Below are 221,100 nucleotides of genomic sequence, written 5' to 3'. Positions count from 1 at the left end.
TTTATGAAGTTAGTCCATACATGAATACGCTCTAAATTTAATCGTAAGAAATAAAACAAATAATTTGATTCATAATAATTTTATGTAGCAAAATAATCACATTTTTCTGCAGTTTTAGGTTAATGACTTTTAAACGAGTAACGTGAATTTATTATTATCTGATCAATATTTGTGTAAAATTTGATTGTATTATAATTCTTAATGTTACTCTCTCATTAAATTTACAAATGTTACGCTTTTTTTTTTATAAAAGAATCTAGACTAACAAAAAACTAAATAACCTTTGAACCAATAAGAGAATTGTGCTCAAATTTAACATAATTATATAGACGTAATAATAGAGCAATCTATGAAAATTTTATATTTTTGAGAAGTAACATAACCCATGCATCTTTAAATTCGTGTTCAGCGAGTATTAAAAATCGATTTTCTCGAAAGCTAATAAGTCTTACATGAAAAAAATTTCTTCTACATTTCATACTGATTTCTTCCTGATGTAGAATTATTCCCTACCCCATTACACTACCAATTTACAAACATCCTGTATAATATAACTTGTTTCGTTTAAAATTAGAAATTGATTATACAGGAAAGTGAAACGTTATTACAAATTTACGGAGAAAATTTAAGGTTAACGAGTTTTGGAGCACTCGCGTGGAAGACGTATTAATGTCAAATCGGCGTTATATCGCAACAGCCTCAAGCGGAAAAAATCTCGGTAGCCGAGGTAATTTATACAGTCGAGTCTTCGAAGCGAGGCTGCTCGCGCGCGATTTCTCTCTTATTAATCTCCACCGTTTACACCTTGGAATTCAACGATTCAGCGGAGCCGATTGCTCAACCCGTGTATATTATACTCGAGTCGCGACGCGCGACACCGGCCATCCGAGACGATCTATCGACCGATTCCCTCTCGATAGATCCAATCCACGGACCACGGAAGAGGATTTCTGCGCGAATGATTCTGTAACGACCGATTACGTCCCGTTCGGTATCCGTCGGCTCCCTTACGCGTTATAATCCCATTCATCGTTCGTTACATCAGTCGGGCGAGTATCTGTTATATGGGGAACAAGCATTGTCGAAAAACCGGATTTGTCGGATTTTGGCGAAACTTGTTTGCAGACTTTTCATATTTTCGTATTTGGAAAATAAAAAATAAAATATGAAATACGAAACGTGAAATATAAAATATGTTAATGTATTAATATCAGTGCGATTATATTAATTGTAAATTGTTCAAAAAATTCTAAATCATTCTTTGGTTTTTACCTTTTGGTATATAAAAATGATTTTTATATATCAATGATTTTTACATACAAATTTGTTTACAAACAACGACAATTGCTTGTTAAAATAAAAATCATTAAGTTTAGTCATCAGTCTTGTATTAGTTGCTTGATATTCGTCTAGACATCGAGATCCTATCACATCCGGTATATTATCCAGCATGCCTGTAATTTTTAACGACAATTTCGTTATTGTTATAACGTTATACAGATATAAAAGGAAAAATGCTAAAAAAGTTACGCAACAACATTGAAATGATAACGAAACCTTCGTAAGAGTTACAAAACAAGTCTGCTGATTATTGCTTGATTACGGCCTGTTTCGCTCAATGAAACATTTTTTGCGAAATGCGAGGACGACAATTCGAAACAGTTGATCACATTAAGACAACTCGTCGTGAGTTCTAATTATATAGAGACAAAAAAAGTAGTTAGTAAACGCGAATGGTTATTGAACATAAACTCTATATATTTTGAAAAATAATGATCGTTGTTTCTGAATAAATTTGTATATAAAAACCAAAAATATTTTTTTTTACAATCTAATATTTGAACGATAATTACGATAATTATTTATTTTCTCTTTTTTTGTCGAAAAGTCGATTCCTTAAATTTTACTTGCTAACATTTTTTTTTTAAAGCATATAGATATATATTTCTAGACTTTGGGAGATTTTTTTGGTATATATAATATTTTTCATTATGCACGCACTTTTTGAGATATTATGATCTTCTGCGTTTTTACAAAGAAAATCGCAATCATCGACGTAATATTTTCTTTTTACTCCTGTTCCTTGGTTATTCATGCGTTTCTAATAGCTCTCGTAGCATTGCGCAGTCACTGCAATTTTCTTCACAAGTCATGGCCGATAAATGATTTTTGCGTGTTACTCTGTTATCCGAAAGACCGAGAGCAGTTCAAGAGGACAACGATGGACCAATCGCGAAGCCTTGAACGAGGGAGCGATCGGTCGGTCGATCGATTGATTTTTTCGTCACGGCGTCTGGTTGCATCGCTACTGCCCGTTGCAGGTGGAAGCGACTCTTTGCTCTGACCCGAAGCTTCTCAGAAATTCTCTCCAGTCATCGAGACGAATTCCACCGAAATGCGGGACGGACGATTAATGGCTTTATACGTTCCTTAAAATCTCCGCCGCGTCACAGATTAATTTGTGTTTTTTTCCCTTCGCTTCGCCGGCTTCGAAATCGAACCGTGTCATCGTGCTTTAATCATTCGACGAGAGGTTCGCACGAGTAAAGAGTCACAAAACAGAGTCTCCTTTTCTTAGAAATTTCATTTGTGCACGTGAAGGTAATAAGTGCTTTACGTGAATGTATTCGCGTATTATTGCATAATCAAGACGCGTATTTCCGGTATAAATATTGGCTTTGGCGAAAATAAAAATTAAAATATAAGTCGAATGTAAGGGGAGAATGACAGAAACATAAACGAAGCTTCTAGAAAAAATATTTTTGTTTCGTTGTCTTAATTTTCGCCTCCTACATGGAAAGAACAACTTTGTTAAAAGATTTAAAATTTTTCTGGACACAGATCTGAAAATAATTTTGAACCATTAAAATAATCACGTTGGAAACTAAAAAATGATGAGCAATGCTACAAAAAAATTTTGATATTTTATAATAACCAACTTAAGTTTCTAACAAAATTATTTTTGATGGTCCAAAATTATTTTCAGATCTGTATATCCAGTAAAATTTTAGATCTTTTAGCAAAATCATTCTTTCCGTATAGAAGCTTTGTGTACGCTTCTGTCATTCTTTTCTTGCATTCGATTTGTGCTTTGTTTTTATTTTATTTCCAGGACGCATATCATAATCATTGGTTATTCGAGAAGAAACTGCGATGCGTTCTCAGAGCTGGAGATTGGAGATGACATTTCAGTAGTTCAAGCCACATTCGATGCTTAAATTAAATTGCAATAATAATAATCTAAGAATAATCTAAGTATAAATATGATTATCAATAATATAGCGATACGGTTTCTCAAACTATCGGTTACGAATGTCACGGTATGCGGATGTTTAGACGAAAAGCACGGATGTTTAGACAAATACGCTTCAGTTATATGTGCACATTAATTCATGCGTTGAAATAATTTATGACATTGTGCATGATACAAAATGCAGTACAGGAGGTAGGTGTATTTTGAAGTAAGATGAAAATTACAGAAGTGAGCATATTCATTAGAATATTTATAATTTCATCGGTCGTCATCGAATAAATTTGCTCACTTTTCATCTCATTTCTAAATATACAATCGACCCCCAGGAGTGCGTTTCAAAATGTAACTACAATATATAATCAAAACTCTGCTCTTTAAATTCTTTAGAATGGAATTTCATTCTAAAGAAAATTTCCATACAGCATATACCTCCAAGAGACATTTTAAAGATGTTTGAAAGACGTGTTTTAAAGACGTTCCTAGAACGTCTATTGTATAAAGTGTGCTGTATGGGTTGAGTCAATCTTGAAAAAGAATGATTCAATTTTCAATTTTTAAGAGTGAGAGGCGTTCTTCTAAAAGTAGTTTTAGAGAGTTTTCACATCACGTAAACTGTAGCATTTTGATTAGTTTTGTTTTGGAACAACTCACAAGTGACTCCGCTCACGGATTGTAAAAAGATAGAAAGAACCGGCGAGATTTCGTAGAAGACGGAAAAAGGGACACATCGATCGGGAAGTAGGTGGACGTGGCGGAAAATAAAAACGAGATAGTCGCAGCATTACACGTGAAACGCACGGGTCATAAAAAATCCGAAGCGCAGGTATAAATCGACCGATCTACAAGTCCGCGCGTGAGGGCGATCCTAATCTCGCGCTCCGTTCATGGCGCGGGGAGTCCCAACGCACGGAAAACCAAAAAGATACCGTGAAGAAGAGCCAAGAGGAGAGCAGAGGAGATCGGGGCCGCTAAATTGCCGGGATTCGTTAGAAAATCGCCGGTATGCGGTGCGTCACGCATTCAGGATGGGAAGGGGGAAAGAGGAACCCGGGGAAGATATTAGAGCCTCGAAGGAATTTCGAGTACACGGCATCGCCCACAGCGTTAAGATTTCTCAACCCTCTCGGCTCTCGTTCGCCATGAGAATCGGTAAGAATTCACGGCAAATTCGAAAATCATGTTGATACCATCGATGCCTCGCCACGTCGTTTAATGTAATCGAAGACGAGTTGTACTTATTCATGAATAGGATGCTTGACTGATTTTAGATTTCTTGTAATTTCAAAATGATTTCGATTTTTTATAAATTTGATTTCAAAGTAATTACATGTTTTTATTTTGATACTTAATTACGTAACTTCAATTTATTTCTTAAAGTTTTTGATGTTGAAATGACTTCAACTGAGTTTTCATTTAACTTGATTTCAAATTAATTTCAACGATGGAGAGACGCTTGACTGATTTCACGAGTAAATAATCTCTCGATCGAGGATTCTATAATACAAATGTTCCTATTTGTTCTCCTTGTATTTTGAAGGCCACCCGTTTCCTATGCTACCATTTTTGGACGCCCGTCATAAACGTCGCGCTGCTGTCTGGTACTTCATTGTTGATTCATGCTTTACACCGACGTTTTTATTTCCGCCGCTGTTCTGTGAGAGACATATTCGTCGCAGGCGACTGACAATAAAAACAGACAAGAAACGTCGTTTCGCCATACGTATCTTACGAGGTAATTAATAGAAACGAGAAGTCAGCTCATTCGCTCGTCCATAAACCGCGAGACGGAATGTCACGAGAGAGAGAGAGAGAGAGAAAGCGAAACAGAGACCGAATGACGCATAAATTTGCATGTTGTATACACGCACCCTCGCACGAAGGATCTCGCGAATCTCGCGACGCTATCGCATGGTTCGAGTTAATGATCTCGGTAATTGAATAAATGCGGAAGGCGATTAGTTGCGGCGCCGAGACGCGTTTTAATGAGCTGCCGTCTAAATCACCACGCTCGACTTACTGCAAATTTAATCTAGAGTTAATCGGCATTTAATTTAAATACTCGTCTCGCGTAACTAACAGACTTATGTTTCCCACCAGTCGCACTCATCAGACGCTCGATCTAACTTTGCGTTAATTTGCAATATTCGGTCGTCCGCAGTCTAATTAAATTCGCCAGAGTACGATGACTTGGGGATCACATGTACCGAGAGATGTAGTCACGCAATTTTATTCCAGTGTCAAATAAAGCAGAATTTATTACACTTAACTAAGAATGAATATTGTGTATCTCTTTGTACAACCGTAACGGACAAAGCGCGTACATGACGATAACAAATGCAAGGTTCAAAGTTGGACAAACAACAAAAAACAGTTGAAACGCTGTGCATTGTATTAGAAAGCAATATCATTATCACGTTTTTATTTTTTCTTGAATCTAGCTTTCTTTGCCGCCACCACGGCGTTCGGTGACTTTGGATTAGCTTGATTTTTGTGTTTCTTGCTTTCGACGTGCTGAGCGAACGTGGTCTCCGAGTTTAACGATACATTACACGGTGCGCAGTAATACTGTCCTGTGAAACAAAAAGTCATTGCATCAGCGTTAGTCATGAAACGGTGATTCTTTCATAATCTTTATATACCATAACGATTTTTTTTTACCTGATGGTGTCCGATAAATAGAATAATCTATAGGTTCCGAGACGTTAGACGTGTTCTCATTTTCAGCTGCTGAAACAAAACGTGAAAAATTAATGAGCGACATATATACACATAAATATGACGTTTATCTTATTGACTTACCGGGTTCAGGTATGGGGAGTCCGTTGAGCCTGAGCATTCTCAAATGTCGGGCTCCGCGTTTGTGTGTCTCCAATTGATCCTGACGATTGGCTGAAACTTGACATAAGTCGCAGCGCAATGGCGTAGGATACGGTGGTGACGTGTATATTGATGGTACCGCAGCTGGATTCGGCACAGTGGCTACACCGTCAGATACAATCGGTGTCGCAGCCGGGGCGGATTGCACGTCCGTTTGAAAGGCCGTTCCAATTCCAAAGCGACCTGTCGAATCCACCTGACTGTACTGGTTTTGAGTTGGCAGCTTCTTTGATGGCCTGTGGGTTGCAACTGTCTTATTATCACGACAAAAGTAATTTAACTTAATCGTAGGTTTATTACGCGAGTTATTGAATAAAAATAAATTAAATAAATTATTAAACTATCAGATTGTTAAGTAAATAATATTATTACAGAGTTTCAATGTAGAGCTTCATACCTCGCGCGAGGCCCGCCGTTCGCCGCCCTAATGTGCTTTTTGCCCGCGTAGTGTTGCGTGGCGTCAGTTTGCGACGTAAACCATGTTTTGCATATCTAGCAATGTAGATTGTATGCGAGGTACATTAATATACGATTTACGTATGTAAATACATAACTGTAGACGAAACATTGTAGGCCTCTTACATCACAGTAGTTTTGCCAGTCGTTATTGGTCGTACTGCTCACTTGGCCGTCTTCCGTTTTCTGTTTTTTAACGCTCTGATTGAGAAACATCGATACTTTTTTCTGATGCGGCTTGCCGTCATAGTGTAGTTTCGCTTGTAACGTGGAGTTCATCTACAAAGTACGATATTGCTTCGTCGATATACAATGTTAGTAATTTTATCGATACGAGATCTACGATTACAGAATTAGTCTCGAAATAAAACTAAATTTAAACGGAGAAAACTCTCTAATTATTCAATTATAATTAGCTGGGCCTTACGACTGCATTGCACAGATCACATTTGAGTGGTTTCATTAATGCCGATAGTTCCCTTTGCGCGCTCGCCACTTTCTCTGAGAAATACATACACAGAAATTATATATTAATAATCTGTTTTCCATTATTTTTAATCAAAAAAATTCTCTAATTACCTGCGTCCTGTGCTGGATCTATAAACTCGTTTTTGCGTTTGTAAAAGTTCTTGTTCTTGTTTTTTCCTACTGCGGTCACCGCGGGAGATGCCACTGGTGCAGCAGGTGAACCCTTGTAAGTCGGATCGTACCACGGAGTATAAAGTTCTGAAGTATCATTATCGCTCGGTATCCACCAGGGGGGCTGGGTTGGCTGTTGTCCGGGAGTTTGCGGATGCATTGTTGGATGTAGCATGTACGGATTCGGTGGCATAGAATTCGGGAACGTCCCATCAGTCGCGATCGCCACCGGGGTGACTGCCATCATGTTCTCATTTACCGCCGGTCGTTGCTGTTGCGTCGTTGTCGATTGTACATTGCTGTTCGAGGATTTGTTTGCAGAAGACAGCGGTGGCGGGGGCGGGGGAGGCGGTGGTGGCGGCGGCGGCGGTGGCGGAGGTGGTGGCAGATAAGTTTCGAGTCCTGTTGCGAGAGAAGATGATAAACCAAAGGTTTTAAGTCATCTTTATGTTTACGAAAGGGAAAGGAAGGGATCTTCGACCGGTATAGTGGTACCATATTTTTCTCATTTTAGGACTCACAGGAATTTGTAAAAAAGTCAGAACTTATAAATCATGCGACACCCCGCAGTTTTACTGCGGTAATTTATCACGTCATTGTTATTCTATATATAGTGAAAAAAACTTCTTGGATCTACAGCATGGTGAGATAATTATGCAGCGATACGTATGTTTGTGTGCTTTGAATTAATCATACCTATACTTATTTTTGTCAACTCGTACCATTTTTACAGCTTAACGGTAAAGTATTGTGAAGTGACGAACAAAGGGAGATTGAAAGAAGCTTCTTTAACTTTCGTCAATGGTGTTGGACAAGTTTATTAGTGTTCGGATTTACAACAATGTATCACTCTTACTATCAAAAGCCTATCGATTCGTCAAAATTTTACAGCGCCGCGAGATTTACGATCGTGATAATTATCGCGGACTGATGATTCGTTTTCGGCGAGAAACGTATAGATAAGTCAGACGGCGTCATTAACGATGAGATGCCTATCGTGCTCTTACAATTTACAGAGGAATCGCGTTTAATTGCACGCATACGCTATATTAAGCGTCGCGTTAATTCGCGCGATTGGTTGATACAAAGACCTACGACATTATGAAATAATACATCTCACGCCCAGACAACGATACATATTTAGCTTATCGCACCGCCGCAGTACTGACGTAATTTATTTTAACATTCGTTATACGTAGCGACTCCGTGTTTCCGGTATTATTCTCATAGTATATTCATAATCGGTTTTATTGCAAGATAAGTTCTTATCACAAGTAATACATTGAGATGCTAATATGGTTTTGTGATGTGCTCATAATGATCTTAATAGAAAAATCGGTTATTCTGATAAATATTTTCTTAAATTTTTGAACATTTTTCAGAAATATTGAGAAAGTTTATCTCTTTTCTTAGAATTTTTCATGTACATGAATTATGAAATATTCAGATTTCTTATTCTATAATTTCTAAAAACATAAATTTAAACTTAAATTTTTTTAAATTTTATAAGATTTTATTCTTATATTCTTTTATTCTTATGGTGTTTCTCAACACTTTGAAAGGTTTCCAATTTGTATAAAAAATTGTATAGCAATTTTTTGAAAAGATATAATTTTTAATTTAAAAAAATAAATTATTCAGAAATTTTGAAAAATTTTGAAATTTATGTAAAAATTCTACAAACTATGAAAAATTCTGAGAAAAATTTTTATCAGGATATAAATACTATAAAGTCATATAGACAGATTTAAATTCGCATCACACTATGCATTAGAGATTAAGGATTGTGAATTGAAAATTAGAATTTAACCAACCTGAACGAATTCTAATTTAAAATTTTTATCTCCAGTGCATAATGTAACATGGACTTTAGATTCATTTCTTTATCAATATAGATCAACTTCAATCTCAGTTTTTAACTTATTAATCTTTTTCTTATTCTTAAAGCTAGAAAAATATAAGGAGTAAATTAAACTAACCGAGATTAAAGTTTAAAATCTATAGTAGAAATAGATATTATATTAGGTGTTGGAATTAATTCGTAGCGTTTTTAATGAAAGAATGTTATTTATTTCACATGAGCATTAAAAAATACATTAATGAAAGTACTTCCCATCACTTGTAAAACGCTACGAATTAATTCCAACACCTAATACAATTATATATGCTGATTACATAATCAGTATACAAATGATGACAGGCAAAAAATGTTGATCGTTTGCTTTTGATAATATTTCAGTTTGACTCAAACTGAAGGAATCAAGTGTTTTCATTTATTCAGAATTGATATATTCCACAATTAATAAAATAATTACACAATTTCAGACATTATAATACTATACTTTAACTTTAAATATTAATTATTGTGACATCCTTCCATATTTATATATTTGCATTTGACATTACCTTTAATTTTTTTTACAAAAATATTCTCTGAAATGTCTATCGACTTTTATAAAATTAACAAAACAATAAATATTTACATACGTTTTAAATATTTCGTTCGGGCGAGACGGAAAACCGAGTGAGTCGTAGATTAGATCTGCTATGTTGTTATAACATAGCATTAAGCGCTCGCATGTACATTGCGTGATCCATGTACTCTTCGACGTGCGGTGCTCGCAATTTACTCGTCAACGTAATACACACATACATGATAATTGTCTCGTCCGGCGAGTCACGATCCGACGATTTCGGAACTTCAAATAATGCCGATTACAACAGATCGTGCGCTAATTGAGATAATCTTTCAAACCTACGGAGCGTTCCGAGAATCGACAAAATATCCCGGGCAACCTCCGTCAGGATTACTTCCTTCTTTTATCCTTGGCATCAAGCTCCGCGTTGTCGTTTTATAGATGCACGTTATTGCAAAGCGGATGAGTCGAATTGGTGTCGAGGTGAGAGGAAAGGGGAAAAAAAGGATCGTCTCGAGGATGACGCATGACTCACCCGGCACTTCTGGATTCTCTATGAGTTTGGCGCTGGACATTTTCCTGCCTTGGCGAAGATTTCTACTCAAACGATTCTATCGTTTCTATTGAGCACAGCTCGACGGAGAATCTTCGCTATGACTCACGTGGATGTCGCGATTCCGCGCCGCGGTTTCGTCGACCTCCTCGCCGTCGACCTCCTCCTCGTCGTCGTCGTTGTCGTCGTCGTCGTCTCGTGCTCGTTACCGTTTCTCGTCGCGTAACGACACGTAACGTCACACCGGACACACTGTGGCCCGCACGTCGACATCGACTGTCGCTTGTCCGGAGCAAAAAGTTTGGTGAGGTTAATTCAGGCGAGTTTGACACAAGCCGACGACATTACGCGAACGCGTGATATTGACCCACAGCGCAAGATGGCTGCACGCATCACGCATGTCGAGCGAGACCGATCAGACTGAACGGAAGACTCATCGAGACTACTCCATGGACTACTCCAATCTCCAACTACTTCGTGGTCTTCGAGTTCCGAGTGTTCCGACGCTCCGACTGCCCGTATGATTGTCGTGAGAAAGGTTCGATTTTGTTGATTTTGCTGATAACCGGTTCACGTAGTGACCGTAGTCACCAGTTCTTCGTCACGATGGAAGACGAAATAGGTGATGAGTTGCTTCAGTGTCTCGAGGAGAAAATCGCCAGTGGCCACAGCATGGTCGAGAGGTTGAAGCTCATGGACAAGATCGACGGGATTGATAAACTGATACGGAAGATTCAGCAAGAGATAAAATTTTTGGAGAAGGTAAAAGAAATTTTATGTACAGATATAATAGAGTATGAGTGTTTTCTAGCAATTAAAGACACAACTATCACAAGTGAAGATCCTTGTTATTTGGCAATGTTAAACAAAGACGAAATGATCATCAAATTTTAATTTTAAGAATTAGGAAAAGCTTATATTGGAGGACTCTCTTTAATTCTAAGAATTAATTATTCTTTCAATTTCAGTTTAATTCACTATTTATCTTTTCTTAATTAGAATTCTATTAATCTTAGAAAAGATATATAGTAAGTTAAACTGAGATTAAGTTAACCTTACATTCACAGAATCAAGCTTAGGCTTGTTCTTTTTAATTGAAACTTCTTGCACGGTTCAACTTTCCTCTTTTTTTTTCATTGGAGAGAAAAACAGAATAGATGAACTATGTTATATGAATATATTCAGCTAAAAAAACAGATCTCTTATATCTTTTGATTCTTCTTGAGATCTCTTGTGTCTCTTATTGGAAAGCATGTACTTCGAATGAATCTATCATGATTCGGTGCAAAAGTTTTAGAGTTGAGAATTAATTCTTCTCTATCTGGTAGAGTAGATTTTTAGCATACCAGTTGAATTAGTAGATTAATAACTTAATGCTTTTTTTTACAAAGGTACAATATACAGGAAACTTGAACAAGAAACATCTCCAGAGCTCGAATCTGACTCATCTCGATGCTATGGTGGCTCGACTATCCTGTGCAAAGGATCCCATGAGCGTAATGAGACCCTTCAAGTATCAGAAATCACGTTTGGAAGTTGATATAGTATGTAATAGTGGCGCTTCGTGGGTGAAGGTTATAGCAAGAAACGCTAGAGCATTAACTCTGATATCTCTCGGCAATGGAGAATACGGGCAGAAATCTGTTCTGGACCAAGCTAATTCGTACCTTGTATGTAGCAAGTATCATCTCCATCATTATAGACCGCCAGATGTGATATTTCATTTTGCTTACGGCGTAGAGGTTCCACTGGCCTTGCAATTGGAACAAATGGGCATCACAGTGGAAGGAGATAGAATAGAAACAAACAATGAGAACTTGAACAGTCAGTATCAATTTATCTCTAATAAATATTTAAAGAAAATCAACTATATCGTATGAAAATAATTTCATGTATATACTTATTGTTCTCTTTTTGTTTTTTGGAGGTAGAACAAGATGAACTGGATTTGTCCAAAGGATCTACAAGCGATTCCGAAAAGGATTTGAATATGGATTTGCAGTCGTTAAATACATCTGTTCTGTCAACCGAAATCAGACTCCTGAATCTCGATGTGTCGGCGCTTTTGGCTTACGTTACGAATATGGCTAATGGCTATAATAATTACGTTTATCGGGAGCCATTACTTACGCAACAAGCAGAAATGGAAAGGAAACGTCCCATAAAACCGATTCTAGAAAATTTGTTTCGGGACAAAGAACTTATAATCTGCCGGACAGCATATAACAATTTTATGAATATTATCGATGTTATTGGTGGTCCAAATGAAACGCAGCGTGCTCAAGAATTGTTAAAGAAAGTCCGAATCGTTGACGATGTCACTACTGGACGAATTATGGAACTCCGCTTAGGCGGTAAAATTAAAGATCGATCGCGACTGATTTTTGCAACGGGTGAAAGTATGAAAAGCATTACAGTTTCTGCTAATGAAGGATTTGTAAGAGCGGCGCGCATGCAGGTAATTATATTCAGCATATAAAATTGTTTTACTGTCCGTTTTACATCACTGATAATGAATAATATTATAGATATTTTATTTTTTTAGGGCATTGAGTGTACAGTTTTCTTACACGAACCACGATCTCTATCAGAAGTTAAAGAAACTAATGCAACAAGTATAGAGCAATCTTGATATTATTTCGAATATCTAGGCAATCACAAAGAAAATATATACTGGTACTAAGCATTTCTATATTGCTAATTTATTATATTAATTTATATATATTATATAAGACGATGTTTATATGTTATTTCTCTGGAGAAAGAAGCTACTATATTTCATCATTGATTATCTGAACATTGGATTTGTTAAATTGAAGCTCTATATTTTCTTGAAATTCTGCAAAATATAAAATAAATTGTTATTACACAAAAGACGAGGTGTAAGATTAAAATATTTAATAATACCATCGATAAATTTGTTGAAATGAGGATTCTTTTCTTTGGCCATCCTTATATATTCTTTACTCTTTTCCCTATTTCTGAGATGCATATAACATTTAGCGCTATACAAAAGAGCTTTTAAATTTGAGTCACTCAGTTTTAATGTCCACTCGCAGTCGTGCAAGGCTTTTTCGAATAATTCGAGATTCATATACGATAACGCGCGATTATTCCACAATACAGAAGAATCTTTACGTTGTTCCAATGCTTTGCTATAATAAGTCACGGCCTTCTCGTAATCGCCTTCTTTAAATGCACCGTTTGCAATTCTCTTTAACGTTTCTGCCCGTTCATTTCTAATCTTACGTTCTTCAGCTCGTTTTTTAGCATCTTTTTCCACACTCTTCATGAATACCTCTGTTTATATAAATCGCGTCAATTTATAATTTATCACTGCTCGCCGAATAGACAAAACAATAGCATAATACATGTATAAATGTACCTCGCGACATTTGGTTCGGATCATTGTTTGAATCATGTTCCTTCGACGGATATTTATTAATTACTGATCGATCAGTTTTAACTTTTACTTCACTATCTCCATAGACTTCTTTTTCAACACCTTGTTTTAAAATTTCATCGGCTAATTTTTTCCCACATTCTTGTTCTTGTTGATCGGAAGATGCTAATTTCTTCACGATTTTTTCTTGAATGAAAAATTTTATTGATACAAGTAAATTTGCAATATAATCGCATATCATACTCACCTACTTCAGTGACACGATGCATGAAATTTTGAAATTCTTCTTCTGTTACATGTTCATCAGGATTTAATTTATTAACAATATCATTTGCCAGTTCTGTTTTATCACAATTTACTTTATTCTTCATATTCATATCCATTTTTTATGTAAAATCGTAGGAACAATTGCAAAAACCTTTTGTATGCGCTATAAGGAGAAATGTCAAGTTTGCTTCCAAGGAAACCGCTATATAACAGAGTTGCTATGGTTTGTTACGCTACATATCTACTATCGCTGCTTTCTTTTTAATACAATTGACATTTTTGACACAAGTCAACATACGTCGTTTTTCATTTATTTATAATTTTGTTTAAATTCAATTACACTTTTCGACTCTGTTGGCGAGGAGAGTCAAAGTATGTTCAAATGTTATTTTGAGTGATATCGGGACGCGTCCACAAATCAGCTCAAACACTTCTAATTCTGTTTTTTTTTAACAGTGTATGTCTTTTACTATTAAGCATCAATAATTTGGAAAGCACCGTTTGAAAAATTTTAAACTAAAGGTGGGAGCACAAAATCTTGCAATAATGGATAAGGCATAATAGAATCAACCAATTAAAATTTTTTATTTCATAGAAAGGAAATAAATGAAAGATTTTTGATTGATTCATTTTCTTGTGTATTACACTTATATAAAGCGAAAGTCTATGTTCCAGTCTTATAAATTTTTTGAAGCATTGTCAAGTTAGGTATTAAAAATTCACACACACTGCATATACAGCGGTCTATTAATTGTGGCAAATGTTTGACGAATGTTAATTTGAGTCGATTTACGTTTCTTAAAAAGAAAGCAGTTTGTTATATTATGTATATATAAATCGATCTAAGGGCCAGTTATTCCACCTTCGGATAAATTATGACAATTTTGTGAAAATTTATTTAATGCATAAAAGACAGAGCGAAAGATAGAGACGACGAGAGCGAGGAACGAGTGATTTGAAATTTATCAAAAGGTGAAACAACCCAGTCATAATGTATCTATTATCAATTAAATTATCGCATAAAAAAAATTTACATTAAAGAATAATTTTAGTCGTACACGTAGATTTTAAAATAAGTTACGATTTGCACAGTTTTATTATAAAACAGCAGGATCATGCAACGTAAATATTGAGGAAACGATGATTAATTATTGTATATATAGCAGTCTGAAATTTCAAATGTCATGTATATGAATATCAAATATGTGAGAACATACAACAATACTTATATACATTTTCTTATCGATTGATGAATCTTAGTCACATTAACTGTTTGAATCTTTTCTAGGTAAAAATTCTTTATGATGAGCGTTCTTATTTAATGAATGGACCAACATCTGAGGATAAAACTGTTGCGTGGTTTTACTGCTTTCCAAGTTATCATTGTCAATTTCGTCAACTTCTAAAGGATCCATGTCAACATCTTCTTCCATATCGGAAGATATGTCAATTTCGTCCTTTATGTAAACTGTACTTAAATTGTTATCTTCACTCGAATTTTTTTTAACTTTTCTTCTATCTAAAGGTTCGTTTATTTTATTGTCTGGCACAGAAGTAGATGGCTTTCCTGCTGTGATCTCTACTTCATCCATAATACAACGCACTTTCTGAAAAGATAATGGTTTGTTTGTTATTGTGGATAACACACTTGGCCAACTGATCTCGGGATGCGTCGGAAAATCTTTTCTCTTTCGCTGCATCGGGGACATTCTTCGCACTCCTCTACTTGTACTTGGCTCGTTAATGTCTATAATACTGATACCGGAATTGCTAGTCTCTAGTCGTTGACACAACTCGCTTATGTTAATCTCTTCGTTCTTCGGCGTTTCCTGAGGAACTTTGGCTGGCTGTAAGGATTGGCTGGTTTTGTAAGGATTTGTCTTCGGAACAAATTTCATCTGCGAAATCGTTTTATTCTGTGTTTTCGTGCTTATCTCATGTTCTGAGCTGACATTGCTTCTACTAGGTGAGTTCTTGGCTTCCTCCAATTTCAATCGCGACACCGTCGTCATCTTCTTCAACACGTCGCAGTGCTCCTTGTTATTGGAACCTTCGGATAGCAGCGATGGCGGGATGTGACGGAGCCCAGTGACTTCAAATGTCTCGGCGAGTTTCAGTAGCCTTCTAACCTCGCTCTGCACTATTTGTATTTCGCCACAGTACATGAAATTTAGAAGAGTCTTGAGATCATCGGCCTCGATGTCGTGCAGGACGATCATCGGATGTGGATGATCGTTAGCCAAGAGTAATCGGCGGAAGAAGGAGCTCGAATTAGCCAGTACCATCTTATGACATTTAAGGATTGTACCATCCTTACACGCCAGGGAGAGATCAACGAATTGCTGTTTCTCGTAACAAGTGTCGAGTGAGCCCACCATGTGCGATGGGAAGCTCTGCCATTTGAAGCTCAGCAGGGAATCCTCCTTCATTGTTGCGCTTTTAAGTCAACTCTTCAAGTCAGAGATCTCGTGATCAGGTAATGCGGGATATTCGGTGTTTCTAACAACTATATTCGCCATGACACCACGTGCCGCTGTTGTCGTGCATTGTCGTCGTCACGTCACGAAGCCAAAGATGGGGATGGAGATATTAAAGATGGAGCTGAGACGAAGATGTTAGATTGTAGAGGTGGATTTTTCCGGCGGGACTTTTCGTACGCATGCGTGAATACGTCACTGCACGGTCACGTGATAATTTCCTCCATTTTCCTCGAGATTGCACCAATGCTTGGTTGTTTTAATTTTAAGCGAGGCTTAAAACTCTTTCCCTTGCTGTCTCTCTATCGGCTTTAAAAAAAGAAAGAGGGAACGTTAAGCTTCTAAAATGCTTTTAAGCTTTTGAAATATTCATAGACGTATGTATGTATATTTACATACATCACGTTGGGATATTCATTTTTTTAAATAGGCAGGTGTGTTAAAACACCCCAAACAAGTTTTATCTTTGCAGTTATATTTTTCATAACAATAACATTCATATAGCTAAATTTACATTATATATTTTATGAAACAGGGTAATGTAAAAATAATAAATGAACTTTTTAGGAGTTCCGAGTAATACTTTTTTTTTCTTTTTTTAGAACAAGGTTTTTAAAATAATTATACGTTTTCATCTACACAATTTTTATATTATCATCAGGTTGTAATAAATCTAACCACAGAATCAAGAAATTAAAAATTTTGCTTAATTTAGCTATATTAAATCGGCTTATAACTAGAAACTTTTACATTATTATTAAAAAATTAAAAAAAAATCAGACTAAAAAACTTAAAATGTACTCAGGAAGACGCTATTCGTGACTTGTTACCCTTATATTACGTCTAATGAACGCTAAAGGTAGACCGAAGAACAGAAAAGTTTCGAAATTCCCGCAAACTGTACTGCTCGGCTCGAGATATCGAAGGGCCGAGATATCGCGAGGTCTCGAGCGCGAGATCGCTCGACCGTAAGGGGGGCGACTTCTCGACGGTCCAATTGGCTTCGATAATTGCAAATGGTCGTTTAATAACAGATGATTGAACGCGTTCGGCGGCGCGCGGCGTGGCATTTATCTGTCAAAAGCGGTGGCGGCCGGCCGATGAACATTGTAATGCGCCGCCGGTTGACGCGCGTCCGTTGACCGTTGAACCGGCGAGACGTGGATCTGCGGACGCTCCGAAGCTCTTTACTTTTCCCGGCTCCGGTAACGACGGCGGGCGACGGGAACGTCGACAGTCGACACACGACGGACGGCGGCGACGACGCGGCGGGAGAGCGAGAGAGCGACAGAGAGGGCGAGACGCGCGAGAGACGAGCGTGCGGAGCGGGCGACCTTTGAATAACCGACGCGTACGTTTATTATTATGTGATTGCGGATTGCGCGCGGGTTCACGACGGCATAACGAGGCAGACGACAGGAAGAAAGCTGTAGGAAAATGCGGAGCACCGACGTTTTCTGCTATCTCATCGTGGCGACTCTCGCCGTTCTGAGCACGCTCGGTCGTGCAGGTGAGTACCCACATTGGATTTATTCTCGAGAGTATACATTGTGGAGCAGCCAAGGTAGAAAGAGAGAAGAGAGAAAGAGAGAGAGAAAGAGAGAATATATCGTGCCAGGCCCGCTGTCTGGCTGGTAAATTAAAGCTCGAGCGAAATTGGTTCGTCCGAGCGAGCCGCCGCAGTCACCCCAGCTTAACCACAATGGTCTTCTTCCGCTCTTTCTCTCTCCTTCTCTCTCTTTCTCCGTGCCTCTCGATCCCTCCGTCTCCGTCGTTCTTTCTCGAAATCACGGATCGTCTCTGAGAGAGCACCCTTGGCTGCTACGCAGAATCGTCCAGATCAACCCGCCAACACGTGTGACTCTTGTGTGCTCTCGTTCCTGCACTTCCGGCGGTTCCACGCCAAAAATGATGCGTCAAAAATGCGCTTTTCACAGCGAGAGATATATTCCGCCGAAATTTATCCCGAGTACTCTCTAAATTCTTCGGAGTGAAATCTTACTCCAGAGTGAAAATTGAGCCAGTCTCGTAAACGAGTGGCTCGGTTTTCAATCTTCATCTAAGGAGTAGTGTATTCTCACATAAAAGTCAATAAAAAGTTAAAATGGCTTTATTTTGATTCTTAACGTCAATAAATAGTTAAATTTTGTAATAAAAAAAGTCATTATTTTGACTTTATGACGAAATAAGTCATTCCAACTTTCTCTTCATTCCGTGCGTTTTTTCGATAAGAGTGAAGTTTCATTAGTGAGATTCACTCTAAAGGTTTTAGAGAGTAATCGATATTGATTTTTACTTTTATATTCAATTTTATTTTTAAATATTATGATTTTTATGCGCGTGATACGGTTTTTGCGCTTCGCAGAAATACAGGAAATACTACCGGCGATAATTTAACAGTATCACACTGTACGATCTATGGACTGTACGCGCAATATGATAAAAATGCAAATAATTGACACGACAATACTACCGAAGAGCGTACTAAAAGGTATCGAGCTGTTCCGAAAAAACGGAGCTCGATGGAAATTTCGCCCGCGCTTTCTCTATTGACGCAATCACCATATTTTTTTTGCAAATAAAAACACATTGAAGTAACGAACAAATTACATCACTCTTCATATTGTCTCTGTCTATTGAATGACAAATAAACATATATATATATATATATATATATATACACAATGCAATATATATATATATATATATATATATATATATATATATATATATACACGTCTCGCGTCTCGACATCTCCATTGAAGTATTTTTCTTCGCTCGCTGATTTATCGTTTCTCACATTTTTACGTTGCGTTCAATTTATTGCGAAAGCGAATTTGAAATGCTTAGTTGCTAGGGCCGCTGTTTTTTCCCTGATAATTATGACGTCAAAGCGCGCGCGAGGAACTCATTTGCGATAAACATGTCTCTTTAAGGATATATTTTTTATTTCACCGTGGATTTATGGACCTGTGCATCCATACCGATGTACTTCCTTTTTTTTTTTATTGCGTGATATAATCGTCGATTGCTTCGGGGTAGAAATCGAACCATGACGCAATTAGTCTGTTAATTTGATGCCTTGTCAGTTTATTACGTTGTTAATATTGAATTGCGTGCTTTTTGTTATTAATTAATTTCTGTTGGATATTTTTATCTTTTATATGAACTCTCTAAATTCTTTGGAATTACTCTAAAGAATGAAAATTGAGCCAATCTTGAAAAAGAGTAGCTCAATCTTTAAAAGTTTTCTTTAATCTTTAAAAGTTAGGTTCCTTTTACTTTTTAGAGTAAGATTTATTTGGAAAGTATAGGTCACGTAGATGACAACATAATGCTACGATATATTTATTTTTGTATTTCGTATCGTTTTGAGATTTCTACTTGATTGTTTTGTGGTTTTTTACTGCCATCGTTTTTTTTTTAAATTCCTGAAAGAAATAGCATTTTTATATTAGGTGTTGGAATTAATTCGTAGCGTTTTACAAGTGATGGGAAGTACTTTCATTAATGTATTTTTTAATGCTCATGTGAAATAAATAACATTCTTTCATTAAAAACGCTACGAATTAATTCCAACACCTAATATTATATAAAATTTCTATATTCTGAATCTTTAAGTAGGTAGATTTAAAGATATGAATACAAGTGATAAAACGGGTATTTAAGAACATCCCAACAATTTCATTTTATAAATCGACTAATGGAACAAGGATTACGAGCAGGATTTTTAGTGCTAAATTAATACATAACAAAATTCATGTATTAAACAAACCTAATCATAATTTCACATTTTAATCTAATATTATAATCTCATGTTTATATTTAGTACATTTAAGTTTCATTTTGTGTGTGTGTGTGTGTGTGTGTGTGTGTTAATTTATTATTAAAGAATGTGCTTTAACTCATAATCCCGTGTTTTATTAGTTGATTCGTAATCTTTTAAGTCTTTGTTTTCAACTTATTGTTTAATTCTGCAATTATATTTTTTATTTGAATTTTATGTTATTTTTACTTGCATATTATATTGTGTGTTATGTTAACATTTCACTGAAAAAGAGTTTGATAATAACTGCCAAATGTTTAGTGAAATGACGTCAATTAAATGTTTGATTAATATAATCCAAAATAATTGTTATCTTCCCTAAATATTTTTGATTATATAAACAAAACATTTAAACTTCATTGGCATTTCATGAAACACTCAGTAGCGTTACCAAACTTCTTTTTCAGGATAATTATAAGATAGATGAAGTAAAAATAATGAACTTTAAAACTTCTGGGATATCTCTGAGAAATACATTTTATTTTCCTTTTACGGACAAGATTTTAAAGAAAACTATATCTGGAACATCTGTTGCGCCATCCCATCTATTTTTTTAAAGACAAACATATCTGAATGACGAGGTCTATTTATCTCGGAAAACTATTTTCGCCACGAGATTTTCCGATCAACAACGATTTATCGGTACGCAGTCGTACGTATCTGTCGTAATTGGCTTTAACGACGTGGATGTTTGACGTTGTTTCATCCGCTATCTGTTTTTATTGGTCGTATATCTATGTCGATCGTACCGCACCACGGATGAAAACGAGACGGCTCGATGATCATCCTACGAGTTTCATGCACACCGTTCCACCGTTGAAACGGCTCCATATTAATTTAAATAACCGGCAGGTTATATAAGCACGCGCGCGCGAAGAATTCGTCGGAAAGAAAACTGGCAGAACGGTATTCGCATGTGAATATCTCATGAATATCGTTCCGGAGCGTATTTTAGCATCCTCAGTGGGCGAGAAAACGCGCGATTACCTCCGCCTACTTCGCTCGTACTTTCATTGCATATTTGTTTATTTGAAAGTTACACGTGTATTGCACGTGGCGGGTCGTCCGTCCATTCGTACGATAATGGAATAATATACAGAGTTAATAAAACGGAACACCTTGTATACAATCGTGGGTCGAAAATAAATTGACTTGGCGATACCATCTCTCGATATACCAACGTTTTATGTATTCCTTTCATATCTTCTTCCATCGTCGTCCCAAACCAATTTTCGTAAAAGGATGTTCTGTGTATAAAGTACACTTCGGAAAATTCCAAGTGAAGACTTACGCTATCTTAGGCGGATATTCTTTCGGTTCATACATGAAACAAAAAGAATCGGTAAGGGATACGCATGCGTGAAATCTTTCGGTGAATTCGCGTTTACGTGGCGAAATTCGGTCGGATGAAATTGGATAGTCGATGCGAAATTGAGTGAAGACACGCGAAGAGTATATTCCTGTAGCTTTCTTTTCGAGTAATATTTAGTTTTATGGGTATCATTGTATAATGTGAGTTTTCATTCCGAGAATATTGAATCTGTGTCGGGACCTGTTCTATACTTTTTATCACGTTTTTAGCATTTTCTTTTGCTGTATCAATCGATATTTAAAAACGATAGCGATAACAGCGCACCGATTACATATCTTTTATTCACACAGACAAAGGACAGTTTGCGGAATTGCATCGATTTCGCGTCGTTGTTATCAGAATATTTCATTGATTGCAATGTTTTTCAATAATTCAAGATACTGGCAGCTGTCTGTACACTATAAATATCGGCGAATGTCAGTCACAGTTTTCTTTTTTATTAATTTAATGCTGCATCTTTTATGTAACGAGCAACATTTTTATTTATCTAGATATAGATCTGAAAATAATTTTATTGGGTATCAAAATAATTATGTACCTTCTAACACTTCCAGTAACCAGTTTGATCGTCCTATATAATTATCTCAATAATCCAAAGTTCTTTTCTGCTTAATTCTTTCAAATGTATAATTTATATTGCAGATATTTGTACTTTCTGTTTACTATTTATATTAATTTATTTATTAATTATACTGATGAATATATTATTCAGGGAATTAAATCAGCATTTAGCTGCAGCCTCGTCTTTTGTTTGCAATTAGTATTGTATTTATATTGCATATATATATATATATATTAGGTGTTGGAATTAATTCGTAGCGTTTTTAATGAAAGAATGTTATTTATTTCACATGAGCATTAAAAAATACATTAATGAAAGTACTTCCCATCACTTGTAAAACGCTACGAATTAATTCCAACACCTAATATATATATGCAATATATATATATATTATTCGATATGTCTCTTTATTATTGGCATTGGATAAAGTTATTATTATTATTGTTATTAATTATTTTTTATTTGTATCTAAATTTTTATTTGATACACATTTGAAATTTTTAGACACTTTAGTAAAATCACTCTTACTGTGTAATTGTTTATTCGCAATGCTTATACCTTTTATTCTCTTCTCAGATATTGTTTTGATTTTATGTTATCAAGAAGAAGATAGTTACATAACCCAAGTGTAATCTTAATTCGCGATAGGAATGTCCTTTTGAATGGAATTCTCCTTCGATTCTAATACGATTTAACGGCGGAGACCTGCCTGCTGTGAGACTTCATGAAAGTAAAGATGAACAGACTCTTTGTTCACTTGAACGATCCGACGTTATCGCGGAAAAGTGATCCGTATTGTATGCCGCGAGAATGTAATAAATGGATCGAATATGATATCTCGAACACTGAAACCGTTGAAATTTTACACCGACAGCGAATCTGCCGGTCTGAATTACGTGATTATATTCAACGCGCTTTACGATCGGGCGACATAAATTGTCGACATAAATTGTAAAATCGTACGTACAGTCGGAGATGCATTACGCGTTAATTTTATTCGCGAAGGTAAAATCTTGATATACGAGAAATTTTTTTTCAATGTGAAATTTTCTTTATGATGAACATAATGTTATTCTTTATTAACGATAATTTATATAATGACGTGTATATTTCCGTGATGTCTCAATGAAAGAAGCCACGTTAGGACAACGTTATAGAATTAATACAACATTTATTAGTACAACAGCTATTTAAATCAAAAATAAGTCTCATAATACGCTTGACTCAGCCTCAGTGCGGTTAACCCCTCATATATGCTGTTGATAAAACGAATTCATCTCTATTAACTGATTCAGCCAATCATGCGTCACGCGGGCTCGATGGAGTTACGAAAATGCCATTCATCCTCGTGTCTCTTTGTGTCTTCTGTTCTGGATGAGATAATGAATTGTTCGACGGCGATAACGAGACGGATAAGAAACGTAGCGCGTTCGATTAAGTCTCACATGATGCACGTAATCATCGATTTATATTTTTATGTGATGTACATGTCGTATTGTCTTGAATTATGTGACTTTATCTCTTCAAGATTGCAGGCAGTCTCAACAAACAAAGCTTTCGAATGACATTTAATTCACGAAATCTCTTTGTTTAATGCAGAATTTATTTATAACATTTTATTGTGTTCTGAAACAATGAAAGTTTTTTTAGATGGCATGATTAATGGTTTTAGAATTTTCAGAGAGTCATCTGTATAATAATAGAATATGTGATTTAAGTTTCACTCTCTTTTCCTGTTTATTTGTTATCACAAAATTGTCACGTTTATAATTGGATTAAAATTTAAGTGTTATCTTAACAATTATAATTTTGAAGTGATATGCAGTATTTGAATATTATTTATGTTGTTTTAATATGATTAAGAATTGAATTAGCATTATTTTAGCAGCGAACGAGCGAAGCGAAGCGAAGCGAAGCGAATTTCTTATTGTTCCATCAGACAATGGCAGTAAATATTTTTAGTTGACTAGATCAGCATACAGAAATTTTATTGGATTACGTCCAGTTTGAACATGACTCGTGCTATTAGTTATTATCTTTTTGTAATATCTTTGTTTGCTTTCTCAGCAAATATTTATTTTTCGAGCTATTTTAATATCGCTGATATATATCAATGTTGTCATACTGATATATTACAAAGTTATAATACTCATAAATATTCAACAATAAATTATTTTTTGTAATTATTTTTTAAAATTTCCACAAGTTTTTACAAATATTCCATATAAATGTCCCTTCAAAAATAATATTTTATTTTTAATTCGTTCGATTGCTAGCAATGCGTTGCAATATTAAGTGGAGATCTGGCGAATTTATTAAATGCAAGTTGAATGCTGGACGTTCTGGATCGACTCGATGATTCATTTACCATTAAAGTATTGATGGCGATTCTTTTCAGAGAGCAACGACGATGCACACACATCGAAACCGTGTAACACTTCGGATCTCACCGAGCAGTGCGGTAAAAATCAGAGGTGCCGTGTAACCAGCAATGGCAAGCAGATGTGCGAGTGTCAACGAGATTTTTATTTTGTTGATGGTGAATGCATTAGGGCATCAACATCCACGATGACAAACGTCGACGTTACCACCCTCAAGCCAGAGCATAGGTCTGAGTCAGGAGGTACGTGTACACCGGGAAAACGCAGTAATCCGCTGCTAAATGTTTGTTTGTTCTTCATCGTAAGCTTTACCATGAAAAAAAAATAGGGTTCTTCTAACAAACTGGTTCTTCTAACAAATCGCATCTTTGCTTCTTTTATCATTTTTTGAAGATAAAATCCAATATCCGAATGTATGTAATCAGCCTCACGTTCACTTTATGAGCGTCTTAACTCATGATTACTGTTTAACTTGCCTATTATTCATTTATTGACATATGATAAAGAAATAACAGGAAGAAAAAAACAACCTTCAAAGTTAACCAGTAGCTAACGTCAACAGCGAACTAAATTTTCAATGAATTTGATTTAGGTAGCTCTGTAGCCGCCGGTCTGCTAATACCCACCTTCCTTATAGTAGTCGGTGTACTACTGTACTTCGGCGCGAGACGATACAAATGGTTACAACGATTTCGGCAGTATCGTCACAATCGTTACGGCAATGTCATAGTCACGAGAGACGACGATGATGACGACGATCCACCGATAGCGTAAAATGATAAATAAAATGTAAGGGAGAATTATAGAGATATGCACAGGCCGCGTGTACCAAACGATCAAACTTGAATAGGTGCAGTATATGCTTGTGTGCTGAAGAACGTACACAGTTACGAGGCTGTAGTGTGGACTTTGATACGGGAATACACACACACACACACACACACACACACACACACCTACACACATACACACACACACACACACATATATATATATTCGGTTGGTAACGCTTGTTTTGATTCCTTTAGGAATCGTTACCACGTAATTCCGTGCAAGCATCAGCAGGGAAGTATATCTACTAGGTGCACAAGAGACGGGAGAAGAAAATGAATTACGAGGCCAAATGTAAAGATGCACTCGCGCGAGTAATTATGCTTTTATCATTAATTTGAAGATAGATTGGTTGCGATTGGCAGCAGAACACAACAGTTTTACAACTGTTCTATAATTGTCTGCTGAGATGGGATTATTCTTCTAGATCTAAAAGTATAATTCAATCAGCGCGAAGAAAACTTTCAACAGTTGCAAAATAAATGTTCTGTTGAATGTAGACATTATTAGACATTGATTGTCAATTTAATGTTGACGACATACAAATATTATATATATACTTTATATAATTATAATGATTGTATAATTGCATACATAATTGTATGCTTACAGTTTCAAAAAATGAAATATTTTTGACGTAACGTTTACTTTATCCATCAAGGATGTAAAAGCATTGTTACTCTCACGCTAGTTGCCGAATCTATATTTATATGTGATGGTTGATTAAGAAATATAAAGCATAATAGACTATGTTTCTGATAATTCTAAGGATTCACTGAGAGCATAATTTTTTACATTGATATTAAAATAAGCTGGTCAGTAAATCTTATATACTATTAATAGGTGTATAATAATCAGGTGATCATTTTTTTATCACCATCCTCGCTATAGCTGGAATTTAGGAAAGTTATATTAAATGTTGTGTGTCATTATTGTGAATAGGATTACGTCTATTCTCTTTTACAGTAATTTGATGAAGTAATGTGGTTAATAAGTCAAAATTACCCTCTTTTTTTAAATTTTCTTAAATTACGGCTAATTTTTTGATCTCTATAATAATAATAATTAAATTTAAGAGCATTGAAAGGAATATTTAAATTTAAGTATTTAATAACTACTATAAATATTTTTTGCGATTTACAAATAATACAATTTACAAATAATACAATTTTTTTCTATTAATCCATTACTGATATGTAAATTTAGGACGAATACCAAATAAACTCTTTATTATTTTTATGTGGATCTAAATTAGTACTTACTTAAACTGCAGGAAATTTGGAAGCGATTGCATTTATACCAAAAAGATGTCTTGTTCTTTAATTTCTTCGACATTTCTGTAAAATAATAAAATTTGTAAATACGATATTCGGGACTGCATACTCTTGCCAACAACAATTTTTTCCTAATAATTTAATCTAATTGTGATTGGAAGATGTATTATCTATATATCGTTTATGACAAATATGAGCTTTAGCTCGTAAAAGATTAATAAAATAAGCTTTCGAGAATTATACATATATATTATATACGTATCCTATTCTTGTACTCTATCATTTTTGTACAGAATCTACGCCCGAATCTAGAACCCGAAAAGATCGTAACAACTGTTCAATGTATAGTAGTGACTTTGGTCGCCGTCTAGATTTGATATTTTTATAGTTCGCAAGTATCTGAGAACGGCGAGTGGTACTGGCGAATTATTATAATTGCATTAGTTTTAATACAGCGACAACATTTATTATCGATCCAAAGTACTGTCTGCTCATTTGTTATTACGTCGGTGCATTTTAATATTGATGACTGAATATCCTGTTACTATTATAGCCACGTTTATACAAAATCGTAATAAATATTTGTTAAATATCACTTTCTTATCGAGATAGTTTATATATTTCCTTTCTTTTTATGTTAAAAAAACTAGATATTTACAATTTGTGTATTCGTGGCTCCGTTAGGTTGTCAATCATGTCTCTGTGATGTATTTTATGTTATATGACTGAATTTTCGTTGTTGATCGATTGCATTTTCTCGGCACAATGAATAATCTAATTATGAAATATTTTCCGTGTAAATAATACATAACTGTTGCTGTTACCAATGTTTGACACAGTTCTATTACTTCATATGGGACGTTTCTGAAAAATCTGACAAAACTTTGAGAATTTATTCTACTGATTATTAGGAATAAAAAAGTTGACGTTGATATATTCAAAAAATTTCAATTCTGAGCTTTTTAAGGTACATATATACAATAATAAATTTTCAAAAAAATTAATTTGCAATTAAATTTAATTTAGAAATTAAATTTACAATAATTATTTTAATGACAAGTAAATTTCAGATCTTTCAAAAATATTCTGTATACATTTTGCACATTAACAGGCAGTGTAAGTAGCAGCATTATTTAAAATCATTTGAAAACAACTGTCGCTTTAGTACGAAAGATATATTTAGTTATCTTTACGTGATTTCTGAATTTCTCTACTCCACCTTGTAATATTTATGAATTTCTTACAATTACAGGCAAATGTTCCGTTGTGTAATTTATGTCATTTGTACTATAAAGTACAAATAAAAATAAAAATCTCAAAAAATTCTGCAACTGAACATTTTCAAGTATTATTGCTATATTTGCATATCACATATACAGCCATCAAAATATAATGAGGGGCAATAAATAACACGTAAGTATATTTTCTCACTCTTTTATATCATACGTAAATATATCGACATAGCTTTAAGACAAGATATACGCTCAGGAAGACTTATCCGCTAGTAATAGCTATCGAATTCGACGATAGAACTTAATGTATATAATTTCTTTTTCATAGAGGACCACATACTTTGAATCGCAATTTAACGTGCATAGCATATTTTAGAGTTACACGATTATTTACAAGTTTGTTTATAGTTAAGAAAAATGGAGATTTGTTTCCAGCACCCCTGAAACTTCAGTGATGATTTATATGTGAATGACATTAATATTGCAAATTACATTGTTATTAGAATGTATCACGTTTTAAGTTCTGTAATTGCATCACGTTATTAGTTCAGAAGGAAAACGAGTTTATTATATGACATATGCTACAGCATTTGTGTAGTGCTACATCATTTTAAGTGGATTCTAGTTATTCAGAATTTCTCTAGCGAAGATCTCAGAACGAGTTATCTGCGATCGGTGTTATATCGTTGAACATTAATCCTGCCTTTGCTTTTCATCGCGATACGCGTGAATAAGTATCGATTAATATCAGAATGATATCTCATTGTTCTCATTGTTATCTGATTATCGGATTGTACTTTCTTTTCCAAAGGCGTGGCGTAGTGCCATTCCGTGACAATGATCTATTGACAATAATTTCATCTTTTTTCTCATCTTTTAATTTTCAATAATTTATCTCGAAATCCCGCGAGTTATTAACATCTAACTGAATCATCCGCAGATTATTTTCTACCCTCAGAGCGGCGCGATGAATGCTTCGCGCGTTCTTTGGAATGAAAGACACTGATCTGATTGCAACAGGGCTAAAAATCGAACGCGATGGATCCGTTCGTGGAAAGCCAATTTCATAAAAGAACGCAGTGTTTCTCTTCCATGAAAGTGTCTTTCCTAAGTCGTTCGGTGGCAGTATAAATTAGTCTCGTTTAGCGCTCGTTGAAGCAAGATGTACGCCTCAAACTTCACTTCCTCGTGAAATCTCAAACACTTTCTCGTAATATTCGTAGTTGGTACATTACGATGTACATCTCTTTAGTACGCCGTATAATCTTGCCACGGTCTCTGCTGTCTGTATTGCGTTCCGCTGATCTGTACAGCCTCCGGCGTCCTGTAATACACCGCTCGACTCCGATCGTTATTACTGATACTCGGCAGGAACTGATTTGGAATGAATGATTTTTGTTGATGCTGCTGTTGCTGCTGCTGATTGATCGGCCTGGAGAGCTTGTAGTTGTTCTCGGAAGGTTGTAACACGGTGTCTCTACCGAGCTGTCTGTGAAGAGGTAGAACGAATCCGCTCGGCAAATTAGCTTCTTGAACCAACGTCGGCGTCAGGGCGTCGTTCAGAGTAACATCGTACTCGCTCTCGGGAATATCCTGAAGGCGATGCGTTACTTCGTTGATTCTTTGCTTTGCTCTGTAGCTACCTGGTCCCGATGGCAGTTCCTGAGTGTCCTCGTTCCTGTACGTTGAACTGTAGATGTTTGGTGTGGTCTCAATGGAAGAAAGTCTCACTTTGCTGCGAATCGGAGAACCCGAGGATGTCTGCACATTACCGACATTCGCGTGCTTTTCGCTCGAATAATTTTCTATCCATTTAGGCGTTAGATTCTCGGTTTGATGGTTACGCGAATCGTACGATTGATTCTGAGTGGAGTATTCTTTGGAAGAGTTCGACAGATCTTCTGGGCCTCTCGAGACTTCCTCCTCATTATTCTTCTCTATCGGTTTTCGTAGCGTCGGTCTGGCTATCGCGCTATCGTACTCTTCCTGACGTTGTTTCTTCTGAAGATCACTTTGAACGGCTTTGTAAGCGTCATACGTCTGCTTATTATCCGATCGCAGAGGTGGTTCCTGATGATTAAAGTTTCTATTATCTTCTTGTTCCTCTTGCACATAATAATTCCTGTAGTCATTCTCGCCTAAAGTGCTTCGATGATTAGTTGTCTCTTCGTCTCTTCTAGACGAATGCGGTGCTTTAGAACCGACCGGTGATAATCCTCTCGGATTAGGATTACCGCCTCGAGACGGTAGGAAAGGCCTCTTCACGATTCGAACGGTGGTTCGAGGTGGAGGAGGAGACGGTGGCTCTTCCAATGGCTCGTCGTAATACTCGGAAGAGTACTCATCCGGATACGCTATTTGATGATTCTGTTCGTTTCTACCTTCTAGGTCTCTATCTTGGTAATCCACTTGATGAGACGGTCTCTGAGAATTCTCGGACAAATTTCTGTGATAATCCTCGGTATCGCTCACCACACGACCACTTTGAATCTGAATAGGTCTAGTTGGTCGTTCCGGATAAGATGGCTTTTCCGATCGATCGGTCACTGCGTCTTTAGAGTCTTCTTCAGGCTTACGAATAAGCTGTTCTGGTAAACAAGTCGTCGTAGTTGTTGTTGTGGTAGAAGTAGTTGTAGTGGTAGATTTCTCGGTTGTTCGATCGTACGAGTTGGGTCTTCTGGATGCTTCAGTGGTATCCAATAGATCCTTCGATCTCGAGGAGGATCGCGATCGTTCGGCTTCTCTCTCACGATCGAGAACCCGTGACGAGTACGGCCGTTCTTGTCTTTCAGAATCTTGCGACCTTCCTCGTGAATCGCGATCTGAGGATCTCTCGGGACTGCGATCTTTTCCACGCTCGAGAACTCGATCCCTATTTCGATCTCTGTCTCGATCGTAGTAACGATCTCTCGAGCGATCCTGGTGCGTTCTGAGTCGTACTTCTTCCGGCGGTGAATGATAACGAGTTCTAAAAAATTAATTATCATGATTATTAATTATAATATTAATTATTGTTAATGATTATGAAGTTCAATGATTGCATTAAACTTTTGTAGATTGATTTTCACAACACCCTTATATTTGTTATAAAGTGAAAACAATTTTAGAATTTTATACAATTTTAATGATAAAATATGTTATCAATAATTTACATCAACAATGTATTTCTTGATGTTATCATTAAAATAAATATAATTGAATAATGAATGATAATTGATGTAATGAATATCAAATAAATTAGTGATTTATTATGATATTTACTTTAATTACAATGACAGTTATTCTTTTTTTAAAACAATACTACAATTTATGAATATGAGTTTTTTTTAGTAGTTTAGTTTGAATATAACTTTATCGGTGTTGTGTACGTTACCTTACCTGAGGGGACGATCCCGATCCCGAGTTTCATAGAAGTCTCTATCTCTGTCTCTGTCTCTATCTCTGTACGAAGGTCTTCTTCTGAGTGGCCTCCTGCTCGGTCTGATATCCTCTAATTCATCATCGTAATAGTCATTCTCTGCCAGATCTGCTGGTCGCCGTCGCGGCTCCTCTTTAATCATAATTTTATTTTCAAAAACCGATTTACTAACTTATTGTTTAAAATTTTTTCAGATAATTTTACCTGTTGGCTGCGCAGGAGTTTTATACGCATATTTATCTTGTTCCGAAAGTGGTACTGGCCGTCTAATCTTTGGTGGTGTTCTTGGCCTCGAATAAACCGAAACACTAGGTGCAGCCGGCTTCACCAGGCCTTCCGCATTAGACGACGCACTCACCGAAGGTGCTGCAGGTTCCTTATCGTCATAATCATCTCTATATCTGACGTGAACAGAATGTAATATCAAGTTTCGTAAGCGTATACCGTTCGAACAATATGGTATCTAAAAGTATTGTTGCATATATAAGATATGTCGAAGTGGTTTTCGATAGGATCAACACCAACATGTTCTCACCTCTTATCGGAATATCTCCGTTCATCGGTATCCCTGTTTCTCGACTCCGGGCGTCTATCGTATACATCTGAATCTTCTACCTCTCTCGATGTAGATCTGATACTTTGATCCGGATTTCTTCCCCGAGGTCTCAAGTCATCCTCCAGTGGATCCCTCGACCTGGATGGGTCCCTTCTATTCCCCCTTGCCGGATATCTGTCCCTAGCGGTATCTCGATCCCTATCGTCTCTACCACGCGCCGGCGGATCCCTATCACGGAAGTCACGATCACGATCCCGATCCCTGAACTCACGATCCCGATCCCGCCTGTACTTTCGATCGTCGTACTCGTAGTCGTCTCGGCCGATGAAATCTCGCGAGCGATCGTACTCATCGTCATAATAATCTTCCTCGTAATAATCATAGGGTCTTCTTCTCGCTGGAGGTCTTCTTCTAGGTGGAATTCGATCACGTCCAGGAGCTCTGCTGGTCGGCACAGTGACCGGCGCCACAGTGGTCGTAGTAGTCGTCGTAGTTGTAGTAACTTGGTAAAGAGCATCGTTTCTGTGCCAATACTTCTTGGAGTTAGCGCAGTCGACTTCGGATACGAAGTGACAGATGAAGGTCTTCTGATCGAACGCCGTGAAATTGGCGCACAGGAAGTCATAGCGGGTGCCAAAGAGACAATGATGATAGACCTTGAGGAGGACATATGTGCAATGTTAGAATTATCGCGACACGTCTACCGTATCAATAAGAATGGCGACGTTAATTGCGACGACCATTAAGAATACGGAATGAATTTTGACGCTGAACGTTTACGAAATCGAATCGCGATCGATGGGTGAAAGTGGGCGGCAAATCGGCGCCGCATGTCAGACTTTCGAGATTTTTGAAGGCGCCTCGGTCGTTTTCTTTTTGATTGCCTACCGCGCGAATCTCGCTCACGATTCGTTATGTTGACCGTCCTCTAGAAGTAACGAAACGTTGGCGACACGATGATTTCAGCACACTTTTCACCGAGAAACGAACGCGGGCGATCTTGCCGTACACGCCACCGACGTAACTTTCACACGGCGGCCGCGAATGTGCGAGTGCGAATAATTGCACGGAGTCGCATAAACGTACGTTGTACGGTATGGTCACGAATGAAAAAAAAAAAATTCATGTCTGTGTGCGGTATTATCTGGAACGTACAAATGCCGTAGAATTATCTAGGGGAATTATCTAGAATCATTCAGAGCACATCCTTTCGATAAGTGTCCGGCACCGTTTCACTGATTGTGAGATCTTCGTAAAAAGTAGAAGCTCTGATCCTTCCAATAATAGATCACGAATCTTACTCAACTCACATGTACATAACATGTACATAAATGTCAGATGATCATCGAACGTCTGATCATGCGTTTAACGAGTCTCACGCACGTACGTGGTACATTATGGAGTAACTTCATCGATACAGTATAGTTAGAATCATTGTAATTTTTGAAAGTTTATCCTTATTTCAATTTATTTTCCAGATTTTATAATTAAAAATTGAACCAATTAATTATTTGAACAGAATTATTTATTTTGATGAATCACATAATACTGTACGTTTCGAAGATTCCGATCCTACATAATTTCAATTCTGAAGAATTATGATGGAAAGTCGGTAAAATGTTTAGTTGATCTTGGAGACTTCCTATGGCGAATGCAGAAAATAAATCATGATTATTTGCATGAACTAGAGTTAGAATTATTCAGAACGCATCTTTCTTTACTTGAGAGTTTCCGTATATGAACTTTTTGTATCCTTAGTGTCGTCAGTTATATGAACGTTATTGTCCCCGCAAACGTTAACAACGTTACGTCGATATCACGTTCGGGAATATTAATTAGCAGGATTCATTACAATTGTAAATTCTACCCGAGACCGGGAAGATTAGAAAATAATCTAAGCGATCGCAGGTGATTTCCGGGAAGCCGGTGACGAATTAATTGCTCATTTCCCAATTTCTCTTCCGCGACAAATCTTTCGCAAAACACACAGGATGACCGATCTTCCCGGCGGTCCTTTTTTCTACGCGCTGCGTAGAGTGCGAACCTTGCTCGTTACATTTGCATGACAATGCTCCATTCGTTCTGCACTCCCGCGAAAATGATCGATAAGAAAACGAGCCGAGTCCGGTCGGAAAGGGGCTACTTTGCAATCGCTTTCACAATTCTAGGAGTCGCGCGCACGTAAATCGCGGAACGGTCAGGGACGGGAAGCGTAGCAGACCACGAAAGTCCTCTTCCTCGGCTTCTCTTCCACGGTGACCTTGTTATTGCGGACGGCAAAAAAGATTTTTCACTTTCGATATCGATTTCTAATTTGTTGCTCTTGCAATATACAATAGAAAAATTGTTGCTCTTGCAATAGAAAAATTAATCGTGTACCTACCAATTATTCGGCGCTCCTTGAAAAGACACAACTACCTCAATTTTATCGACGTATTAATCGCAATGATATATTATACATTATTATCTGGTATACACAACAATGATACATTATATGGCTATACATAGCAATAATATGTGGCAGTTTTATGTTTACGACAAATTAGTTGTGCAATTGCCAATTACACGACTATTATCAAGATCTATCTTTGGCGATTATCTTTATCGTACGAACGAGAATGTATCAAAAATGGGCGATGATTTAAGTTGCATTGCACGACGATGATCTTTTCGATTTTGTATAATAAATATTACTCGTGCCTCGCGTTTGCTACACACAGATATACAATAATTACTTACTATCTATACGATAATTACACCAGAACTATATAATTTTGTTCAAACGACGCGAATGAATCTGCAACGATGATTTCTCAATCGGTCGCTTTTATTTGCCGAACCCGAGATTCGCGGTGAAATGATCGCTCTCAACGATGCGATGATTGGTAAAAGTGTGCTCAATCGATACGCATTTTTTTGCATTCGTGTCTTGCCCGAGAACTCGCTTTCGTTCGTGGTTGCTCGCGTCGATGTCAACGCTTATCAATCAAGCTTTCATAGATGGCATCGACCGATCACTGGAATCGAGTAATGATGATTGTTTTCCGTTCATGTTAGAAATTAGAAGGCAATGCTCTCGGATCATTGACACCTGTTTATTACGCGATGGAAACATTGGAAGATCTTTCTTCAGAATTCATTCAGGCGACAACTGATTTCCCTCTTGCCGCATTTGAATTGGCATCTTCTTTTTTAACGAAGAGATAATTCTAGTTTATTATCTGTTTAAAATTATATACGTAGCAGCATCTTGTTTTAATAATGTTTTAATAAATGGACTTCAATCGACTTGTATTGCTTGTTATAACAGACATTATTCGATGTTAAAAATTTGTATTAATTTTTCACTTTCTTTCTAAAGATACCACTATTTTCTCGACTAGATACTATTTCTATAATTAAGTACAATTAAATTTTAATTACCTGACACTTGTGCGGCACACTGGCGTAGAATCCGTCGTGTAAGCCGTCGCATTTGAAATCGATATCCTCGGGTATACTATTATAGAATGGATAATCGCTGAGATTATAGCCATTTAATTCGCGCGGTAAATTCGGATCCCATATGTAGTCGATCTGTGGAATTCCCGTTAAAGTGTGCCCAGTCGTTCCATTAGTTTCGATCGCGATTGTTGTCGTCTGGAAAGTAAAATGAATATTGTAGTTTTTTCGCGATTTTAACTAAGGACCATGACATACAAAAAAATGTAAGCAGTAAGCAAATTGGCCAGTCATAGTAGAGACCGAAAGGCCATGACATAAGCAGTTGCAAATCCAACATTGATTTCTTTATTGCTTAAGTTTTTTGTGTGTCATGTATAACGTTAAAGACAGTATTGAAAAAATTTGAAATTAGTTTATTACAAATATGAGGTTGTCGGAAAAGTCATGACGTATTTTTGTTACATTTTTAATTCAAATTTATATATATCCTACATTCAATTATATCATTCGATAGAGAAAAGCTTCAGTTTTAAAAATCTATTTTAATAATTACACACGTCACGATGTCATGTTTTTTAATGGAGTTATGAGCAATTAAACTCAAAATATTCCTTTTATTTAATTCGCGATAACTCAGTAACAAAAAATCGTAAGAATATTTTTAAAAAACGATTTTGCAAGGAAATCTGCAAGCTTTCACGATAGATAGTCGAAATTGCCCTCAAATTTTTTTTAGGCATGTTACAGTCCTACAAAGTGAGAAGAAAATTTTTCATTTTTTTCAAAGCTGGTAGTCTTCTTTATGTATAATAAGAATTATCAAATTTACATAAACTCAAAAAATATAGTAAGCTTTTGAAAATAAAGACTTCAAACTTTAAAATGTTTTCTTAAAATTTAAATTTCGTTCATTTTTTACGAAGATATTGTATATACAATTTTGAACTGAAAAATGCGCCATGACTTTTCCGACAACCCAATATATGACTATATCAAATCTCATAAAATGGTTTTTATTTTCTACGGGAAATACGGAGTCCTCGGTTCAATACTGATTTTGCTATAATGACAGTTTCCGTATCGTGGACGGAAAAGCGCGTCCGATAGACCGGTATCTTGTAGAAAAGTTATTTCACGCTTGAAGAAGTCGTGCTATAATGATTAGCGATGAGCATTCGAGTTTGATACGATATTTATATGGACACCCGAGTTCGATATGATGTCATATTTGTTCGTTTGTGTACGAAGGTGAACCTGTCGAGCGTGAGTTTAGCGTTAATTGATTTGACGCCGACATACATTAATCAAAGTTCTGCGGCGCCTTCACAGATGCAGATACGGATGAATCCAAGTGTTAAACCGGATTTACGCGACGTAGAAGTTTACGCAGTGCTGTCTTCGTGATTTGGAACGAGACACGCGATGTTTATCATATTATCACGGTGGTCAGTGAGCTCCTTGCTTCCAAGATGTATTACCAGTTAATTTACATTTTGTGTTGCATTCGTGACATTTCCTTTTATTCGCGAAGAAACACTGGCGAAATGAGAACTCGTTTGGTACACGATCATCGTGACTATGGCGTCGGTTTTGCAACGATCGATAAAGGATTATGTTTCGCCTACGTCGTGCCATCTGAACGACACGATTGCACGATTTGAAACAAGAATGTATAATTCCAGTTCGATAATAGAAATATGCAAGTTACATGAAATGCATTTTTTAATTCTATCTATAATAAAAGTTGGAATATTTGTGTTAAATTTAACACAAGTACAAAATGTTTTTTTTTTTATTGTATTTATGTAAAAACCAATAATAAAACCCAAAATTGAATTTATCAAAATTATTTTAATTATAATTGTTGATCTAAGATTGTATATTGGTTCTTACTTGATGCAAAATCGTGCTCAAATTTGAAAACATAATATCAGGATTTATATGATTATTGATTTATCAAATATCCTTACATAACATTGAATTAATTATACTACTTTGTGATTTGTTCTAAATATAGTTGTCTTTTTTACATACCTCCGAATTCGCCTGATCATTTTCTTCCTCTTGAAGTTCCTCGGTTGTGCTGGTGGTCGTTGTGGAAGTTGTCGCAATCTTAAATTTTGGCCTGGTCTTGAGTGCTGCGGAGACAGCGTGGGCCAATAGAATTCCTGGAAAAAGCAATTCTGTTATTCAAAACGTAAAAGTATATTAATGTATATTTAATAATCATTAGATAGCGTAGGTAGAAATCATGATTTTCTACAGTTGCGCGACTAATCACGTCCGAGGTAAAAATAGTTCGGTTTGCTCGCCTGAGGAGTATCGATGGCCCTGATGAGTCGTCTGATACATTAAGGAAAAAGGCCATCCACAAATTACGTAAATCGCGAAGAAGCGTCGGCATTGCAAAACTTAGACGCGGAGTATGGTGAGAACCCAACATAAGTGTTGCAATTTTCTCTCGCCGAGCGAGCGCATTTGGTTGGGTAATTGTTCTTAAACGGATCAAGGCTGTCGAATCAATTGATCGTTTCCTTTCCACGTTTTGTTGATTTGTGTACAATATGAGTCACATATGTTATAAGCTCATAATACGCTGCTTAATCTTCAATCAATTATGGAAATTTCATTTTTACTCTTAATAGATTCTTATATTTGTCTCTTTTATTTGTTTTTATTCATGACTTCTTATTTTAGTCAAATTCATTGCTTCCATCTCTGTCTTTAAATTTACTCTAAAATAAACGAAGGATACTGTATATATAAATACTGTCTCTAATTATTAATGGCTCCATAAAAGTCCTTGCTCCTAAATCACATTTGCGACTGTTTTGAAGTAGTTCAAGGCTATTTTGAGAATCAGCAGCTGGAGAAATTAAGATGCAAGGTATGGATAGCCTGTGAAGCGCGAATTAAGATAGAAACTGTTTTATTTTCTTATATAAAGCTTATCTCTCTACGTTATATATCTTTATAGATGGATGCAATCGATAATTCATGCGCTGTGAATGTATCGGATTTAGTTTCTCAAAGACAGAGAAAAGTAAGGATTGCTATAAATAAATTCTGCCACTAACACACATTACTGGATTAATTAATAAAACTTGGAATATAGAAAACAGCCAGCCAGGTAACCATTTAATAATTTCTGTAGGACTTACAATCGCTGTTTTTACGACCATACGTTTCTTATATCTTGCTTCCGTTATTTTCGAGACGATTGTCGAGCATACGCAAAAACGATTGTTCACGCCTTCGTTGAATCGATTAGGGTTGCGCGGCAACGTGAACGCGGCTTATGGACCGGAAAGTGGATGTCCTCGAAGGTGATGTTGAAAATGTACTGTAGGTCCGGCGATCGTATAACGGGATCATACTTTTCCAGGCTGCGATCGATAAAGAGCCGCACCGTACGGGTTGGCGTTGCATAAAAATGAATTATATGGGAACACGCTCGCATTCCGTTTGTGGGAAATGTTAACGTGGGCGTTCTCCCTCTTTGTAAACGTTATAGGATAAGTCGATTTTCATGACGAAATCGTTACCGCTATTTCTATGTCGGCGTATAAACAAATTGCTTCATTCAATTGTCTGTCGGCGACGCGTAGTCTTGATCGAATGGGAATGATCTGACATTTTCTTCCCTCGAAGGGCGTGACGCTGGTGACGGAATCTTTTTTCGCCTTGGTGATAATTCTTCATTAATAAATTATGATGCGACACGAAACGCATCTACGTGCAAGTTTTACGTTGATGCGTAACGATGATCAAATGTTAGTCGTCAACGTTATGTTCATCACTATAAGATTAATATAGCGTCACCCATTATCGTAAAAGTTTTACGATGCCTCAATAATAGCAATTTAAATTATTTCATGATTTTAAACGTGGTTAAAGACCTTAAATTGAATGTTGCCCAACCGGCGAAAATGTCAGAAAGCAGTTCTAAACACACGGTGTCATGTGACTGGTATAAAGTCTCTAATGAGTAACCACTTTAATGAGACAGAAAACAGGTTGATAGCGACTTCAGCACGCGTTAACAAACAGTCACAACGCAATCTTGGCATGGAATTCTGTTTTTATCGGATTTGAGCTTTATTTTGTCGTCACTAAAACGGATGACGTTAATGCTTGTGTCTGCCAAGTATCTTATTCGGAATTTTCGGACTCTCAAGATTACACATTTCATGCTTCGCGATGAGACAAAGGAAATCTCTTGGCATTCACAACAGATCCTTCTTTCTTCGTGCAACTTTTCTATAAAACATTTTTGCGAATCACAGGCGTAGCCATGAATCGAATACCAAATGTGTTTGATGTTAATTTTTAAAGAATAATCTGTCGTTTCTCGGTTGATGATGACCATTTGGTCCTCGGCATATTTAATTTTCATGGACTACTTAATATGAGTCCACTATTTTTTAAATTTCAAGAAAAATTTTTAAATTAACTTTTAATTAACACTGATAGCAAAATGTGAAAAAAAAGTTTATACTTTTTTTTCTAATTAATTGCTTTTCTATACACAAAATGTTAAAATATTATAAATAGCTGCCGAGTCTTATCTGATAGCTAATATCAATAGATTTAATTCTTCATTGTATTGTCTTGTTTATTATTCAATATCATTTATTATACAATTTCATTTGTTTATTATGGAAGGCTGCTTCAGTCACTGTTTTGTACAAGAAGTCGCGTTGAGATTCGATTTACGTGCCATATAAAATTCTCGAGTGTAGAAGGTCATCCACTGTCTCTTCGACATTCCACCGCAGCCGTGGAAAGTCCAAAAATACTAAGGACTTCGATATCTTACAACGGATTGTGAGATGGACAAGGGAAGAGATTCTTTCTTTTGCGGAACGTTAAACAGGATTTCAAAAATAGTAGAAATCGAGTAAAAGTCCCGCTAAGCTCCGTTTAGTGTTGGAGAATCATGATCGTCGAGAAACGAAGAATCATCATATTCTATAGAAATTAGCTTACCGTACAGAGCGAGCAGCAGCAGCCATCGTTTCTCCCGCATATTGGCACTGTAACAAATAAATTAGTTACATTAATTATGTAATAAAACAATTATTACTTAATTAGTAAATTGATCTGCGTTCCAATTAATTTAATTTTAAAGATGATTTTTTGATAAAATTTTAAAAAAGGATTCTATTAATTTATCATTTTATTAAAAATATTAAAATATAATCCATAAAGAATTAATAATTTTAATAAAATTACAGAATACGTACATGGGATATAATTAAAATGTAATTTAGTAATTATAAGTTAAATGTGATTAAATGTAATTATAAAATATTGCTTTTTTTATATCGAAGTGCCAAAGTTCTCGATTTTGCGCGACGTTTTTGTAAATGTTTTTTGTCGTCAATTTTTTTCTCGCGCAAGGCGTTTTTGAGGACAGAGAGAGGTTTCTACGGTTGCGAAATATTAATTATCGAATTCTTCGGGGTATTGAATGACAATCGCACGGCACTGTGCATCGGCGAGCATAATCAAAGCGGAGTGCCTTAGCACCGCGTAGACTGTAGAGGTGCTCGAGCATATGGGAACGGATAGGAACTTTCTCTGTGCTGTCACCACTGCTAACCATATAATGCAAGGATAATGCGGGTGTTATATAAATGCGCGATCACGTAATATCGGGTGTGACTTTGTAGTAGCGGTTGCGAATGTCTAATTATCATAGCCTATCGATGCTCCCGGAGCACATAGTTTAAAGACCACTTGTAAAATTTTTCAAAGAAGGCACACGATGTGGTAATATTCTGGTTTAACAACTTATGGTGAGACCATCACGCGAGCGATAGTTGTTGCAGCGTTCTTATAATAATAACGGGTTCGCATTCTCATCCAAAAGGTTGAAATCTCTTTGCCTTAGAATTTTTAAGTCATTTAGATCTTGTATATCACGTATAGTACCTATTCTGTGTATCACGACTTTTACTTGTGAAGTTTATTGAACATTGAGTTAAATTTGCTACAAATTGCCACTTCATATAGATATAACAGATGGCCTTGATTTTTACAAAGTTTCGATCATCGTCAATAATTCACACTCCGTAATGGCATCATGCTCTTAAGATTTTATTTCTTTTTTTTTCCTCTTGTCTGGTGAAAGTAACCTTGCAACCTTCCAGTACCAAATTAGATTACCAATCGTGGACTTGAAGTAGTAACATGCCATGAATATTATAATGGTCATACACTTGTTACAACTTGTACAGTTAGCTGTTAATGAGGTTTGAGTCATCGAATTTAATCAATTTGAGATTAGGTTTATCAATGACTATAAGATATATATAAGATTATAAAATTACGGTATGTCCGGTATTTGATTAATACAAATTAATTAATTACGATGATCTAAGTGAGATACGCAACAGGATGCGAATCCATATTCTTGCCTATCGCTTTTAATTAAGCAGAGAGACGGCACGTGATTTTCGAATGTAAATACACGCAATTCCTACGTTCTTCTCAGTTTTCCGTACAGAAATGTGCCGTACATGCTCGCATTAATTAAGCGCGCTATCGCGCTCCAGTTCTCAAACAGATTCTTATCGTTTTTGTAAAAGTAGGAAAGAAAGAGAGAGGATACCTCCTGCACGCTGCATACAAGACTGCATTATTCAGTTACACAAGTTTTCGTAATTGTTCCTTTTGTTTGTGTCACAACGCGAAGAACGAGTTCTCAGGCAGTATGGGAAGTCTTCCCCAGATCAATGATCAATTTCATCCGGAAGCTGTGCAAACTAGATCAGGATCGTAATAAAATTTATGAATTTTTATTCAACACAAGTTTTAGTCAGCAAAATATGTTAGGAGCTATATATTTCGTAATCATGCTGTTATATAATTTACTATTTTCTTTCAATTCTTTTATATCTTGTATTTATCTATTTCCTGTGGCACATATATGTATGTATTATATTAGATAAATAGATATGCAATATTTTACCGTGTAAACATAACTTTAATGCGTGACGGAGAATTATTATGTCGTTAGAAAACTTCAATTTATTAATTATACATTACAAGAATAAGAGATGCAATCTAAGTACGATTTGTATTTGTTTCGATTTTTATCGTTTATGGAATATTTTTCGACAGAATTTTTCTTATTAAGATACATGTGAGATATGTCAGTAGTAACATTATCTTAGTTACTTTATGTTACGATCAGCAAGTAACGGTCATCGACGCCCACTAAAGGTCACCGGAAGTGATGACTGGTATCAGTTACTCAATTGATTCGCCTTCTTAAATCAAACGAGTGTAGCAAAAAATATGCTTTAAAGATTCTCAATCTTTCATGAATTATTTATGTTCTTTCTCTAAAATTTGAATAATAAAAAAAATCTTAGGTATAATATTAATTTAAAAAAATAGCTATAAAGAAAAAGAAACATTTATATTATTTTTTAAATTTAGAGTAAAAAATATTTTAAGAGAAATTTGAACTTCGATATTTTTAATTAATTTCCTCTAATAATTTATAAACTTTTATACATTTTTCCTCATAACAAACTTTTTCAAACGGTGCTAAGTTATGATGCGATTACAAAATGCCTTCAAAAATGTAATACGAAACACAACAAGCTTTTATTTCATCATACATTCTATGCGAATCTTCGCTCTGAACTATATTACTGAATTAATCGACGATCGAGAAAAATTATGCATTGATGCCAACTACAATGCAATGCAATGGGAGAAATAGTTAATTAAAAAAGTGCAAATACATATTGTGAAATTCTGACAAGAAAATTTTTTCGCTTTTCCAGAATGTTGTTTTTTCTCTCATTAACGAGCATTATTAAGATTCAATGGAAATAATATAAGATTATATCCATATTATGTTCGTATAATTAATTGTGTGACTTTATGATAATAATTTTCTTTATAGCTGAAATTTACATGAAACGTGTGAGAAAAAAAGATAATATCAAGAGATATTGAGAAAAATATATTTTAAGGATACTTTTGTTTTGTAAAATTTCTAATTAACAAGTAAATAATGTATATATTTGATGAAATATTAAAGCAATAAATTTTAAAAGTATTTGCATATAGTAAAAATTTTTTGTAGCATATTTTGTTTGTTTTCTCAACAGAGCAGTAAACAAAGGCAGTTTATGTCAGATATACCTCGTATATTCTAGAACATTTATATCTTCGTAAAGCAGATCTGTTTAAAATAGATCTAATCCGATTACCATTCGTCAGATCAATGAAACAGATACGAATAAAATGCTTCTCGCTATTTTAATCTTGCTATCCATAGCGAAGGAAGGGTATTTTTAGCATTAGTTACAAGGCATTGTTTGCTTTGTAGATAGAAAGTGTATGCGATTGTGCAAAGCAAACGCATGCAGAACGTTAATAACAATGAGAGTTGTTGATCGTGCGTGCGCGTGAAAAAAAAAATCTTTCGTAAATTAGATTATTATCTGGTTGCGGAGTATGAAACGTTGAACTTGCATGGACGAACGCCAGGGCCGTATTGAAAATTTTTGAGTGCTAAAACAAAATTTTGCGCAGCTGTGTCTGGAATGAAGTAAACACGCATCGAGCAGATCCTGACGTTTTCTTTGCGAATATATTTTTATAAAAGACTTCATATTTAAATATAGAAACGCATCTGCAAAAATGATTTAAAGTTTGAAATATTAGAAAGATAGCAGAGCCTATAAAACGAAATTATTAGTACTTAGAAATAAATCAAAGAAATATATAAAAAAAAATGTTAAATAAAATTATATTGGGACAGAAAAATTAGAATTGATTTATAAGAACATTTTAGTAGAACTAATTGTTTATTTTTTTAAAATAAACAACCATGAAATGTGATCCGTTTTAATAATGTTTCTTCTTAATTCTGCTACTTAAAAAAATAATTTATTTAAAATATTATAATTATTATATCTCACCAGAATATCGCATATCCACATTTCAAAGCTTCCGTTCTAACACTAGAACGATTTCTCCTATTATAATTTAGAAATTCTTCCATAATCCATTTATGTGCTTTCTGCGAGGGTACTGTTTACGTTATTCACGATAAGCAGTGTATTAATAATTTTAACATAAAGGAAATACGTCTAACTTCTTCCTTAAGACAAAATAAAATTTAATGAATAAGTACATGAAACACATAAATGGCTTATAGTCACGATGGTATTCAGAAATTAGCTTCTATCACCTGCATTCAGAGTTTAACGTACGCTCCAATGACCACGGAATTGAAGTAATCGATATCGTTTATCGTAGATCATTCGCTTGCGCAATAAAGCGATAATGAGAATAATTGCCGTTATTTCTATCGATTAATTGCTGCAATTCTAAATTCGATACACGTAAAACATGTCTTCGACGAGTTGATTGAAATTCACCTAATACTTTAATTTTGATTAAGAACTCATTGAGCAACATTCAGAATTCGTTCGGTTGAGTCGATCAGAAAGTGTTTCGCCGAGACGTGAGAACCGGCTTTGGAATAAATGATTTCACTCTTAGTTGAGAATAACATTTATTCGACCATAAACCATCGGTCGCGTCGTTTTACCAATTTATTGTGTAAGATCAATTCCTATATTCAGAAATAATATCGGCATAGTGGTGACTAACGAAAAAAAATCTTTATTCGATTAGCTTTACTAAAATTATCGATGTAAAAATTATAATTGATAGGTTCTCGATGTATATCAATTTCACGAATTGACTATTAATATCAACATAATAAATAGCCCTGCATGCTTCATTATGGTTTTTACGTAAGTGCAATGTGCGAATAACGCACGATAGATGTTTTGATAGCCGGCGAAACTATTCGAAAGTTATTATTTAAGAGTGGGCGCAGAATGAAAAATTGAACGAATACGTCTCCTACGAATTTCTCCCTTAGAAAAAGAGGCTTGTGCTTCGTGTATAATTAGTGCGATTAATGTGTCGTGAAGTCGGTGCACCGCCATCGTCTTCCTACTCTTCCTATTCCGTGCGAACGATTGTTCGTTAGAGAGGAGAGCACAATGAGGGTCCGATGGGGGTCCATATAAGAGATATTTTACGGACGCTTCCTACCGCACTATAAATTTTATTGTATAAGACATACAATGTAGTTTATCGCTTTCTACAGTTTCTTCAATGTATTTGTACGTAACTCAACATCAAGATATTTCAAACGATCTATTGTAGCGTTAATTGTGAACATACGTCTTCCTAATAAATTATTTCATTATTTTTACCGATCACGAAATTCAAAATCACTTGCAAAATAAATGAGCATTTATCGGAAGTAGACTCTAGCAACGCATGAAGGACGTGTGACATACTTTTTACTCGATCGCCAATCTGGTTATCTTACTATGGAAGTGCTGATGATCAAAATTTCGATTTGTCCTCGGGCGAGCTTTTGGAAATCTAATTCTATCAATTAAAAATCAATTAAGATATTTGTTGCACGTACGATTTATTTTTAAAATTTCTATGACATAACATTACGTTCGATTTAAAAAAAATTAAAACGATTGATTAATAATTGTATTAATTATAGTAACTTTTGCTGAACAATTAATAAGTAAGAATTATTAATGCAACTATTAATTGATCACATTTTGAAAATCGGATGTAATGTCATAGAAATTTGAGAAATGAATCATACGCAAGAAATATCTTAAACTGTTTGACAGAAATCATTTTTTTAAAAGCGAGAATATATAATCGAAATATTCCCATACTTCTAAAGACCAAACTTCTAAAGACGTTCATAGAATTCATTTTAAGAATGTACGAATATTTTTAGAACGTTCAATATTTTTAATACGAATATTTTTAACACGTTCTATTAATGTCGTCTGCTATCTGGATTGTATCATTTATCAAATGTTCAGCTTAGATACATAAAGTAAATTCATGCCTAAACAATATAATGATTTTACAACGATTTTTTTGCTTCACAGAAATTAGCGGTAACTTATTGCACCGTTATTCTTATTTGTATGCTACTCGGGGATACGTATTATACACATTCCTCGAGCTCATATGGCTTCGCCCGGGCTATTTTCTCACTTATTAATTCTCCTTTCCGTGCGATTATCCTCCGAGAGGTTATTTACAGCGAGACGTGCCGGCGGGTTAAGATAATAAAGTAACAGTTACCATACACCCCGTACATCCCCGAACAGTTAAGGCTTCTAACGCCATCACAGTGATTAAAATTTTATTTATCCCCGCTCGTAAGCGTATCTCCTGTGTAATTACTTCCAATTGAAGCGTACTTCAATAATTACTGCAGTGATCAAATAGAAGTCATTTTATTGCGACTTCACTTTTCCCAAGTGCAAGCATTTTCTGCGAATACAGTAAAAGTGTTTCCCATGTCAATTGTCATGCTCCTTCATCGCAAATTCAGCCGTTCATTAATTACCGATCGAAAACGGACTTTTTCTCGCTTCATCATCGCAAGTCACACTGATCAGCAGTAAGGCTATCCTGGCGTTCGATTATGGCGAAGTCGTTCGTTTATTTTTCCACCGGCGTATCGAGAGAAAGCCGACCACCGCTCGCGCTCGCGCTTGCTCGCGACGACGGACGTGGATTATGTCGTAACGTCGTGGCACAGTGCAATATTGTTTATGAAAAAGAACCCACAAACGGGCGAGCACGTGCTGTCGATGCTACTGTCGCGGTTTCTGCTTCACCCTGCGTCATGTTGCACCAAACCATCGGCGCGCCGAGAAAATGGGCCGGTTGTGGGCCGCTTGATTACGAAACTTTTTTAATTACGTAACAACGAAGTTTGCGCGCGGCGAAAATTCTTACGCATATTGCGATATTGCTGGCCCGTTCAGAAGACATATGGGATACCCTGTGATTCTTGTAGAAATCGAAGGAATCGATACAAATTGAACAATCGTGATGAACTGTTAAAAGATCGATCGACTTACCGATGGTTTCTATAACGTCTCAATAGTCTATTCTTTTTCGGAGAATTCCACACAGCATGAAATATTTATGTGAAATCATTTTTAAAAAAATTGTTCAATAAAATATTTCAAAAATATTATACAAATATCGTAAAAAAAAAGAATATTTTAAAACTTTGATTTCTTGGCATAATATTTGTATTTCAAAAATATTTCATAAAAAATTTCTGAAATATTTTAAATTCTGCAATGAAATATTTTGGAAATAGTTCTAAAACGGGGCGAGTTTTTCATCGATTCATCGATTGATCAATCGTATTTGCGCATAATTAATCGATGAATTAAAAATTTCACTTATATTTCATGCGATACGGGATACATTTTGAACTGGTATACAATAACAAAATAAGTTGGTGTAAAACAAACTATATTTGTTATTGCAATTATTAATAACATTCTTCGAAAAGAATAGATTTTCTTCCGCTTTGTGAGAAGAGCAGTGAAACTGTGCGCCGCGATGTGTTTTAAACATAGAATCAAATCATAAATGGAATTGGAAAAAAAGGTCGAATTTCATTAAGAGGAGCTGTAAAGGCGTGTCGCGTCTAACGCGCTTCTCACGTAAATTAAATTCACTTTCAAACGTATGTACAATCGCCTCGCGGAATCCACCGATTGAAAGTGAACGTGGACGCGTTAGAACGCATTGGACGGAGCGAGGCGATGAATTACAGGTAAAGAGAGGCAGGGGGAGAGAGAGAGAGAGAGAGAGAGAGAGAGAGAGAGAAAGAGAGAACAGTCGATTGGGATACCGTTCGAAGTTACGGAAAAACTTATTCCGCCTAATCGATGAAGTAGTGTCGACTATATGAGGTGAGAATTCTTGATTTAGATAAACTCACAATAAAAACGCAACGAATGCGAATGCTATCGTGATTCGATTGAAAGTTAAGGCGTTTGAGAAATGTTTTACTCTATAAATCGATGAAGTTATTATATCAGTTCCAAGTTTTCTCAGACAGACGGCGAAAAACTGCAATAATTAATGTATTAACATACGTGAGAAATAGAAGAGGGGATTACAAATTATCTAATTATATTTCGCTCACCTACTTACATATCTTGTCAGGGTTCCTTTTCGAACAAAAACTTTTTTTTTTCGCAGTTTCATTGCAGGATATGATTTATTTCCTACTGGTAAAACGAATAATTTACCGTAAGACCGACGAAAGTTTTCAGCGGGAATAAGATTCAAGGAGCGAGCGTGCGTACTCGATGCGTGCGTGTCGTTGCGATGTGTGTGGAGGATGCATGCGTGTGTGCGCACGTGTGCGGCGACCGAGTCTTTAAGCCGAACAAACTCTCTTCTCGTTATACTCGCGATTCCCGACGAGCAGATTAGAAATTCGTGACTTCGCTGGAACGATATTCGCTCGACTACTTGCGTTGGAAAACATTACGCAAAGAAAATTGCGTTATCGCGCGCTATTTTGAGTGGAATTTCGCGCGACCCTTTCGATTTCGCGCGGACTCGTTCGAGCGGAAACGTATTCATGGAGAGTGTTCGGACACGGTAAAATTCAGTGATAAAACCAGTTTGCTCTCGTTGTCATTGCTATCGGGATGCAAAAAACGACGAGACGGGGCAGGAAGGCGCACAGGATGCGACAAATAGCGAAAGTCCTGTCTTTATTGCAGTCTTCGAAGCGACTCGCTTTAATGCTCGCGTTCCTCATTTTTATAGATCCTTTTCTCTGTTCACTCGGATGAATCTGAACCATCAGCAGCATATTATTTATACTTTGTGTGGCAGGTTATTACTTTATTTGTATAACTGATAAATAATGAAGATGCAGCATTTTTAGAGTAATAAATGCCTCGAAACTTTTTCTTTAAAGCTATCTCAGACTGACGTGCATGAACTGTCGCAAGAGAACAATGATATTTTGACTGCAGGCTGGAGTTGAGAGCTCCTTCCAAATAAACACTGTAATTAGGGTCGGTGAGGTAACAAATTTCATTATACAAATTTCATTAAATTCGACGAAATGTCGTGGCGCTTCGCTTTCTTTGCTTTCGAGGAGCGCACAAGTATCCAATATAACGCTGGAAATTAATAAAACATATAGGTACATAGTACGTTTCACCGTAAGATAGGTACAAACATTTTGTACAAACAACGTTTAACGTTATGAAAATTTCAACGTTATGAAAATTTCGCAAGATCAATAGCTGCGAGAGCCTTACTCCGAAATAAAAAAAAATAAAAAAAAAAATTAAAATCCGTGTTTTTCAGAACCATTTCGGTCTTCTCGATTACGCAGCTCCAACGAGAGTGGAGAACGTAATTCGGAGCATACAACGCAAACGGATGAAAAGGTGAACAAACCTGTCTCTCTCAGCTCCGCTCGTTTTTCGCTAATCCCTCATGAAACCCACCGTCCTCACATCGACTGGCACTTGAAATGCAAATTCACAAAATACGATTACGAATGAGAGAGGTACGAGCACCTCGTCGAACAAAAACTAACGGTGACGTGCGCCCGGAAAATGCCCGCCGTGCGGTTTTTCGGTGGGACCGCGAAGACGAGACGACGAGTTTTTCGTGCGGGTGCAGGGCGAGATCGCGGCGTCCGGTCCGGCCAGAAGACTGCGCGATGGAAGTGGAAAAGCCACCAGCAGGAGCGTTGCGCTCCGACCACCATCGTCAGGTTGAGAGCTTTCTACGACCGACGATGAGGCTAGAGGAGGGAGTCGAGCGGTGCATTGGCGTCTTCGGGGCCTGACCAGGCATAGGCGTAATTCCACTGGAGGCTTAAGGACCTAGAGACTGGGAGAGAAAGGCATGAGAGACTTGGCGAGCAGGCACGGCACGTAGAAAGACACCTGCGTCGCCACCTGACAGAACGAGACGCTCTCGTGATCGTAGCCCAGGTTCGATATCGATGCTGTTAAGGTCATTGCTGCGTGCGGCAGCACGCAATCGTGATATTTGCTTTCTGCAATAGTCACCAGATCGATCCACGGCTATACTTTGCAATGAACCACCCAGACGTGTAATTACAACGAGACTGGCATATGTGAATGATTATATATAGTCGCGATCTGTTTGATTTCAATTGATAACTCTTGACAATTATGGGTGGCGCGTTAGATATTGTTGGTGCTCGAGCTTCGTGAACGATCCAATCGCGATTAAATGACAGAGATAGGAATGGATGAAATCGGTTAAATGAATAGTTAAATTTTTATGGCATTTGTATTCGACACCTATTGTCACGTTTGCTTTGCGTTGTATTTAAAGAATGGAGAGAGGTCGTTCTATCAAAAGTCTCTCATTGCCTTCAGGGTATTCCGTATCCGTCGCCGGTCCCTTCGTCATCTGTCACTGACCTGAAACTTAGCGTGCATACCACGAAGGATACGTATGAGAGATCAATCAGAAGAGCCAAGTGAAAGTGGAACGTCGGGCGTTAATATCTTGACAAAGGATGCTGGGAATAGTCGTAGGCGACACGCATGCCTCGGGGATGTTTCCAAGCGATAATAATTCCGCGCGTCGCGACACCGCGGCGAATCCTGGTGAAATGTAGGAAGCTGGTTCTCCTCCGTGGCGAATCTTTCGTAATCCTCGTACATGGAGACACCGCGCACGGTCGTCATCGAGTTTCCAATAAATTACCTTCAGGGTCGTGGATCAAGTGGATAGCGTTGCCGATACCAAAGGGAGTAACCGGATCTCCAGGCGACAATCGCGCGATTAAAGCACCGTTAATGTCATTAAACACGCAGAATTTGCATGCTACTTATTGACGAATGACATTTAAAGAAAATAGCAATACGTCTACAATACAAGTGTGAAGATTTCCTCAGGAACGTAATAACCGTTATAAAGTGGTAGTATGTAAGAATTGTCGTATTCTCGACATTACATCATAAGGCGTCACATAAGGCAATAGATTCATTGCATTTGTATTATAATAGACAAAGTCTAATCGATAATTTATCTTGCTAATTTATCTTGAAATACTTATATTCAGATGGTGTACATATGATTTATTCTAGTTAAAGGGGAAAAAATTCTGACACTTTAATGTTTACAATTTCTCATCTTTTAGAGATAAACTAGAAATGAACTAGAGATAAATTTTACTGTCAACCGAGCAGATATAATTGCCTTAGTTGCTAATTACTAGAATCAAATAAATTACGAACACTGAGCTGACTTCAATCTGTGAAGTTTCTTCTTGAAAGGTTTAGAAATTTCATCAATAATTTGCGAAGCCGAATGGAAGATTCTGCTCGCTACAGAAAGGAGTGTCTGGCCTCGTGTCACAGGTTTGTAAAAGGTCCATGACGCTTTCTTAGCTACTCGAGAAGTCAACGAGTCCTTTCTTCCTCTATCACCAGCCACCAAGGACGATGCTTCTCATTCCTCGTTTTTTCCATTTTCCTCTTTTTGCTTGAATTGCGACTCCCTACTATACTTATTCGTAATCATAGGCTTTCTTCGCGCGGAAGGTCGAAGTACGTAAAATCAGGTTCGGTGTTTTTTGTATCGCTTGTGGAAAGGTTGTTGTCCTTAATGATTTTTATAATTTAATTTGATTTATTTAATACGAGAGCACAACATTATCTTCGACAAACATAACTGCGCGCTTTCCACGCTCCAATTATCTTCATCATTCTACATCGATATAAATCTTGCTGCACCCTACTGAGTTTTAATTTAATATTTTAATTTACAATTTTCCTATCTTCTCAGTTTATATTCGGAGTACAACCGACCGGATGAGACATCGCAAATAGTGCATTAAAAGTAGAAGTCGATCAATTCCCCTGTCACTTTTACTACGGCCGACGTTAAGATCTCTTGCATTTAATGGAACAGTCTTTGATCGCGTTATCCTTGGGATTTTATATAAAAATGCATTTTCATATAATGCGGAAGAATCTAATGAATCGATGATAATAAAAGCTACAACAAAGCGACAATTTAATGATCTTCAGAAAAATTCGAATAAAATGATTGCGTGATGAGTTATAAAATCAAGCATATTCCTGGATCAAGAGGTCGGAATTACGAAAGATGCTAAAACGCTATGGGTGTTCCGAGTAACGAGATACGCATGCAAACTGTAAAAATGTAACTGTAAAATTGTAACATCGGTACTAGTGTCTAAGAGAGAAAGATAGAGAAGAGGGTGGGGTTCGGCTGGTCAGCCACAACGAGCTCTCACTTTCTATTGTCCAATCATGCCAAGAAATTGTCGGACATGAGTTTAATTTAACGCTCTTGTCGCACAGACAGCAGAATTTCTTCGGTCGCGATAATTTTTCAATTAATTCCTCTGTTAGAAGAGATTTGTATTTTTTAATTTACGATTTCTTTTTGCAATATACATTTTGATGAATACTTTTCGGAAATTTCGTGCAAAATATAGTGCTAGGAACATACGATTAAAAACGAAGCACTTTTTTAGTTTCGTGAAAATATAATCTTTCAATTTATAGAATCACAAAAAAAAATGTTAATCCTTTTCGCAAACTCTCTATTTTATTTAACAGCGGTAAATAAAGCAGACAACTCTGTTACTTTCCTGCATCGGCAAACTAGGAATTCGCGTATTACTTTCACCTTCCTTTACATGAGCCGAGTTATACTTTCGATGGTGTTTCGCGAGAAAAGCTTATGTATAAAAAAGTTTATTAATATACATACAACTATTTATAAAAAATATAGGAGTTGTTAGATTTTATTTCCATTCACATCTCTGTAAAGCTCGTCGTTGTTGCCGTAAAGTCTCGGTGAATCATTACAATCGACCTGCAATATTAAAATTAATTAAAAGAAAATCAAAATTAATTCAAGATAATTATATGCATTTATAAATCCTGTATATTAAATGATTTAAATACCTTAAACCACCAGTCACAAACGCGAGTAGTTTGACTAAACACTGTACCATTCGGGCAAAGGAAACTGAATTGACGTCCATTTGGCAAACACCAATGCCACACCTTGAATGTAAAAATAAAAAAAAGTAAAATATTAATCTTATATTTTTAAAAATTATCATCTCACAATAAATTTTCCAACTTAAAGTGCTTCTCCAATATTTTAAAATAAATAAAGCATAAATTTATGTTTTTCTCTAAATAATATTTGACTAATATTTTGTACATTTTATTCTTATAAAATATACAAATTTATTCTTATAAAATAATCTGCAGGTTATTTGTTTAAAATATTTTAATTTTCTTCTTTAATGCATATTTTGAAGGGATCAATGGAATCTTATTAAGTATATGAAACGCATTTAAATAATCTGGAAATGAGAATTTGTTCGGTGACCATATGGACGCACCTGACATCTGGCCTCAGGATCGGCATAGTATCCAGGTAACTTTCCTCCACAGGTAAATGCAAGTCCGAAAGGTACCGAATTGTAAATTGGATAGTCCACGCCAGGTGTGTAACCATCCACTTGCTGCAATGCATAAGTAATTATGCATATTATATATAGATAACTATCTTTTTTAACAGATGTTACCAATTCGCTCGTAAATCGGTTCCCTTAGTGAAATGAATCCTTTCTCGTAATGATTTATTACGAGTTTTCGAAGTGATTACATAATTATTACACACTGTATGTGGGACACATTCTAATTTGCATTGTAAATCTTGGCGATTGCATAGAAACAATTAGCGAAAACAGTGGAACTTGGAGAAGCATAACCATGAGTTACTGTTATTGTTCTGTTGGAACAATAACAATACGTTTCGACATATATCATCTCGACAATAGAATATGGAATGAATGTGGATATATATATTGCAAATCGAACTTCCTCTCTCTTTAATGCGAGCATGCATATTTGGCCTTAATTAATTTATGTCAAATATAAATTTCATAGTTCATTTCTTTATATTAATTATTGCATGCAAAGAAACTCTGCGATTATATAAAAGTAATCTTTTTAATTATGTTCTAAATTATAAAAATTGCTCTTTTATTATTTTTAAATAAATTATTATTTTTTCAATCATTTTGATTAAACTATTAAAATATATTAGAACAAGATTGAAATTAACAATTTTTTTCAACGTTAAATTAATTGGTATTATTTAATAACATTAATACATCAATGCTTTCTGATCCTTTACTTTGAGACTAGAAATAGAACGTGATATAGGATTGTTTTCGTAATTGGCCATCAGTCAAAATGAGAAAAAATAAAGAGGCAGTTGCGACACAACGCATCGAATCGAAACCGTTCAGTGCGTACACGTGCCAATGTTTGACCGGAAGTCAGGTTACATTGTTCCTCCCTAACGGATGCACATCTCCACGGCTTTGTATACGATCTCTTGTTTACGATTTCACGTGTACGTATGCAGATGTATGGTCTTTTCCTTCTCCACGCGCCGAATCTAACTGGTGACTCCAATGCGTGGTAAGAAAGCTCCGAAAAGGTGATTCACCTAGTTACGTTGCACTTTTACTTCCAAGAAATGACATGTGTCAAAGTTTAAGCAAATCCATCATGCATGCATACAGAAACTTTTTTATTTGTGTTAAAATTGGTCCTTGTTAAAATTTTTGTGTTAAATTTTTAGCATGCCCGAGTGTTAATTTAATATAACGTGATATGTATACAGTATATAATAAATATTAATAGTGCGATATTTGAATATTTTGTTCCAACTTTTTAACATTTTTTAGTGATAAAATAACAATTCCAGCTAGAGCGTCCAAATAATATAAAAAACTAATATAATTTTAAAATATAAATTCTAAGATGAATAAAAGATGAATATACATATTAATTTAACATATTATAAATGTTAATTTTAATTTTATTGAAGAAATAAGCTTCTATAATTTATTTCCAAATTATCAAAATGTTACATTTTTAATATTAATTTTTACATAATATCTGGAATTATTTTCTAATATATTCATCTTGTGTTAAAATGACAAACAAATTAAAGTATCACATAAAATATAAATTTTACGCAAATTTTGTAATCGTTTGTTCAAAGAAAATGTATGTAAGTATAAACATAGTAAAATTATTTTATAATATAATTCAAAAAAGAAGATAATTTGATAGACCAAATATATTTCGATATACATATATGTAAAAAAAATTATGAATGAATTTTGTGTGTACAAAAAATAATTGAATTATTACAGAATAATGTGGTAAAAGATGCATTAGTCGAAGTAGGATAATGCAGACATTGCATAAATTAATTAAGTGTCTTATCTTTCCGTTTGTTAGCTTCGTGGCATTGAAGCTGAGTTTTATTTCTCGGCTTATTATTCTCTATCCCGATTTTCATCGGTTTCGCGTTCATCATTTCCGGTGAAATATGTCTTCTAGCTGCTAATTGAACGATCGGACGCGACGATTCCGAATGTTTATGCATTGTTTTCTTTTCTTCATTAAAATTAATTAATATAATATTTTATAATATCTTATAATATTTTATTATATAAATGTAAATATTTTTTAATATTATATAATGTTGAAATGTAAATATTTTTAAATCAAAAGAGAAAGCAACGCGGCTAATTAATCATGTGTTAGTATTCTTTTTAAAGATTTCTTACTTTTGTAATGTAATATCGAAATCATGACACGTTTACTTTTCGGCATTCTGGAATTATTCATGAATTACACTTAGAATGCATTCAGATTAGACATTCAGAATAGACTTCGTCTAACTAAGGCGCTTCGTATGTGTTTAGGACGAGAGAACATGTTTGTGTAAGATGATTAATTAATGAATTACTTCATGTTACCACCTTAAGAGAAAGATGATGCGTGCAGGTACGGTTCACTCGCTGTTATTGTTACGCGATACATCGTGAGAAGCGACGATGAAAATGATAATTTTAATATATCGTGCTAGATTTTGTAAAAGTGAAGTATTTACGAAATATTTCTCCCACCACCACGTCATGCATATTGCACAATCATTATGTGACGAAGACAATTTTTCTCATGAATTCATAAACTTTTTTTTAACCACAGTATTATTTGTAAGTTTTGAGAAACGATTTGCGAGAAGATCAGAAGATTATCACGAATTTTAACTTACCGCCATTGTTTCATAGAGTAAAACCGCGCCAAAAAGCAAAAGAGCACAGATGATTATCTGGTACCTCGAAATCATCTGGAGAATTGAAAATTTAATTACTATAATATATTAATGAATTAATTAAAGGTAAAAATATTTTTATAGACATAAAATTAAATTCACAAATATTTTTTTTTCACAAATATTTATTTTGCTAATTTTATTATTATATAATTTTATGCAAATTATTTTTCAGTATTGGAAAGTAATAAAAATTAGCGAAAAAAAGATGAGATGGAGGTTTAAGTGATGTGCTTGCCTTTCTGAAAAATCTGATCCCCTTAGTCCGCAGTGTCGTAATGCGTGGTGATCATTTATCTTTCCGTGTTCTCTGTCCTTTTAATTTTTCGTGTACCGCACTTATTCGATTTGCTTTAAATTCGTAAGGCGATGCTACTTCCAAAGTATCTTTCTTAAAGGATTGTTCTACGAGGTGATGGTATATATATGGCTTTAGACATCAGCTAGACAAAAGGGGGGATTCTTGAGAGTCTCTCTTTCTTGGAGCTCCCACATCAGACGAACGGAGAAAGAGAAGATCCCAGGGCGATGGAAGGAGGGATGTTCTTCTGTGGTGCAGCAGATTCTCTTATGCAATCGTCTTGTGCTCCAACACCCGTGAAAATATTCGTAACCGTCGTACTTGAACCATTGTGATACCCTGCTCTTCTTTCTGTCTCCCTAAAAATAGAAGAAACTCCGAATAGTCGTGGCTATCTATTTATTTTTTATCTCTCATTTCTTATTTATTTTACATCAGAATCTTTATAGAAATTTACCAAACTTTCATAAAGTTTTATTTAGAGCTTAATTTTTTTATCGTATGTAAAACAAGAAGAAAAAGCTTTTAGCTGAAATTTTTTCCTTGTTGTATCATCTTGTGAACATATTAAGTCCATTTAAAGAATTTAAGTTAATTTGAAAAAGATTCTTTTATCATTCGATCAAGATACGCTGAATGAATTAGCTTTTACTTGGGAGTTATGTGTCTAATTATTCTGGCAACTATTAGAATTGCAAATGACTAAGGAAAATGTCAGTTATGCAAATAAAAATATAGTTCTCACTTAAAGAAAGCAAATTAAAATTATGATAAAAAAATCCGCAATTTAATTCGCATGCACGTTAAAGCCATCTTACATAAATTAATGTAAAAATATGTGTTTAAAATAAATATAAAAAAACGGATTAAACTATGAAATTTTCAATACAATTGATTATTAAATACAATACTATTAAAATTAGTTAAAATGCTAAGTAAAATCTGTGTTTTACTTTCGAAATATTTGCATTTTACTTTTATATACAAATTAAATCAGTGTATTACGGTTTTAATATACACTAATATATCTAATCAAATATGATATATAATAAAGAGACTCTTATATTAATTGCAAATTCTTGTTTTTATAACGTCAATATTCAACGCTTTTTTACTTCTCTAGAATATGATTGACGTATCATTTTGTTACATAAGCGATCAAATATTCTTAGTTCGTGCGATCGTATCGTTAATTACTGTTTTGTGCATCTACGCTAAAGAGGATTAAAATCAGCGCGTTGAGCTCTTCAATCAGATACGATCCTTTTTTTTTTTTTAGTTTAGATTTTTTTGCGAAACGGAAATGCTCATCAGTAGGTCGGATCCCGAAATGATTCGTTCTTATCATGCGAGATATATCCAAGGTTGCGTTGTCGCAATCTGCGAAACTCCGTCATAACACGATGCAACAAATATGAATCTACGTCGTCCTTCTGTCTCTTATTGCTCCTTGAAATTCTCGTGATGATACAATGGCATAATCTCACATCATCTACATTATTCCTGTTTTAGCAACTAACACTTTCACCCCGAATCATAATGACATTATAGTTTCAGTATTGTGATCTGTGCTAACACTATCCCCTGATGAGATCCTTTAATGGCTGTTGGTAGATATTGGTGTGTATGTGTGTGTGTGTTGTAAATTCAAACCATTATTATGATGTAATTACACAATACGAAGAAGACATTTTGAGACTTTTAATTTAAAAAATTCTTCTGGAGGGATTGAATAGCTCGTTGCTTTTTTGATCTGTGGGACAGTGATGACATTTGCGACGATTTCGTCGATAGATGCGCACATGAGTGATTGCTTCGGGAAAAAAATCTTTATAAAATGAAGACATTAAGAACATAACCTTGTGATATATCATAGAATTAAGAATTGCGAGTCGCACCTTGTGCGAGGTCGAGCTCGTTCATTTGCATTCTACTGCACGCGCATCAGTATCTTCCGCTCCGAACCCCTTCATTTTCGAAACGCGTTTCGTGCCAATTAGCGATGGATAATTGACAGTTGCAAGCTTTTCCAGATTGACATGTAAACTCAGAGGAAAATTAGACATCCGGCGGTTATGGGTCGCTGATCACTCACGTCACGAATTATGCACCATCGTTTTTCCCTTTGAAGCAAAAAAAAACTTTAAATATTATATTTTAAATTCTCATAATCATATAATTTTAGATTTAAAAAAATTAATACTTTTTAATTTTTTTATTATTGTATAATTATAAATTTAATTACGAGTTTTGTAAAGAGGGCTCTTCAATACATTTTTTACCCTATAGAGCAACTTTTTGATTATGTTACGTAACGTTTTGTCGATTATATATTATTAAAACATTACGTTATACATATACAGATATAATAATAGCATATATTTTAAGCACAACAGGAAACAAACATTAAGAGAGCGCATCTCTTCTCTTCTTACGACCGATTTCGCACGGATCATATTGCAGCTCGCGTTGCGTGCGGATGCGGAGTGACTGTTGTTCTTAATTAAATTATCTGTCTACTAGTTAATTAGATATCGGAGCGATTACAAAATAAACGTGACAACCGTGGGAAGATCTGTTTATTACTTTTATCGCGCGCGAACGAATCTGCGCTGAAAAAATATCGACGAAGGAAAATGTCTCTCCCATTCATTGAATAACTTCATTAGCACGTCGTTTATGTTATAATCCTAATTTAAATATTTACGTTGAGGAAATGTTGGCCTAAAACAAAAAAAAATCCAGCAATAAAAGATAAAGTCTATAATGCAAAAAGCGTTCAAGTATACACGTAATCTTCTTACAATTAATAAAAAGAATTTATTGTTTAGCAATCTCTTGGAACTTTTCAATCAAATCTATATTGATGATTAAAAAATGTTCCATTTCTTTTTAGTATAATGGAGTATTATCTGTGAGAAATGTAAAAAGTGTTTTGGAGGAACATTTCTCGCGCTATTCGCGGTCCAGTATCTTCGCACGATGCTGCCTGTGGTGTATAATCCCGTGTAATTTCATAACGCCTTGACTTCCGAGCGTCTTCTTTCCTGTCGCCGGATGCCAACAAAGAAGCATGAAAGTTATTCTCACGTTTTTACCACTCGCTGAGCGTCAAATAATATAATTCATCGCGAATCAGTGATAGTTACTGGAAGAGAATCCGAGAGATTCCTGAAAGATTTGTTGATCGCCGACGATAAGTCCAATGATACAAGAAATATGTACTTGTGAATTACGACACGCATGCTATTATTAATTATTTTTAGCTCCCGAGAGAGAAATGACTTCGCGGGAGAAGCATTGTTTCCATCTATGTCTGAACCGTTTCATATTAATTGTTGGTGTAAATGCTGATTTAATTACGAATCTTACGTATATTTTATTACGTCATGTTATGCAATATGATTACAATTGATGCTGCGTGAAATGAAGGATAGAATGGCAGCAAACTGAGGTGCGTAAGAATTGTCGGAGAGGATTACAATAATTTAGACACAACTAAATTTTGTGTCTCGCTATTAAAAGTTCCGACCATGTTGCGCATCATTTCTGTCGCATGAATTTTATTGTGTTTTACTTATGTAAGTAATAAGGATTATAATTGAAATTAAATGTCGGGAAGTTGCTCCGCAACAATGTTAATGAGTCACCCATTACTACATTTTATATATTGAAAGCATAAATTATTTAATTACTATTCCAAAAATTCTTATAATTTACAAATGGTCATAAAATGTTCTCTGTGCACTGAAAAAGAGGTTTCGATAGTAGCTACCAAATGTTCAGTAAAATAATGCTAATTAAATATTTGATTAAAATAATCAAAAGTAATTTTATTTTCCTAAATTTCTTTGATCATATTGACCAAATTAATTAGCATTATTTCACTAAACATTTAGAAGCTATTATCAAACTCTTTTAATTTTTATAGACATGTAACTACATGTTCTCTATAATACGCATTCTGTGATAATTCGAAATCATATCCGGCGATTTCTAGAAACTGAACCTAACAAAGTTCCACTTCCTCGCCGCGATTGTGATTAATCAGTGGCGTCAGAGCTTATCGCCCGTGTCACCTCAGGTTTATTGCAGGTGTACCAGCCTTATTCAGAGACATTCACGTACGTAATGCGTGTACGCCTATCGTGGCTCGTTCCGTTTTATCAGTCGGTGCAATTCCGAACGAACGGCGCGGCGCGCCGTCCCACATTTTCAGTCGCACGTACACGACAGTGCATACCGCAGGTGCCTGTCAATCGTTCTCTCTAGATATTCCGGTCTCGGATTCGTCGTACAGAGTCGCGGCGGAGTCCCCGTTGCATGCGGATACATCGTCGCCGCATCCGTCATCCTGCCAGACGATGTTTCCGGAAGCGTGGGCTTTTTCAGCCACCGCCGTCGCCGCTCGTCGCAGGTGCGTCGAACGGTAAGATCGAGATCGGCTGACTACACCTGGGAGAAACGTACATCGAACCTACGTCAATTTAAAACGTGCTGTGCGTGTACTTACGCGTATACGTGACCTCGTCAATCATGTCAACCATCGCCGAGAGCAGAAAAGTGAAGGTAAATAGTTGAAGGTACTCTACCGCGTTTTTGAATATTTAATGCTTCCGATCGTTTTCGAATCGCGTTGCGAGTTGCAGGATTCCGCACGATCGCTATTGATCAATCTTTTTGTCCGAATGGATTGTGATTTCTCTGATAAAGAGCATCGCGTTTGTGTTTCGTCGCGCGTTGCGACTTGCCGCAACTCGATTTCCATCGAGTCCGGCGGCTCGCGACGATCATTGTAATTAACATGGGGCTATTGTTTAAATTAACGATCGATGGTACTGCGCTCGACGTGGCTATCGTAAGTTCTTCGTCCGATAGTTTCGCTCCCGTCTTACCATGCTTATGCAATTGTAAATTGTACGCATCCATGCAATTGTGCGCGTTTGCGTCATCGAACGATAAATCTTATGTCTGTTTCCACCAATGTAGATTAATTTTAGTCTCGGTTCAACTTACTCTTCGTCTTTTTTTATTTCTAAAGATTAGAAAAAGACGATGAATAAGTTGAACTGAGATTAAAGTTAATCTACTTTAGTGGAAATGGGCATAAGTCGAATAATTGCGCGTTTTCTCGTCAAATATCTAACAACGATTTGATCCTTAATCTATGATACATGACATGTTGTCTTTATCGCGGATGATGACTGTGCAAGGTATGATAAAATAGATTCAATAATTATGACGCATTTTCTATTGCTATTATTTGAAAAAAAAAAAATAATCTTTGAATTAATGATTAGTGAATCACTTATATGTGATTGCAAAATAATAAAGAATTCAGAAGAAGAGTTCTTTTTAATTTTGTACAATTACGTTAAAATTGTTATTATAAGTAAAATATATCTACCTTTTTATCATAACTTATCTCTATGATAACTTCTCTATCTAATTGTAAGTTTACATTTTTGAAACACTATATTTTATCGCAATGTTTTACAGGCCGTAGAAAAATAATTTTAATTACAAAAATGAAGAAGCGTAAAGGAGATAAATGAAAGACCGATAAATTTAGCATTTAAGTTATTCATTACCATCTGAATTATTCGTTGCATATTGTATGAGTCGAAATGAAGCAAATAAGAAACACTAGATAGTTTTCATCGGACGCCATATGGAACGATTTTTTTTTTGCATGCATAATTTCTTCTACGGTTTGATTTTACCGGCTTATTTTATCAGAAATCTTGATATATTGGGATTAAAAAGACATATGCTTGTATTTTTGGGAATTCGTACTAAAACGATTTAATCATGGCACGACATTATACCGTCAGGTTTTTCCTCAACGAATTCAATCCGCTTCGCCGTTCGAATTCCGTGAGTACGTATGCGTGGCACGCATCGTTAGAACTTCTTCGTGACACAACCGTAATAACTTCCGGTCAGACATCCAGCGGCGCTCGTTTCCGGTTCCCACCCTACCACGTGCATGAAAAGGGGAATTGGTTGATTTTGCGTTGTCAGATATAATCATCGGCCAAATAAAACGTCGTATAAATTTCCGCGGCGTTTGCAACTTTTTTTCTTTCAACGAGCGCGAATATCGACGAGAATGTACGGTTATTGACGTCCAATGTGCTGCGAGCAGCGTGATTGTTCGCGCCATCAGAATATTTTTTTTTAATACTTCTCTTTATTATCTTTTATTATATAAAAGACCGAGATTCTGCAAGGTATAGTCGAGAAGACTAACGGAAATCTAGAAAACCGTAATAATGAGCAGCGATTCCATTTCATCTGCTAACGCTACCGTTATCGAGCATCCCGAACCTTCTCTTCTTGCTTCTCACACACATGGGTACTAATTAATTTTATCGAGGTGTCTTCTAATTTCTCGATGGTATGCACGATAATAATTTAACACACAAACGTCTGTTTTACGCGATGGCGATTCTGTCGTGTCGATAAGACATACTTGTGCATAAAGTAGAAAAGCTTGTTTTAGAAGATGTTTTTACAAGACACCCGTTAAGTATAGTTGCTCGCGTTAACAGTTCTGCTATTGTACGCGGGTGTAACACGACGACAGGTGTACAGCTACATAAAGGGCGTCCTATAAAATTTCCTCTTTCTCTTTTGCATGCTATTTGTTGTGTTTAGATTTTTTTTTCTAAAACTTGTTAAACATATATTCTGCAGTACACGAATAAAGATCGTAAAATGCAATGTATGAATAGCAATTTCCTTAATAGAACTATTTTTAATTTAATATTTATTTAATATATATTTTTGATACATTTGACATAATAATGGATAATTAAAATATTTTAATAAAATAAGAAAGCAATATAAGAAGGCATTATTATATATGTATTATAAAAAAGAATAAGATTATTTATTTAAAACATTTTTTAATATAGTGATTTGTGTAATTATTTATGTAATTACAACATTCTGCATTTTCAATCATTTTCCCACGTTGAGATCGAAATTTTTATTACGCATTTTCAAAATAATGCTCGCGGGTGTAAGCGTGAACAACAGAAACACGCCACACCTGTAACCGACGGAATACATTAATGAATTCTTCCTCACCTGACTATCGGTCACTTGACTCATTTCCTGTGGATTGAAAGAACCCCCGGTACGTTTAAAATCGCCGATACAATTGCATCCCGCGCATCCGCTGTCGGGATGTAATCACGGGGACGCGGACAAAAACCCGTCATTGTCGCTACGCGTATTGCAGAGAACAGTGAAAGTTAAAACAGTGAACGTCTGGCCGTTGTATAAAATTTTTTTGTACGTTTATTTATTTTTAATGTAACAAAGATTGGAATTACGGTACATTGGAAATTAATATACAAAATATTAAAAATTTATGGCAAAGTAATTAAAAAGAAAGAAAATAAACAAGGAGGTAATTATTATTGTTGAAAGTGGCAATATTGTATAAGAAGAATAAGATCGAAATAATAAGTGCACAATTTTTATTAATTCTCTTATACTTCGTAATACGGTAAATAAAGGTTCTGTTCGAGCGATTTTATTATAAACAGCACAAATATACGGTTCGATGCAGTGAAGTGGAAGAAAGGAAGAAAAGGAGGCTTCCTGGAACCAGTACGATGCAAGGTGCAACACGTGCTGCACGACAGCTGTTTTCCGGTTTAAATTTGGACGTTAAGTTCATTTTTAATTTCGCGCCCGGACGAACTTTCAAATAATAATAATTACAATATGACATGAGGTGTATCCTTCTTGTCTGCTCTAAATTCGCGAGCCATTCATCGAACATGCGCGGTTTATTTATATACGAAAGTCACGTTTCAGAGAATGCGATCCGGCGAAAATATTATAGATCATCAAGAATTGTAGACATTTTCTGTATTCCATTGTTTAAAAATTAATTAGAGCTTTGACATCAGCACAAGAAAGACTAATGCATCTTGATAGGCAAATTATTTGCAGATAGCCTGTTATTTCTCCTCGTTGTAAGAAACGAGAGAAAAAGGTAAGAAGAAATCAAGAAAGAGTGGCAAATTTTGCGTTCACCGTCTAGCTATGGAGGACGAGGACTTTGGTTTCGCGAAGAGGACAGACAATGTCTTAAAGGTTTTCATTGTTAATAATGAACAATCACACAAAAATACAACTTATAACGTTGGACATCTAATCTGTTCTCCACCTAAGGTTGGTTCCTTAGGTGTAGAATAGAAAGAATTTTTGTAGTATCTCAAACAATAATAATTAACGTTTAACACATAAATCTACACGAAACCTCAAGAAGTGCAAAGAGATGTACTTTCACATTTTATATAATCTGCTTATAATTACAAATTTTTCAACGTATATAACAATTTTGTAAATATTTCTATCAAGAAATAAATAAATTTTTATTAATTATGTTATTTAAATATTAAAAAATTAAAATAAACAATGTATGAATAGTAACAAACAAAAGTTTCGGACAGATATTGTTTATATTAAAATATTAATATAAAGCGTATTGTAGAAATTCAGACTTTAAGGAGCGTATTGTAGAAATATGAAAGTAGACTGATGTTTACAACTTGATAAAAATTAGACATCGGAAGTCGTTGGTGGAGGTGGATCAACGACACCAGCGCCTCTGATTGGGGCCGGAAGCGAGGGCCCTCCACGCGCGTCAACCGCCGCTGGCTCAGTCGTGCCCAACACGCCAAACATACCGAACGTGGTGGAGTACCATCTTAAAGTCAAGCCTAGATCAACGACAAGGCACTGCCGGCTCGATAACGTTCCCGTGAGTAGCGTTTTAAGACTCTCTCGTGGAGAACGCAGGTAGAAAGACGCGCTCAGGATTGTTTGTCGTGATAAGATTGATTTGTCGTTTCTATTGGCATTTATTATAAAATATTTGTAGAGTACGAAGCATTGTAACTTATCCCGTTATTCTACCATTCCTTTATCTTCATTTAAATTCATGACGCATTCGCATTCTTTTGCTATGCGTTAAACGTTTTTAATCATTAGTTGAGTAGATCAGTTGATCAAAGGATCACTTAGATTGTTTTAAATTTTTGATCCTAAAATAATTACTTTAGTAGACCCGCGCGTTAAAAAATATAAATTTGAAACAGAGAGACCAGCCTGTAAAAGAGATGAAGAAGGAGAAAGTGACTTCTGACGATAAAAAGAAAGATCTCGTGTCGAAGTTATCACGTCTGTCAATAGATAATAATGTTTTTGAGGGCTCTACCGATCTGCCGCAAGTATTTCAGGTACAATTTTCATATTTTTAAGTAAAGATCAAAAAGTTTGAACTTTTCTTCAAATATTCATACTTTATTTGTTCCAATTAAATATGAATCATCAGAATATACACTGCAATAACGAATATAAGCATTCGTATAATTTATATACATATATTTTTTTTATTTTACATAATATAAAAATAATATTTAAAAGAAAAGAACAAAATTTTATGTAAGAATTTGGGAGTGTTAAATTAAAAAATTAATTAATGTTTTTAATATTAAAATAAAATAAAATAATATTTTTCATTAAAAATAAAAAATCTATTTGTCATAATTTTTTCACGATTGATATTGTAATTGTTTAAAAGATTATTTTACAAAAATTAAAAGGAGATTGCGTAAAATTTCAAAGCTTTGTTCCAAGAATTTTAACCTTAGGAAATCCGTTGCGCATTTGAATCTTTTAGATTGATTCTTTTCAGGTGAAATATTTGGGATCCCATGATGCAAGAGGCCTCTGGGGCATCAAGCACACAAGAAGGCCCGTCGATAATATGGTTTCTACTGCGAAGGCTTTGCCGACTAACACAATGCTGCCTCTTATCAAGCTAGTAGTCTCTCAGGAGGGAGTTGCCTTGCTGCCGCTAGACAAAAGGAAGCAAGATGTCAATTTATCCAGAATGTATCCTATTGAGACAATATCCTACGGAGTACAGGATCTAGTTTACACTAGAGTTTTTTCCATGATCGTTGTTCGCGAGACGGAGAACTTCAGGAGAATCTCACCATTCGAATGTCATGGTTTTGTCTGCGAATCGAAATATTATGCCAGGCAATTGACATACGCTCTCGCTGCAGCCTTCGAGGTTTACTCCAAGACCGTAAAGGCTCAGGAAAAACTGACCGGAATCAGCGTAAACACCGCCAGGAAGAGATTTGCGATTGACCTAAGGAGCCCCGAGGAAATTGAGGCGGATCTTACGATGGATTCCGAAGCGTAACTTTCGAAATCTAACATTATTTATTAGATTAAGATACAAGTAGGTATAAATTTTTAATTAGAGGAGTTTAAAAAAGGGGCATTTAAAAAAAATCTACACAAAAAATATAAAAAAAGAGTTGAAAGCAATGAGTTTATACAGTTATTTCGAAAACTATTTCGAAATTTGATTTTGTATCCTATATAACGCGATGTAAAATATATTTTTTTTTATATACCTCAAATCATATTTTTTTAAAAAGGACAATGCAGGGTAGAAAGTAGTTTTAGATTTTCAAAAAGGTATCATTATATTTTTGTCACTTTGTACAGAGTCATTTACATTTTAATTTTTCAGATATTCTATAATTTTCATACACAGTGTGTTGTTTAAAATCGAAATTAGAGAAATACATTATTTTCTACAATGGCACAATTAATCCATTATTAATCCATAAGAAAAAGAAAATTTAATATATCTCATTTATATAAAAAATAAATTAAGATGCATTTAATAAATATATATATACATATATATAAATAAAATACTATATAAATAAAAAAATTGACAGATAAATTTATGTAAATAGTTGTAGGTACATAATCATTATATCAAGTAAATAATTATTTTTTATTAATATCGTGGATGCAGCACGTTCTATATCATATTTCCGAAAAAAGATTTTCCATATCAAAAGAAATATATTTTAGTACACAGTTTTTTTTTAAAATTATGTACTAAATCTATATATCTGTTACGAATTGATGCGCCAATTCGAAGATGAAAGAAATATTTATTATCAGAACGTTGTTATATGAATATGTGTGTCTGTATAATTGTTTTATTATTTTATCGGCATTGCGAAAAGTTAAATAGGTCTCGGTTATTCGAGGCATGATAGCTAGCTATCCAAAGATATCAAATAGAAAACGACGGAACGCGAGAGATGTGGATGATATTTCCTGCGTTGCGACACTTGTACGATTTCATGAGAATTTTACGATGATTAACGAATCAGATGATGGTTTTGGATCTATTTCTAGCTGTCTTACGTGTGCATGTATATCTCTAGTTTAAGTTTCATTACTCTAAAGTTACGTAATATTATAACATTAGCGAAACTTATATATATAATAGCAACAGAGAACGTATTGCATTTAATGCACATTTTATATTTTTTTAGTTGTTTTGTATTAAGTTTATAAAGGACCAATATCGATACATATCAATCATTGTAAATAGATAGTGTTGCTAACAACACTTTTTCTTGTTTTGTAAATATTGCTTATTTAAGTTAAGTTCTTTCTTTTATTTGTTTTTAATACGTTTACGAATTATAGCGTCACGATTTTTTACATATTTTAGGCTTGGGACAATCGTGTAACGTTTTTCCTTTTCATAGGTCTTTTTTGCGCTTTATCTATCAGTATTAGATATATATTTCGCCTACTTATATTATTAGTCATAAAAAATAATTTACATGATTTTTACCTCAATATTTAAAATCTTTCTTTAATAATAACGTGCATTATCTTTCTTTTGGAATATGTATATGAATACAACAAGTTAAAAGAAATTGTCAGCTTCCTCCTAGCGTTTTTTTATTTTACTTGATAAATAATTACATATGTGAACGTTCAATATATTTTTACACATAATTACAACTTATCTTTTAACATATATTTCACTGTACTGTACAGAAATTTATTTTACACATCGTATAATTGAAATAACACATTTTGTACATTGTACATGTGACAATAATTTAAATTTTAATTTTATGTACTATTGTCATTATGAGTGCTTTTAGAAGGCAAGTTTATGAGCGATCTATAAACGATTATTTCAAATTCTAAATAAGCGTTTAGTCAATCTTGATCGAAAACAAGTTACCATAAAATTTCTTTTAATCAAGATTAACTAATCATAATAATTACTACATTTCGTAGAGCGATTTCCTTCAATTAAGAAAAAATACATCTCTTTTAAAGTCGAAACGACTTCTCTTCACTTAGCAATCTCGAATTTTTCGAGAATGACTTTCTCGACACCGTTTCTACTTCAGGTTCCAAAATCTTCGTCGCATTTTTCTTCCCTCGATCCTGATCCGCCTCTTCTTCTTCTTCCACTTCCTTTCCGATGTCCTCGTTTAAAGCATAATATTTTTCCGATTCCTCGCATGGTATCGAGCTTTCCGTTTGTGTACATACGAATGTTGCCTATAAATGAATCAGAATATTGTACTGTCTCTATTTAAAACAACAAATAAATTGTTACTGTATTTGATATCAGTATGAAAATATTTCTTAATTTTTTTCTTTGCTTTGAAAATATGTCGAAACGCAGAATCAAATTTTGTTTCACAATAAAATGATATCGTGGCTTATAATCAAGCATTGATGGTATTGATTTAAAAATGACAATTACTTTATTTCTATATACATTGTCGCAAATAATTATCATCCTATTATAATTCGATAATTTATTTAGGGGTGATAATTATTTGCGAGCACTGAGGAAGATTTTGGGTATCTTCCAACAAAAGACATCATTACATTCTTGTTGTTCGCCAATGTTAAATAAAGATGAAATGGTCACGGTGTTGTACTGAGTCGTTTGTTGGAAGACATCCTTTGTAAGTCGAAATATTTGCGACAATACTATATTAGTTTACTTGATTGAAAACTGTCTCGCCGGGGCAAATGAAGCTCCATCTAATTGATCCCCTCGTTTGCGGCATACACACGTGAAACACTTGGCACTCGTTCTCCATGTCGGCATAATAACCGTAAACTCTGTCCTGGCACGAAAACGTGTCGACGATGTTCTCGCGAATGAGCGTTGCGTTGTCGGGAAGCAGCAAGCCACCAGTTTTAGGTTGCTAGAAAAGTTGATTGCAAAGTTTGATTATCGTAAATCACGTATGCGGTAATCCGTGAAGAATTTGTTGGTGAAGAGGAATACAAAAATATCGATATTTCTAAAAACCTTAAATACTGGAGTAGGCCTCTTGGATTTCGGCTGCTGAGGCAAACTAAGAGCTATCGCGAGAAGACCGAGAAGCAACACGGCAAAGAGTTTTTCCCGTGTCATGATTTTAGTGAGATGATTTTATTATCGCGATATTTTCTTGTGTTATCTCTTCAAGTGCTGGTGGTCCCTTATCACTACCGTTGGTTCCTCGACAAATACGATGTTTTATTGTAGTTCTGTGTTCGGGAATCTTGAGAAGACTGATGATGTGATTCGCAGAAGGGTGTTATATAGTGAACTGTACGTAAAGATCTTGAATATTGTATGAATGGTCGATTCTTGGTATATTGAAATCAGTAAATCCATCACGTTTGGTCTGCCAATGACCATCGTCAGACGTCCACATCATCTTCGAAGGCCCGATGCAAATGCCGCAAATGCTTTCGGCTTGATGATGTGCTCATTTGGCAATTTTTATTTATATTATTCTTAACAGCGAAAAGAAGTGGCATGGTCAACGATTTTTTTTGCATAGAAAATCATGTACATGATATTTAAAAGAATTTTTTGAATTTATTGGTTTTTTCGTTCATTTTCAATCTGCTGTTAATTTAACTGAGTACAGTATTAAATTTTTGAATAGGATTTGCCAATACAGTGATTATAAATAATTCTGTGCAATTGTTTTCGAATTTTTTTAAAATAATTGTGCATTAAGTATATTAAAAAATAATTATATTTAATTATGAAACACGATGAATAATGTTTAAAACATTAACAATGACAATTGATAGTTTATCAAGACATTAGCAGTCAGAGCGGTCCTTCTATTGAGAAAGAATTATTTTAAAAAAATCTTCAATCTGTATGTTGAATCGTCTATGAGGATCCTAAAGAAACAGATGGCACTTCGAAGGCCAGATATAAATTACATGTCATGCGAACAAACGTGCTGAAATTCTTATGTGGCGATTCAAATTTCTGTCAAACTTTTCGACCTCATGGATTTACTTTCTATACCTATTTTAGCCCCAAGCATGACACATTAGTCCCATTCCGCGATTGGCTGTGTTCCAATCGAAGACGGGACGTCTTTCTCATGAATTTGGTCGTCAAAATTCGAAGGCAGTCCCAACCGGGCCTTATCTTCGTTAAGGCCGCGTTGCGAACGGCATCTCTTCGGGATATGAATACTTAATAGTATCAATGAGAAAATATATCCCATTACGAAATCGCTGCTTTTTTTTTATCGATAATGTGCATGAAAAGATACTCTTATGTATACGAGAAAGAAAAATTTTGAAGTATCTAAAAATTTAGATCTTATTAGAAAATAATTTTGTAAATATTATAATCTATTAAACTACCAAAATAATTATATAGGAAATTCAAGCATGACAAGTAATACTGCAAGAAGTATTGACATTTTATAGTAATCAGTTCGAGCGTCCTATATAATTATTTTGGTGGTCCAAACAAAATTATTTTTAAATTTTATCTAGCTAAATTAGATGCTTCAGCAAAACTTTTCCATGTAATAATCTTTCCTAAAGAAAACATAATAGTTTCTCGGCAATAATAATTTCTACATGGAAAATATGTGATTTTATATTTGTAAATATTAATCTATCCAAAATAAAAGCAAGTCAAGTGAAGAAAATATGTTATAAATTTTATTGTTAAATATAGATATTTTCAATAACGTCAAATTCATAAGAAAAAACAATAGATTATTTTATGCATACATATCTATAGTTTCTGTTTCCCTTCATATTTTTTTAAATTAAATACGGATATTTTTATTTCTGCAAACTTATATAAGTTATATAAGTTATAGAAAGAACGTTTCTTTATTTTTTTTATTTCAAGGTTTCTAAAAAAATATATCGGACACACGTTCCTTTCGTAAGAAACTTCTTCCTGCGGTTCATGGAGCATCGATGAGCCATAATCATTGCACAAATCTCGTGCGTTTATCATTGGAACGATCAGTAGCAAGGTGAACACCCTGAAAGTATCGCCGCTCCTTAAGGATTCCAGTCGCACTGTCCATCGTGCTATGACGAGGAATACAAAGATTTCAGGATGGTCCACCGGTACGGCTGAAGAAGGTCGTGCGATTCGTGCATCAGAACCGCCAAAGTTTCTCTCTGCAGCAACGTGATGAGTTTTCTTTCGTCGATAAACATAGCATCTGCAGTCATGTCTTAAAAGAATACATGCCAGAGAAATCGTATACTCGTACAGTTTATTATAAAAATTTTTTAATACGTACATGTTTCTGTAAAATTGCCATTATAAATTATTATTGTTTTTCACGAGGAATTTTTTTTTATAAATAGAATGTATAATTTTTCTACTATCATGTATATTTATATTATGAGATAAACATTCAGAGAGAGGTGTTAAACTTGAAGATTTGTTGAGTCACGATACGAGTGATAGTATGTCCTTTTAATTAAAATAGTTGATCCTAAGAAAATCTCTTTGTGGCGAGATAGAACAGGTACTCATAAGTAACTTTGGTATGACTTAAGGCGATTAAAGAGTACTATTTTTATATATGATAATTAGAGGTCAGAGAAATCTTAGATCATCCATCATTAATTAAAGTGAAATTCAAGATGATCGTGTAATATATGCCAACGTAGGATGCAATAAATTAAATAAATAAATACTATACAATGTATAAATATCGACGTCATGTCGCAGATATTTCCTGACTTTTGGACTAAAGATTAACTTATAAAATAAAGAACGATGTGGTGAAACGATAATCATATTGCGACGAAATTTGCGTCATCGTTCAGTTCTTCTTTGATCTTTCTCGCGCAAAACGATCATCCTCTCGGTCAAATTTATACGATTTTGATATCAGTCCATAGGTGCGTAAGAGCGGTACGCGATTTCATGAGGTGTCTCATTTGACGATCTTCCCCAGTAACCGTGATCGTCGTGATCGTAATGATGCTGATGCTGTGCATGCTCGTAGTAGATAACTTTAGAAGGCTTTTTGATCTCTATCCAGAATCTGGCAGCGTTCAGTATCAACGAGATGATGGCGATGATGAAGAACTTGAACTGGAAGTGAGTGCTTATCAGCTGCAGCAACAGGCTGAGTTTCGCTTTTAGCAGCATCACTAATCCCAGAATTTTCTGCAGATGTTTCTTCTTGAACTTCTTCTTACGCGCCTCTTCTAAAAAAAAATTGTACATATTCTGTTACATCGTACAATTTACTGCGACGCTAATCTATGCGCAAAAAGGAGTTCTAGAACGCAAGAACAGTAGATAATTGCAAGTGAAAGCGAATATCGGAAATAATGTCTTTATGAAAATTTATGGTATGGATCGATCTTAATCAAAGCACGCAATCTGGCAAACGTACTACGAGGATCTCCAGGCAAGTTGACCTACAAACCTTAACCTGGAGTGTATTTCGTCTGGCTCGTGCGCCACGTAATCGTCCGCAATCGCTACAACTTTCTTTTAAAAAGAGTCACGTGGATTGCTTTCGCGGCCGAATTTTTTTCATAATATAAAAAAAATGTCTCTTCCGTGTTCTCAGGCTAATCTCCGAGTGGATTTTATAGCGAATCGCAAAATTTAATCGATACCTAGTTCCACTTTTCCTCATTGGTGGAATGTTAAATCGATATGAATCGTAGCGAATTAACATAATGCTTGTCGAATTATTCAATTTGTCGTTGGCAATTTACGTTGAAAATACCGTATAATTTTTTGTACGCTCCAAAAGATAACAAAGATAATATTCCTGGTACCGTTATTGTTCATTAGTATAAATTCTGGTTTTTTTTCTCTTTTTTAGGTTCAACGATTAATATCTCATTAGAGCGATCCTGATACAAACGCGACGTTCCGTTTGTTCTACGAATTATACGTTTGCGGACCAACACTTATTTCTTTTTCCCTCCCTATGATTCGCGTTTGTTGATTTTAGCTGGAAAAGATAGCCAAGAAAATGGCGAGTGATGCAATCGGTACCGTTATCGTCGATTTACCTAAGTCGTGACATTAAATTAGCGTAAACTGCTTTACAACGTCGGCGATACGCGCACACGAGCACAATTGCGTGCAAAACATTTAAACAGCTCGCTAGTGACCCAGACGGGAACTTTGTGAGTCCGACAACGCGTTAACTTGCGGTTCGCCTTACACGTTAACTATAATGTTTACGCTTGCATTGACGTTCGGTCGATGTTTAAACGTTATGCAAATAACGGCGGTAATGTCCGTTCACTTTATGATCATGCGGTACGCTTCCCGAATCCGCGAAACTTCCCCGCCTTGTCAATTTGATTTATTTTCCCGCATCGGTCTAAGATATACACAGTTGAACGTTGTTCATTCATAGATATTTCATTCATGTCAATACTACTTCCTTTCTTATCGGCTTCGTTTCCGAGTATCGAACGGTACTTCTGTTTATGAAGTTGTCAGTTGTCTTAGAGTTATGATATTTAATTAATAGCTAAAGAAAGTTATTTGTAATATATTATTATATTTGTATAACATTGAGTAATATGACAATATTGTGATATAAATGTTGATCGTAAATAAAAATCACACATACCAAAAATTAATTATTGTAGATAAGTTTAATCTAAAAAAAAACTTTTAAAAAATATCTGCCAATGCATAAAAAGATATTGAATATTATTTATATTTTTCCTATAATAAAAAACGAATATGACATAAATGCAATTAGCTAAGTACTTTATTACTAAAAAAAATTATATCGAAATTATTTCTTACGTTTTTTATTTTATTCGAGTACTGATTACAATGACATGGTTTCGGAAAAATTAGAAAAATAAGATATGTAATAAAGAAGAAAATCGTCACAGTAATTTTCAGTGCACTCTAGATGAACTGACTTCCCGTTGTTACAACTCCAATAAAGGAGGCAGTTACGAGTTTGGAAAGAGTTAACCGACTTTGTCCAACGGTGCTTCTTGGGAAGTGCGAAAGAAGATACGACGTGCATAGACGACCTTACACGCGTTCCACGTGCCGTCTCATCGCGATTAGAAATCTGAATTGCGAAATCGTCGATCTCGATCTATGACAGCTTAATTATGCTGACACACAATTCAGTGGTGCCTTGTTTATACGAAAGTTAGCAAGGGTTTATATTATTTTAGAAGAATTATATGTTATCAAACATTAGAATATAATTTCGGACAGTATCCTATTAAAAAAATTAAGAAAATTTGAAATAACGATAAGATATTTGATAGAACGATAAGAAAATAATAATTAAGAAATTAATATAAAAAACATAATATACTTAATATAAAAGAATCGATAAGGAAGATACTGAAGTTATCTCTCTTCTCAACCCAAGGAGAACAAGAAAGTTAAAACGTCATATTGATTGATTATTGATCGAATTTATGTCAACTTTTTGTCGTTCAATATAACATTATTTTCATTTTCTTGTTTTCCTTGGATTGTGTAATAATATTTCTATTTGATTTCTAATTTTCACCTATATTGTCATTTTGAGTGTCATCCTCCTTGATGATTTCTTCCGCATTATTCTCCTGCAGATCATCAACGACTTCAGCGATGACATTGCCAGCCTGTTCGATCACCGCGCTCATCGGTGGCTCGCTTTTTTCCCCGGTAACTTCCAACTCGATCTGGTCCAGGTCGCGGGCTAATCTCGTCCTGAGGCAACTTCTGGCATTGTTGGTGAATATACACTCCAGGATACCTTCCTCCTTTGGCTTGCTCTTTTCCATTGCCATGCAATGAGCGTGCAAAGCGAGTCCGAGGACCAAGAAAAGAACCAGCGCGATTATCCTCATGGTTGCCTGCCTTTTTCGTCGAATTTGACGATTCTCACTGATCGAAGCGCACCGTTATCACCACGAAAATCGCGTGATAACTTCCCTGACGACTGAGTTCCACGTCAACCTCTCGTTTTTTTTTTCTTTGACCGTCAACCGTAGCCTTGAACCGCGTGTCACAGGCTCGAAGTGGTTGTGAAGCGTGCGTGGTCGAACATATATGAGACTGGTGTCCCTTCCATTTCAACTTCCGCCAATAGTGGGTTTGGTTTGTAAGTCTAGCGGGTACCCCTCCACTATGGTGGGCTTTTTCGTCACAACGAAACTTACGGTGTCGTCCCATAAGAATTACGGGTCCGTAAATTATCGAATGGAAATGAACTTGATAGAGTGGAATATCTTGTCTTTATACAATGACCTATGTCACCAATACATGAAAAATTATTCATGAAGTATCAATGAAATCATGACAAATTTCATTTTCATTATCATATTTCGCGACACTTCCATTTCTCTTCTATTTTTAGACTTCTCTCTTGTATTTTTAAATTTTTGTCATTTTTTGAGACCAAAAATGATTATGTACAATGCAAACACATTATTTTTATAAAAATTGTCTTCAAAATAGAGGATATATTTTCTTATAATTTTTTATGTCCGTTTTTGTCAATATACATTATTATTAGAACTAAAAAAAAAAAATAAAATTAGTTAAATTGAATTTAAAATTAAACTACCCGGAAAAAAATGTTTTATATATAATTATATATATATAATTGTATAAAAAATTGACATATTTTATATATAATTATATGTCTATACATATAACATTTTTTTCCGGATAGTTTAATTTTAAATTCAATTTAACTAATTTTATTTTTTTTTAGTTCTAAAAATAAGAAAAAAGAGTAAGTTTAATTAAACGATCAAAAAATTCGGATTGTGATATATGGCAACGATTTCTTTTTAAATCTACGAGCAACTTGGCACACGCGATTAACAGTACATGGACCGACTACAAAAATTTCACTTGCTCGACTACACATGCTAACCCAATTCTTGACTTTTATTGTCGTTTCAAGAACAAGGAAGAATCAAATAGAAAGAAATAGCTGCTTTTGAAAAATGCCTAAATCTCCGATCGTACATGTTCAATATATCTTTGAACATCTCTCACATATCGGAATATTTATCACTCTATATTTTCTTATCGAATTTAATTGGTTTAATTTAATTATCTTATATTTAATTATCTCGTATACAGTATTTGTTTAAGTATCTTGTCTACAAACCTGAAAAAATTGAAATATCATTTAACGTTCATTTAATTATCACAAGAATAGTAATTCATTTTTCAAAAATTCAGAGCCTTGTCACGTGCGCGTTGTGGCAACTCGACTGTATCACAACGTATCTCAATGGCTTTTGCGCTGTTAATTAACACAATCCCGGAACATGTAGAGGCGCCGGTTTCGTGAATTATGCATTGATCATTCAAGAATTTTCACCTTACCTTTCACTATGATTACATTCGCCCTTTCCGTTTGCTTGCGTCGCTTTTTAATCATCAATTACGTGATGTAATAAACGTAGTAACGCGTAAATATTACATTGCGTATATGTAAAATTGTATGTAATCTGTCAGAATGAAACAAAATATGATTTATCCGCGCAAAGGTCTCTTTAATCAGCCATTTAATATGTTCTTTTTATTTAATTTTTTTTACATATGCGGAGAAAAAAGTATCATCTCTGATATGTACACGCATAATTCGAGAAAAAGGATAACCATGCAAACTGAGTGTAACATGCTTTATCAGAAATGTCAACCTCATGAGCTATACTATCGTTACCGTTATCTCGTTATTATTTATGTGACAGTTTCATCACGGTTTGCTATCCCTCGAATATGAATTTCGAGTCATTCTAATAATGATCTCCGAACCATCTGGTTGATGCAAAGTAACAAATACTTGACCAAACGATATACATACCCAGTGAGAAATGACAATGAAATCGATGTCGAATCGACGTCGATTTGATGCTTTCGACGTCGAATCACCATCGATTCGATGTCGATTCCATTATTATTTCTTACTGGATATGTATAAACAATAGTTTTATTACGTTTATGTGACTATAATAACTATTCATTTTTTTTCGTAGAAAATTAAAAAAAGTATAAATTTAATGATATTCCTAATTACAGATTAGCTTAATCAAGTTTACTACTCTGGCTACATTTTTGCTTGCATATCGTTTTCATTCCTGTTAGAAACTGAAGAATGATCGCACGCATACTTTACGACTTATTTTTGGTGTTCATCGAAGGTTCCAAATAAATAATGAAAGAAATCGCGTAAATTTACAAAGATTTTATATTGTAATATTTTCATTTATTTTGAATTTGTAATATAACATAATCTAAATTATATCTACTTTTGTAAATGCATATTATGAAAATGCCGTGTCCAGAAGATAGTTAAAAAATAATGAATAAAATTACATTTTCGAAAATAAATTATTTTATATTATACAAGAAATTATCAGAATATTCATATATATTTTACAATAATTATTTTTATCTCAATGAATTATTTATTTTTTATGCGTAATAAATTTTTGTCTCAAGTAATGATAAACCTCAAAAATGGAAACTTATGCATTTCTAGACGTGGCTCATACTATTTAAATAAATGTTAGCATATTTATAAGTAATAAATCTTGATTAAAGTAAAATCGCGTTATAAAGTTTATATAAAGTTGCGAATTTACGACCAATACCAACGAAACGAGTATCCTTTGAGACCGTGTTTCTCATCAGCCACGTACGTCTGCGGAACGAACGTGATGTTGGGCTGATGCCCGAATTCATTTGACAGATACCTCACTTGTGTGTCGATACCATTTTTATTTGGAGACCGATAGCTACCGTTCTTCCTTCCGCTGCGATAGCCGTCCTCGTGATGGCCGTGCGACGTTATCGTATAGTTGAACTGATAATACAGATCGTCTGCCATTTTCTCCAGGACTCGATCATTCACGGTGAGTTTATCTTCTTCGGATAGCAATTTTTTCGCAGCTCGCACCATACTTTTCGTGATGTCCTCCTTTTTGATAAACTTATTTTTCTCCTCTGAGAAACTCTTAATAGACGTATTGACTGTAAAATTGAAGAGTGTAAATTTATACGTATAATATTACCTAATTTAAGGCTCACAAATTCTTTTTTATTCTTTTTTGTACTACCTGTTAATATCTTCATCATCCGCTTCAATATCGGCTCCATCTTCTTCTGCAGCGGTGATTCCGTGACTGTCTTCACAGGTTTTGGTCGATTGTTTTCTTGCTTTATTGGTATTTTACAGTCGCTGCAGGCCTTCATTATGGCTTCGATTAATTTCTTCGCTGCTTCCGGTCTATCCTTGAATATCTCTTGCGCGTCCTTCACTTGTTAAACCAAGATGAAACGTTCAGAGCGGAATATACATAAAATTTATCGCTTCAATAAGCACTTAACTTACGACTCGTTATTTTTCGGTTCCTTTGTTTTGTGATAATAAAATCCCCATTTTTGTCGGTCTTATATCCAGTCTCGTGGTAGACACCATCGGCTGTGATAAAGCCATATTCCCCGGTAATGAGTCCCTCGGCGTCTCAACAAAGAAATACACAAAAACGTCATTAATCTCATTATTTATCGAGAATTATTTAATTCACTAATTATTTATAATAATAAGAATGTCGCCCGACACTTTTTTCAATTGATATACCTTTCTTCTCAAATCTATGCTGAAAATCGACAATGTTGAAGGAGAACTCGTAAGGCCTGATATCATCCGCGACGGCACGATGTTGCGCGACCAGATAGCACAGCAGACACAGAAGATCGCACCATCTCCTCTGCAACTGAAAATCGCGTGTGCTTTATCGTATGATAACAAGTATTTTCCTTCGTCGGCCTTGGATCCTCACCATGAAGGACGACATCCTGCGAAGATCCCTGCGGCTTCGAGTTCGCGCGACTGAATGATGGCAGGAGCGAATCCTCCGAGCATACAGTGGTGACGTAATAAGCGAGAAAAATGTTCTCGTCTTCTCCGCGAGTTATCTATGAAACGATCTGACGACGAGGGAGAAGAGGAAAGTGTGAAAGGGACAAGACGGAAAAATCGGGAGGCCTTTGACGTTTTTCTCAGTGGGCAGATGCTTTCACACATTTTGCAGACTCGGCTGGGAGATAATTGCACGGTTATCATTAATGGTCGTGGATCGTGAATCGAGTGGATCGTGATTATAGATTGCAATCTCCGCTGTAAAATAAAATATTGCTGTCTGTGACATAACATTAAATTTTATGGCGACGTTTTTACTTGAGAGGGTTATAAGAGTCACAAATAGGTAGGGAAAACGATAAATATTTATCTAGACTTTATGCAAGTTGTTTAGTATAAACGTAACACATAGTATAAACGTTTTTTATCTTATTTAATACAATTTTTAATTTTCTCACATTCCTCTCCTTTTGTTAATATCTATTAACAAAAAAGATTTAAATCTTCTTTAACTTAAGTTAAATTATTATTAACTAAATTTTATTGACTATTCTGTCAAAATAATTGAAATTTACTGCACAGAATTAATTTAAATTGCTATTGATGACACAAATGACTTTTTGAGAGATAGAATAATGCTTTTTTTCTAATGGACATTAACAGACACGAAGAGACATTTACATTGATCACGATACAAGCGTGTATTTATTAGATGACCTTTCGTTTTATCTTCTCACACATAACGCTGTCAGATCGATGGTTGTTTCTTATAAGAAGCGAACGCTGTTGAGAGTGCTGGACGATGCTGAATATAATAAATTAATGCACATTCAATGCACATAGATTAGCTAATCGGACACTGCGAATAATGTCAGCAGAATCTTGTCATTATGCAAAGTATATACGACATATTCTAAGAAAATCTCGTTAACATCTGATTTGCTTTGACTAAAATAAATGATTGAGAAAATCGTGAAAGGTTGCTCTGATAAAATATCAACCAATAAAATATCTGATAAAATATCACCATTATATGATTGGAGATCTTTTTCTTGTTTTTAATCGTCCAACTATAATGAATCGCCCATACCGTAAATGGAACATTACGGTAAATTGAGGGTCAGGGTCGTTCGCAGGTGATTGGCGACGATTCGAAATTTGTGCCTGTGAAAATTTTATCTGAAATTTCATCTGAATATATGACGCATTGGATTTGACAAGATTAGAAATCAAATAATCATCGAAAGTGATATTACAAATCACGGTAAGCTACAATGTTGAAGACAAAATTTAGACACGTCGTGTAGTTCAAAACTGCACAGTACGATCAGACATGTAGAAAGTATCAAATACCTTAACTGAGTCGATAAAGTTGCGAGAGAAAATTCTGTTTTCAATTTAAAAATGTACAATGAATATTAAACTTTTATAATCGTGAAACTTGTGCACAATAAAATGCTTCTTCCGACTAGTCTAATATATTCATCAATCGTTCGACTTTTCCGATGTAATCTGGAACAGGAATTAGGAACTAGTTTCCATTTTGTGGAATCGAATTATTGGAGAATTATAAAAGAGATCTAAATTCCTTCACGTAATCCTATGTTTACACGATTCAGGCAGTTTGTGATAAGCGAATGTTCGATTCTTATTTATCGGATGCGCGTGGTGCATTATGCATTTTGTAGTCCAGAAAACGGCATGCTGATCTGATTTGTACTACGAGGTATCGATTTAGGAACGATGATCCTCGTGGCATACCAACAATACCAATCGCGGAAGGTGGGTTTCTGGCACGTATACGCATAGCGAATATCGACGTCTCGAAGATTCAATTCGTTGACGAAACTTCCGATATTTACGCTATGATTAGCTTATACATTCCTCTTGCTCGCGCATAAGAACTTCATTTACGTTTCCGCTGTCGCAAGAATATTTTTATCAACGAGAAGCGCGATGGAATTCTCATTTCGATTTCGATGTCGAATTTACCGAGAGAGAAATGAGAAAACGTGAATGAGTATATCTGCACGCAAATGTGAGAATCTGGACCAAAATGCCGTTATGTGGAAGCCCAAAGTAGGTCAGCCGACATCTTGATATTGGCAGTCTGTCTGTTCAATACGAGGCAAAAAGGCGGACAGGTGAGTACGCAGTCGACGAAAGACCAATAATATATTTTCTCGTATGCGAGTTACATTTTTTTCACAAATAAAAATATATATATAACTGTGAAAAATAATTTAACAAATATAAATAATAATAATAATTAAATAGATATAATAATAATAATAGTAATAATTTAAAAAATAATTTAATAATTATATAAAAACATATAAATAATTTTAAAATTTAAAAAATAAATTTTCCATCGCGCTTTACGATCTCTATATCACAGATGTCTTCTTCGTACTTTCTAATGTGTCGCTTTGGAAAACCATAGCAGTATCATGAGAAATATATTGTTCTTATTGATATCACTCATTCGTATGTTTTATCTACCAAACCATTCGTCCTCAATGTCATCGGGAAAACCATGACGATAGTGTATATGATGATACGGCTTATGAACCACCACTATTTCCGAGTCTTGCGAACTCTTAATTAAATTATAGATCATTATAGCAATTGCTAACTGCGCCACCATAATACTCCTTAGAAGTGATAATTTAACGTTCGCTATGGCGCCCGGTAAGGAAAGTATCTGAAATAAGATACAGGTTTATCATTTGTTCTAGCGGGAAATGTTATAATAAGATTAATAAACATGAAACCTGCATAATAAATGGCGTCATCATCATCATAAATCCAAGTCTCTGTAAAGGATTCTTCTTCTTCTCCTCTTTGCTTCTTGCAGTTTGCATTTCTGTCTCTAAAGAAGAGAGATCTTAATCTTCTTCAAACGTAAAATGCAAAAGTAAATAAAGTACTGTCAATACCTCGTAGTAGGTCGTGAATTCTCACATGAATACTGATTTCACTGTCCTTTAAAAAAAACTTGATTCCTGGAAAGATCTTCAAATTTTGGGTTTTGTTGAAGTTGATTTGACAATTGTTCAATCTCTCTTCAGCGCGAATTAATAGTTTTGACAATGTTACCAACCAGATAATGCAAACGAAGAACTTGGTCCCATTCATGTCCTCGAATTTACAATGATTTATTGAAATATGCGTATTGAAAATTAAGATGTATTCCTGATAATTATATTTATTAAATTTATATCTATAATATTAAGGTAAAAAAATAATAAATCCATATATTTTTTATAATTATTTGTATGTAAAAATTAAGAAACATTTAATAAAGATTTATTATACTAAGTTATTTTGTAACTTACTTTGCGTTCAAATATATTATCTTGTGCTGTGTAAAATCACGTAATATACGATGTTAGATTCACACTCATACAACATTCACCATAATTATTTATATTATACTATTACTAATTCATTACGATGTCAGTGATAATACTCGCGATTTGTTCACATTTAATTAAAGTTAACATTTCACGAATGTAAAGATACCGAAGAAAACTCTTAGAAATACCGCTTTGCTTTCCAATATGTGTGTCTTCTGTTCACTTGCCATGTAGACTGCACCGCGTTACGCGAAGCGCAGCAGAGATATTTTACTTTTTTATTCGTTAGATACCCCACACCGATCGTTGGATCGGGAAACTGGGTCTCGTTAGAGAATGCTATTTACATCGGAATAAACTAGAATAGTTTGCCCAGGATTCGCTTACATTCTTTCATTAATAAACATAAATTTTAGTAATGATTAAAATTCTATTAGAAAAATCGTATTTTTTATAAAATTAAATTTTAATTTGGAGAAAATATAAGATTTCTTATCGGCTTAGAAAAAGTAAAAGAAAAAGCAGAAATAGAAAACATACGAGATATTAATAAATATATACAAGTCTAAAAATAAATGTAGAATTTATAAATATATTACAATAAAAAGATATAAGAAACTCATCGTGTAATTCATATACGTATATATATTACAATAAAAAATTATGGGAAATCCAATGTAACGTAAATACATTTCCTTATTTATAACATGAGGTATGTGTGTATTTCTTAAATATATAAATACTTTTCGTTTTCTGTTGAAATATAGATCTACGTTATACATATTTTTCATAATTAGAGACCAAATTGATATTTTCTATATAATTGTTATTTGATGAAGATAATTACAGAAAGTATGTTTCATTTAACTTGTCATGCAATGTGCATAGGATATTATCTGATTTGTTTACGTATTTTGAAGGCACATCGTGTGGTACATCTCACATATGTGTAATAAACATTTTACTTGAATAATAAATTATTAATAAATAGTACATAATAAGTTATTAATAAATAATTACATATTTATAAAAACGCTATTTATATTTCCTTTAAAAAAGGAATTTCATGTTTTTTTATATTCTATACGAACTTATAATTATATTTAAGAAAATTCCTTTGGTATATCTGCATATATTTAATTTATAATGAAATGCACGAAGAAATCGGTCACTCTGTGTGCATCACAGTGTAAAAAAATGTAGAGAGTATTCGTAAAATTGATATTCTTTTCTTATAAAGTGTGTGTGTGTGTGTGTGTGTGTGTGTGTTTTCAATAAATAGCGTCTGGATGGCGAGAAATATGCACCGAGAGAAATGTTTCATATGAATAACCATTTATTTTATTGATATGAATTATGGAAATTTCCTTACTTTTTAACTTAAAATATATAAGAAAGTTTTTTAAATTTAAAATAAGAAAGTTGTGTAATTCACATATGAACAAAATAATAATTATTCATACTAAATGTTTCTTTTAGTGTGCCATCGTAAATATTAACATCTATAGCCAAAGAAATCAGGTATTCATAATATCACTGAGTAAATTAGTACAAGAAGACAAAAATTATCTCAGAAATTATATAAATGTAATTTCTATCGATGACTATTATGCCTTTTGATATGACCATTATTTCGTAAATGACTTTTCAGTATAAATCTTTTGGTTGGAATATATATAATTTATATGCGAAAAAAGAACGATTTTGTCTGAAATATGTGTTAACATTTAGATAAATACAGATCTGAAAATAATTTTATTGGACCATCAAAATAATTAGAGCGAGAATCTGAAGTATATTAAACAACATTACAAAAACTTTTGATATTCTAGAAACCATTTGATATTCTAGAAAGTTTGAGTATCCTACATAATTATTTTAATGGTCTAACAAAATCATTTTTAAATCTGTAAAATTAATAGCTAAATTTTTATATATTCTAGATACAGCAAAATCGTCCTTTTAATGTATGATTTTATCCTTTATAGTAATACTGATCCTCATATGCGGGGCCACTTGAATCCCAGCTTTGGTATATTTGTGGGTGCATGTGTGGGTGAACTGGAAAAGCGTTATGAACGTGCAGGTGAACTGGTTGCGGTGATAGCCATGGTTGTGGTGATGGCCATGGTGCGTGCCAGCCTGAGTGAAGTTTCGCTAGAAAGGTGCTGAGTTTAAATAGTAGCAATATACCGCCTGAAAGTAGTGAAAAGCAGAATAAGACTTCCGTTTACTAATTGGAAAAAAAATCATGTAAAATTTAATTCACATTATCAAGTTTTACTGATACATAAATAAACCAAACTAGTCGAGAAATAAATATAAATATTGTAATAAAAAAAAGTCTACGATTGTCAACAAGTTACAATTGTTAACGAGATTTTATTATTCGCGATGATGGAAAATAAAGTCCAATGATTGATCGATATTAATGAGAAACATACTTAGACGAGAACTTTTTTAAATAAAATAAATAAATAATTTAATAAATAAGAAATGCTGGATAAATAAAAAAATCTCTTATGTAAATCTAACATTGATTTGAATACTGAATTCATATGCAGTAAATAGGTTAGCAATATTATCTAATCATGTATGCAGGTTACGCTATCCACAAGGTAGTCATAAAACCGTTATACATTCGTGCGGGTGACACTTTTCGTAATGTATACGGAAAAAAATGGTGCTTACCTATAAGAAGTCCTTTCGCTGAGATTGCTGCTATTACCATCAACATTGTCATCATCACTCCCATTTTGTACATCATCGGCATCAGCATGAACTGAAATCTTTTGTTTCCCCCAAAAGTGCGGGACTCAAGATCTGCATAACAATTTTAATGTAATTTTAAAATTGTTATAAGTAGACATATCCATACTTTTTATGGACAAATATTATTTTGAATCATTATATAATCTTATATATGTATATATATATAATTTTAATATATAATCTCTATTGAGACTATTATAAATGGATATATCCATAACTTTTGTAGATACATATTATTTTAAATAATTATATAATAATTCCAAAAAAATAGTATTTATAAATCACATTTCTAATCACAAATCTTGATTCTGTAACCGCAAAATACTTTTTTAACTTACTTACGTTTTTTTTTTATTAATAAACATGAAAATATGTCTTACCTTGAACTGGTTTGCTTTCAAATATGTTAACTAGGATACTTCGAAGACCATCGGTGTCAGAATTCAAAAGCGCTACAGCATCCGAGATCATTTCTAATTTCGTTGTATTGTACCGTGCAATTTTGTTGCTGTCTTTTGAAAATTTGATGTTCGTGGCACTTGTTGCAAACATATTTTTTGTAAATGCAGTTGCCAATAGCACGTACGCCATGATCTGGCCAATCGCCTTCATTCTCAGACCGGTTTACCACCACCCGGACTCATCGACACTGACGATCTTTTTTCTTTTGACTGACCTTTTTCCCTCTGTCTTCTCCTAAACCTTCTGAGTCGGACTACACAAAATACGTGTTATTCGGACTCGCACGAGCAACCGTATGATTCCCTCCAACTAACCGAGCGGTTCGAACTCGAAAGAGAATTGCGCTCGCTGCGCGTCGACTTTCTGCGCACCTCTTTTAAATTCCTCTTAGGTACCGATTTTACAAACACCTCAGAGAATCCACAGAATAACGATCCACATTCTAATATTGGAAAGTTTTTTCTTTAACATTCCGTATTTCTTTTAATAAAATTACACGACGATAAAAGACGATAAAAGATTATCCCTAACTAATAATTGCTCGAGAATATTTTGCAACAATTAATGACTTACATAAAATTTCTTTTTAATATAAGATTTATTAAATCTCATTTTTTTTGTAGCAGACTCTTCATTTAAGTAAGGCTACATTTTGATAATGGAAACTTTTAGAATTAATACATACGTATCATCGTCTTTCACTTTTTATCATGTAATATCACTGTCATGGTCATCGTGCAACGACCGTTCACGCATAGCCATCACCTTGAAAAGGAGTGGCTGAACTAAGAGTAGTTGGAACGCATTGCTTCATAATTTTCCAATGAAATTCTTCTCAACACATACACTCGAGCACACACTTATAATTTCCATTCAAGAAACGTTTTACTGTTTAAAATCCACTTGCCAATAATATGCAGATAAATTTTTTAAGACTAGTTTTCATGTACTGCTTATTCTCCTAGATACCGTCGTGTCAATCTGCTAAACGCATAACATCCGTAAACACTTATGCGTGCAACGTTACTGCAAACAGCCGTGCTTAACGAAGCACTGTGCTTCCTGACTAAGTTAACATAACTGCTGACTGACCTCATAACGAGACATTACAAGGAATAAGTATTGTGCGTCATAAAATTCATTAACCGTCTGGCTTTAGTAAGTAGCTCAAAGAAAAGTCATGGTCGATGATCGATGTGGTTTACCTCGATACGCTTGTTACAAAGCCGACAAAGATTATAATATTGCTTTATCTAGCTAGTTATATTAATTTTTAAATAAGATAAACCCGTTAAATAAATAAAGCATAAAAAAATGTTTAAAATTATTATAAAGAAATTGTAGTGCACTTTTTAACAATTCTCTATCTATGACAGCTTTATCTACAGTTAGTTAAGTTAATTCAGCATAAGTTTTTAATAAGGTAAATATATAAAATATATGCTCAAAATTATTATTAAAAAATTACAATGCAATTTTTTCTATGTCTCTTTCTTGCAACGTAAGAAAGATGTATTAATATTTCAGGAATTGAAGACAAGCGTTAAGACAATAAAAATGTCCGACGACAAAATTGTTAAAAAGAATAGCATTACATGAAACGATAAAGTAATAAATTGCATTAAACGTTGTGGACGCACCGTAAGCTAGGCAGACAGTAAGAAAGGCAATACAGGTTTATTGCATCGTCTTTGCTCAGTGAATCCAGTACGGAAGGAGCGAAGAGAGGGAAGAAGTAGGGAGCATCGTGCCGACCATCTTGGAAAATAAAATTCGCTGTAAAAATGCATTACTCTCCTCTCCCCACCTTAGAATGCCCCTTCTTCCTAACCATTCCTACGAGTCTCGATTCCTTCAAGGACTAAAAATTCAACCCTTTACACTGGCGCGAGCAGAGAGCGCGAAAGCAAGACTGTATTAAATACAAACGTTAAACCTGATCTGTATCGCATTTAGATTTACGGATTACTATTCCTTTGCTTCTTCCAATTTTCATTTAAAGACTACGTTTGCTGCATCGATGCTTCATTTTTGCATTTTAATTAGTCATGAGTTTTTATCTTTTCAAGAAACATCTATGATCTTTTTTTATCTTCAGTAATTGAAATATATTTGATATTATATATATATATATATATACACATATACATATTTATAAGCAGACGTTTCTTTTCCTAAATGATTATAAGCTATATCAATAAAAATTTATTATTATCAATAATTATTTTCTTTTAATGGTAAACAATTAAGTGGTTATAATGCATTACATAAATCTTTAAAAGAAAATAAGATTAAGATATTTATAGGAAATGTAAAAAAAATTGTAATTTATGCTTTTATTTTAGATTCTATTTCTCAGTATGCCTGATGGCGTGTATACAAGTCAATCTTCACGCTGCAAAAATGTATATGCCGTGCACTTAACTATGTTTATGGCTTTCTCGTTCTCTTCTCCGAGTACATCGCCGATTCCTTACGCTAAGCGTGTTTGTAAACCATAATTGTCAAACGATTTGAGGTAAATAAACTTCCTCAGTTTCGCGACAAGTAATTCATAATCATCGTAAACGTTCAAACGGTACGACTAATTTGTAGCATTAATTACGTTAAGGAAATTACACGTTGAGATAAATCGAGCAATCGATGCACCTGATGCCATTGCCATTTCCGCGCAGGAAACGCAACCGGTCAGCCACGGCGAACTCGTTGGCGGCGGAGCTTGTTACCTCGCAACCCCGAAGTAGAAGCGTAGAGGGGCATCGCAAAAATGGAAATGCCAAGCTGTTATTCATCTACAGGTTCGTTTCTTCGTCCGTGAACTGGCTACAGTCGGCGTGCTTTAGACGATGGTATGTGTATCACCATGCGTGAGGCATGGCTGACCATAGACCGGCTCAGAAGTGGCCGAGACATTCGCCTCTCGACCGCGACCATGAGAGCACTCAACTCTCGACGCCCACGGTCAACCGCGAGCATCTATCGGCTCGTGCCTCGCTCGACTCTTTGTTTCTTCTTTCTGCTTTGCGTCCTTCATCACACACGAGCGCGAAGTGTGCCTCACGATGACGGCAGCGTCATTGCGGATCAAGTGAATGATAAGATTTCAAAACCGGTAGAGGTGAGTGATCCTGACGACGTAAACAAAGAAGATGCGGATCAAGCACGAAAAAGCTTGGCGATAGCAAATCATGATGAAGATGAAGATGTTAGTGAAGGAAGAAATAATTCAAAAGAAGAGATACTCGTCGAGGATCCTGAAAAAATTCAAGCCGAAGTTGCCAGTGATGAAGGTAGCGTGGCGAAGAAGAGAAGACGAAACGACGTGAGTCTTTCCGGTAAACCCGTGTCGCAGAATGGCGAGACTGTTGCACAGAATGTCGAGGAAAAGAACGAAGGTGTTCGAAGATTTGACGCTCAGGTCGAGTCTGATGATACTGAGACGATATTGGATCAACGGAATGTATCGGACAATACAGAAAACAGTCAGGATTCACAAGAAGATACTATTGAAATTAACGTCGAGGAATTACACGCGGATGTAAGAAACATAGATGTGAATGCCGATGAAGATAGGGCGGAGCCGGAAGAAGAGAAGAACGTAGACACTTCTTCTAATCTTGGAGAGAATCTAGAAGATATTAAATTGAAATGCGCGGATAAAATAGATTTAAACAAAGAAGAAACGGGGCAGATCGAAAATTTAGCGGAACATAATTTGGATGAGGCACAAATAGAGAATACCGAGAAAGTGAACGAAGACGTACGCAATGAGCTTCGTAGCTTGCAGCTTCCTCAAACGGAAGAAACCGAAAGTAATCAAGAGGAACATGTCGTGGAAGAAACTGAAAGTAATCAAGAGAAACGTGTGATCGACGAGGCTTCGAGCAATGAAGAAATCGGTGACGAAGATTTGGATCTGAACAGAGAAAATAGAGCCAGTGTTCCAGGTAAGTCCAAGTACAAGAGTTCGACTGTTTATTTGAATGCTGAAGAAGGTAATTTGCCTGGTCGCGAGCAAGAATCGATTGTAGACGGTCAAATAAAAAAATTAATATCTATACGAAATGATGCACTTGAATCCGTCGGTAACGATGCGAAAGAGTCGGAAAAATTTGATGAAGAGAGTCTTCTTTCAGAGAAATTTGCGGCTGAAAAAGACGAAGAGATTCGCAATCAACGTAACAGCGACGCGGAAGTGACATCGACTCGAAGTGAGAATCTTGATCAATCATCTTCAACAACGGAAGCCGATTTAAACCGTTTTCAAAAATGGAAGAATCAAGCTGCGTTTCTTCAGGAACAAATCAAGAACAGAACATTTTTGCAGTATTTAAGAGAACAGGCAATTGAGGTGCTCCCCGATATTCCAAAATTCACGGAAAATCAGTTATTGGATACTTTGAAGGATATTGCGATAACGCGGGAGTCACTTACGAACGAAACGTTCTTGGCTAGCTTAAACACGACTGAATTGACTAAAAATCAATTGGAAATAATAAAGTGTGCCGAGCAATTAGTACAGACAAAACAGCGCCAGTCGTTCGTGGAAAATATAGGAGAATGCATTCGCGGTCTCAGTGTCTTTAATTGCATACGCATCTTCGTCTGGCCCGTCGTGCTCGACAATCTCCCGGAATCAGTTAAGCAGCCTCTGAATAATCTACCAATCGAGGTAAACTTAATGGATTTATTTCAGGGTAACAGAGCCAAATCTGCGAGATCAGAGAATAGCCTTCATCATCCGTGGTTGCTAACGCCTGAGTTCGTTGTTTTCAACATTCTGAAGGGTGCTTTGGAATCGAAAGTCACCTACGAGTTGGTGCCGACTTTCATCGATCCGACGAACGAAACCCTGAGGGCACTGCTTACTATCGGTCAACTCCAAATTTTGCAGATGGCTGAGAAACTTTTACCCGGTGAGAGGCGTCGCGAATATGCCGACAGGATGTTCTCATGCGTACGTAGATTCGAGTACTTCAGCTGCGTTAAGTACTTTGCTTGGCCGATGGTGAAACAACATTATCCGACGCTGCCGGCTTTTCCGGATTATCAGAATTGGTATCCATCGATACCGTTGTATCCGCAGTACCCTATCGTTCCCTTTCCCAGTTTTGTGGGGACTCCTGGCGAGCTTCCGGAAGTCATTGAAGCTGACGCCACGAGAATGCGGAAGCCCAAGCCGGAAGCGGTGATCGTGAACATCCTTCAGAATACCTTGAAGGAGCACGCGAAGGTTCCTCCTCCTTCTATCGCTCATACTACAGATTCTTACATTGCTGTACTTCCTCCGGAGCAATTACTGTCGATCCACATGGCTGAACAGCTACTTCCTATCGCGTATCGTCCAGAATTTGTTCAGAAGACTGTTAAGTGCATTCAGGAATTTAATTATGTAACCTGTTTTAAATATTCCACCTGGCCGACGGTCAAACAGTTTATTCCCAATCTACCGGATATTTCCGAGTGGCTACCGGACTGGCAATTGCCCGATTTCTTCGGTTTCTTGCCAAATTTTCAGTTTCCTGATTTTTCATCAATTTTAGGAGGAAGCCAATCACCGACTTTACCGATTCCACCGACTTTACCAAACCCACCGACTACGACGACACCGCTAGTCACTGAAAATCCATCGGAATCCGCTGGGGCAGAAAAATTATCCAGTCGGATTCCATTATTATCACGCCAAAACGAAATTTCTTCCAAAGCATCCAGCGAATTAGAAAACAAGGTTACGGAGATTTTAACAAAGGTACGTAATTCCCTGAGAGCGACATCGAAAAATTCGCATTTAATCGTCAACGAAAATGTGATTGTTCTGACAACAATTACTGAGAAACAACTTAATATACTACAATTAGCGGAGAGCATGGTACCACCTCCGGCTCGAGCACCTCTTGTAGTTCAAGTTATGTCTTGCCTCCAGGCGAACAATGACTTTCTCAATTGCACCAGATACGTTATTTGGCCCACGGTTGCTCTTTACGTTCCTAATTTCCCTGAATTTCCTGATTTTTCATCTGCTCAACAACCATCGAAACAAGAAGACCAAATACCATTGAAAGACAAGAACGTTTCAGCTATCAAGGATCAGCAGGAATGGAACAAATCGCAAACGAATTCCAACGTGAAGATTATTTCTAGGACGAAATTTTCGCCTAATAATGGTCCTGTGATTAGTGTTACTGGTACCCGATTTGTGCCGATATTTACAGAACATCCTGAATCGGTAATACTTAACATTCTCAAGGCGATTCAGCTATCTTCGCCAAACGTAAGAGATGAGCAGAGTGTGAAAATAACTAGCACGCAACAGTTTGACCATCTGCTTAATGATCAACAATTGACTATTCTTAAGATAACAGAGGGCTTACTACCCGATGCAACCCGTTCTGCTTTTATCGATCGAATGATAGAATGTATACGCAAGAACAATTTTCTAGGATGCTCAAGGACGGTATTGTGGCCGAGTTTATCGAAATATTTCCCTAGATTGCCCAGCTTTCCAAATTTCGGAGGACATCTTCAAGCAGCAAACAATAAGTCTACATTATCTCAGAATCTGACTGACCCATCGCCGTTGTCGGAGACTGATGTGAAAGTCGGTCAACACGGAGATGCTACTGTTACCATTACAGATACTAGATTTTATCCGATTTTTTCGGAACATCCAGAAGGTGTAATTTTAAGAATACTTAAAACCGTACAGCATTCTACGCCGGAAGTCCTGCCTTCAATGATTACTTCAAGATCGCCGCATGTTACGTCTTATTTCACGGAACAACAAGGTAACATCGTTCAAATTGCAGAAAGTCTATTACCGGAATCAGTAAGACCAATCTTCGTAGAGAGGATGATCGCTTGTGTTCGAGAGAGCACATTCCTCGACTGTACAAGGAATATAGCTTGGCCGACAATTGCTCAATTCTTCCCGAGATTGCCAAACTTTCCCAATTTTGGAAATTTTCAAATTCTGCCAAGAACTAAACTCGATTTATCATCGATCATACTACGTAACGTTTATTCCGGTAATCAGACATTTAATGAAAAAAATGAAAATATATCAAAAATTGCCATAGAAACAATTGAGGATAAAATAGAGAATACATTGAAAGATTTGCTAAGTAAGAACTCATCACCGCGTTCAGAAAATTCTTACCTAGACGTCAATAATCCTGTGATAGGCACTTTTTTGACTGCTCAGGAGATGAACATTGTCAGATTGGCGGAGAGAGCAATACCGGATTTGATACGTCGCGAATATGTAACCAACTTGTTGGACTGCGTGAGAAGCAATAATTTCATGGCCTGCACCCAGCATATCACTTGGCCAATTTTGAAGCAATTTTCACCAAGTATACCAAGCCTCGAAGAGTTATTCGGTCAGTTTCAAACTCCTGGTGCTGGTCAGATTCCCGGTATAAGCCTAATTCCTGGCTCTGGTCAAATTCCTGGTATTAGCCAAATTCCGGGCTCTGGTCAGATTCCCGGTATAAGTCTAATTCCTGGCTCTGGTCAAATTCCCATTATTGGCCAAATTCCTGGCGCAGGTCAAATTCCAGGTGCAGGTCAAATTCCTGGTGCCGGCCAAATTCCTGGAGCCGGTCAGATCCTTGGTATAGGTCAACTTCCTGGTCAGATCCCGAGTTTTCCTGGAAATCCTTTCGCCGAGCGTCCTGGCATACAGTTTCCTCTCCCTCAACGTCCTACGGTACCGAGTGGAATTCAAACTGGCATTCCTCAGTTTCCAGGATTGCCTAGCTTTGGCGGCATAAATTATCCGCAAATTCAAATCCTGTCGGATACGCCGAAAGAGTCGAAGTTGCAGGAGCCAAAGCTACAGGAATCGAAGTCGCAGGAATCGAAATTGCAGAAGTCGAAGCAGGAGCTGAAATCTCAAGAGCAAACAGTTCAGTCGAAAGTTGCGCATGCAGTGGAACAGGCAAACCAGATAAGTGGAGAATCGAGGGCTTCGAACACTGCGTCAGTAGGTGAATCAGTCTTATCCGCTAAACACATATCGACATCCCTTCTCAATATTCAATTCATTAATCTTTAATTTTGTTTATTTTCTAGACGAGCAAGGAACCATCCCCGAGTATCTTGGACAGCCAACAAACATCCTCATAGATACTTCCAAGGAAAAAGTCCAGTTGTCTGAATTTAAGCAACAATCATTGTCGGAGTCCGTTCCCTCAAGCGCATCATCCAAGAAACACAAAAGGAGACGAAGAAGTACTGATCAATTATTAAATTCTTACTATGAGACCGAAGGAGAAATTGAACAGACTTCGAAGACGACAATGGATAGTATGTTCCCGAACATCACGGAATCCGATTTTCTTCAGCTTCTAGTTAATATTTCCAAATCTGAACAATTTTTGGAAGAAAAATCCAAAGATAATTCAAAGGAATATTTTGTTGATACATTAAATTATACAGTCAGAAATTCTCTAACTGCCGATCAGTACGAAATCTTGAAACTAGTGGAAGATTTGAACGAACATACGGCAAATCGCAGTTTTCTATCGCGAGTAGTTCGATGCGTACAGAGCTTGAGCTTTATCAGATGCATGGGCATTTTTGTCTGGCCAGTAATTACTAGTATCGTGCCATCTATCTTGCCGTCCTTACCATCATTTCCTATTGGTTTCGGAAGATCAATGGAAACTGAAGTACAGAATTTCTTCGGTATGTCCACGAAGGATTTCGAGAAGGAATTATTGACGAGAAAGAAATCAATGGAAAATATTTTCTTGGACTGGTATAAGATAGCAATGGAGGATAAATTTCAAGTAGACATGGGTTTCTTAAAGCTTAAGGGTTACGGGAACGGTGAAATCGGTATAAGCTTCAATGGCTTTCGCGAAGGTAGAGCTACGAAGATCAAAGACAACAAGAACTTGCCGAGTATCCTGACGATCATCAGCGATATTATGGAAGAAGTATTGGATCAGCGGCCGGACAACGAGAAGCTGAAGAAAGAAAAAGAAAGAAAAGAGAGGAGTCTGGATGACATGCAAGATGCGAATTTTCAGCTTTTGCAAGAGAGCGATGAGTATACGGACATTAAGCGATCTATAAATGACGATAAGATAATCACTATGTTTCTAGATAAAATCAAGGCCAACGCAACGGACTTCGCCGATGGTGATGTTGCTCAGTTTCTTAACGTAGAGAATGCTTACAATGCTTTCAGTGTACTCTTTGGGACCCGTTTAAACGAAAAGTTTGCGAGCAGATTAAAAGCCTTTACTGAAGAACATCTTAGGAGAGATAATCCTGAGAAGCATATGAAGAATCTCAGGACGGAGGAAATAAAAGTAATACCGTTGAAGGAAGAAATGACCCATGAGCTTCAAAAAGAATCTGTGGAAAGTGACAAAGAACGCAAAAGAGATCAACGTGCAAAGAATGAATTCAGATCTTTGCTGAATGAATTTTCAGAGAATTTAGAAAAGAAGGCGAAATTTTTTATTCAGAAGAACGAGGATCCAGATAATGAAAATAGGATCAAAGATACCGAATCGTCCTCCGACAACAATATACGTTCGGAACTGAGGATTTACTTGCCACGTTTGCAAGAAGACATTATGTCCAAGAAAATCACGAGTGCGGTGATACATCTCGGAAGAGCGTTGAAGACAAAGATGAGCCATTTGATGCCTGGAATTGGTTTCATAATAACTTTCATCATCCAGATGGCCTTGGCTCACGCGAAAGCGGCTGCTTCCATAGCTGGTATGATCAGCAACATGGCCCTTGTATCAGCTATATTCGGTATGATTCGACAAAGTGTATTCGGGTCGGAAAATCCGAAGATCAAATATGTATACGATAATGATCAAACGGGTCCGGGGATTACTTGGCCACATCATCATAGATCATATTATCATCATGAGAAATAGTATTTTGATTTGCCTGCTCAAGTCTACTTATATTTTATGTATACTATATTAAATTCCCATACATATGTTTTGTTAAGAGCTTTATATAAGTCTCTGTTACAGACTTTTCTTTAAGTCTGAAACAAATCGAATTATATATTGGGTTAGCTTTAATGTTTTTATATTAGTATTGTAGTGGTCGCGTTTATAAGACAATGTAATTTCAAGATAACTACTCGATTTCTTTGCATAACAAAATTTTATTATTTCTTAAAAAGAGATTAGTCGAAAAGATAGATATTAATAATTTCTATAGATGTGTCCGTGACATTGTTTTTCGTGATATATTTTATTTACACTTTAGTAACACAGAATTCAAGTAGAATATATTTTCAAAAGTTAGAATATAGATGATATTTAGAATCTGAAGAAACGATATTTTCGTAGATGATTATGGAAACAATCCCTCGCAATTTAATTATGAAACACGCGCCATTTCGAAGGTGATATTTATTTCATTGTCATGGGCTTTATGGTGCTGGGTAATATTTTTTCATATTTTCTTAAAGATTAAGACATAAGTACGGCATTAAAAAATATGTAATACGTAATACGGAATGTATCGCAGAAAAAATATTGAATTGCTAGCGTAAGTTTTTTTTAAGACTGATATATTCTTAAATATATCTGATTAAAAATAAATGAATTGTATCTGTCTTATATAATCCCTATTGTCCCTTCAAATTATAATTATCAATTAATTAATTTTAATGTTATTTTATTTTTTAATAAAATAAGCATTTTTTAACATTTTAATAACATTATATAAAGTTTTGTTAAATTTATATTATAAATAATATAATTATTAAAATTATTTAAATTCTTGAAGTTTTTAAAAATATATATCTAATTTGACTTTTAGAATTCGATGAAGAAGTAAATATAATAAATTATGCGTGCGCTGCAATATTATTCGAAACTGGTGCTGCAACTTTCAAGAACCTTGAGAACAGTCAGGAATAGACCTGAGATTATTCTGGAAGACCACTGAAGGTCTTCTCTCTCTTTTCGTGTATTTCCTCTTTCTTTTATTTATTTTATCAGTTTTGCATGCGGCAAAAGACATACCGGGATGCAACAAAAGCACAAAAGAGACTGGAGTTAAGATCATGATACAACACGCAACCATTAGAATGTTAAACTACTACGAAAATAAGATAATACAGAATAATTATATTACTTTAGAATTCTGTAAATATTATTTTCTGATATTTCTCGCATTGCATACAGGTTTAAAACTACGAATTCTTGGCAGAAACTCTAAATAAAAAAGACAAGAATAGATCGGCAAAAATAGTTGGATTTAAAAGTTGGACACACATCTAGTACGGCATTGTCATAAGATGGAACAGAACCCGATTCCATCAATGTTAAGATTAATTTTAATCTCGATTTAATTTACACTTTATCTTTTTCTAAGAAAAATAAACAACAAACTAAAAAAAGAGAAAAAAAGTAAAATAAATTAATTCCAGCCAAACTTATTTAACACAAAATAATAATTTCATTTAACGGAATAAATGTAAAATGCTTAGAACGTAAATAGTTATACCTAGCGTATACCTAGCACAAAATAAGATATTTTTAGTCAAACACGAACGGCCAAATGGAAGGTATTACATCTTCTTGAACCACTTTTGATTCTTCTTCCTCTGGGATTTTTTCTGTAATCGTCCTCGATTCAATTTCCACAGAATAAGTTAATTCATTCAAGTAATACCTTCAGTAAGTAATTATTAATTATATTATAAATGCTTGTGATCTGATTCATTTAAGTATCATAAAATGTGCATATATACCATTCGTGAGAGTGATGACAATCGATATTTTCCTCGTCCGTGCATATCCGCTGTTTCTGATCAAACACTGTATCGTTAGCGCAGATTACTGGGAATCCATCACCGAAATTTTCACAAACGTGAAATATCCTGCAATTGTAATCCATGTCGGCATAAAAACCGGATGGCATATCCTTGCAAGTAAAGCGAAAAGTTAGATTAGCGAAGATATCGATATCATTTTGTTCATTTGATATCTCCTCATAAGTTTCCAGATGATTTCTATCCTGTAAAACATAGTAATTCATAATTTTTATTACAAAACAGAGATATATTAAAATAATTTCAAAGTAATTGAAAAAAATTCTTACGAAATGGCCCAAAGTAAATTGATTTGTCACTTTTGTATCTGCGTAACAAAAAAGATATACATAAAATCTATCTTCTTTTAAATAATACAAAATGTAAAAAACCTCAAGTAATCGAAATTTCATATAGAGCTAATTTTAAAACTTACTCAACAATAATGAAAAGTTGAACACGTATATTAAAAAATAATTCATGTTAATTGTAATTTTTAAAACGAAAATTTTTTAATTCTTGATGCTGAAATTACAATACCAGCTAACACTATCACTTATTTACTCGATGGATAACGCAACCGACTGCGCGATACTCTTTGTCTGAAACTAAAGAACACGAAGAGCTCAATGACCTTAATAGCCATGTAATTTCTGAAAAGGCCCGTCATTCTCTCTCATTATTGTTTAAACGACACTTAACTATCGCATCCTGCTTTGCTAAACGACGTTTTCGAAGAATCAAAAGAATATTCTAAGAACAAAAAAATCCAATTAATCTTCTCTTTAAAGAAATTAAAAATGGCTTAATAAATTTGTAAAAAAGAAGAAGATAATGATAAATATAAGTTTATTACAAAGAAGTTTGTGTTAAAATTAAAATTTTCTATTATGAAGAAAGTAACGAGATAATACACATACTTAAATTTGTTCGAGATGTTTATTTAAATTAATCTGTGCACCAACAGATGTCGGCTTCATGCTATAAATTACGTGACTCGGTTGAGTATCAAGGTAACTACGTAAAGAAACTTTCACTAGCATCAACCAATCCTAAGGTGTACTTGACAGCTGACTTTCTTCAACACAAGGATTTGCCAGGATCGTATTACATGCTAAATTAAATATAACGTTAAACGTTAAAATTGCGCAATAATATTTATTTATTCATTTGTAATTATTTATAATTTGAAAAACCTAAAAATGCAAACCAAAAGAATATAAAGAAATATTTAGAACTTAACAACTTCTAATCAATTTTTCTAACACTTTTATAATTTTTTGATGTTCTTAAAAAGAAATCTTAAAATTGATCAAGTTGAAACTTTTTTTAATCATTCATTAAAACGACAGAAATTTTTTACATACTTTATTATTATAATTTTTTTATTATTAATTTAAATTTTGTCAGGTTACTAATAGCAGCTTATCAGTCGCGACCTTCGAAGATATGCACTATTTTATCAAAATGTGATTGTGGCGCGACTCTCCTTCTTTCTCTCGCAACGGCAAAGGTGGGATGTCTACGAAAGGACAGCGTATCAACTGCCAATGAGGGAGGCCTTACTTCTGAAGCTGCCTTTCTCTTTGCCTCCGTGCCTCGGTTCAGTTTTCACGGCAGCTTCAGCCAGGAACCACATGCAGAATGTCTTGAAGACACACGAAGGTGAATTCAAAACGTGTACTCCTTTCTGTTCTTCTTTTTCACTCTTTCTGCTCCTGCATGGTGGAAGAAAAAGGACAACCCGTTCGGCTGCGAAAATGTAACTCTAAGGATACCAGCAGTGCATCCTTGAAAAAAATCACAACGACCTTCGCGCTTTTAAAAATCATTGGGCAAAGTGTAACAAGGTATATTGCGACTTTTTATGACGATAATATTGTAGTCTATTATCTTAAGTTGAAAAATGCTCGAAAATATTGTTTTTAAAAATCTCGCAATTTATCGACTATTAGAATAATAGCAGGTATGATGTATTATACTAATAATAAGGAACAGCTTATCAAACAAGCTTATGTCAGATATGTCAGATATGCCAGGCTATAGATTGAGATTGAAAGCAATTAGAAAAAAGAAAATCAATATCAAGTTTAGTAAACTTTGCTTCGCTTGGTTAAATTCAATCTCAATTTTTTAATACGATATAATATTAAACTTGTTATATACTTGTTTTAAATACAAAGATGCTAAGTTTCGTAATGTTCACAGCTGAGTATCCACGTGTGTTTAGGCGCGTCATCTCTCTGCTCAGCAAACGGTGACTTTAATGCATGTACAAACTGTTACGCTTCTATGTTACTTGAACTAATTATCTGCAATACTTAACTAACTCACGAAGCTTTGCACAGTTATTTTTATTTTGTTTAGTTGCAATAATATTGTTCTTTATAATTATTTTAACTTGACATAAGTAAGTATTTAAATACAGTATAAATAAAATTATTATTATTTTTTTTTGGAGAGTTCATTATTCAATATATAAGATTTTGATTTTTTTCATATAAATTTAATCTTGAGATTCGGGAATAATTTTTAATAATAAAATTTTTAATAATAAATTTTTAATAACTTTGTAATGATTTTCTAAATAATGTTCTTCATAAATTACAAAATTTTATATAATAACATAAATTAAATATAAATTAAATTAAATTATACATATTTTTTACTTTATTTAAAAAAATAATTTCCTAATAATTATTATACATATATTTTTGAAAGGAAAAATAATGTTACAAATAAAAATCGTATAATAAACGAATGTAGACATAGATTATTACACGATGCGGTATTTGCAAGGATACTATCGAAACAAAAATATTCTTATCTATTATGTTAAAGAAATGCACGGAAAAGTGCATCTTATTTTGACGAGGCAGTTTCTTTTATAATTTAATTTTAGTACTTAATCGCGAATATTATGAGTTGATAGTGATGCATTTTCTTTACATAAAGCCATCTATCTTTGCTACGTTAACAATAGCTCTAATTAATAGATCCACTTTCAGAAAGTGGAGCGTGGCGCAAGTTCTTTTTCTCTCCACTGTCATTCTTTCCGCTTTCGAGAAGCGGAAGTCTCACGTTCGGGAAAGCATACTGTTTATTGATAGCTCCTCGAGTTTCTAAATATTTTTAAGTCGGTACAAATATAAGTAAAAAGTAACAAGTAACCGTTCGAGTTTTGATCCAGATACTCGAGATAACTTAATAATAAATAATCGAGTATTGCCGATGCATTACGTCAATGGTACCAGGTTCGTTCATTTTTCTTAGATCTGATACGAGTTTGGTGTCACGAGAGATCAGCGTGATTCGGTCCAGTGGTTAGTTTCTTGGTTTATGAAGTAGAAAGATCAACTAAAATAAGTGAAAGGCTCGTGTGTTTTTCCCAACATATCGTTTTACTTCTAACCGTTATCGTCTCATCGATTTTAGATTTGCAGATTTTCTTGATGATAACTTCTTACTCTTCTAAGAAAAACGCCTAGTTGGATTAATTGGAATTCTGATTAAAAATGGATAAATCTAAATTTTCTGATTAAATCTTAGAATCCCAATTAAAACAAGCGGAATTTTGATTAATCTAATCTTCTGGATTTTCAACCATTTTTCTCAATATATAAATATAAATTTATTAATATACTTTTACTTGGCATACATCTTGTCTGAGATAAAAATAATAAATCTTCCTCATTCATAATGCAAACGCTGTTTGCATTATGTTTTTCTTACATATCGTGCTTATACATACATTATATAGCGAGCATTATAAACTGATTGTTACTATAAACTGATTGTTGATAAACTGTTTGAACTAGATCATCGTGCTTTTCTTCTTGCCCGTTTGAATTCCTGTAATAAGACATAGTTTTCCATTTCTCAGATCGATGAGTCCCACGATTATTTTAATTATAAGCTACTGTTAATTGCGGGAGCCTCGCTGCGATGCGAAGACGATCTCGGTTGTTAGACGTTGAAATATATCGAAAGTGTGTGTAAATTGACAATTCAACTTTCATTGTTACCACACAATTGTTAATTAATAATAAAATACACTGCAAATGTTTTTTTATACAATAAAAAGAATATGCTTAGATTCAACCGGGAAAACAAAGGAAACAGTGATTAATAATTCCATCAAAATATAATTAATTATTAATGGTGACAACTGTATTTTTTTTCATGGCCTATTGATATCTTTTCAAATCCACCCACAGAGCACAAAGAGCATACGATGATCTTTGAAAGGAGGTCGGTTATTATACAAAAATTATATTTGCTAATCGTCCAATCGTTTCGAAAGAAGGACAATCAATTTGCAATAAAAAATAAACCGCAGTGCAGCACCATTGCACGCAACCATTAATTTTCTATCGAAATTTCATGCATGGTTACGCAGGTGGTTCATCATTTTCACGATAGTACACAGTGAAAACGCATTGGTCTAATTGCGTTAACATTTCCGGATGGACAAGTCGCCGCTTTCATAATTTTCTTTTGCAAGATGTGCAACAGGCAAATTGTGAGTGACGTATGAGTTAAACGTCCCTACGATAGCTTATAATTTGTTACATGACAGAAAGCGCGATTGCCGTAGTTGCGTGCCTCCTTTCTAGAATCGCGTGGGAGACGCTATCGTCGGTATACGATCATTGTATTAATTATGATTGAATAATGAATAGGCAAAGCATGATCCATGAGAGCATCATCCATGAGATCTTGATCTTTTGCGGCATTTTTTGTTACGCAGTGAGGTCACCGAGTAGGTCTCATTTTGTGTGGGTGTATCTGCCTGAAAAAAATAGTCTCGTCTTCAAGGACGTTTTTGGGCTATCGTGATAATCTTAGCGGTTAGTCACCTTTGCGCCTCGGTATCAAGAAATCGCAGGATATCTCAGCAACTCGCGTGGGATAATAAGCGGTGAGATCGGATCGCGAATTGAGCGACTGATGTAATCGTTTTTACTTAAACACAGGCAACAGGAACTTCGAAGGGCCGTTTAACAATTCATTCGCGAAAGATTGCGCAGAACAATTGCGATTTTGAAGCAACTGCGATTTTATTAGGTGCATAAGCTGCATGGTTATCGGCGTATCGATCTGTTGCGTACATTAACCAATGGAGTTCACTTAGCGAAAACTTTCCCACATTTCTGACGAGACGTACGTTGCATCACGGAGTGACTAATTGAAATGCTCATTTTATAAAGATATTACGAGTTTGCACTTTATCTATCAAATTATATATATAAATCAAATTATTATCTCTCAATTTTTATGATATAAATGTAATAGATTTTTTTTTCAACATAACTATATATATTTATTAAAGAGATTATGTAAATTATACTACGTACGATTCTCTTATAACAGTATTTTTTCATGCAAAATTTGTTATACGTTTGAATTCATATCAGTTATTATGTAATTACAAAGCGTAAGCGAGTAATATATTGTATAATTATATAATTACATTATATAATTACGAAAATGTTAAATGGATTTCTTTTTGTTTGTGCTTCTCAAAACAGGTATTAAAATGTTATCTCCACTATTGCTGTTGAGTATGGTTGTGTCCATAATGGGTGGTTACGTGCCGCCTGGACCGAGATTCGGATGCCCCAAAGACGCGATTTACATTTATCCCTGCACTTGTCTTCGGGGTAGTGACAGAGGTTTATACATCCGCTGTGAGAATACGAATCTGGCCAGTCTCAGTATTGCCTTCACGAATCTGGGAAACGAGGGCATGCCGATCGAAGAACTGGTTTTATATAAATGTAACATAGGTGAGTCGATTTAAACACGTCGTAAAAAAAAAGAAATTTGCGTATAATATTCTTGTGGAAGATGACGAAATAAGTCGGTTGAATGAACTATTCCATTTTTATTAATTGACAGTACGATTCTACGGGCCCGCTCTGTATCCATTGGATGTGCGAGTACTCAAGTTTATCGATACGCCATTGAGATTGATCGAAGAGCACAGTTTTCTTGGCGTGAACCGAACTCTTCAGGAGCTTTATGTAATAAACAGTAATCTGGAAAAATTTCCTCGTGAAGCATTACAGATTCTCGGCAATCTCAGTCTGTTGAACATCACGGGGCACCGGATATCTGCCTTACTGGGAAATAGTTTTGGTGAAAGCGCAGCGGCTGCGAAGTTAGAAAAATTGGAGATTAGTAACGGTAATCAGAATCTCATCGCGAGATATTGTTAGTGGGAAACGCACCGTCTCATTGTACAGATCTTGAAAATGATACAATTGTATGAACTCAATTTTTGATATTATGTATACAAAAAATAACATTTTCATCATATATAACTTTTTTATATAATACCTATATACAAGAATATAATTATAAAAAAATTATCAAATTAAAATTCTTGACTGACTTTTATATTTTTTAGGTACACTTTCTTCCTTGCCTGTGGAAGCATTAATGCCACTCAAGAAACTTAAAACTCTTGATCTTCATGGCAACAAAATAAAAGACTTGAAGAGGAATCAATTCAAAGGTCTAAGAGACACCGAGTTCTTAGATATCTCTCACAATTTAATCGACAAATTAGATCCGTCTCATTTGGCCGATCTTGTCAAGATGGGATGGTGCAACATATCGCATAATGCTATCGCCGATTTGAAAAGGTTGACAGACTTGAAGAAAACGGTGCTACTTATCATAAAATTTTCCGTAATGTACCTAAGATTGTTTCTTTCGTTTTAGAGGAACCTTCGCCCGGAATTCCGTCTTGAAAGTCTTAAATTTGAGCCACAACAAAATCAGGAAACTTGATTCAAACACTTTCCGTGGCATGCGTTTTCTTAGACGATTATATCTGAGCGATAATCAAATCGATGACGTGGGTCGTGGAACTTTCGGTTCCGTTACCAGAATTGGCACCGTCGATCTTTCCCGGAACTTCATCAAGAAAATCGATTTCCAAATGTTCAATCAGTTACAATTTGCTGAGGTATCTGAAATAATTATTGCACAAATCTCACACAGTTTTTCTTTAACCTTCTAGGAGGATGACATCATCTTGTCATTAGAAAAATAATTCTTTTATTGATTTTGCTACAAAAATATCTTATGAGTGAAAAATCCATCTGTATGTATATATTTTATCGATGTATATTCTTTCTGACCGGTAGAAGTATATTTTAATGTTCAATATTACATATACATTTTTATTTTTAATATTTTTAAGTTTCATTAATCTATAGAGATCTCGAATTTATATATCACAAATTTAAAATAAATGTTACAAATTTTTTTTTAAATAAATGTTACAAATATGCACTCAAAAGGATTAATAGTAAATTTGTCGTGATAGTTTATAGATGTTTCCGAGAATTTCGTGACAATCGTGGAGAAATTGGCGTTCAAAGATATCTATCTGGCGAAAGTGAATCTGTCTCACAATGAAATTTCAAAGATCGAATCAGGCGCTTTCGAGAATTGTGCGAATATTACATTATTGGATCTTAGCCACAACAAACTCGAGAATATCTCAAAGTATTCTTTCGATAGTGCGTCTTATGCTATGGAATTACAACTTAGTTATAATCTATTTACGTCTCTAAATCAGGTAAAATTTTGGATGGAAACGATAAAATAGTTCACATTATTTCATTAAGATATTTATTTTTATTCTAAATACTATTGACATTCTTTTTTTTTGTAGATTCCAATGCATAACATGACGGGATTGAAAATCTTAAACGTTTCCCACAATTTGATACATTCCGTTCCACGACAGACTTTTCCAAAGCTGTACGAACTCCACACGATCGACATATCGCACAACAATCTATCCGAGATTCATAACGCCGTATTTCAGACGCTCTTCAGCTTGCGATTCTTGAACATGTCGTATAATTCTCTAGAGAAAATAAAACCATCGACGTTCGGACCGTTGCCGACGCTTCTAGAACTCGATATGAGTTACAATCAATTGAACGACGTTGCACGAGGTAGTCTCACTCGATTAGCCAGTTGCAGGTGAGTCATTGTTGATTAATAAAATGGAAAAATGTTATGCTTGCAATAACATGTCTATTGTATTTCAGGAGTTTAACGGTGAAAAATAATCGTTTGACAAAGATTTTCCAATTGCCAATTTCTCTGGGTCATTTGGACTTCTCGGAGAATCTGTTGGAAGAGATTCCAAGCACCGACGTGTGGCCTACGATGAATGCATTGCTCTCGCTGGATCTTTCGCGGAATCAGCTGGGCGATAACCTGCAAGAGGGGAGCTTTGAAAACCTGCTGACCTTGAGAATCTTAAACCTGCAAGCGAATAACATAACAAAGCCGCCTTGGCAAGCACTCGGCGGTCTGAGCAGTCTGCAGTATCTTTATCTGCAGGTAAGAGAAACTTTTATGGGAGAATTCGTTCTTCTTCGAGGATCAGTAATTTTCTGAATTTTTACTGATGGATATATTTCAGAATAATTACTTGACGAAACTGGAAAAAGCCGCCTTCGGCCGTCTGCCAATAGTATTTGAGCTGAACTTGGCAAACAATAAAATAAGTAACATAACAAGCCGGGCATTCGAGGGCCTGTTGCAGCTGCTAACGTTGAACTTGACGAACAACAACATTAACTACATACCGAATGGCGCGTTTCAGGGTCTAGTATCTCTACGAACACTCGATCTATCGCATAATAAATTGGAGAAGCTGGACAATAAGACGCATGGATTGCTCGATGATTGTCTATCTCTGGAGAGGCTCAACCTTAGTCATAACGAGATATCATTTATCACCCGGAAGACTCTTCCAAATGATCCCTGGATCCCTTATAGACTTAAGGAAGTCGATTTATCCTATAATACAATGCCGGTTGTTACCTTCGATTTCATTGCTGGTGCTAAAAAGATTCAGTATTTAAATCTTTCTCATAACAACATTGATGAGATCAGGAGATGTGAGTAGTAAACCGGAAATGTCGTTAAAATGTTTTTAGCTTCAACAACTAATCAGGTTGCTGTATAACGGCCTATCAGCTTGTCCTTTCTATTGAGAATCGTCGTTTACGAGAACGTTGCCTTATTTCAGATGTAATCGGGAATTTAACGGCTTTACAGACATTGGATTTATCGTATAATGACATAAGTGACATCTCCGAACAAGATGTCTTTCTTCCGCCGTTAAATTTAACCAACTTGCATCTGAGTAACAACCATCTAAGCCATGTGCCTCTCGACAAAATTCTATCGCTGCCGAATCTAAAAGTTCTCAATCTGGAAGAAAATGAGATTGGTGTTTTCGATGAGAGATTCATGAAGATTATTCAGAACGGCACGGTGTTCAAATATTCCGGTAACAATAAATTCAATAATTAGATAAAACACATAATTAAACCACTAAAGGATTTTAAAAACTGTATTTATAATCAAGTTTTTTGTTTTATCAATATTTAAAATATATTTATATTAGGTAATCCCATGCATTGTGATTGTCATGTGCGGCCATTGAAGAGATGGCTAAAATCTCAAACGCAATTTCCAATGGAATGGTCGAACGTGATGTGTAAAAGTCCAAATTATCTCGCAAATAAATTTATCTCGGAAGTAACCGAAGATCTTACGAACTGCGGCGAAAGGGATATTCAAGAGGAGCCCGAACTCGACATCACACCTGATGTGAAATATCGAAGCATTGATTAGTATGTGATATATTTTATTGTTAATTTCTGTTATCGTAAATATATCGTTTAAAATTTTCTCGAAGACTTCGGAGATGACGAATTACAATTTTCTTTAGCAATACCGATGATAAGAGTTGGAAAGCGACATGGTACGTAACATCGCGCGAAGATATCGGTGACTTCTACGTAGTGGTTCGGGAATCCGGTAGCAGCAAATCCATGCTCGAAAAGGATGTTGTCTACAGCGAAAGATCCTTCAAAATCAACGATCTGAAGAGATCAAACACCAAGTACGAGCTCTGCGTACTCGCGCGTGACTCTGAAGGGAACGTCAAGCACTATAGAAATTCGCAGTGTCAGATTTTGAATCAGCACTCCAGCTCGACAGATAGTCTCAGGGCGAGCCTGTATTTCGTGATAGTCGTTGCTTCCTTTTGCACTCTTATGAGATTTCGTTAATCTGACGAAGCTAGTATCCGTAGTACTTAGAAAAATATCTTACGTTTCGTGGAGATAGTAAGATAAACACGAAGTTATTATCTTTAGGTATCGCTGATTAAATTTCCGATCGTTCTGCTATTTTAGATTTTTATCTATGTCGCGTTGAAGCGCGATAAGCGATGTGATTTATTGTACAATAAATTAATAAATGTATATTCCTCAAGAAGGTGTCCAGTAAAGAAGCTAACGTTACTTATCGTTATTTTAACGTCAAAATGACATCTTAAATGATGTCAAAATGATGATAAGAACTTTACCTTGTTTGCTGGGTGATATACTGTGTGCGTTGTACATAGAACGTATTGTATTTTTCTCGGAAGTAGGGACGTTGAACGTCGTGTATTTATTTTTGTAAAATATATACGTTGTACAAGTCACATATATTGTTATCATTTAACACAAATGGATTAACCAAAGGTCTGTTCTTTTTAAAGAATATTCTAAACTGGTATAATAAGTTGAATTGAAACAAACTATAATATATTTGTTTCATTCCAACTTACTGTATAAAAAAATGTACACCAGTACACAGTTGAAAACATGCTTTGAAAGAGAACAGCTCTCAAGATTCGACATGAAGAAGAAAACATGTCTAACGGTTATGACCAGATCCTTGCAATTGTTACGTGAACGAGAGGGACGATTAGTCGACGATAAGCGAGCGAATCCTTTTAATCAAGACCAACTAATCCCACGATATTAATTTGCCGTCGCGTAGTCGTCCTGTTCCGCGACTAATAAAGTACTCGCGCGACTTGCTGAAAAAATTCTCAAGGAAGTCAGCGGTCTTCTGAGCTTTGCTTAGTAAGATTATTTCATTATCTCATAAGGAGACCGTAATTAGTATCTACGATAACATATAGTGTGTTTCGTATTAACGTAGTGTGTTTTGTAAAAAGAAGGAGAAGAAGAGAGATCTCTAATGAGGGTGTGAAACAGTGGAAACCGTTGTTTCCGCAAAAGGGCACGCCATCGTGAATTTATTAGCGTTATCGGAAATAAAACGTAATAGTCGATTAGGTTCGCTCGCAACGACGACAATAATGTTGATTTTTCCTTTATTATTCACACTTCGTTAACGCAATTGCGCGTTAGCAATTATCGGTTACCCCACGTAATCACGAGAGAAAGAGACAATATTGTGCGCACGCGAGTTCGGTGGATTAACGGGAATTTAAATTATACGACGCACGGCATATTTGATTAATATAGCTTCGGTTGGCATACCAGAAAAAACAATGCACACACGCCTCTTGCCGTTCTGCTTGACGGCCTGCTCAGCGGCTTGCCCTCTCAATTGGGATTTAACGTCGGTTTAACGCTTAATTAACGAAGTATTCCTCAGCAAAAAGCGCCGATCTTCGTTGTTTTATCAAAGTTACAAATGCGATTTTATGACAGTTAAGAACATGTGTTTTGCAATCTCGTCTGATTTATTTTATTATTACAGCTTTATAATTTGACGGTATATAAAATCTTCCTTATATTATTTTTATTTCTTACATGGTGAATTTTTGTAAAATGAGAATCAGTGGAGATAAAAATGCAAATAGAAAAAAAAAGAGAGAAATATTAAATATTAAAATAATGTTTCAGAAAATTTCTATATTTTGCAATTCTTAAATCCGCGATATCTGCAAGATACAAGATTTCATTCCGATACTGATATCTGGTTACGAAATATCTAGTCAGACACTTTCACCAGAAGCCCAATAATGGCTAAGAAGTATCGTACACGACTGGGTACGAGTTCTCACGAAGAATCACGAAGATGATACTCGTGGGCCCCGTAGGACAGATATCCGCTTGTCTGGGTCTTGTTGAGGCCTAGCAGACCTCGAGATTCTTAGGTACGAGTAAATTTACATTTGTCTCTTCCCTCGTCGACAAATTACCACGACACACGTCGACATTATTGGCTCTCGTCGTAAAAATAGCTGACTCAGAGAAAACAAACACATTTAAATTTTACATCAATTATATTGATCGAAAAATTTCACACGCCTCTTCCATGACCCCATGTCAGCTTGTAATCATTTATTTTCTAACTTGCCAATGGATATCTATTAATTCATAGTATTCGATAAATATCGTCGTTAGGCTGTTAATGTCGTTTTTTTTTCTCTGCGGCAATGGTCACACGAAGCCTGAGCGTATGAATAAAGTAGGCAGAACACATTTACATACGCCGCTTTGGGCAGTGACTCACGATGTATCCATGTAAGGCCCAGAGCGAGAGGTGCCGTTGGCCCCTCGCACGCCTACATTAAAATGCTGCCCGCCCATGCTTCGGCAAAAGACAAAAAGAAGAAAAAAAAAAAAAGAAATAAAAGATAACTCGTTCCGTAAAAGGTTCTTCTGCACGATATCGACTCACGATTCGTTGAGGTATCGAGACCGCGTTTGTGAGGCCCAAATCCTGGCGCAAGATCTCGCGTATCGCTATGTCGGCGCAATCGATTGCAGGGTGATGGAACACGCCTCCGTCTGAATACCACGATGAATCTTCTTCAGCCTATAAATCAATTAGCGCGTGGAACTTGTTATATCTTCCCGCGGTTATTCCGGCCCGCAAGCTCATTCCGGTTACCAGATAAGCATGCCACGTATACATGCAAGCGCGAACGCATACGTGCGATCGTACCATTGCGATCGGTTTGCTGCGGCTGCCACTTTCTCATCCGTGTGTCTTTTGTTTCTCGGTGACAGTGGCGTACAGGGTGCCCCGTTATGCCCGCTAATGGTACAGAATGATACTGATGTTCGTTTCTATCAAGGTAGAACCGAATTAATTTTAATCCTGATTTAATTAACTCTTCATCTTTTTCTAGTTCTAAGAATTAAAAAAAAAAATGCTGAGTAAGTTGAACTGAGATTAAAGTTAATCTATATTGGTGGAAACAGGTCGAGTCCAAATCCGGCTGACACGGCCATTTTTACTAATATAGATTAATTTTAATCTAACAATAAGTCTAATTTATTCTCCTAATCGTTTTCTAACTGTTAGAACTAATATGTGTAATAAAATTGAAAGGAGAACAGTCATAAAATGAGGAAAATTTAAATACAAGAACATTATCACAATCTTCATACATTACATTGGTATATTCAAGGTCTCGGTCTTGCTTACGTAAGGTGGATTTACTGTGAATCAAATGAAAGAATTAAATCTCTCATAATTTGCATCGGTTAGTTTTGACATTTGATTAACACTCGAGGTATTAATAAGATATAAACCTGTCTTTCATCTTTCAATGTTTGATCCACTTCTACGCCACTGGTCGATGCTGCAGTCTGGGTCTGCTGGCGGTTCAAACTCTCCCGCCACTCTCTTATTCCATCAGTGTCTCTCGCGTGTTCGCACGGGGAACATCGCTCGCGCGTCTTTATCAAGACTCATTTCGGTGAGTTCTCGGATTTTTCATTATCAGCGAAAATATTCGTGGTGTAAGATTCCGCTTTCGCGGATAGTGAGAGGAGAATCGGTTCCTTACGGTTCCGGGCCTAGCCGCGTCCATCTAAATGAGAGCCCTTCGCGGATAGTACAAAAATATTCGGTCCTCTTCTTTCCCATCCTTTCCTCTTCCGCATCCGTTCCTCCTTTCTTTATTCCTTTGTTTACCTGTCCCTCACGCAAATCGCGACTACATGATCTTCCACGGGCGTTTCGTAATTACCCGGAGAATGGACATGGCTGACCGTTTCTGGAGACTGGCCCTGTGCTGGATATGCATCGTCGGGCTCGCAGCCGCCAATGGTGAGCGATTTAAATCCAACACATTTAAAACCAATCATGTGATCGTGATGATCCCGTGATTATCGTGATTTTATTCAAAATAATAAGCACGCAAGAGAAAATATAAGGAAATATATATGTTGAAAAAATTCTAAATCGAGTACAGGTGTAACGCTTGATTGCAGCGTTCTACGACAATCAGTGACCAAGAGAAAACATGACAATCGCGAATGAAAGTGACGTTCCTTTGTTCTCAAGCCGATTACGTCGACGATTGGCGGTTGACGCGGCATAACAAATAAGTAGCGTGACACGTCGCAGAATGCATCATAAAGTTTCAAAGCACCTGACGCACGCGCGTCTAAGTAGGATGTCCTAGATCGCGATGCCTACCAGGTATCACGAGAGAGGATCATAGTCTACCCAAAGCGCCAGTCAAGGTTGCGACGTTCCCTCATGCGTCGCGCGACGCGCTCGTTATGACTGACTTTAGCTTCGTTACTGTTGACGTTGGCAGACGTTTTCTTTCCTACTCGCTTCATGGTTCGGCTATTTATAAAAATAGCAGTGTCCAACAATGATAGAACAAACCGACAACCAACACGCACGTATGAGGACGCTGAAGACCGATCGTTTTTATGACTCGCAAAGGCGCGTTCAGATTCCCACTCGAGCGCCAGTTGGGTATCATTTCATTCGTGTTTAATGATCGGCGAAGAGCAAGGATGATACATGGATGGTAATCGGGTGGGAATCTGAACTGTCTGAATATAGTCCAAGGAGATTATTCCCTCGAGATACGACGCAGTCGACACCAATTAAAAGTATAAATTATAACATCAATGTTATAATTTATGCACAACAATGTAACTGTTATTTTGCTCAGCAATGTAACTGTTATGTAACACTGTATCTGGTTTGTCATTATTTGGTTAACTTGTAGTTAAACTAACCTTTAACTTGGTAATGTAAATATTATTATAATTTTCTAGCTATGATTAATCATGAAACTAATAGCTTTGTAGTGATTATTCAATATAAAATCTCAGTTTAGTAATTAATACAATTTTTATACTATTGTCAGATTAAGCCTTACCACAAGTTAACCAGCAAATGGAAAACCGGGCCCAAGTTATATTACATTTATAAACCTGTTCTTTTTCCATACTTCAGAACTGAACTTCTTACACGATCTATCTTTTGTTTTTATTTTCTAATGCAAAAAGAAAAAGAAAAAAGATGAATCAAGAAGTGCAAGAAGTTTAATTTCAGGATATGGAAGAAGAATAGACCTTATACTATTAAATGCGAAATTTTTGGTCGGTATATTCAAGACCGTCTTAAGTTCTGTCTTGAGATGTCACGAACTAATCAGAGGGCCGCATTAGCGTCTTAAGATATTCTTAAAATAAGAACCGACCATGAATACCGACCTATGACACCAATACAGCACACTTTATTCGAAGGATATCCTGCGAATATTCTTAGAACGTAGACGTCCTCGACGCGTCTGCAGAATGTTTCTTGGTGGTCTACGCTGTATATAGGCATTGATTTATGTTACTTTCAGTTTATGTCAACTTCCCTCAAGCTTCTTAGCTTCCTTTGAGATACAAGTTTTACGTATTTCGAACTTTGAAAATTATCCGACACACCGATAAGTTTACGTGACAACGTTTTTTCGGATCACGTTTAACGGTCGCGAATTCTTTTTGCGTATGTCACACAATATTACGAGGCGTACGGAGTGTATTCTTCTCCGACATGTTTCTCTCGGAAGTGAAATTGCGAGCTGTACAAACAATGCGCGCACATCATCCTTGACGTAACGTGCAATTAAAAAATAACTGCAATCAAGGAACGTATTCGCGCGACATTTGCAATTAGGACAAAGACGGAGGATAAAAGGCTAATTATCCGTTAAGAGTCGCGGGGCTTAGACAAACAAGAAGAGACAGGGCGACGGTGTGTCGAAGTTAACTGACTTATCTGAATTACTCAAATTGAAGTTTATTATATCTTTTTATTGCGCGCGTATTGCGTATCAGTGGACTGATTTGCGATCATGGAATTTTGGGAATCGAGGTTACTCCAATTGTTCTTCTCGAGCCTTCCTTTGTATTAACGCGCAGTTAATTAACCCTAATAGCAACTAGGTATGTCGAATGAATTATATGATTTCGCAAATATGAAATTAATGCGATTGCGCGCGGGATTGTGTAAGAGAGTAACGTGTGTGTGTGTGTGTGTGTGTGTGTATGTGTGTAGAAAATAATTATTCCGCGCTCTGAATCTCTCGCGCGCGGAAATTCATGCACGCAACGTGCTTCGTTGTGTGTGAGTAATCAGACGTTGATGAATCACGCTATGACTCCATCGTGATCTCCTATATGTAACCGTAGCTATATTTGTATAGGAAAATTGCACGAATCATTACGTAAATTAGAACGATCGCTAAAAGATTATCTAGTCTAAATATAATGCGAAACTCTGTAACACTTGAAACTCAGGCAGTTTATCAAATAAAATATAGAAACATCAACTGTATCAATAAAATTAATTAACTTTGTATAGATCTGCTTGTGGAGATCTCTTAATAAAGACTATATGACAATTGACATTTAAAAAAAAATTATCGACTGAATTTTGGTAGGTAAATTTAAATTTGTAAAAAATAAACAAAATACAATTCCTAATAATATAATAGTTAAACTTGTTAAAAGCTGTACAAGTATATATCAGAATTTTTTCAGATTTTTATATAATCCGGAATAATAATAACATTCTTTATACTGTACAATAATAATAAAAATGTTTTCGGAGTAGGGTGCTCAAACATATCAATCCGTTCTTGCGAACGCGTGCAAGTGGGAGAAGCATGAGGAAAGAGAAGGTGAAATTCGATCTAAGTAGCTCACCGTTGTTGCGCCTTGCGCTTTATTCTCTTATTTTACCGCCATTACGGATATTAACATCATACTTAATTGCTAGAACGCAAATGTGAATTACAGGTGTTCCGTTCCGTCTGCTGACGAAACCTATTTATTGTTTTCCGCGTGTGGCTGCGGCGCGTAATATCGGTGAATGGACGATAGATTAAAAACAAAAATCGACAATTGGCAAAGAAAATGGAGTCATGCAGAAAATTGACGCGCTCTATTAAAATGAAATGTCAGGCCGCACTCGCGCGTGTTCAAGGATAATGGGATTTCTCGCGGTTTTGAAATTATTCGCTTCCTATCGTTTTTGTATGGCCGTTCTTTGCGGAATTTTTCCCATGCGCGGCTCATGAAGGTCGATTTATTCATTATCTAGCTTGGAAACCGCATGGAGTTTTATGAGAAAGCGAAAACGTTCACCGAGCGGAAAAGGGATAGGGCAAAACAGTTCCACCGACTCGTTCGTGCTCTCCATAATCGCGTTCAAACACGTGGCCGGGAATGAGAAATAATGCGACTGCCGAGGATCAACCAGTTGCGTACCCAGGAAGTTATAAGCCCACGTTGAAATATCGAGACCTGTTTGAAGCAGCTTCGAACGTTAAACGAGACGATCAGCTCGAAGAAACGGAAAGGTTGCACTTTACGTATATTACTGTTATAAATTTTACTTTACGAATGATAAGAATATTTGTAACATGAGAAAGAATCAAGTTTCTTTGTTAGAACAAATAAAAGATCAATTAATTCGATACATTACTCCTTTGTTTATTTAAATTGTTTTTCGTTTGGATTGCGGAGATAGTAGTAGCACGATTAGCTTTGCGATTAATTAATATAAATTTGGAGATAATTATCTATTTTGTTAAAAAATGCTCTGCAGGAAAAGGTATTTTTGATCAAGTAATCGTTAATTAAATAATAATAATAATGATTTATGTGTCAGTTTTTTCCTCTAACTCTGGAAAATGTTAAAAGGACATTAAAAAAAATATTTAAATCAGGAATACACGCCATTCGACATACAATTTTCACATTGCAAAATATGTCTAATTGTTTTCACCCTTAAAAGTATTAGTTCGAAGCGGGATATAGGATGACACCGTAATGTTACAGCACTGTGAGAGATGAGGATGTGGGGTATGGGGAATGCAGAGGGCTCTGGAATGGGAAACAGAAGTGGGAGTGAGAGTAGGAGTGAGGAATCGGTTGGGAGAGGCCATAGGAAAACCGGTTGCCAATCTGCACAGACACGTTGGACAGAGCGCTGGGAAGATCATCGAGAAAAGGCCAAAAAGACCGAGCTCTGGTTTCCAGTAATACGACTGGACTTTTCCTGGCTCGTAGATCTTTTAATCGGTTCGTGTTTATGGACGAAGTCAGCCGGAAAAGGTTAAATCATTAAAATCTTTTTTTTTTTTAATCCAAATGGCATATGCAATAAAATAAAAAAAAGGATTAATTAATGCGAACAGAAATTTGGAATGATGCACGTAAAGGGAGAAAAAACAAATCTTTCAATGTCTTCATTTCTATTGATAGTATTGGGTGAAGTAATTACTTAACTTCATTTGGTTTTTAGAGCAAAATGTTATTAGTTGAAAATACTTTTAATTAAGTACACATCATTTAGTTAAGTATACACTATTTTATACGACAACATTCCGCCAATCTATCAAGCTAAATCCCTCTATCAAGGGTCGACCAAAGTATGAAGTATCTTCAAGATCCATTTCTTCTGAACGAAATTTAGCAAATTACTTCTCGCATATATATTACAATATCTTTTCTATTCACAGCAAAGATGCTGTAACCGAATATATCTATTTATCTTTTCTTGAGTCGCATTCGGACCTTTATGGAAGTAAAAAACATTATATACCGAAAAAATACGTTTCCTTCCATTTTCAAATTGTTGTCAAAATTGCCAATTGTTATCAACTATTGTGCGTTCATCATTTTTCAATATATATGTATGACATTTTATATGTTTGAAAATAAAGGTGAATTTTTTTAATCATCGAGTGATCAATCGCATTATGCAACTTTGTTCCGTAAAAGCAGTCATAAGAATTAACCAATCGAATGAATTAAAACAATTACCTTAATTGTTGATTAGAAAGGTAAAGTATTTAACACCTTCTACGGTAAAATCGAATGTACTCATAGTTCCATTTAATGTTTAGACGATAAATAATTGTTTTGTTTGAAAAATTTTATAATGACGATTTATAAACTCTGACTTATGTATAATGCGAAGGTAAGCAACAGGAAATTAATAAAATAAATGTCTGAAGAGATATACGTGGGGCGATGGTTCGCAAAAGGGATGCACGAGCGTGACTTGATCTATTAAAATGTCATTAATCAAGCAAAGAAATCGAAGTCTCGAGATGGCTATCTCAAGATCGATTGCCGCCACTGATGTACCAGATAATCGATGTTGCACTGTCGTGCACATTTGACGTAACGGCAACACTTTTTTCAGTCAGTCTATCTAGGCGTGCTATCGGCATGGATCTTTTTCCTTCACTGACTAGACAGAACCTCCCGTACTCGGTTTCTTCGGCATTTGACGTATTTCCTTCTCAGCACCTCTCGTCACACCTTTCAATGTTCTCTCGCTCGATGACCCTATAGTTTCATGAGCTATTCGAGAACAGACAAACGTTTCCTGTGTAATTATTTATACACGAAAGATAATCGCATGCATTCTGCCGCAGGCACGTTTTTATTAAAAAAGGAAGTGATCGAAGTGGAAGATGCCAATGTGGCATATCGAATACGCCTGAAGAGGTAACGACAGTAAACGTTCAATTTCTCGTAACTCACAAATTAAACGACGTCTTGAACAGTTATCTTGACGTGGCACAAGGAAAAGAACGTGGATGGATAGTGAACCCTGACACGTCATTTTTGCGATAGCTTTTATGAATGGTGACCCAACCCATCGAGAAAGGCGAACCGTTCGTCACGCGTTTAATGATCTCAACATATCCCAAGTCTCGTAAACTCGCTATCTTTTCGTAATTATTTTTTTTCTTCAATATAGCAATATAGGAATGCGTTCCCTTTCTGATTGATACTTCTCTATATTCGCCGTTAACTACATAATAAAATTTTATCTATTAAATGGAACACAAAAGCATCTGATATTTTAAGTCTTAAACATAATTTCAATGAAATGTTCTTAAATACTAATTATACAAATTTTATATTATATTATATACTTATTCAAGCGAATATCATATTGTACATTACAATAATTATTTCTTCCTAATTCTCTGACTAATAAATGTATCAGTTAGATATTCTCAAAATTGCAGATTGTACATTTTTTTCAGATTTTTTTTTAGAGCTATCACTGAGTTATCGCTTCGAGGAATATTGTATCTTTATGTCGATACCTTTCGTGAGCATGACCTCTTCTCCAGGAGTTCTTATGTTTGTACATCACATGTGTGTGTATACGAGGCCCAGCCAAATATGGCGGATACCGGTCGAACCACTTGCGTGCACGCGTGTCACCCGGTACACGCGTAGCGTTACGGATTCGCGCGTGTGCACGCATCGTGCGTATCATGTATGTCTGTGCATACGTGAAGATACGATCGACAAGGGAATAAATTCTCTGCTTCGTGTTAACGGATGTGATTTTGCAATCTTTGACAATCTTTGACAATCTTTGACAATAACTAACATGACCTTTTATTGCTCCCTTCCATTTAAATAATTTAAATGACGTTCACATTTGGAGCAAGATTATGTGCATTTATTCTGTGGATTAATCAGAGACTGATTAAAGTAATATAGAAGCAACTAAAAATTCTCGTCTTAAAAATTCTTCAGAGTTCATGATGAGCTAAGAGAAAACGATACTCGATTGAGATGATTAACCATGTTCAAGTCATCGTACATTTTTTTTCGTTTTAACTTATAAATAATTTATAAATAAATGTTTTATCAGCGCTGGAGTTGTTACAAAGAAATAGTATACCTTGAAGCACCCGAAGAATGATTTGATCGTAAAATCTTCAGAAGAAATAGCAGAATTCTAAAGAATCAACCTTTCGAGTTTACAATAACGGCAATGAAACAATTTTTTTCATTAGCATTGACCGCATGACCTCAAATGTACCCAGTTGCTACCAGGAAATGTACTGCATAAAACATTTCCCGGTAGCAACTGGATGCAGTGAGAATACGTGCCGGTAGGACCGAAAAACTTTGATTTTACGGTGTTCCGCATCCGCGGAGCATCAATCGCGATGTAACGAATGATGCGCGGAACGAAATTGTTTGCTCACCGAACTTGTGTCATTTATCACAAAGTGTTATCCTGCTACTTTCCTCGGTACCGGTTCGCTCCTCTTCTTCGGCAAAAGAACTAATTCGTATAAATCGCTGTTTTCCTTACGCCCTCTGTTCTCTTTCTCACTGTCAGGAACGTTCATTTTCATGATTGATAATGATCCAGCGAGCAGCTAGCCACAGGTTACACGCGAACTTCGTCATTAGACACGTGTATAATCAGCTAATCATTAATCACACGTGATCTTTTTTTTTTTTTTGCCGGATATCATATACCACCAGGCCGATGTCTGCCAAATTTACTACTTGCTTCCCTTTTATTAATTAAGATACGCGATGTCAAAGACCTAGACTAAAGACACGTTTGAATAAAAAAATCAAATCGATTATAATCTTTGCTTAATTACCGAGATTTAACTAATACAAGCATTAGAAATTTATATGATATCTGATATCTGGATTATGTTAATTAGATTACTTATTTTAACATTAATACATGCGTAAATGAAAGCAACGAAAAAGACTCATTAAACGCTGTGACGTTTGTAGAATAAATTTCGAGACGATCGCTATGTTTTCATTCCACAGATGCACGATGCGTTGCACAAGTGCACTCAGCTGCGCGCATTTACGATTATTTTCAGTGTAACCGTCTGATAAAGTTATGGAATTAATCGAAAATTAATGCTAATGCAGATAAATAATTGTGCGGCGCTTTATACGGAAGCGGGAGATAGACATCATAAAATGCGAAATAATCTTAACGAAGTAGAAGTAAAAGTAGAAACTTGCGCAAGGGAAGTGAACGTTTATACTCAAGGCCGCTCGAAGCGAACAGTAATTATTGATTGTTCGTGAAAAATGATCGCTGTTACTCTAATTGGGGAGAAAATTACAAAATGACACGATCAGAATGCGCATCCGATTTAACAATTTAATAACTATGCCAGAAAGACAATGCCGTACCGTAATATGATGATATCTGTTTTTTTTCGCGAGGGGTTATCGATCTATTGATTATCGAGCGGTGGATAAAAGTGAGAATGATGTTCCGCGCCGGAACGGAGGATCGTCATACACTGTTATTTCAGGTTTATTACCTATAATTATTCCTATCGTTCGTCATTTGCACCTACCTCGATACCGCAGCTATGTATTTACTGACATCTATGTCTATACTGTTGCGTACCGCGATCACCTTTCCTTCCTCGTGTGTGACGTATTCGTCGTAATTGCAACATTTTTTATATCTCTTTTCATGACTCACACTCCGTAATTATCCCTGCATCTTATCATCATTCCATCAAACGCCACGGTCCTTGTGTACATTTTATCTATATTCTAATTGTAAATTCAAATAACGATCGTGTGGCAGTCAATCAAACGAGCCTAATAAAAACGAGTAAAATTTTGAAGTTTTATTTTGAAATTTTATTTTATTCTATACAGTAAATTATTCTTTTTAAAAGCACTTTGCTTCTTTTGCGTTTGAAAATATTTCAGTAGTTCAGTAGTTGAGATACGTGAATAGCACAGAATATCATTAGATAAGATATCTACGACGCATTGTCGTTAGAAAGGAAAGGTAACGAGAACGGCTCGCAGATTTTTGTTTCTTATTAAGTGTTATATTTTAGATAATGCATCCACACGTAGAATCCACGTTACCGCGTTACTAAGCACTTACTGAACACCTCCGCGAGAAAGAGGGACTCGAGGAAACAATTAAATCCTGTGATCAGATAGCGCTGCGAGTATCCTCTGGAAAATGTATTCCGTGCACGGACTGCGTCTAGCACAGTACGGATAACAAAGTGGTCTGCAGGAAGTTAGATAAACTCGGGGACTCGATTCGATACCTTGAAGATGACAGCCGCGCGCGCCTAAAAGCATCCAGGATAACAAAGGATCCCCCCCGCGAGATTCTATCTCAATCGATTTACTTTCGAAGAGTAAATCGATTTTAAATGACTGATTATCAGATGATACTTGTCAGTGTAATACCGACAGTCGTTGTAAAGTAATAAACGAGAATTGTGATTGTGATCACAGCTACCGTCATAGAATTATACTGGTTGAATCATTTAATATTTCAAAAAAAAAAAAAAGAACTGACAAACATCGCGAAATCTGAATCAAAATTCATATATTTATGATTTATGTTTTTTTTACATTTTATAATGTATAAATTAATAACAAGATATAATTATTTTGATAAATAATTGATGATTTCTACGCCATAGAATATCCACAAGTAAAACGAAAGAAATTTTACATAATTTGCTACGATTTGCAAATAGCTCCAGAATTCAGATCTGAAAAGTGCACAATGGACTATAAATAACGACGCGTGCGAGCGCTTTATGCATTGCCATACTGTCTCGAATCATAAAATTGTTTAAATAATCGTGCAGCTACGCTCTGCGGGACGTCGACTTAATCGTCGTAGGGATTACCGAAAACGTATGTATAACGGTAAGCCTCGGTAGCGCGCATAATTTGTATACCGCGTGACGTCATAAATAATTCATTACTTTTTCACAGCATCCCGTACCGACGCGCTCCGGGAGGTAGGAGAGCCCCAACAGGAAGTGGAATATAAAACATGTTCCAACTGTTATCTTAATTTAGCTTAATACACACGTTTGTCAAAAAAGATACCTAATTTTCGTGAAAAAATATTTTATTGTTTAGAAATACGTGTCGTGGATAGGACTTAGATATTTTTCTATAACTTTTTTTCTATAATTTTTAAATATTAAAAAATTATAGAAGCAATGTGATAAAATTGGTCATCGGAAAATGACCCTTTCAAGTTAGAATGAGGATTGAAGTTTCGCTTCTTAGAAAAGTTTCCCTTCGGTTCTCTGATTCGTCTTATCTCGTCCATCTTCTCTAACCATTCAGGGCTTTCCAAGAGAGTTAGTATGTGATGGACGATCGATCGTTTCCGCGCTAGCGATTATTCGCGACGGCGACGTAAGGTAGCGCCGATATTAACGACGCTGTGAAAGACACTGAATTCTAAAGATGACCGTCGCTTTTAAAGGGAATCTCTTTCCCGCGCGATTTGTAGTCATTCGGTCGATGCTCGCAATATTCGCCTTCTCGGCTTGCCGTGATATCGAATTGTAGTGCTGTCACTGGACGTGCCTCACTCCTGTCACGCGATTCTCCTTGCCTTTTGCATGTGGCGTGTCCAGCTTAAAAATAAAAATTTTAACACACGCAATACAACTTACAGATTCTATACGATTGGTCGGTGTTTTTCTTTAAAAGACATTGCCAAAGGAAGATGTTTGCTTCGTGTTTAGATTTTTATGTAGAAGGAGAATAAATACAGGATCTTAGTCAAATCAAAAAATAAATGTGATGCACGCACACTTTTAGTCAGAACAAATCGTATGGTTACGTTGTAACCATTATTTTTATGAAAAATGATGCTTTAATGGAAAACTGTTGCTCACGTGTTAACTATATATCTTTTTTTAATTTCCTGTAAATATTAAACATAACGTTCTTTTAGAAACTATCCTTCGAGTAAAAAAATCAAGATCGTGTAAACCGGTTAATAAATATCCAATGCTAATTAATATTAAATTTTACTGTTAAATTCTTGATAATTCTTGATTAAGCGATGATTATTAAATTAATATTTAAACTAATCAATCAGTAACTAATATTTAAATTAGTTAGTCAATCAAAATTTATTACATTATCATATTTATAAAGCGATTTATCTCATAATTATCGTTCACGGAAAGTTTTTGATGCAAACTATTACATCGAATCATCAGACCGTGCCAATCCGATCGCAACCGAAACATCATTTTCCCGGTGGGCATAATAGCCCAGTCGGATCCAGGAAGTCGGCAGAGAAAGTACCGAGGAAGGCACTAACAAGATATCCATCGACGTACGTGCCTCATCCTCCACGTGCTCTAATCCTCGACAATCTGTACCTGGTTGTAACCGGTCCCCCTTGCCGCCCGGCGTGGCGATTCCGTCATTTCCTCGAGTTTCGATCGACAGAATTGTGGGCCGCTAATGATCACTGATGATCAGTGATTTACCGAGCTGGCAGCCCTTGTAATCGGTGTGCCGCGGCAGGCAGAAGCAACCGGAATGGAATCACCGTTATCGCGTGTATTCGCCATGGCTTGCCTGCGTTCCTCTTTTATATATCATTCAACGTAACATTGCATTGATTAAGAACTTTCGATTCTGTCATGCAACCCTCTTCTCTCGTTATGGATCTAATCGTCTAACATCTCGCGAACGATAACGCAAGTGATTCGTGTGTGTTTCCTGATCGATAAAGGTGTTGTGATCGTTAAGGTGGAATTTCATGTTTACCATGTATCGCGTAACCGCGTAACTAATCAGTAATCAATAAAACGCGAAACCACAATAGCGGATCGCTTCTGATTGATTACGCGGTTACGCGATACGCGGTAAATACACCATAAGACTGCACCCTTAGAATTATAAATAGTGATTGAATTTGCCACGTAGTGATTAACAAACGTTTTGCAAAGAATCAGTATGACTCATGAATTTTGTTGATCACTGATAGTATCAGTAAAATCGATAAAGAGTCTTTCCCGAAGAAGGAAAAGGGAACAGTACCCATGTAATGTTTAATAAATAACTATTAAAATTAATAAGATGAAATATATAAAAATAGAAAATCAAATCTGATATGTAATTACGTGATTTTTGTGCCACTTAAGCAAGACCGTGAGAAGAGAATAAATACAATCGGAGTAATAGCGGTTGAAAATTATACCGTTTAATGTGAAGTATAATTACAAGATGAGGAGGCGTATCATTTAACGATTTTTACGTTCATATTCGTTCTCTATACTTTTTCAAAACCTATAAACTATAATATAATATATACAGAAATAAATAAAAATAAGCCAAGCGAAGATCAAAACACACATTTTACTCGTAGAGATTTACATTCGCGGAAATTAAATGACGAGCAAATGTCATTCACCGAGCCGGTATTATAGCGAAACGGGGTAATAATCGTACATATTAAGTACATTTATCTTAATGTAAAAAAAGATTCATATTTTCTTCATATTTTCTTCATATTTTCTGCAGTCGTTATCGTATTTCGAGTTGCGCAGTGCTATCTTTTTTGCGACATCGATTCGCGCTGTTGACGATCTGTGTTTAAAAAATGAAAAATTAATTTCTAGGCTCGAAAGATTAATATTCAATAATAAATGTAGGCTGAGCTCAGCTGGTTCATGATAGTATAATTACACGATATATGTATAACGATAATTTGACAAAATCATCGTTAAATATGTAATAACTTTATTTTTGCGTTAATATGTTATGTTTTAACATCTCTATTTGTTTATATTATAATTATTTAATTCCATCAGCAGCAACTGAAAATGATTTAAGTCGAAACCTTAGACCTGTTTTTTTTTAGCTGAATTTTTACACCAGTTCATCTTTCTTCTTCTTCTTTCCTCCTGAAGAGAAAAGGAAGAAAGATGAACCGGTGCAAAAGTTCAGCCAGAAAAAACAGGCCTCTTATAATCAACATTCCAATATATACACTAGAACGAAGAACTAGTTTGGCATCAGTTCTCATTTATTATCTTTGAGCTATGTAATTCACAATAGATAATGCTAATAGATAACATTAATGGAAAATGTTACATCATATGGGGATTTCCTATGTCACATCATTATATCGCTTTGCTCGCAATTCGCAAAAAGTCTGGAGCGTGCAATCACTGTTCATTTTTCTCCCTCCAATCATTCATCGGTACTGTTATCCACAGCACGCGATAACTCCCCACGAATATTAATTGATTACTGTAATGCATAGCCGTCGCGGTTACCGTTGTTCGGTTTGTTTGCTTTCGCAGGAGAAAAATTGACGGATTGTTTCATTTTCACGACGTAACTACGTTATACTACTAGTACAACGAAAATAACCTACCTCGTGAAGAAGAAAAAGAAGAAAGAGAGGAAGAAGAAACCGCGAGTCTTTTCTTACACGAATATTTGTGCTTCAGGACCAACTGATCTAACATACCTACGTTATTTGAAACTTAATCACTTCCGACAACAACGAAGTATTCAAGCGTAATAGGTAGGCAGCGCGTTGATTTTTGCCTCGCTGTAGAAAGCGGAAAAGATGTTATTGCACGCAGGACCGTCGATCCTACACGTTCGATCTTCGCGGGAGCCCGAACATAGCCGTGTAGAAACGTAATTATTCATCTCGGTTCTCATCTTAACACTTCACAGTAATGACTACAAATTATTGTAATTCCGACGATCGTAAATTGGCGCAATTTACTCTGCTTCTTCTCGGTAGCACAACGAGGTAGCCGTTTGCGAATCCCACGTTGTACTGAAAGAAAATAAAGTGTCATCGAGTTGGTAGAAATTGGCACTGCTATCATCAGCGAAACCGGTCATCGGGTAACCGATTGCTGGTTTTATTACTATAGAAATATAAATTGAAATGGGAATCAGGCGAGCCTGAAGAAAAAGGGAAGAATCCTAACTACTTACTCTTCTTAGGATCAAGTCGTTATAATTTTTATCTTGAGAGAAACGGCTTGAGACTGAACATAACGTGGCGTTTTACGGCGCGACGGACTCGTTACTCTTGAGAGGATTTAGGCGCGTTAACGGGAATGCAAAAACGAAAGTAAAGTGGCAGTGCGGTAAGCTCGTCGGGCAAAAACCGCATCGAAGATAATGGAAGCGAATATAAGAGAGTGGGTCGCGTGAACCAGGTCATAAGAAGTCAAGAATGATGAAGAATTCATTTTTGGTCCTGCGAATTAAATGATGAATCGACTTGGCGAACGTATGAAAAGCGGAAGCTCGTGCGTTGAAGGGATACGAAGAAGAAGAGGTTGAAGGTCGCGAAGTCTTCCTCATCAGTCGAGAGGTCATTATCGGTTATCTTGCGGAAATCTTAATCTTGCAAGCTGAAGGAGGCGCGTCGAAGTGCGCGAAAGACGACGGGGGGTGACCGGTAATACTGCAAGCAGTATACGTTGTAAAGAAAAAGGAGGAGGAAGAAAGAGGAAGGAAGAAGAAGCGGAACTCTCCCAGGATCGACGGGAGGACCGGAGGTAGTATGTAGTACCTTCTCGAGTTTAATAGTAGAAGAAGAGCGCAGGAAGAAATAAGAAGCGTCGAATAATAAGGAAGGATAAAGGGACGCGAGCAGAAACGTGAAGAAGGCGAAGGAAGAAGGTCAGGTTCACGGACCTCGCGCCGAGATCGAGGGATTAGCGAAGTGCACCACATTTGAAGCTGATAATTACGCTTGATAATACGTGAGCGTGAATAATCTCAGGCGGGGTAGATTCGCATTCGGGGCGGACAGAGCGACAAAGAATAATGTTACGAAGGGATTCTACCCTGACATATTTTGATTAATTCAGAGCTAGCTTCATCAACGTACGTTTATTTCAATCTTGGTTTAATTAATCCGTCATCTCTGAAGCTAGGATTGAAAGAAGATGAAGAGTAAATTAAAGTACATTTTTGAGTTCTCTTTTTGATTTCTTGAAAATGTTTTGTAACGAGAAAAGAAGAGACAGAGCAATCGGAGCATATCATCTATTAAATGTCTGTAAAGCTGAACTTTCTTGTTCAAAAATTTTTTTGTGCACTGATGGTTTCCATTCCAGTAGCCAATTTATGGCTTTCTGGCAGAACAATACAGACGCGGAAGCGTAAAACTGAATCGCTCTTTTCGAAGATGGTGACCAAGTCGAGGAAAAACCGCGTTGCCGCGGCAAGCTCGGGAAGAAGGGAAGAACAGTGGGTGAAGGAAGATAAAGAAGAAGAGGAAGAAGTAGAAGAGTGGTAGCTCGGCGGGAAGCGGCGGCCGGGGAAGGGAAGCTAAGGTCACGGACCTCCTTCGAGATCGGCAGAAGATCAGCCGCGACTCGCGCCTTCGCTACCTTCGCGGGAACGCTTAAACTTGCTAATGGAAAAGACCGCCGTGGCTTCGTAGGGATGTTTAAAAGCGACACGCTGCGCAGTCACGTAATTTACGCGTTAACTGCGTGCGCGGGATGGCCTGACTGACAGACGTTGCATAAAGTCTGTCTAGATAAGCACCTGGAACGGGAACCAGGGTGACGACCGGGAGAGAGTCATTAGCGGCAGGGGAGGGGATGAATATTCGCGACACGTTTTGTGTCAGAGGTGACGGCCTCCGTAAAAAAAATAAAAAAAAAAAAATAAAAAAAAAATGAAAGTGGCTCCTTCCGCTGTGAATACGGAGAAAAATGCAACGACGTCGCGTCACGTCGCTGGCTGTCGACACCCAGCGAGCGAGTGAGTATGCTGATGAAAACGAGTCGGTGCATATTAAGCAGACAGAACAATTTCGAGTCGAGAAGAGAGGAAGTACCCTTCGACCGTCCTCGCGCGGTGGTCGTTCTCATGCGTGACATGATTGCATTGCGTGGATAAAGATGAGAAACGCGCTCGAGATTCGAGATAATCTCTCCTTACGGACCAAGAAGGTCCGGCCGAGGAGACGGGCCGCTGAGGAGTATGGTCCCGTTAAAATACTCCGGTGATTTCCGCAGCCTTATCGTCGATGTCATTTCGGTCCGCCGCTCGTCACCGCCGTTGTCGGCAACGACGCGCAGACCCGCCGGACTCGAGGACTTGATCAACGCCTGTCAGATAGTACCTGCTAATCCTTTCGAGTGCTGCAATCCGAACGCAGCGAGTGCGCCGGACTCCCGACCGGCTGCCGCTGAACATCAATTTGTCTGCCGTGGAAATAAAAGAAGACACCAGTCTCCCTGTGCACTTCCTGATGCGTGCGCTCGCCTACAATGTATATTAAACATTCTACCGGTCGTTCAGCGTCTGTCAGCCGACGTGGCGCTTGTTTATCTTTGCCTCGCGAATGAGACGACTCCTGCGGACCGCGCGGAACATGCGTGAAGCCCTCTTCTCTTTCTCCCTGGAGTATGTCCTCGAGCGATCAAATGAGCTGCCAAACCATGTAAAAATTTAGCTTCAGGGTTATTTCTCATTGAATCATCTCGGCTACTAGTTGCATTATTTATCTCTCCATCATTAAACCTGGATACAATTATGTAATTTTTTTTTCTTAGGACAAAAACGTGTAAAATGAAAATTTTTAATATTGAAGTTAATAGACAAATTTTTCACGCTTTTCTACTTCTAAGGAAAAAGTTACATGATCGGTACCCTGCATTGTATTCCTTAGACACATGTATAGAAAATAACTAAGATTGATATTCATAATTCATTCTTATTTCAAGATCGCCTTAAATAATGTTTTAAGATACTACTTTGTGATCGGTATTCATAGTCGGTTTTATATATATTTAAGATCATCTTAAATGTAGAATCATTATAATCTTAATCAACTAATTAGAAGGCTGTATTAGTATCTTAAGACATTACTTAAGACAGTCTTAAAATAAGAGTGGACTGTGAATACCGCCTTATGATTGGCTTGTGACATCTTGAGACGGTTTTAAATATAAGATCCGATTATAAATATTAATTTCAGTAAAAGAAGAAAAGAAAGAACTTTTAATTTAATTGGCTTGTTTCGAGCAAGTCAGTGCCTATCTAAAAGGTCTAACAGAAAATTAATGATATCAGCGACGTTCGCAGAACGTTATTAAAACGTCAAAGCTCGCGATTGTTCGCTCTGTCATTCATTATCGGGAATCGCGACATGACGGAAGGCTTGGCCGGGTGATTGCCAGAGGCCGGCTGCATGTTCCTCCAGGATGCAGCCGAGGGTCGGTCGGATGCATCGCGTGGACCTGCACAGGTCCTCAGTTGCCTTGTCGTGGGGGAACGTTCGCCACGTTTCCTATATAATAGTTGCGCATTGCGCACGTGACGATGATACCTCACCGTGAATTATTACCCGATACACTCGCCGAGCTGCGAAGCGCGTGCGTTAGGTGTGGAGAAAATATTGCCACCTCGCGTATCTTCCGAGATTAATGTTGAATTATGCCTGTGACGATAGCCCCCCGGGATTGTTCCCCGCTTCCTGCTTTGAAGATTCGCGAAGACACAATCTTCGATGATGTTACAGATTATTAGGAATATCCCTAGTATTTTTGTTAAGCAAGAAGTATATGCTCAAACAAGAGTAGAGTAACGCACGTCAATTTACTTAGCAATAATAACATAATTTAAACGATAGAAGAGTTTAGTTATGACTTGGTCTCTTATTGTCACTTTATTTTATAAGTTTATTTAGTATGTAAAACTATAATATTAGATATTTTTCTATTATTTAAATTGTTGAGCTGATGAAGTTTTTGTGAGCCAAAATGTATTATGTATACTGTCTTACTAAATTACGAGATATATTTTAATTATTTTAATATCTAAGAAAGAATCTTCTTTGAATTAATAAAAGAACTTGTATTCTAATATGGAAATACGAAAAAAGTTGCAGTACACTTGAATTATTTTGTAAAAATTATAGGGACTTTCTATACTATATATCTCTGATTGAACTTTCTTCATTATATTAGAACGCGTTCCTTTCGATGTGTGGCTTGACGTCATCCGGTAACGGTGAAAGTATCTATCATATTATTCTGTGAATAAACAGGATCTAATCCAATAGGATATACATCACCGCGTATTTTCCGAGCGCATCGCTGCGCTCTTCACTTTTCAAGGTCGGACATTTATGATTTTATGGGGCAATTATCGTGGTATACAGCAATTTAGTTTGCGGATACGGCTAACTTCTGCTCATCCTTCCATGAAGCAAAATCGTTAATCGTCTTGAAAATCCTTTTCTCTTATCAAGATATATTTTTAAATATCGATTTGAGCGTGATTAACATTAAATGACTCAATTAATATGTACATCGTAAAATGCAAGAAAGAACAAAAAACTTTTACCTACAAACTTTTTGCCTACAAACTAGTTTAATCGTATTTCTATTTTAGGAATTAGCTTATCTTTCCTTCATTTTATTTGTATTTTTGGAAATTAAAATTTTTGTTATTTTTTCCGTGTAATAATTATAGAGACTTTCTATATTATATATTTCGTTGAATATCTACAGAATAAACATTTTAAATCATATATATATATATTGCAAAATTGCTTCCACGTCTCTTATAGAATATTTATGTTTACATTTCAGTGCAAAGCAAAGTAAGATGTACCAAGCAATTGATGGAGGTGGATATAGTGAGGAGTAGTCCACAGGCGAAGATATATCTCCAACAATTCAAGCATTTTCCGGGTGAATATATTTGAACGTTTTACGTTAGACGCTGCACATAAATCATAATTATGACTTACATCGAATTTCTTTTCCAGACGAGGCTTGTAAGCCGCAGTTTCACGATGGCGTAGCGACGTTTAAATTATCCCTGCTGGAACAGGACATGTTACGGTGCGGCATCACGAGAGTCGTCAACAAAGTCACGGTAATAATTTTATTTTACAAAATACTCCGGTCTCAAACTATTGTGCGTATTACGTATTACATTTCGTTTTAACTTTGGATCTGACGAAAAATCTTTAAGACCCATTTGATTTATGTTAATTAAAAACTAATTAATTTCAAGGAACCAAGATGGTAAAAACTAAACTCGTATAAAAATCTGAGTAATCTAAATTTGTAATGTCACTTAAAAAATTGAATTGTTTAATAAATCAGAGATTTATAATCGAGTGAGTTCAACAGACCCTTCGTCATCTCCGGAGGGTTAACGTTGCACGGAAATTCTTGCGTTTATATAATACGGGATATAGCGTCGTTGTATTGAGATTATAAATTTTGATGACACAGGGTCAAAAGATGTATTATCATCGAGTTATAGTAGAGGAGCCTGCGGATTCCAGCAAACACACGTTCACGGTGAAATGCGTAATCACCGAAGTTGTCGTGGAGCCAGAAATCGCCGTCGCGGCCAATCACACGGCGGTACGGCGGAGTGTTCTTCCGGCGGGCTTTCAGGAACCTGAGTAAGTCATCAATCATTCGACATTAAAACGTTTGATATTATGACACGAAGTATCCGACATTCGTCATGATGCGAGCGCAATCGCATTCGCTTTGTTGCTGCGATAAATATACGTAATTCATCGCGGCACAAGTAATAACACGCAATAAAGTCGAAGATTGTGAGTAACGTAAATAAAAGAAATCGCAAGGAGGCGCATCCTGCTAATGAGCGCGATATTTATCAAATCTATTAGATTGACTTAGCAGTCCCAAGAGATTCTCGGACCTTGCAGCTTTTCATTTCTCGCCAGTCATTCGACGGTGTTAATCGCGTCGTACGATAGACAAGACTCTCTCACACTTCCCTCGTACGAAATGATCCCTCGACATGGGCAAACGAGTGAGTTTAATTACCCGGAAGTTGCGCCTCTCGCGCGCGAGTGTGAGAGAAAAATTCCTCTTCGTACGGAAGTCTGACCTGCCGTTTTGGCGTTACGTCTCAATCGCATCCTGTCGGGTCAACGAGTCTAATTCTGCAGAAAGCACCATTTATTATTGATTAGCCATGCTTTATTACGGACTATTTAAAACAAGAACAACATTCATCGTGTTAGACTGCTTGCTTCCCAATCGATTTTTTGTTACTAAAGATAACAGTGTTCAATAAATGCAAGGCAGGAATATGTAGTTTGTTAAATGATACACGCCTTCTTCCGTTTATCTCCGACAAAAAATTCTGAAAGACTTTTATATTGTTATTCCATATCTCGATGGTACTACGCAATAAATAATTTCAAGTTGTATAATGAAGTGCAATTACGTCGTATTCTGCACCACCCAAATGGAATATAAACGTTATCGTTTCCCGCGTCATCATAAATGTAGAGCTTGTTTACGCCGTTAGCTCCGCAAAACGGGTATTAACTACAAGATTATCATATCTCATTAAATTTGCTCATTAAATCAGGCGATCTTCTGGGGTACGTCGAAAAAAATTTTTTTTTCAATCAGTAAACGGGCGAGCCGGCGACTTACCGGCGAAAAAATAAAACTGGTCGCTGATCTGCATAATTCTATAAGACAGACGGCTATAAAGCTTTATTGAGGACGGCAAAATTGTATGGAAAATTCGATGATTACAAAACGATTGACCGATCCACATTCGAGCGAATAAATCGTCCCACCTGACCTGAATATACATGCAGAAAGCCAGTTAGACCACTGCGGGAGTTCATAATTTGTAAGCGAGTCGAGGATGCAGCCGTCTGATTTATTTGCACAACGGGTCGAACGCACGTTGCAGCTGCTGGAAAACCAGTAATATATTTCAATCCGCGAAGTCTATAATCGACATTCCCGTTTTTTCGTTCCTTCGCCTCGAAAATCGCTTGACGGGTCACTCACATCCAGCTCGTGCCGTGCTATTTCACCTGATCTACGTTTTACTCCGGGGAAACGTGCGATTCGACGTGAGTACGCAGAAATAGACGGGGAATGGCCGACGATTGAGATACGGGGAAAATTGCATCGAGCACGGCAAAAGAGACGTTGCGATTTATGGCTCGGTATAGGAAGATGGAAGGCATAGGGAGGATGGAAGGAATAAACGTTGATTATGGAAATGAGCTTCCGCGATGTGATTAAATAACAAATTCTTCCTTCAGCTTCAGATTCAAGTGAATTTTAGAATTATCATTTGAGTAGATGCCAAGGAATTTGAAGCTGAATGCTAAACGGCCACAACGCAAGTGACGGCCTCTCACGAAATCTTTTTCCAAAGGGGAGATCGACATTAAGTAGATACTTATTAAGCTCGCCGAGAAATTTAATAGCGGAACATTCTGTATACATATAGTTGAGACACGCGGTGACACTATGAGAGTCGATTTTATAATGCGACATACGACAAAAAGTTCATTGCCCAACGGTTCCTTTATACAGATGGTGGAAAAGCCGCGACATGAGCGTGTGAGCGATTTTAGCACATTGGCCAAAGTACCAGAGAGAAGAGAAGTCTGTCGGTAGATCTCTTGTCTTCTCCTGAACGAAAGTCGCTTCGTCGGTCGACATTCTTCAAGTACCCTCCGGGGATGTGCTCTCAAGAAAACATAGCGAGGAATTTTTATCGCAGTCGTCGAGATTCTAATTCACTGGCGGATGACTCCCCTGGAATCTCCTTTTTCAAAAATATTTATAGCAAAATGTTATACAATATTTTTAATGTTTCTGTTATGCTTAATTACAATTTTGATCCAAAAATACTTTTCCATTTTAGAAACTTCTAAATACAAACGTATAGGTTCTATTATATTATTCTTTTTTTATGTAAAAATAATTTTAAATAAAATTGTTTCATAAATTGTACATCAATCTCACAACAATCTCTGTTGTTGAATTATTAAGTAGCGACATGTTGTATACGACAATCTCGAATCCGCGTGACCTAAAATCTCCATTAAATTGATAGAATTGCACGACTTTTGCATTATGCATGCTTTTTTTGTGCTCCGAGATGAATCTAATTAATTTATGAAGTATAATTATTCGTTAAGTATTTATTAAGTAATTATTAGTTTTAATTCTCTTCTCTGAAGAAAATTTGAGCGGACACTTAAATGCAAGAAATTCTAAGAATTCCTCGAGCTAACGACTAACGACTCGAATACTCGAATGAATTTCTATCTGCAATGGACATGTCTGACACATCTCGTGTCTCTTTTAATAGAAAATAAGTCATGTAATTAAGCAGTTTTTACGTAAAGCGTACGCGAAAGGTCGTCACGCGTCGAAAAGCAGTTTAACAAAGCTTGTTCTGTGTTGAAAATAATGAAAAAGGAAAATGATTTACAAGAAGGAAATCGTATAAAGTAACACGAGTCACTGTCATAATAATGACTAATGATTCCCGATGTACCTGTCCTGATACCTTGTTATCGAACTACGCTCATCCGTGTGAGCGCACACTTTTTATTTTAAAGAGAACTTGATCTGCCCGGATTTATCTCGCTCCTCTTTGCCGTGTTCGGATTCTTCGCAGTCTGGTAATTTCACGGTCTGCCCATTCTGATAAACATTCGTCTTCATTACTTCGTCTGTCACCGCACGTGATTTCGACGATATATGCCACCCGCATGCCATGATGCCATAACGCGGAAGCGACAGAGATGAGCTTGCACGAACTGGAGCACATGTATACCGGCTTAGAATTGATTTACGTATGCGGAAAACATAACGAGCATGCACGAATGAATTTACCTTTTTTTTCGTTAAAGTAGATCGTGCTCGGGTCGCGCATAATCTTCCGCGATTTTGCATAAAACCATAAAGTGGGTCGAATCTTCCTATGGAGATAACTGCGATGGCATCGTAGGTCATCGTGATGTTCTTTGGCGTGTACAAACTGCCGCTGGTTTGGAATTGCATATTTGGATACGCAACATTGATCACCGCACCGGCCAGGTGCTCGCCCTCATGACTTCATTTGGAAAGTAGGCAATTGTGAGGCCTTGCGGTTTTTTTTTATTCTTTCCGTTTGTCATGCAGTTCGTTGTGGATTCGACATGTGACAATCAATAATAGTTTTAAGCGATTCATAACAGTTGAATCTATAAATTCAGGCGCATTGCATCTGTAAAGCAAGTCTAAATTATAAAGAAGAAAAGCTTACACAAAGTTTCTAGAAATATATTATTTGAAATCAACTTAAATGCTTATTATAAATATCTTTTTTAATTAGCACTCGTTTATATCTAGTATTTATAGTTTCTAAGGAATCTTCGGATTTTTAATGAATTTATTTATTTGTTTTAGAGTGATTGATATACGCGAGGAAATTTCGGGAGCGGCACCAGTTCCTATCCTCGGCGTTGGAGTGAGGCAGGGTGGAGTTTTGGTGACCGGAGAGCTTAATGTCAGTCCTGGTACGCCATTACAGATGGAAATATTTTTGGACAACGATTCAGCACCGATATACGGCCTGCTGGTGACTTACATGTTGGTGACTGATACCAAGACGCAGGAGGAAACGATTATTATTAACGGGTAATTGATCCATGTTGATGCTGTTGCAGCGCAATTGAAGATATATCATATAAAAGAAAGAATCATATTTTCAATCACATTTTCAATCGGATCTTAATAATATTAATATGCAACAAAGTTTTGCAAACACCAACAATCACAAATTTAAACTAAATTATTAATTAATATCCAAAATTAAATTGATCATCAATTTAATAATAAATGTTCTTTACAGATTTTTAAAATATTAATTTTTAAAATCATTATTAAATTGATCAATTTAATTTGAGATATTAATATTTCAGGTCCCGTTTATGATTGTGTTTCAAGTGTGAATCAATACGCATATATAGAACTAAAAAATGTATTTGCAAAAATTTACGTACAAATATCAAGCATCAAGATCCACTTCGACCAAAAATAGGATTCTCGTATTTGATGTATTTCTGATCAGTCAAATTTCTTATAATTGAAAAAAACATCATTTTATATGTCATAAAACATAGCATAATTTTCGCGCAGGTGCTCCGTTGATCCTTATTTGTTCGAAAATTTCAACACTGTGGACGGTGACTTCCTGACGGCGAAATTCCGAGCCTTCAAGTTCCCCGAAAGTACCTACGTTCAATTCCGCGGTACTGTTAACGTCTGTTTGGATAAGTGTCCTGGGGTATGTTTTCATCATTCTTTCATACCAATTGTTAAACAAGCGGTTTTTTAATTAAATTATATCATTTACATGGTTCTTATCTCTTATTTTTCCTCTTCATTCAATGTTACTACTATCTTCTTCTCAACGAGTTTATTAAAACATATGTTTGTTTCAGATTGAATGCAGCAACGGTCAAGTCGGTTTCGGCAGAAAAAGGCGAGCCATTGAAATGTCCAGCACCGACAAGAATAAATTGTTCGAGGTAACCATGTCGACGTTCATCAAGGTCGATTCCGTGGATGACATGATTGATCCAGGTATATATCTTCATCTCGTAAAGTAAATGAACGTTTGAATAATTATCGTGTATTTATCATGTTTCTGTTGCGATGTATATATACATCTTGTACTGTGTTGCTAGTATTTTCGGGATTCATCAGAAAGGGAAAAAACAGAACACACACGAAAGAGAGGGCAGTGATCGCCGAAGAAGTCAGGGAGCAATCCGACCCGACGACAATCAGAACGCACGAAAGAGCGTTTCTCGCGGAGGAAATAAAGGAACAGTTTAAATATAAAGTCACCGAAGTGGTACTCAATAGTTCCTCGTGTAGTACACTGAGCTTATCTCTCCTTTTGATTCTTCTTTGCTTTTACAAACTCCTGTAGAGAATGAGATTTATGTTTCCTGACAAATAATTGCTAACTGTAAATAAAAGGCAGTCTGCGATATATTAAAAACGTGAAGAAAAATGAGAGTGCCGCTTTTGGAAATGATAGTTAACTTGCTCATTAATAATCGAGAAATGTCGAGCATAATCGCAGATCACTAATTATATTGTGATCATAGACTGTATATAATCAAAATATGTCTATATGTGGCTAGAAGAGCACTGAATGAAATTTGATTTAAAATGTTGATGTTCCAAGCGCAATAATTTTCTCAAGAGGAAACTTGTGTCTTCAATGTAAAAAACTGCCGTCCATATTAAAATATCTTTATACGTGATACTAAAGTATATTTAATGAGAATCAAATGTACTAGACAATGAATTCGATAAAATAAAATTATCGAATTTAAAATTAAAAAAAAAAAGCTTAAAAAAGTGAATTAATGGCGTTAACATAATAAACAGTAACGTATGATTTCTCCGCTCTGCGACCGCCGAATTTTCAATCACGACGTATCAATTTTTAGTTTTATTATACTTTTTTAATTATATATCATAAGTAACTGCTGTATCTCTTGATTGAGTAACTGCCAAAAGAAAATTGGCCTTTGCGAGCGGAGAAAGACGAAGACCTAGTCGTGCGACGAGGTGTAATATTAAAATGCGACTTAATTAATTACTAAGTAATTATTAATTGCGTATTTGTAATCTCAGTGTAATTATTACGTTAAATAAATACAATCAAATCGATAGCAGATATGATATAATGAATATCTTTTAATCATAATTAAATTATCTCTTCATATATTCATTACAAATGAAATAAAGAATGCATCCATCTTTTCCTTTATCTTTGAAGAATTTTAGCCGATTGTAATTAAAGGTATAATGCATGTTTTATATTACTAAAAATAGCAATATATCGTAAATACCAACTTCAGGCAATAAGATGCATTTGCAAGGAATCATAAGATTATAAACAAGCATTATAAATCAACAGCGTAAAATATAATAAAACATATATTTGGAATGTATAACGATTTAAAAATATTTCTTTTACAAAATATAATTTTTAGATTATATTCCTACATAAGGATATATCAGATATAAATTTATATAAAATTTAACAATAATGTAGAGTACTTTCAAGCTATACTTTCATACATTTCTGTACTTATATTACATTTGGAAAATTTCGAATTTAATATTAACAATAAAAAAAATTTTTTTTTTATAAAATATGACTTTTGACTTATGTATGTGTATACAGATATAAAAAGACATATAAAGTTTAAGAATAATATAGAGTACTTTCAAGGTATACTTTCATACGTTTCTGTACTTATATTACATTCGAAAAATTCCAAATTTAGTGTCAGATATAGGCGCGTTCAGACTCGCTGATAAACTCAAACCGAGTACAACTCGCGTGTCCACGGGATCAATCACACCGTCATCCCATAATCTAAAAAATATTAGAATATTCATAACACAAAATTATTTTTTAAATTATTTTTTTGTATATAACAATAATTTACCTAGCACTAGAATAATAAGGATTGCCTTCCTTCTCGAACCGTTTTATAATCGGATTCTTGAGATTTTCTTCTTCTTCTTGAGTCCACTGCAAAATTGAAATATACATTCACATCTGAATGTCGAAGAAACAAAAGTTAACAAAAGTCACACCTGTTTGCCCGCTCTTGCACGTTGATCCTTTGTGATTTGCGCTAATACGCTCGCTGCTTGTTCTCCTCCCATTACAGATATTCTAGCATTTGGCCAACAGTAAAGAAAACGTGGAGAATAAGATCGACCACACATTCCTATTTAAATTGTATTACTTAAAATTCTTTTTCTTTATCTTAAAAAAAAATATTAAAATAGCTAAAGAAAAAATACCGTAGTTTCCAGCTCCATAAGATCCTCCAATAATCACTGTAATTTTTGGTACTTTTGCGCATGCTACTGCTGTTACCATTTTGGCACCATTTTTGGCGATACCTCCCAATTCTGCGTCTCTACCCACCATAAAACCTATATATTTTATAAACTTGTACATTTATATTTTGCTCTCTTAATGAGCGAATTTTAAAAAAGTTAACACATAAATGGCGTTCAAGTATACTATACCTACCGGTAATATTTTGCAGAAAAATAAGAGGGATTTTTCTTTGAGCGCAAAGTTGCACAAAATGAGTTCCCTTCAGAGCACTTTCCGAAAATAATACACCATTGTTCGCGATTATGCCAACAGGATAGCCGTAAATCTTGGCGAATCCAGTGACTAATGTTTCGCCGTATTGAGCTTTAAATTCGTGAAATTTCGAACCATCCACGATCCTCGCGATAACTTCTTTTACATCATATGGACGTTTTAAATTTGTTCCGACGATGCCATAGATGTCATCAATGGCATGCACTGGCAGCTCAATGTTTTTACTGATTTTTACATCCATAGGCGGTTGCAAATTTAAATCTTTCACAATTCGACGCGCGAGGTACAAAGCATGCGTATCATCTATCGCGTAATGATCGGTTACGCCAGACTGTCTAAAATTTTAATTACAACTAAGCATTTATGAACGGTCTATATACATAGTTTAAAATAATTACCGACAATGAAGCGCAGCTCCACCTAAATCCTCCGCTGAAACTTCTTCACCAGTTGAAGCCTTTACCAATGGTGGGCCAGCTAAAAATATTGTACCTTGATTGCCAACAATAATATTCTCATCTGCCATAGCAGGAACGTATGCACCACCTATAATGATTATGCAAATGATAAATCACACATAACATAAAAAAATTCATATATTGATGATATCGATACTCTCTAAAAATTTGGAGTGAATCTCACTATGAAGAATGAAATTTTATTCTTAAAGATTAAAAATTGAGCCACTTTTTTTTAATACTGACTCAATTTTAACTTCTTAAGGTGACTCCACTCCAACAAATTCAACAAAATAATGACAAACCTGCTGTGCAACTTCCCAAAATCACTGCAATTTGAGCTATTCCTTTGGCACTCATATTTGCTTGATTATAGAAAGTTCTGCCAAAATGCATTTTATCTGCAAATACATCATCCTGTCTGGGTAAATTTGCTCCTCCACTATCAACCAAATAAATGCAAGGTAACATATTTTCCTCTGCAATTTCTTGAGCTCGTAACTGCTTCTTGACCGTAATAGGATAATATGTACCAGCCTTTACAGTAGGATCATTCGCAATTATTATACATTCAGTGCTAAAATAAGATATTTCAAGTGCTGAGATCCCAAAAGAATCTAAATTAATTTTCTTATCCATGATAACATACCCTTCTATTCTTCCAATACCAGTAATAATTCCACCTGCCGGCACCTCTTCCTCACCATACATCTCATAACCTGCTAATTGTGAAAATTCTAGGAAAGGTGAGTTTTTATCCAAAAGAGTATTTATCCGTTCTCGAGGTAAAAGTTTTCCTTTACTTGTATGTCTGTCTCTGGCTTTCTGTCCACCACCTTCAACTATTTTCTCCACAGTATTCTTCAATTCATCTATAAGATTTTTCATTTGCATGTAATTCTCCTGTAACATTAAAAATAATTATACATATACAATACGTATTTGCAAACATGCAATTCATTCGTATTACAAAATGTATATAATTAAAACACAATCTCAATGTTATTCATAATATCAAATATTGATTTTTATATATAACTTTCATAAATTATGATATTATTGCATTTTTTAAGAGAAGTGGCGCAACTATAGTTATAAAAATAATGAAACAAAAATACACAAGTATACTTCCTAACCTGATACACCGGTGAGCTGGTCTCCGGTGTAGTGCCGATGACAGACGCCTCCTCATGATAAAATCTCACGAAGGGTCGAAAATACCTCAATAAATAACGACTTCTCTGTAACATGTTCATAAATATTTTTTTACCAAGAAGAAAATGACAGTCGACAACAATTGGCACGTTGTAAATTATTGTAACATGCCAATCGGAGATATCAAACTTGAAAACCTCTGACGCACATGGAAGATTTGTGTTAACGTCCTCTTATCGCGATGACTCGGCCACTTGCCACCACTTGCACACACATATGCATATTGCATGTACGATTAGAGCAGATCAGAGAGAAATCTAAGAGAGAACATAAAGGCCTTTTTCCTGTAACCGCAAAATGCCCCTGCATATCACTGCCCTCTGAAGAAGTGGATGCAAACTACACAACAATATCCATTTTTTTTTCGGTGCTTCTGACGAAAATAAATCTCTGAAATCGTTGAAATCTCTATTAATTTGATAAATTTATTTCAGTGATTTCAGCGATTTACTTCCATCAAGCGTACCTGATTTATTTTCATAAGGAGCATATACAATTTGTTATACATATTACTTACATATTACTTGTTATACATATATTTGTTATACACAACTTTACAAATACTTTCTAAAGATGTCAAAATATACGTAAAAATCGTTTAATAATTTCTATATGCTTGTAAAAATGATAAAAATTAATCCAGAACACGAATGACTCAATGTCATTAATGTATGTAATAATGATACCCAAAACTTAAATGTATATGTGAATAAGGTTAAATAAAGTTATTTAAACTATATATTTTAAATAAAAAATATAAAAGAGTTCTTTGATATTTATTATTTTAAATAACCACACTTCTGACTTATTTCTTATTTAGTGTTTTAAATAAGTTTCCCGAGTTTTATTTTATATTTTTTATTTAAAATGAGTCGTATCAGTTTTTTACCGATTTTTATGATTTTACATTTTAATAAGTTTCTGGAATTTATTTTATATTTCTTATTTTAAATAAGAGTCGTAACAGTTACTTTACCGAGCCATGATCGGCATTATAATTAGTTTAAAGAATTTTTGAAATCCAATAATTTGCAGCAATATAGTAGTGTCATAAATTAATGTTTTAGTTGAAAAATTAAATAATGATTAACAAGATATTTAATACTTTTAGTCAAAGCTGTATTAAGCGCAAATTTTGCAATATTAATAATAGAAAATTTGCATATATCTTTATATATAGAATATTATCAACCTTTATTTAAGTATGAATTATTTAAGAGTACATGAAAATTGAGACATATCAAAAATACCTTACACACGCGAATAATTATCAATTACGTTTAAAAGAATCGCGTAAGTAATAGATTAACTTATAAAGTATAAGATTAAACTAGCCAGAAATGCTACAAAGCAAAGCGCGAAATGTACGACGATATTCATTTATCAAAATCGTGTAAAATACGAATAATTGAATAAATCGTGAATAATTTTTTCATACACAATAGTTAAATTACTGGGTATTTAAACGGCGCGTAGCAAACAGCGAGGGTGGGGGAACGTGCCGTGCGGCGTGATGATTGACTACGTCATCACTTCGGCATTCGCTCGGCGACCTCGCAGAGAGATAGACGTAGAACGAATCGCTCCGCGTGTCGCATTAATCCACGAAAATTAAATACATATCTACGAACGCGAATTGATCACTGCTCATAATTTGCAATCCGTGAACATGTCGAGCGACTATCGTTCATCGAAGATCTAAGCTATCATATATTTCGACGCCTATTTCGAGCGTGTGATAGTATAACTATAATTTCTAAGCCTTAGAAATTACAAATTGTCACGTTTAGACCGGTACTTGTTCTCTTTATGGTCATGAGTGATAACATATCGATGGTTTTACATATCACTCTTTATTTTTGGATCGAAAGCGTACAAATTTACATTTATTGAATTATCGGATTATGATTTAAAAGCAACAAAAGACTAAAACACGTTAATCTTTTGTTAACAATATCGTACATTGCGCGAGTTTCGTGTAAAGAAAAGTTATTACAAATTAATCGCTTATTGTAACACAATTTGAAATATCTAAGATATACGATGAGTTGGGTGCGTAACGAATACAAGAAATACAGCAAAGATTGTGCAATAAAGTCTATTCATCGAAGAATCGTAAAAATGTAACGACTAAATTATTTTACTGATTTTGTAATACGCGTTAATATTTCGACAGTTAAATAGTCGGCGCGCAACCTTGGGATTGTTTTGGCGCGGAAGGGCGGACGGATGACGCGTAACGCGTCATGTTTGTGCGAAGTTACCACGCATTCCATTATCGAAGCTCGTACAGGCAGGTAGCCACGTCGCGTGCTGCTCTTCTTTACATTTCTTTTTGAAACATAATAATTTCGCGATAATTGCTAAATAATATGGAACAATATATTTTACCGAATACTAAAAGTATATGATTACTAGCTCGTACGATTAATTATTCATAAAAGAATCAAGATGACAATCATATATCACGGAACAAACATTTCGTATGGTTCATTCATTTGGAATCAAAACTCGATAGAAAAATAGAATTTATTATTATTTCGCGATAATTACGGACGACCATTATTTTTGTTAAATGGAACATTTTTGTCTCGCTTGAATAACTCTCGATTATTCTTCGAATGGTATCATACGAGTCATAAAAAGTTACGTTAATACTCTCATGCACATAACGCAATTTATACGATTCCTTTCACAATTAATATAATTTGCGTAATTAATAATTTAATTAATTTTTCGTTTTCCTGCATTTTTCGTGATATGATAAAAAATTGAATGTAACTTTGAAACTGTTTGTCGGTTAATAAAAGAAATATTTCTCTTTTTTATTAATCTCTAGCCCATTCCATTGACTTTAATTATAACTTAGAAATCGTAATAAGAGATTTACCTCTTTTAGCCACTCTGAATTTATTTCGCAATAATGACGAATTGTGCTTGATATTCATTTCTAAAATTCAACTGATAATTGCACAGTAATATAAATAATAGCTATATATTATATTTTTCAGACGATATCTTCCCTCTCACGGGTACACCTTGACGTGGTGAGAGGGCTCAGTACCCAGAGGATATTTACACGAAAAGAACGGTTTTTCTCAAGTTTCTAAAAATTTTCGGATATATCTAGATAAATTTTTAGATATTGAGTGAAATCATTCTCTTCGTGTAAAAATCCAACGGGGAAGCTAACGTACCCTCGTCCGCCGATTTAATTGAAAGTGAACGAACCGCAGCCGGTTCGTCGCGTCGCGCGTTTTCTTCGGGAGTGCCGTTCAAGTTATCGGACTAATAGACTTTTGACAAAACCCATTCGAATAGTATTCTAGTTCGACGATGGAATAATATCTTCGATGTTTCGACAGGAAAACGGAACTCTCTTTGACAAATGGTTCGGCCCTTAGCGGTAAGAAACAATCGATTGGCTCGGATTCGTCTCTGGGCCTGTATTCTGTAACTTGGATTATGCAGTTGTTATGAGCATGTAACGATTGCATAACGAGTTACAGAATTCCACCCTGGTAGGTCGCCCAAAAAGGAGTTGTATAACTCTGGACAGGGCGCTTATTTCTCTGCATTTATCTATCAGCATCTGAATGATTCTCGCGTTTAATATGACTTTGTCAGAGCCTAGCTCTAGTAGTCTTTTAAAAGACTAGCTCGTGACAAGGGGTTGGAATCCATTTCTTGCATTGTCTAGATTGTTAGACAATCGGCAATGGTACGAACTTTTCTCTTATTAGAGGCGCTTGTCACGTCTACCAGTCTCTTGGAATCGCTCGTGGTACAGCACCACTTGTGTCCCATTAGAACTAGTAGTTAGGGCGTATGATTGAGTTAATGTTAAATGTGATGTAGTGCGTAAACCAGAGGTGACGGATTCGATACGATCGATTTCGCCTTCTTTCGTGTGGGGCTTAACTCTTTGACTTTCATCGTGTGTTTCGCAAGTACTCGTCGACGTGAAGTGTTGATTCCACCGATCGAAATAGCAATCCTATTATGGGTTTTGTAAACGTGGAGTGCCGCAGTGTCGCGCGAAAGACTTTTATAAATGAATAGTCCGCGCGCGTTTATAGTATATTATTCGCGAGTGTTTTACGCGAGTATCCTGTGCGAGAGGATGTCAACCCGATTCTGAGAGGAGGAGGAGGTCTGGGAAAGACATCGAGCACCGGCGGAGCAACCTTGGGGTAAATATCATTTTTTGTTTATGTAAAATCAATATTTTTTTTCTACTTATTCTTGAATCGTTTTATTTTACAATGATTTAAAAATGATAATTAGAAAGAAGATTATTTTTTAATTATTTTGAAAAATTCATATATACGAATTTTTAAGATCTGTTTTTAAAAATGTGTAATTATTTTATGGATATTTAACTCAATGATGAATTAAAAAAGTCGATGCTTATAAAAATTATATAATTATGAAAACTATATGATTATTTTCAAGAGAACTTTGTATTTAGCAAATATTTTTTTTAAATATTGATTTTTCGCTCTGTTTTAATTTGGATTTATATTCTTTTTGTTACAGAATCATCGTAGCGACGTTGCAGATATAACTCCGCTGTTGCGCATCGGATTGGTGAGTGATAAATTAATGTTTTTATTGGGGTAACGGATGTGTGGTAATTACATTAAAATACTATGTATATCTATAAATGTATGCATTAATTTAATAAAAATATACGGATAAATATATGTATAACATTCCATACATCCGTTGTCTTAAAATGGATAAGTTAGTACAGATTAGGATAAACTTCATCCTGAATGCGATCTTATTATTGAATATATATTGTGCATATATTGTTAAATTTATGTCACGTTACATCCAGTTTGAGTTATTTCTAATTATTTCTATATGTTGCCACTGCTCTTACACAATATCTTGTTAATTTAACTATAAGAATAGAGTAAAACTATTTATGGTAACTCAGAAGAATTATTCACTTTAGCTCAAATTTTATTAACTGTAAATTCATATGTTAATGTGAACGCTTTGATATGAAGTAACTCAAGCTAGTTCGGTTTGATACTAAGCAATTCAAACTCAGAAATATAATAAAAAATAGAATGAAAATAAAATGTTGTGTAAAAAATAAAATGTTTTAATGGTCGTTTTTTTAACATGTTTTATGCAATATTAATACATTTTGACACACTTGGAAATAAAAATAAAAGAGAATAAAATATTCATTTTTCTAAATACAATATGTGAAATACATAAAATTAAAAAATATAAAATTTATATAAAATAATAATTAGAATACATAAAATTATCTATCTATGAATAACATGGAAAAGCGTTTGTTACAGTGTAACAAATAAATATTATTTTATTTATTTCCCTATCTATCCTATTCCCAAATATTTATTCAGGATTAAGTTTTATACAAGTTAGTGCAGAAAAGCAACATTTATATATATTATATATTATATATGTATGAGTATTGTTTTTTAGAAAAGTTCTTCTATTGTTTCACACTTATTTGTATATACGTTACTGATGAAATAATAACGAAAATGTTAATGTAGCACATATAATTTATTAATTTTGTTTTTCTACAAAAGACATTTTACGTTTATTAATTATTATTATTTATTTCAATACACTTACTTCAGCCTAATCTTTTATAACTTATCCATATGTATTGTAGTAACTGGATTTTATATCAATTAAAGTAGTAACATCCGATGTAAGATCCGATATACATTTTATTAAGAAATATAAGAATTTTATCTTATATTTCTATTATATTAACTATTTTAAAATCACGTTCAGAATTTTGCATGATTTAAAATACTTAATTTTGAAATACTAAATTATTCAAAAAATGATTCTAATAATATACGAAGTATGATAGAGATATATTTATTGATGAGGGAAAATTATCCCTTTCGGATCTTACATCATTCATCTGAATTTCTCATCTCCGCATGTTTTGAGATGAAATTCAGCAACGAATCGTTCGAATCGTTAAAAATACATACATGGGCCTTGAATTTTATCACATGATAATTGATTTAGTAATTTTTAGTAATTTATTTTTAAATTAAATTTTTTTTATTACATTATAAAATTTACATTAAGAAATTTAATCTAGTTTCGTAATATTCGGGACTCTTGAAATATAAACGTTATTGATATAAAAATTTTTTAATTTAAATTTATTTTTAATCGAACATTTATATTTTTGATTTTGAATAAATGCGAATAGAAAATAAACGCGAAATTTGTATATTAATAGAATTTTGTTTATGTTAATATTTAATCAATTTTATTAATATGATGGCCTCTTTGCGACGCGTTCGTGTTTCGCGCATCATACAAAAGCGTAAAGTCTACGCTTATTGCCGGCGATATTAGCCGACAACAGTCGACAACAAAAAGGAGTATTTCTCCTTTATGTCGATTTCTGGCTTGTGAAGTCAGAATATTGGCCAGGAGCAACGAAAGGTGAGTTCAATCTGGCCAGAAGAAAGAAGAGAATCTCTACGAGCTCAATGAGCAAAATGTCTAAAATCGACGCATAAGACAACTTTAAGATGTCTTTTAGAATTTTTTATGAAATATCTTAAAGATGCTTCTTAAAGAACCCGAGAAAAAAATGTTCTATGTATAATTATATAAAATTATATAAGAATATATATAATTTTATATAATTGTATATAATTATATATATTTATATATAATTTATATAATTTTACATATAAAATTATATAGAATTATACATAATTATATATAAAATTATACATAATTTTATATAATTATATATAAAATATTTTTTTCCGGGAATTCTTAAAGATATCTTAAAATTATCTTAAATGCGTCGATTTTAGATATTCTTCAGTGAAAGGTAGGTTGGTGTGTAACACCAATCTAAGGTTTGTAAAAGGTAAACTGAATATTCGGGAGGGTAATTTGCTCGCAAAAATTGCGAGTTCTTATATTTTTTGAGAGTTATTTAAAATATAAAAAAAAAATCAAACAGCAGGGCTAATGAGAGACAGCACGAATAATCAAGCGCAAATTTGGTAGATTAAAAAATCTATAAAACTTGCGCTTAATTATCTGCGCTAACTCTCATTAGCTCTGTTATTTGTTAATTTTTTATGTTTTAAAGACTGAAAGAGCCTGTTTTAATTATATTATTGCTTATTGCTTATTTATTATTAGTATGATCGCGATTAAGTTATCCTACTGAGCTTATTAGTACGCAATAGGATATGGTTAGACATTGGCTGCGTTCAGCAGAGAAAACAGCTTTGCAAGTGTAAAATTTTTCTATGTGATTGGTTTGTATATATAAATCCATAAGGAACCAAAAGCAAACACCAATCGTATTGAAGAATTTTACAACAGTCGAAAAGCTTTCTTTGAACGTAGCTATGAACATATTATATTTGTTATTGCACATTTATGAAGTAATGTAGGTAGGAATACACGGAAGAGATAGCTATCCGCGAATAGACGAATAAATGAAAATACAAATAGGTAGGATAAGTATGGATAGGTAGGAACAATAAATGTGGATAGGCAAGGATGAACACAATCATTTTAAATTAAAAAATTAAATTCTTACATATAAAATAATTTAAATTAAATTACTACAAATGAATTAAATAAAATGAATTAAATAAATTTCGCGGTCGGGTAATTAAATTTTATTTTAAAAATAAAAAAATAAGTATAATAAAACTAAAAGATATTACATAATAAATTTAATTAATAAACTGTGATATGTAGACAAGAATACATAAACATCATATGTATATATTTGATAATTAGAAAGGAGAGATTAAAAATTAAATAAAATTTGAAATTAATTTTAAATTTTATTTAGTTATCAGCATCTCGTTCTAACTATATTAAATATAAAAATAAACAAAATTATGTATAATTTTAAATTTTATTGAATTTTCAGCTCCTCGGAAATTAAACTTAATATCTTATAAAATTCTATACATATACGAAGTATGTAACGCGTTGATATTATAATTAATTTTGTTGTAAATAAATGTATGTATAATAGTATTAAGTATATAATATAAAATGTAAACTATGTCCAGATAAATGCCATCATGTACTTTACTTTAGTAATTTGCGCAATAATTACTAAAACTATACATTTATTGGAATGTTTATATATCCGTATTGAATATATCTATTTAATATAGATAGTATTTATCTTGTTCGTAGTAAATCAAATTTATTGTTGTTTTATTGATGTAAATTACACGAAATCGACGAAACATATGATAACAAAAATTGTTTATTAATTTAATGAGTTCGATAGACATTTAATTTTAAAATTTGGATTTTATTTTGAATATCAAAAAGTCATTAATAATTTTGAGTGGCTTCTAATTTTATGTTTAGAATAATCGTCAATTTTTTATCTATTTAGTGTACAAGTTTTAATTTATTAAATAAGTTAGTAAAGATTGGAGCTTTGACTGAGGCAATGGTTAAATATTATCTTCTTGCTTGCTTTTTGACATTTATATTTTTAACATTACAAAGTTACAAGTATATCTCAATGATTAATTTATTATGTGTGAAAGCCTCATCGCTGTCCCTCGAATCAGATGAATATTAGTGAATGCATGATTTGTATCGAGGAAAAGTCGAAATTGTTTTTATCATGGAGAATTATTCTTCGTCGTTTTCCGTAAAGTTCATTCGCAAAGTCTAGTTTAGTGTTCTGTTGGATATTCTTGTACACAGGATCGGAATTAATTCCGGATTTTCTCGTCTGCAATTATTGGAAGTAATAATTTTATCAATTATTGCTATATATTTTAAAATCAAGCTAAAAAATTAATTCAGTGATGTAATTAGCATACAATTATCGTTTTCTTTGTTTTATTAAATATTCTCTCACTACTAATAATGTTAGTAACAGTACTATCTTAATAACAATAAAAATTATTTTAATTTTATATTATATGATTATATGATTAATATGGATATACATATAATGATTATTTGTTTAAATCCAAATTATTAAGTAAATAAATTTAAGTTTTATACAAATAATTTGCTTATATTTCGATGATTGTTCAAAAATATGGTTACGAATGTATATTTAATTTTCTAACTGTTATTTTTAAATCATTTTTAGGTATTGGACATTCCGCCATTCCAGAATATTGTTAATTATTAATTTATGTGTATTTTTTTATGATAAAATACATGCAAATAATGAGATTATATTTAACAAATTTTGTTTTTTGTTGATTTAGATAATTTTTACTAAAATACTATGTTCTTTTAATGGTATTGTTAAAACATGATTATATGAATTTAATAAAAAATGTGTGAGTGCAAAAAATTCGAGATAAGTCGAATGGGTATCCTCATATTAGCGGGATATTAATAATTAAAATTTTGAGAAAATACAGAAAAATAAGAATCGTTAAATTTCATATAATAAATTTTTAGTATGAAAATATAATTCTTTAAAATCCTGTTATTATCAGGTTCGATTTATTTCGAACAGTTGGTACCCGAGAAACTTTTGTACCCATACATATAAAAAATTACAATAACGCATGTATTTTATTATTATTAAATATATTCCTTCGTAACCACTATTCCATAAGGAAATTATTCTATCCATTTATTTTTAATAAGTGATGATTTTTAATGTGGCAGAACATTTTCTCGTGAATTTTAATATTATATTAAAGATGCGATAAAAATTGTAATTGTAATTATAATTGACATGCTACCAAAATTATTACTATCGTAAGTGGTCTGGAAGATTCAGGATACTCTCCTGTAATAAGATCGCTGATTTTAACGGCTTAACTTTTCTTTGCGAATGGATCTTGTGAATTTGATAGAATCGAAATACATCAAGTTTGCTCTCCTATAAGATATTGTTCGTCTTTGTATCGGATACTAATCAGCGTAAAATTAGACAAAGGGACTTTGATGTGATCAAATTATTGGGACAGTTATTGTATTTTGAATGCGATAAAAATGCTAGTCATAAATATATTAATGACTTAATTTTTATCGCGGTATTAATGAGTTTTATAATCGCAAATTAATAATTAATAGTAAATGCGATTTAATTCTTGTTAATATTTCATTCCGCGTTTATCAATATTTTATTAAACATTGGTATTTAGAAAAATTTGTGTTATCATATGTATTTTCGCCGTTTTCGTATATCCCGTATTACTAAATGTTGTTGATTATATGCTTCTATAATATAATTTTTATTATATTTCAAACAGCATTTATAATTGTACATTATATTGTAAACAATTATTATTATATTATTAAATGTATAAAGAATTACAATAAAAGATAATATTAAAAAAGTTATGCAATATTAATTAATATGTCTAATTATTTTATTGTATTTCACTAATCATAATGCAATATGATTAGTGAAATACAATAAAATAATTAGACATAAAAATAAAAAATAAATTTAAAATATACTTACCTGCAAAAATGAACTACTGAATTTATTAGTAGCTCGTTTTTTTAAGAGTGAGTATACTTACAAAGAAAAGAGGACCGCCGATAAAATCGGCGGGGGTGGTGGAGGGCCTCTTATACAAGTTGATTCGTTTTTATTTATTTAAATTTTCTTTATACAACTTTAAATTAAATGTAGTTTGCAATTAGAATAATTCCAACTTTATTCAAATTGCAAATTGTAATATGATAAAATAGCGCATTAATTGATCCGCCATGTTTCAGGAATTTCCGTGCTATATTTGAAAACTTATATTTATTTTTTTTTTAATTTCAACAATATAATTAAAATTAAATATTTTAAAGGTATTAAATCAAATAAATTTCTTACATATCAGCTTTCAATCGTGAAAGCTCTACTTTGTTGTACTTAACGATACAAAGCAGAGTTCTTATATGGATATCGCTCGACGCTCATTTCTCGCATCCAGTGTGCAATATATACATTAAGGTCAGTATTTATTTCGGTATTCAATCGATTCTTATTTTAAGACCATCTTAAATAATATCCTAAGATGCTAATACAGCTGTCTGATTGGTTCATGACATCTTAAGATTGTACTTAAGACGCGAGATCTTAAATATAAGATCTGACTATGAATACAGGCAGAGAGAAATCTGAATTTCTATTAATTTGATAGATTTTAATTATTTCAGCGATTTCAGCCATCTATTTTCATCAGGGGCACCGCAAAAAATGGATATTGTCGTGTTACATCCATTTCTAAGAGGACAATTATAGTGTGTGGTAATTTTGTGATTACAGGAAAATGTCTTCACGTCATCTCTCAAGTTTCTGTCTGGTACGATTAATATGTGTGCACGTGACATAGTGCATTTGATTTATTTTGGCATTATTTGATACACAAATGGCCTGTTCTTTTAATTAAACTTCTTGCACTCTTTTATATTAAGCTTTTCTCTTTTCCTTTTCAGTATGGAAAGAAAGAGAAGAAAGATGTGCAAATGTTCAACTAAAACAGACTTATAATCAAACCAACGCACCCTGGCCTCATCAACTCCGATTAATAACTAAACTATATTATAATTTTATGTTTTATAGATTTTAGTTTTGATTTAATTTACTCTTTATCGTTTTTTAATTTTTAGAATTAGAAAAAGATAAAAGATAAATTAATTCACCGAGGAGATACTTTAGATATTAAAGACCGTCAATTCTGAGCAAATTTTCGGCGGTATAAAAAGAGCCCCAAGGGTCTAGAGGTAATTGAAAAACGCTGACTTTACCGACAATTGATATAAATTTGTTATTAACATAAATATTATAACTCACTACATTATTAAATTCATGATTTTGTATTATATAAATGTTCCACAAATAAATATGCATACTTGTAAAATTATAATATCCTATTTATTGCAGAAAAATTACAATTTTTTCTCTGCAGTTATCATCTCTGTTGATAATCAAAATTTGACCATCTACATTGATAAAAACAAGTAGAAACAATTTTAGATAAAGCAGCGTTAGATGGCAGCAGCTACAAAAGGCACTATTTGACGCTACTAATGCACAGCTGATATACGCACTATATGTGATTATATTGTACAATACATAGTAATTGTAATATTCGTATCTATGTGTTGTTTAACCGAAAATTGTAGGCGTAAAACGCAGATTAGATATTTGTCTGTCGGTCAGAGAAATATGTTTTAAATCTCATTTCAATTAATCAGTCTCATTCTCTCTGTCATTATTGGTATATTGGTTACCGTTGCGCAGCAAAGATGCCTAATCTAACCAATTTATCCCATTTTCCTTTAAAGGTAATGTATGAAGTGTTAACTACGTTCTTTCTTATTCAATGTATGCGTTTTCAATGTTGTCATTGATTCACGACGTAATGTTGTATTTTTAATTGACATTTATGTGTATATTTGAATTCATAACTTATTTTTATTCTTCGATTAGCAATTCAATTTATAAATATATAAATATTGCATGATCAATGAAAACAATACGATATCGTTTCATTATATTTTTCAGATTATATTTGCCATTCACTTGCTACTTGTATCATGGTAAGGACAGCTTGGTGGATTCTCTGCTGAAGTGGAAAAATTTTATGTATCTGTAAGAACTTGTATTTTTAATATGTATAAAATGTGAAATATGTTACAGGGGTATACAAGGACATTGGTGTCCCAAATCTGTACTGGTTTATAACTTGCTATTCTTTGTTTGTATATTTTGGGCTGTTCATAATGTTGAATCTGATGAACCACTGCAATTTGTAAGTTATTAAAAGTAGAAAGAGAGAACTTATTTGTGTTTATTTGAAATTGGCTGTAATTATGTATATATTTTACAGGCATTTTTCATAAATGTATTTTCTATACTTCTTGATGTTATCGCATTAGCGCTCTATTATCCAAGTATGTTCACAGGTAAATATATTGAATATATGTATATACGTATGTATGTTGCAGTTAATAAAGAAAGAAGGAAAATGAGACATTACAAATTGTTTATTGATCAAAAGGTTTTATTAACTCTGAGTTCATTAATTTGTAGATGGATCTGAAAAATTTAGTGCAGCTGTTATGGTCATAAATTTAATCGTTCGTCCTATCTCGAGTATATATCTATTGAGAATAGGCCAAGAAAGAAATGGCAACTTAGCCACAGTATTCGCACCAAGTCCTGCCATGGGTCAGTAAATCACTGGCTACACATCTACGCTTTTGTAGTGCGTCAGTGCTTCGTCAAGATTTGATTTTAAGTATGTGCACGTATGCTTTATTGCAAACTGCAATTATTTTGTGCATTATTAATAACTTACGATTTTTAGTTACTTAGGTATCTATGTATCCAGTTATGGCACTTCTGTTAAGACTGCTTTTTGCTTGAATTTATGTTGCATAAAAGTATAATGTGCTGCAACACTTTTTAATGATTGTAAATAAAATTAGACTACGTCACATACATATTAATTACGTTACTTTGTTTAAATTCTTTAGGTTACGGCAGGCAAGAGTACGAAGAAATTTCTCATCCCGTCCCACAAAACTCCGATTTCGAGGGAGTTTAAGATTGAATAGAGTTTGTTTGAAAAATTTTTTTTTATCTTATTTTAATCCTGCTGGTCTGTTAAAATTTATTATACGATCATATGGATCAATATGATTTAAAAGTTCTAAAAAATAGAAAACATTTACAAAAAAAAAGATCTTAGCATTAGAGATGAAATCATTAAATATTAGAGAAAAAAGTTTTTAAATAGAATATTAACAAGAAATTAAATTACATTATGAGTCAAATTTAAATAGACCACCAGAGTTAAATCTTATATAATATATACATGTTTGTGACATAATATATTTTAGATTATAATTTTGTAAGATTATTTATTAATGCTATATTAGCATTAATGAATGCTGTGTTTAAATATATAAATTGCTTTACATAACGTTTTGTTAAAAGCTTTAAAAATTAAAGATTATATATTTTTATTTATAACTGTTAATTTTCTATTTTCTAGTTGAATTTTGTGCAATATGTTAAGTTATATATATATATATATATATATATATATATATATATATACAGTCTAGTAAAATATAAAAATATAATTTATATAATTATATTTAAATATATGATATATTTCTATATTTTATCTATTCAAATACAATAATAATATAGCAATGTTACAAAGGCATAAGTTACTTTAGCTAATCATATTTGTTAATTATTTTTATAGTTTAGAATTAATCGAATATAACATTTTAAATCTCATATATATATATATATATATATATATATATATATATATATTTCAACGCAGGTCGCCGCTGCATGTACCTAATATTTTTAATACATTCAAAATTTATTCTGTATAACTATTTCTACTTGACTTGTGAATAAAAAATTTTAATCTCATCGTCATCGAGAGAAAATTGCCCCGAAAGTTTGCGATCCAGTAAATCCTTCCATATCTCGATAATTTAATTTCTTGAAATTTCTTTTTATTTGTTATTTCTAAAAATAAGATTAGAATTATTTACAATTATTCCCTAGATTTGTATTATATTTCCTAGGAAAAATCGAATGACTAAATTTATTTCGATTTGTTCTATGATGTTTAGATGCTCAGTTTCGCTGCATTTCGAAGATATGGCGCGCGAACTTGGCAGCGCCCAGCCAGGGACGCTTGATGGCGCCAGCGGCGCGGGTATAAGAGCCGCGTCCGTGAAGCGGCACACTTCAGTAGTGTGGGTGATCGTAGCGGGAGGAGTGTGGCTCCGCGCGCGGCCGCACCGCGAAACCGTGCCCACTCGCCTCGATCACGGAACGTCCACTCGTTTTCACGTCTCGTGCGAAAACATGGCGGCCAGCGACGACGAGCCGATGCATCTCTACGAGGTTTTTCAGAACTGTTTCAACAAGATCGCCAACAAGTCTGGTGAGTGTGTTTCGTCGGTAGTGTCCGTGTCTCTTCTCGCGCACGGGGGATACCTTGCGCCGTATGTGGCCCGTGTAGAGGATAAAACGACGGACGTCTCTCTCTCTTTCTCCCTCTGTCTCTTTCTCCGGTGTGTCTTTACCCGGTGCGTCGTGCGTATTTTAAAATCCCATCGGCGTCTCGGCCGGCGGTCGATCGAGCCCGCGATCGCGCCGAGGATCGGCGCGTCGGCCGATCGTGTCGTTGACGGCCGCCAGGGCCTTACCTCGCTCTGTGTTTTGGTTCGCTTGTCAGTGCCCTGGACAGTGCTGCCCCGTCGACGACAACTAGCGACGAGAGCAACGGCTCTCTGCCTCGTGTTCCCCGCGTCCTGGTTACTCTCTTACGACTATCCCTCCACGATTATCCCTCCGTCGTCCTGGGTTCGTCTTCGCCCTCGCGTGCAGCGCGGCGTCGCGCCGGGATGCGAATAACATAACCTAGAACGCGTTAAAGAGACGTCCGTCGCCATTCGCTGTCATGTGCAACAGTGTGAGCGATGAAGCGATATGTGCGTGTGTATGTGTATACGTGTGCGTGTGTGTATGTGTGAATGTGTAGAGCATGCTCGTATGAATGCGAGGGTAAGCGCCGATAGGGAGGCTTCCGGGAAAGAGATGATCCCCGTCGCGATGCTCCGTTCCGCTCCCAGTCGATCTCTCGAATTATCGCGGTTTTGTACCCACGTGCCAGGACGTCGCCGCGATCGTACGAATCGTTAGTGGTTAATCGCTCGGATGTAATGCGAGAGTCCATAAATCGAATCCTTTTTCCTTCTTTCTCATGCCTCTTCTCTTTTCTTTTATCTTCTCTCTCTCTCTCTCTTTCTCTCTCTTCTTCTCGCTTCCTCAGCAGTCAGCCTCCGCGAACGCCGTTTTTCTTTTATTTCTCGCTTCATACACCTGCCAGAGAAGCAGCCACGAAGCGATGCGCCGTTGCGTGCCGCGGAATCGTGCGTTACCTCTCGAAAGCGGTTCTCATCCTTTGTGGATCTTTTGATTGTCACGACCATGTGTCGATTTCTAGCCCCCTCCCCCCCTAGTTTCTAAATGTCTAACATTTGGCAGGTTGTTTGATAATTTTTACTTGTTATTTCAATTAAATGAATATTTGACAAAAAAATTCTAATTCCTATATCTTCACTAATGTAGTTTAATTTTAATTTCAGTTTAACTAATTGATCTTTTTCTATTTCTAATGCGCATTTCTATCAATATAGAGATTAATTTTAATCTCGATTTAACTTACTTTTTATCGTTTTCTAAGAATTAGAAAAAGATAAAGAGATAAATTAACAGAGATTAATCTACATTGTTGAATCAAAGTTAAAGTTAATCTATTAATAAATTCGTAGAAACGGGCATAAAAGACGTAAATAATTTTAGATTATTAAATTTATTTATTATAGAAATAAAAGTACAAAACTACAGAAAATATTGATCTTTTATCATTACGATATATTAATTCTTCGCAGCTAAAATCTTTAAAGGCATTATCGATATTTTGATTGTGAATTTTGGTAGATAAATTTAAATCTGTAAAAAATAAGTAAAATACAATTCAATGGTAAAAACTCGTTGTTAATGCTTCGACTGGTGTACCAGAATTTTTTCAGATTTTTATATCATTCGTAACAATAAAAAATTTGCTATTTCCCTGTTACTGGCGGAAGAGTTAAAATTCATGTTGCCGGCGGAGGATTAAATATTGTAATTAAAATCATTGAAAAATGTAATATTGGCACCTTGCTTGTTTGTATTAAGCCTGCAGCTGTAAACTTTTTGCTGTGTTTTTCAAACGATTATATGTATAATATACTGAGAGAAAAATGTAACTACAATTACATGTATTTGTAACTATAATTATATGTTACATAATTATGATTTTTACTGCTACAATGTCAGCTTTAATAAGTATATATATCATTAATAGAACTATATACATATCTATAATTATTATTATAGTAGTAATCATAATTATAGTAACAAATAATTATACTTCCAAATACCAAAAATTTTATTCGGTGTACTTATAAGAGTTAATATTATTCTACCTGTTTCTAGTTAATCGATGTTGAATTATGCTCATGGTATTACAATGCTTTTTGAAACCGCGAGATTCCCACGTTAATTATCGTTTCTGAATGTGCACAAAGCAATTATGAAATTGCAATCCAGAGAAGGACGCGGATGCGTTGCGCGGCAATTCACGGCATAGTTGGTTAACTAAATCTCAAATGTTTGTTTGGTTTGAGACGCTGTTTGAAAGACGACGGGTGCTGTAGGCTCTCTTGTACGCTAAGTTCGGCGCAGCCGAGCGGCTCGGAAAGTCGCAAAAACTACGTTTTGGACGTCTCATCCGAGGCGTTCCCATATATTCCTTTGAAACGCTGCGGGAGCTCTGCGCCAGCTATTCGGTTAAATATAATTTATATCGCGGCATTGCGTATATGCCGTGAAACTTCCTAGAACGACAAACAAGACGACAGAAAAGGGCAATGTCGAGATCGCCCTTTGCACATTAGTTGCAAAACAACGCCTTGCGTAATTTCAGGCGCTCTCACGGAAAGAACAGTTTTGCTGAACTATGTAAAAATTTAGATTTTTACAGATTTCTATATAGATACAGATTTGAAAATAATTATGTTATCCATCAAAATAATTATGTAAGATGCTACAGCTGGTCGCTATAAAAATGTCAAAATTTTTGTAGTATTGTTATATCATGCTTGAGTTTTTTATAATTATTTTGATAGTCCAATAAAGTTATTTCTATATTTAGATCCATATGTATATAAATTTCAGAATCATTTTTTTTGTGTACTGAAAAAAATATTAAATTTTAATAAATATTTATTTGAATATTTCTAGGTATAAATATTTATTAAATACAAACATTTATTTATTTTATATAAAATCTATTAATTTAATTTAACTATCTTTTTATATTTATTGAGTAAATATTTATTTATTATAAGTAAATGTTTACTTCATATTATTCAAAGATATATGTACTAAGATTTAGTAAATTTTTTTTGAATGTACGAAAACACCGAGAAAAATGATTGGCTGGATTAATTAGAATTCTGGTTGAAAAAGGATTAGAAACAGATTTTTTTTTAGTTAAATCTACTAGAATTCTAGTTGAGATAATCGAAATTCTGATTGATATAATCAGAATCTTCTGATTCGTCCATTTTCTCAGATATTTTTCTCAGTGAAATAAATAATTATACCAAGTTTCGTTAGGTATTGTAAACGAATAATGTTTCTCTCAGTGATATTAAATTTGTAGCAAGATATTTGATATCACGTTTATCGAATGTCTTCACGTCGGTAGTATTTTAACAACAGAAGATTAAACATCTCCGTTCTCGACGATCGAAGAACCGTTGCAGCATAATCGATAGAGTTCGTTATTTACACTCGAAATGTTTCCACCGGGTGTCGGATTCGCCGAGTCTCGTTTCTTATAATTTGATAACTATGAGACAGTTGACTGTCGTCAGTTCGTTTCGGCCCGTTAATCTTGACGATTGTCGTTTCGCGTCGAAGAGACAGACCTTCGTCGCGGATCTTTCTGCGCCGCGTTCGTTATTAAGGCTCATATTACTTTGCGTACCATACTTAACGAGCCGTATTACAGCGGTCGCGAGCCTTCAATTTACGGCACGATAGCTCTGTATGCTATTTTGCAAACAGTCCGTATTAAATTTCGGTCTTATCGCAAGCATACAGGATAACAGTAGAAGCATTGACAATAGACTTACATTATTAGTAATATTATTATTAATCGCCGTGCTATAAAATAATTTAATAACACACACGAGAGAAATATAATCGTCTGGATTAAGTCTTATCAGAAAAAGTAAATCACGTAACGTATCATCTTTATGATTTCCTGTAATATCATGTACGGAAAGAATTCGATTTTGCTTCTGTATTTAAAAATTTATCTACAGATTAGGACTTAGGAATAGAAAATAATTTTGTTGAACCATCAAGATTATTATTACGCTCAAGCATAATGAATAATATTGTAAAAAGTTGACATTCTAACAATCAACTTGAATTCCATATAATTAGCATAACAATTTATAGATTCTCGATATTAAAACAAAAAAGTTAAACGAGCAAATGAGAGTAACGCGTAGTTGTCAGTGCGCAAATTAATAGACAATTCACAATATGATTTAATTCTTAAAGTTTCAGTTATTTTAAATCATACATTTCGATTTCTCTTCGGGCCATTCTCAGTGAACAATATTGATATTTAAAATTAGAAAAGTTTTAAAATTTTAAACATTAATATTGTTCACTGAGGATGGAATTTCTCCGGAGAGGAATCGAAATATATGATTTTAAAATAAATGTAATTTTAAGAATTAATCATATTATTTACTAATTCGTGTGACTCATTTTGTTCGTTTAAGTTCTATGTTTTAATTCCCACATAATTATTATTTATTTTCAGATTTGTATCTAGCTAAATTTTTAGAAACTTTAACAAAGCCGTTCTTTCGGTATACAGTTAAGTATCGTTATAGGGTTCAAGTGCAAGGATATCCCAAAATAGCGCGTATTCTACCGAAAATATTTCTGATATCTGTTTTAATTTACTCTAATTTACTCTCCGTAAAGATTCATCCACTGTGGTCTTTGCTTTGGCTTCGCTTTGCGTATAATTAACCGATCGACTGAAATTTTATCAGTCACGCAACATAGTAACGTATATAAACAGAGATAAAAGGCGGTCAGAGAGATAAGCGTTTCATTGTTCGTCCGTGTTTCATGACGTCGGTGAAACGGTCACTTCGAGAATGATTTCACGTTGTGTTTCAAACACAACCGCCGTGGCGACGAGATGCATCCCGGAGAATCCATCGGCGAAGATAAACGTTCGCGCCGGCGCGAGAAAATAATCTGATTTGAAATTACGCGTAATGCGGCGAAAACACTCGCAGTGCCGAAACCTAACGGATCTAAAATTAGTCACGCACGGTGTGACTCACGAGTAAATCTACCTGGGGGCACTAGTTTGTTTCAGGAAGTAGCGAGCTCGATAAAATATAGTTTAACAAACACACATGTGTGATTCACGTATAGCGCAAAACGTTCACGCATCGAATGTTCGAAATGTCGCTCCATTTGCGCTGTCGCTATCGTGTTGCGATTTCCAGTTGCTAAATGTTTTTTGTTATATATCCGTTTAGTGTAGCAGAGTTGCTATAAAACTGGAAATTGGAAAAATCAGGGAATTATCAAAGAAACTGAAAACGATCAGTGAAATTAGGGAAAAATCAAGAAATTTTGCGGCAATTTTCTGAAAAATTAAAATTCTTGGCTTTAAAGAAATTTAATATATTATACATACATCACACCTGCAGTATCAGCAACATTTAGTAATTTGTATCACTGGGTATGTTAAATTGTAACAAAATATTTAACGGTTTTTAAATCAGAACGGAAATACCAAAATTTTTTAAATATTATTGAAAGTCAGGGAAAATTACGAAATTTTGTCAGGAAATCAGGGAGAAGGAATTTATGGAATTTCAGAATGAGGAATTTTTATGACAATTCCATTCAGTCTTTCAAGTAAAGAAATATTAACAGTCATCTTTTAAATTGATTGCATTCAGCAGAAAATTAGTTTTGCAACTGTTGTAGAATTCTTTAATTTTAATTCGATTGGTCTTTTCCTTAATTCCTTACTATATCTAAATGTATAAACCAATCACATTAAAAAATTTCAACAGTTGCAAAGTTGCTTCTTCTTCTAAACACAGCCATTGTTTTCATTTTTATATAGAAACTATGTCACTATATAGTGACGCTGAAACAGTGTTATATTTTAAGGCAAGGGGGAATACAATAAAATAATGAATTATGATAAATCTTATTCAAGGAAAAAAAGCTGTAAGATTTAAAAAATAAATTCCTGCCTTCTAAAGGTTAAGGTAATATTATTTGCTCGTACCCTTCTGGCCAACGTACGACTTGCGCTCAATTTCCTGTATGAAATAAGGTTGCCTTTCGCGAATGGAATATTTCGAGCATCGGATATATCCCAATAACGCCGTTTTCGCGACTCTCCCTCGATCGCGAGATATCCCGTATCGTATCACGAAGGTTGCTACGCTCAACATTCCCCGGCCAGGGTCCACCGAACTCCACGCCGGCGCCATTTTCGAAACTCTCCTTCCTCGGAGCGAGAGTTTAACCGAACGACCATAAACGAGCTCCAGACACAACACTCGTGACTTAGGTCCTTCTCTCTTTTTCTTTCTCCGGCTACCGCCATCTCTCTTCCTTCACTCTCTTCCTCTCTCTCTCTCCGAAGAATTATCGAGGGAGTGTCACCGTGATGCACCTGCCTCTCGCTCCGTCTCTCTCTCTTTCTCCGTTTTTTTCTCGCTCCCGCGTACCGCCGCCTCTTTCTCGGTCTTTCTTTCCCCGTCTCGCGTGCACGCGCCTCACGCGCGCGTCCTCGAACTTATAATGGCTCATGTCGAAAATCCACATACTTAAAATATGGAGGAGGGTGCGTCATCTTCCGCCGCCGTCGGAAAAATGTACCATCGCGACGCCGCACCATCTAACATAAGATTGCCGCAGAATTTTTGCATCGCTCTTCTCGCGTTCAAGTCTGCCTGATTTTAAAGTAAAAAAAGAAATCTGTTAATATTTAAAAACAAAAAATCTCTTTATAAATAAAAGATTAAGTGTTAGTTCCTGAACATTCCTTTGCATTTATTTGAATCTTCGAAAACTGATATAATACAACACTTTACAGACATATAATTTTTTTAAATATCAATTCTCCTAGTGCGATTTAAAAAAAAAAGCGAATTGCACGATAAAATGAATGAAAATGATACGATCATCAGCGATAAAAAACCCTGCTTAATCTCTCTCTCTCTCTCTCTCTCTCTCTCTCTCCGCGTAAATCCACGATATTCCAATCAGACCCGTCGCTTTGTTTATTAATACTGAGTGGTTTATTAATACTGGAGGTGCAATTTTGCGGGAGCGCGTTTACGCGAGTTGCAGGCAGATTCCGTGAAGGAGATAGCGGTATCGCAGTTATAAATATATTCTGGTGAATTTTATCCAGAGTCGGCGGCGACGGCGGCGACGGCGGCGGTCTCCTTGGACGCTTTTCAATCCTCTCCTTAGGAAAGGCCAAGTCCAGAACGCGCGTTCACGTATGCACGCACACAAATTAAGGGCGCGGGCATAATCTACATTTACAGCGGGGACTCGATGAGCATCTGCTTCCACCCCTCTCGCCCTCGACCGTCCCCGTTTACCCGTCGCCCTAAACTCGATCCCTTTCCCCGCCAACGAACATCCTCTCCCAATCGCGCATTCTCCCAATCAGAATCGTTCCCTCTTCGTCCGTTGTTGTATCGGGCTTACTGTCCCTCTCTGTCGCTCTCTCTCTCTCTCTCTCTCCCTCGTCTTTTCTTCATCACTCGTCTCATCTCGGTCTCTCGCAAGCTCACGAACGAACGCATGCAGTGATGTCGATAGGTCACGCGAATCCCTGCCCGCATCAACTCGATTTTCTTAATAACAATCCTTTATGTCGAAAAGTTTACAGTTATGTCAATAATATATCGAGTTGGTGTGCGTCATAATCATGCATTTTTGATGTTTTCACAAAACTTGTATGTTCTTCGAGATAATTTAACTCAAACTTACGATTCAAAATAGAAATACTTAGACCAGTATTCATAATCAAATTCAAGATTGTCTTCAAGAAGTCTTGAAAAGTCACGAATCAATCAGAGCGTCTTAAGACATTACTTAAGTCTTGAAATAAGAATGGACTATGAATACAGCCCTTAAATTAGATTTAACCCCTCATTATTCTCGTGAGAATGCCTAGCCTTATAAATTCGCTAAATGTATCAATGCTATTTATATCAATTATTTTTAGTGCAAATTGTTTCATAATTAAAAAAAAATTAAAACATTCTTTTGCTTTTATGTTTATTTAAAGGATACGTAGAATAATTGCCAATCTTTATTTAATTATAAATCATCAAGAACAAAGGAAATTGAGAACGTTGGGATGATGTCAAAAACATCCCACGTGAGTAATTGTGTTAAAAACAGCCACGCGAATAATATAGGGTTAATTATATAATGAACATAGGAAATAGAATATTGTTGATAATACTCTCCCACGTTGATATTTTAATTTTCTCAAATTCTCTAATATTGTATGAAAGTAATTTTTTTTTTTGCAAATTATGTTTGAGAGTAAAGCATTATGCAATTCTCACATGCCGCGTATAACACTCGATCTCATCACCGTTACTTTTGGCGGCCAGGAACAACTGGCGGCGGAAGGCAAACGACGGAAAATGGAAGACATTTTAAGGCTTTTTGCGAAAAACACGGGCGCATGCCACTCGAGAATTCCTGACTAATGCAAGTCCCTCGTTACCGAACCGCATATACGCCATTCGCCTCGCTCCTGTTATGGTCGATATGAATTTGCCACTGCGTGAAACTCGCGCTCCGGGTCCTCTCTCTCTCTCTCTCTCTCTCTCTCTCTCTCTCTCTCTCTCTCTTCGCGGCTCTCCTGCTCTCGTTACTTCGCATTCTGTCTCTCCGTTTCTTTCTGTCCCTTTTTCTCTCGCAGTCATACTCCGTTCGCTCTTCAAAGTTCCTTTCTGTTCATCTCTCTGAGCGCTCTCCCCCTCCCCTATCACCTTCATTTCCTCTCCGCAAATTTGCGACGCTCCACGGAGAAGAGCAAAAGTCCATTAGCCGCGGCGAGAACTGGGTTACAGAAACGAGCTTGGCACGATAAAAAAAAAGATGCCGGATGATCCGCGTATACGATTCTCCATATACATCGTTCCCGATCGCTGCTGTAAATGTTTGTATCTCGTATCTTAAAGACTTATAAATTTCTCCTTTATTTCCCTCGAAAGTATTTTTGCTGATGATTATATTTTACCGTTAATATTTGGAGCCGCGAGGCTCGAAAGAGAGAATATAGTTATATTTCAGGATTGACGATAGTTTCCAAAAATAAAAGTTCATCGTCTTCAAAAATCTCATCGCGATACGATCGAATGTCATCCTCCGTGAGGACAAATACCTATCGTCCTAGAGAGTCGTGTCTCTTACCAGCTTGACTGAAAGCACCACCCTACAAGGGGCACCATATCCTGGTATCCCCTTGCTTCATTGGCGTAGCCACGATGGTTCTCAATTATGTTTTATCGTTTACGTCGCACCAGAACATTGTAATATAGAGTAGCGTTTAATGTTCACAACTGTGTGCATAAATTTGCTGAGGCTGTTAACTCTAATCACAGTTATCTAAAGTCGTTTATTATTAACACAAAATTTTTCTGTTTCAATTTTACGCAAGATTGCCTTGAGTGCATTATATTCATTGCACGTGATTAAAATACTGAAAATATTAATCTATATTGAATGTACTTAAAATTCCATCCGCAGTTTGATAACAAAAAAATTAATAGATGATAATAAAAATTATTTTTCTCAGATTTTTTATTTATTCATTACTCCTCTAAGTCTAAATTAGTAGATAATCACTAATATCAGCCATCAAGTATACCACTGGTAATCAATGAATGAAATATGAGATTCCTAACCTAGTTAATTTTTATTATGTGATCTAATTAACCTTTATTTAGTGCATAAATTCCATGAATATTGGAAGATTAAAATTAACGTGCAAATATCAGTATTTTAGTTATATATAATGCTCAAACATTCTTTTTTAATTAAATTTCACTGATTATTCACTGCCAAGTATGCCACTGGGTAATCAGTGACTATCCACTGATTCAGATTTAGAGAGTAATGGTAATAAAAATTATTCTTAGATTTTTTATTTATTATATAATATAATATATACATCATTGCTTCGAGTGATATCTCGAGTGTTAAAAATTAGGAAGAGATGGTGCAATGCCACCTGTAAAGCACCAACAGGCACATGCAATCCGATAGAGAGCGAATCTGGCCAGAATCCATGTGTGTGACACGCACGCACGCACGCACGCACGCACGCACGCATGTACGAATTCATGCACATACGTACGTACGTACGTGCGAAGCGCATATGCACCGAGTAGATTTTCGGTGACACGCGGCACCGACCTGCGCTACGTTCGAAATAGACATCTGGTCAGATTTCGTTAAGTTTGGCCCACATGCAGCCGAGTAGTACGCGTGTAACGTACCTACAACGTGCATGCACGTCGTATGCGTATGCCACGCGTGTATGCGTATACGCGACGTGCTCGTCCACGCGACCGGGGTTTCAACAACAAATGTGCACATGGGGCTCTCTCCTGTGAAAAAAGGGGCTCCGATTTTTTGGCAGGTGCCACTGTCCTCGAGCGCGCGACGTCACCTTCTGACGTTCAATGGCCCGCACGAAACTTGAAGGAATGTCACTTCTAATTGGGTAAACGATCATGAGATTCCGTTGAGAGAAACGCTGAACGCGACCAAGCGTTTTAACACGTTTAAACCCTTCTGCTACCGAAAATCATTTTTACTTCTCAGAAAGATAGAAATAGGAAATAAAATACGATTTAAATGAAATAAAAATTGTTATACACGAAGAGGTTGTTGTATTGTAGCGAGATATCCCTTTTTTTTTATAATCAAACTTCATCTCATAATTCTTTTCTGTAAAAAGAAAGAAAGAGGCGTATATACGTTTTTCTTCCAATTAGTTTGAGTTTCTCAAGCTTTATCACGCTCGCTGTTGTATCGCGGAAGTAAAAATGGCGTCGTAAGTGCCGCGAGATCACCTGTTGAATGTATACCCCCGAGGGCAACCACCAAGATTCGCTCTTCTGCCTTCGGATCCTTATCCTCGTTGCCCTGCCGCGCGTCGTTCGTCGTTCGTGAAGTCGTGTGAATGAACACGCGTGTCGAGAGCGTCGCGTAGAGGCGTCGTCAGTGAGTGCGAGCAAGACCAAGAGAAACCGGAACACGTGCGTGCCACGTGCCGACAGTGGCACGCGCGCGCACGCACTCTCTGCCCACTTTGGATTCTCTTTCTTTTCTCCTCTCCTCTCCTCCCCTCCTCTCTCTCTCTCTCTCTCTCTCTCTCTCTCTCTCTCTCTCTCTCTCTCTCTCACTTTTTCTCTTTCTTTCTCTTTATTGGCCTTCTTTTTTTTATACACGCGATTTTGCACATACACACATACACCTTTCCCGTTTTCATCGATCGACGGAATCGGCGACGGGCATACTTTTACTTGCCGCGAATCGCCATGAGCGATTGATCCGATCTCTTCTCGTTTTCGGCCCGATATTATGCGACGATCGAGAGAATGTAAAGAGCGTTTTTCGAGTACGTGGTAAACGTTGCCACGTGCAACGTTTATCAACAAGCATGATGCAACTTGCGTTTAACCCACATTCTTGAATACTTGAATTAAATTCAACTATTCAACTTGAAACTGGATCGCATTGACGACATAAATTGCTTGTACAAATTTATTGTTTCTTTTTGTAATATCATAAATTAACGTATCTGATCGTAATTTCTAGTCTCTAGTTTTGAAATTTATTCCTGAAATTAACGCCAAGAGATACAAGAATTTATATATTGCAAAAGAAATATTAAATTCTCTCTTTCTTCTCTTTTACGTAAATGGAAACTTGTTAATCATTAACCACTCTTTGTCTTATTTCTACGGTATAAATCAAAGGTTTTTCTTTATCGTTTCGGAGGTTTTAGATCGCACAAAACTTTGTTCACGAGCGTGAACGTGAGACAGAGTATCAAGAGTTGCCCGGTTATTTTAACAGCGACAGGTTGAGATGCACTGGGGCCCCCGTGGTCTGCGCCAATGTCCTTCAGTGGGCCCCTTCTAGGGTAACACGAAGGGGGGCACTGGCAGCGACAGCTGCTGCTGCTGCTGCATTTCCCCCCTCACCCCGCCACCTTCTTTCTCCCCGTCTCCCCATATACACACGCCCGCCCCCTCCTCCCCCTCGGCGGTTCACGATCGCCTTGGTCCCGCGGGCCCCTTGGCACGCCGACATCCCCACCTTGAGGCCCCATGGTCGCGTGGCAGGCAGCCTTCTCCTCCACAAAATACACCTTCGCTGTTCCGTTTACTCCCGAACGGCAACGGACGATACCTCCTCTTACCGCCCTTCCTCCCCATTTGTTCTCTTTCTCTCTTTTTCCCTCTGCAAGTTCGCCGACTTTGTCACGCTACCATTTTCTTTTGCCGTTTCGTTTGCTCGCATGTGACCGTGACGCTCATACAAGTATCGAAGTTTTCATAACTTTTAATTTGTTATAATTCTTTTTATTCGATATTAGAACATTTATGTTTTTACGTATTTAATAATAACGCTATAATTTCAAAATGCTTTGTTTTAAATATTATTGTTTGTGATTAGTCCTTTTGTTTCATCCTTTTGTACTTCTATATAATTGAAGGAAAATGATCGAAAAATAACGTATTACGAAATCGTTAAGTTACTTCCTTATTGTAATTCATATAATATGGAAAAAAAGTTATCATTATATGATATATATAGAAAATAATATATAGATATTTTTTAAAAGCATGAATAGCGTGTGTTATTGTTTAAATTTGAGCTTACTATTATTGAATAAATTCGTGAGAAAGAGAGTAGCAGGTAATCCTGTTGTCTCTTTTATTCTAAATAGAACAGTGTGTTTCTTAAAAAGAAGATCAGCGACAATTTCACAAGACAAAGTTCCCCGTTCTTTCCCTTTGGGCCAGTTGTGCTCTTTTGTACTCCCGCGAGCTCCTGACGGCACACGCGACGTTTCTTTCAATCTCGGCTGGAAGGGGAAATTGGAGCGTGGCCAGAAGTTCGTCTTCATAAAATTTCTGCCTCCTGAAACTCCGCTTCCTCCTGCTTCCGCGTTGAGCCCCGTGGGACTCAGGCCGCGCACTGCGGTTTTCGGGACTTACGGAGATCACTAGCGTAGGTACGGAGCCAGGGAATACAATGCCTGAAAGTGGAGCATGAACGTTCTTCTTGAATTTCGATTATTCTCGCTTGGACGATCTCACTGTGCGCATCCGCGATTTGGACCTTGCGGTTCTTATAGGACTATCATTTAACGGACATTGCACTTTCACAGCCATAAAAAACAGAAAAAACAGTATATCTCATATTCTTTAAATATTTTAGACAGTTTTTGATCTTGTTGAAGCTCTGCTTTTACCACAAATAATAACATTTTTAATAACTTGATTATTCTTAAAAATAAATTTACGAAAAATAATTCCGCAGCTGTATTCGCATATTTTCAGGTTGCTTTTATTAGTTTTTATGCTTTTTTTGGAGCTACCTTTGTAGTTTGTTTGTACTAAATTTTTTATAATAATTTAAAGATATAATTAACTCGTTGGTATACGTAGGGAAGTTTTATCAGGACAACCGAGATAATAGAAATTGTGCAAGCCCGGTTGAGCACCAATGGCTACCTGAGCCTTTTTCTACGTTTTTTTCGTCTTTCTCGTCTGATTCTATTCTTTACTCCCTCGGCAAAACCCTATACTCCACCTCTCGTCGGGGTCGTAGGCCCCGAGGGTGGTAGGGCCCCCGCTACCGCCGTTTCTGTATACCTCAATGATCGTGGCTCCTTTTCTCGTCCTCCCCTTCTCGTTCTTACCTGTAGAAGCCTCCAACACCCTTTTAGGTCGCGTGGCACTATGCACTGGCACGATACACACGTGAGTTCCCGAACATAGGGTCGGTCCAGTAATAAAGTTAGCGAATGCGGGATCCTAAGCGCAAAAAAATAATAATGCGAACAATTGTCTTTGATTTTTATGTGCGAAGCGATTAAATGATGTTATTTTATATTAATAACAAATACGTTTCTAAAAAATAAATAGTATATTTATACATTGCACAATCATACGATTATTAAAACAAGGAAATTTTACAATAGAGAAATCTTTTGTAATGAGAAAAAATAGTATTTTCTAAATCTTTATATTTAAATTATCTCTACATTAAAACTAGGCTTTTTGAAAACATGCAGATTCCAAACAGCTCCTTTTAGGCTTCTTAGAAGTCGCATTGAATCATAGAGCTGCACGATTTCTGGTCATAATCGTAAAGTTATTGAATTAAGATACACAACGACATTTTTTTATCCCGAAATACCAGTGCATAGACTGCTGGAGATACGTCGCGTATCCAGATTTACGCAAGAGGCCTCCGTAAAGCTGTTTGTAAAATTTACATCGGGCGCACAAAGAAAGTGTCGGGCATTTGTCGGGCGGGCTAATTGAATTAAGCCCGCCATGGCGCGCAGGTGTTCAATTATTTCCTTTACCGCTTTACGAGCTCCGCCTTTGCCGTGATACTCCCCGCGAGATTTTTCTTGACGCTAGAACGGCATGTAACCTGCGTGCGGCATGCTCGCTCTCGGCAGGTGATCCGATGGATACCACGAGAAGACGATAGAACGGCTATTCGATGTGCGAGATAACCGACTGAATTATTTTTCAACCAAACATGAAAACCGGCTGCCGCGATTCACCTGTGGCGTTCTTCGTCATATATGACGAACGAATACTGGTCTTCTTGGTACTTATTACTCCAAACTGGTCCCTGAGCTTCTCTCTCATGTCATGATTTAATGTATTAATCAACGTTACTTGCTCATAATTTAATAAATTTAACATACTTGTGTAGGGTATCTTCTGTCTTCGTTTATGATATATTATTGTCTCATAATATATTAAAATACTTCTTAACGAATATAAGAAGTATGTAAGTTATCTATAAAGGATATCTAAATATTGATAGTTCGCTTATCATATTGAATTGTGAGTTATCACTGATTTTTAAATTTATCTCTGCGAGACCCCAGTTGATTGAATGAACAGCGGATTATTTTCAATGGATTAATTCTGTGACATTAAATGAAAGAATCCACAAGTTTTATAAAATTATTTCTTATATAGTTCCAGAATTTGGATGTATAAGTAGAATTTTAGAGTTTCTGATGCGTTTTACAAAATTCTGACAATTAAGTAATGAAAGGCTGCCAATTTCACAGAGTCCAGATGGTCATCTAAGGTAAAGGATCGTGTTAAATACGCTCGATCGAGCAATCTCAATACGATCCCGGCGTATTCCTTCATGTATACTCTGTCCTCAAATTTTTCTTAAAATTCGCAGATGATCGGCTTCCCGGTTGGCGAACTTTTTCTACGCGAACGGTTCGGCATGTTTTTTTTTCTCTGTAATTAGTTGAGCCCAACGGTAAGCCCTAATGCGACGTGACATTGAAAATCCTTCTCGATTTACCTCGGCCATTGCGACGTATCAAATCGCGAAATCTCCCCAGCCGTGAGTTATACATTTTTACGGTCCCGAGGACCGAAGTGCTTCGATGCCACGGCCGCGTATATTCACGCTCACGCGTGTCTATTTGTTGCATTCGCGTTCTCCGCTTTTTTTTTTATGCGCGCACTTTTGTTACGGGATGCCGCCCACTCCACACGAGCGGATGCCTCTTTTTTTACGAGATCGTCAACGTTGAAAGTGTCCGACAGTTTTGGCCTCGTCGCGCAATAACGCGGCGTGATACTCGACTTTTCGTGTTCCAGTTTTTATTCAAACGTAAATATCCGTGATGCACGGTCGTTAGAAGCTGGCTAAAAGCTTAATGCCTTGGTTTAATTTAATCTAGAAATTGGGAAGAATAAAGGAAAAAAAGTGTTTATTAAATTAATCCTGTGTACTTTTCGATTTAATTGCTACTTTTTTCGTCTATTTTATACTTTATTGTGAATTATGTAGAGACTTAATTATTTCATTAGATGTCTCATGAAATAAGGCAAACAATACATTACACGAATGTATTTGAGTGAATCTTGTGTCCTATCAACAGTATAATTTAACGCAACTGATTATAATAATTAATGAAATATGTTTATCTGATATGATACTCAATTTTCGCCTCTGTATGTCTTCTGTAACGCGATCGGTACTTTGTGGATTTTCAAAGGGACAAAACATAACCGACACGTCGTGGTTGCGTGTCGTCCATCGAAAATTGCTTGCTGTATAGTGGTTTTCGAGGTCGTGTCGCACGAATCGTGAGGTGTAATATCGAATTAATGCCGCCTGAAAACCGTATGGATATATTATCGCATCAGACATCACGTTGCGCATTGCGTAACAAATTCCGTATCAGCGGAACGTGCTGCTGTTCTCTTTCTCGTCTCTTATCGGACCACCTCTTGTTCTTCCGCGTGAATATCGCATTAATCTAACGTTTCCGACTATCCTCTTAACAGAACGTGTGTGGAAAATCAAACATGTAAAAAAGAGAGAAGAGAGAGATCACTTCTTGATAAAAATTTTCAACAAGAAACTTATGTATCTTTCTGGACATGTTACAATAATATTATGTTGTATTGTACTGTACTACATTTTTATATTGTATCAAATAATATTATTTGTCAAAGAAACATATGTTTCTTATTGTTCTCAGTTGCTTTGACTTTTAATTGAGGCCGAACGTGTGTGAGGAAAATTAAACATACAAAAAAAAAAAATTATTTCTTGATAAAAATTTTTAGCAGGAAGCTTATACGTACATGTCTTTCTAAACTTAATGTTATGTTGTATTATATTTTTTATTTTTATGTCGCCAAAACCAATAAATAGCGTTTATTGTTTCAAATTGATTACTTTAAGTTTGAGTGTAAATTCGTAAATTTACACTCAGTGACGAGTGATATCGTGATACGTGTATGTATCCGACATAGCAATCCGCCACTGGCGGCAGGTCGCACGCAATCTCGCGATCGTTCCTCGGCGTCTACGTACGTACGGTCCAGACCGAGGGCGACACCCGCAACCAGCATTCCAGGCTAATTCTTCATCGAACAATTACCGAACGGATGACGGCGGCAGAGGCAACGCGGAAGACGAACTAGTCGTGACATGGAGGCCCGGTGCTCAGCACTACGTCATAACGGTCGAGCGGGCTTGCGCCGGCTCTGAGGATGACACGATGGACCATGGTTTAGCTTGTCCTTTGATGCATGATATTGCGGAGTCGGTGCTGCACGCTTCGGCAAACATGTCACGAGCAAGCCGAAACTGTTAGGATTCATAGTTATCTCGGGCGATCGTGTGCCGTCCGAGGACACTCGCCCTATCGTTCACGCGAGACTACATTCTCTATAATGTAATACGTATACACCTGTAATGCGTGTACGTTTCCGTATGTGAATCTCGCGATATCGCTATCCTGCGAATTTCGGACTGTAATGTCGTTTCTAGGATAACAATTCCCATAACTGAAGATAACTATGGAGATAATTGCAGGATGTGAGGAAAGAAGGAAGGGGTTTGTGTAGTGAAATAATATTTTTGTCTCCTTAATTCAATCTGATTATATAATCTTCTGTTATACATATATCACGAATTCTTTTCAAACGTTAAGATTCGATGAAAAGGTTTTTTTTTTTATTATTTTAGGACACTGAGAAAAAAATTGTTTATTTCATTACGTTAAATTTGGTCTTTATTTCTTTCGATAAAGAATGTATGTATTTAAGTCAAACATACTATATTACGAAATAAAGCCGACCTAAATTAACTTGGTTAAATGAACAATTTTTTCTCAATGGAGGGGGAATCGAATTTTATTTATCCTCCTTTCTTTCGGAGAAATTTGAGAGTAAAATTAAGAGAATGGATAGAATAAAGACATAATTTTACTTTTTCCAGAGATTAACTTTTTCGTACAATATTGATCATAATAGTAAAGTATTGTAACATGTAACTTCTTAAAGACATTACATAGATTCATTTGATACCGTATGTAATAAAAAAGTAAGCAAGTTATTTTAATTTTTATTAAAATCAAGATTTTGCAATTAGGCCTTTATTCCGCCCATCCCCTCAATTATATTTCTTGTAACACAAGAAAAAGAGAACAGATTGCAGACGAAGATTAATATGATAATGAAGGACAATAGGACAGAGAAACTACGGACAGTATAAGAGAGTACTTGCTAGTGCGTATCTCGTCGAATAAAAATTAATCTCGATGCGGCAACGCGTCGCTCTACAATTCCTTCCGGGCGTTTTTCGAAACGTAAATCCAGCCGATTCTCATAAATTCTCCGCAAGACACGGTGCGCCTCGCGCATAGGTTCGCACTCCTACGTATACGTGTTACGGGGGTGGGCATTAATAACGGATGAAGCCCCGGACTGCGGCAACCTCGTAATGTTTATCTCGTTGTTTATTCCGCGTGCGTATCAGCCGCAACGTGGAAAACACGCGTATACATATCTCCCGCGCGCGGATTCTTAGCGCGATCGCGATTTTGATTTATAAAGACGCATCGCGAATTTATGCCCGGCATTAATTTTGCATCGACTATGCTCTCGAGAGGGGAACTTTCTTTTCGCTTCCCCTTTTCACCCAACGACTCACGCGCCAAGAATATTGCGGGCTGTGGGGGGATGCGGATATATTCTTTTTTTTTTTTTCTTTTTTCTAATCCCCTACCCGATACTGCGGATATTTTGTCAGGTATCCTCTTCCTTTGTCTTCCTTTTAGTATCGCGCTGCGTCTGTTCTTTTATTTGCCCAAGGATTACGCGGGAGCAGGATGTGTAAGGTTGAATTTATGTAAGGGCTTCGTACATATGTATGCCATTATGATACACATTTCGTACATTTGACATAATTTAAAGTTTGACATTGTTTCAATTAATATGTATGTACAGTTAATACGAATCGCAGCTTTATATTGCGCACAATGATACGTGAACTCAAATAAATTTGTTTTTTTATAAATTCATTCAGTCTTTTGACAAAGAGCAGGAAAATATTGTTGGAGAAATTGATTTTCATAGATTTTTGTTTTATCTGTTACAGAAAAGCCCTTTCAGACGTCGTATGGTCCCACGATAGACAACGGAATGGTGAGTGATCTTTTGATATTGACCTTCACGCCGACAATACGAATCGCAGCGATTTCTTTGCGCGCGTATCGCCCTTTGTTCCTTTCTGCCCTATTCGAGTCGAGCGACGGCGCGAGAGAAGTTGGAATATTCAAGATCTCTCCCTTTGTTGCAACGACTTGAACCTCTAAACGAGGCGGGATTATGTAAGAAATAGGACCGTAATAATTATTGCAGTCGTAGAAGCGAATTTATCTGAGAAAAAGTTACTCGCTCCGCACCGTCCCGACTCCGCACTCTCCCTCCGACATCCCCAACGTAATCCCAAAACTTTACCTTGGATGATATTTTCGGAAAGCGGTTCTCATTTCTTGTCACGAAAGATATCCTTCCTGGTAAGCGCCTGGTAATTATTTATCTGCACGAGCATAATAGAGCATGAAAATTGACATGTGTATTTGACTGCCTCGTTAATCTTAATGACATAAATTTATCTTTGTGACTTTGTTGTTGTGAATTAATTCTCATTCATTTATCATACTGATATCAATCATCTTAATTAATTAATAATTAACGTTAATAGTATATTATATGCGTAATGCAGTAATCGAATCGAAACGAAAATATCTTCTGGTTCCACCGAGGAACGCTGAGCGCCGTCAAACCTCCGACTTTAATATCACTTACACTCTCTCTCTCTCTCTCTCTCTCTCTCTCTCTCTCTCTCTCTCTCTCTCTCTCATTCGTGGCAATTTATTCGGTGCATCAAGTTACTTGTACGTATTCCGCAAGGAAACTGGGATATTTCTTTTTCATATCGTTGAAATTAAAAAGATTGTTGCAGCACTTATTTTTGAGTTATTCCCACGTTTTTCGAAATTTTTATTGTACGAAACAAAAATTTCTTGTCACTTATCGACGATTCTTGTTAGATAATTGCGTTATACATATGCGGAACGTGAGACCTTGTACGTATCTATTCAACGTGAGATAATGATCCTACTATATTTGAGTTTCATACGTCTTCCGTTCATCGCAATTCTCGAGGATATAATTCAACCATTGTTTCTGCAAACGCTAGATGACAGCAGAAACGAAGCGAATACGATACACTTGAACTTTTCGAAAGCGCTAGAGAGAGAAAGAGCAGTATCTAATCGACAGTCGTTAAACCATAGCTGATAAGGAATATTGATTTCGATGGATGATTTATTAAAGCCGCCCCCGAGTTATCGTTGTCGCATTTCCTCCATTTCGCATACTCCCCCATCCTCATCCTTCCTCTCTTCTTTCATGACTTGTGACAGTTATCCGTAATCAATGCAAAATAGCAGGTACTCTTTTAATTAAAGTTATAATTTACGAAAACTGTATTAATTTTATAAATTAAATAAAAATAAAACGCAGCGCTTTTATAAATGAAAAGTGTATAATTATGCAATATTTTTGATAAATTAAAAGATATAATTATTTAATAATTTTAATGTAAAAATATTTTTTGTAGCTGGAATATTTTTGATACGAAGTCAGTGTCCCGTACTGTTATTATTATATCGATAATTTGTCGCTGCAATATTGCGATTATAATTGTCGCGACCAGAAGTGAAAATGAAAAAATTGAGAAAAAAAAGGATGTATTTCGGTTTCTGTTTCAGGCGTATAGCAGTGGTGCATTCGGTCCTACGGCGGGTGGACCGGGCGGGGGGCCAGGCGGGGGTGGCGGGGGCGGCGGTGGGGGTGGGGGTGGGGTCGAGGGTACCACATACCCCCCGGACTCACCGTATTTTCCATTCGGAACCAGAGGTGTACCGGTCACTGTAGGTACCGTCAGTACACCCACCCCCGTCGTGAATCCGACTACCCCCGCTGGTACCAACGGCACACGGTTACCTAATCCCACTGGCGGTAAGTCTTTGTTATTACATTGTCTTTATCAAGGATCAAGATAACGAAATAAAAGCGAATGTGGAACTTGAGAGTGAGAGAAAGATAGTGAAAAAGGATTTTATTTCCATCAATTTTATATAATATATTTTTACGTTACATTTTATTATCGCCATTATCGAAAACATTTTTTTGTCGGCTGTTTCGCACTCTGTATTGTTTTTAAAAATAGTTTTGTAATATGATTTCAGGTGCCGCAACCGTGAAAAGGAAGAAGGATGTAAGTATCCGATGTCGTTTTTTATATTTTATTATCTTTAAAAATTATTACCACTGGAAATGTTGATCGCGCAATTTGATTTTATTGCTCATAATTTATTAAGATAAATCTGTTACGGTTCGGTTTTGTTTTCGCGTACCGTATATATGGGAGCCACCGACGAGACGTCGAAAACAAGCATGACTCACTCGATCAATGATTAGGCAGCTCTCGAATCCCACGATCGATAGCGTTTAGATATTACATTTGAACACCAGCGTATCATACCGCGATCACGTGAACATATCTTTTGTATGTTTCCACAACATATTTAATAATGTTTCGAATTTATTTTCTTCACAGAACCTCGACGGAACGGAAGGAGAAGTAGTGGCGACGCAGCATTGGGTGAGTGTTAAAAAAAAAAAGATGTATCACGACTTATAGTATAAATTAGATTAACTCGTAAATTAAGTTTTTGCTCGTGTTTCTTCGTCGTGAAGTGAGCGAGAAATATTCGGATGAACTCAGGCAATGCATGTGATCATGATCTTTATGAGCGGCGTTATGAGGATGATGATTTTACCATCCCGTGGTAGCTGGCACGAAACGTCGACGTTTCGTGACATTTTCCCAAGAGTTTCGAGTCCGTCCATTTGAAATGTTACATTCCTGCGAACACGTAGGAACTAAAATTATTTACCGTTTAAAATAAAATTGTTACGCTTTTTTATCAGACGATAATAAAAGTTAACAAAGTGAAGGTACACACATTTCCCAATTTTTTATTATATGATATTTCAATAATATATATATTCTGGAGATTTTAGTTATGAGAATCAAAAATCTTCATATGAAAATATCCAGATTAATTTTATAATTATAAACGATTAAAATTAATCAATGGTTACATCGAATTTACATATTAATGATAATAAATTTTATACGATTTATTACTTAATAATTTTCACTTTGAGTGATTGATTTTTATTACTCAGCAATTTTGTCTTTTGCTTTTTTATGTGTAAATACATGCATATTGTAATAATTAGTTTATTAGTAATTTAATTATTTCTTTTTTTAAGTAAAAATTTAAATGATTCGTTAATTACTCACTGAAAAATAATGATCAAATTATTAGTTCATTTTCAATTAAAAGAATATAATATACCTTTGTCCTGTGACTGAAAAATAGAAATATGTAATTTTATTTCTCTCTCTCTCTCTCTCTCTCTCTCTCTCTCTCTCTCTCTCGAATCAGAATTATATAATTTTCTAAATAAATCAAGAAAAAAAAATCATATAATTTTGCAGCGTTTTAATTCCTTTTTTAATTTGTTAAAGCTTTAATTCTCAATGTGTTAAAAATCATACAATTTTATTTCAGAAATATTTAGAAAGAATAATAAATTAATTAAAATGAATACCTTTTTGATTGAGACAAAGGTCAATTTCAATCTTTGAATAAACATTAGACTCAGCGTGCAGTAATTAATTTGAAATGTAAAGACTAAAATAATATGTTTTTATTTTATAATATATATGTTATATTTTATAAAATGGCTGAATCAGTTGGCACATAACATTTTGCGACGTACAATTTACTATGTTATGACGCGGTCATCTTGTTTACATTCGCGCAGTGAGACTTGAGTCGGCAAGCAGCGATGTGAGCCGCTTCACATATACACATGCGTCGTATTATTATTATTTCTTGAAACGCGATCACGATAAATTATCAAAAGACGCCAAATGTAATCATTTTCTACCAATACTTATCGCTTCTCATTTCAACACTTACCAATTTTAATAGACTGAAATGTACAAGACATCACGGAATTCGGAAAAAAAGTGTGCTGGTTATTTATCGCAATTTCATTGACGTTTCTCATTAGTTCTAACAGAATTTCATATTCTACTATCATTTTTAAACAGAGTTCCAGCTGTTACTTTTTCAGTTTTGGTTTTTTAATATAACAAATGCGAAACTTTTTTTATTTTTATAAGGAACTGTAGGACTATGGAGAGAGAGAGAGAGAGAGAGAGAGAGAGAGAGAGAGAGAGAATGCTATAAGAACTGTCATTATTTTTTTTATATTAATAGAACGATGTTAACTTCAAAATCCAAATTTATGTGAACCTATGAAGTTAAAACATCGTTTTTTTTTAAATATAAAGAAAATAATGACAATTCCAGTAGTACTTTTCATAGTTCTACAGTTCCTTATTAAAATAAAAAAAAATATTCTGCATTTTTAATACCATAAAGTCAAAAATAAAGAAATGAAAAGAACTAATCATTGTTTTTTGAAAATTAGTAAGACGCCGCGCTAACTTCACAAACACGGAGGCCCGGACAGACACCGGGTGACGAAGCATCCATGTGAGGTGAATATTTTTAATAACATTATTTATTACTTGTTATTCATTGATTTTCGTATTTATTTTAAAAAGATGGATGGATTAAAATAAATTAGGAATTTATTTAATCCTGGATATGAAACAATTTATTATTCATATATGCACACGTATACACATACAAAGCTCAGACATTAGAGCTTATTATTTTGACGCATATGTATCACTTATTTCATTTTGATATCTCATCAGATAGATTACTAACAAGATACAGTAATTTTTATAAGACAATCTCACGAACATTAAAAATGTACACAATATTTCATGAGTAAATTCGGTATAAGCGATAATAATGATAAAAAAATTTTTTGTAAAAGAGAAAATGTTCCCATTTTTGATAAAAATATTTATAGTCATAAGTCATACGCTGCTTGCTGAGTATATATATACAGTACTATATATATATACATAAAAATTTTTACCAAAATTAAAATATTATGAAGGTAACATTAAAATAATAAGAATAATAACTTTATTGAAGTGCAAAATAACAAGAGAAATATAAGAGAATGTACATGTACATTATAAAATAGTTACAATAAAATATATTCGTTATTTATATAATTTTAATATCTTTGTAATTGTAAAAAATCTTTGGTTTTATTTTTTTGTTTGATGAAAAAATTTGATAGAAATACATATATATAGAAATATAATTAAATTATAAAGAATAAATTATTCTAAAATTAGAATATAAAGTTTTTAATTTAAATATATTTATAGTGTTATATTTTATAACGGCCAGAGAGAGGATAAAAAAATGATTTTTATATGTATTTGTGTAAAATAAAAAGTAAATTGATATCAATTACGGGGAAAATATTTGTTAATATTTGAACGTTACTTTATTTTCTTCTTTTTTCTTTTTTAAATAATTTTTAAATAGAATTTAAGGTCAGCGTTTGATCTCATTTCTCTTTTCCATTAAATATTGTATAAATTGACAAGCGAGAAAAAGCAATATTTAGAATTTTTTCAATATATATGTAATTCCAAATTTAAATAAAAATAAAAACGAAAATAATTTTATAATTATATTTATAATATTGAACATTTCAATCAATTTCTTTAATGAAATAATACTAATGAGAGATTTCTCATATAATATTATATCTTTTCTTATTTGTGTGCCAATCTTTCTTTACATTTTTATAACCTTTATTTTATCTATATTTATCTCAACTTTATTGAAATACTTAAAATAAAGTGGAATGAGTTAAATATTTTGCCATGAGGAAAGAATCTGTTAATCAGCTGAGCGATAAAAATGAATATCTCCTAAATTATGAAACTAACAGATGACAGACTAGTACACGTGTATTGCAGTTATAAATATGAATGTGCGAATTCTACGTGATACCATTGATCAAGTTTAATTGCCTATAAATTCAAATCCATGTTTTTATGTTATGATTTGATTATTTATTAGGATTCTAATAAAAAAATCTCCAGAATATATTACTGAAGTATTATATGCATCATAAAATAATAAACGATTATAACAAATTAATGATAAGATTACATTATGTTTTTACACATCTATCGCTTTATACGTCTCAAAAAATGATTAATAGACTTTCGGATAAAGAGATAGACATTAGTCATTGACAATCCGATGTTATAACCGCGCAATATATAATTATAGAAGCGACAGTTTATAATTCAATATTTCATTTTGTGTAAACAAGAATTCGCAAAATTAAACAACGATTGAATCATGTTGACACGTCAAATTTGTTGTTTGGTGTCTCAACGAGCCATCGTAGTAAATGGCATACATACTATATGCGCGTGTAAAGAGAGAAAGAGAAAAAGGAAGAGAATGAGACTATTCATCTCATCCTTTCGTAAACAGGTAGAATGTATAATATCAGTCGACCGTAAGAAATTTAATATTTGTCGTTGCTTTGCATTCGCTCAAAAATAAGCAAATTGTCTTTCGACGCGATCAAACATGGCGCCAACTGTGTAAATTCTCTCGATGTAACTATTTAACTGATTTATTAATGGATAAATCATCAAGGTTCCCTTGTTTTTTTTGTCGAATGCAAAATTCGATGTTATAACTTCCAAAATTATAAAAGAATGTTTTTCATATTATCTAGATAAGAGTATTGATACCTAATTACTTTCACGAATTTCCCAATAATATTTGTTCTTATAATAATCTAAGAATCATTAATCTATGTATGACGATAACAAAAGTAAGGATCACTTCTGTTATCGCGGGAGTGGAAATGGTAATAAATAAGAGAGTGAAGTTGTGTCGGGAGTAGTAGAATAAATCCACGAGTGTCCCAACGGCGAAGATCATCGCTAATCCACGATACAGCGATCTCTCTTGTTCGTATAAGCCCCCACGATAATTTATTCAGCGGGCAAAACTACGCGATTACGTTTCTATTAGGATATAGGCATCGACGGCGTCCTCGAGGGTGCTGTAACCGCCGTCCCAAGTGGCTCCTACGGGAATTTCACTTATCGTTAGCACCGACCGTGTTGTCCCCGTGCTCGTTTCCCCCTTTTTTTCCGAGTCCTCTCAAACGTGTGACCGTCGTCGTCGCTGCCGCCGGTGACAGTGTTAAAAAAACATTTCCCGGCGTTTCCGAAGGGAATAAATAACCCTCCGTGCCGTCGAAAGGCCGTCCTGCAGTCCGCCTCGTAATTTTCGGGCCAACAACGGGTCACTGACTCCCGTAATCAACGCGTCCACTGCGTTTGATCGTATGTATCCTAGCTGTATCGCAGTAAATCTATCTATCTACAATCTACGTTGTACCGGAATTGTCGGATCGACCTCTCAGTCATAAATCCCGCGGCGAGTATGAAGTCAAGTTGTTCCGTGAGGAATTTTTTATTTTTTCAAACATCTGAGAATGTAAAGAAATCGTTTCGAAATTTCTCGTATTACCGTGTCGAGTAAAAATTATTCGTTTTAATTTCATATAAATTATTGAATTCAGTTAACGTCGCAGTTCAACGTCGCAACGTTGAATTAGCGCTATTTTTTTTATTCACATTTTTCTTAAGGAGGTTATCGCGTCACTTCTTAATCAATATGCAATTAAAATTTTTTAAATTGCATTAAACGATTAAAATATGCAAATGTCTCAAGTTAAGAAAAAATATTTACGATAGATAAGGTTTTGCATATATTTGTAATGTAAAATTTTATACATTTTTAGAATTAAACATCCTCTAAACGGTTTGGTAAAAATCATTGAAATTTAAAAAAAATATTAATTTAATCAACCTTCGTCTATCATACAAGTATTATAGACTTTTTTATCCAACGCGAAAATCCCCTTAACTCACACACATTTAAACAAAATTGAACGTAAACGAAAAGCGCAGCTTTCTTTTCCGTTCTTTACGGTTTTTCTTTGAACGCCAATATCTTCGGCGTGAAAGAACATCCGGTGGTTCCGGGCATTCTGTGCATCCGCATACATTGTTCTTGATTCTCCGGGAAGAGTTTTGGGGACCGCGTTACCGGAGGGGCGAATCCTCGGAATTGGGAGCGACGGGGCGTGCATGGTGCGTCGAGGATGGTGCACCGGCCGATGCAATTCGGTTAGGATCCCGCAATTCCGCGAGTCCTTTTCGGGGGTTTCGTGAAGAGTTGAGGGGCCCCTCTCCGTGTTTGTGTGCACGGAGGTCACGGCAGACCATATGGTGTCGCGTGCTGCGGTCACCAGACCGTGCAGCAGCAGTCGGGGCCAGCAGCCCCCTTTCCAAAGGTCTTTCATATACCGTCTATATAGTCATGTATAGTCCGTGCATCGCGCCTGGCCTGGCCCGGCCCGGCCCGGCCCGGCCCGGCCCGGCTCGGCCCAGCTCGACTTGGCCTCCCGGGCGTACCGATGGTTTCACACTAATTCGTGGCTTCGTGGAATTTCCTGGGAGCCCCTTGGCCTCTCCGATCCTTTCCGATATAGTATAGCAAGAGGCTGCCCGCTGTCGTGTAAGTGGCACGAATTTACACGCGCCACTCGCTCGAGCGCTGCCCGTTTCGATGGTGCGATGGTGCGATGATGCGATGGTGCGATGGACCGCTTTTTTCGCACGCCGCATTAACACGTTTAATACGGCTGTATCGGATGGTCGCGTATTTTACGCGTTGCCCTTATGATCCGCGACCGCGCATATTTCTGCGATATTCCCGCATTTCGTGTTGTCAGACTTATTATCTGCGCTCGAAAGAACTCGAAAGAACTCGAGGCGAATCGGACGTGACGTAGTGTATATTTTGATGCTTATAGGTATATTTAATGCTCACGAGACGCATGCAATGCAGTGTGTGCGTGTGTGTGTGTGTGTGTGTGTGGAGCAGGCTCGACTTAATTTTGTAATAAGCAATACTGGTTTTACCGGAGGGCAGGTGTTTGTTTCGGATAGTCATAATTGGTGGTATTTTTAAGGTTTTGCACGTCTCTCTTGCGTATATCATTAAATGTACGCAAGGCGAGGGTTATTCATTTATGCATTACGTTATATCTTGTTTCATGTGAAGTTGGTAAAATTCGTTTTTTTTTATTTCTTATTTATAGCAAACTATTCGAGAATAAGATTATAATATCTCTTATTCATGTTATCTATATACATATATAAATACTTTTCCTCTTCACGATGCAATACGTTCTGATATATAGTTTAATGCTCGTTTATTTACGCCCTCTTAGCCAGTATATCGAATTATAGTAAAGTAATTAAGGAGTTTTTAAATGCGCTTTCAAAATCAAATTGCAGGTTTTACGTTTTAATTGCCTTGTAAGACTCACAATTCCCAGTTTATTCTTGTTTTCGTCTCTCAGTGCAAAACGAAAATATCTTTGATGAAAACTGAGAGAGAAACGAGCCATTTACTTATTAATGAATAAGTCCCTTAAACGATCTTAACTCTTTTATCCTTCTGATCGTGCCGACGGAATGTTTCGTGCGTTTAATTACGCGACGAATTTCGATCGCATTTTATTACCCGCGTGTTTCTTGAAGTTCTCGACGAAAGATCCGCTTCATATCTTTTTTACCTCTCGCTCCGATCTGATGTTAATTCGGCGAAGAGATTTCGCAAATTAAACAGAGATTTCGCAAATTAAACATACATGAACACACACACACAACAATGTAGTTTTCAATCAAGTAAATTTAATTAACTGTAAATGGGACAAATATAACTAGATCGTAAAAATTAAAAGATTAAGGGATTATTTTTTATTACAATTTTTATCGAGTAAGTACAAAACAATTTATTATATAATGGCGGAAACAAATCACTCATTTGAATTTGACTTAATGATTTTCTAAGCAGTAAGTCGTAAAAAAATTTGTACGATAAAATAAGTATTCTGTGGGAATAAGTTTTGTTTTAAGGCCACAACCGTTGAATATTCGGTGTTCGGTGAATTTCGTCAATATTAATGTTTTCATGCTGACGTCGCGACGAACGCGAAGAATGCCATATCATTTATTTAATCACGCACCTCGTGCTTTGTAATAATCGGGGTTGCTACCATTTCGAAAACAAAGTTGAGCTGTTTAAGAGGCGCCGTGAAGTCCAACGTTCCCGCCCTTTATATATGATACACGGCTGACTCTTTTGGCGTTGCATGCATTCTTCGAAGAATCTCAAATCATAGACTCTAGTTTTTCGAAGATCGTTTAATACATGCATGAAAAACAGAAAAGTGGCTTCTGTTTTATATATCGATTCTCTACGATCAAAACGTGAGAGAAAGAAAAACATAATTTCTTTAGGACATCTATCTTTGTAAAGAATTTAGATATGTTTCTATTTTTAATTGGTTTGAGAAATTTTGAGTATTATATATTGTATAGCCAATAATTTTTGAAAGGTTGGAAAAATTCATTTTAAATTAATCGAAAAATCCATTAAGGAAAGATGGCTCAGGAAAGTAGATTTAGGTTGTACATTATTTGTAACGAAATCTCCACGTTTAATATTTGAAAGCAAGAAAAGATCTATTTTATTCTCGACTTGATAATTTGCGTAGCGGGAGAAGATAATCGCGATGATTGCGTAACACGAAGCCGCGTGTGATGCGGGGAATTATTTATTAGTGAATCGAAAAAGAGAGAAAGAGAGATTTATCGGGTGTGAAACGACGTCGACGAATAGCACACCCTGGAATCTCTCCATGACTTGTATCGCGCGCGCGGATCCGACAGGAATATGTCCTGTCTCGTCAGCGAATCAATTATCGAGAATCGCGTGCGAGGCGAGCCCGGCGGAAGAAGGTGAAAGAAGAGGAAGAGAGCAGCGTGGGGCGGAAAGAGAAGCGGCTCGTTGCTAGAGACGTTGGTTGAACGTTGTTTGACGGGCACCTGTTGCTGGTGGCACACCAACGAATATCTACCTCTCCTCTCTGCAATGTGCACTCTCGCCCGACCACACTGTTCCTCTCGTCTCCTCTCTTTCTCCTTCTCTTGCTTCGCTCCGGTCCTTTCGTGGCGCACGCTACTTCATTCCCTCCCCCCCTCCTGCGTGCCATTGCACTTGTTTGCCTCGGTTACCTCGTGTTTCTTTCATGTACGAGGAAATGAGAAGGACTCCTCGCGTTGGAGAAAGTTGTAAAGGAGACACGACAAGTTCGTAATTTGTATGAAATCTAGAATGGATCTTACACACCGATCACGGACTTGCTTACCTTATCCTTGCGTTTCCATTGCGGGTTACGCTATTAAATTAAATGGCTATCATTGCTCGGCGGAGAGATTTAGTATGCTTTTTAGCCGCCTTCATACGTTATTATCGGAAATATCGGCTGACGTAACGCTGGTAGCATTTGCGCACACGCGCTCGTGCTGAGAGAAATTCAACCTTTTTTTTTTTTTTTTTTTAATATCCATAGCGCGTGTTTCGTCACGGCAATAGCCATGCTGAGGTCGTAATTTCGCGTGTTGAAACCATGCAAGTACGTTTCGCGATCAATCGGCTGGTCGCTTATCGGAATCAGTAAGTGGTTCGCGTCGTGGCATTGTTCGGATCCTTTTGTGCCTCGATCTCATCCTTCTTCCCATTTTTTCTTTCACTGATTTCCGCGACGGCACGTGCACGCTCTCTCTAGATACGCTGACAATTTTATTACTAGCTAAGTAGACTAACAGTAACCACCGCGATTACAATGGACCGTATATGTCGCCAGAGTCTAAGAGATAAAAATTATTCCACAGTGAATATGTATGAATAACACGGATACAGAATGAGCTAAGTCGGTTGTTTGGTATTGTTTTAATTTATTTCAATTTTGCGTTATGCAGTTAACGATGAGAAAACTTTTCCGGCACACGAGCGAGTCATATTTTAATGGTATTTAGGAAATATGGAACTTTTCTACCGAGTTTGGCGTATTAAAGCCGAGTCACGATAATGAGAGCGAATTTTAGATGGTCTCGCAGAGAAATATATTTGCGTCTCGTATTTTATTTGCGAGCCGCGGGGAGAGTGTGCCATTTGCATTCCGATTCGGAAGTTGCAATGGCACGCGAGATGCATACGGTAACGCCGCATGCGGATACTCGTCATTTCGTACAAAGACGTAATTGTGTGATATTACAGTGCGAGCGAATTGATCTTTTTTTTTTTTTTCGAAAAGAGAAATTACCGTTACATTTCAGGAAATTATAGCCTTACGAGATACCTGCGAGAGTATGGATGCCATTGCTCGCGAGGATCCCGGTTTTATTCTCTCCCAGTAATAATCTTCGAATACGTATGTTTCAATTATTACATATCTCTTTGTAGCGACGTCACATCCACAGAAAAGATTCTAAACGTAAAAATATACGATCCTAAATTCATGTGCTATTCCTCTTAGAAAGGATTTATAATAATGAGACAAAAATATTTTTTGCATAAATTGTTCTTATTGCAGCTTTATGCGATATAAAAGTAAGAGTATTAAAATTAGAATTCTTATTCTCCTCCCTAGAATAAATAAGATTAACTTGTCTTTTAAAAAAGATATAAGTCAATCTTATTTAATTCAAGAAAGGAAAATAAGAAATATTAATCTAATTTTAATATTGCTTTATTTCTATATCGTGATAAAATATTAAGTAATCTTGAGAATATTTTTGATCTTATTATTAGGAATCCTTTCCCATTGGAGACGAAACGTTTCCAATGTCTCATATACAATACATTTTTTAATTATGTGTGTTTTCATCCTTTCGTGGGTGTGAATTCCTCACCGGTAAAATCACTTTATTCACAACTCCTACTATTATCACAGCTTTTCCGTCACTCATCTCGTCCTTCTCGCACGCGCGCGTCTCGTGCAAACTCGCCGCAGTGTACAGAGTACACAGAGCGCCTCGGGTTTATAGAGTGAGTTGTCGACTTACACCGGGTAAACCACCCGGCCGACGGGCTGACGGGCTGACGGTGGTCGTTGGGGCGGTAGGATCGGTTTGGATGAAGAGCCGGAGAGGAGAGAAGAGAGACCGCGGATGCGATCTATACACATATTTTCTGCCTTCGAGCACGTCGGTATCACATACACTTACCAACTTGTTTGTCCGCACAAATTAATTCATCGCCACTGCAGAAACGCAATCGCGTCGTGGGAAACCGATTAGTCGCCGATAAAAATCGAAAGAAAATAAAGGAGGAATTTCATTTATTTCACGCGAAGACAAATCTTTTAGTCTTCTTTATTAGTCTTCGCAAACAATTATTTAATTGTATCTTTAAACGATTAGAAATAATTCTTTAACTTTTATTTCCGTTGCATTTCCGTTATATTTCCATGGACGTGCGAAGGTTGATTGCATTTAGCAATTTATATATATATATACGTAAGAACTAAGTATTATACTAACGTGTATTAATTTAGATATATCGCAGCAAAAACCGTTAATGATTACGTAGATCATATTAATAAATCTTTTTATCGATTCTCACAATGAGCTTCGCGCTAAAGCGTAATATCAGATTCTCGCCTCGCGCATCGTTTGTCAATGCCTCGTTACACACCGAAGTGAATTTTATTCTAATACGGAAGGATAGCCTATTGTAGCATTACAGATTACAACGTTGTACCATACATCGGCGGCCGTTGTTGGGCCGCGGAGTATGCGAAATACCGTGCAAGCCGACCAAAATGCACGCGTGAGCGATAGTTTACGGTCATTGTGGGATTATCGCGATAAATTATTGCATGTATCGCAACTGCGCTTATCGGTATGCCGATAGTATTAATTGGGTCGTCGAGATTATTACCGGGAATGTATCAATAATAATTACTAGCTTGCCGGGGTGGAAAAGGATTTCCCTTGCAATCATAATCGACCACCTTCGAAAAGGAGCTCTCGCAAATAATCTATATAATTATATTTTCGTTTATCGAAGCCGTCATACGCAAACGCTAAATTGTGCTGAAACTAAACCAATAACCAAAATTATTTATGATTAATTATTTATTAAAATGCCCGATACATATTAACTAATTAACGAATAAAAATTTAATTAACGTATAATAATATGACAATTAATATAATATAATATCAATTTAATGTAAAAATATTATCAGTGGCAATATTTATTCATTTTCTATTATACAGAAATAATACAAAACAGATGATTACTGAAGCGTCTAAAAATTTAGCTAGACATAGATTTGAAAATAGTTTTGTTGAGTGATTAAAACAGATATATAGGACACTCAAACTGGTTGCTACCAAAACTTTTTACAGCGTTGCTCATTATGTTTGAGATTCCTTTGTAATTATTTTGATGTATTAACAAGATTATTTTCATACTTGTATCTAGTTAAATTTTTAGATACTTGAACAAAATCGTTCTTTCCGTGAATTCTCATTACAACAAAGTCCCAAGTCGTTAGCAAATGGCGTACTTGTACAAGATAGTGAGAATTTTTTGCGGTACATTAAGGGGGGACATTAAGAGATATTATCGTTGCGTTGTGCGAAGGGTTGAAAAGTGGCCCATACGGCCAGTCCTATGGATGGTTGAGTTTTCCATGGCGCGTACAATATTTAATGATCCCGTCCACTTCTACCGCCCTTTCATCGGCCACCGACGCGTACGATTAATCTATTACCTTCGACTAGCACGAAATTTCGAGTGGCTACTATCTACCGCCGCCCTTCCAAGGGTCACGTGGCCCGCACGCGGGGTATTCTACTCCAGTGGATACTCGTCATATATCCTGCGATCGTTTTCATGGGGGATTAACGACCGCGATGAGAACTCCGAGCCAATTAACATATCAATGACATTAAACGGATTCTCCCATTCCGATCTTCTCTAACTTGTTCGTATCAGCGTACGAATATATTTCTGTACGAAAGAATCTTGGTGGATTTATCAGCTTTTTATTAATATTTTATCTTTGCAGTATCCAATCAATTTTATTGGTTTTATATTTTACGATATGCAAAACATTTAATTATTAATTAATTATTAAAAGATTGATATAACTGTAATGAATGCTCAAAGTTCGAAGTATAATCTAAACTCAGGGTAAACTCGGGTAAGATGATCATATGGAAAAGATGGTTACAGGCTCTCAAAATGACTACAAAACTCTTTTGTTTAGCAATTATTAGAAAAATTACAGCCTATATACATCTTTCCCGTATGCACTGGAAAAAAAATTCATGAATTTGAATAAATATTTGTTTAGATAGTACCATTTTTTTACTTACAGTAAATAAATATTTGTTTAATTAAAAAACAATTACACTTCATTTAAATATTATTTTTTTTAATTGAATAAATATTTATTTTCTGCAAGCAATTGGTTCCGTTGGTACTAAATATTTAAAAATTTCGTAAATTCTTTTTTCATCGTGGCCATAATGTCCGGGTTTATTCTATTTTATTGTGTTTCTTCTGATAGCTTGAGATACATAAAATACGTTACATAAAATGTTCAATGTTAAATTAAGGGACATACAGCGTGAGTAATTTTCCCCCGGGGGGTAAGCTCTTTTTTTTCGCGAGCAATTGAGGCGTGTGAAGATTTCGGTATTGCTCGTACGTCCATATATCTCTTCATTGACCATGTACACCGAGTCGCGTGTGTGTGTTTGTTCTACATGCGTGGCAGTGTTTGCTCGATGCGTAGAGCTCAGCCGAGGGTGCGGGATGATACGAGCCAAATCGAGCACCACCCAAGTGTGCTTCATTTGTGGCGTAGCGGGCTGTGAAATTCGGGGATAGCGCTTTCACTCTATCTTCAATCGTCTCTCTCTCTCTCTCTCTCGAGCCGCTACCCCTCGATGGTTCATGATGATTTGTCGGCTGTCTGACCAGACGTTATCGAAAATTCGCGGGCAATCTTCCGCGATGATACCGATCTGGGGGTCTTGCAGAGCTTATGCAAAACCCGGTGTGTTACGTGAAGCGAATTATTTGTACTATGTCAGGTATATTTGTACTATGTCGGGCGTATGAGTATATATATCGGTCCAACATGTACACTGGAATTTCAATGAGTTACGGATAAATTTGTTATATTTCTCTCATGCAGCGGATATGTAGATGATACAGAGTTTAGCGAGTAAATTGCGTTTACGCGTCAACAACTGAATATTCCTTGAAATTTCATCCTGATGATATTTCCCGCTAAAATTACAGCACCTACGATAAATCGAGTATAGAAATAAAAATGTAGATTATTCCGAGATGAAAAGAGCGACTGTATAAATTTCAAAATAGAACTGTAGGTATAATGCGAATAATTAAGGATCTGGCAACCGTAAAATATTCGACCCCCTCGCGACTGACACGGCTTCGCAGGTTATAATCCGTCGGAAAATATAAAATGACAGCTCCGTCGGAGCATAAAACCAACAGGCCTGGAACAGAAAGGTACAGGTCGTTCTGAAAATCGAATATATACGGCCCCGCGGGGATGAAGCGGCCTTCCCCCTTATCCAGGGAGGTTTCGTGCTGGCGGAAAGCCGCGAGATCGTGTGTGCAAACAGCCCCCAGAGCAAACAAGCCCTGCACTCCGTAGTGAGCTTATATTATCTGTTTCGACGTGTACTTAAGGGATGCCGCGTCTCTTAAATCTTTCCCTAGTAACTACATTTGCCTTACGCGTTAGGCGTTTAATTACCTTTCGCATACATTGCGTTATGTTACGTTGAGGATCTAATTGATTTTAAGATTTACAATTTACATTTTACAATTACTTGAGAGAACTCGAAGAGCAATCATTTATTCATTAAGTAGTTTACGTCAAATTTATATCGTAAATTTGTATATTTTGAAAATTATTTTTATACTATTGTACAACAATAAATGAGCAGATAAGAGCCAAGTGAGAAGTTAGCGTTGATAAATTAACGATATATTTCTTACATAAAATTAAAATTAAATATTAATTCTATTTTTTTTTTAAATTTTTGTACCTTGAAAATTTCTTTCGGAATGGGAAGGACTTTTTCTTCTCGTTAAGTATCAGACATGGGTATCATGTTTAGGTCAATGACCTAGGAAATACCATTTCCATTTTTTGACCTGTATCCTTGATTAACTTGGAGCTCTAGACGAAGTTATGCGGTCTCATCTTTCCCGGTCTTATCCTTTCCCATCGATGTGCAATGTCACGCCTACGAGACCCTTGAAACTATCCTTGCGATACACAGGGAAAACTGATTAGAATTTTATTATCGCGAACGGCAGCGAGAGAAAAAAGGGGGGAAAACCTACTCTCGAAGAGCAGCATATGGCGCGGTCGCTCTCTTTCTCTCCCTCTCTCTCTCTCTTATGGCTTTTGAAGTTTCGGGGATGAAAGAGGCCGCCGTTCTTGAGTTTACTTGACTCTTGTGCCTCCCCCTCGGCCCCGAGAATTCTCTTCGAGGATACCCGTCCCTTGCTCCGCTTCTTCCTTCCTCCTCATTCCGTAGAGACCTTACTCACGAAACGAGCTACAATCCCTCGTTCTATCCCTCCGGAGTGCCCCGGAGTTGTCTTTTGGAGTCTCGGAACGACTACCGTTACGGAAGACGTTGGCCAAACATCCGTGTGAATCCTTCAGTCGAGCTAGAAATGCTACCGATGAGAACGAGCGAGCGGAAAAACAGAAATTTTTTTCAGAATATTTCTAGAAATTGATCTCGTTCTAATGCATTATAAATAATAATTGTTACTCTCTAAATCTGAATAAGTAGATAATCACTGATATCAGTATCTTAAGTATATCATTGGGTAATTCAATAAAATTCATTTGAAAAAAGGAAGAAGTTTGAGCATTATATATAATTGAAATATCGATATTTGCACGTCGGTCTTAATATCACATCGAATACACTAAAGCAAGATTAGGTTAGGAATTTGACGTTTCATTGATTAAATTTTACTGTGAATTTATTGATTATCCAGTGATATACTTGGAACTGACGTCAATGATTATCCATTCAGATTTAGAGAATAAGCAATTCTTACGTGTAACAATTCCATGTGTGCAAAAATTCGTTGAGACGAAATGTAACGTTGAGACGTGCGTTAAGATATAGATACTCGTACCATTGATCCTTGTAGCGATATTACAAGAGCAGGGATATGTTTTAGTAACAATCGGGGGTTCTCGAAAGGGACAAAGATACGAGCTCGGTCTTGGTAACAAGAACGAAGGGCTCCAGGCGTATATATCGAGCCGCAGGAAGTTGTCCCGGGATTCTTTCGCGTCGCTCTCCCTCGGTAACTTAAGGGTCCCATTTCGTGAAGTGGTTTCCTTCCTCCTCCTTCTCCCGCGTGCTCGAACTAATAGAAATTTCGGAGCTCGGTACCTTCGCATTCGGGTAATGCACCCTAAGTACTGCCATATAAGATAACAGTAAGTGGGGCGAACCTCGGGACGACGGATAACGTCTCGCCTTAACGTCGCGTCGCGCGGTTTTAGTCACTGTGAGTTAACGCGTGTCGGGAGTGCTTAATAATTTAAGACACGCGGGCGGCGCCTTTGGCGTCGCTCTCGTAATCGCGAATCAAGGAGAAGAACGAATTGGCGAAACTGATGGATCCGTTTGGCGACGCGTTACAACTCCTCGTTACATATCGATGGCTTTCGAGCTGCGATATTACTTCCATTCGCGAGACACTAATGTTGTATCATAAGCGAAGACTGATATGAATTGTCGTGGATAGTGTTTCGTGGTGGTTTGGTATTTCTCTCCCGAGTATCGACTATAGTTCGACTCTCGGGACATGCACCTACGTACACTATACACAGGATGGGTAGACTAAGCGACGGAGGTTGGTACTAAATCTCACCCTAAAGCATCCCTACCGAGCCACCCCTAACTACGCTACTAGTGCTCCTGCCGCCCCTCGTTCAGTGTCTCGCATTGGCGTAGGGCAGGGCACACTTTGCTGTTCGATATCAAGATATCGATATGTGATACACTATTTTTCATCAATTGTTTCCGTGAATTTTTTTTCTGTTTGATCAGATAATAATAGAGGAAACTTAAGACATACTTCTAAATATCGATATAAATTTGATATATCAACTATTTCTTAATCATAAGGAATAGAATTTAGTAAAGAAATTTCATAAATTGTTCGAAACTATCGGCTACAAATTTTTAGGCAGAAGAGAGGAAATTGTAGAAATTAAAATGAAAAAATGGCAGATTTAGGTAGTCTTCTTGTAATGCGGATTGCCGACCGTCGAGCAAAGGACCGATGAGATAAGATATTTTGAACAGAAATGAGATACGCGGTAAAGAAAAATAGAACATTGCAAGCAAACGAAGTTTGCTCGATATGGTACTCGGCTTTCTCCTTTTCAAGATCTCTTTCTCAGTTTGTACTCGTTTGATACGTTAATATGCGTAATTTACTATACAGTGGCTGTTGTTGCGACCATGTCGTGCAGTGATCGAGATTCGTTAGTCGATCTATATTTGGACAAATCGATTGACGAGAAAATACACCGCTATCCAGGCCTCTATTAAAGCTAATCGGGATTAATCTCGCGAATCTTACAACACGAGAATGCTTCTGTTCATGTCCGTCCTCGTCCTCGAGGAAATTGAATGGAATTAATTCGAAGGATTACACGTGGCAAGCCTGGTAATGATAAACCACCGAGATTCTTCGGGCATTTGCGCGATTGTACGTGGGAAAACTTGCTGAATTAACCTCGCTACTAATTAATTCAAATATCATATATTTATATTTATTTAATTATCTGTTTTATTAAATGTGGTATTTGATTTTATTACAGTTATCTTATAACCATATCAGAACAAGTCAATTAAATCGTTCTATCAGAGATCAATCAGAAAATCAGAAGCAAAATCAGTTAGCAAGAAAGAAAAAAGAAAAGAAAAGGAGTCATTTTTGGATTTGTTTGTATTCACACAATATTAGAGTTCAAGATAGAGCAGAATAATTCTCAGAGTAAAATTTCCAACCATCGCGTTAAGTCTGATAATTTCCGAAGGAAGTACTCTACGACGTGAAAGCGTACGGGGTGTTACTTCCATTTACGCCGCTTGGTTAACAAGAGGTCAGAATTAAGCCGTAGCTACTCGTCGCACGCTACTGAAAACGATTTCGTTTTCCGTTCGGCTTACGCCAGTGGTGCGGCCTCAACCCACCCCTATATACCCCGTCGCCCTGCAGTTAATGTGTTCCAGGGTGGAACCCTGCCCCCCTCCCACCTTCTCATCCCAATTTCAGTTCTCCTACCACCCGCTCACCCCCCTCCTTCGTCCCTTCGAACTCACCGAACCCGGGATCTCGGCTTTGCCTCCACGAGAGAACGTTTCTCTCTCTCTCTCTCTCTCTCTCTCTCTCTTGCTTCCTTGAAATCGCTCGTTCATCTCTCCCTCTCTGTCTTTTTCCCTCTCGTTCTTTCTTCCTTCCTCTGTCTGCCTCTCCCGCTTCCGTTGGCGTGCTACGATCCGCGACTCTCTTTGTTTTAGAAATTAGAAGAGGATTACCGGATCCCCTTTTCAGCTGCGCTGTTATTAACTATTACCTTTTAGCCATTCACCCTCGGACACGATATCCACGAAAGGGTTGTGACGGGAGAAATTAAATCGGTTTCTCGCGAAGGTTTTGCTTCGTCCGCGCTTTTTACCGCGTTTACCTTTCGGCGAAATATCACCGTTTTACTTCCCTCTCGCTGTATAAAGATTATCGCATATGAGTGTAATTATTTCCATCGTTCTCTTTGCTTTTTAGTAATTTCATGCCAAGTAGCGCATTGATTGGAATTTTATTACTTTTACTTCCACAAGTCTCTTATGAGATGGCGGAAATTAATTTGCCACAAAAGAGGAACAATCGATCTCTCCTCAAATTATATATATAAATTTATATATATATATGTTTACATAAGAGATTCTAAAGGAATTTTTGCTTATGTGCAATAATTTATTTATGCTAATTTATAAAGATTTTGCCAGCTGCATTATTCAACGTATATCGTATAATGATACCAGTTATGGTTTTAGAGCGCTTGAACTCGCGCGTCGTCGCTCGTAATGCTGCCGACGACGCGGAGACACCAAGTTCCGTTTTCTTGCCGGTCGACGTTTTTGTCGTGTTCCCCCTGTGCGCGTCGCAGGGAGAACGGAGTAGACGAGGAGAATCGACCTCCGACAGCCACGATCTTATTATTTTTTTCACGCTCTCTCGAAAGGGGAATCGTGCGGCGGGGACAACGGAGCAAAGAAGAGAAGAAGAGGCGTCCGGGTCGACGACTCTTCTCTACCTTTCTTTCTTCGTCTCCACTTCTCTCGGATCTTCTCTTTTACTTCTGCGTCTTCTCTTCCTCTCCCTTTATTCGCTTCGTCGTCTTTTACGCGACCTGATAAGGTGTAAAAGGAACGGGGCCGCCGATGTCGAGGAGGAGGCGCAGTTTACACAGTTGGCCAGGCGAGGTTACCTAATTATTTGTTAGCTGTCCAATGACGAAACGCTTCGAGGCAACATCGTGTCTTTTCTCTCTTTTTCTTCTTTTTCTATTAATTTTTATTATTCACGCGTTTCCTGATGAAATAAGGAAAAAATTCTTCGCGCTGCTATTACGTATAACGTCGTTATGAAACGATAAAATTCTTGATCACTTAATCTCTTGTTCTGTTTGGATCAGTTTAATTCAAAATCTAATTTACTTTCTTACTGTTATTTTATTAAATATGTTTTCTGATTTTTAATGGCTTTGTTAATGTAAGTGTTTTTTGTGAAAACTTTTCTTTCCTTTATACAGTTGGAAAATTTATGCTAAATTTAATACATTTTACATGAAACAAACGATCTATTCAAATTTTTGTGTTAGTTTAACACTAGATAAATAATACGTTAGAAAGTAATATAAATAAACTGTGTAACAATTAACGCAAAAAATGTAACACTGATACAATTTGTAAGCAATCATATTTTTTCATTGAAATTAATATTTATAATATGTTACATTAACACACTTTATTAATTTTTTAGCTTAGAGTTTACATTAAAATATATTTAGATGTTATTTGTTTACTTATAAATTGTGTTATTTTAACACAATAAGAAAGATATATTGAAGATCAAGTTTAACGTAAAATATTCAAATAACACAATCACGTTATGTTCAATTCATTATGTTAAATCTGTATATTTATTCATTATTGCATATCGAGAATGTGATGTTTTAAATACGCAATAAATTAAAATTAAATTAAATTAAATTAATACTCAGATATATTAAAAATTTGACACAAAGTTTTAAAATTTTAATAAAGTGGACCGTTTTTAATGCAAATATAAAATATTTTTAGTAATTTTTTGATCATATTGACTCAAACGATATGATAGTATAGTAAATTTGAACAGCAGGTTAATATTTAAAGATTAATATAGAACGTTGATCTCTTTTCTTATTTTTTTTCTCTAAAAATGAAAAGAAGAAATGCGAGACGTTTAGTCTTCCTTGTACGAGAAAACATTTCAAAAAAAGTTACCGTTTCTGTAAAGTATTTTCTTTGCCTATCTTATTTCTTCATCAAAATCCCCGATGTTGTCATCCGGATTGATCCAGCGATGGTTAAAGCGCTTTGCGATCCGATCTGAGAACACCATATGCTACCGATCTTGAGTTAGTCGCGTGGCACGACGAGTAACTTTTGAAATTTACAGCGACTGTATTAACGACGACCAGGGGTGCCGCGAGTATCACCGGAATCTCCCATGGTCCTCGCAACATCACTGTGAAGTTCTCGAATACGTCGCATTAGAGACACGTCGATCGCCAAAACTTGTGGCCTGGGGAGGTAAACGCTCTCACGTGAGACCGCCGTGTGATGATCGATACTCGAGTTGCTGCGCGTCCTCTGCTTATCAGCGAGTCGACAAACGCGAACTTGCGTAATTATTTAATTAAATTGTGTCATTATTTGCTACGGCGACTGTGCTCGAAACGGTGGATTGTTTATCTTATTAGTACATTTTCCGATTTGGAACAATTCCAATTGCAGAATTTCGTGCGCTACTTTTGTTCTCGGATATTGTTCTTAGGTACAGTTTTTCATTTTCTGGTTAACTTCTGGTTAGGCTTAACCTGATGATAATGTAAAAATTGTATTTTTCTGGCTATGGTTAATCACTAAACTGAACGGTTTTGTAGTGAATAACTTTTAAAGTTACCACTACAAAACTATTAGTTTAGTAATTAATCATAGCTAGAAGAACACAATTTTCTACATTAGCATCAAATTAAGTGAAGTTAAGTCCAAACTACAAGTTAATCGAATAATGAAAAATCGAGCCATATTGATATTGTTAAAAGACAGGAGCAATGATAACCCAATTTTTTGAGTTAAATAATATTTTGTTATTAACTGTTATATGTATCAAAATCAATCTATAGATCAAAGGAAACAACGTTCACATATTTAATACTTATAAATAATAAATTAAATTTGAGTCAAATTTAATATATTATTATTATTTTTTTAATTAAATTGTTTTAAATTTAACGCCATTGTTTAAATTAACATATTGAAGAGCAGTGGTAATTTACGCAGTAGAAATGATTAAAGATAACTCAAATTAAGTATAATTCATTATGTCGTTATGAATTTAACGGAGTACTGTGATAGTATAAAAAAATTTATGAGTAGCTACAGAGACGTTCACAAACAGATAAGAAGATTCATATTTCCTCCGGCTTCTCTATTAAATTTTTCCTCTTTTATATTTAATCAAAGTTCCATTATAAGAAGTAACATGAAAAATTTAAAAACAATTGACACAACAAATTTTGTGTGTAAAATAGACAAAACATTTTCTACTACATGCTTTTGATGAGGGTTTCAAAATTATAGTGGGTCCCTAGTTGGATCATTATCGTTCAAAACATAATTTTTTCTCATCGCTCCTAAAAATGTTTCGAAAAGCAGGTACAAACAAATCTCAAACTGTGTATTGACGCTGTCGCATTGTGGCGGTTGTCGTTTTACATGATTTTACTATCGTTACTAGCTTATTTAAAATAGTGTAAATAGCATCTTTATACCTGTACAATTTCAATAGGATGGTCATTAATTTTGACTGCTGACTGTTTGTCGACTGTTACTTTATGGCTCATTATGGCGACAAGTGTGTTCGCACTTTATCACCTTTCAGATACAAACACCTTGTTACATTTACACCGCCTACGTTTATCGATTTTAATTTAAACGCATTACGCGTTTTTACATGAAAATTTCAGAAGAATATACCGCTCTCCTTTTACGCTAATAAAATACCGATTAACCTGCGCCATAAAAGTTGATATTGTTCGCTCGCTCGTACGCTCGTGTCTTGAATCAAAATGAGATCAAGTGTCTTCAATAAAGCGGCCGTTCGCAATTGATGTCAATCGTCGCTACATTGTATAATGTCGAACTATTTAGCCACATATAAACGCAAATACTTATATTATGCCATTCCTGCCATCAGAATTTGATTGCCGACTTACAAATCGTCACATCGTCATAATCTTTCGTTTATAAACGATTGCATCGCGTCATTAGGTCCAAGTAAAGTCAGGTCAGATATTAATTGGAGGCTCGTCGACAATTCCCGGTCGATCGACTCTTTCTTCTTTTTCTCCTCTCTCTCTCTCTCTCTCTCTCCCTCTCTTTTTTTAACGAGCTTCGCCTGTCGTATCCGACGCTCGGGTGAGAGGAAAACTGGAACTCTCGCTCGTTTGCCAAGTGGGTTAGATTAGGTCGGGTGAGGTTAGGTAATTATAAACCTTCGGGCAGTCGCGTGGGTACGACACTAAAATTACTCACGAATATCCGACTAACGAGGCACCTTTGGCGCCACGAGATATCTCGTTTGTCCCCCTCCCTGACAGATTTTCCGAAATCGCGCGCGGTCATTACGGGATCTTCCTCCGCCATCATCCCCGCGAGCTCGCACGCGCAACGAAATGAAGATATTCTCGGCCGCGATATCATTAAACTTCGCCGGGCGCGGTAAACAACGCCATTTAACTTCGCGCAAAAGTTAAGCACGCCACCTTAAAATTCGCCGACGATCCATTATACAGTTCGGGCGAGGCTCGCGCCGAGCTTTTAATTAACTGGGCGTCGGCGAGATCGGACAGTTTCAAAGAAACTCGCAATGGGACTCGTTACAACGGGAACCCGTCGTGAAGTTTCCAGGTTTCCCCGTTTTACGGGGAATCATTCACGTGAGGGATGCATTTATGCATAATTTGCGGTTTGGATATTGGAATATAAATTCTACAAAGTCGCGGAGTCGATCGTAACTTTGATTATATATTTTGTCGTATCTTCGCCTGTAAGTTATTTTTTGGCATGTGTGGATGGATTTTATTAATAGCGAGATATATTTTGTCTATAACTTATTTACTACAACAAAACGACATAACTCAGAAAAGAAAATTTTCTAGAAAATGAATTGGAATGTTTCGTGACCATTAAAATTTTGGAGTATTAACCTTAAAAATTGTAGTGTAATAACTTTTAAAATATACTGTTCTTTCTTTCTTTTTTCTTAAAGTTTTTCTTCTTTTCTGTAATTAATTAAAAAATGACAATTCATGTCGTAGCAAATGAGTAGTATTTTATTTTTCTTGATACACACATACGTGGAAAGGAAATACCAAATGATATGTGTCTTACAAAAACTGTCTTACTGTTTAATTAAAAAAATTTTTGTCTACTCCAATAAAAGCGCAAAATTTTTAAATTAAAAGTAAGAAAATTTTTGTAAGTCATATCATTTGGTTATTCTCTAACCAAATTATGATTAGAACAACACAATATAACCACAATTTATTTAACAATTTATTACATAACACAGTTTATTCTAATAATCACAATTTATTGTATAACAGTTTATTCTAACCAAATTTTGATTAAACCAACACAATTTTTAAATTAAAGAGTAAGAAAGTTTTTGTAGCTCACATAGCATCAAAATAAATAGTTATTCGCATCAAACATTTCTCTCAATGTAAGGCAATAACGTAAGCAGTAGCAAATCGGAACTGTTGATTTTCTTAGTGATTACGTCTTACACCGCTTAAGCTTTTTGTGAGCCATAGCTTTAATCGCGAAAGAAGATGGAGATATATACGGGATAGACTCGATCTCGTCACGACCGCGTATAGTGACGCGTACTCTGAGGGTCGATCCTCTTTGTCCGTCCGTTGTTAGCGCCGCGAAGCTTTTTATCTCGTACGTCACTTTTCCGTGCGTATACGCATACGCACGCACGCATCCACCCACACGTTCCCGTCCTCCGAGATTCCGTCCTGCTCTCCTTCGCTCGCTCTCTTTCCGACTCAACAAGTGGACCGATGTTTTCGGCATGGTGCATAGCCTGCGGACAAGAGCGGAGCAAGAGAGAGAGAGAGGGAGAGAGAGAGAGAAAGCGATCCACCCACATTTTGCATTCGCCTTAGCTTGTCGTCGGTACAAACGTCTGCTACTTTGTGGGCAAAAACGGCCTTACGCGTTTAGGGGTTGCTTCCTGCGTGAACAGAGCGCTAAAAGGACGTAAAGGAATCATCGTCGAGTGAACGAACGAGAAGCGAGCGAAGCGATCGTACGGCAAGCGGCGATGGCGCGCGGAGTGGGGGTACTCTGTACTGTGTGCACGGGGTGTCGGTGGAAGGGATGGGAACCCTTAGCCGGTGCAGGGGGGTGGAAGGAGCCGTTGCGATCGCTTCCCCTCGCGACCGCGGCGCGTCAGTCTCGTCGCATAACTCGTGAAGAGAGGATCTCTCGCGCGTCCTTCGCTCTTCTTCGTTTCCTCGCCGCTTCCTCTTGCAACCGAGTATTCGCGACCAAGTGAATTCCAGTAGATACACCAGTGAACTCGCGATCGCAGCTCGAGAGCCGTGTGTCACTCGCTCGCGAGTTTCAAAGGAGATGCGGCGCGCGCGATAGGACGTGTTTCTTCTCTTTCTCTCTCTCTCTTTCTCTTTCTCTCTCGTGCCATCCGCGTTCTAACCTCGAAAAACGGCGATCCCCGACGCCATGCAGCTGATGGAGCGACGGCAGCGATCGCGCGCTTGTGCGTCCTGATGCGCGTTCACTACGCGGTGACGTTCCCGTGTCTCCCCGAGCGAGCGAATGAACGATTACGGCGCGCTAATGATTTCGCGCGCGGATCCACGAAGGGGACGAAAATCGTGCAGCTATATCGATAATCGGCGATAAGATACTCCGGTGTCCAGGTTTTTCCAACCGCGCGTCTCCTTTTACTCTCCTTCCTTCTGTACGTATATATATATACATATCTCTCTCTCTCTTTTTCTCTTTTCCCCTCCGTCTATACCACGTTCTCGAAATCGTGACAAGTGCGTGGTATGTTCGACCTGACGAGGGCGCGACTTTGCACTCCTTTCGACCATTCCCGAGCCGCAGAAGTCCGTTCTGCGAAGCGGATCCTCGTCACGTGACGACGCGTGCCCCTCTGGATCCCCTTTTCCTGTGCTGGCGGTGAGATTTTTCGCGACGATGACAACGGCGCGCGGTCGTTCGCCGCGAGACGCCGATGCCGCTAGGGTCTGACGTCGGAGCGTAATCGGTGACGCCGTGATCTATCTCGAACACTCCGCCGCGCTTCGTGGATCATCCGCGAGTCCAACGGCCACGTGCCCTGTTCCCGTATTGTGTTGCCGCGCTTGTCCCGCCTGTGAGTTATGCAGTCTAATACGATACTCCGCTCCGACGTCGGCAGTACGGAGAAACTGATGGGCAACAACAATAATCTCAACAACAACGGCTCGCCGGGGGCGGACATAATGTTCCAGATGGAGGACGAGGGCCTCACGCAGTTGGGCAGCGTCTTTCAATCGGCCTACCAGTCGATCGTGGGCGGCGGTCCTCAGGTAAAAGATCGAGGGACGCCCTCATTCACCGATCCGATTACTCGGACGGTACGATGGGAAGACTTTCCGAATTTGTCTTCAATATTGGAGATCCGTATCTGCGGGAGGGAGTGAAATAAAATATTAAAATCTTAAATAATATGTTATATTTAGTTCATCTGTTTCTTTTCTTTTTTGTGAAAATTATATGTTTCGCAATTTTTATCGAGCCAATCGTGTTCCGTTTTTCTTGCATTTCGTCGCATGGGAACGTCTATCTGCGCAGGAGGGACTCGAATAAGTAAATAAATAATCAAATAAATAATATATTATATTCGGTATATCTATTTGTTTTTGTGAAAGTTATATTTGTCGCAATTTTACCGAGTGAATCGTACTTCGTTTTTCCTGTATTTCAGTATTAGGAATCCATCTGCTGGAGGGGCTCTTAATTAAGGCTTTCCAAATTTATCTTCAATATTAAAGATTTATATCTATCTGCGGGAGGGACTTATAAATAAATAATTTAAGTACCGTAAATAATTTATATAATATTTAGTATATCTATTTACTTTCTGAAATCATATCTATCGTAATTTTATCGAACAAATCATGCTCCGTTTCTCCTGCATATCGAAGTAGCGGAAATTATCGATTGCGATTGATGTAATTTGGAAAATAGATTTGGGCGTTTAATTCATTGGCATAATCGATGCGATTTTCTCTTTAATCTATATAAAGAGGAAAGTAATTTTCAGTAAGATCGTTTTCTCCTTATTTCGATATTATTATTTCGCTCTTCGAATCTCTCATTTATAGCAATTTTGAAACCGACGCTTCTGACTCGGTAAAATACGATTTCGTTCGCGTCCAATGTAATTTAATCTATACGGTATCACCCGATACCGATGTGTGCGCGTATAACGGGGGAAAGCGGGAAAAATGGTATATCGCGAGGAATCTTTCCGACAGAAGAGGCGAGCGGAACTTTCCGCGGAAAATGTAAATCCCCCTTGAGAATCCCGGCGACGGAAGAGAGTCTCGGCGCGGGAAAGACGTTTTCTTCGAAAGCGGATTGCGCGTCAATCGTGAATAGGAGGGGGGGGGACGATTGAAGAGACGGTACACGTTTTACGATTTTTCCCCCTGTGCACCCGACAGAGCGTGTGGAGCACACGCTATCGGCACAATGACGTCAGAATTACGTCACGACATGGCCGCTCTCACGTGGGCGGGCTCGTTGTCGTTCGACTCGCTCTTTTTGCGTCCTTCCTCGATTGTATAGGGTGCTCTAAAAATTTTTACGACCCTGCGCGACGAATTGCGTGTTCCCCCGATATAAAATCGGGAACGGAACGGCGACCTTTCGATGAAATATCGGACGCACAAACTCGCGAACTGTCCTTCTCCTGTGGTCCGCGCATACCGTTCGATTGAAATTGATGGTACGCGCTAACTTTCCAGCTGATTTGAATAAACGACGGCTTGGGCTCTCTAGGTTGCGACCTAATATGAGATCCTTGAATGTCAGAGGGCGGTTGACGCGGGTTTAGCTGCATATTGTTTCGGGAATACTTTTCCAAAACCGATAGGTCGGAAGACGCCGGCATGGAATATCGCGCTTCCTCGAAACTAGAACAGGCGATATCATTCTGCGCGCCCTGGAGATAGGATAAATCCTACATCCTGTCGAGATAGCGTATCCTTTCTTCCCGCGCTATCGACTAATATTGCTCGCTCTAGTTTCACAATGTAATCTCTGCCTGCCTTACCGCCCGATCCCCGTATTGGGCGTGTTGTATCGTCGGCGGGTGCTTATCATTCAAAAATAAATGAATGTAACTCGGCCGAGTCGGATTTGCTTAGAGTATTAGAACCGAGATAACCGAGAGAACCGGATGAGGACGCGTTTTTCATTGCAAATTTAAATGTGGAAAATGACTTCAGTATATGTGTGAGTGATTAGTTTTCCGTGTAGAAGTATAATACCCTACACTGCATACAAGTAGGGGTACAGGATTGTCACAAAATTGCAAATCCATTCCAAAGAATTTTGCAAAATTTTCTGGAAAATTAAAATTCTTGGCTTTAAAAGAATTTAATATACGTACATCATACCTACGCAGTCTTGGAATGCTATCAACTCGACAATTAAAAATGCAAGCAGTGTCAACTATATTAATAATAATTTAAATTGCTACACTGAAAGACATTTGAAAATATCTGAAATTACATCTGAAAATAATTTTGTAGGAATCTTAAACATGATGAGCAAGCTGCAAAATGTTTTGATATTCTAGCAATCAATTTTGTCATCCTATCTGTTTTCTAGTGATCTAGTAATATTCTTCAGATCTGTGTCTAGCTAAATTTTTAAATTCTTCAGCAAAATTGATTGACTCAATTTATAGATTGACTCAACAAAATATCTAACGGTTTCCTGAAAGAACTACAGATTTCTAAGTATTATTATTTATATTATTAAGTTGGAGAAAATTATGAATTTCTGTTTGAAAGAAATCAAGGAAAAATTACGGAATTTTATGATGGGGAATTTGTGACAACCTTGAAATACGGGTGTACAACACCCATTCAAACGTGTAGTATAGCGTTCATTTTTACATGGAAAATTAAATAATGCACATATACCAAAGTCCCTTTTTGCACACTTGAATTTGCAGCGTTCGCTTAAGTGCGCCCTCCGAGCAGGACAGAATATATCGTTGCCAAAATATATCCACGCTCGGGATTCCGACGCGGATCGCGGTGCTCTCGGCAGCGCGATAACACGGCCGGCTTGTAAGAATTTCGCGAAATCAGAAATTCGCTCGTCGGCGACGGGGGAGAGGAATATCGCGCCGGGAATGCCGGGACTGCAGTCGCGGCGGAGGGGCGGGAGGGACAATGTCTATTCCGACATTGCGAGTCAGCGCGTATACGGCGAAGTGACTCATCATCCCCGCATTGTTTCGTTAAATGGAATTTCTATCTAATTTAAATGCGGCTTAGCTAGAAATAATGCGATTATGCGTTAGCTTATTCTGTTTGTTAATCTCCTTTGCACACCATTGTTACCCCCGTCGACGGGCGAGGGAGATGGGCGGCGGAGGGTGATGCGCGAGGAAGGGAAACGAAGAGACCCCCTCCCTCCTCCCTCCCCCTCCCCTCTTGCCCCGCTTTTACGTTCCCCTCTCGCCGACTTGCCATTTTGTACGGCACTGTACATTATTTCAGTACAGTCTACACAGCCGCTAGATCCTCTCCGGCTTATGGACTGTTCGCAGCGGTTCTCCTTTTCGACCTGCGACTGCAAATTTAATCTGACTATCCTTGGATTTTCTCCACTTAAGTAGGATTAGTCTACGGAATGTTTAATTTAATTTTTAAAATGTTTTTTCTTGTGATTTAGAAAAATTTCTTTCTTTTTTTTCAACCGATTTAAGAATATTGACTGAAACGTAAATGGATACGGGCGTTGATACAATTAATGGAAACTTGTCGTAATTGTAAATTTAATTTTCTACTGCGATGCCGTACGTACCAAGTTCGCCGTTTTCTAACTGAATTATGACGGGCGATAATGCGTCAATTAAGCCGGGAGCTTGTAACGTTACTGCACAAAGGAATCTAATTTACTATTCCATTTTTAGAATATCGGCATTAGGTCTAATGGCGCGATCTGTAATTACTTATTCTTGACTGGGCGACCTCTTTTTCATTTTCTCCGCCTTTGGGACCGGCTCGATCGGACGACTTATTAACGCTAACGGTACAAAAGCATTGTAATTATGCCTCTCGCGTTATGCCGAGCAAAAGACGTATTTAATGACGCAAAGCGTTACGAGACAAATGAGATCGAGTAGGTCACGCATTTACGCTGTGTTAGATCGACAGCTGTCGGTACATTATTTCAGTATCTTCATCATCAATTTCAATTCACTTAATTGCCGCTTCTAAGAAAATAAAACGAGTAATAATGACTAATCGATGGAATCGGAACTACGGGACTGTATTGCAAAAGTGAAGTTTTCGATACCTGCAATATTTTAAATGTCACTAATTATTAAAGTAGGTAAATAAAAAGATTATACAGTTACGTCGTTAGTTTTATATCGATTATACATAATTAATAATACAATGTGAACTGAAAATGAACGTAAAAACGGATAATACAAACAAAGTTATCACTTGCAGGGTAGTTGCTCGAATTCCATTGGGATAGATCTTTGTCGGTTTATTTTTTTATCGAATTTTTTTTTTTTTCTAGTAGACCATCACGTCAGATAAACTTAATATTTGCAACTTATTTCCCGCGATTGTTTTGACCATAGAAACCGCTTCGCTGTTCGTTCGTGCGAGGGGAAAACTGCACGGTGCGTTGCAACGAGAATTCCCAGGGCCGTATTTCGCGGAAGTCACTCCGGATTAACTGCATTAAAGTTTCTCCGCGGCTCCCTTAAAATATTGCAACGGCTTAAACGTTTTTTAACGCCGAAACTTTTGCCTCCCTCGATTTATTCGAGAGCGAAATTATCCGTTATTTACCGAGCGAGAGAACGGTAGGAAGGAGGAGCGGTGGTGGAAGTATTCTTTCTCTTTCTCTCTCCGTTTCTCACTTTTTTTTTTCTTGGCTTCCCTCATCTCTCGGCGGCGCTTTCGTGTGTCTGGCGAAACCAGTTTTTGATCGCGCCGGGTTAAGGGCGGCCATTTCCGGTCCGCGCGCGCCTTCCTCTCTCCTTCTCTCCGTCCCTCTCCGCGTCCCTCATATCCGGTACGGCACTTGCAACGTTTTAAACCCGCTGCTCTCTCTGGTACACTCGGACGACCTTTTTTTCCCCCCCGAGAGCTTGTCGAGCGTAAAATCTTCCCCGGCGCGGCGCGGCGCGGCGCGGCGTCGGGACGACGACGGGAGGGGCGACGGCGGCGCTCGAAAAATAGGCAAAAAATCCACCTTCATTATGAAACGTTATCTTTCTTTACGTCCGACTTAATTAGCTCGCCGCGTCCATTTTGGGGTATTACAATGCGCGGACCTGGAGTAACCTCGGGTGAAAATTAAGTCGCTCGTGCTGTCGCACGTGAATCACTTTGATAAATTAAGCTATGACGATAAAATTCAATTTGATTTTCCGCCGAGTGGCCACCCTGTATGTAATTTTGTGTGGGTTTTTAATTTTTTTTTTCTTTTGGAGGGAAAAAAAATTAATCGAAGAAATTTATTTGTATTTGCCTCGGATAATAAGTGGATACATGCAACAGACGTTTGCATTTATTCGGTCGTTTTACGACGTCGCGTTGAGACCTGCCATTTCGACGTTATTAATGAAGATTCATATTACGTGCTTCGCCGCGATGGCGCGTTTCTCTCTATAAGCTCGTTTCAGCCGGATACAGAGGAAGATAGAGCTAAGAAAAATAACACACATCTACCTCGCCGCATAATAAATGGCTTGTCATAACTGCTCCCATTTTTGCATAATCCTATCATGGATTAATGAACTCAATTTCTTCGTGCTTCCACAGCCGTGACAATTTGGAAGCTGCACGATCCTTTTCGTATCTCGGTATCTCTTTTCGTACGAAAATTCGATTAATATGCAGTATATAACGTATGCATATTCGGATTTGTCGAAACGAATTTCTCGGGGCGAACGGGAAGAAACACGAAAGCGAAAGTGGCTGTCGATTACGGTGGTCCAGCGACACGCCCGCTTCAATTAAGATGAAAATTTGAGAGGATCGCGCGCGCGTGCAGGCCGGATTGGTGAGATCGTGAAAGCCGCCGTCCTCGTCGTCCTCGTCGTCGTCGTCGTCGAATCGTCGTGGCGTTTGGCGTTTTACGAGCGATCCACGCGCGGTCGATCGTCAGGAAAATAACGCTCGCGCGCGCTCGCTTTGGAGGTCGGTGTAATTGCCTCGAGAAAGAGAGAGGAAAAAAAAAAAGAAAGAATCAATGAAACCGATAGGTCCGTTACGTCGCTCCGTTTCACCTGCCTTCCCACGGTGCGCGTTACCGGTGTGGCCAAATTTACTCCGAGTAGAAAGGTCCGAGTGGTGGTCGTGTTGATGTTATACGTGTATATTGCTATCACGTATGAATGTATGAATTTGTATCTGAATTTCTGTTCCTCCGGAACGTTTTTATGAACTGGCAACAAAATAATCGATAATGTGGAATAATGTGGAATTTGTTTTTTCAACGTGATTCGTATTAAAATTTTACCCAGATGGCTCTTAAGCTATGGCTTTTATTCGATTTTCTCGCTACTACTTGCTCGTTCGGTTTTTATTTTAAGAAATTGAAAGGAATGTTGTTGTTCCATAGAAAAATGTTGGCGATGAGAGCCACTGATCACGCGAGTGCTAGGTTAAAAGCGGCAATGAATAGAATTGATATAAATGGGACGGCGACCTGGCTTCAGTCTCGAAGTTGATTGTTTTTTCTTTCCTCTACCGTCGAATTGGTCGACAAGTGCCACTTTATTATCGCAACGAGTTCGTTACCGTGCTTTTACCGAATTATCCGTATGAGGTCGATTAAGGTAGAAAAATTTGCGTCCGCGAAATACACGTACCTTCTCTGTAGGTGTTAATGAACAGATGATTCTGCAATCAAATAATTTTTATTTTTATTTTTTTCATAGAAATTTTATTAGTCTGTCATTAGGTATTATTTTCATAAACAATTTATCCTTGATCTTTCATATATTGTTTTACAATAACATGTGCGAAATAATTTTTAAGAAATGACGATAGAAATTCGATAGAAATTATATCGTTACTTTTACGAATTTTAGCACTAAATCTCGCTGAATTATCGCGCTCCTTTCTTTGAAATTATTTCATAACGTAAAATAATGAGTGGAAGATCAGAAAGAATGATATCTAATGACAAACTAGTAAAAATTTTATTGAAATAAAATTATTCGACTACAATAGTTTCGGCATTGTAATTACAATCTGTTACAAAATATACTTTCCTTGGTGAACTTTATCTGGATCTAGTGAAAGAAACGAGATCCGCAGCGCCGTCCACATTCTGACTCGCGTTGGGCAATCGCGAAAAGCTAGACACTAGGAGTCGCGGAAATTCCATGACGGCGGCAGTTCCGGTCGATCGTCGCCGCCCATCTCGTAATCTATGGTTGGGATTAGCATTAGTACCCGACACGTATGCGTAACCCATATGATCGCGCTTGTAGCTACAAGTTACACGCGCGCGCGCGTACGTATGTGTACACGTACACGCTCGTATGCGCACGCCGTATCTACGCTGCTCTTCTCTCCGTTTATCTCTCTCGTGCTTGCGCGCGATTCTACAGTTTAGCACGACACACACACACACACACACACACACACACACACACACACACCCACCCACATATATATATATATATATTACTTCAAACTATATACAAATATATATGTGTGTATATATGTATATGCGCACACGCGCGTCTAAACAGATACGATAGATACGATGGCTACAAACATATTCGCGCGCGGCGGCGCGCGCGAGGTATAATTAGACGCGGCCTAGAGCCGTACTAATAGCGGTATCCTAGGACCCCAACACACGTCTACCGATATATCCATTGCTGGTAACCATTATCCCCGGGTTCTGTTTGTGCGGATACGTCGCCTCCGGGACACGCGTACTCCGTACATACACACATACACGCAGGAGCGCACGCGTGTCCGCACGTGCGTTGTTTCTCTGTGCACGCGCGTGTTTGCACGCGCGCGAGAGCATGCATTTGCCTGTACCTACCGTTATATGCGTTGCGCATATTCTGTGTGCATATATGTACTTAAGTCAGCGTGCACGTATGTGTGGTGTGCGTGTGTGTATGTGTGTACGCACATACGAAACGTACGTGCGTCCGTGTGTGCATATTTATGCCTGTGTGTGCGCGATACTAATGAAGCCGCGCGCTCTACGCGATTATGACAATTAGCATCAGCGAGTTCGAGCGGTCGAAAAATAAGAAACGTACGTATAACGATTGGCGACTCCATACGCGCTCCCGTTTGATGTATATTTTCGGTCGGCTTGTGCTATAAATGTGGAAGGCATATAATCGTAAATTAATACCCGGGCAGTTACGGCTGCGACTCTATTCCACGTTGCACTCCGAACGCTTATAAAGTATTCAAGTACTCTGTTTGCGCGCCGCTTTCAGTTCCCGATTAATTTCGATGAAACTGATAATCCTCAAGATTCGATATTATTTTTTGTAATTTATTAGAATTATAGATATTTGCAGAAATTTACTTAAAAAATTGCTATGTAATTTTTTTCTTTTCAAAATATATGGATACTGTTTCAATACATTTCTTCGTGATATTGATACGTTTATACAAATGTTTGAAAAACAAAACTTAACTTTTATGGGAAAGTCACTGTAGCACTAAAATAATATTTTGAGGCAAGAAATAGAATGGGAAAAAAAAAACAATGAACACAAATCTTACTTAAAAAAAAAGGTGTACATGGAAAAGAAATTTATGAAATTTTTACAATAAATATTTATTCGATTAAAAAAAAATATTTTTAAATGTAAGTATCATTTTTTAATTACATAGATAAAAATTTCATAAACTTTTTTTCGGTGTAAAATTTTAAAAATACAAAAAGACCCGTCGTCTAACAATCAATAAAATATTTATAGATTATCTGTTTATTTAAATGAAAATCTTTTTATATTTATATCTGAATAGGGAAGTACTTTTAGTTTGACATCTTTGTCAATTTTTAGAGCGCGAGCTGCGCTAGTTGTTCGCGCGTCATCTGACGGATGAATACTTGATGCCGAAACTTTACTTTTCCGAGTTTCTTTCATGCTGTCAAATATTTTATATATATATATATATACACGAACGAAGTAAAACGGCAGTACGCTAAAGCGACTGAAAACGCCACCATTAGGAAGTAACTATGCGGCGCCGGATATCTCGATTATCTTCCAACGATCATCCTCCCTCTGAACCGGCGCGTGTATACACGAACGCTCAGGCATATGCATACGCGAATACACGCATGCACACACATGCACACACACGGGTGCGCATTTCCTCCGTATATCTACCAGCGCAATATAGCAGCAACGTCACATACGAGCCGCGTATGCTGATCTGCTGCGCGCGTGTCCGTGTCTGCGAGTACTGTACGGACACCATATATACGTCCGATTATTAGTGTGTCACACACGCTTGATTTGGTAGCGGGCTTATAACGCCCGCTATAGCGCCGAGAGGCGCCAGCTGGATGTGTTTCGAAACATATCCTCCAACGCATCCCCCCCCCTCCCTGAACGCGAACCTCCCTCTCGCGTATACGTTTGTTCCCCTGATCCTCCGTCGATCCTCCGTTCGCGCTGATGATGATGGGACTTGCGATGTGTCGCGATGCCGCGTTAGACCGCGATTTCGACCTCGAAATAATCGAGATTTTCTGGGGGAAGTAAAGTGTCGTGAAAACGAGGTGATACTATATCGAGCCTTAGGTGGGAATAATCGATACTGAACTTCGAAAGTCGTGCTTATGAATTTCCTGTAATATCATATAATTACGTGTAAAGCTACCTGTACATATTTCGCAAATCGCAAAATGCAATATAGTTTGCAAATATATCTATATAGACTGGCCTGTTACATTAGTTGCGTTCAGCAGAGAAAGCAGCTTTGAGACTGTTGTAAAATTCTTTGATGTATGTTGTCCTTAATTCTTCACTAGATCTAAATGTATAAACCAATCGTATTAAAAATTGTACAATAGTCGTGCAAAGCTGCTTTTTCTGCTGAACGCAGCCATTATAACTTCATCGCGCTGCGGCGATTGCGTTGATCAATGTAGAACAGCAAAGACTTTGTATTCGTTGATTTATCAGAGATTTACCCTTTTCATAAATTTTCGTGATATGGAAAATATCAGACAGTAAGTTTCTCTAACCTGCTTAAATTAAAATGTCAACGCTGTTCAATTCATTGCGGTTGGTTTACATCTGCGTGTATCTTGTGTGCAGTGATACGTCATCATTCTACGTTTTGCGATTTGCGAATTATGCAGAAGCTAACTTTACATTGCAAACATTGAAAATTATATCAATTCTAATTATTTTTCTGCGATGATATACATTATTTCAGCGCAGAAGTGATAATTATGAATTTTATATTAATGTGAAACAGACCTCCACGATCTCGTAATCGAAATTAGACACGGCGTACGGTCGTGCGTGCATTTTAATTATCATTCGCAACGGCAGGGAATTTATAGTCATGCTAATTGTGTACGGCGTCAGTATTGATACACATCGTGCGACGGCTTGCACGATCCGCGTGCGCCAATAACACAGCGTGGAGAATTTATTAACATGGTCGTAGGACAGGGAATACGAGGCCGTTTAACGGCGTTGCCAAACGGCGAATGCGATGGATTAGGCATTAGCAATGAATCGCGATTACACCGTTTCCGCCGATGGCTGCACCACGGGTGGAACCACCGATGTGGCTCTTTCATCTTAGTATCGTGTATGAGTGGGCGTCGCCCGTGACGACACGACGGGATACAGTTCGACCGTCTATCGCGCTCCGAGATTTCCGTGCACTCGCACTGTCCGCCGGCCAGCGGACGCCGGCCAGCGAACGGTGGAACGTACACACGCACGAATCACCGTGCCGTAATTACACGGTCCCCGGCCCGTAAGATATGTCTTCTAATAACGGTCCCGTTCTCTTTCTGTTTCAGGTGAGTTAACAGTTCCTCTCTCCATCTCGTGTGCCGATTAGTAGCCGTGAGCGCTCGCCGCGCCGGTGAGAGATTTATATCTATATTTCTCTGTTACGCGGCGTCCTTTTTTTTTCTCCAGTTATATCCTCCAGTTGTAATGATCTTTGCTGTGAAATTTTTTATTTCACGCTCTTTCAATTTTTCAACTTAACTCTATCGTTTTCGATCGCGAGAATAGAATCTGTAATTAGCTTAACGTACCGACACGAGTATTTAAATATGTATCTAATAAATATTTAACGCAATTATATTTAATATTTGCACAGCAAATTTCATTGTTTAATATCAATAATTCGTTTCTTTCGAATATAAATTAAATACGTTTCAACTCATTTATTTAGTCTTCCTCAGTTTATAATAGTTGCAATATTCTTTTCATTCAGTAATTATTTGTACTTGGCGACTAAATTGTCAATTATATATAAATTATACTCGTACCGAGGTAGTTGGATTAAGAACGAGTTAAAATATGATTTCGAGATTTTCTAAAGCTCGAAGTGAAATACATCGACTCGAAATACTCGAGAACTCGAGTCGAGCTAGCGAGTAGCGAGGTAGACGAGGGGGAGCTACTGTGAAAAAAGAAAAATAAAGACGCGTATAGGGACCTGAGTCCGCTCCGGGGCGAAAGAAAACGATGGAAACATGGCGACTTTCGGGCCATATGGCGTTTACGGGTGCCCAAGCACCGTAAACTTTCATGGACGTAGTCTAATCTCTCTTTTTCTCTCCCTCTATCCACCACCGGCCCTCTTCCTTGCGAGAACAGAAGCCTTAATCAGCGACCGCCAGACTCTTAAAGGATGACGAGTGGTTTCAGCTGAAAGTCACGGAGGCAAAGGTTCTTCGCCCTTTGCGTGTCTAGGTCGGGCTCGCATTGTTCCAGAAAACTATTTTATTTCCCAACTCGTTCGATCTGTGCCAGATCTATCTCACCCCCTATTCTCTCTTTATATCCACTTTACCTTCTTCTTTTATGCGATTGCACCAGATTCTCTCCGTTTGAGGCTCTTTAAATTTTTCTTTCAATCCTGTCTCTAGCTATTCGCGCGATAAGGAAATAACACTCCTATCAATCACAGCCGAGATAGACCGCATCGATCGAGAATAACGGATTACGATACCGAGAATTCTACATAGCGTGACGCACGAGCGCTTTTGCGCAAAATTAATGCTACGTCCGATTAATTTCCATCGCACGTTTGCGCGTTTTCAAGAAGACTACCGACGAAATCCCTCGGCGAATATCTAAGTCTGGGTGGAATTATACGGAAGCGTCTCCAGCATTAATAAACGTTTCAATCGTTGCCCTAAAGTTTCTCTCTCTCTCCCTCTCTCTCTCTCTCGCGAAGCGCGCATTCCGTACGTGCGTACGTACACGCGGTAGAATACACAATGTGCCGATTCATATGCGCACACACACACACACACACACACACACACACACACATACGCACCCGCGCAGGTCGCGTCCACATGCGGGCATTCTTGCCACCGAAACGGGCTTCACCTTCGACCCGAGGGATCGATCTGCATAGCGGGTAGCTCTCGCATAATCGCGCAAAACGCGCCCGGCGGACATGCACATGCAAGCGGACGGCCGCTGGCCGTAGGAGTGTTCGCATGCACACAGGTGTGCATGCGTAAGTATGCGTCCAGGGTGTGCGTGTGTGTCCAGTGTGTGCCGGAGCTCCGTGACGCGACATGTAAGCCAGGTTAGGCGTCCTTACCCCAGGAAGGGTAAGCCTTCTCTCCCGTTCACTCACACACGCGCGCACTCTCTCTCTCTCTCTCTCTCTCTCTCGGTATGAGATAGAGCTTAGATTAGGTTGGCTCGAGCCAGTTCCGATTTCCGTGCTGATCTCGCGATAGATCTCGTGCCTGTTTCCGTGCCTGTCTCCATCTTCTACACCCGCAGTCTTCATACCTCAGTCCAATCCCTCATTGTTATTGTTTACGATTATGTCATAATTATGGTTGCGGTGATGTATCTCTTGTTTCTCTATTAATTGGTTTCTCTATTATCGCGTTTAAGTACTCTCTAAATTCTTTGGAGTGGAATCTCACTCTAAAGAGCGGTAATTGAGCTAGTCTTCCAAAAGAATGACTCAATTTTCAATCTTTAAGAGTGAGAAATTTCATTCTCCAGAATGACAATTTACTCTAAAAGTTTTAGAGAGTTATCGTATGAATATTCATCGATGATGTAAAGTTTGATTTAGCATACTTGGAGCTTAATTTTTAGGGACTTGCAGTTTTGACGTAAAGGAAATTCGAACTTCCCGAACGCGAAATATATATTCCGGAAATATTATACGGAAATATACAACCGAATTTCTCGACAAATAATTAAGTCGTTTGTTGTAATTTGTAACCTCGCCGTTTCTAGCACTCGCAAATCCAATCCAATTATCTCCAGATGAAATAAAACGGGTGTTGGTACGAGTTATATTGCATCGGGGTGCATCGGGGTGCATCGGGGTGCATCGCGGGGCCCAGAATAGAAACGGCCGAGCCAGTTTCGATTTCTGCGGAGATCACGCGGTAGATCGTGCCTACCTCCGTGCCTGGCCCCCAGATTACTTCCCGGTGATCCTCGAGCGAGCGAGTTTACGTCTCTACGAACGGCTCTTGCCGTTGTTATCGGCGTCACTGCGCCGTAGCAACGTCGTGTATTCAACGAGTCCGAAACTTTTCGCGACTGTGCACACGACTGACGAGGAAGTCACGAAGCAAGTTCTACCTCGGGGGACGCGTTTAGCACCGTTGCTTTGCTCGTACGTTTCGTACGTTTCGTACCCGCGGCGATTTTACAACTGCCATTAAACAGTCGTTGAGCAAAGCCGATTCTCAATCCTGACGATTATTTTACCGGAACCGAAATAAATGTCTCGCTTATCGTATTGGCGCTTATAAATTAAGCTCGCGAACGCGCAATCAGTTCCGTCATAATAATAAAAGATTTTTACACAAACATGGATATCACGCCGCAACATCTATAAGATATTATTTACGCGATCTTGGCACGCTGATCGTCACGGAATAGTACTTGGCCTTATCACTTTGGGATAAGAGAAATTTCTAGATAACGAAATATTCTATAAACATCGTGAATTTCTTGAAATGAAATGACGATTTATCTCTGATGCAGAATTTTGTTTTCGAGCCAATTACGCGATAACCGACGATCCCAAAGTGCATCTACAGTTTCGTGCCGATCAGCGATACCTGGCCTTACGAATGACCGAAGAAAATTAAGTCCACTCATTGGAATACGCGATAAGATAAATTTCTTCGCACGGTTGATTTGGCGAATTGAAACGATATCCGCGATTGATACGATTTCTCTGTGACAATACCCGGCTATACCCGGTGATGCAGCAGAATAGACAGCCACGTGTACGTCGCTTGCAGGCAAGTCCGATCGATCGTTCCGGGATTACCCTATAGACAATTGCTCGCTCGCGGACTAATTTCGCGAAATTGCATCGTTCCGCATCGTCTAAGCGATAATTGTCATCGATAGATAGAGCGATTCCGCAACGAAGACTCGCCTCAGCTCGCGATTTCGCGAGATCGATTCTGCGCTATACCGAGTGGCGATATAAAACTGTTACTTATTCGATACTTCGCGAACGCGAATCATCCACGACGACTCTACTACAAAATTATTGACTTTTGCTATAAATACCGTTTGCATTGCGGACTATAGTCGACGTACTTTCAAGACAGCGATTCTTCACTTTCGACCGGTTCTTCCCGAGGTTCCTATCGTATAGAAGTTTTCTGTGTACTTGATGAAACAATTGTAGTAAATATAATAAACTAAAAAACGATAATATGATGAGATAATTAAAAGTAATAGGAATTAAAAATGTATTTTATCATTCGTTTTATTGCTGAATTTTGACGACCGATTTTTTACGGTAATCTCTCTTATTTGCTTTTGACGATGAAAAATTTCAAGAGCATTGAAAGCAGCAAGAGAGACTTTATAACATCGAGATTTCGACGTTCCTTGAATTTGGACTAATCGATACGCAGCTTCCTCTTTTAGAAGCATTCCTTAACTTTCCCGGAGACACGGATTTTAATTCGAGCCGCGTGGCAGGCCTCTTGAAATTCGATCCGAAATTACGAGACACGGTCCCCGTTCCGAGTTCCGGGCCGGTGGCAACGAGGAGCGGATGGGTGTGGGGACCCTTTCGCCTCTTTCCGCACAGTCCCATGGAATTATGGTTTCGTTGGTCAGAATTATGGTCGCGTTCTGCACCCATGATCGGATCATTTCCTCTGCGCCGCGTTGGCGTATTCCGTCCGTTTTCTCTCTCTCTCTCTCTCTCTCTCTCTCTGTCTATCGCTCTCCGTTCCTTATTTTCTTTTCCACGTCCCTTTCTTAGATTCTCAACAGTCCTTAATATGCCCTACCCTTACTCGTTCATTCCCTTGAACTAGAGGGCGTCTGAGTGAGAGTGCCTCTCCAACCGAGGGAATTACAGTTGAAAAAAGAGCACGGAAAAAAAAATGTGGTCCTCCGCCGCAAGAAAAACTGCTCCCTCTCGGATCTCGATGATATACACGGTCTAGACCGGAATGACTTGGCGTCGCGACGCCACGTATGTTTCTTTTTGCGAGCATGATTTAGATGATAAATCGTTTATCGATTTTGAAACCATGTACAGAACACTTGCACGATGAAAACTGATTACCGATATGTATTGACAAATAAGGAATTCAATTTTTGTGAAGATTAATTTGGAATAGAATAAATAATAACTTTGATTACAAACCGAGGTACTATAAGACAATGTGATAAAATGAAGTGACATCTAATAAGACGTATATCGATTTCACATTGTTTAAGAACATAACTTTCTCGCTACTTTTTACGTACTTTCTTTCTTTGAATTGTTGTTGAAGATAAGCGTAATATGTAGGGAAAACATTCTACATTCATCCGAACATTTCAGGTTTGCTGCGTCGTTCTCTTGACACAGGTGCGCCTAATTTGACTTGTCTTTGACTATTGACGATCAAACTATGCAATCGTTGCGCAACAGTAGAATGTCACTCGTCTTTAATTGTGAAACTTTTTATTATTATTGCTTAATAAAATACTTTTAGCTCTAATCACGGATAAATATTGAAATTAATTCCATGTGTGCGATATCGAAAATCGAATTTTAGTACAATTTTTAATAAGAATTAATCTTCGTATCTTAGCATTTCGAGAAAAGCGAAATATTTCTGTAGCAATTGCATTCTTATTTTATGTATTCATCCTGTGAAAAATCCGAAGGATTAATTTTAATTGATCCGAAGAGTAATCGTTAGTTGTTTTCCATTTACACAAAACTCGGATAATTCTTATTTGTGACATTATAACTTCAATTGAATATACGTTCCTTTTCATTTTGACAAATCTAAACTTCAAACTACAACCTGCACGAATTCGAAACTGTGTGCTTTACCGAGTCTTGTTAACTTATATTAAAAGTGAGATTTTTTTTTTGTAAACTTGTATTGTTAAACAATAACTTGTCTACAAGTAGTGTCACTACACGTAATTATCTAAGTAAATAAGATACATAATTTAGACTCAATATTACTTGTGTGAAAGCAGATATTATTTCCGATGCATAAGCTCGTTATTATTGTCTGCAGGTAGAACAATAAGATTACCAACCGTTCGAAAACCGGTTGTGCGTGTTTTTTTTTTAAAACTCATAATCCTAGGTCGTAGGACCTGCCGGGACAGTGTGCCATCGCACGACTGTGAATTTGTAGGCGAGTGAACGAAATCCCTGACTCCCCGTGGCGGCTAGCTCACCCCCCGTGACTATTGTTTCCGATTCCGACGTGATGCGGCATTGCCATCATTCTCTACCTGTTTCGGAAAAATCATCCTCCATTCCGGATTTGCCCAGATGTGCCATCCAGACGAAGTAGAAATTTCACGGTTTTCCCAAATCAGGTTTCCCTAAATCTTCCGAGAATTTCGGGTTGTTCTGTAAACATGTGATTAGAGATATTTCAAGAAATTTGTAATTCTAGAACCTTCATTAAAAATAACTTGAATTGAAGGATACGAATAAAACTACGGTCTCACACACGTACACACACACACACACACATTTCAAGCTGTCGCTATCTCGTTATCAAACATTATAACTCTATAATGTAACTTCCGTTTTGTATTACGATATATCAATGTATTCTCCAATTTATTGACGTTTAAATGTATTTTCGGTTCCGGTGTTATCGGTTGCAATTTCAAGCATGTTATTTACGCGCGTACTTGCAATTGCTTGTATTTATATAAATATTGACAGAAGAGCATTTGCTTATGCGTCGCGTTTCTGCACGCACACGCGCACGCACACGCACACGCACACGCACACGCACACGCACACGCACACGCACACGCACACGCGCGACAGCGATGTGAAACGATGACGATGCGCATGTGCGCGTGCATTCACGCATATATGCGTGCTAACGGCGCTTACGCATGCGCATACGTCGTCTCCGTAGCAGCTGTCCGCCAGGTGCGTGGTACCGTCGACCAATCGGAGGCCTCCCCTTGACCGGGGGGTGCTCAACCTTCGGCGTCCTCAATTACCTGAGTCCTATCCTGCAGGGATATAACCTGCCGTGGAGGCATTGTCCATCGAAATAAATCCACCCTCGCGAAATATCCGTTCGTGTGTGAAGAAATAAAAGGAGCATCGATATACGGTGAAATTTTTATAAATGCGTACCGCGGGACGTTGACGTGTAACGGGAGTAAGCAAAAGCATTGCTCTTTGTCGTGAGTACGATGCGATTTCGTTTGCAAAATGTAAACTTAAAAGAAGGATTGCAGGTGTTGAGGATTAAAATGTTTTTACGGAGTAATATTTATGAAAACGATTTATTCGAGTAATATTTTACAGAAGACATTCACGATTCAAGAATACTGACATATATGGATTGGAGACCACATAATATTAAAATCGTAATTATTCAATTTCACAGTCATTGGCGTAATATGTTGTGAAATTCTTAAATAACTAAAATTCGATAACTGATGGTACAATCACTAAATTTCGATGTGTCTTGTCTAATCTATATTCATAGAAAACGAAAAATTATGATAGGATTATTTGTCAAATTATTATTATTAAGAACCGTGGGGTGCGCTTTGGCTGAAAATAGAAATCTTTCTCTCATTTGATTTATTCTCGATCTAAATCTCATTTATAGCTATTTATTAAACTGGCAACAACGTTATTGCTTTGTCCAATAACAGCGTATCGATGCTGTAACAGAACCGAGTCGATTCCGGTCCTTCGCGTCGCGGCGCGATGCCTCAATTCCTGGCATCGCGCGGCGCAAAGTGTTACCGTTAAATAACAGCAATAGCCACGCAAATTGCTGGCATTAGACGGCCGATCCATCGCGCTCGGAGAGAGCGCGTAATATTCGCGCACGCGTCTATACACGGCGCTTTGCAATGAGTTGCAGCGGCTGCTGCTGCTGCTGCTGCTGCTGGGCATTTTTGTTCCGATCGCTCGCGGCGTTTTCTCTCTCTCTCTCTCTCTTTCTCTTTGCCTTTCGGACGTACACGCGATCGGAATCCGCAGCTGTACTAAAAGTCATTTTCGTGCCTCGCGTGGACGGCCGTCCACGTGACTTCTTGCGAAATCGAGGCCCACCCGAGGAAACTTGCGCGGTCCGATCGGTGCGCGCTTACGAATCGTGCTGTAAAGTTTGAGAAATCGTTACATATGGGAACGAGCCATTAAAGGAGATCGACGCCGCCTAACTCTGTCCGTGGCGAATTGTCCCGCTCGCTGCGCCGTGACAATAGCACACCGCCTGCCCTCCCCCTTGTTGGCGGGGCTATAAAAGTGAAATAGAAACTAGCGATACTATCGGCTTGGCGAGTTCTATATCGTACAACACTACATCGTGGATAGTAACGAGTTGCGATTTATTAGTGCTCGCGATCGCTCGCGTCGACGACGTT

The 221,100-nt window shown here is 36.3% G+C and overlaps 20 protein-coding genes and 2 long non-coding RNA genes across 40 annotated transcripts; 9 read left to right on the top strand and 13 right to left on the bottom strand.

The window, feature by feature from the left end:
* Window positions 1–5,477: 5,477 nt before the first annotated feature.
* Window positions 5,478–10,345, bottom strand: LOC105143502 (zinc finger matrin-type protein 3). Of its 3 annotated transcripts, none has more exons than XM_011051881.2 (8): window positions 10,178–10,345; window positions 7,166–7,627; window positions 7,014–7,087; window positions 6,713–6,865; window positions 6,528–6,622; window positions 6,053–6,366; window positions 5,912–5,980; window positions 5,478–5,823 (listed from the first exon to the last, which is right to left on the bottom strand). In XM_011051881.2, exons 1-8 carry the CDS (start codon window positions 10,215–10,217, stop codon window positions 5,672–5,674), a joined length of 1,359 nt encoding a protein of 452 aa, XP_011050183.1. In that variant the 5' UTR covers window positions 10,218–10,345; the 3' UTR covers window positions 5,478–5,671. The 3 variants fall into 3 exon arrangements, with proteins under 3 accessions (XP_011050183.1, XP_011050190.1, XP_087266623.1); XM_011051888.2 differs by having other exon boundaries at window positions 5,912–5,977; XM_087410497.1 differs by lacking the exon at window positions 10,178–10,345 and adding an exon at window positions 9,713–10,157.
* Window positions 10,346–10,791: 446 nt separating this feature from the next.
* LOC105143495 (UPF0415 protein C7orf25 homolog) lies at window positions 10,792–13,122 on the top strand. The gene is made up of 4 exons (XM_011051868.2): window positions 10,792–10,957; window positions 11,587–12,019; window positions 12,127–12,653; window positions 12,741–13,122. Exons 1-4 carry the CDS (start codon window positions 10,802–10,804, stop codon window positions 12,825–12,827), a joined length of 1,203 nt encoding a protein of 400 aa, XP_011050170.1. The 5' UTR covers window positions 10,792–10,801; the 3' UTR covers window positions 12,828–13,122.
* On the bottom strand, window positions 13,004–13,981 carry LOC105143862 (tetratricopeptide repeat protein 12). Its single transcript, XM_087410505.1, is given in 4 exon segments — window positions 13,004–13,087; window positions 13,089–13,495; window positions 13,581–13,784; window positions 13,846–13,981. Coding segments are annotated over 4 exon segments (831 nt in total).
* Window positions 13,846–16,772, bottom strand: LOC147908222 (uncharacterized). Its single transcript, XM_087410499.1, has 2 exons — window positions 15,099–16,772; window positions 13,846–14,028 (listed from the first exon to the last, which is right to left on the bottom strand). Exon 1 carries the CDS (start codon window positions 16,292–16,294, stop codon window positions 15,131–15,133), a length of 1,164 nt encoding a protein of 387 aa, XP_087266625.1. The 5' UTR covers window positions 16,295–16,772; the 3' UTR covers window positions 13,846–14,028; window positions 15,099–15,130.
* A 572-nt stretch (window positions 16,773–17,344) lies between these two features.
* Window positions 17,345–27,924, top strand: LOC105143517 (hypothetical protein). The gene is made up of 3 exons (XM_011051900.2): window positions 17,345–17,852; window positions 24,501–24,725; window positions 25,076–27,924. The coding sequence occupies exons 1-3, from the start codon at window positions 17,780–17,782 to the stop codon at window positions 25,255–25,257; spliced, it is 480 nt and encodes a 159-aa protein (XP_011050202.1). The 5' UTR covers window positions 17,345–17,779; the 3' UTR covers window positions 25,258–27,924.
* Window positions 27,925–28,006: 82 nt separating this feature from the next.
* LOC105143525 (uncharacterized) lies at window positions 28,007–49,869 on the bottom strand. The gene is made up of 8 exons (XM_011051911.2): window positions 49,570–49,869; window positions 40,228–40,274; window positions 37,273–37,406; window positions 35,218–35,433; window positions 31,774–32,450; window positions 31,443–31,639; window positions 31,199–31,370; window positions 28,007–30,788 (listed from the first exon to the last, which is right to left on the bottom strand). The coding sequence occupies exons 2-8, from the start codon at window positions 40,265–40,267 to the stop codon at window positions 29,069–29,071; spliced, it is 3,156 nt and encodes a 1,051-aa protein (XP_011050213.2). The 5' UTR covers window positions 40,268–40,274; window positions 49,570–49,869; the 3' UTR covers window positions 28,007–29,068.
* Window positions 49,870–52,870: 3,001 nt separating this feature from the next.
* Window positions 52,871–56,916, bottom strand: LOC105143533 (hypothetical protein). The gene is made up of 5 exons (XM_011051918.2): window positions 56,591–56,916; window positions 56,293–56,367; window positions 53,549–53,671; window positions 53,100–53,201; window positions 52,871–53,007 (listed from the first exon to the last, which is right to left on the bottom strand). The coding sequence occupies exons 2-5, from the start codon at window positions 56,365–56,367 to the stop codon at window positions 52,930–52,932; spliced, it is 378 nt and encodes a 125-aa protein (XP_011050220.1). The 5' UTR covers window positions 56,591–56,916; the 3' UTR covers window positions 52,871–52,929.
* A 3,740-nt stretch (window positions 56,917–60,656) lies between these two features.
* Window positions 60,657–67,340, top strand: LOC105143541 (hypothetical protein). Of its 9 annotated transcripts, none has more exons than XM_087410501.1 (6): window positions 60,657–64,073; window positions 64,213–64,288; window positions 64,625–64,846; window positions 65,241–65,438; window positions 65,776–65,916; window positions 66,375–67,340. In XM_087410501.1, the coding sequence occupies exons 3-6, from the start codon at window positions 64,718–64,720 to the stop codon at window positions 66,891–66,893; spliced, it is 987 nt and encodes a 328-aa protein (XP_087266627.1). In that variant the 5' UTR covers window positions 60,657–64,073; window positions 64,213–64,288; window positions 64,625–64,717; the 3' UTR covers window positions 66,894–67,340. The 9 variants fall into 9 exon arrangements, with proteins under 9 accessions (XP_087266627.1, XP_087266626.1, XP_087266629.1 ...); XM_087410500.1 differs by having other exon boundaries at window positions 64,183–64,288; XM_087410503.1 differs by lacking the exon at window positions 64,213–64,288 and having other exon boundaries at window positions 60,657–61,222; window positions 64,610–64,846.
* Window positions 67,341–68,839: 1,499 nt separating this feature from the next.
* On the bottom strand, window positions 68,840–70,120 carry LOC105143576 (hypothetical protein). The gene is made up of 3 exons (XM_011051983.2): window positions 69,861–70,120; window positions 69,547–69,753; window positions 68,840–69,091 (listed from the first exon to the last, which is right to left on the bottom strand). Exons 1-3 carry the CDS (start codon window positions 69,963–69,965, stop codon window positions 68,858–68,860), a joined length of 546 nt encoding a protein of 181 aa, XP_011050285.2. The 5' UTR covers window positions 69,966–70,120; the 3' UTR covers window positions 68,840–68,857.
* Window positions 70,121–71,729: 1,609 nt separating this feature from the next.
* LOC105143584 (uncharacterized) lies at window positions 71,730–76,367 on the bottom strand. The gene is made up of 2 exons (XM_011051996.2): window positions 75,358–76,367; window positions 71,730–73,042 (listed from the first exon to the last, which is right to left on the bottom strand). Exons 1-2 carry the CDS (start codon window positions 75,677–75,679, stop codon window positions 72,720–72,722), a joined length of 645 nt encoding a protein of 214 aa, XP_011050298.1. The 5' UTR covers window positions 75,680–76,367; the 3' UTR covers window positions 71,730–72,719.
* Window positions 76,368–76,444: 77 nt separating this feature from the next.
* Window positions 76,445–80,053, bottom strand: LOC105143590 (lethal (3) malignant blood neoplasm). The gene is made up of 5 exons (XM_011052007.2): window positions 79,637–80,053; window positions 79,435–79,570; window positions 79,186–79,317; window positions 78,911–79,111; window positions 76,445–78,824 (listed from the first exon to the last, which is right to left on the bottom strand). Exons 1-5 carry the CDS (start codon window positions 79,649–79,651, stop codon window positions 78,433–78,435), a joined length of 876 nt encoding a protein of 291 aa, XP_011050309.1. The 5' UTR covers window positions 79,652–80,053; the 3' UTR covers window positions 76,445–78,432.
* Window positions 80,054–80,184: 131 nt separating this feature from the next.
* LOC105143871 (uncharacterized) lies at window positions 80,185–83,575 on the bottom strand. Its single transcript, XM_087410509.1, has 3 exons — window positions 82,656–83,575; window positions 82,491–82,588; window positions 80,185–82,420 (listed from the first exon to the last, which is right to left on the bottom strand). The coding sequence occupies exons 1-3, from the start codon at window positions 82,852–82,854 to the stop codon at window positions 82,211–82,213; spliced, it is 507 nt and encodes a 168-aa protein (XP_087266635.1). The 5' UTR covers window positions 82,855–83,575; the 3' UTR covers window positions 80,185–82,210.
* Window positions 83,576–83,702: 127 nt separating this feature from the next.
* LOC105143595 (uncharacterized) lies at window positions 83,703–88,877 on the bottom strand. 2 transcript variants are annotated; one of them, XM_011052029.2, is made up of 3 exons: window positions 86,228–88,877; window positions 85,767–85,898; window positions 83,703–85,232 (listed from the first exon to the last, which is right to left on the bottom strand). In XM_011052029.2, the coding sequence occupies exons 1-3, from the start codon at window positions 86,457–86,459 to the stop codon at window positions 85,051–85,053; spliced, it is 546 nt and encodes a 181-aa protein (XP_011050331.1). In that variant the 5' UTR covers window positions 86,460–88,877; the 3' UTR covers window positions 83,703–85,050. The 2 variants fall into 2 exon arrangements, with proteins under 2 accessions (XP_011050331.1, XP_011050322.1); XM_011052020.2 differs by having other exon boundaries at window positions 83,703–85,271; window positions 86,228–88,869.
* Window positions 88,878–89,140: 263 nt separating this feature from the next.
* On the top strand, window positions 89,141–96,895 carry LOC105143876 (uncharacterized). The gene is given in 3 exon segments (XM_087410494.1): window positions 89,141–89,182; window positions 89,185–94,297; window positions 94,383–96,895. Coding segments are annotated over 3 exon segments (6,972 nt in total). The 5' UTR covers window positions 89,141–89,155; the 3' UTR covers window positions 96,215–96,895.
* On the bottom strand, window positions 96,434–99,652 carry LOC105143883 (uncharacterized). Of its 3 annotated transcripts, XM_087410508.1 has the most exons (4): window positions 98,549–99,652; window positions 98,403–98,440; window positions 98,053–98,318; window positions 96,434–97,973 (listed from the first exon to the last, which is right to left on the bottom strand). In XM_087410508.1, the coding sequence occupies exons 1-4, from the start codon at window positions 98,592–98,594 to the stop codon at window positions 97,838–97,840; spliced, it is 486 nt and encodes a 161-aa protein (XP_087266634.1). In that variant the 5' UTR covers window positions 98,595–99,652; the 3' UTR covers window positions 96,434–97,837. The 3 variants fall into 3 exon arrangements, with proteins under 3 accessions (XP_087266634.1, XP_087266633.1, XP_087266632.1); XM_087410507.1 differs by having other exon boundaries at window positions 98,403–99,652; XM_087410506.1 differs by having other exon boundaries at window positions 98,053–98,440.
* A 58-nt stretch (window positions 99,653–99,710) lies between these two features.
* On the top strand, window positions 99,711–108,649 carry conv (insulin like growth factor binding protein acid labile subunit convoluted). Of its 2 annotated transcripts, XM_087410495.1 has the most exons (12): window positions 99,711–99,962; window positions 103,644–103,901; window positions 104,014–104,301; window positions 104,525–104,762; window positions 104,842–105,088; window positions 105,452–105,706; window positions 105,803–106,119; window positions 106,188–106,485; window positions 106,568–107,048; window positions 107,180–107,443; window positions 107,561–107,789; window positions 107,888–108,649. In XM_087410495.1, exons 2-12 carry the CDS (start codon window positions 103,652–103,654, stop codon window positions 108,228–108,230), a joined length of 3,210 nt encoding a protein of 1,069 aa, XP_087266621.1. In that variant the 5' UTR covers window positions 99,711–99,962; window positions 103,644–103,651; the 3' UTR covers window positions 108,231–108,649. The 2 variants fall into 2 exon arrangements, with proteins under 2 accessions (XP_087266621.1, XP_011050391.2); XM_011052089.2 differs by lacking the exon at window positions 99,711–99,962 and having other exon boundaries at window positions 103,637–103,901.
* Window positions 108,650–111,589: 2,940 nt separating this feature from the next.
* Window positions 111,590–137,351, top strand: qsm (Zona pelucida superfamily protein qsm). The gene is made up of 8 exons (XM_011052077.2): window positions 111,590–112,029; window positions 130,442–130,543; window positions 130,621–130,730; window positions 131,096–131,271; window positions 135,062–135,292; window positions 135,794–135,941; window positions 136,099–136,240; window positions 136,345–137,351. The coding sequence occupies exons 1-8, from the start codon at window positions 111,921–111,923 to the stop codon at window positions 136,590–136,592; spliced, it is 1,266 nt and encodes a 421-aa protein (XP_011050379.1). The 5' UTR covers window positions 111,590–111,920; the 3' UTR covers window positions 136,593–137,351.
* Window positions 115,261–121,369, top strand: LOC147908221 (uncharacterized). Its single transcript, XR_015546432.1, has 2 exons — window positions 115,261–115,582; window positions 116,064–121,369. It is a non-coding gene; the product is annotated as an uncharacterized LOC147908221 (long non-coding RNA).
* LOC147908220 (uncharacterized) lies at window positions 133,056–135,068 on the bottom strand. Of its 2 annotated transcripts, XR_015546434.1 has the most exons (3): window positions 134,507–135,068; window positions 134,166–134,430; window positions 133,056–133,427 (listed from the first exon to the last, which is right to left on the bottom strand). It is a non-coding gene; the product is annotated as an uncharacterized LOC147908220 (long non-coding RNA). The 2 variants fall into 2 exon arrangements; XR_015546433.1 differs by having other exon boundaries at window positions 133,056–134,430.
* A 245-nt stretch (window positions 137,352–137,596) lies between the features above and the next one.
* Window positions 137,597–140,822, bottom strand: Mccc2 (methylcrotonyl-CoA carboxylase subunit 2). Of its 2 annotated transcripts, XM_011052043.2 has the most exons (10): window positions 140,634–140,822; window positions 140,407–140,511; window positions 139,920–140,173; window positions 139,576–139,847; window positions 139,211–139,358; window positions 138,732–139,147; window positions 138,497–138,631; window positions 138,284–138,420; window positions 138,133–138,218; window positions 137,597–138,059 (listed from the first exon to the last, which is right to left on the bottom strand). In XM_011052043.2, exons 1-10 carry the CDS (start codon window positions 140,712–140,714, stop codon window positions 137,942–137,944), a joined length of 1,752 nt encoding a protein of 583 aa, XP_011050345.1. In that variant the 5' UTR covers window positions 140,715–140,822; the 3' UTR covers window positions 137,597–137,941. The 2 variants fall into 2 exon arrangements, with proteins under 2 accessions (XP_011050345.1, XP_087266622.1); XM_087410496.1 differs by lacking the exon at window positions 140,634–140,822 and having other exon boundaries at window positions 140,407–140,627.
* An 11,691-nt stretch (window positions 140,823–152,513) lies between these two features.
* Window positions 152,514–154,465, top strand: LOC105143645 (type-1 angiotensin II receptor-associated protein). Of its 3 annotated transcripts, none has more exons than XR_845771.2 (6): window positions 152,514–152,779; window positions 153,000–153,034; window positions 153,135–153,246; window positions 153,325–153,400; window positions 153,528–153,735; window positions 153,974–154,465. XR_845771.2 is itself a non-coding variant. In XM_011052100.2 (6 exons), exons 1-6 carry the CDS (start codon window positions 152,741–152,743, stop codon window positions 154,042–154,044), a joined length of 471 nt encoding a protein of 156 aa, XP_011050402.1. In that variant the 5' UTR covers window positions 152,514–152,740; the 3' UTR covers window positions 154,045–154,465. The 3 variants fall into 3 exon arrangements, 1 of the variants encoding a protein (XP_011050402.1); XR_845772.2 differs by lacking the exon at window positions 153,974–154,465 and adding an exon at window positions 153,805–153,946; XM_011052100.2 differs by having other exon boundaries at window positions 153,528–153,665.
* Window positions 154,466–154,662: 197 nt separating this feature from the next.
* LOC147908219 (uncharacterized) lies at window positions 154,663–213,682 on the top strand. Its single transcript, XM_087410511.1, has 6 exons — window positions 154,663–155,415; window positions 174,387–174,433; window positions 176,068–176,317; window positions 176,548–176,576; window positions 176,919–176,963; window positions 213,048–213,682. Exons 1-6 carry the CDS (start codon window positions 155,061–155,063, stop codon window positions 213,054–213,056), a joined length of 735 nt encoding a protein of 244 aa, XP_087266637.1. The 5' UTR covers window positions 154,663–155,060; the 3' UTR covers window positions 213,057–213,682.
* Window positions 213,683–221,100: the final 7,418 nt, after the last annotated feature.

Source organism: Acromyrmex echinatior, chromosome 10 (genome assembly GCF_024713525.1).
Source record: "Acromyrmex echinatior isolate Ae372 chromosome 10, ASM2471352v2, whole genome shotgun sequence".
Lineage (NCBI taxonomy): Eukaryota > Metazoa > Arthropoda > Insecta > Hymenoptera > Formicidae > Acromyrmex > Acromyrmex echinatior.
Note: the sequence above shows the minus strand (reverse complement) of the source record. Positions and strands in the feature narration are given on the sequence as shown.

Coding starts and splice junctions, on each gene's coding strand:
- LOC105143502 (XM_011051881.2), bottom strand. CDS start 10,217: ATGTCCAGCGCCAAACTCATAGAGAATCCAGAAGTGCCGG. Junction 7,628..10,177: donor AGAGAATCCAGAAGTGCCGG/GTGAGTCATGCG, acceptor CTCTCGCAACAG/GACTCGAAACTTATCTGCCA. Junction 6,367..6,527: donor AACGGCGGGCCTCGCGCGAG/GTATGAAGCTCT, acceptor TGCAACCCACAG/GCCATCAAAGAAGCTGCCAA.
- LOC105143495 (XM_011051868.2), top strand. CDS start 10,802: ATGGAAGACGAAATAGGTGATGAGTTGCTTCAGTGTCTCGAGGAGAAA. Junction 10,958..11,586: donor AGATAAAATTTTTGGAGAAG/GTAAAAGAAATT, acceptor TTTTTTACAAAG/GTACAATATACAGGAAACTT. Junction 12,020..12,126: donor AAACAATGAGAACTTGAACA/GTCAGTATCAAT, acceptor TTTTGGAGGTAG/AACAAGATGAACTGGATTTG.
- LOC147908222 (XM_087410499.1), bottom strand. CDS start 16,294: ATGAAGGAGGATTCCCTGCTGAGCTTCAAATGGCAGAGCTTCCCATCG.
- LOC105143517 (XM_011051900.2), top strand. CDS start 17,780: ATGCGGAGCACCGACGTTTTCTGCTATCTCATCGTGGCGACTCTCGCC. Junction 17,853..24,500: donor GAGCACGCTCGGTCGTGCAG/GTGAGTACCCAC, acceptor GATTCTTTTCAG/AGAGCAACGACGATGCACAC. Junction 24,726..25,075: donor GCATAGGTCTGAGTCAGGAG/GTACGTGTACAC, acceptor AATTTGATTTAG/GTAGCTCTGTAGCCGCCGGT.
- LOC105143525 (XM_011051911.2), bottom strand. CDS start 40,267: ATGCGGGAGAAACGATGGCTGCTGCTGCTCGCTCTGTACG. Junction 37,407..40,227: donor GCTGCTGCTCGCTCTGTACG/GTAAGCTAATTT, acceptor TGCTTTTTCCAG/GAATTCTATTGGCCCACGCT. Junction 31,371..31,442: donor AACTCCTGCGCAGCCAACAG/GTAAAATTATCT, acceptor TTATGATTAAAG/AGGAGCCGCGACGGCGACCA.
- LOC105143533 (XM_011051918.2), bottom strand. CDS start 56,367: ATGATTTCGAGGTACCAGATAATCATCTGTGCTCTTTTGCTTTTTGGC. Junction 53,202..53,548: donor ATCCTGAGGCCAGATGTCAG/GTGCGTCCATAT, acceptor TTTACATTCAAG/GTGTGGCATTGGTGTTTGCC. Junction 53,008..53,099: donor TTTGTGACTGGTGGTTTAAG/GTATTTAAATCA, acceptor TTAATATTGCAG/GTCGATTGTAATGATTCACC.
- LOC105143541 (XM_087410503.1), top strand. CDS start 64,718: ATGGAGGACGAGGACTTTGGTTTCGCGAAGAGGACAGACAATGTCTTA. Junction 65,439..65,775: donor GCCGGCTCGATAACGTTCCC/GTGAGTAGCGTT, acceptor AATTTGAAACAG/AGAGACCAGCCTGTAAAAGA. Junction 65,917..66,374: donor ATCTGCCGCAAGTATTTCAG/GTACAATTTTCA, acceptor GATTCTTTTCAG/GTGAAATATTTGGGATCCCA.
- LOC105143576 (XM_011051983.2), bottom strand. CDS start 69,965: ATGACACGGGAAAAACTCTTTGCCGTGTTGCTTCTCGGTCTTCTCGCG. Junction 69,754..69,860: donor GGCCTACTCCAGTATTTAAG/GTTTTTAGAAAT, acceptor CAACTTTTCTAG/CAACCTAAAACTGGTGGCTT. Junction 69,092..69,546: donor GCGAGACAGTTTTCAATCAA/GTAAACTAATAT, acceptor ATTCATTTATAG/GCAACATTCGTATGTACACA.
- LOC105143584 (XM_011051996.2), bottom strand. CDS start 75,679: ATGAGGATAATCGCGCTGGTTCTTTTCTTGGTCCTCGGACTCGCTTTG. Junction 73,043..75,357: donor CACTCAAAATGACAATATAG/GTGAAAATTAGA, acceptor ATTTTTTTTTAG/AAGAGGCGCGTAAGAAGAAG.
- LOC105143590 (XM_011052007.2), bottom strand. Junction 79,112..79,185: donor GAACCGAAAAATAACGAGTC/GTAAGTTAAGTG, acceptor TGGTTTAACAAG/TGAAGGACGCGCAAGAGATA. Junction 78,825..78,910: donor GATGATGAAGATATTAACAG/GTAGTACAAAAA, acceptor TCAATTTTACAG/TCAATACGTCTATTAAGAGT.
- LOC105143871 (XM_087410509.1), bottom strand. CDS start 82,854: ATGAATGGGACCAAGTTCTTCGTTTGCATTATCTGGTTGGTAACATTG. Junction 82,589..82,655: donor AATTCACGACCTACTACGAG/GTATTGACAGTA, acceptor TCTCTTCTTTAG/AGACAGAAATGCAAACTGCA. Junction 82,421..82,490: donor TGACGCCATTTATTATGCAG/GTTTCATGTTTA, acceptor ATCTTATTTCAG/ATACTTTCCTTACCGGGCGC.
- LOC105143595 (XM_011052020.2), bottom strand. CDS start 86,459: ATGAAGGCGATTGGCCAGATCATGGCGTACGTGCTATTGGCAACTGCA. Junction 85,899..86,227: donor TGAAAGCAAACCAGTTCAAG/GTAAGACATATT, acceptor ATTGTTATGCAG/ATCTTGAGTCCCGCACTTTT. Junction 85,272..85,766: donor AGCGAAAGGACTTCTTATAG/GTAAGCACCATT, acceptor CACTACTTTCAG/GCGGTATATTGCTACTATTT.
- LOC105143883 (XM_087410506.1), bottom strand. CDS start 98,594: ATGAATTATTTTTTAATATACGTGTTCAACTTTTCATTATTGTTGA. Junction 98,441..98,548: donor CAACTTTTCATTATTGTTGA/GTAAGTTTTAAA, acceptor TTTGTTACGCAG/ATACAAAAGTGACAAATCAA. Junction 97,974..98,052: donor TGTCATCACTCTCACGAATG/GTATATATGCAC, acceptor TACTTACTGAAG/GTATTACTTGAATGAATTAA.
- conv (XM_087410495.1), top strand. CDS start 103,652: ATGTTATCTCCACTATTGCTGTTGAGTATGGTTGTGTCCATAATGGGT. Junction 104,302..104,524: donor AAAATTGGAGATTAGTAACG/GTAATCAGAATC, acceptor TATATTTTTTAG/GTACACTTTCTTCCTTGCCT. Junction 107,790..107,887: donor AAATATCGAAGCATTGATTA/GTATGTGATATA, acceptor AATTTTCTTTAG/CAATACCGATGATAAGAGTT.
- qsm (XM_011052077.2), top strand. CDS start 111,921: ATGATCTTCCACGGGCGTTTCGTAATTACCCGGAGAATGGACATGGCT. Junction 112,030..130,441: donor CGGGCTCGCAGCCGCCAATG/GTGAGCGATTTA, acceptor TTTACATTTCAG/TGCAAAGCAAAGTAAGATGT. Junction 131,272..135,061: donor GCGGGCTTTCAGGAACCTGA/GTAAGTCATCAA, acceptor TATTTGTTTTAG/AGTGATTGATATACGCGAGG.
- Mccc2 (XM_011052043.2), bottom strand. CDS start 140,714: ATGCAATATGCATATGTGTGTGCAAGTGGTGGCAAGTGGCCGAGTCAT. Junction 139,359..139,575: donor TTTGGGAAGTTGCACAGCAG/GTTTGTCATTAT, acceptor TAATCATTATAG/GTGGTGCATACGTTCCTGCT. Junction 139,148..139,210: donor GGAGCTGCGCTTCATTGTCG/GTAATTATTTTA, acceptor TTAAAATTTTAG/ACAGTCTGGCGTAACCGATC.
- LOC105143645 (XM_011052100.2), top strand. CDS start 152,741: ATGCCTAATCTAACCAATTTATCCCATTTTCCTTTAAAG. Junction 153,247..153,324: donor CTGATGAACCACTGCAATTT/GTAAGTTATTAA, acceptor TATATTTTACAG/GCATTTTTCATAAATGTATT. Junction 153,666..153,973: donor CGCACCAAGTCCTGCCATGG/GTCAGTAAATCA, acceptor TAAATTCTTTAG/GTTACGGCAGGCAAGAGTAC.
- LOC147908219 (XM_087410511.1), top strand. CDS start 155,061: ATGACTAAATTTATTTCGATTTGTTCTATGATGTTTAGATGCTCAGTT. Junction 174,434..176,067: donor CCACGATAGACAACGGAATG/GTGAGTGATCTT, acceptor TTTCTGTTTCAG/GCGTATAGCAGTGGTGCATT. Junction 176,577..176,918: donor CCGTGAAAAGGAAGAAGGAT/GTAAGTATCCGA, acceptor TTTTCTTCACAG/AACCTCGACGGAACGGAAGG.